Source organism: Melopsittacus undulatus, chromosome 5, assembly GCF_012275295.1.
Source record: "Melopsittacus undulatus isolate bMelUnd1 chromosome 5, bMelUnd1.mat.Z, whole genome shotgun sequence".
Classification (NCBI taxonomy): Eukaryota; Metazoa; Chordata; class Aves; order Psittaciformes; family Psittaculidae; genus Melopsittacus; species Melopsittacus undulatus.
Window position 1 is genome coordinate 45,318,797 of NC_047531.1, and position 250,015 is coordinate 45,568,811.

The following is a 250,015-nucleotide window of genomic DNA, read 5'->3' on the forward strand; positions in this document are numbered from 1 at the left end:
TCATCCAGATTTCTGAAGGCAGGAGAGGGAATTCACTGTCTCTATGTCCAAGCCTGTGTGCACCTCGACCAAGGTCTTGCGTATCCTCCCCTCTGCAGCAGGGAGCCCTGGCTGACATGAACCTATGGGATGCGCAGCAAATGTGTCCCCTTCACTCCACCCTGCGAGCATCTCCTGACCTGCCCACACACCCGAGCCCTGGAAGTCTACCTGTTCACAGCAAAAAGAGAAATAACAGTTGGTGTCAGAGGCCGCAGGTTGAAAAACAGATTAAAAATATTTATTATTATTATTTTTTTAATAATGAACATAGACCAGTGTTTCGCCTGTGCTTGCTGTGTCTGTGCTCCCTTCCCAAGTGCTGGCCCAGACAGAAAGGCTGCTTTTTAGAGAGGTCAGATAGGGCCTGACAGATGATCCCACTGGACAGGAGCTTAATGCAGGGAAGAGCCCACCTGCTCTCCAACCACTTTCTCCCTACCTTTGTCCTTCAGGTTGTTCTCTAGCTGGGAAGCAGAAGGTCGAGGAGGTGTGTATATGTACATATATATCATATATATGATATACATGTATCTTGTAGCCATTCTGGGCAAAGCCAGCTCTTCTTAGCTGATTCTATGATTTTATGATTCTGTGACTGCTGAATAGCTGATCTGTGTACACAAGGCAACTCTGACCTTCCCAGATCATGCATGCTGGAGAGGCGAAGTGTGTTGCAGATTTCTTCTGTAGGTATGCATGGGGTAATCTGTGAACAGGACTATCCCAGCCTCCGGCCTGAACAGAGAGCAGTGCATTGCTAAAACATCCAGCTAACCTGGCAGCTAACCTGGACTGAAGACCTTCTCTGAACTGGTGAAGGAAACAAAGCCAGCCGCTCCTCTGATTTTTGTGTTCTCTGCAATTACCACCTCTGACTGCCACAAACAATGTATGGGCCACAAAATGGGGAAATGAGGCAGACAGCGATTTCAGGTGGAGGAATGAAGAGTCAAAGAGTAAGATGGATATGAGACATGTTTCTGTGGCCATCACTAGTGGTGGGTGAACTGTCCCAGCCTACTTTCATTTCATGCCAGTCTGGCTGCAGGGAACAGTGCAACTACCCTGGCACAGACCTGTGTGGTCCCATGTCTCAGGTGCACTTGAGAAGCTCATGCTGAAGCCTTCTCCTTCCATCCTTTCACAAATGCATGCCTCAAGTACCTCTCCCAAAGCAAGCTCAGGTTTGTCTCCACAGCTCACTGTGGTCTGCAGCCCTGTGGGCTGAATTCAGCCTTGCCTGATGCTTGGCACTGCCTCCTCACCCTGTGCCCATCACCCTGGACACTGGCATGCCCTGAGCCTGGTTTGTAGGCACAGACCACATGCAGCCAGCATGATCCAGCTAAGACACCCTTCTCCCTTCCCACTTCCCAGAGGCAGCATGGACAGAGGATTTCCCTTCTCAGGACATTTGTGGGGAATGTTCAGGCATACTGGGAGTAGTTAGCAAAGGACAACCCTTCCTGCCTCCTAGTGTCTGTGATGAGACATGTGAGGGGACATGGGGGCCTTCCTGTGGGTGGGGGAGGGATGGGTTCCTGAAGTGGCTGGGAAGGTCCCTGAAGGCAGCATGCATCAAACCCCTCAACAGAGGATGTAGAACTGGTACTGAAAGCTGAGGGTGGACTGATGCAGCATAGATATTTGTCTCAGGCAAGGACCAGTGGTGACTCCTGAACTTGAAAGGGGTTTAAAAAACACAAGTCCCCATGCTGAGGGTCCCAAATATCTCTAGGTGTGTAAGGAGACCTGCACAAGCAGTCCCCATGTCAGATGAAAGTGGCTTGTGACTGACCTATTCCCTTGTGTTCTCCGTAGAGCCAACTGCATGAGGTGAGAAGAGAAAGGGATGAAAAGAGGAGAGGTGTGCAGGAAGGAACTGGGATAAAGTCAAGGAGGAGCTGAAATGATGACCTAAGAAGCTTCTCTCTGCCCAGAAGTACTGTTACACACCCACAACCCCCATTCTCTCCCACTGCGTCCTGCAATAGTGACATGGGCTTTGTCCCTCCCTTGGTATTCTTTTCCTGCAGATGTCCCTGCATACAGAAATCCCTTGATGTGGGGCACAAAGCCGGGGGGGGGCTCCCCACTCCATCTCTCAGGGGGGGTTTGCCCATATCATCTGCTGTGTCTCCCACACTGCTGCAGCAGTGGCAGGGATAGCTACTGCCAGAGTGGCAGGATGATACCCTCTTTGCAAACACGGGCACTGAGCTGCACTGAGAGAGAGCAAAGAAGCAAGGATTGAAGTGACATGGGCCCTGTTCCCCTTTGGAGGGACGTTTAAGCCTGCTGGAGAGGCAGAGGGGATCTGCGAGGATATCCAACAGCACAAGCTTTATGATTTAGGCAAACACTGCAAATGCTTAAGTACTTACACACTGATGTCTTCCCTAGCACTTTCACAAATAGACTCTCCTGCCCACCTGTGCAGAGCAACCTCAGCTTTGGTCTCACAGGAGGGACCTATGTAATTGCCTCCTTCTGCCTGGAAATCATGTGTGTGCAGTGTGGGCCTGTCCCTGTGCCCTGCCTCCTCATCAGAGGGATGCTCAGCTTGTCCTGCAGTGTGCTGGGGACATCTGCATGGTGCATGGCACTGTGGAGGGTGTTGTCAGGGGTTAGGAACAGGAGGCAGGGGAGCAGGTGATCTGTTTCAACATTTTGCTGAAGCTGAACAGGGATTCTCTGACCAGACAGAGTTGGAAGATGTCACAAGCCTGCAATCCCTGCTCCGGTGCTGGAGCCGATGCACGTGCATACTGGGGTAGGGATTCACCTACCCTTCATGGGCCCAGATTTACTCTCATATGTTCCCACAGCAACAGCAAGGCAATCGCATTCCTCCTTCTCTCCTGTGCACACCGATTGCTCATGCTCATTGCAAGTGCCTCAGCCTGAGCACCCAGCCCTTTAATTGCTGCAATAAAGGATACGAATGTAGGCGATTCTGAGGCCAGCAAAGCAGAAAATTAGCATTTAGCGTGAAAATGATAGCACTGCATCATCACCAGTGCAAAGCAAACAACACAACCAGCCAGGCTGCCTCTTTCCCTCACTACCTGCACACTTGCACCCTTTGGGTGCTGCAACAGCCCCAGAGCTTCCCACACCTGTGGGTCCTGTCCCTTTGTGACTGCCACTGGGAGACCCTGGGCAGGCAGGGGTCTGCAAGTTACATCTGCTTTCTGCCTCCGGACTTTTGATGAAGCAGATTTATACACCCGTTTCTGACATAATCCTCCCTCAAATGTCAAAAGTGCCACATTAGCTGCTGTATTGATTCCTGAAGTATTTACAGAGCAGAAAAATGCAGTGTGAGCAAGCATGAGGCTGGAGGGAAGAAACCCACACCCTTTGGGTGTCCCTCAGGGTGAATCATTTGCCTCTCAAGCCAGGATACAGATCTGCAGCTCCTCCAGACCCTTAACTAGCTTTCTCCATTCATTAGTGCAAATTCCCCTCAGGCCTTTTCAACTCTTTGTTACATAGGCAGTATTTTTGACTGGTTGGACACAAATAAACAGTGAAATGCTATGTCCATCCAACCACAAAAGGAAAGGTTATTTATCACTCAGGCTGGGATGGAGCCGGCACCTGCAAAAGCAGGGCTTAGCCTGTTCAGGCTTAGCCTGGATCCCAACAGATCAGGGCATCAGAATTAGCTGGGATGGATGCAATGCTTCTGCCTCTGCATTGGTCACTGAGCAGGAGTATGGATGAGACCCAGAGGGATCACTCTACAGAGTCCAGAGCCCTGGGTTTTATTCCTGCCACAGAACAGGCAGCCACATGGACACCCTTGCTGTGCTGTGAGATTTTGGGCTGTGTAGCCATTCCGCATCAGAGGTGCCTGGGATTGAAAGCAAAATCCCAAGTTATGGATCAGACTTAAAATAGGCTCCAAGATGTTGGGGTGGGGAGCAAGGGTTCCTGGTTCCTTCTGGCTCCAATCACTGTCTCCATTTCATGTGCAAAGCCATGTATGAGCAACATTTGGGTAAATGATAACTAACCTTCCAAATCTGTGAGCAGAGCAGGAGTGCCCATCATACTTGCCTGCCTCAGCCAGGGCTCTGCACACTGGTGGTTTCTACCACAGAGAGAGCTGCTGTTTCCCCAGTCTCCCTTGTGTTGGTGCCTGCACATCTATGCCCAAAAGGGAAGGTATTTCAAGATGTTTCAAATGAGCCTGTGAATTGTTTGGATTCGTAAGGGAATCATTGATGCTGACGTGCCACAGCTCAAGTCCTGAAGACAGACTAGCAATTTACACAGTGCAAGGAGGGTTCTGGTGTTCCCCCTCAGTACAAGCACAAATACACACACATACATGGTGATTCCAGCAGCCCTAGGTCCCTGCATGCCTGACTATGCAGTCTGCTGTGGCTCTTCACCAGCCCTAATGCCCCTGTTTCCCCAACCCACAGACACCAGTCCCCTGAGCAGCAGCCATGGGCATGCTGCGATGGCCAGCACGGGTTGTAGTCAGCTTTGCAGTTTGCCCCTTGCTCCATGCCCATGGTGCATGGCCAGAGGGGGGGCGAGCAGAGACCTCTGCAACGTGTGGTGGACAGCGATGGAAGTGCTGCCCAGGCATTGCCAGTGTCAGTGCTGTGGGGACTCCTGGTGAGCCATGTCCCGTGTGAGCAGTGTGGGCTGTTTATTCCTTTAATATACACTTGAAAAAACAAGATATAAACCACAGCCTCCTGAAACAGGTACATGCCAATGCCCACACACATACACACACACAAAGCAGCAGTGACTATGGAAGCACAAGAATAAGTACTGAGCAGACACCAAGAGATTTTCAGGATACTCTCTCTGCTAATTTTTCTTCCATTTGATGCCACGTTGTTTGCTGTTGGTTCCTTCTTTTTCCTTTCTGATTTATTTCCTATGTCTGGGCTTACTATAACAGCAGAAACTAACCAGTGGCCGATGGTGATTAACAGTCTCTCATGTATCATTAACTCTGCATTTAATGGAAGGTCATTTTCAAAGAGTGTGTTAAGAAATACAAGTGCATGGGGGGTGGTTGTATGTATGTAGGGGGAATATATACACATAACATGATCTTTCATCCACGCCACCCTATTTAGATTGCACTTGACTCAGAAATATCTATTATTACCTAGAATGTGTGTAGTATTTCTGCGTGTAGATCATATCTTGAAGCAAACCCTTCATAGGGCTCAGATGGGGAGGTGGGAAAAGAAGTGCATAAATGGGAACACAAAATAAATGTGTTTGCGGAGTTGTAATTGCAAAGAGAAATGGGGTCAATCCGCTTTCATTGTTATCATCCCAGCTATTACTAGATACAGCTAACATTGACAGTGGTAATTTTAGAGGAAAGACCACTTGATAGTTCATATCCAAAGCTGCGATAGCTTGAAAGGAAGGCTTATACCAGGGACTTGCAGGATAATAAAAATGCCTGTCTGAGCATGGACTACATATCTTCAGTTCTTGCATGATGCTTCTGCTCCATGTGTGTGGGTGAATAGCTCTCTCCTAAGAAGGCACTTTGCAATTAAAGAGCAAAAGCTTGGGTTAAAGATGTTTCACTGAAAAATATTTTCTCCTCAGATTGCCATCCACATGGCCCCTGGTATCGCTGATGGTTTGTTTTGAAGCAGCATCATAGCCCATATGGGTGTTTCTGACTGAAGGAGGGGTGGCTGCCCTGTTTGTGCTGCGTGGTTGCCAGCCCCCTTTCTGGAGATGCTCTGCCAGGCTCTGTGGAGGAAGAGTGCTATTCCCTTAGCAGCAGTCATAAGAAAGATAAGAAGAGGAAGCAAGTTGTGGCAGGAGGGCAAAGACAGGCAGCAAATCCCACTGCACCATGGTCAGCACAAACAGATAACTTACAGTGCAAAGATTTCATCCAGGATGAATGAGCTGGAGGAAAGGGAGGGGAAGAGTTGCAGGTGGAGCTGCTGCTGTTTTGCACTGTGCACTGTGTGCACTGACCCTGCCCCAGCAACAAGAAACAGAAAAACCCACAAGTGACAGCACCTTTTGTAGTTTTCAGAAGTAATGCAGGTAGTGAAGTAGTGTTAGCCAGAAGGGTTAAAGTGCTCTGGACTCCAGGAAAATGTTCTTGGAAAAAACATTGCCTCTCCCACTGCTTATTCTGCTCCATGAACCATGAGACAAAGACAGAGCTGTATCTGCTGGCTTTGGTGACTACAGACAAAACCGCTAAGGAAGAAGATGCGTGTTCTCTGTGCCCACAGTGCTGCACAGTGAAGGGGAAGAATGAGCTGGAGCCTGCTGTGGCTTACATGACAACAGGCCAGCTGCTCATGGGAGCAGCTTCGTGAGATGCCAAGTCCTCCTGCTCCTACTAATGTCACGAGCATGAATGATGTTCAACAGCTCTGCTGACATGCAAAATGAACCTGAGGAGGTACCAGGCCGTAAGATCCAACTGTACAATCCTATCTGGCATAAGGGAAAGGGCAGAGCATTTATTACTGTGACTGTTGCTGGAGCAAAAGCAGAGGCATGCTGCAAACCAGAGGCAGGGATGCCTGTTTTGGTGTGTGTGTGTGGGGAGGCGAAGAGCTCTTCACTTGTAAATTGAGCACATCTACTCTGTAAGTGGCCAGGAGGCATAAATATTGAATATCACATTGCCAGCTCCTGCTCAAAGTGTGACAGGATCTTAACAGAAATAAACAGGGGGCGAGGGCTTGGAAATATGTAGAAGAAGGGAAAAGTGCTAGAAAAGAAACATGCGTGTCTAAATGAGATGGAAAAAATGAATGGTAATTCAGATACTGACATATTGAGTTCCTACTGGAAGCCAGTCCCTAGCAAAGAACAAAAATAACATGGAAAAAACTGAGAAGTAAGGCAGATCTTAGTATTCATGAAGACCAGGGAAGGAAATATTTGGGAAGTCAGATCACATGCACGTAAACTGAGCTGGGTGTCACACATCCAATGGCCTGACTTTGCAAAGTAGCAAGTGCTTCATACAAGGTGCACCGTGTGTTTTGTATTGCAGCTAGTCTTTCCTGTGACATTCCTGTGGCGAGGACAAGCAAACCAGAGCTGCTTACTTCCCTCTTATCCATAATAAATTTTGAGGTTCGTTGGCTAAAATCCAATCTCTGCTCCTGAGCTCTTGTTGCACGGTGGGTGTGCAGGGCACATCTCTTGCAGCTCCTTCTAGGCACCTCATTGCCTGGGGTCCCATCTTCAGTGCCCCATGGGGTGCGCAAATGGCCCTGTGCTTCAAGTTACCAGGGCCACCCAGGACATACCACCTCAGTAATGTCCTGTGGGACCATTTGTCTGGAATCACTTTGTCCTCAGCAAAAAGAGAAAGTAGAAAATTCCTTTGAAAACACCTAAGTTTTCTACTTTGCATTTATTTTGATTGAAACATTATTTTCCTGTTCAATGACACTTCTAGTTCCCTGCCCCCTCCCAGGCCTGCTCACCTTGTAGTAACTTTGATTTCACAGAAAGCTGGCGGTGTTCAGTCCTTCACAGGACCTGGCCTCATAAAAGCCCCCCAAAATCAGAACACCCCCCAAAACACAAACCAAATGCACTACACTGCCAACTTCCCATGAAAGAAAACAGTGGTCATGTTGGCCACATTAGATATATGCGTGGACTGTATAGTTGGGTTCTTGCACAATGCTTCTCCTTCTTGTGTGTGGGCAAATAACTCCCTTCTAAGAAGACTTCCCTTCTGTATAGCTTCACTTATATCTAATTTCACAAGGAAACTTTTGGTAGTAGTAAGGAAGACAGATGGTGAAGCCATGACATGGTTTAGTGGGAGGTGTCCCTGCTCATGGCAGAGGAGTTAGAGCTAGATGATCTTAGGGTCTTGTCCAACCCTAACTATTCTATTCTATGATTCTATTATATGAGAATTACACCTAGTAGCACACTTCATTGATTTGGCAGTGCTGAGACAGGGTCTCTGGGCACAGAAGAAATACTAAATACGGGTATGTTTTCCATGGGTAGTTTGGAGCAGTTGAGAATTTCATGTGCAAGAGAAGGTGGGAAGCACTGGGGATGGGCTCTGCTCTGCAGCTGCAATAAACCACACTGACAGGCCCAGAGGCTGTGGTGAGAGGAGAAAAATGGCCAGGGAGGACTTAGGCAGAAAAGGCTCAGCAAAGTGTTGAAAAGAGGTGGAGGAACCAGCTGACAAGCCAAGATGAAAAGGATTAAATACACCTACCAGGACATGGTAGCAGAGTGCAAGCACATGGAGGATCTTAGCATCAAGCAGGGGATGGGACCCCTTTCAGTTGTAGACGCAGGGAAGAGCTGGGTGTGAGAGTAATGTGGTAGTGAGACAAATCAGAGTGATGTCAGTCTGATGATGGCAAAGAACATCCTGGCAGGATCTGCTTGTGATACAGTCCCCTGTAGGAAGTGGGGAGAATGGGAGGCTGAAAAGGTGCCTAGGCAAATCCTGGGCTGCCCTCAAGTGTTGTCTGGGAGGTGGGTGGGTGATGACAGTGGTTTTTCCTGGTGCAAACGGCCAGGCATAGCTGGGAAAGGCAGCTCTTCGCAGGAGAAACCACACAACCTGCTCTGCCACAGAAATCCCATAAGGCATTTGGTGGGTTTTAGTACTCTGCTTCTTCTTTGGGAAGGATGGATGTTTCCTCCTTCTTCTTCAAACACTTAGTAAATGATTAAAAGAGAGAGACAAAATATTCTCCAAAGATAACCTAGTCTTCTGTTTCCATGGCAACCCCTTTCCTAAGCCAGAAGCCTCTTGCTCGAGTCATATGGCAGGGGGTGAAAGCCCTTTGGCAGGAAGGAAGGAAGTAGTGTCATGACCCTGTTGAGATACAAAGGGGAAACATCATGCAGAGCAAAAGGACTGTCATGAACCCCAAACCATAACAGAAACAAAGAAGTTTTTCCTTGCAAGTTATTTCCAGGGACATCTGAAAATAAGCTGACAGAGCATCCATCCTTGAGGCTGTAAGTCACACGGTGAGGTCACCACTGCCATCTTTCCCACCATCTTTTGATCCTTCTTCCCTCCCAGCTGGCCAAGTGCAGGCCACAGTTCTGTCTGACATCATGACTGAATATCAGGGTAGCTTCTAGCTCTGCACTGATCTCTGACCTTTCTTTCATTCCTCAGCTGAAATGTTTCACTGCCAGTACAACTCAGGGTCCCATCTCTACATACCCTTGCAGCCACCTTCCAGGAAGTACTCTGTGTATTAACATGTCAGGTGTTTGGGTGGGTTTGAACAGTTTGGGGCTTTATTTGGTAAGCCCTACCTCTGGCTTCAAATCAGCTCTGAGTCTGAGTCTAAGCCTTGTGCAGGCCAAGTTCATTTCTCAGCCATTTGGAGGCTGACTGCCCTCCTCCTGAGGATGTGAGTGTTGCATCCCAACTAGAAGGAAGTACAGCAGGAGGGCCAGGAGACCCCCTTGGAGGGATAAGTTGCTGCAGAGGAAAATTCGAGGGGAAAAAAGAGACTTATAAAAGGTGGAAGCAAGGACAGGCTGCCTGGGAAGAATACAGGGATGTTTTCTGGGAAGCTAAGGACCAGGTTAGGAAAGCTAAGGCCCAGTTAGAATTAAACTTGGCTAGGGATGTTAAGGATAACAGGAATGGATTCTATAGGTATGCAGCAAATAAAAGACAGACTAGGGACAATGTGGGCCCCATCTGAAAGCTATCAGGAGAACTGGCTACCCTGGATTTGGAGAAGGCTGAGATTCTTAATGACTTCTTTGCCTCACTGGCAAATGCTCTGACCACACCACCCAAGTCTTGGAAGGCAGAGGCAAGGACTGTGAGAATGAACACCCTGGGCCCACTGTAGGAGAGGATCTGGTTTGAGACCATCTTAAGAGCCTGAACGTACAAAAGTCCACAGGACCTGATGAAATCGATCTGCGGGTCCTGAAGGAGCTGGCGAATGAAGTTGCAAAGCCACTGGCCATCATATTTGAAAAATCATGGCAGTCAGGTGAAGTTCCTGATGACTGGAAAAAGGGAAATATAACCCCCATTTTCAAGGGGAAAATGGATGACCTGGGGAACTACAGACCAGTGAGTCTCACCTCTGTGCCCAGCAAAGTCTTGGAGCAGATTCTCCTGGAAGGCATGCTAAGGCACATGAAAAACAACAAGGTGCTTGGTGACAGCCAGCATGGCTTTACTAGGGGAAAATCCTGCCTGACCAATTTGGTGGCCTTCTATGACGGGGCTACAAAAGTGATGGACAGGGGTGGAGCAGTTGACGTCATCTACCTGGACTTGTGCAAAGCGTTCGACACTGTCCCACGTGACATCCTTGTCTCTAAATTGGAGTGTCATCAATTTGACAGGTGGACCACTCGGTGGATAAAGAACTGGCTGGATGGTCGCATGCAAAGAGTTGTGGTCAATGGTTCAATGTCCGGCTGGAGATCAGTAACGAGTGGTGTCCCTCAGGGATCGTTGTTGGGACCGGTCTTGTTCAACATCTTTGTCAGTGACATGGACAGTGGGATTGAGTGCGCACTCAGCGAGTTTGCCAATGACACCAAGCTGTGTGGTTTGGTTGATACACTGGAGGGAAGGAATGCCATTCAGAGGGACCTTGACACACTTGTGAGGTGGGCTGATGCCAACCTCATGAAGTTTAACCATGACAAGTGCAAGGTTCTACACCTGGGTTGGAGCAATCCCAGGCACAGCTACAGGTTAGGCAGAGAAGAGATTCAGAGCAGCCCAGCGGAGAAGGACTTGGGGGTGTTGGTCAATAAGAAAATGAACATGAGCCAGCAGTGTGCACTCACAGCCCAGAAAGCCAACTGTATCCTGGGCTGCATCAAAAGGAGCATGACCAGCAGGTCGAAGGAGGTGATCCTGCCCCTCTACTCTGCTCTCGTGAGACCTCACTTGGAGTATTGTGTGCAGTTCTGGTGTCCTCAACATAAAAAGGACATGGAACTGTTGGAACAAGTCCAGAGGAGGCCACGAGGATGATCAGGGGACTGGAGCACCTCCCATATGAAGACAGGCTGAGAAAGTTGGGGCTGTTCAGCCTGGAGAAGTCTGCGTGGAGACCTCATAGCAGCCTTCCAGTATCTGAAGGGGGCCTACAGGGATGCTGGTAAGGGACTCTTCATTATGGACTGTAGTGACAGGACAAGGGGTAACAGGTTAACACTTAAACAGGGAAAGATCAGATTGGATAGAAGGAAGAAATTCTTTACTGTCAGGGTGCTGAGGCACTGGAATGGGTTGCCCAGGGAGGTTGTGAATGCTCCATCCCTGGCGGTGTTCATGGCCAGGTTGGACAGAGCCTTGTGTGGCATGCTTTAGTGTGAGGTGTCCCTGCCCATGGCAGGGGGTTGGAACTACATGATCTTGAGCTCCTAACTATTCTATGATTCTATGAAACCACGTGTCTTTTCTCTTCTCTCTGCTCATGGAAGATTAAACAGAGGCAACTCACCCAAAGAACCACCAGTGCAAAAGAAGCATTTAAAGACCCTTATTATTGCTTTAATAAATCTGGATCAGCATCCTTTCTGCAAGCACGAGGACACAGGCTCACCTGTCCTCTCCCCAGAGGCCTGACCTCACTGTAGTCAATGTGCACACTTGCAACACAGCAAACACTCCTTCAAGCACATAAATCAAGTCCACACAGTAATTATTGTTCTCCTGGCTGCTGGTCCCATTGGGCACGCTTGCTGTGTACAGCCCTGGTTTGGAAGATGCAGCGGCTGGTTAGAAATCAAAAAGGTCATAATAAAACTAGAACATGGTTTTGTGCTCCTCACTTCACAACACTTCATGTGCCAAGAGAGAATACTCAGGGAGGGCTGCAGGGGCCTTCTTGAGCTGATGGAAAGAATGGGACAGGAAGCCCCAGGGGAGCTCTGCTCTTTCTCTGAGCAGTGCACGAGTTTCTACACCTTCCTATCTCCCCTGGGCTGCTACCCTCTCTCACACCCCTGGTGTTGTAGATGGCAACCACAATTCTTCGTGCCCCTTGGGTGGCTGGTTTTCCTACTCACCCGCAAGCCTGGGAAGGGTATGAAACCTTAGAGCTGCTGCTGAAGTAGATCCAGGCTGGCCCTCGCCAGGAAGGAGACAAATGCTGTCACACTGCTGGAAAGGCATGGAGCGATGTAGCCTTGCTGCAACCACGCCAGCGGAGGACTGTGTCTGCTGGAGTCAATCCTGGATCCTGAGGCAGGTCATGGTTCAAGGAGCTGGTCTGCCCTTGCCCTCCACATCACAGCCCTCCCCACTCACACTGCCCTGCAAGGCAGAGGCAAGGAGAGCTGCAACTCTTCCCTCTCCCTGTCTTTCCAGCTGGTGAGCTAGTTAGCATGGACACAACACACATAACATCCTTACAGTTGCATGCACACACACATACACACAGAGACCAATATTCCTTGCTCTCCATGTTCATGGTTGGCACCAAGCAGGACTTTGGTCCCAGCTACACTGATACAAATCAAGAAAACACCAAAGGATGAAGGTGGTGCTGCAGAGGAAGGGGAGACACCACCGAGCTGATGATGTTCTTTTGGAGTCTTTCCACTGGGACTTGGAACAGGGTTAGCCCTCAGCCAGGGGACTGACTACATTTTGTGTTGTTGAAGCCCCCTTTGCTTTTATTTATATATTTTAAATTTTAGGTTTTGTCTTCTTTTAATATATATATATAGCTATAGATAGAAAAATAACAGATAAGTTTCTCTAGAGATTATTTTTGCACCTTTGGGCTTCTAAAATAAAATATCACAATTACTGCAAATGAAAGGGGAAAAAAAATCAGTTTCCTCTCCCCTTTTTACCTCTCCATCCCCTTCCTCCCTTCCTCCACCGCTCCAAATTTCCCTGCGTATCTTGCAATTTTTTTTCCCTTAGAAGTTTTCTTTCTTTGGAAAACGAAAAAGACAAAAACCAGCAAAGCAACAACACAAATATGCCATGTAGCCTCCATTCCGTCCTCCCACGAGCATACCCGCTGTGTTCACACATTCCCTTCAAAGCAAGGCTTTTCACCTCAAAACGTTTCCCGTGCTCCATGGCTGTTTGCTTTTCCCTGCTGCCGGGGCCAGATTTTCACCTGCTGTAAATCAGCATGAACCCACCTCAAGCCAGAGCTCTGCTGCTTTACACCAACAGGAGCGCACAATCACGTTTTGCCAATTTATGCCTGACCTGAAGATCTGGCCCATGGATTTTAATGTTTGAAATGGAAGCATGGACAGTGAGGAAGTTCCCAGAAACAGGCAAGGCAAACTCCAGATGCTCTTCCCTTGCTATTCCACACTGCTTTCTTTCCCTTCACCCCAACCCTCCCTGTTTGGCATAGCACCTCCTTCAGCCCCAATTTGCTTGTTCCTCCTTAGCACTTTCCAAAATTCATAATCTCTCAGTAAAAAAAATAAATAAATCGATCTCTCTCTATATGTATATGTATATAACTAAACAGCTGCCATGCAGCAGTCACCTGGCTGGAGGGTTCTGTCCCTTACCAGCCCCATGGCCTTTTCTTGTCACTATAGTCTCTGCAGTGATGGTCCAGGTCTTGCCCTCAGGCAGGACTGTTCCCGTATTGCTTGCACTCTCCCACGCCTCTGAGGTACGGTACCAGAGTATTTATTCTATATATATATATATTTATGTATATATATATATTTATATATTTTTGTTTGCCTGGTTCTTTTTCTTGCAAATCCTTTGGAATTGCTGTTGGGGAGAAGCCAGTGAAACATGCTTCCCCATGTCGGCTGCTGAACACTCCCTCCCTGCGCCCCAGGGACCCTCATCTGTTCCTCTTGCTGACTCCATCACCCAGCTCCAGCTCAGATGAGAGCGGAGAACCACGGTTCCCCGTGCCCAGTCTGCCAGGGCCATCCGGCTCCTCTCCTTCTCCAGGCAAAGGGGTGTCCTTGCAGAAGTCCGTCACCCAGGAGGGCATTGAGAGGAAGCCTCGAGGGTCAACAGTGTAGAAGGGCTTGGTGTGGTGGGCAGCGGGACGGCGGGGCGAGAGGCTGGCATGAAGGCTGCTGGTGCTGCTGCACTTCTTCACCAGCGTCAGCCCCGGTGGTGGGGGCGAGAACAGGGAGGTCAGCGAGAGGCTGCTGAGGGTCTCCGAGGGCTCGCTGTTGTTGCCACCCCCCCGCAGGCTGCTGCCCACCCCCTCCTCATCCGAGGGGTCCATGGAGTCGTGGTGGGTGCAGCCGGGGCTCGTGCTCCCGCCGCTGCTGTGGCTGCGCTGGTGGCGGCAGATGCTTCGCAGGCTGAAGAGCCCCCGGCCCCGCAGGCTCCGGTGGCGGGAGGCAGGGGAGAGGGGGGCTGCCAGGGGCCTTTGACTGGTGGCAGCTGGCACGGGGCACAGAGCCACCGGGAGGTCCAGGGTGCACTGGGGAGAGTCGCTGAGGTTGAGGCTGTCCTCCAGTGTGGTCTGCAGGCTGCCGGCGGAGCTGCTGCTGTGGCTGTCCAGGGAGGTGTCGCTCTCGGGGGCCTGGGGAGAATGAGTGCAAATCATAGTTCTCAGGAAAGATATGGGCAAAGAGACTTTGCCCTTTTTATTATTATTATTATTATTTTATTTATATTTTTAAATGAAAATAAACCACAGAAAAAGGGGAAAAAATCCAATTCCTCTCTCACTTTCCTCTGCTGGGGAGGGCACCTATAAACTACCTGACCAATGCTGTAAAGCACCAGCTCTGCAGCATGCCCAGAGAATTCCCTTCTGGAGCAGGAGAAAGGTTTCAATACTTTGAGCTGTGATTTCATCCTGCTCCGAGATGAATCTTCCCCTTCCATGTGAAATGCTCTACCAAAGGGAAGGAGTACTGCATCTGTAAGTTCTGCAGCCCCTGCTGCTAGGCTGCCTGGGACCACAGGGGGTCCAGAGGGCAGCAGAGCTAAGGTTTCCTGTGGGTCCTTGCTCCTGGCTTCCCTGTGGATCCTGCCACACAGGCTGTGGACACATCAAAGCTGGCAGAAAGACAGGGGATTTCTGTACACAGACCTCAGGCTTTGTAAATAGACTTCCTCTCATTAAAAAGCCAGCAATATTTCAGGAGAGAAAAGAGGCCTCATGGTTCTGACCAGCACTAATGTCAATGATGCTGTTAATGGCAGAAAAGTGGGGTCCAAGCATTCTTTATTTCCTTGTGTCAAAGGTCAGTTAAACTGTATTTCAGTTGCTCCTAGGAAACTGGTATGCACTGAGAGATCATCACTGGGACACAGCATTGGGAATGACGCACATAGGACTGGGAGCAGTCTCCTGAACCATAGCTATTCAATACAGTCTGTATCACATAAACAGAAGTGTAGCAATTTCTCCTTTACAACAGGTCAGTACTTTTGCCCTAGTGATACACCAGCTCCAGAGCCCTTTCTCTTCTCGTGTCAGAAATTTCAACACCACAACAGCTCAGGGGTCTCAGCTTGAAGCTTAAATTTATTGTTGGTGAATTTATACACATTTGTATTGTGCCAACAGTGTCTGTCGCATAGAACTGGATAACATCCTTTAAATGTATTGTTTAGTTTGTCTGGAATAGACTGTCCCTGTACTCCTCAAATGGGAATTGTTCCTGGAGTATTGTCTATTAACAGTATCAGGGATCTCTATTGGACTTTCATCTCTGCTCCTCTGCTCTTCAGAGACACTCAGTCTTCCCTAAACACTTTTATTCTTCTCTGTCGTTAGCAAGAAATAGCTGCCTTTTTAGAAAGAGATAGCAGTTTTCTGGGATGTAAGAGCTAAGAGGGCTGGGGAAAATAGCAAACACAAGGATGTGGTGTGTGGATGTGGCCTGAAGATCTGTGGAGGAGGCAGGTGGGGAGAAGCCTGCTCCAACCAAAGTGTGATCTGGAGTCACGGCACTAAGAGGCTGTCATCTCCCTCACTCACACTGCAGCTGCTGTGCATGCAGGTGTCTGCAGCACACATAGTGCAGGGGACCCAGGAGAGAGCTAAAAGGTGATGTGATTTTGTCTTCATGTGGGGCCGCAGCTGTCAAACTCCTTTTTGATGCAAAGCAGAAGAATATACAATTTCAGGTGGTGAGAGCTATACAACATCCCCTTGCTGTATAACCCTCTCTCTTCCCTAATCATCCTGCACTCTGCAGTCCACTGTGCTCCTCCAACAGATTAGATCCAGGTTGGCCAGCCCACGACTGCAGCTGCTTCTCTTCTTCCTCTCCTTCCTCTCTGTTCAGCCCCCTCTATTTGGGTGTGCTGTGATTATCAACCTTTTCTAGCAGAGGGAAGTGGAAGCCCTCACCTGATGAAGAAGTGAACAGTTCACACTCGGAGATCTCAGTGATGCCCAGGAGCCTTGCAGAGAGATCTTAGGAAGGCTGTGTGGACACGAGACTTTTTCAGGCCCTGTCTGGTTGGCAGAGATAGCTGGGTGGAAAAATTCTGGTGGTACTGGTAACATTGGGCAAGATGCACCTGCAGAGAAGGGGCTGGGAGGGACTGACAAAGCACCAAAATAAATGTGGGGGAGAACAGAAACAGAAAGAAAAAAATTAAGTTGAAGAGTCCTCCAATTTGATTTGGTGCCCACATTGCCACAAGTCCTACAAGTGCAGTGTCTGGAGGATTTCAGTAACACACATTCCTGGCTGAGAAGCTTCAGTCTAGTGTTCACTCCATGGGTCCCACTTTCTATGCAAGGACCAAAACCTACACCAGACCTGGAAGATTTAACACAGCTCACAGCCATAAGGCAACAGCTCAGCTTGCCTCTTCTGTTGCTGCTCTTACAGAGAAATATTGAGCTTTAAGGCCTTGATTCCACTATGTATCACTGCTAGAGGACTTACATCCCAGACCCTGCAAGGCAAGGGATGAATTGAGATGTATAAACTAGTAATCTGGGGAACCTGGAACCAACAGAGGCCAAAGAGTGTTCTAGGACAGAAGTGGAACACCTCCACTAAGAGGAACCTGGTCTCAGGGCACAGCAATGTTTTACCATGTCAAGTGAGCACAGTTCATCCACTTGACGTGTCAGAAGAGTCTGTCCCCACTCTTCTCTGACTGTGCATAGGTGCACTACTGTGAATGGGAATCAGCCATTTCATGACACTTCACATGGGAAAGTCTGAGGGAGGATATAAGATCTAGTAGAAAAAGAAGGAACTACTCCTCACCCCATTCCTGGAGACTGGCAAACCGAAAGCTAATTCCTGGTTAGTGTAACCCCATGTCACATTAGCTCAATTTCTGGCAGGGGAGAGGCAGGAGAAATGCAGATGAGCTGAACCAACCCACACTTTCAGCAGGGCTGGGGAACGATCAGAGCTGTGCTCACCTTTGGTACTTTCATTCTTTAGCCAAGACTGGACTGAGTTGAAAGGAGCTTTCTCAATTTCACACAGGCCTGGGTTTGTAGAACCATCTGCACTGGATAATGGCAGCAGGCATTCCCCCACGTTGCCTACCCCATTGGAATCAGGGCTGTCCTGGCCATCCTGCTGGAAAAAATGTGAGGACAAAGCATTGTGACACTTAATGGTGGACAACAAAGCAGACTTGTCAAAGGCTCAGGAAGGATTCTGAAAACCTAGCTCTAGGCTGATCCTTTGAGCTAGCTGAGGTGCTTAGCTTCCCAGAACAGATCCCCCATATTTAGGTTCATTCAGAGGACGTTACTGACAGTAGTGAAGACAACTCTTAAGAACATAAATAATTTTTTTCTCCTCAAATGTTTCTCCACAACATGTCTTTATGGAGAAGCTCTTGAAAAGTGACCAGAATTTATATTCCTCAGCAGGCACACTTCGATGAATACAGAGAACTTCAAATGAGCATGGTCAGAAATATAGCGCATAGTGCAATATCCCCGTGACTGCCTGAGGCTAACCTTGGTGTCCTTAGGGCTCAGCTGAGAAGTGCTGCGATTGTCTGACTCATCTCCTAGAAGGATGGAAGAGGACTTGTCCGAGTTGAGAGACAATGCTTCCATTTCAGCCAGCTGGACCTGCAGGAAGGGAAAGCAGCTGTCACAGGTTGTGTCTGGCATTAACATTTCAAGCAGTCACATTGTTTATGGTGGATAAGTGAGAGCCTGTAGACCTGAGATCAATTTTAGGTTATATTCCTAACACACATACATAAATACATCTTTGTATATTTTCTATATATACACACACATGTATACATGTATGTATATGTTATATACATCAGGTACTGCCTAACCCAAATCTGGGCTGGGCAGGAAAATCCACTTTTTAGGGAAAGTGGAACATATGATCTGCAAGCAGTCCACCACCAGTCCATGCTTCTCTAGTGCTAGAATTGGAAGGAGTCATCTTGTGTCTGTCCCAGCAATACGGCTGGCACGAGGCCCTGCAACTAAAGCCAGGCAGGAAGAGGGCTCCCTCAGGCAGGTGACAAGGCAGCCTGCTCTGCTGAGGGATGAGAAGTGGGACCCCTCTCTGAAGATGCCATGGATGGCCCTGCTTAAACATAAAGGTTCTTTTCATTCCAGGGATAGTCATGCCTCTTGCAGTCCATGCCAGTATCATGCTTTTCATATTCTCTTACCTTCATCACCCTCCAGCTCCCTGTGTCTTCCTCACCTCTAACCTACCCAAGAGCTCAGCTAACACCATCTCCCATCCTGATTTCTACCCTTAAACTCACCCCTCCTGCACAGTCATGCTGTCTTGCTTTCTGAAACCAAATCTGACCACTGCATCTTTCTCAGACTTGAGCCTCAGCTCTGCTCCAGTCTTATGCCTGACCTTGTTTGATCCTTTGGCCTCTTTAACACCACATGTGCTCCTCTCCCATCCTCTTTCTTGCAAGCTTTCACTTCCCCTCTACCTGACATCTTTTTCCCACAATGCCTGAAAAGCATATCTATTTTTCTAGTAGCGTAAGCAGCTGCTCTGTCCCTCCTGTGCTTGGCTTTCTGTCCCAGCAGTTCCCACCACCAGCACCTGACTCTCAAGAGCTATATTCGAGGTTGTCTCAGTCAGGACAGCCTGCTTCCTGGCTATTTATCTCATTCTTCCTTGTCTTTGTGTTTGCAAGAGGCGGGTACTGCTTTTGTGCTATAAGAGCAGGTGGAAAGTTTGGAGAGATGACTCGTTCGAGTTGGGAGTTTAGTGGCTTGTGCCAATGCCAGAGATGGAAGAGGGAAAAGATCTCCATTTGAGGAATAATGCATGTTGACTGAACGGATGGAGAAACAGATCTGGATCTAAATAAAGGGCACAAATGACATCCTTATTTGGGATATTATTCTGACACAGGAACATGGTGCTGTGAAGAGAGCCCAAAGGCAACAACTGCTTCTCAGAGAATGGGCACACTGGGGAGCCAAACAAAGTTATGTGAATTACATGAAACAGCCACCAGTTAACAACTGCTTGCATAGAGAAACGCAGTCTTCACCAAGTCCCACTTAGGGTGCATATTCATCCATTGCTCTCCTAAGTGCTTGTTACACCGGAACAGCCTTACAGCTGTGCTTGTAGAGACACCAGTGTGAAACGTGGTAACATCTGCAACTACCTTCTCCACCCATAAAAAAGGGTTTCAACAAAAGCCAGAATAGTCTGTTCTTCACTGAACCAGTTGTTTACAAATCCTGGCCACCCTGGGATCTACACAAAAAACCACAATCAACTAAGCCATGGACAAATAAACTACATGTATGGAAACACGGTTCACTCACTGACAAACTCCTAACACTGGCTAAACTCACTATCAGCCACCAATACACAGATGTCTGTCAAATAGCCCAAGAGTGAAAGAATAGTGATGACAAGAAAAGAGGTTAGTGGCATGAAAAAAAGATGTTTAGTTGTTATAGCTTCCCTGCTGAAGAATGTTTAATGTTGTGTCCATCCACTGTGCTCAGCATTCTTGATGGTTTAAAGTACAAGCGAAATGGGAGTGAACTTTTTTGGCCAATGTGTGTTTTTTGTCACCAGAGTGATTCAGCAGGCAGCAAGCACACTATTTAATTGGAACACACATGCACTGAATAGGACTGCATAAAAACTGATTTGCCTCTACAACTTGCTGTTGATTGCTTCTGAGATAGTAAAATTCTGTCTGTGTGTATAATGCACATTCAGATATGCTGACATACCAGAGAACACTCTAATTCAGTAACTATGTGCACTGCTGGTTTTAGTTCTGAGACTAGTTTAGCCTAGCTGTGACTCCATGTAGAGATTTCCTATTGGAATTTCCCTAATGTTTTTTATACTATGAAACATGAAGAAAAAGTTGTAATCAACCATGACTTAAAATCCAGAGCTGCAGTTTTTATTCATACAATCAGAAATGAAATACATGATCAGAAACATCTGTTTTACACTACAGTTATTCATGCAGATACAGATAATTTCTTCTCAATTCCACATCTTAGATGTGTTGAAGTATCAGTTTTGGAAAATAATTTATGGCTCTATAACAGCCAGTGGGAAATATGATCTAAGAATAATTCTTTGGTTGTAATTATTCTGTTAAAGTCTTCACTGTGGCTGTGGGGGCTGTCTAGTTTCCTTGCTGGGAAGGTAGGAAAATCTGTTGTTGTCTTAACTCCTAGGCAGGGTGCTGAAGACTATGTGAAAGGTTTTCAAAGGCAGCAAATTAGTTGCAAATGACTTAACTTGGGAGTCATTATTGTGGAGTGTCTTAGAAGACCTGATTTTCTGCGAAGGTGGAGCACCAATTGCTAAACCTAAGGAAAGTGGTGGCAATTGCAGTTAATTGAAACCTAGTTATTTGGCTTCTTAAATGCAGCATCCATTTGTGAAGTGTTGCAATACAGATAAACTGCAGCAATATTCTCCATTTGACGCTTTCAAAGGGACAAGCAGATAGCTGAAAGGCTGAAAAAAGATAGAGCATCAGAACTAGGCATCTGAAGCCAAAGAAAATATTGTTTTCTTCAAACATGGACAGAATAATCTGCCAATGAGAGCTCTTTTCCAAGTTTCCTGGCTTCTTCAAAAGCAATAGCAGCATATCAAGTTAGCTATGGGGAAGGAGGCAGATTGCCACTGATGTACTGATTTACTGTCAGATGAGCAAAAATCATGGACTTAAATACAATAAAATTATTGCAAAACCAAAATGAATTCTGCTACTCACCTAACTTCTCCCAGACTACTTTGCTCTAAAAATTTCAGAACCAGAAAACACCAATTGCTTAGGAAGTAGTTTTCCAAACACTTACTACCTTTAGGAACACAAGTCCAAGCCATTTGGTGTCCTGCTTTTAGCAACAACTCATTTGTCAGCTAACAGGTTCTACATCAGAAGAGACTCTCAAACTTCCTCAATGGGACCATTTTTATTTAGTTTTCACTCAAACTAATGAACTGGTTTTCACCACACACCAATTCTTGCGCACAGACGGTGACTCTTCAACAAGGCATTTAAGCATGTGCTTAATTCATTGACCTCAACAGGGAATAAGCTAGCACATGTTTAAAATGAAGACTTCCACTGAATTGCCTCCAAGTGCTGTCACTGGGGTGAGATCCTTTCACTCCTTCATTCAATAGGAGCTTGAACCTCTGCTTTTCTTGCTGAATAGAACACAACAAGAGCTGCCAGGATGCCTTCATAGTCGCTTCTCTACAGCTAACCAGTCCCTCCTGACTCCTGTGTCCTGTCACATCTCACCTCTCCACCACATCAAACATTCCCCTGTGGCTAAGGAGGGCAGGCCTGTGCTAGAGGCAGTATCAGCAGTTCATGACAGATGACAAACACAGGTCAACAAGCTCTCTGTCTACACAATCTACAGCCAGGACCACACATCAGATGACCTGCGGGCATGTAGGTGTGGGTATGCAGGTCTTGGGGGGACAGTCCCCTCACGCATCCTCGCACGCAGGTTACCTCTTGCTTGTCATGGTTACACTTCTCGCACATGGCCGGCGAGGAGTAATGATGGAAGACGGAGCCCGATAGGTTATCGATGATCATTAACTCCCCGTCGAAGGAGTCCTTAATAATTAAAGAGACACTGTCCAGCCATAAGTTCTCCTAGGGGACAAGAAAGGGGGGAGGATGGGAGAGATCATTTTAAGAATGCTGAGCTTTTTGCTTCAAAGTTTCATGTGAATTTGGGGCTGGGTTCTCCACCCTGACTCATCTGGAACAGCACCTTGTTCTGCAGGTACCTGCACAGGGTCACTGGGGAATCATTTGCTCCTTAAGGTGTGCAAAGGTGCCAGAGTTCAATGCAAAAAAAAGGAAGGAGGGACTGTCTTCACTCACTGTCAGTGCACCACAGCACTGCTCACGCCTCCTCTCCAGCTCTGCTGGAGAGCCTCACTCTTGATCTGACATTTCTCCTGCTCTCTTCTCCTGAGCTCCCCTCTCAAATTTGCTCCTAACACACCTTTAGCTGATCTGCTCCATTCCTCCTCTGCTGGCCCTCAGGTTCCTACACCATGTTGACAATAAACAGGACCCACTGCTGTCACAGCCTTGTCCCCACATGATGCTACCACTCAAAAGTCTACTACTGAAAGCAAACCTATCTATCTGCTTCTGCTAACCCTTCAGTCATCTAGGCTGCCTAGCTTCTCCCCACAGCTACTTCTACAGTCTAGTTGGTAAGCTCAAAGGTTTACTTACCTGTGCTGGGGAGTAACACCTCATGCACAGATGTCCTTCAGGATCTGTTTTCCCACCGCCTCCTCCTGTTCCTGCTCCTTTTCCCTGTCCTGAATTTGAGGAGCCTGACTTGCGGGAGCACAGCCCATGTGTAAATTCCAGCTCAATCTCAGCATCCATCTCTGCGTCCTCCTGGGCTTCCTTGTTGCTGTCATCAAGATGTTTCATGAGCACAGCTACCACCACATTGATGAGGACAAACTGGGCTGTGAGCACAAAGCTGACAAAGTACAGTGGGGAGATGAACTGCAGGTTGCTGAGGCAGCTCCGGTCGTCGTGGCTGCAGTCACGCAAAGTATCCTTGAGGGGAAGTTGGGTTTGAGAGGGAATGATGGAAGGAAGGAAGGACTAACGTAAGAATACAAACTTGGCTGCTCCTTCTGCCAAAAAAACACTGATGTCCATGGAAAGAACAAGGTGAGCTTTCCTATCATCCCACACCCTCTGAATCATAAGGTCTTCAAAGAAACTAGGATACTATCTGACCATGTGTTTTCTGCTTCAGAGTAAACACGTCCAAATGTGTACAGAGCAAACTACTTCCAGAGCATCACATCACGTTGCTGCTACTGTAACCCCACACATGTGAACAAGAACAAAAATGAGCCATCTGGTATTGCCTTCTCTCATCCAGACCCAAAAGCACCGAATTTGTCCAAAGAACTTTCCTCTCTGTATGTCCTTTGAAGGAAGTAAGTTCTTATTTTGGATTGCCCCAGTAGCTCTGCAGATGGGCCCCAGGTTCACTGCATCTACATTCAGCTTTGGTAATAGGCCTTATGAGAGTGGATGTTCCCTCTTAGCCTGGCCAGCCTTTTTATTCCTTCTAAGAAGAATTTGCACTATTCTCAGCCAAATGACTGGCTAGAGGACTAGGTGAGCCCAAGATCTGAGATACCATGGTGGGGAGGGAGATCCTGGTGCAAGCAGGACCTTATCTAGCAACCCAGCTTCTATGCTCTTTCCCTTTTCTAGCCCAAGCACTGCTGAACAGAGCACATGTCAAAATTTATCCTTCCCCACAGTAAGGACATCCACATCCCTGAGGCTCAGTTACCTTCATGATTCCATTCCAGTTGTCACCTGTGGACACTTGGAAGAGTGTGAGGAAGGCCATCCCGAAGTTCTCAAAGGTGGCATGACGGCTCATGCCCTCACAGGGGTTCTCATCATTGCATACTGAAAGGAAGGGGATAGCAGCTATCAGGGGAGGACACACTGCCAGCTCCAAGATCAATAGCAGGAACTGGGGAAGGGGAATTCAGGATTCTCACAGCCTGGGGACCTCAGATAATGTCATCAGCACCCTGCCCAACAGTTGGGTTTTGCACAGCAATACAAGAAAATCTCTGATGGTCCAGCCCCAGGATACCAGACAGTGTAACTCAGTTGCTCAGGGGTATTCTCCCGGTGTGTCATTGTACTGCCTTTTTTTTTCTTGATCTATGCTCCATGGCAAGAGATGTAAATAAACTTTCCCTGAGTTTTTCCTGTACTCTTGAAGGCAATATCAAGGCAGGCAGTGCAGAAAAAGCAAAAGTTTAAGAATGCAAGAGAAGCCAGACACTGCCTTTGTTTTGTTAGGCCAATAACTATTTAGAGGGAAATTTGTTTTACATCAATTACACACAAGGGAGAATAAAGGCCACCAGGTAGTTCAGTGCCTTTATTGAATGAGTACTGATTTTGAGAAACTTTAGCTTCCCAGCAGGCCTGTAGCTAACACTGGAACACAGTCTGCTTGAGACTTACCCAGTTTTCCAAAGAGCTCCACTCCTAGAGCAGCGTAGATGAAAAAGAGGAGCATGAAAAGGAGTCCCAGGTTTCCCACCTGAAAGCAAATGGCACAGTCAGCCTACCCCAAAGTCTGTTTCATCTGTACAGGCAAGTGTTTTTATCTTTCAAAGCTTGAAGAGAACAGCAGCAAACTGCCAGTGTACAAAATTCAGCCAAACAATTTCTCAGCACTTGGGAAATCACCAGTGATGGCATCAGTTGCAACTGGACTTGAAGGATGCTCTTTTCCCAGCTGCCTCCACTCCAGCACAAGCTGGCCAGGGCTGACTAAAGTGTGCAGTATCTGGGCCAGGTGAAGACAAGCACATTGGTGCAGGGGCACAGAAGGTGAAGCCAGTCTATCTGAGTGAAGGACAAGCTACAGATTACAGCATACATACATGGCCTGCAGTGCTACATGCTCCACCAAAACTGCCTAAGTCCCTTGAAGTTATGCTCATGTGAAAAGTGCAACAGAAGTGCTCCAAAGAGACAGTGACACAGATACACCAGCTCCTGCTATGAACTGGGCAGAGCATGGTGGGGCAAGGCACCAGGTATGTGTGGAGGTTACAGCAGGGCTTGTAAAAGGAGTAGGGAGGTGCAAAGGAAGAAGGGTAAAGAGGCACTCTTGAAATGTGTGGAGAAGAGAAGAGAGGAGACTGGAGGAATCACAAAGCAGAGCTTCTTTTGCATCTCATGAATAATAGGTCAAAGCCTGATTTCTGGGCTTCCAACAGCTGCTGTTTGTAAACCTCCCCCACAAAGCAAGGATTGCTGCTTTGTGGTACATAAAGGCAGCAGTATCACCAGCAATATGGCACTGTTCCCAGGTCCTCACTCTCCCAAATCACTGCTTGCCTCTGAATCTCCTGCCTCTCAGCATGTGGGGCAGCAGGAGGGGGTTTTGCAGGAGCTAGGCTGAACAGTAACAGGAAATGGCAGTAATGGTTAGTACACTGTTGGTGGAGCAATAGAAGGCAGAGAAAAATGGAGGACCTAAGAGGCATATGGGTGACTTTGAAAAACTGAACAGCGTCTTGTCATTGTCTGAATGCATGTAGTCATTGTGCCTGTGTTAGGATCATCCACTTCAGGAGTCTAATTTAGTCATTTCAGCTGCTGTGCCATCCAAATTCAGGAGAAAGATAAAGGACTCAGTCTAGAACCAGAGCAGGTCTCAGAGGCTTAATCTGAGGTCCCAGGTGTGCTTTTTGCCATCCTGAGCAAAACCCTTCACTGCCTGATGGCTCAGTTTCTCCATCTTCATGACAGGGATATGAACATTTTCTCCTTTTTTCTTCATTTGCTGTATTTTGGAGGTAGAAGTTGGGTCTCATCATTTAAGTGCAATATACTGCAAAATCCTCTTACCAATGGCAAGCCAGCTCTTATTATCTGTATGCGTTTATCTGGGTTGCAGAATAAACATGTCACAGACATGCAGATGCTGGATCTGGAGACCTGCTCCAGACTCCAGACCTGCTTGAGTTACACATCCTCGCCAGAAAAATCAGCTTTTGTGGCTCCTGGAACAGAAAAGAGCCAGGTGCAAAGGAGCTGCACTGACAGAACTAATAAACATTACTGGCCCAAAGCTGCCTGCTGTAAGAACACCCTTAATCTCCTGTTCCTTCATTGCCCAGTATATCTCAGTTTCCAGCTATCCTGAATGATGGTATTATTATATATCCCGCATATGAATTATGTAATTATTATTTTTAGACAAAACCACAAATTATTATTGTGTAATAAAAGACATGGGAGATGAGAGCTCAGATCCATAAAAGATTACAGTGGTTTCCCCTTGCCTTTGCACCACAAGATTTGTCTAACTCAGATTGACATTTATTGTCACCAACATCAGAAGTAAACTCCTTGGGTAACTCCTCATGCTGTTTTCAGATTGATTCTCAGCTCTGCATCACTCCTTGAGACTGGCACATTAGCTGATAAATCAACTGACAAATGCTCGTGCATTTTGGTATCATGTAATATAGCTGTTTGCTTGGAGTCTGCCAGGGGAATGGTCTGATGTATAATCAGTAGATCCACTTGGTACCATTACTCCTTGCTTAACAATTCTCTCTCAAGGATGCAGAAGGAAGGGGACCAGTTTCCCTGGCTGTTCATCCATCACAGAGGATCTCACAGTGGGCTTGAAGCCTGTGTAAAGCACCATGTCAGCATCTCATTCGGGAACAGCTGCCGCTCACAGCTCATGAAATCCTTCTGCCTAGCTGTCTTGCAGTAGACACTTAACTGCCGGCTGCGTGAGCCACAACAGAGAGCGTCACTTTTTCTCATACATGAGAGGCTCAGAAACACAAAGGGATCCAGGAGGATAAAGGAAGAAAGTAGAAAGGCAGAGGCATGGGCTAAGAAAAGGAGTGACAGGAGTGCGAATGAAAGAGAGGGAAGGAGCGGGAGCACATGCGGAAAAGGGAGAGAGAGGCAGGAACACAAAGACATCTTTTCCTCCTGAAATGGCTGCCAGTCACTCTTCCCTTTTTATGGAGAGGAGAAAGAGAGGCTGGGGACTAGCCACAAGCAGTTAGACACTAGCTACATATGATGGGAAAAACAAAATCTGCTCTTAACCAGGAAGCAAGCCTTATGTCATTCACCCACTGGAGAACAGATATGGGAGGTGATCTGTACCCCTGTGTTTGACATGATAACCTGGACAACACTATCTAAAGAGAGATGTATCTCTATGAACAGCATGAAAACTTTGACAAACAACCTTCAGGTAGTTGCCTGCATGACACAGTAGACACCATCTCTGAGCCTCCACAAGAATCAAGCCTTTTGAAGAAGGGTGCAGAAAACAGGAGTCTTCAGGAGAGCTGGTCTGTTTTACCTGTGGCAGGGCTTGAACAACTGTATCCAGCAGTGCTCGCATGCCTGTGGCCATCTTCAGTAGCTTCAGGACTGCCACAATAAGCACATGGCAAGTGTCACTCAAACTGAGCTCAGGAGATCCATCCTTTGTTTGACTTACTAATAGCACACTGTCTTCCCTTGCCCTAGAACAAGTTGATTGTACCCCTTAGCCCCTTTCTCCCTTCTTTTGACTCTACAGTCCTGGTGGTTCTTTCTCCTCCAGTCCACCTCTTTCTTACTCATTGATGTTTCTTCCACCCATGCCTATTGTGTTTCTTTTGCTTTACCCACAGTCTGGACAAGAGCCCTCTTTCTCCCAGAAATATGTATCACACAGTTCTCCCTCTGCTCTGATTTCATCACTTTCTCTTTACCAGCTATCAACTGTTAAGGCAGCTTAGCACACCTTTACCACCACCAGGAAGATTCTGTCCCCTCCCTGAACAAACTTCAACATGCCTAGTGACCCCTTCTCCAAACACCACTTCCATACTTGCCCCCTAAAAGAATAACAGGGAAAGTTCAGCTCTCACGTGATCTCCTCACCCTCCTGGTCATTCAAGTCCTGTTAAAACCACTGCCTCTAAGTGCCTGGCTAAGGGAAATCAGAAAGCCTTAGCCTCTAGGCAGTCCTTTGTCACATCCCCTGCCTGCCTCCCTCCAAAGGCTAGAGACAGGGCAAGCCCTGACTCTATAGCCACTGCTCCATGAGTCATGGCACCAAGTCCCACTCCACAGCCACCTACACCCCTGCCTGTGGCCAGTGTCTTTCTCACCCCGTGCGATACGCAGCACCCTCATGATCCGGATGATAGTGGGGTTAATTGGGAGAGCAGCATTGATTTCAATCTCTTCCAATGTGATGCCCATGACAGATAGCAGCACAATGGCCAGATCTAGCTGGTTCCACCTTAAGAAAGAAAAATTAAGAGAATAAAGGAAGATGGAGCTTTTCCATTTCTCTAAAAAAGAAAGTGAATTGTCTCCATTTCAGCCTAAATATTTCTTTACGCATGAGTTCAATGCCCCACTCTGAGTCAGCCTATACAGGCTTTTATAGACAAACAGAGATTCACTTTGCACACCCCATGAGCAGCCAGAGGCAAGCCAGCCTGATCTGAAAGCATGGAGCTGTGTTACTATGGTGCTATGCTTTGACTAACGGGCTCAGCTTTTTACAGCCTTACTACCCCGAATCAGCTCCTTATATACGTTCTGCTTCAGCATGCTCCCAGTTTGCTTCAAGCTCAGGAAAAAATGGCTCTAACTCCACCTCCTTTGCTTTCTAGCCTAAGAAGCAGGTGTCAACCAAAAGGCAACTTTTGGACAACACTTACTATCGTCTAGGCAATGCAGCTCATGTAGGCTTATGCTAGGTCCACGCTGTGCAGAACTGAGAGGCAGTCAGGGCACTGCTTCCAATTCACACTCCAGATAGGGCTCCATCCTCAAAGCCACCCCAAACCCAGTTGTCCCACAGCCACAGCTGACATAAGCCTCTGCTCACCTGTCTTTGAAGAATCGCCTCAGACCAAAGGCCACTAGCTTGAGGACTGCCTCGAAGACAAAAACAGTGGTGAACAGGTAGTTGCAGTACTTTAGGGCGGTCTCCAGGGACTGCCAACAGAAAGAAAGGGAAAAGAATAAGGCAAAAGCAACATGAAGCACATAACTTCTGGGGGGACTCTCTTGAGTGCCAGGAATTCATTAGGAGGTGGGGAAGCTGCCCCATGCCTCCCACCTATTTGAATGTGAAGTTTGCCAACTAAGAGCAACTGCCAGCTGTCTCCTCTGCCCCATGTTCTCAGGATCTGTTCTTGCTCCTTTCTCCTGTACAGCTCAGCATAACAGGGAGGAAGAAGCTATTGCCAGAGGAATCCACCAAGTACCATCAGCATCTTCTGCCATTAGTTCATGCCAACTGGATGACACCATGTTAACAGCACTGGCATAGCTATCAACCAGGAGTGAGGCACAAAGATTACTCCAGTTGTGGGTACATGTCATCTCTGATGGGAGGAAAACCCTCTGTGCCTCGATCTGGGGCAGGTATATGTCCTATCTCTTAGCTTCTGGTTCTTTTATGTGCTGCCCCTTCTCCACCACCAAGGACCAGTGTGAACAGTGGGCAACATTTGGTGGCACTTTGTACTAGAAGGGTTCAAAGTGCTTTGGGAAGATTCTTTAGCAGAGATTGACAGCAGGCTAGCATGGCTGGACCTGCATTCCACAGAAAAGAGCTGAGCAGTAATGGAGTGACTTATTCAGGAACAGAAGCCTGATGTGAGGATGACAACAGGTAACGGATAAGAGCTCCTGCACAGGAAAACTGAGCACCATCAAAGGCAAGATAAAAGCTGGGCAGTTGGGCAAGATGGGCAAGAAACTGAGGAGCCTGGCAGTGGATTTGAATGATTCAGTTCTTGATCAAAGCCTGAAGTACCTTGGACATCACCTGCTCACACACAAGAATTATCACCTAAACCAAGGGTCTCCTGAAGCAAAAGCCTAAATACCACTGGACAGATATCATGATGAATAGTTTGTCTACATACTGAGGCAGAAATCTCCTTTGACATGTACAGAATACATTCTTTTTCCATCAAAGGCATCTGTACCTTTGCCAGGAACACTGGGAGGTACATGGTCTTCCCCAGCCAAAAAGTACAAAATTTATTTGGCCTTCAAGGTTCTTTACTAGGAATCACACCCTGCAGCTGAAAGAAGCTCTGCTCAGCACTTCGGCCCTGCAGCTTCTCTTATGGAACAAAGGTGGCTTGGTGAAGACGTCTCATCTCATGACATGCAACCAGCCACCCTAGTACCCTCAGCTCAGGCCATATGGTAGGCAAATTGGACCAACATTTGGAAATCTGATGCAAAACCTGGAGCTCCCAGGACACTGCTGCTTCCATCACTCCTCCTGTTAGAATCCAGGGAACAGAAAAAGCAGACCAGGCAGCTAAATTTGGATGACCCACATATTCCACTGATAGAATATAAAGCACAGAGACTTAATTGCACCATGCTTTCTAGGGGCCTGACTCTTGCTTAGATGCCTTCTTACTGTTAATTTTAATGGGTAACAAGTGTCTGAATAAGGGCTATCTTTGTGGATACATATGAAACTCTTCACAGAACTTGACCTACTAGATTAAATCCTGCAACTCTGAACAGTATTTTTTAGAGGCACTCAAGTGACCTACCTATGCTGGTGGTTATCAGCAGTTGCAAAACAACATAATAACTAGAGGCAGGGCTTATCTCCATGATCTCACTCACCACAGGTTGGTTGTAGTGCTCCAAGGACATAGTGACCACGTTGAGGCAGATGATGAAAGTGATGAAGATGTCCAGATAGTGGCTGGTGCAGACCGAATGAATAAGGAGGCGTATGGGGCAGTAGGTAGCATAGTACGGCAAACGCTGCGCCTCTTCAGTGGAAAGAGGGAGATGGGTAGAGTTAGGAAGAAATTGGAAGAAAGAGAGAAACACTGAGGAGGGAGCAGGCATAAGAGTGGTAATAGGTGTTGAAAGCAAAGGGAATAAAGGTGGGATAGAGAAAGAACAGAAAAGGATAGGTAAAAGGGGACACAGGAAGGAGGGAAAAAGTGGAAAAAAAAGAAAAAAGTAGAAGTGGGGAAAAAGAAGTTGAAAAAAGACAAGGAAAGGAATGCTAGAAGGAAAATCTGTTAGTCTATGTTTGTGGGAATGGTGCTAAATCAGCATTTCATGTCTTGACAAATTAAGATCACAAATGACAAAAGGGAGCAGATGGTTCCAGGAAAGGCCCCAGGTTCTCACAAGGAGAGGGAAAAACTGAAGCAGAGGAAGGGAAAGTATGCCCACAGGCTGTGAATGGAAGAAAACTATCAGTTTTGGGGTAGTAAGGATGATTTCCAGGGGCAAGTATGTTTTTGCAGTTTTTGTCTGAAGGTAATACAGAAGAGCATGGAAACACTATGAAGAGGGCTTGCTTCACCACAGTGGGTCTGGGACCCAAGGAGTGACACTACAACACTGACAGAAAGAGCCAGGAACAAAACACCTCTTCTTTATATTTGAGGTTAAACACAAAGGATGGTCTGTCCAGATCTTCCCCCAAACACCATCTGGGTTGTGCAGAAGCCCAGGTGGGACTATCCAAAGCCCAGGAGGTGTACCACTGCATGTATGTCCTATTTTGACAGTGCATGTCAGCATGCACACAGGGGTATTTTTGGTACATGTTATCTCACAAGGGGCAGGATGTTAAAATGCCAGCAGCTTCCCCAGAGTCCCAGCACTGTCAGACACCCCTCTTCCCCAAACCGCCTGGGTGAGGTGCGTAGTGACACAGCAGTGGCAGGGGGAGGAAGGCTGAGAGCATGGCACAAGCGATGCAATTTGGAGACCAGTCCATTGTGAAAGAAAAAGAAGAGGAGAAGGTTTTTCTTAGAAAACCTTGGCCTACGAACCAACCAAACACTTAGGCTGTGCCTTACTCCTTCGCTTCTTCTCCAGGCGGCGCAGGCGCTTCTCTTCCCGACGGCGTGCTTCCTCAGCCTCTTGGTGCTGCCGGCACTTGTGGAAATTCTCCACCACCACCCCCACAAACATGTTGAGCACAAAGAAGCTGACAATGAGGAGGAAGGATATGAAGTAGAGGAGCATCCAGGGGTTGTTGTTGGTCACAGGCTGGAGGAGGAGGGAGAACAGAGGCGGTTAATTGGTTGGGTATGTGACTATGGAAATTATGGGAATGGGACCTGCCATGGTAATTAGCTGCTGGGGAGGAACTATGGAAATCAGGGCAGTGGGCTGGGAAGAGCTGGGGCAACAGGCAAGGCAGCTTGTGATTGGCTGACTGGATTTTGGCATCAGCTGACGACTGAACGAGAGGGAGTCCAGGTCCCATCTGTGCAGCCGTTTCTGCAGTCACCCGTAATTCAGACACAAGCTTAATTGTAGATTGAGTACATAAGTATGTGTGTAAAGGATACAACCTTTACCAGTATGTGGTAAAATGGGTGGCCCAGGCACTGGGAACACATTTGGCTCAAGGACAAATGTGAGGCAAATTCGGCTCGAGACCACATTCATGCACGACCAAAATGGCAATGAAACTGGAACAGAATGTCATGCAGTCTTGGAGATAAAGGAGGCCCTGACTTTGGGGAGAAAAGCCTACAAAGCCAACAGTGGTGCACCTTATGCAGAGGTTCAGAGGTAAATGGAGCATCATTCCTGAGGTTCAAGCCTGTGGTACTGCACCCCATGGCAGGTGCCTACACTGGACACTATAGAGGAACAGAGATGCAGTGGGCATCAGCCCAATAGTCCCTGCTTTACAGGGTATTAAATAACCATCTGTGGACCACAAGAGAGCCAACATGCCCGAAAAGGCACATGACATCCTTGCTCAGTCATTACAAATAGATAAGGGCTTGCTGTGAGATTAAAACTCAGTAGAAGGTGAGAATTACCACAAATACACACTTGCACAGCCACAGCTGCACTTCCCAGCATGAGCCAGGCATGACCCTGACCCCTTGCAAATCAGTGAGCAAAAGATTCAGAAGGGCCATGAAAGGGACTCCTGCTTTGAGGGAGGTGTCAGAAGCAGGACATTAAAGCATGCTTCTGTCTGAGGAAAGTGAAAGAAGGTCCTTTCACAAGGAAGCTTTCGTACCTGCTGGTCAACAGCCACAGCATCTAGTCCGTTATACATAATATTGACCCAGCCATCCTTGGAAGCCAGAACAAAGAGGGACATCAGAGCCTGCAACATACAAAGAAAAGCAGATGTGGAGCAGGTGCATCTGTCAGGCTGGAAAAAAAAAAAATCATGGGTTTACACTCTAACACACACTGTGTTGAAATATTCTTCCTGTCTGTGTCTCTGCACACATCAAAAACTGCTTCTTCCCCCATGGAGGAAAAGGAGGGGGGACAGGAAGCCATGTGCAGCCAGACCCGCCATAGGAGAAAGGTTGTGAAGAACATCTGCTTCACAGCAGGAAGAAAAAAGAAAATGAAGCTCTCTGCTGCCACCACTTTTCCACTCAACTTGTAAGCATCATCCTGATTCCAATCCACTAGTGACACAGCTTCTGCATGGATATCCATGCTTAATGACCACCACTCAGGGATCAGGTTTCCCAGGCACTGCATCTGCGCCCCAAGGATGTAGAAGGAAACAAATTCTATGCTGGGTTCCCATCAGAGATGGGGGTTGTGGGCACACTCACCTGTCCCAGGTTGTCAAAGTTATATTTGTGGTGAACCCACTTGTAGTTAGCGGCCACACAGTCGGACCGGTTGGTGATGTTCCTGATGTCGACTCCCAGGCAGTGGTAGAACTTCCCTTTGAAGAGCTGCAGCAGAGGAGAGACCCATTAAACCCTTTCCCCACAGGGTTCTCCATGCTACCTGGGATGTGCAGAGGCTCCCAAGATGTTGAGTTGGCTGCAGGGCTGCAAGCCACATGGAGCATGACAGGTAGGGGGGACCACCAGCGCAACACAAAGCAAAGCTCAAACATTGCTAAGGAGCCAGGGTCACCCTCATAAACCCACACCTGGCTTTTCAGCCTCCTCCACTGTCTCAGGCTAGCAGTGATTGTAAACCCTTACCATCTGGCAGCCTTTAGTGCAGCCTTTTGGGGTGCAATTAGAGCCACAAATATATTCAGTCCCCAAGAGTAATCTTCCTTCTCTGCTTCCCAGTTACTGAGAGATCTGATGGGAAAAGATCTCATCTGAGGGTAAAGAACCTGAAAAAAACATCCCCTGCTTCTCAGATACCTTTTTTTTCACAAAGCTGCGCTGCACTGCACTGCTGTGGCTCTTCTGCCCAGGGCTCCTTTCCCCATATGGAAGGTACTGGATTGTGCATTTGTACAGATGCATCAGAGCAGACTAAGTATAGCGCATTCCCTGAGATGGAAATAACACCCACACCCTTGCTCCTCTGCAATGCAACAGCCGAAAATAAAGAGGATTAAACAAAAAAAAAAAGATAAAAGGTTGTGGGTGGATTTAGGTCTCAGAGTGAGGGAGAGAAATGGAGCTGACTGATGGCAGGGCTCATGCAAGCAGGTACTGAGCTGCTCGATCTTGTGGTATGACATGGATGTGCCTCGTGAGCCCTGTGCTCTGCCAGTCCTGGACTCTCCCTGTAATACTGACCCAAACCCTGATCCAGCTCCAGCCAGGTGTAAGCTTCAAAGCCTGCACTCATTGAGTGCCTGGATGTCCTTGCCAAAGGCTGCAGGGACATTATGATGGGATACAGCTCATGGAGGAGGACAGATGCAGAACATGTCCTAGCTTGCCTGTATTCCTGCTCTGCTTGGCTCCCTGTGCCTGTTGTAGAATGTGGGGGTATCAGCACGCCATGGTAGGGGCACAGGGGCAGTTTAAAAGGCAGTAACAACCTACCTGCACACCCAGGATGCCAAAGATGATGAAGAAAGCACAGCAAATGAGGACAATGTTTCCTATGGGCTTGAGGGAAGAAATGAGCGTCTCCACCACCAGCTTCAGGCCAGGGGCTCGGCTAATGACTCTGGAAGGGAAGGACAGGAAGGGATAACAGAGGGACAGGGCAGGGATGTTTGGCCTAAGCTAAACATTTTGAGCAGCAGCAGTGGACCCCTTTCTCCCTGTCCAGTGACCCAGCAGGGGGACCACTCTCCTGTGACTAAAAAGCCTCTTCTGTGCCATGGGTTGGTTGTCTGATTAGGTACCTCCAAGGCTAGAGCAATAAGGGGAACCTCCCTGAGGTTTATGGCTTGTCAAAGACCACCCTTTGCTGGGCACAGCTGGAGCTGACTCTGAGACCCTTCTGGGGGAGGCCTGGTGGGAAGAAGGGGGCTGAGCAGGGCTTGGTGGGGCTCTGACCGGAGGGGACGCAAAGTGCGCAGCAGCCGAAGGACTCGCAGCACTCCCAGGATTTTGGCACCGCCAGCAGAGGCCACTGAGACCACAATGTCAATGAGAGACACGAAGACCAAGAAGCCATCCAAGATGTTCCAGCTGCTGCGGAGATAAGCCTGATCCCCAAAATATAGGCCTAGGGAGACTACCTGGAAGAGAAGGGAGAGGAGAGGGGGTTAAATGGCTCCTCTCCATGTTGCCCTGGTAGAGGGCCGCTGTAGAAAGAGGGGGAGGATGGAGAACAGTTATCAACTCCACATGACACTGAAGTGTCATCTCATCTTTCACCTGGAAGGCTATGAAAGAAAATGTCTTTGGGGAAAGTGGTGGCACATAACTCCAGAAATAACAGGGCCATGGTGTCTTCTCACCTTTCCTTTGCCCCTCTGAGGAACAGGACACTGCAGGGAACATGCAGAAAACCTTTCCCTGTTGTACCACAAACCTGGGACAAGTCTCCCAGATCAGAGATTACCTAGGAGGTAAAATCCAGCACCAAAACCCATACTTTGATTCTGAAGGGGGTAGTTTGATTCCTGGGAGTTCTCAACACCAGCAAGTGCTACAGAAATCTCTGGTTTTGGGGAAAGATGAATACTCTGAAAATTGTGGCCATAATTCATATATGAATTTTAGGGGTTTAATTTCAAGTGGCCAGTTTTGGGACTCTTTCCCAAACACAAAAGGGGAATAACAAGTTTTCTCCATTTTTGAAATGTATTTAGGCACCTACTGAATAATTGTCTCAACTAAGAGCATGTTATTAATATAATTATTATTTCCCCCATTCTTGCAGAAATGGACATTTGACAACATTACAAAATCCATGCCTGAAGACCAGCTATTCCTCCCATATACTAAGATCCCTTTGGATTTAAAGCCTAGGATAAACATCCCTTCCACACCTAACAAGAAAGAACTCAACTTCAAGTAGTATCTGCCTTTACCAAGGCAGAGGGAAGGACTGGTACACTTGAAAAAGTGGAGACATTTTTAAAGTGTGCTGACCAGAGACAAACCATGTTGTTCCTGACACTAGGAAAAGGCTCTGAGCTGTCTATCTCCAGTAACTTACCTTCAGTGTCATCTCAGCTACAAAAATTGCTGTGAAAATGTAGTTGGACACAGTGAGAAAGATTCTCTCCTAGAAAAAAAAAAAGAGAAAGGCCTTAAATGTGTCTTGAGTTCTTGTTACTTTGTCAGGTCCCTCCAATGAGCTTGATATATTTCGCTCTCCTGGGGAGGGTCTCAAAGTTGGAGAAATAAGAGATGTGCCCTTGGTAAAGGTCAGTGCCTTGGCAAAGGTCAGCTTTGAGCTCATACACCTTGGAACAGCCCTGTGCCACAGCTGGGACAGGATCCTATGCAACTCTGCAAGAGCACAGTGGATGGGATTTGCAATGCATCCTGAGCATCTGTTTTCAAGGCACTGCCTGCTAGCACTGCTCAGTCCTGACCTGCTGCAGTGTCCTGGAACTCCTTCCTGAAGAGTTGCTGGGCACTGAACACTGGATTGTGTGTAAGTGTAGTAGAGTCTGGGGGTCAGCCAATGAAGATGTGCAGAAAAAGCCACTCTGCTTGCCTGCTTGAGCTATCCATCTTGAGCCATAGCTCAAAAGCAGCATACATGAATGATGGCATGCCGTTCCTGCAGAATGGAAGTTACTTATGTCTTTTAGTTCCCAGTTCCTGTCCCTTTGGCCAGGCATCTCTTAACTGCAGGTGCCTGGAGGACTCACAGTCCAAGAGGGAGGGAACTAGGATTACTATATTATAAAGTGGGTTGCTTTATTATAAAACCCTGCAGGGGAAGCACACACTATATGATGATTAATACTTAGGCATTTGAATAGATGAATAGGAGCTGATCTTTATTGCTGAAGCTCTTCCAGAGGTCATAACAATGCCAGGAACACTTACAAACCTCTGTCAAATGTTGTGCTAAAAAGCTGGTTAGAGGAAACATTGCTCACCGTACTTCTGTGTTCTATCTGTGGTCTCTCCAGGGCAATGGTGATGCAGTTCAGGAAGATGAAGGCCAGCACAACATAGTCAAAGAGCTTGTGAGCAATGACCGTTTGGCAGAGGAGGCGAAACCTGCAAAAGAGTTCTAGTAGGCACCTGTGCCTTGGGCAGAGCAAAGTTAGGAGCTGTGAGGACAGAGAATTGAGAGGCTTGGCCAAAACTGGACTCTGACATAGCAACTTTCCTACCACTGATATTCATGTCCCTTGCCATGGCAATATCCCAAGGTGGCCCACAGTCACATAGGGAGCCTGAAGCAGAGCAAGGGCAGAGCAAGGAGCTGAGCCCTCATCTATTGTCCCAGTGGTTTCCTAACCACTATGGCTCTGTGCTCCTCTCTTGTCCTGTAGAGAAGAGGCTGAGTTTCATTTTTTCTCCCAAACAGGGGAAGAACCATGAGGCAAAGAGGCCACATGATGAAAGCTGAGGTAGGTTGGAAGTCATGACCTCATTTCTGTCCACTCTGAAAGACACCTTTGTCCATGGGCATAGGTGTCACACAGAGCAAGGAGTTCTCCATCATGACCTGTAATGAAACCTTCTTTATACATGAGTGAGAATATTGTTGGCTGGGGTAGGCAGACATTTTCTCCTGGTGGGGAAATTAGCAGGAAGAATTTATCCCAAATTCCTTTTTCCAGGCGAGAAGAATCCTAACTTTGCCCTAAAAGGTGTGATGCAACCATTGATAAGTTGGTACTGGGACTGAAAATGAAACTGAGAGACTGTTCTGGTACAAGGGGAGAAAATATCAGTATTATGTAATTGTTAATAATACTTTCCTTCTCCTTTTTGGGTTAATGTTAGTATTCCCTGGCTTGCTTTGCTATAAATATTTATGATTACACAAAAGAAAAAATGGGATGCTCCAAAGGGTGGGAAAATCACGGTAACTATTTAGGATTCTCATCCTTTCTTTCATCTACAGAATCAAGGAAGAAAGCTGTTGTTTGGCTGTGGAAGTGGGGATGGAGAAGTCAAAACACAGCCTGCCCAGCTGGCAAGTTTAAAGTTGCAACCTAACATGCAGATCTGGGGATGTGGCCAGCCTGGCAATAGAATCTGTCCCATTTTTCAACCCTCTAATGGCAAAAACTGTACAAACCTGTTTTGTGGAGAGAAAAGATATATGGACCAGTCTTCCCGTAACTCACACCAGTCTGGCTTATAGACTTCCATCATCTTCCGGATGCGAAAGCACAGGGTCTGGAGAGACACAGCAGAAACAAGTGCCCCTGGTTACCTTCCACATGGCAGGGAGACTGAACTTGAAGATGGATTTGTGGTTTCCAACAGCACTGTGGTGTAACCCCAGGTTCCTTCCACCCAAGTACTCACATAATCTATCTCTTCATCATCCTCTCCCCGTTCCTTGCGGTTGTTCATCTTTGGGAAGATTTCTTTGGCAATACTGGGCATTTTGCCATTGCAGTCTTGATGTTCACCGGCCCCAGATGCTGCTCCCAGCTTATGGGTCCCCCTGTGGCCAGATGGGACAGAGGCCAACTCCGGAAGGTCACAGGAGCCTTTGTTGTCCAGGGAGAGGGTCCGGCGGTGATGAAACACCCTTCCTGTCCTATCTGGGTCCCCATCTGCTGCCCTGTGCCTTTCCTCAGACAGGAGGGATTCATGCTCAGCAGAGGGAAGTTTCTGCTTCAGGCTGTGTCCCCTGGCCAGGCTGTTCCAGCTGGAGCGACGACTCCCCCAGGCTCCACTGCAGCCCCAGGCACCATACTGGGAACTGTGAGAGCTGGACTGTAAGACAGTAGGATGGGGATTCAGAGACTCTGGGCAAAAGGAGGGAGCATATGATCCTATTTCAGATCACAGGCTTCTCCCTAGCCTCCTAAGCCAGGAGGTTGCCACTTTTCAGCCTTTGAGGAAGTTGCATGGTGGGAATTTAGCAGCAATCATTGTAAATCTGACAATAAATCAATAATGAGTTAGCAATGTTGTTGACCATGATTACTTTATAGCACCATCTGTGTTCAAAGTGCTTTTGGGGAACGTAAATAACAAAGCCAAAAGCCAGGTGCCTGATGTTGTTACACCTGCACAGAGCAAGACTAAAGCTCTCCAAAAATCTCACTGGCAGCTTTTTCCACTGCCCTGGGGTAAACGATAACACAAGGTACAGGGTGATGGATAATCTGACACACCGCCTTTGAGTTCAGTCTTAGTAAAAGGAAGAAATGAGAGAAACGGGCTTGTTGGTTACAGTCCAGTCCAACCACATCAGCAACTTATCATGTAGTATGTGGCTGCCAGCAATCTCTGTTTAGAAATAACAGAGGTATGAATCCTCTGAGCACTGATACAACCCCCAAAGCTGTGTGTTTTAGTGGAAAGTCCAGAAGCTGATGTTACAAGGTGGGTAGGTCTGAGATGCATTGGCTAGACAGCCAGCAGTGCTTGGGGAAGTGTTAAGGGGCAGAAGAACCTGCTATGGGGAGCTTCAGTTCAAGATTTCTCTCTTCACTGTTACAAAAGCTTCTAGAAAACTCGTCTGTTATGGGACTTGACAGTTTTGCCATCACCCAGTTATTCCTATGCCTTTAACTCACCCAGGACACCATATTGTGTCCTGTGCTCTAGGAAAACAAGGAAAGAGCAAGGGGACAAAACATGTTTCACTCTAAGAAGAAGTCTCTGTCTTCTTGCTGCTTCCCTCTCCTGCCAGAGGAATATTAAAGAGCTGAATCCCACACTCAATGGAATATAGGTCAGCAACCTGGAAATTGACTTTAATAATCTGGAAATTTAGATAAATAATGTGAACCGACCTGGCTTCCTAAAAACAGGCAATGTGCTTGTGTTTGAAGTCTACAGCAGCAGTGTAATCCTCCACAGCAATCTCCAGCTAACGGACAGAAAGACAACAGAGTGCTTGGACTTCAGAAGAAGAAGGGTACAGCACATTTCTAGCCACTCACCAAGGATCGCTGGTCGTAGGGCATTCTCCCCAGGGACATCACACTGCTCTTCCGGGAGCTGACAGCAACATGGATCTGGTCGGGCTGCAGGGAATTGCGCGAAGAGTTGGTGACACCCCCAGCAGCCAATGGTGGGTTGGAAGAGGGCAAGGATGGGTCCAAGTGACCATTAGGTGTAACAGGAATTGTACAGAGCTTGGGATCTGGGTGGAAAGATGCAGAAAGAAGAAAGAAAAAAGAAGAAGGTGGGTTCCTCACTATCCAGTGACTGTTTTGGTGTCTAAGCTGTTTAGCATGTTAGCAGCACCTAGCAGAATATTATCTGTTTCACATCAATCAACATGGATTCCTTCTGATTTAGGGTACTGTAGCAAAAACCGTGAAGACTTTGAAGTAATCTCCTCAGCCCCCAAAAGTGACAGCAGCAATCCTTGGGGCCAGGCAAATAAGCAGAATGCTGGTCAGGCAGGCTCAGGCTTATGGCCACAGCAAGAAGTCAAACCCTGGCAGCAAGGGGAGGAGAGTGTGTTTCTGCATGCCAAGAACAGACACCTGCATTTTCAGGCCTGAGCAAATACTGTCAAATGGGCCATTTAAAGCAGTTAAGCTGAGACACTGAGGAAGAGACTAAGATGTGAGATCTGCAGCCATCCATGTATTGGGGTCATCTTTAAATCCCTGCAATCATACTCTTCAACCCAATTTTTCGTACTATACTGGACCTCTTCAAATGACTCATCATTGACCTTGAAGGTCCAAGATACCTCTGAGGGGTATGCTAGGCACTGTGGATGACCATCAGCATTTGTTGATGTGCATGGAGAGGATGGGGTCCTGGATTTTAATGCCTGAAAGGACTGGAACAATCATTTCTCTTTCGACAAAAGTCACATATACTCGCCTGCACACAGTGTCACAGCCATGAGTGTAGCAGCAGGTTCCATAACCACTTCCCTATCTGGTCTCCTACGGGTTTGGCTGCCTATATTAAAAGTAAGCACTGATATGGGGTAGCCATGTAACCCAGGATCGCACTGCTGTGAAAACAGCTAAGTTGCCATAAAGAGCTGTGACAAGCCAGCACTAGAGCCACTGCTCCTTGTTGTGGGAGCTGCATTTAAGCTCAGACCTGTGTTTGTGGTCCTTGTTTGGGTTATGCTGTGAGTATGCTTGTACTTGTTCTTGCACCTTGCTGATCCCAATCTTGTCTTGCCGACTGGACTTTCTGGCTTGGCCTCAGACCTGCCTCACCACTGTGGACTTGCCTAGCAATCACTGAACCATTGGCTGACCCTTGCTAGTGTCAGCAGATCTGCTCTGCTCACCTTGTGTATATACTGTGCCTTTGTCAGTGTGATCCCTGCCCTCCTGCCTGGCTGTCCCTACCACCTCAGCTCCTCACTCACCATCCATCACAGAGCAAGCTACTCTTGCTGTTCCCTGCCACACAGTCCTGCGTGAAGTACAGTACCTCTTGCACAAAGACTTGCAGTCTTCAAGGAAAGACTTTGAGGGGTGGAGACCTTACCTGTCAGTCTGTAGGCAGACTGTTCTGACAGTTAATTATCTTTTCTTAAAAATATGTGTATTTATTCAGTCTGAATTTGCCTAGTTTCAACTTCCAACCTTTACAATCTCATTATGCTTTTTCTTCTCAATTAAAGAGCCATCTACCATCAGAAATGTCTCCTTATGTTTAGCACTTACAGAGTGTGCGATCAAGTAATTTCTCTGGTTTCTCTAAGCTTCATTACCTCTTGCAATAAGACAAGATTTCCAGATTTGTCTGAGTCCTTTTTAATGTGTTGGTATCCCTTATCCAAATGCAGGTCCAAGATATTGACACAGTATTCCTCAAATGGTGCCCCTGAAGCTAAGCAGGGACAGTCTCACTCCTCAACTACTAGTTGCTGTTCTGTTGGTCATTTAAGATCTGCTCCCTTTAGCTACCACATTCTTCAGGATGCCATCACAACTCTGTTTTTCTGCAGATAATATGACAGACTAGCACAAAGTTCAAAATGAAAACTGTTCTTGGAGAGTAAATTTTCTGCACAATCTGCTTTCAGACTTCTCACTAAACAACAATGGGAGTTAAGCAAATATGACTGAGCTACTGTACCTGAGCCTTCCTGGGCCTCTTGGAACTGATCTAACTCATCCATGTTTGATGAACTCTGATCTTCATCAGAGTATGACCGGTTGGCATCACCCTGGAACACATAAATTTAGAAGTTGGAAAGTCATAAACAGAAAAGATCATTTGTTCTTGTCTTTTGTTGCTAGAACAACTCTAAAACCCTCCTTAGCAGCCAGGCACAAATGTGATCACTGGAAAAGGCCTCACATGACCTGCGATGGCTGACATACTGCATTCTTGCTTTTGGAGGGACGAAGGATTCACCCTGGTAGGATAGGGTCTGCTGCACAGGGTGGAGATTTTGAGTTCTCTTCCAAAGGGCTTGTCCCTTCCCTTGCAAGAATTAATACTGTTGGTTTGGGTTTTTTTTTTAATGAGGCCTATCCTGAACTTAAGAAGGGAAATTACTGAAGTGTGATACTTCAGAAGTCCTCCACCCCAGCACCCTCAAAGGTCCTTAGTACCTTAGTACCTCTGTTTCTCCTGATGAGGCCTCAGTGGCAACTCACCTCAGCCTGGAAACCTTCCACAAGAATAGCCACCAGCAGATTGAAGAGGACGTAATTGCCAAATGTCATGAGAGCCACAAAGTAGAGGGATGCCCATGGTGAGGTGGAGGCCATGCCATTATAGAGCACAACATTCCAGTCCTCCTGGGTTAGAATCTACAACCAGGAACAGAGGCCACATAAACATGCAGGAAGAACCCAAAGGGGATTCTCAGAAAAGGGCAGTGAAAGGATATGCATCAGGACCCCATAGGCCCCTTAATTTCCCCATAACTATACACACACTGTCCCCTGTCACTGTCCATCTGTGGTAGTGCCCAATAGTTTCAGCTGAGTAAAGAAAAAAAGGCAGCCATAAGGACAGTCATGTTCTGAGGTGATGGTGTTAAATACAGGAGTTGCCACACAGAAGTGATATTTGCAAACCGTCTCCTAGGGAAGTAGGACCGTCTGTGTCTGAGAGATACACCAGTTGTCTGGTTGAAGTATGCAGTTGTTCTTCCTCCAAACATCACATGCCAGCTCCTTTTGTGCAGCCTTTAGTGCTGTTAGGAGCAAGTGCAACACTCCTCAATGAGAAAAAGCACCTCCTGATCCTCTTCACTTTGCTCTGGCCCACCCATAGAGAGAAAAATGGGTTCACCTGGAAGACAGTGACAATGGCCCACAGCAGAGAGTCAAAATTCTTCCGGTCAGGAACTGTATCTCCTGTGTCTGTCCTGAGGCTGAACTTGCAACCAAAGATGTGCATTCCCAGGATGCTGTTAGGACAAGAAGTGGAGATGGTATCAAATATAAATGTCTCTTCCATCACAATGAGCTCATCAGAGTCATTCTTTTTTCCTCCCAACAATCTCATGTAACGTCAAAAAAGGGAGGGGTGGAACAACACAGCCAGACCTCTGGGACCTATCTGTGAAGAAGGAGCTATGTATTGCACCCCTATAACTCACGAAAACCCCTTGCTTTCCACCTGTACTGCTTCAGAGGCATTCCCACAAAATTGTCCTTCAGATCTGCTCCTTCATCATTCTTATTTGCTTTCATTTTTATTCATCTCCCTACCACTGCATCTGATGAACTTTCTTGGTTGCTTCCTGCCACCTTTCTGCCAGTCAGCCTCCAGTCTGAACTCTTCCTGCAGCCAGTGCTGATTACCAATAGACTTAACCTATCCTATGATGGGACACGATGCTCTACATGCGCATTTGGTGGCAGCATTTCTCCAACCCATCCAGGCCAAATCTTCAGCTGCTGAGCCCAAATTAGTGCAACAGTAACCTCAGCCCTTATGAACAAATAAGCATTTGTCACTGCTGCCTGAGCCTAGAGCAATGAGCAAGATGAGTCATGCAATCATGCTCTGAAGTTGCTGTCCACATGAGCCATGCAGTGCTCCTCCAAAACACTTTGAGGCAACTAACTGCCTCCTCACCTGAATATAAAGATGAAGAGCATGAGCAGCATGCAGAAGGTGGCTACGTTGTCCATAGTCTTCATCAGCACCACAAGCTGGCGGCGCAGTGCGGGCATGAAACGCACCAGCTTCAGCACCCGCAGGAGACGGAAAGTCCTCAGCACAGAGAGCCCCCCATCTGCCTGGCCAATGATCTCCCAGATGCTATGGCCCAGAGAGGCACAAGGGAGTACAAGGAACAAAGTAAAAGACAAGTGAATGAACAGAAAAGAGAGAGAAAAAACAATGCTAATCCTAGTTTTCACCTCTACATTGGCAGCAAATATAAAGGGATAAGAAGGAAAATCTGTTTAAGGAAGATAGAACTAGAAGCATATACTATACGCATGTACTTATACATAGAAAGCTGCATTTCTCCCTTCAGATGAGCATGGCACTGCATGTTGCAGGAGTGAGGAAGGGACTGCAGCGTTAAATTTCAGAAAGACAGGTTCTTCTACCACACATTAAACATTAAACATTTTAAAAATATTTCACAGTTAATATTTGTTATGGATTTACAAGGCAATCACAGTTGCCTCCATTCTACAGGGGAAAGAACTGAGGGGCAGAAATGCTATGTGGCTTGCCTAGGGTGATTCACCAAGTGTTGGGAAAAGACATCTTGTTCTCCCCATCCTTGGTCTTGTGCATCAGCTCAGCTCCTCCTAGTATAGGTGCTAAATCCTTTTGAAAAGGCACATGGAAATGTGCAAGCTCTTTAGAACTCTTTTCTATGAATGTTTCAGTTGATCCCCATGGCCCTTGTCACCTGATGATGACGATGATACTGTCAAAGATGTTGTAGGGGTTGCGGAGGTAATCAAAGAGACCAAAAGCAGCAAGTTTCAGGATCATCTCCAGGGCAAACATGCTTGTAAAGACAACATTGCTGATCTCCAGAATGTTGGTCAATTCTTCTGGCTGGACAGAAAGCAAATTCAGATAGTCAGAACTAAAAGCACCCTGAAATTATGGGAAATAAAGTGCCACCCTTCCCAGGGCTTTGTAGGGATCTGCGAGGCTTCCACAGGTGAGATTAGAGCTGGATAGAACCACCTGCACTCCAAATACTCTGCATATTTACTACCTTCATCATAGATTACGTCTCTAACAAATTCTTTTACTAGAGATGGTCAGGATCCCCACAGCCATTTACAGAGACAAGGCTGACCAAGTGTCTCCCACATCTCACTGCACACCCAAATAAAGGCTGCTTTATTTGTGCAAAGAATTTGAGTGTTTTTTTATGCAGGGCAAAAGTGCTGATCTGCCTTTCTTCAAGGTCTTTTTCCTCTGAGGTTTCCACATGTAGCTAGCACATTATTTTGCTATCATTCTGAAAACATTTGAATGATAGGAAAACAGTTCCCCACCTTCCTCTAAATCTCACTGCACTTCTCCACCCCTTTTCCCTCTGTTTTTATCTTTATAATTTTTCTTTCCCCCACTTCCCACTAAATCCTTTGTATACATTGCACATCTACGGGGCTATGATATAATAGGCATCACCGAAACATGGTGGGATGGCTCCTTTGACTGGAGTGTTGGAATGGAGGGTTTTAGAGTGTTGGAATGGAGCTTTTTAGAAAAGACAGGCCCAGTAGGAGGGGAGGGGGAGCTGCCCTTTATGTTAGGGATAGGCTGGAGAGTATGGAACTCTGTCTGGGGACAGGTGATCAGTTAACAGAAAGTCTGTGGGTCAGGGTTAAGGGGAAATTGGTGATGGGACACAATACTGTGGGGATATGTTACAGACCGCTTGATCAAGAGGAACCTGTGGATGAAGAACTCTACAGACAAATAGGAAAAGCCTCACACTCACAGGCCCTTGTTCTCATGGGGGACTTCAACCACCCTGACATCTGTTGGGGTGACGGTACAGCCTGGCACAAGCAATCCAGGAGGTTTCTCAATTGTGTGGAAGACAACTTCCTTCTGCAAGCAATAAAGGAGCCGATGAGGAGAGGTACCCTGCTTGACCTCGTGCTCACCAACAGGGAAGGGCTCATTGGAAATGTGACTCTCCAGGGAAGTCTTGGATGCAGTGATCATGAGATGGTCGAATTTGAGGTCCTCAAGACAGTGAGAAGAGCATGCAGTAAGCTCACTGCCCTGGACTTCAAGAGAGCAGACTTTGGGCTCTTCAGGAACCTGCTTAGCAAGGTTCCATGGGATATAGCCCTAGAGGGCAAGGGGGCCCAAGACTCTTGGTTAACGTTCAAGGATCACCTGCTACAAGCTCAGGAGTGTTGCATCCTGACTAGAAGGAAGTGCAGCAGGAGGGCCAGGAGACCTCCTTGGATGGATAAGGAACTGCTGAGAAAAATTCACAGGAAAAAAGAGGCTTATAAAAGGTGGAAACAAGGACAGGTGGCCTGGGATGAATACAGGGATGTTGTCAGGGTAGTTAGGGACCAAGTTAGGAAAGCTAAGGCCCAACTGGAGCTAAGCTTGGCAAGGGATGTTAAAGATAATAGGAAGGGATTTTATAGGTATGTAGCGGCTAGAAAACAGACTAAGGACAATGTAGGCCCCCTACGGAAACTTTCAGGAGAACTGGTTACACAGGACTTGGAGAAGGCTGAGGTTCTGAATGGCTTCTTTGACTCAGTCTTCACTGGCAAAGGCTCTGACCACACCACCCAAGTCTTGGAAGGCGGATGCAGGGACTGTGAAAACCTAAACCTTGGGCCCACTGTACATGAGGATCTGGTTCAAGACCATCTTAAGAACCTGAACGTACACAAGTCCATGGGACCTGATGAAATCGATCCGCGGGTCCTGAAGGAGCTGGCGAATGAAGTTGCAAAGCCACTGGCCATCATATTTGAAAAATCATGGCAGTCAGGTGAAGTTCCTGATGACTGGAAAAAGGGAAATATAACCCCCATTTTCAAGGGGAAAATGGATGACCTGGGGAATTACAGACCAGTGAGTCTCATCTCTGTGCCCAGCAAAGTCTTGGAGCAGATTCTCTTGGAAGGCATGCTAGGGCACATGAAAAACAACAAGGTGCTTGGTGACAGCCAGCATGGCTTTACTAGGGGAAAATCCTGCCTGACCAATTTGGTGGCCTTCTATGACGGGGCTACAAAAGTGATGGACAGGGGTGGAGCAGTTGACGTCATCTACCTGGACTTGTGCAAAGCGTTCGACACTGTCCCACGTGACATCCTTGTCTCTAAATTGGAGTGTCATCAATTTGATAGGTGGACCACTCGGTGGATAAAGAACTGGCTGGATGGTCGCATGCAAAGAGTTGTGGTCAATGGTTCAATGTCCGGCTGGAGATCAGTAACGAGTGGTGTCCCTCAGGGATCGTTGTTGGGACCGGTCTTGTTCAACATCTTTGTCAGTGACATGGACAGTGGGATTGAGTGCGCACTCAGCAAGTTTGCCGATGACACCAAACTGTGTGGTTTGGTTGATACACTGGAGGGAAGGAATGCCATTCAGAGGGACCTTGACACACTTGTGAGGTGGGCTGATGCCAACCTCATGAAGTTTAACCATGACAAGTGCAAGGTTCTACACCTGGGTCACAGCAATCCCAGGCACAGCTACAGGTTAGGCAGAGAAGAGATTCAGAGCAGCCCAGCGGAGAAGGACTTGGGGGTGTTGGTCAATGAGAAAATGAACATGAGCCAGCAGTGTGCGCTAACAGCCCAGAAGGCCACCCGTATCCTGGGCTGCATCAAAAGGAGCATGACCAGCAGGTCGAAGGAGGTGATCCTGCCCCTCTACTCTGCTCTTGTGAGACCTCTCTTGGAGTATTGTGTGCAGTTCTGGTGTCCTCAACATAAAAAGGACATGGTACTGTTAGAACAAGTCCAGAGGAGGCCATGAGGATGATCAGGGGACTGGAGCACCTCCCATATGAAGACAGGCTGAGAAAGTTGAGGCTGTTCAGCCTGGAGAAGAGAAGGCTGCGTGGAGACTTCATAGCAGCCTTCCAGTATCTGAAGGGGGCCTACAGGGATGCTGGGGAGGGACTATTCATTAGGGACTGTCATGATAGGACAAGGGGTAACGGGTTCAAACTTAAACAGCAGAGGTTTAGATTGGATATAAGGAAGAAATTCTTTACTGTTAGGGTGGTGAGGTACTGGAATGGGTTGCCCAAGGAGGCTGTGAATGCTCCATCCCTGGCAGTGTTCAAGGCCAGGTTGGATGAAGCCTTGGGTGATATGGTTTAGTGTGAGGTGTCCCTGCCCATGGCAGGGGGGTTGGAACTAGATGATCTTGAGGTCCTTTCCAATCCTAACTATTCTATGTTTCTATGATTAGTTCTCTGTTCTTGTTCCAACAGCCTTTTCTCATGCCTCTATCCTTAAAGCGATCCCAATAATTACCTGCCGATAAGGGAGAGAAAGAGCAGGAAAGAGGGAGAAAAGGAGAAAAATGAACTCCAGGGAAAAAAAAAATGGAAAAAAAGGAAAAAAAAAAGGCAATCTGACCCTTCTTTCAGCCCCAGTGAAACAGCCGACCAGCAGAGACCAATGTGTTTGTGCATATGAAAGAAAGTGTTTTAATGACTCCATCAGCAGAACAAGTCTGAGCAAATTAAATTACTCCTCCTTTTGTTTTCTGAATCAATGACTTTTTTTTCAGTGAGTGCAGCCTTGGAAACTTCCCTGACAAGGTCAGGAACGGGTCTAGACTGTTTCCTCAGAAATTAAATTTTGCTTCAGAGGGAAACAGAGGCTGTACTGATATCTTTGATGAGGGATGTCAGGATCTTGCCATCGCTGTGAAACAGAGGCAAACCGAATTTGGGATGGACTCACCTGCTCAAAGCACTTCTCACTCAGGGACTAGGACTGCACCAGGCCAAACAGCAAGGGCTGAGGTCTTGAACAAAGTGAGAGAAAAACTTCCTCGCAGTATAATGGGTGACATCTTGGAGCCAAGTTAGACAACCCACGGCCTTCAGACTGCATGAGACTGATAGGGCAATTAACCTGATGCTGGACATCACCTTTCCAAGCAGCAGCTGAGGGGGACCTGCTCCAGATGAAGGTGTGCCACCTTCTCAAGCAGAGGAACAAGGCATGGCAGCTCCAAGGCACTTCTTCAGGGCTCCTCTGGCCCAGATTTCCATGTTTACCTTGAAGTAGTTATGTCATACCTCAAACAAGTTTGCATATTTGATGTTTAATGTACTGTGCCACTAAGCCTCAGCTCCGAGCCTTCAAGGGGGGTCTAATCCAGGCTCCATGGTAGCAGGCAGTACTGTTCTCACTGTTTGGATACCCATGCTGAAAAGGTGGCTGAAGACTCCTTACTTCCTCCATGTTGGTCTGAGCTATGAGTGAACCACACTTTTAAGCATGCTCTTTTAAGCATGTGAACAAAACTGCAAAAGCCTGTTGTTTGAGGCAAGAGAGGACACACACTCCTGGCACTGCAGAAATGAAAAAACAGTCCCTGCAGGTCAGAACCAGCATTTTTACCATCAGCTCATTATTAATGCCCACTAGAACGGCAGTCATGGTCTCTCCCTGAGGACGGCAAAATTGCTGTTTTACTGAAGAACAGCCTTTGTGTTGGCTGTACCCATTACTTACTCATCTGTTAGAAGGTAAAGTATGGAATGCAGCTCTTGGGCCTGACCCTCCCCCTGAAGCAGGGGGCTGTTTTAACATCTGCTCTGGGACCCCCAGGGGCCCAGATCCTCCCAGGTGAGTAAATGGACTGGAAACTGCTCCTCACTTCTGTGGCTTTCCATACCCTTTGCTGACTTCTTGCACTCCTCATTGCAAATTTTTATTGAAATACTTAATTTCTTTAAAATAAAGGAGATGGCTCAATTTCCATCAATTATTGTATTTTGAATAAAAAAACATCCTGAAAAGAAGGGGGGAAAGAAGGGGGGAAAGAAGGGGAGATAAGACTGAAGAGAGAGAAACGACAAGCAAGTACACATAGGAAGGGAAAGATGAAGATCACTTCGTGGAGAGCCAGCCAGTAATGACACTTGCTGGGAACATGAGGTCCATATGCTAAACAGAGATGTCAATTTCAGCCTGAATCAAATGATTGTCAGTGAGAATGAGCAATGTATAAAAGCGACAGGCTATGATGGTGGATTATCCTCCCCTCAGCTGTCCACACATTCTCTCTCAAGGAATTGATGTTTGAAAAGCCATGCTTGCATCTTGCTTGTGGAAAAGGTCATCTGTTCCCCTGTCTCTCCTTCCCTCCCTGACATCTGTTTCTCTAGGCAAGCCTCCACCTGTTAGTCTTTTTCTAATGGGCCATCAATCAGCTCCAGCAGAGCATCCTTCCTAGAGAGAGGGGCATGAAAGACTGAGCAGGAAAAGGAAGGAGAGATGGGCAGAGAGAAAGGCAGTGAAGGAAGAATCAAAAAACAAAGCTAAAAAAAAAACCTTAAATAAACTCACTGGCACCCACAAGAAGTAGAGATTTTATTACTTTTTTCTTTTTAATGGAGTAGGGTTCTTCCTGGAGAAGGAAGAGAAACACGAAAGGAATGAACTCAGGAAAACAAAGAAGAGAAAAAGAGAGGACTAAGCTGGAGAGGTACACTCCCTGGATAAAGGAGGCATTACAGCTGTTTCTGGAGATACAAAAAATTCAGCACTGTGCAAAGAGCCAGAAGCTGGGGCCAGGGCTGCAAGGCTGGGGACATGAGGGGCAGTGTCCTGTGTGGGGATGCCCTCGCACATGAGGTACTGGGGCCATGAATGGCAGTGGACACGGCTGGTGCAGAGGACTCTCTCTGGCCAGGGAAGTGTAACTTAATGAGGCAGGCAAGCGAAAAGGAAAAAAGTGGTCTGATAGGCTGGTTTACCCATCACACTAAGAGAGAAACTTGAACAAAACTGGGGAAGCTGAGTATTAGGGTGAGAAGGGTGGCTTGAAGGGGAGAGAAATCACAGAGGACAAAGCATGCCCAGAGCCAGTGTCTGAACCAGGCCGGTTCACCTACTCTGCATACGGATCTCTTTCCAAACCTGAAACTACCCAATTCTTCATGGCACAAAATCCTTCATCCCTAACAATGCAGATCAAATACTGAGCATGAAATTTATGTATCAGATCTATTTCAAAGTTCCTGCCCAGTGATCAGAAATTAGAACTGGGGCAATAGAGGGCAGCAGCTCAGCTTTTTTCCCCTTTTCAGTTTCTTACTTACATTAGAGTTCTTATGTCAGATTAGACTGAAAAAGTAATTAGTCCATTAACTGACAGGAGCCAGAAACTGCTGTACTGTCAAAAAGGTTTTCACAAGGAAGTCTGCGGCTTCCTTGGGGGCAGGGTAAGGGACTTCACCAGAAAACTCCCTCATCATATTCAGCCCTGGAGCTACTATCCTTTATTAGTCTTCCAGGTGGGCAATGAAGAAATCAATTCAAGAAGCCTGAGGAGACTCAATAAGGACTCAGGGCCTTGGGGTTTAGTGTTCAGGAGCCAAAGTAGTGTTCTAGTCCCTCCTGCCAGTCACCATCAGTGACAGTGTTTACATCAGAAAAAATCTCAGTAATTAAAAGCTGGCTCCATGACTGGTGTCAGTGCCATAACCTGCATTTTTCTGATCATGGGCCAATCTACATGGCATCAGGCCTATGAGCAGTAGATGGGGTATGCTTGTGCCAAAGGGGGAAAAGGATTCTAGCCCAGGAGCTAACAGAGCTTATAGGCATCACTTTCTACTAGGCTAGAAGGGGAAAGGGGGAAACACCAGGCTCGCTAGATATGAGCCACAGGGTAGTGTGCCATTGTTGGAGTCCAGATCCACAGGGCAACGTAAATGCATTTATGCCAATACCTGCAGCATGGGCAACCAACAGGAGTTAAAAGCCATTGTGCAGCAGGGAAATCATGACATAACTGACATCACAGAAACATGGTGGAATGATTTGCGTCATTGGAGTGCTGCAATGGATGGCTGCAAGCTCTTCAGAAGGGATAGGCAAGGAAAAAGAGGTGGTGGGGTTGTGTTGTATGTCAGGGAGCACATCAACTGCCTTGAACTCAGTGATGTGAGTGAGAAGGCTGAATGTTTGTGGGTGAAGATCGGGGGGAAGGCCAACCAAGCAGATATCCTGGTAGGAGTCTGTTATAGACCACACAGCCAGGATGAAGCTACAGATGAAGTGTTCTTCAAACAACTGGGAGAAGTTTCACGATGGCTTGCCCTTGTTCTCATGGGGGACTTCAACCCCTGACTTATCTGCTGGAAGTACAACACAGCAGAGAAGAAACAATCCAGGAGGTTCCTGGGGGGTGAGAAAGGTAACTTCCTAACCCAGCTGGTTAATGAGCCAACTAGGGGAGATGCCTGGCTGGATTTGCTGTTTGCAAACAGAGAGGGACTAGCAGGTGATGTGATGTTTGGAAGCTGTCTTGAGCAAAGCAATCACAAATGGCTGAATTTTCAATCCTTAGAGAAGTCAGGAAGAAGGTCAGCAAAACCTCCACCTTATATTTCTAGAGGACTGACTTCAGTCTATTTTGCACACTGGTTGGCAGAACTCCTTAGGAAACATTACGGAAGGACAAATGGTTTCAGGAAAGCTGGACACTTCAAGAACGAAATCCTTAAGGTGCAGGAGCAGATGGTCCTCATGTGCTGAAGATCAAACTGGTGGGCAAGAGACCAGTCTGAATGAACAAGGAGATAGTACTGGAACTCAGGAAAAACATGAGAATTTATCACCTGTGGAGGAAGTGACTGTCACCCCATGAGAAGTACAAGGATGTTGTTAGGTTTTCTAGAGAGAAAGTCAGAAAGGCGAAGGCACAGATGGAACTAAGTCTGGCCACTGCCATAAAAGATAATAAAAGTACTTTTACAAATATATTAGCAATAAAGAAGGACCAAAGAGAACCTCCATCCTCTCTCTGCTGGATAGTAGGAAGAAGCTAGCGACTGAGGATGAGGAAAAAGCTCAGGTACTTAATGCTGCCTTTCCCTCACGTTTGTAATAGTCATGATCCATCCTCAGGGTACTCAGTTCCCTGAGCTCGATGGCAAAGATGGGGAGTTGACTGAAGTCCCCATAATTCAGGAAGAAATGATTAGCAACTTCCTGCTCCACTTAGGCATACACAAGTCTATGGGGCCGGATGGGTTCCACACAAGAGTGCTGAAGGAGCTGGCAGAGGAGCTTCCTAATCCACTCTCCAGCATCTATCAGCACTCTCTATCATCTATTACCCTCTACCTGGTCTAGAGGGCAGGTCCGTGAGGACTAGAGGTTGGCTGATGTGACACCTCTCTACAAAAAGGGCAGGAAGGAAGACGCTGGGAATTACAGGCATGTAGGCCTCACATCAGTGCTGGGGAAGGTGATGGAGCAGATGATCCTAAGTGAAATCATAACACATGTGATGGAAAACAGAGGGATCAGGCTGGTCAGCATGGGTTCAGGAAGGGCAGGTCCTACTTGATCAGCCTGGTCTCCTTCTACAATAGGGTGACCCACCTGGTTGATGAGGGAAGGGATGTGGACATTGTGTATGTGGATTTATGTAAAGCTTCTGACACTGTCTCCCACAGCATTCTCCTGAAGAAACTGGCTGCTCATGGCCTGGACAGGTGGATTCTTCACTGGGCTGGAAACTGGCTGGATGGCCAAGCCCAAAGAGTGCTGGTAAATGGTATCACTTCTAGTTGGCGACCAGTCATTAGGGGTGTCCCTTAGGGCTCAGTATTAGGGCCAGTGTTGTTTAGTATCTTCATGGATGATCTGGCTGAGGGGATTGAGTACACCCTCAGTAAATTTGCGGACAACACCAAGTTGGCTGGGAGTGTTGATCTACTGAAGGATAAGGGAAGCTCTGCAGAAGGATCTGGTATTGGAACAGGCTTCCCAAGAAATGGTGATATGAATTACTGGCAGTCCTGGGGTAATGGTTGGACTTGGTCTTAAAGGTCTTTTCTAACCTAGTTGATTCTATGATTCTGAATATGCTGACCACCATGAAGTCCCCGCAGGAGAAGTTTCTCTTAACCAGGAGTAAAATTACAGCTGTCTAGAAACTGAAGAGTAATTGATGTGATCTAAGCAGACCAGCCCTACAAAACCTGCACATCACTGCCTCTGAGAACATGAGAGAGAAATATTCCATAAAGAGGTCACTCTAGACTCTGTTTTTACTATTTCAAAGTCATTTGACAATAATCGAAAAAGGCACAGAAATCAGCCACTGAAAATACCAACAAGCTTTTACTTACTCTAATCACCACCCCACAACCAATGCAGGATTTCGTGATGTCTTGTTATATCCTAGTTTTACAAGACTGAAGTAATGTGGTTTCATCTACCACTGCAGGGAGACTGTTCCATCATTTACTAAATGTCAGCATGATGAGCTAGCTTGGACATTTGCTGAATGTTTTTGACAAGCAGCAAATAATAAAAAGAGAAGTAATAGCTCTAAAATATGAACTTCTGGATGCAATAACAGCTGGTTTAAAGGAAAATCTCATAGGCTATAGGATATGAAGGTACTGATCCACAGGGCTGCTACAGTTAGGAAACAAGGGATCGTCTCCTGATCCACACAAGACCTCATAAAGTGTTGATCTGAAGTACAAAGGAATACTGTGAGTAGATACTGGAGAAGATAAACCAAGTTATCTTGCAGTTGTCTCACTGGCTACTAATGGCAAAGAAGCTTGAGTTCAACAGGACTCAAGAAATACAAGAGAAAGGCAGCCTGGGACATTCAGCTGGGACCAGCCCTTCATCTGAAAGCTGAGTAAGGGAGAAAAGTGAGCAGCACCAACACATCCTCTGTGAATATTTTAAAAAGTGAGCCTCTTAAAAGGATCCTTCTGGACAGCCACAAGCATCTAATATTTTCTATACTGGATTTTAAAAATAGGCATTCCCAAGTATAAGCAGATCTGAAGAACTGCAAAAAATATTTCAAGGAGGACAGAGCTTGAAATGACTGATTTGGGTTTGTGCAATGTCCCAGCAATATCTGAAGACTTAATACTGAGAATATTAATCTGGTATAATGCACATTGATGGATCTGAATAAACTTATCTATTCACAAGTGATAACTTGTGATAATCTTAAGAATTAAAAATTACAACAGTGCAGTTTGTCCCAGAATGAGTTTATTTCCTTCACAAGAAATGCACAAGGAGATGGGAAACCTCCCTGGCCACACATGTAGGAAAGGACAAGAGGACTAGATGCATAAGCTAAACAAAGACAAATTCCACAATGATTTGGATTTGAGTAAAGTGGTTTGATTTGCTGAGGCTAAGTGGCAGAAAGATGCTGTGAATATTAAACCCCTGACTTGTAACGAACAGGTAATTTTAATTCATGACATTCTTTCTGTTGGCCAAGGCTCAGGAAGTGAAGGTGAGACTTGCACATTGGTTGTGGCCCCCAGGTTCCTGTGTTTCTGAAGCTGAACCTTGTGCTGGCACAGCCTGTCTCACCCATTAACCTGATGATTGGTGGGTGCTTTGGTCAGTGAACTTACTCACCAGTGTATAGCCTATGAACAAGTGGAGCAGCACTTTCACACGTCTTCTTGCCCAGTCAGGTATGTCCCCAGAATGTGGCTGGGGTTTGCACCAGAAAATAAAAAGGCTGCTGTATGCATCAACTCTGGGCCAAGAGACATTTGCATGATGAAGTAGCTGAAGCAACAGAAGCTACTTTGGTCATAGGATGGCATCACCCTGCAAAACACAGACCCCTGAGGACAGAGGTTTTTTGCTGGAAATCTTTCTGTGAAATTTGTGTTTCTGGGAGAAAAAACAACAAGAAAAAAGCAAAACAAAACAAAAGAATGAGAGAAAAGGATGTGAAGAAGTACCAGTCTGAGATGTACTGATAATGTGGCTTGAGGAATACTGAAAGAAAGCAAAGGGAAGTGTATATGTCTGTGTGCTTTCGAGTTTACTGCTTTCTGAAAAGGACCTAGAATTTGTATGGTCTGAATTATTTTTAACCTTGTGTCAGGATTCACTGTACATATTCTAAATAAACAGGCTACACCACATATTTCAGTTATGATCAATTCAGCTGACATAACTTTCTAGCAGAAACAGCATGCAGGGTCATAAGCTTTTCCTAGCTATTTAAGGATAAAAAGTGGTAACATAACTTTAAGGACGTCATTAACACCCTGCTACTAGAAGCCCCGAGGCTGCAGGCAGATCCTACTCTGCTGCAGGCTGTACAAACACAGCAGAGGTGGCCTAGAAGGGCTTAAATCTGCACGCAGGTTTGCCAAAACATTAGAGTGCATTCTCTACTTCCAGCTCAACTATTCTTCTGCTAAATGCTTAAGTCACGCTGTCTCCAATAAATCAAAATGAACAATGGCTTTTTCTGCTTGGTGCTCACATCTTTAAAATATCAGTGGGCAGTTTTCATATTTTCCTGGGCTTCAGCCCTTAGTCATCTCTCTGCTATGTGTTAGATGCATCGCTCTTTTTCATCTATTCTCATGAGTCAACCCGTCCAGTCTCTTTTTCATTCTTCTCTCCTCTGAGCTCCCACCAGTGTTTTTCTGCTACTGAAGCATCCAGTGCAGTTTTGTGTTCTGAGTTCAGATTAAGGTTTCCCACCCTTGTATCAGAAACTTAGCTGGGCTTTGGAGAATGGTCTAACACTTGGTATGTGGGTGGGATCTAGACATATAAGGCTTCAAATACTGGTTCACACACTATGTTGCCTCAAAAAGGGAATTTAATGTACTCTGGGTCTAAAGATATGTCCATCCTGATACAGCAAAGGGCAAATCAGAATGCCTTGCTTGAACCAGATTCACTGTCTGTCTCTTTGCTACCTGAGACTGCGTTCAGGACCAGACTTCACCTTGGTTCCAAAGCTTCAATGCAGTCAGCATCTCAGTAGTGGAGTGATCCCCTATTTTTGTGATCTGGGCAGACTCGTAGAGTGAATCATGGTCACATTCAGGCAGCGTAGATTTGAGACATGCATGTGCAGCATGGACTCCTTTAACACAAAGTGCAGCAGAGCTACCAGCAATACAGATGCAAGGTCATGGGGCATATTTAACATTCTCTGAAGCTGTCTCTGCACATCACAAAATGGACACAGCCTCTGTTTCCCAGCTATAAAATAAGAGCACACAATCCTTCTCCATATCGTAAGTCTGTCATTGGGATAAAGTGCGCTGCTGACTCAGAGCTGCCTAAAAACTATTGGCATGAAGTCAAATCTCTGCCCACACCTGCTATTGTCTGACCCATCCATCACTTCTTGCTGCCAGGGCAAAGGAAAGGCTCAACCCATCTGAACCCCCAGAATGACTGGACATGGGAAGTGGTGCCTTTCCTAGCTTTCTTGTATAGTTAGGCTGTGCTAAGGCATCTCTTAATTAAGCTGGAAAGGCTAGCAAGCTGATTGATAGATTTGGATTGACATGCTGGTGAAGTGCCTGTGACATCCCCAGAGGGCGCATTAAATAAACCAAATAGACTAAGGATTCAGTAAGCTAATGAAGAGGGAAATGAGAAAGAAATGAGGAAGATTGAAGACACGAGGGTGAAGGAGAAAGAAGAATATGGGAAGAGAAGACAGGGTAAAAAAGAAAAACAGAGAGATAAAAGTAAGCAGGAAGGAGGAAAAGAGAGGGGCTGAGAGGAGGTGAGAGGGAAATACATAAAGACAGTGAACAGGATTAAGTGCAGGAGTAAGGAAGAAAAGACCGTGCAAGATGCTGAGGATTTCTCCAAAGCCATGCTGGGACCATCTGTGCTGCAGCCTGGAGTCCAAATTGTTCAATCTCTGCCTCCACCAACTTGCATTAACTGCTTAGCAAGGTTGTAACCCCCAGCAGGACTCACGGGTCCACTCTGCCTACCCACACCCTAAGGTGCCTTACCTGCTCATGGTGCTCAATGCCCATGCTAATAGTGTTCACTAGGATTGCAATCATGATCCCACGGTTGAAGTACTTGCTGTCCACAATCACTCGAAGCTTGATCCTCACTTCTCGCCACATATCACTGCAGAGCTTCAGTCCTCCACCTTCTTCCACCTCCTCCTTCTCCAGCGTTGAGGCACCCTGTTCCTCTCTGCTGCACTCTCCCTCTTCTTTCCTGGCTCCTCCGTCCTCCTGCTCTGAGTCAGTGTTATCCAGGACAGAGAGCCTTCGGGATGGTTCATGCTCCACCCTATGGCATCGGGGGCAGTTGGTGGGATCAGAGGTTGCTGTCACAGCAATGGGCTGGACAAAGCCCTGAGAAGGGCAGGAAAGAGAGTTGTGCTGTTGGCAAAGCCCTAAGGAGAGAAATGAACATGCTTAAAGGAGGAGGCTTTGAAAAAGACACTGAAACTGGGCACACGTTTGACTTTGGGGTATTTAGACAGGGTAACTGGGCTTTTTAGTGGTAAAGATGATTAAGCACTGGCACATCATCTCAAGGCTAGCAATAAAAGCCATTGCCGTTACAGGCTTTACACTGGCTGTGTCACCAAAAGGCATGATACTGTTCAGCTGACAGTGATTAGGCTCAATGGGGGTTTGCATCCATCAGAGGAAGAACTGTTTTGGCTGATACAGGAGTCACAGCTTGAGGCTCAGTAGCTTGTATTACATGGGAACAGAGGGAAAAACAATCACAAGGGCTGATTTTTGGCCTGAACTGCTACAAGTGGGGTCCAAGAACCCACATGCTGAGCTGAACTCTCTAAATTAGAGAAGCTACATTGGCAAAGCATCTCAAGAAGCAAGAAAAGGTAGCACAAGAACAATTTCTCCTGACAGTCAATGTGCTCTGAGTCAGAACAGATCTCCTGAGTTTAGTGAGAAAACTAAGTTTGTGTTCCTCAGCCCTCCAAGTTGGGCCTGGAAGATCAAATAGACATGAATCAATTAATTCATTAACTCAGTGCATGAAGGCTGCAGAAACTTTTCTCCCAGCAAGTAAAGAAAATGAAAGACTGAATATGCAAGTCCAGCTGAAGGAAAATATACTTTTTGCTTGTTAGTGGGAGCATAACTTAGGAAAGGCATTGGAAGCAGTTAATACTAACTCTATAAAACCATTTTTACAGTTACTTTTCAGGCCAGGAATCCAATTTACATGGTATCTCATATCTAATTTTACACAACAGCATGTGCTCCCATCAAGAAAAATTGTCTCATTGCCCTTGCCTAAGTTCTGCAGTATTGCTTCCTTGGCTCAGGAGACACCCATTACAATTCTATTCCCTTTGCCTATCTCTTATAGCACAGCAACTCACGTTTGGCAGAGAACTGTGGGGGATCTGCTATGTCACCAAGTCAAATCCTTAGTCCCACTTTGTCATATCCCTGTAACACTTCTCTCTCCCAAACTGCTGTCATTACCCTTCTATATACCAGACCTGGAGCCCTTTACTAGACTCCGGATTTTAGATCTGGCTTTCCCATGTTCCTTGCTGGTCACCCCTGTTTCACTCCCATTCTCGCTGGTCATCCCGACCCTGCAAGTCTAGTGCACTGGCCATGGCCCCATGCTCACTGTGGCCAATGTTAATTCTAATTCTGTGCTTTGTAGGCACAGGTCATTTGGCAAGCTGGCACACAGAGATGCTCCCAGTTACACTCACGTTTCCACTACTGGCATTTCCAGCTTAACACATGCAATCCTTACTGTAGTGCCTCTGGCTTTTCCTGTTCATGCCTAGCTTGGCATTGCTTGGCTGCACGTGGCCCTGGCGCCGGCTCTGTATGCTGTTATACAGCCCAAGGGTGCGGCGTTTGGCTTTGCGCATGATGTGGCAGATGTATTGGAAGATCTCCTCATAGCAGTCTCCTGGCTCCATGTAGCTGGCAACAGTGCTGGAGGAGAGGTACCGGGCTCTCTGCTCCTGCATCAGCTGGTGCTCCCGCTGCTTGGTCTCTGAGAACTGTGTGGCAATGACCACCAGGCACAAATTGATCATGAAGAAGGAGCCCACCTAATAGTAAAGGATTAGAAGAAACAATCAATATCAGCAGGAGGAAGAACATGCAGGAGGGTGAATATAAGAGGAGAGAGGTGTGGAAAGTGACTGGAGGCAGACCAGTCTGTGTATGGAGATAGGATTCCAGAGAAAGCCAGGGCTAGCTGAGCTAGTTTGTTTTTTTTTTGAAAATTCAGTGGGATTTCCATGCAGAATTTAGAGTTCTGAATTGAAATTCAGGAAACACAAGCCTGGCATTTGGCTCTTTTGGCAGGTTTGGGACCTTTAGCAAGTCCCTTAGAAGCACTTTCATATCCCTCTTTTATATTTGTTGGTGCTGAAAGATCTAGATCTCAGTATTACATACTATGAAATTACAGATTAATCTCCACTAGAGATTATCTGCTACACGTAGGATAAAACCTGGGCTTCAATATGAAGAGAATTTCATACATAAAAGGGCTGTAACCACTTTCAAAATAATTTTCAAAGCTATGATGCCCTGACTGATGCCTGCTCCCCACAGAGTTTTAAGTGGTGATACAGCATTGATAAAATGCAGTCTGATCTCTGAACAAGGACCACATGTCTGCTCTGCTCTGAAATGGACTTTGCGGTGTGGCCCCTGGGAGCAGAGGAAGAACTAGCTCAAGATTTCTGCTTCAGATGCACCAGGAAACATTCCTGCTAAGGGATATCCTCACACTATATTCCTCCTGTACAAATTCACACAGGACCCAATCTCACCTCCCTGTCTCTCCTTTCCTAGCCAACAGCTCTGACACAAAGCTGGATCCATCCTGACCTTATCTGCATGTGTCCTTCCCCACATAGGCCTACCAGCAAAGGTGAGAGAACAAGCAAAGCTGGTGATAACCTGACCCCAACCCTTGTGCATGGAAAAAGCAGAGTTTTTTTTTCAGCAAGTACCGCAGCTTGTTTTACCTACCCAAGGAGACTTCCCCTCAGTGCACAGCTCTTGCTGCTGCCCATACCAGCTTGCCCCCTTGGCTGTCCCTTTCTCTTGCACACAGGTGCCTAGAAGCTGTATCCAGTAGCTTAATACAGTGGTTCTCAGTATTTTGAAGGGGAGGTGTCACTGCTGGCATTTGAATAAACCTTTGAAACATGAAGCTCTTCTCAGACAGATTCAACATAAGGACAATAAACCATCTCAAAATAAAGGGCTGGGTTGGTTTTTTTTCTCCTCCTCTTTGAACACTTCAAAGCTGTTCTAATTCTGCTTCCCTTCATCAATGAACTCCTCTCCTGCCTCTTCTCCTGCCCGTATTTCAGCCTATTTTCCCTTCAGCTTTTGTATGTGGCCTTGAAGATTAAAATAATGCCTCATTCAGTTTTCTTTGCTTTCCCCCAAGATTTTTGCTAGTCCATAATGTCTTGCATGCTTTCACTGAAAAGAGTATGACTGGGAATCCAAATTCTCCAATGTGCTCTCCTGCCCTCTTCCCCTTCAGCTTACCCATTCAGTTACATCCCTTAGCTTTCCCTGCATGAGGCAGGGTTGGGAGCTGAACACTAGCTACACATGCATTTCTGGAACTCTAGTTGTGACACTGCCTGGTACTTTGCAACTTCCAACAACTCCACAATCAACAAGTGACTGAGACTTGCAACACCTTTTCTCTAGGCTACCTGCAAAGGAACTGAGAGTAACAAGATGCCCTCAGCAGGGTCACACTGCCAGCCTGGGCTTGAATCTGAAGGGGTGTTCAGGTTTAACATCACCAAGCCCTGTCCTCACAGGCACCATTTGCTGTGATCTTCCACCAGATGAGCAAAAAAGGGAGGAGTGAGAGGACTGGATATGGCAACTAAACCCAATCCTTAAAACTCTTAGCTGAGAACATCAAACAAATGACTTGTTTAATCCTGAAGACGACAGACAAGTCCATAAACTCCCAGGCTCTGCCAAGCCTGACACTGCATCCTAGCTACCAGAAGAACAAGAAAGTTCCCAGATGGCTTGTAACTGAGCAATCCATCTTAGCTAGCTAAACAGGGAGATCAAAAGTGTCTGACATAAGTCACACAAAGCATATGACAAAGGCAGAAGGAGACTGTTGATTCAAAGCCCCAACACAGGAGTTCTGTCCAGCCCCGAGACTGAGCTCAACTGAACAGAGCCTTCAATCCCTGACTCTGCAATTTTGAATAAAACTTGACTGGTGCTGGAGATGCTGACTGATTTGCCATTATTTTTAACTTGCTTGTGCCTGGATATCCAGCTTGTCTTCTGAAACCCGCATGGGTCAGCACAGAGCACTCCAAGAAGGCCACTGAGTGCTGCAGCATACACGCCAGCCTGAGAGTTTTCTCTAGTCCAAGAGCCACACCAATGGCCAAGTAGCTGGAGAAGTGACAAAGAGACAGCTGGACCTCAGGCAGGAAGTTCCAAATGAAACCCTGAGAAGTGAAAGCAGTCCTTCTTTCATGATAGCTCCATGATCTCTTGCAGAGCAGGAACCTATCTGCAGTTTGCTGAATATGTAAAATACTTTTACCAAGTTGTTCTGCAAGGCCACTCTGAGTGCCAGGGTCAGCCAGCACTCCTGCCCTTGGTAGAACACGTCTATGCAGGAGTCCTTACTGTGCTAGGAATACATCCAGATGGTGGAGCCTTCTTCCTGCCAGATGAGTAGCAGCAGGTAGTGCCTTTATGTAGGTGTTTGAAGATACATCTGGGAGGACTGGGAAGTCATGGATGAAAGCTTAGCTCTAAAGAAGTTGCTGCAGAGATCCATTCCCAGAAGAGTAAGTTTGAGCCAAGGCTAGGATGTATGTGGAAAAGCAAGGACTCAGGTCTTGAAGTATGACTGTCAGAGCAATCCTGCTTAGAAACCCAGGCCTTTCAACCATGGAGAAGGGAAAGAAAAAGGCTGGAAGGACTGTTCTTCATCACATTTGAAGAGAGGTCATCATTTCTACAAGAAGACATGGAGGGAAAATAAAACTAAGGGATTTCTATTCTGCAACCAAGGGCAACTGTTGTGTTCTATGTGCTGTAAAAGATACAGTATGCATGCAAAGTAGGTAACAGAAAGGTTAAATATTTCCAGGGTGTAACTCCACCAAAGGCAAAGGAAATATCCCATCTAGCGTATGGCTCCTTTGTTCTGAGCAGTCTCCAGAGTAACTTGATGTTCATGTGCACCTGCATCTGATGGAAATAAACCTACATAGCTTCTGAGAATGAGGAGGGAGTGTCTAGAAATGCCAATGACACTCTGCAGTAAGATCTCAGGTGGTGTGTTTAATTGAGGGTTTTCAGCACCTGCAAATTCAGAGGCAAGGTTTGAACCACTGGGAATCCACATGAGGTGAGCCAGCAGCAGAAGGATGCTCCTGCTTAGGAGACAAAAATACACTGACAGCATTTATGTAATTTGGAGCAGGGGGTGAGGGGCAGTTTCTGGAAGTCCCGCAGGAGGCTGGGCCCACCCCAGTGGTTAAACACTGACTGCACACAGTCCTTCCTGGCCCTAGGAGAGTCTGTGTCTGAGACAAGGAGTAAATTCTGTGCTGAAGTATCTTGTACAAATCTGAATATTCTGCACATGCTGCTCAAAGTGAAAATGCAAGTACTAAATAACTATCGTATGGTGGGAATCTGAACAAACTTCACGAGAAATAATTGTGTTCTGAACTCATAAAAAGCAGTGGGTGTTTCGTGTGCCTTTGGGAAGAGAGTTGGTGTAAATTCCCCTCCATCCTGTGCAATCATACCTCTGCACTGTCTCTCCTTGGGACTCTCCAGCCTCAAAGTAAAAGCAACACTCCTACAGCTCTATTTCACCTCTGCTGTCCTGGCTCATGATTCAGCCCACAGGAGCAGGTTGTCTTCCTGTTTTTATCTCTTTATCTTTCCCTTGGCAGAAGGCCATAAGGCAGGGAAAAATGAAGCATACAATGAAGATTCAGCTTTTTTATAAGTTCTCTGTCCTGAATTGACCAGTAGATTATTTTTTGCATGCCACTCCCCATATGTACAGGAAGCAGAATTTCATCAAGAAACTGGATTAAAGTTTGTTTGCTGTCAAGTCACTGCATGTCAGCTTGAAGTTAAACTAGTTCCTGTGCCAGATGAGCCAGGGCAGTTACTGGGTGACTGGTTCTAGAGATCCTATCTCTAGGAGAGCGTGATCACATAGGACAAGTAGCAAGTGAAGAGCAGAATCTTAGCCAGGTCTGGTCAGCAGTTCATCCAAATACATGTAGGCCTTGAAAACACACACTAGGTCCTTACTGGCAAAGTGACCTTCAACTAAATTGTACCTATGGCATACAGATTTCATACTTCCCCTAATCCATCCAATGTCTTTCCTTTCCACTCTTGACTTTGGCCCTAAACTAAAACATCAGTGTGTTATCAATGTTAGACTAAAACCAAAACGCAGCACTAAAAACAGCTAGTAGCTGGAAGAAAGTTAACTCTATTCCAGCTGAAACCAGGAGAGTTCCCATATGGGAAAAGTGCAAGAGTCTTCATAAAAACAAAATTCTTCCTTGCTAGAAATGGGATATTCCCTTCAAGAAAATGCATTTACAAATGAGGGTCTTGAGACTGGAAGAGGGAATGGCACCATATCTCACCTCTCTTTCCAGGCACTGACAACAAACATCCTTACAGCAAAGCTATCTTCAAGCTCTCATCACAGACACACTTTTCTCTTTCTATCTCCACCAGCTACAAGTAATCTCACACAGCCAGTTTACGTTGGACTGCTGACACTTTCGGAGCAGCAGCTCCTTTCTGTTCATGGTGAGGAAGTAATTCAGCATGACAGACGCCAAATCTGACAAAATCTGAATCTGAGAACCTGGATCTCAGAAATCCATGTCCTGCCAAAAGCCATAAAACATGGCTCAAGAATAACTCAAGAGCTTAAAACATATAAAGAGACCAAGTAGGAGGGCAGATGCAGGAATGAATTTCTGTGCTTAGTCTCTGGGCCTACTAGTTTGGGAAACTGACATTGAGAGAAGATTCATGGATGAGAACATTACCCTACACTGGGTATGTATATCTCTAGGAATCCATCCTAAGCATATTTTTTTTAATGAAAGACAATAACCAGGCTGACAACCACGTGATCCTGCCACTGACTCTTGGTGAAAATCAAGTAGCTGGTTCTGGAAATTCCTAGAAGAAATCCAGGTGAAGTAGTTTGCTTCCATGATATTTGTGTTGACATAACACCTGGCTTTTGTAGGCATTTACCTTGCAATGCTGACAGTCATCGAGGCTTATACTTACGATTATCAGCAAGATAAAGTAGATAAAATTGTAGAAGGAATGGGCATCCATCACATAGTACATGATCTCCACCCACCCTTCCAGTGTGATAACCTGCAGAGACAAGCAACAAGGGAAACAGTAGGGAAGTGGGCTCCCAGAGTTCCCTCCTCAGTGCATACAGGCAGGGCTGTTGCAACCCAAGGAAGGTGAGAAACAACAATTCATTTCAAGGAGGCCAAATTTCCATTCCAGAGAATCAGCATGGTACTGCTTGGTGACACTGGCATAGTATCAAAGCCTGTGAGATCATGCTAGTCCACAGCAGGAATATTTCATTAAAATAGTTCATTTCCCTGGATCACAGCAGGGAAAAAACCCGCAGCAGGTTTCTGTGCCCCTTGGACTGGACACTGCGTACAGCCGGTGGAAAAGAGAAAATGTTTGAATTTTAGGTCCCATCTGCAATGGGAATCTGTGTGCGGGGAATTACAAAAAATCAAAATAAAATAGCCTCCCCTTTGCTATAGTGATCTGGACTGAAGGGAAGACTGGTACAAGTCAGCCTGAAGAGTTCAGCTCATTTCAGCAAGAGCCTTGAACATCTCTATGTCCCTCCTTTATGTTCCATCTTCAGGAACACCATTCATGTTGGGCACTCTGTTTTTCTCAGTAGAATAGTTGCAAGGCACTTTTCTCTCTGCTGCTGTATCTCACCTTGCAGAAACTGTCACAGGAGCACAGAAAGATTGAGTTGGAAAAAGAAAACTTGATTTGAGCTATGTTAGGAGGTGAACTTGATCTTACCTGAAATATCACAATCCAGGCATACCCAATATTGTCAAAGTTGATGGCACCCTTGTGTGGGTTGGCATTGCCTGTACGGCACACATTGTAGTATTGGTTCCAGTTGACACACATGCCACTGATGTTGAACTCTTGCCGGACTGAGTTGTAGTAATAATAATCATCCTTGTCCAAACAGCATTCATGGCCCCGCTCTTTCAGTGGGGGTATCTCATGACAGCCCATAATTCCATTGTCTCCTGACAGTGAGCAAATAAAGGGCATCTCATCATCTTCTTCAGGCTGGTAATAAGGGGGAAGGACAATGTCACCTTGTCTGCAAGGATAAAAAAACACAGTCATAAGGTTCCTGTAACAGACGGTTTCCCATCAGCGATGCTACTGGAGCTAGATTCTCCCTGGATAGGGACTGAACTGGGTAAGAGATTTCCAGGTTTACTGCCTCAAGACAGGGCTCCTGGAAAGCAGGAAATTTCCAGGGTGAGTCCCCAGTTTTCAGAGCTTTGCCTCCCATCAGATCACCCTAAGCCAAATTACACAATCTCCTTCTGATTACTCTCCCCATTAGCATCAAAGTTAAATTAGATCCAGTGATATTAAGGAAGTTCATCAGGCTTTATTGTGATGTACTCATGTATGTAACTGTTGATGGACATATTTTATAACACTTGGCAGAGAACCTTCTGCACCTCTACAAAATCAAAATCCAGCTCATGCATAATTAAGGTTGCACAGCTCAGCCTTAAAATCAGGAAATGCAAAGATAAAATTGACTTAACCTTAACTATGACTCCTTTTTGACAGCTGGCATTATGGGTGCAATGTTTCATGACAAGTTCACCATAATGCAAGCACCTTCCAAATACATGAATAATTAACATCATCTATGCTTGCTTAGCTGGAGATGAGCTAATGATCAGGAAAATGAAAGGTGAAGATTTAAAACTTTCTATTAAACTTTATCTGGTGCATTCCTTACAGTGCCACAATACACAACTTTCATGTTCCGTAAATGCAGACTTGTTCATTAAGTGTCATAGGAAAAGGACAGGTGTTGATGCTGAGGGGGGACTCTCCATTAGGGACCATAGTGGCAGGACAAGGGGCAATGGGTTAAAACTTAAATGGGGGAAGTTTAGATTGGATATAAGGAGGAAGTTCTTTACTGTGAGGGTGGTGAGGCACTAGAACAGGCTGCCCAAGGAAGTTGTGAATGCTCCATCCCTGGCTGTGTTCAAGGCCAGGCTGAACAAAGCCATGGGTGACGTGGTTTAGTGTGAGGTGTCCCTACCCATGGCAGGTCGGTTGGAACTAGATGATCTTAAGGTCCTTTCCAACCCTAACTATTCTATGATTCTATTATGAAAAAGTCTCTTAATTCTAAACTGAGTGGAACTAAACCACAAAGATGTGTTGTAGCACATTCACATCACTGCTGAATTGTGTGCCTACAGAATTCATTTCTCTAGTAATGGTCAGCTAAAGATTTTCTAGTATCTGTCACTTTGCCAGCTGCCCCAATTCAGTTCTTGGTTACACTAACTCCATATGGATGTAATTACACTCATTAAAGTAGTATTACCCCTGATTTACATAAAGGACAATCATCCTAAACATTCATTTTTCCCCAAGGAATATATAAACACAGTAAATGAATGCTTTAAGCATTCTACTTTAAGCTCCTACTCTTCAACACCACTGCTCTTCTGCAGATTATATTTTCACACTTAACTTTTTTTTTCCAATTTGAGATGATCTAAAGCTTCAGAATTGTTTAATCAGTCTAAACTGATCTACAGCTTTAGGGCTTTTTTTAAGTAGTCTAAACTGATAGCTTGCCTGGGATTAGTATATGGTTTTAAGAAGATATTTCAAAGCCTGAGATCTGCTAAAGCCAGAAAGTCAACAGGAGGAGCTGTGCCCTGGAACTGATGCTCTCCGCTCCAGCAGGGTAATCAGAGAATACGTAACAGGCAGAAGCATTTCCACCCCATTTCCACCTGCTTTGCAGGTTCTCCCCTGACCTCCTCATAATAAACCTCAGATACCTGTAAATCAACCCATGTGGTCCAGGCTCTTTTTGCCAGAACTGTGCCCACATTTCCCCATGTTTTCTTTTTGTCCCATTCAAGCAGCCATTCTTCACTTTCAGATACTCTCACTTCTACTAACACGGCTGTGGGACACCTCTGCCAACAGCAGAGAACCAGGCAGCAGAAGACAAGAGAGCAGGGAAGAGGAAAGAGAAATGTTCCTGGAAGAAAGTAAGGAGACATCATCTCTCAGGCACTCACATTGTGAAGTTCTCCTCCATGAAGCAGCGATTGCGGAGCAGCCCAGCCCACAGCTGCACCCCAATGATGCCGAAGATGAAGAAGACAAAGAAGCAGAGAAGAAGGACGTTCCCCAGCATGGGCAAGGTGTCCAGGAGCAAGTTCACAAGGATGCGCATGCCTGCAGGGGGAGAAGAGAACCAGAAGGAGCAAGTGTGGGGCAGAGACAGAGAGAAAGGGAGAAAAGGAGAAAAGGAAGGAAACGAAAAATTAGGAGACACACACAAAAAGCCACATGAAAATAAAGGCAGTGTCAGAAATTAATTACTGCCCAAACCAGGCTAGATTCATGATTGTCAGCCTTTCTTGTCCTAACCTCTACTGACAGGCAGCCAGCAGACCTGCTATGATACCATGATCCATTAACCCTAGGCCTTTGCAGCAGCAAGAAGAAAGAGGAAAGAGAAAAGCTGGTACCATCAGCTATCTGACCAATAGCCTTCTCTCCCACTTCCCTGCAGAAGGGCAAGAGAGTGACAACTGTCCCAAAGGTGCGCAGCAGCTCAACAGCAGCATCCTCAACTGTCTTGGACTGAAAATTATCCCAGTTAAACAGTACACTGCAACCTGTGAGAATTACATCAACAGACCAAGCCAGCCTGCATAACAGCATGAACCTATCCAGCCCACATAAACTGACATAAGTTGGTTTTCTCAGTGACAGTATCATTAGTGGACAAGCCATGGAGACCACACTCTCCTCTCTAGGCTAGTCCTCCCTCCACAACAGCGCTGAAGTGCACAAGTAGCAGACAAAGCCCAAAATGCTGTCAGCACAGTACCTCTGGCCAGTGCAAATGTTTCCAAACCCCTTTTACTTTTAATTACCTAATTAATTATTTCTATGGTTTTATTTCTCCCCTGGCATTCCAGCTCACACAGCTGCAAGTTGGGGTGAGGATAGGCTCCTTTCACTGTGGAGCTAATGACTTTTCCTCTGCTCTCCAGGGATGGCAAAAGTCTAGAAATCCTCCTGAGCATCATTGTACTGCCTTTACCACAGCACACACCTCGTGTGATTGTCTCTTGTGCCTCCATGGAGATCCCTCTCCCAGGGGTCCAGGGAATTCCTTCACTGAACATGTTCCATGTAGACCAGCAAATAATTAGCTAATTAGGTATGTATAACCAGTTCGTTACTTCAGATGGCAGTGGAAGGGGAAAAAGGAGAAGATAAGCTTAGGATTCTCTGACAGCCCTTTGAAGCACAAGTTAATCCCCCTTGTGTGCCCAGCATCAAGTAATTAGCCACATAATGCTGTGCATTACGCTCTATCTTTGTTTCCCAGGCTGCTCACACTGCAGAGAGTGGAAGGAAGTGGTACCTGCTGGAGGCATGCAGGCATGGGGTGCATGCACACTGAAAGGCTGCCCAGAACAGGCTGAAGGCAGCATTTGAACAGGCTGCCCAGAGAAGTGGTGGCTGCCCCATCCCTGGCAGTGTTCAAGGACAGCTTGGACTTGAGCAACCTGGTCTAATAGAAGGTGCCCTTGCCCATCACAGAGGCATTGGAACTGGAGGACCTTAAGGTCCTTTCCCTATGAAAGGAGACAGAGAAGAGTGCCTGGTGGGGATTGGTTTAGTTTAAGAGGGAATGTTCTGGAAGCAGATCAGGGTAGCAGAGACAGGAGTGGAGGTAGATGATACGTAGGAGAGATGCTTAATGTCAGTTACATGGATTCATGAAGGAAAATGAATGATGGTACTAGCTCTAAGGCCAGACTGTGGAGCAGCAGCTAAGTCCCACCTGCCTGGTTGCCCAGCTCTATCACCAATCACCAGTTAAGGCATTTTCTAGACAGCACGTCAAGAAATGAGCTATGCAGCGGCAGAGCTCCAGCCGCTCGCTGGGGATCACGGACACGCCATGAGTCACTGACAGCTTCCTGATCTGCTACCACACAAAGCCCAACAGCACAGCCACAGTGCCCTGCTGCCTGTTGCTGTGACCTGCCAGGCTCTGGAGCCATGCTCTGCACAACACTTCAGCTTTAAGGCCACACAACCTCACTGCAGTGCAGCATGTTCCCAGCATTAATGCTGCTTCACAGCAAGAGCTTGGTACTTCCCATAAACTGTCCTGGTCATTACGTTAGGGAGAGCCAAGCAACACAAGAAGTTGTGCCAGCAGTGCTGCAAGAGGGAATGATGTTTTTAAGATCAATTGATGCTAGCTTTATTTCAGAGCAGAGGTAATGGGAAGAATAAGACTGCCCTTATGCTGAAACGCAGAACACGGAGAACAGGCATCCCCACCAGAATTTTACAGACAACACATTTGTTGGATCAGAATTTGCAAAAATTGATTTTGTCCATGTTCCAAGTGAAGAAAAGTAACTTGCAAAACTTGCCTGCCTTCTCTTTGGAAACATCCTGCCTGCCCATATATATTCCATCCTGATTCCAAGTAGCTCCATTGATGGTGCAGGATCTCTATCCACAGCTTCAGGATCCCTGCAATTGCCTTCATGCTTGGCCTTCTTGGGGTACCTAGGCCCATAATCCAAAATCTGTCAGGTGGCCCCATGCCAGGTAGGTGACCACCAGGAAGGTGGCCCTAGCACTTGGCACCTGCTCCACATCACAAATAATTTCAACACTGGTGGGTTCCATTTCTAAATCCAAATGAAACCAAACTTTTATCTTTTAGAAACTCTCCCAGTTAAACAGTCACCCCTGTGTGTGCACAGATACTGACACTGCATATAACATTTTGAGACTGGTTCTACCAAAAGCAAGAATGCTGAAGCTCCACCCATCCAAACATTGATTACAATTCTCCTATGGGCCAACCTATAAACCAAATACATTATTTCATTTTGTGCAAAGCCTCTTTTGCTTTTTTGCTAAGCAATTGCTCTGGAAACCCATTTTCACCAGAGGCATCAGTTTTCCATCAAATGGACCTCCTAACTGAGTTTGCCCAGTTAGTAGAGTACTCTACTCACTCATCCAACTTCTATATAGATGAAAGGCAGTGCCAATACAACCTTTGTTCTCTCCATTGTTAGCCTTCCCAGCTGCCTGCAGTACTCATGCCAGAGTCCCTGAGCACCCTTTGCTATGTCATTTTGGCAGTATCCTTCCTGCACGTCTGGCAGCTCCAACAGACACTTCAGGGGGAAGCCCTCACAGCCTTCTAGTCCCCTCTTGGGCCAGTAGACCTGTGTGGATCTGCCCATTGCAGGGGCTTTGCAGTCCCACTGACCCAGGAAGGGATGGGCTGGTCCAGCAGCCACACCAGTGCATCTGCTGGGGGTATCCAAGGAAGGACCCTCACTGCCAGGTGTCTGAATGCTGCCATGGGCAGGAGGGGGTGGGCCCCACTCTGGCAGGACCCAAAGAACAGTGTGTTTTGTGGTCTGCACAGGGAGGAAGTTGCAAACAGTCTCTGATTCCTCAAGCACTCACAAGGTGTAGGGAAAAGGGGGAGCAAGGCTGAAAAGCACAAGGATGGAGGCTGATGATTTACTGCAGACTCTGGTGGCTGAGATCTCAAGGTCTGTAAAGCAGCTGTGGGGCAATGGCATTGGGCAAAAAGCATACTTTTCAGAGCAGCTTTGGGAACATCTTGCCCTGGAGAACTGGGACACCTCTTTTCCACGGGGCCTTCACCAGACAAGTCACCATCCACAGCAACAGTGGTGCATCTTGCATGACAGCTTCTGGAAGGTACTGTAACCTTTGCGGAAGGCTATTCTGTAAAGTGCTGCTGCAGCCTCCTTCCTGCCTTCTGCCCCTTTACTTTTCTCTTGCTGTGCCCACATCTTCTATCTGTCTCTGCACTGCTCTACAGCATACGTGTGCACATCTCCCAGCCTCCCCCCTCCACCACTGCTGCCTTTCCCCGCATCCCCATTTGTCCTCTATCACTGGCAGAGCAGAAGCCATGCTGGCTCACAGCAAGGAGGGAAAATGAAAAGGACAATGACCTTTTCTGAAGCAGCCTTTGAAAAAAAGAGACATTCCCTGAGAAGAAAAAGGAAGAGGGTCTTGGGCAGTCTGGAGGAAAATCAGGGAGGGAGAGCATTGATGAAGCAACATTCAGCAACCAAACAGGCTTCCAGGGCATCAAATATGAAAAGGTTTTGCTCTTCATGAGGAAGAAAAGCTAAAACCATGAAATATTCATGAGTGCCAGGTGTGGGCTCTGAAAGACCTTTTCTCTTCCCCACTTATGAGGAGACCTGGGCAAAGGAGGAAACCAAACGGCAACGGCTGGGGGCATCCAAGGCAGAATCCTGATGAAATGATGCTCATATTATGTTTCCCTGTTGCTCACCCATGTCCTTAGGCGAGGGGTGGGGAAGGGTGCTCAGCAAAACTCATGGTAGAACACCCTGCAGGAGTGAAGCCACTAGCACAGGAGACACATTCACTGCTCCAACAGGGCAGTGCACATTGAGGGGAAGGCACATCACAGGGATAAGAAGCAGCAGGAGGGTCAGAGGACTGTCAAGGAGCGAGCTACCAGAGGGAGGCACAGAGCTGAGCAAAGCCAAAAGCCTAAGGAAAGTCACTGAATGCTCTCCTGGGTTCAGGCAAAGCAGATCCTCTGTCTCACCCCAACGGCATCCAGAGGCCCTCTCTGACAAACTGTGAAGATGCTACGGTGACCACAGTTCCCTCCAGACACTTGCCATCAACCCTGATTACCTTGGCCATCACAGCTAAGCAGACTCGCCTGGCATGTGTGAGGGAAAGTGAGGTGAGCAGCCAGGGCAAGCCTGGGGAGGAGGTGAGCTCCAGGCAGCCAGACCCAGCTCGCTACTACCTCACCCTGCTCCTGCTCAGCATCATTCTGTTACTTCACCTTCTCTCCACCTGCTTCTTTCCAAGAGCTAGGACCAACAGCAAAGCTAATTTACTCTCTAGCATTAATCACCCTGAGATCTGAATGGAAGACTGGCTCAGGAGAGGGTGAGAAACCTCATTTTTTCTAGTTTCTTATATCTCACCCACCTTTGAGTCCTCTCCAGCTCTACAGTGAAAGATAAAGCTAATGTGCAGAGTCAAAAGGAGACTGCAGTTTGAGGTAATTGTTCCCTTGCTTAGAGTAAATCAGATGGAAAAAAACCCAGAAATTCTCAGCACCCGTCTTATCTGCACCATGGGCCAAGCCTCCAATTGTCATTTTAACTGGAGCAAATCTCTTCCCCATCAGCACTTGTGACTGTAGCTGGCAGGACATTTTGCAGAGTCCAGAGACTGAAGCATCATCTTGTTCCTCAGCCAGGCCACTTGTCCAAATGTGCCTTCTTTCCTTCCTCCCCTGCCCCAGGACACATGGCAGTCCACACAGCTAGCATGGGGTTGGCAAGATTTTCCTGTGCATGCTCCTCTATAGGAATTTTCAGAACTGAGGAGCCATTCCAGCAGATAGATTGTATTTGTGCAGAAAGCACACACAGAGAGATACACCTCCTTTTTGTGGCTGACCCCTGTAGACAGAACAACCTCAGTCTATATGCATGAAGCACTAAGCTGGTGCTTCAACTTATGACCCTATTCACTGACCTCTTGCTGATCTGAGGCTTAGCTGTCATTTCATTTACATCAGCTAAAGAGTGGAGCCAAACTACTGCAAAGAGAAACGGATCAATTGCGCATGCACTGCTAAGCTCACCCTTATTATAAGACACAGCTCCCCTCACCACTCAGATCTTTTTCCCTCTGCTGCATTCCTCCTACCTGAGGCCTCTCCTGCAAACACAAGTGTAAGTAAGAGGAGCTGGGCTGGAACAGCCGGTGCTCAGCTTCAGATGCCTTCTCCTCAAGCTGCAAAGCCAGTCTAACTCACACTGAAGGCCATCACCCCCTGCTTTGCAGCAGTGCAAGAGAGAGCATGACCAGATGGCTGGCCTTACCCAAATTAAACAAACCATACGGAAAAACAGATCCAGATGACAATGCAAGGTAGTGAGAGATCTTCAGCTGGCTTTACTGGTAAGTAAAAGCTGCCCCAGACATGAATGTGAAACACTGGCCTTGCTCAAATGCAAGCAGAGTCTTTCCACTGATACCTCTTCTCAGGCTTCTGGTATGCTCATAGGATAAATTTAGGGCTGGGGTTTTTGCACCTGCCGGTTGTCAGCATGATCCATAGTTTAGGAGCACCCCAAAGTTCCTCAGCAACACCCCATTCTTACCTTGCCTACAAGCAGTTTTCTGGCATCTCAGACTAGCTCAGACACCTCATTCTGTACAACCTGTTGGTAACCTCATCTCCAATTATCCAAATCTCTGTCACTCTTCAGCTTGACCGCAGAAAATATCAAAGCATGACATTTCCAGCACTTACAAAGCTTCAGTCAGTACAAAGAGCTGTTGTTCATTTTCTCAGTAGCATAAGCTACTCACCTTGGAGCAGTGACTTCCCTTAGGATACTGAATCAAGTTCAAGCATTAAGTGTCCTCAGTCCTTACCTTCAAAGTACTCCTCAGCTTAAGCCTGAGGTAGCCCAAAGAGAAACTAAAGCTCTAGGAAAATACTGTCGGTCACAGCTTCACCCTTCTGGGACAAGAAGAGCTCTCCAGAGTAGGTTTAAAGTGCACTGATGTAAGAGAAAAAGCTCTCTCAAGGCTGCACCAAAGCTGTAAAAACAATTCCCTTGGGAGCCAGAGACTAACACAGACCTCATGCTTTTCACTCAGAGAACAAGACGCTTACCTTAGATGGATCAGGTCAGGGCAACATGAGCATCAAAATGAAGAGGAGTTAAAAAAATATATCACTTACAAGACTTCCCAACATACGCTCAGCTAAAACCACTGCCAAAAAGGGAGTGCAAATGAAACCTGAGACATGCTGTTATCCTTGGGGGGAAGACGAGAAAAAACCCACACGGGTGCTGCATAGCCACAATGCTCAGCACACTGCTCAGCACACTCAGGTGCCGGAGCCAGAACAGGATTTCCAGTATTCTTAATCCCTGAGAGATTTCCTTCCTGCCTGCCCATCAAGTGCCATACGCACATCAAGGAAATAGGCCCTTCCTAGTGAGACTTAGTATACTAAAGTGCCAGCAACCTTGAAAATTGTAATTCTCTTTAGCATGGTATACAGCAATAAGTCCCATGGAGCCCTGGCCTAGCTCACACCATGAGTAGTTACTGGCACATTTTGCTGGAGACCTGCAGTAAATCCTACAGAGAAACAGCTTCCAGCATACGTTAGTAAGGATCTCTTCTTAAAGAACTTTTTCTAAAAAAGAATATCAAGATGTCAAAAGAAAATAAAAAAAAAAACCCTAAACCAACCAAACAAAAAAATTTCCCAAAATCCAAACCAAAAACCTTTGGAGAATGCCATGAGAAGTATACACCAAGGTCATGGGAAAGTATCTTCTCACCAGATCATAAATAACACCAAAAGTGAACTGTGGTTCATTCAAAGTCCATTCAAAAATGAACTGTGGCTTGCAGAGTACAGTTGCACCTTCCAAGCCTTTCACAGAAGACGGATGGTTTATACAGCCGTCCTGACCACTAATATTTCTCATCTTTGTTCAAGATGTCCAAGACTCAGTGCATAGAACAGCTCCTCCCCACTGAGCAGGAGCCTAACCAGCCCTACAGATGGAGCAGAAACCAGAGCAATGGCAAGTGGAGCTGCCAGGAGAAGAAGTAAGCCCAGAGATGAGACCTCCTAATTGCAGACCTGACCCCACGGTTACAGTGTCCTCCAGAATGAAGGCAAAATCCAGAGTATTGACCTTGACACTTACATGCTGACATCTCTGGAAAAACAGGTGCCTGGGTCCAAGCTTTGCTGTGATCCAAAAAGACAGCTCAGCTCTGCAGCAAGATGCACTGTACTCAGGGTGCTGTGAGCACAGCTAAGGTCCGTGGATAGTAACAGAGAGCTCATCCACCACAAACACATTCATTATGTGCCACCATAGCACAGATTATGTGTTAGTAGCTACATAATCTGTGACCTGAGCAGAAACGGATGCAGGCAAAGGTCTCAGTTAGGAGCCTCCTTCTTCAGTCTCTCACCCCATTAACCCCTTGCGAGCTTTGGGCAGTTAAGTAACCTTGTCTTGGAGAGTGATGCCAGGTGACAGATGATTTCTTAGAGAGGTGCCTCTGGGGGATTGTTACTGTTCTGTTCTTTTTTCTAATACTGAACATCTAATAAGCAACACCTACTACCACCTGCTACTGTTGTTCATTCACTGATCATCTAATTTTCTCACCGTTTATCACTGCCATGATGACTGCCTTCACTTCCAGTGAAAACCCTATTAAAAACATACAGTGTTTTCTTTCAGAATTGCAGGGGTCACCCAACACCAGGGACAAAAGGTAACTGTAGCACCATGGCTGCAAGGCTCCATTCTATAAATACCCTCAAATTCTTTACACATCTCTAGTGCTGGGTAAGTAGGACAGAATAATGCAAAATATTATGTAAAACAGTGTTCATGCAACTTCTGGTTAAGATTTGAGGGAGCTAATTTCCTCTTGCTGTCACTAGCATGAATCATGTTTCTTTCTACTGCAGGCAGTAACATGACATTAGGTAAAATGCATGTGAAGAGGAGAATTGGGCCCAAAATACGCAAAGATGAAGAAATTTAAGGTTATGGTTGTAAATTACCCTGCCCACACACACGAAGTATAATTTGCATTAGTGTAATATGACATTATCTTTCACCCCATAATACACTGTCATTATTGCTCACATTTCCATGGTATCCACTGCTTGATAGGCCCCATGGGATAGATTTTGCAAAACAGCTCAGCTCCTATTTAGGCAGCAAAATACGTGGCTGGGCTTTCGAGAGCACCGTGTACACTGGAGGCTGAGCTTGTTTGAACAGGCAGCAAAACTGTCACAATGGGAGCTGCAAGGCACTGAGGATTTTAATATTCTGGCTGTGCAGGTTCCCCAGGAGAGAAAAGGACAAATACAGATTCCAGCAAAGGTTTCTTTATGACTGGTTCGATATTTTCTGCTTGGTTTTTCTTTGGGTTTTTTCAGGCTTGCTTTACTTCCAATAACACAAACTCCAAAGTGCTGCTGTTAACTCTGGTGATTTTTGTCAGGAGTCTTGGGATGTGTGGCATAAACCTTTCAGGAATCAATCCTGCTATGATTTGACAATCTTGGATCACAGTAAAAGGAGAGAAGTTTCTATTCCTCACTACTATGGGGGAAAAAAAAGAGGACTGCAAGATCTGAGCCACTGGTCTAAAGATCTGAAAGCCACAGGAAAAATTAAAACAATATGCAATGTTGTTTTTTTTTTTTTTCCTTTTTCAAATCTCATGGTTTTAAACCTATCTGACAACCTACAAACACACAATTTGTGACTTTGGAATGCTTGTTTGTAGTAAGAGTGAAATCGAGCAGACTTGCTCAGAAACAGAAAAATTACTTTCTCCTATGACCTGTGACCACAAAAAAAATGGACTAAGCAATGCATGGCACAAAACAAAGCATTAACAGATCTGCATTTCCTGCATTTTAGTGTTGTCCAGCTCCTGCTATGATGCTACACTAACAACAGGGACATATTTTTCCCTTTGTGTTGTTTTTTCTTCTCCCAAATTTACATTGATTACCCATTTAACACATGGCAATACATTGCACACCATGGAATGCACATGGAAAATGGCACTGACATAAAACAAGAAGTAAATAAACTTGGAGCCTGTCTTCAGTGACTGAAGACTTCCTCCAGCATGACAAGATGTGGGTCTGTTAAAGACCACTCTGTTTGTAAAATAGCCCCAGAAAAGCACTGTTTTGCAAACCCATCCAGTGTATTTACCTGAGAATCAATAGACTTTCTTTATACCAGTCCTTGTCCTTGTTTCAGTTTCTGCCCCTTCTCTCCCTCCCTCCACCACCACTTTCTCTGTTTTATCCTATACACAGAGGTACTTCACACCTTTGCGTGCTATGCCCAGCTAACCCTGCTGCCTGCTCCCTGTGCACATCTCCTTCTAGCCTTGCTCCTTCCTGCTCTCCTAATCTGTTGATCCTCATACTGCTCTGCTCCTCCTCACACTCTTTATATGTATCCTGAACATGCCTGTCTGACTTAGGGCTCAACTGACTTTATAGTTTCACATACAGAAAAGTACAACTCTGAGTTACATTTCCAACCTGCTCCCTCTCTGAGGAAAGGCATCCTTTAGTGGGCTGCTCCAGGCATAAATCACATTGCTCTCTTCAGTGCTTTGCTCCACTTGGCTAGAGCATTACGTTGGGAAGGAAGTATACAGACTGAACTCTACCCTGTCAGTCAAGTCCTTTCCCTGTTGGCTTTCCTCTATCCTTTCACTGCCTGCCTGCCTGGGACAAAGCCTCCAGAATGCTGGCAGCTTCATCTTTGAGACATTTGAGACACACATGGCCTGACCAGGGAAAGAAAATCTTTTTTGACCTCTTAACTTTTGTGTATGGATGGTGCAAGATAACATCACTGTTGTCCCTGTACTAACTTGCTCAGGGCTGTGGCTGCATGCACATACATCTCTCTGTGTACACATTTGCAGACAGTTTATGAGTTACTGAGTTGTGACAATAAATATTTACAGAGCACATTATACTGTGGATGGGGTAATTTTAAATATTTGGAAAACACAATACCTGAGTTTAAGTTATCACTTCCCAAATAGAGACACCAGGAGAAAAAAAATGTACATCCAAAAGAGTCAAATGGAAGAGTGCATTTCTGAAAGGGAATCAGTGCTGGAAGAGAACAAGTGACAATCCTCTTTCGGAAAGGCCAAAGCATCTGAAGCAAAGACCCTGTAGGGGGGTCTTAGAAGAAGAATCTCATAATTCCTTTTCCTTTCCAGCTGCTACAGCAGGACTGGGCTTGTCAAATGCACTTGCTTTTTGTCTGATCTAGCTGTAAATGAGACTGCTTTACAGCCTAATATATCTCAGTCAAAAGCTAATTTCACACACGCTCATCAGTGAAATCAGTTCTTCAAAAACACATTTAGAGAAGTAAATGTCATCACTTTTCCCCTGTGCCAAGTGTAGGGTTCATAGACAGACCACTCTGTCTTAGGCACTGTTACAGCACCAAATACAGATAGCTCGGAGTGCAATACAGATTTAAGGAAGGCATATAAATACAAAACTTGTGCTTTTCCCATGCCAGGGTTCAGCTACTTCAAACTGGTTTTTATGTTGGTGCTTTGGTCTAAGGAACTGAATGTAGGGCTAAGAGTTAGGAGATGTCAGTTGAGTCTGCTGGTGACACTCACTGCACCTCACTCACCGTGTCTGAAATATGAGACATTAAACTAACAAGCCTTGGTTTATATCTCTGAGATCTATCAAAGATAAGTAGAAAACTCCAGTCTCTTTGGACCCATAGAGCTACTATAATAGCAATATTTAATAAAGAAAAATGGTGCTGGACCAAGATTTTCCTACACATCACTTTTACCAGAAAAAAATGCTGTTTTATTGAAACTGAAACACTTCAGTGTTTTGATGAAACAAACATCATTTAGCAAAAAAAAAAAAAACAAACAAAAAGGAGGACAAGAGGAGAGAAAAGCATCTTTATATTAGAATGGCATGGCTGAGGTTTTTTCAATTTTTATACTTCTCTGTCACAACAAAGTATACAAAAAGACCATCAAAAAGCCAAACAAACCACCTAAACTTAGGCAGAATAAATCAATATTAAAATGATGGGAAATGCTTATTCTTGTTCTGAGAATAAATAGGTTTAAAAAGAGCAGGACTTCCCACAAATCTGATATTCTGTTTCCTGCACAGCTAGTAATAAGAATATAACTCTATCTTTCAAATGCCTATACCTCCACATAAATATTACTGTACTTACACACCAGGTATTAGCACACGTTTACATTTTCTATTCAATAAAGTTGCCATGCAACACTCTGCAACAGACTCCTTCACTTCCGTACAGTGTGCTCAACTGAAGTAATCTGCTTCCAAATGATGAATCAGTTACTAAATTCTAAGTGGTAACTAGAAGGCATCAAACACAAGACCAATGCAACAAGAAAGAGTAAACTGAAGAAACATTTTCTGCTCCAACGCCAAAAAGGTGTAATAATAAAAGTGAAAGAAATTCAAATGATCAGAAATTACTACAGACTCCCTGCTCAAAAGTAGACAGAAATATAACAAAACCGGCCTCCCCCCTCCCAGCCTTATGCCTTGCCAGGAAAAGAAGGGATGAAAAAAGTAGCAGAAACAGCGTTTCACCTAGCAACCTGACACACAATCGCAAAAGGATAATAAAATGGATGTGGAACATCACCCCAAGCCCAAGACACAGACATGTCCAAAGCAGAAAGCAGCTACTGCTGGCAGAGACCTGGAGAGCATTTTTATTCCTCTTTACACTTGCTCAGTGACTCCTGGGGCTTCCCACATCAGCTCACAGCCATGGAATTGAATCACATGGTAGTAGGACCAGAACAATCACTAATTTTTTGTTTTATGTATTTTCAAACAAACCCCCAGAAGGCAGCATTCCTCAGGCTATAGTTAGGAATGCAAGAGATAAGTGGGAATACTAATGAAGGTGTGATACGTATTACAAAACTAGGGCGCCTCGTGTTTTCTCTAGTACACTTCAAAGGTGACATGTGAACGGAGGAACAATCATACAGGGCAGAGCCACAGACTTCATCCAGGAGTGAAATCTGGAATGGTCAATAGCGCATCCTGCTGAGAACTGCAACAAATGCAATTGACCACTGATAAACAGTAGCTAAAGTTCAGCTCTAACCCTAAAGCAAGGAAGTTTGAAATCTAGAAGTGTCTCTACAGGAGCTCTCATCCCTTGATGACAAATACTATTTGTCAGATCCTTGTGGGATATTGTTTCAAAGCCTCACAAGTTTCACTGTAAGGAAAGGCTTTCAGTAACGTGTTAAGAATGAACACAGGTAAGCAGAATTTAGACATAACCCAATTTAGGTATTTAAACTTCAGCCCTGCCAAGAATACAAACTTTAACTTGTTTAATAGGTGATGCTACCCTACCATGATGCTACTATATCCTACTATACTATACCCTACCATGATGCTACTATATCCTTAGAGTCATTCTCAATTTTCTCCCTCCTTAATTTTCTGGCATTGCTTCTTTTTTTTTTTTTTTTTGCTTCACATAGCATAAAACTTCCATCAGATTTCTCCAGAAATGTCTCTTTTCAGTATGTGGACTTTTCAAATGCTGGCTGGTTAATAGAGTGTTACTGTTCTTTGGACACTAAATAACCTACCTAGACAGGTAGCACTCTTCCACTCATGCAGTAATCATTCAGGTTCCTAATCACTTTGTCCATTCTCCTGGTAATAAACTGCCATTATTGAGTCCACATGGCCAGACTTCTCTGTGGAAATTGGTGCCTGCCTGAGTGCCCATGTGGAAGCCTTTGAAATGGTCACCAGTGAACTTTGGGCCACATTGTCCCATCACAGCCTTCTGAACACGACCTAATATCTGCCGCTGGGATTAATTTTTCTGTACCTCTCCAAATACCTCATGCTCCCACCAAGACTTCAGTTCCGCTCTACCTCCTGCTGTCTCATCTCCCACTTTCTGTGCTACCACCTGCAACACCTCCAGCTTGGTATCATCAGTATATCTCACTAATAGACTTTCCTCTTGCTTCACATTAGTAATGAAGAGCTTTAAAAAGACATTAAAAAAAGATTTGTGGCCATAGGTCTCATTAATTATGTTTGCTGTACCCCACTAGGCATCTTCCTCCAATGCAGCTCATTCTATTTATCACAACCCTTTGTTTACAGCCTCTTTCCTGATTTCATCTCTCAAGTCAGTGCTTCCTCTCTCCCAGGGAATCCAATTTCTTTTCTTTTCTTTTTTTTTCTTCCTTTATTTAATGGCAGGATGTCTTTCTTCCAAAACGTTTTCTGCATTATAACCACAGATTTATGTAGCGAGAAAGATATATAAAGGTTTAACCCCAGAGTGGAAATTAAAACAGCATCAATTTCATACAGGTGAAGTTTTACACTGATAAAAGGAGCAGACAAGCAGCGTCACGGCTGGGACAGCCAGAGGAAATTCAACTGCCTGTGCTCTGCAAAGGTCAGATGAGATGATTGAAAGCATCCCTGGTGCCTCTGCATGGACAGAACAGGTCCCTGGTGGGCCAGCTCCTGCTGGTGTGGGAATGACTCTGGCTGTTCTGAGAGATAAATAGAAATAAAACAAGACCTTGACTTTTTGTCAGTCAAGTTTTGCTCCTGGTTGCTGTTGTCCAGCAATTAACATGGCAGACATCTGCAGGAGTCAACTGGCTATCACTCTGATAAATGAGATCAATGTCTAAGTGGTCTTTAAGCACAGACTCACAGGAACTTATGAAGCAGGGAGGAAAGGGGGCTGCCATAGCATGAGAATGGTGCTGCCCTTACACAGCCAGCCATACACTCTCTGGAAGAGGCAAACCTGCCATGCACAATCCAGGCCACCCCCTCTCAGAAGAGGTGTCCCCCCCACTGCTGGGGTTCATGCCCACAGCATGGATTGTGGTTGGCTCACAGCTGTCTCCTCTCAGGATAAGGGTCAGAGAGACAGAGACAGGCTGAGCATGTTGTGCTGACAGGCAACAGATAAAAAGCTGCTCTTGGTTCCCATCTTTATCACCCCATGGTAGACCTGTCATGTGCCTGGGTGTGTGCTCGGTGCCCAGACCAGCTGCTCCTGTTCCTGCTACACTCCTGTCGCATTGGTCACATAGGATTGTGCCTCAGTTCCTCCAGCACAGCTTTCAGCTGCTGCTCAGAGATAAAAATACACCCAGGAAGAGGGATAAGACCTTTTCTAGAAGGGCTTTGCATGGAGCCAGAGACCCTGAAATCTACCTCCATAGCATGTTTAAGAAATAGGTAGCATCAGGAAGGTGACTTTGGCAGAAGGGAAAACATATGATGTAAATTGTGAGGTCAGCTGTGTAAACTTTCCTGATCTGGAAAAGAAAAGAGAACTCTGAGCTCAAGAGAAGGATTAGGAGGGCTCTAGCAAGGTGTTAACCACTGCAGACAGCCTGATTAGAGAGATTACAGGGAAGAGCAAAGAAGCTTCCTGCCATTCTGCAAGACAGAAAAAAAACTTGTGGATGAAATGCCTAAAGGGCTGCGTGTGACAGCTGCTGCCTTTGCACAGGGAATAGCCAAAAACATCAGAGTGACACAGTTCAGTGCTCTTGCAACCCCCTGATCCCAACTGCACGCAACCTGCCCATCAGTTCTCTTCCAGCCACCTGGATACAACCACAGCAAAGACTGAGCCACCTCCATTGATGTTTCCTCAGTTAAATAACAAGAGTAATGCCTGCTTACTCACTTCAGGGTTGCAGGAGAATGACACTAATTTAAAAACAAAAAAAACAAACCAGGAGAGGTAAAGGAAAGGAGAAGAAGAAGAAGGGAAGAAAGAGTTCAGCACCAATAAAAACTGCAACTCACAACAATGAGGCTGGTCTTGTCCCCATCCTCTGGGAAGGGAGGAAGCAAGAGTTATGAAGAGGCTAACTCCACTGTGGGAATAACACATGTGCATGGCACATGCCCCAGGGCTGTAGCACCTCTCTGGTTTGCACACAGACCTGAGCTGGGAACAGCATCGCAGATCTGAATGGCACCAGCAAGCAGCAGTTCTGCTACTGACACATTTAGGCTCACATGCAGTCCCAGCAGCCCTATCTATGCCCAGTGGTGCTCAGCGTGGCTCTCACACACACGCCAGCTGACAGGGGAATAGTCTGCATAAAAGAGAGATTACAAAGCACAGGGTGAGAATGAAAGGAAAACAGCTGGTGCTACACACCCCTAAACTGTAATGGCATGAAAATTTTTCATGTGAGAGGATCCAGAAGAACGTGTGAAAGCCCGAGTAAACCAATTCCCCCTGCTTACCCCTCTCCAGACCTCACACACATCCCACTTCAGACAGATGCTATCAAATCTGTGATGTCCTTCAGTAAGAACAAGAAAAAAACCCTTTCCTTTGCTGCACACTGCTCGTCCTGAGCTCCTGAGCCAGGAGCATGGCCTTGCACTAAAGGATTACCAGGGCAGATATGCTAGGAGACTGTAGTTTTCCTGCCCATCCAGTGACAACTCTTTGTGCCATGATGGGGGAAAGCCTGCACATAGAATGCTCAGCCTCCACTCAGTTTGTGCCGAAACTCCACCTGAAGAACACCACCACACACAGCCTTACTGATCACATACTGCCCACAACTCAAGTTGAGCAAGTGTGGAGGGAAGCATGACTTACTAGGCACACGGTTGATAGCTTTCAGGGGTCTCAGGACACGGACAGTACGAATTGCAGACAAGTTAATGTTCTGGAGATCCAGGGAGTACTCCACCATCCTGTAGAAGGGAAAAGTGAGAGAAGAAGAAGAAAGTTTAAAGGAAAAATTAAACATTTTGATTTGAGCCATAGAGTCATCATTTGTTCATTGAAGGGTTTCTGGAAGTCATGGGGGTAAAGCCTGAGTCTTTGGGAGCAAAGCCAAAGCCTCCAGGAACTCTCCAGGAGCAGGACCGGAGACCATGGCTGCCCTGGCAGAACATGCAGTGCGCAGTGAAAGGGCACCTCGTGGATGCAGGCCAGCAGCTGTGATAACATTTACTTGCTGTGACTTTCAGGTGGAAGGAGAGCTGCATGAAGCTGCGCCAACAAGGAGTGTGCACTCCTGGCGAGGGCATGCACGTGGGGTGGACTTTTCCCATGAGGCCAGGAAGAGGAGTGCTGTGTAGCTGGTTTTACTGAGCATTACCTGCAGCACAGCAGCATACTGCCATTGTTCCACTCATCTCACAGTGCAGGATGAGGTCCCTGGAGGCAGCTTCAGCTAACCTGTTTTACCTCACATAGAAGCAAGCTCTCTGCTTAAAGCGGTAACTGCTTTGCCTAGGCAGGAAGGCTTCTCCTAGAGCTGTGATTCACTCCTTTCTGACAGCAACCAAAAGGGGAAAAGCCTAATTTTAGGACATATGCTAGACCTTGTCTTTCCTAACCCAGCAGCATGCTCCCTAAATAACCTCAAAGTGCAAATAGCTATGACTAACGCATTGGCTTTGCTGCAAGAGCAACAGATGCAGGTGAAAAAAAGTGACCTGGCCTAGCATCCTGTGGCCCAGCACTCCCCTCCTTGCCCAGTATGGCAGATGTCCAGTAACGTGCCTGCCTCTTGGAAAGTACAGTGAGAAACTGGATTATACTCACCATTTACCCTGGCCAGCAATTGCATCTGAGGACCTCAAAGCATTTTGCATGTTTTAGTGAACATAGGTGCATGAGGCCTCCAGGAAGACATGGGCTGCTGCCATCAGCTTCCTCAGGGTGACCCTGATGTGCAGAGCAGGGTCAAGAGGGTGACAGCATCAACAGGTGAAATAGCAGCAGAGTCAGTAGAGAAACTGCTTCTTCTGAATCTCTTCTCAGATGTGATTAATGAAGCTACAAAATGCTCCCTTTTCCTTGGTCTATCAACATGCTCAGAAGGGGAAGAAGTCAGGGGACTCAGCCTTTTGTTACTCCACCCTTTCTCAAATCAAAACCATTAAAATTTATACAGAAAGACCCATAAGTCAGTAGTCCAGTAACCTAGTCCATCCAAATCCTTCTTCCCAGGAACCACTGAGGAGTGAATCAGAGAGCCTGAGAGGTTGAGAAGGCCAGTCCATAAGAAATACAAGGGAGAAGACTGAATCGAAACTTGAACGAAACAGACTGATCTATCGATTACCCTCTTCACTCAAAAGGACCTGGAAGAGCAAATGTCTAGTTATCTGTCTACACCTTTCACAAAGGGGACTTGTCAGAGTGATAGATTTTCAAACACAGTGGGGTAAACTTGTTGAAGTGTTGTGATTATTCTCTCTCATGCTCTCTTTCTTTCTCTCCCTCGTTCATTTCACTCTGTTCTCTCATGCACTTTTAGGGTAATTGCACGAAATAATTCTTCTTCTGAAATGCAGTGGCATTCATTTACATCCCTGGAGCTGTCAGTTCCATGTACACCGAGCGCAGAGGGAGAGAGGAGGGATTTCATGCAGATAATCAAAATATTCACACCCCCAAAAAAATGCAACTCAAAAAACGCCTACCCCAAACCAAGCAGCAGTACTTAGATAGACTACAAAAAGCATCAGTGATAGACAGAGGCTTAGGATCCAGTCAAATGAAACTGGGAAGTATGTATGAAAGGAAGAAGAATGCACACAGATATAATTGCACAGACATGACTACAGGCGTCATACTAATGACAAAACTGTGTGGTGTATATGAACACAGGGCAAAGGGTCTTGAGTAACCACTGATCAACCCTGCTCCAAAAGCATAAAGTAAAATTGCCTCACCAATGTGTTGTTGCTCCAGAATTAGACAGACCTGCTACAACTTTGGAACTACAGTTACGGGGAAAGCACTGTATGAACACAGCTGTATTGCTCCCCAGGACATGGGTTAATACCTCTTCACAGCACAGTTTCACAAAGCCAGCTTCATAACTGAAGAGGTCCTAAGACTCCAGTTTGTTATAGGGGTAGGTATATGGACAGAAACATAAAGGTTTCCAAGCTTGGTGAAGTCCCCCAGATCTTCTTTTCCTCTCCTAAAAAAACACATCCCCTAGAGCACTGGGTTAAGGCCAGACCTCTGAAGGCAAAGATACTATTTTCAAGCAGTAGCAAACAGTCTGAAACACACTCTGCCAGATGCCAAATAAGAAAATAGCCCCAAAGTACATCTCATTTCAGAAAGTGGTCTTTTCTGAACTGCAAGTGATTAAATGAGAAGTCTTGAAGAACACCGTGACCCTCACAGAAACTGAGCACAGCAGAGCAGCACAGTGCTAGAACTGAGATGAAATCAGCAGGCAGAGGTGAAAGTGCTTCTTAGACTTAGCCATGCAAAAGTCATTTAAAAATAGAACCTCTGTTTACAAAGCTTTCAAGTTCTGTCCTCTTGTGGCTACATGCATGTCCCTGGCACTACAACAGGAGTAACCATAATGTGATAGCACATCACTGCCCTCTTCTAGCTGTAATGAGCTTGCCACTTATATGGCACAGTCTGTGTGTCACTAGAAAATTAATAATCATCAAAGTAGTGAGCACGGGTCCTTTGAGAGCAAGATGAATACTACTCTAGCTGCAGCTGTGCAATTCATGCAGAAAGTGAGCCAGTCTCCTGCAGCTCTTGGTGGCTGCAGATCTGCTGTGATTACATCCCAGTTTAGCTAGAAAAACAATGCTGAGCAGTGAATCACTCTGCCAATGAGCACAGCAGTCTGTTCCCAAGCATGGGTCAGAGAAGAGCAACTGCTAAATTTTTCAGACAGCAACTTCTAGCAAAAATGAGCTCAGCCCTAGCAGGCTCCAGGGCTTCAGCTCACTTAGCAGATCCCTTTTGCTTACAGTTCCTCCTGTGGCCTCCTGGTCTTGGCTGTAATAACAGAGAAGCATCCAGGATGCTTAAATCCCTGTGGATGAGTTATATTTACTGTAGGCACATAGGTCATATCCAAAACAACTCCAACACAATTCCAGTGCAATTTTACAATAGGGCCACTTGTTCTCGCCTTTTTGTTCCTGGTGATGGCTTTAGCATCAGCTGATGTTTACACTTCTCTTTGCATAAGGGTAGCATGCCCATACCATAATGGGCTGCAGGTGACTGGGGTGAAATGAAACTCCATTAATTAACAAAAAAACCTCCAAACATTATCTGTGTGAGTAAAACCAACAAATCCAAACACTGCCTCCTTTCTCCAATGAAGTGGCATTTTTAAGTGACTTTGCTGTCACCTCTGGGCATCCTCATCCTTTCACAGATTGTCAACCCAGCTTGTTGTTGTTCTTAACTTTCTCCAGCCAGCCCTGCTCCCCACTGCTTGGAAACCCTGTACACGTCACGCTTTCTAAGGTCTGGGGCTGTACCTGATCTCCCACTGCCACATGCGGAGCTGGTGACAGACTGACAGAGTCAACGGGGCTTGTTGCATAAAGTAGATTTATGTCAGTAGGTTCACATTTTCCCCTGGCTGTATCTCAGGATCTTGCTATGGTGAATTAGGCACATGGTGCTTATTTGGACTCTCAGGCAGACACACAAACTTCAGTTCTTGCATCCTTATCACACCAGCAACCCAGGGATCCATGTGTTCATTGGGTGTTCATAAACCAAGAGCAGGGAAACATTAAAGCTAATACAAAACAGTTGACTCATTAAGCCCCAGGAGCTTTGCAGGCCTCTTGCTCTTGATTTGTGGCACCTAGGTGCCGCGAGTGAGAGTAGCCCCAGGACTTGATGGCCCTTCATCTATTTCTCCTCTCTTTCTTGGCTACCTCAAGCATGTCTTGTTTGTAAAAGCTTTAGTTTCTTTAAGGTCCAGGGGCAGTAAAAGCCTAGGATGTGGGGGGAAAAAAGACCTGTTCTGGTTGTGAGCTGACCTCTCCTCTTATGGTGGGGCAGGGGGAAATGCATCTCTCCCAAGGGAAAAGGCATCTCATTTCTGTAACTGCTGAAGTACTTTACAGCCTCTGGCATGGGTGGGCAAGTGCAGGGACAGGTTAGGAAGCTGGAACTATGCTAAATCAGAGAGAAACTCTGATCCACTTGAGCACTGAGCTGTCAAGATAATTGAATTTACACAGTAATTCTTCTTCCTTCAGCTAGAGATTTTCTTCAAACTTTCTGCATGAAAGTCTTGTAGAAGGAGAGAGAGGATGGATGCACACACACATCGTTCCCCATGGTGCTCAAGGCTGGCGCATGGTGAGAGTGTTGACAGGTGGGAAATGAGACAGGGGCACCGGCTGCATGCATGGGCTTGGTCCTGCAGAAGCAGGGGGGATACCCAGTAAGGAATACCACCCAGCAAGAGCTCCGGCTCCCTCCTCACTCTCAAGGTATCCCACCCAAACCCCTCTCCCTCTTTACTCCTCTCTGACTCATGCCTGCCTGCAACCATTTTCACCTCTCATTTTAGTCTTCCTCCATAATGTCTAGTTTTCCCATTCACTCCTTACCTTTACTTCATCTTTTTCCATTTTCCTTCATATCACAGAATCATAGAACAGTTAGGATTAGAAAGGACCTCAAGATCATCTATATATCCTTCTATTCTTTTCCCAATCCTTTCTTTCCTCTTTCATTTCCCTCTTTTTTCCTTTTATCCCTTTCCCTTCTTATCTTCCTGCTTAGTCCTCCAACTCAGTCTCTGCCTTGCTGATAAACATTAGCTTATACCAGGTAAGTCTGCTCAGCTGAACACACAAGTGACCTTGAGTTTCACAGAGATAAGACCGAGCTAATACAGGGAACAAGTAAGCAATTTGTTAGCACATTGACCCTGTCCAGAAATCACTCGGTCTTCTGTACCTCCATCCCATTCTAAGCCACTGGAGCAGAGAGCAAGCACATGAGAACAAGGGGGCACGCAAAACACCAGCATTGTAAACCTTTGCTGCTCGTGAGGTCTCAACCAAAGTGGAATAGCTTTATTGGCTATGGCTAGGCACTTGTTTTACTTCTCTGCACCTGCGAGCTCAAGAGCAGGCTTGGATCTGTCTTGACACTCTACCCTTCTCCAGAAGCAATGAAACTCAGAAGAGTGATGTTCATTGCCCAACAGCAGAAATGCATGACAAGTGGGGCTCTGTGCCAGGCATGGGAGAGCAGACTGACCAGCAGAATGAGGGAATAAAACCTAAGACTATTTAAAACAGATATAGAAAATTCAGGCTCTATCTTGCTGTACATGTAACCCCAGATAATGTACTTATACAGTGGCTGGTTAGCAGCTTCCTTGCAATTAAGTTCAATGAAATCCATGATTAAAACAGTTCAAACATTACCATTTACCTCTTCATATTTACATCTTCTTATACCTCTATTAAATACTTATTAACTCTCATAATCTTAGCTCCTGAACTTTTATTTGCTGAAAATTAGGAGCCAAGAAATAATATTTAAAATGTATTCATGAAAAATACCAAGCCAGTATTTTTCTTATGACATAAAGCCAATATGTTTTTGTCAAATTCAAAAGCTGTCTAATATCCCTTCTCTGATAGGGACTTGTAATTGAAATCTAATTAACTGCAGTCTAATCAATTCATATTTCTTTGTCAGATAAATTTGGGTTTGGCACTGAAGCCAGAAACTTTGTGACTGTGACTGCCTAGCTGCAATTTCAGGCTTGCTGTAAGTCTCTGCACACAGGGAAGTCTTTCCTGCCTGTGGACTTCTATTTGGTCCTTGCATCTATGAGCACTTGGGGTGACCAAGGCAGAAGATCAGTTGCTCTCTATTCTAAATTCTTTCTGCTTCTTCTAGTGGAAGTAGACGATCTTTAAGGACCCTTCCAACTCAAAACACTCTATAACTCTATGATTCTTAGCTATGTCAGAGATATAAACCTGATGTACCCCTATACCATGACTAGATGTGACCTAACCAGAGTCTTCTGCGTACAAGAATGTGTCATTCTGTCCTTAGCTCCTTGATTTGGCCATCAAATTCCACAAACTGGAATATCTACCACTTTGAAGGTCCAGGACATAGGAGTCACAGGGAAAACGTAAGACTAAGCCTGACAGTTTTCCCTGTCTGAATTTTTAATTCAGATATTGGTGCCAAAAGTTGAAGTTGACGTCTCTTCATTTAACCCGCCAATACATGAGCCACGTGTGAGCCATCCCACAGCTCGAATCTGCCACCTGCACTTTGTGGGGTGGTAATGGGAGACTGATTTACCCCTACATCCTCCCATCTCTGTAGTACATACCAGGATGAAAGGAAGGACTCGCTGCCTCTGCTCAGCCTTCAAAGATCGTGGCTACAATGCAAAGAAGGAAAAAAGGCAGTCCTCTAACTGGACAATGTACTCCAATTGTCCCATATGTCCCCTCTCATAATCATGAGCCATTCTAATCAAAGTTTGTGCTATTGCATGTGCGTCACTAAATCAGCTCAGTCCTGGCCATCTGTGGTCAGAGGTGTGGCAGTGGCCATGGGATGTAGGGGTTATTAGCTCAGTCTGTGGTGTGCAAAAAAGGGAGAGCAGGCAGCAGAATCCACTTACAGGTTCCCAAGACTGCCTGCATAGTAGGGACCACGAGTTCTGGAGACACAGGAATAGAAGCACACAGGTGAAGAGCCAGAGCATGGGGCACACGTAGCATTAAGGACACCTGCTTATCAGCCATTGCTAAGGCTGGAAGTCCCCTAGTTTGTACACAAGGAGAGCTGTAAGCAGGCAGGCACCAGCAAGGGTTGCATTCAGTTTCTCACAAGCCTACCTGGAGACATCAGAAGTGGATCCAGGAGACTATGACAAGGTCTGCCCAGATGCTGGGCAAAAGAGGAGGACTACTGCCTCCACCCTGAGTCTGCAGTTATGAGATGCACACGTACCAATGGAGAGAAAAAACAGACAGCACATGCAAACAAGCTCTTTGGACCACAGAGCTCTTGGAGAGACATGTTTAAGAATTCTGCACCATGCAGCTCCCCAGCTGGTGCCACATCCTTACCTGCACCCAAAGGCCCAGGGGGCTATAACAGAAATTAAAGACTTCTTCCCGGTGTCCTCTTTTTCCCTGCTTGGAGAGTTGTGTTGTGGCCTATACCCCCACTTCCTTCACTTGCTCACAGCTGTAAGAAGGCACAACCTTTACCAGTGCACTCAGAACAGGCAGGGGCTTAAGACAGCACAGGGCACCAGCCTGCACTGCGTGTGCTAAGCACATGCAGCCCAAAAGGTACCTCATAGAATCATAGAATAGTTAGGGTTGGAAAGGACCTTAAGATCATCTAGTTCCAACGCCCCTTCCATGGGTAGGGACACCTCACACTAAAGCATGTCACCCAAGGCTTCATCCAGCCTGGCCTTGAACACTGACAGGGATGGAGCATTCACAACCTCCCTGTGCAACCCATTCCAGTGCCTCATCACCCTCACAGTAAAGAATTTCTTCCTTATATCCAATCTAAACCTCTGCTGTTTAAGTTTCAACCCGTTACCCCTTGTCCTGTCACTACAGTCCCTAATGAACAGTCCCTCCCCAGCATCCATGTAGGCCCCCTTCAGATACTGGAAGGCTGCTATGAGGTCTCCACGCAGCCTTCTCTTCTCCAGGCTGAACAGCCCCAACTTTCTCAGCCTGTCTTCATATGGGAGGTGCTCCAGTCCCCTGATCATCCTTGTGGCTTCCTCTGGACTTGTTCCAACAGTTCCATGTCCTTTTTATGCTGAGGACACCAGAACTGCACACAATACTCCAAGAGAGGTCTCACAAGAGCAGAGTAGAGGGGCAGGATCACCTCATGGCTGCAGTCATCTATGGACATCCTTAAAAATGCTGTCTTCACAGATGCTATGACTCTCTCCTGATGAGTTATTGGGACCTGATCTTTTGCTATATGGATGGAGGTTGCTCTGTGGTAGAGGAGGCAGCAGTCAACATTGAACTTGCTGTCAGTTCACTTGATACATACTCAAAGAGCAAGCCATGCAAGCACTTGTACACATTTTGTACAGTTTGGTGCCTTCAGGGCCAGGGTTCAAACTGCACCCTACATAGATGAGTCAAGCTCCTTTCAACACCTGCTATAGAAAGGATGGAATAACATCACATGGGACGTGGCCAGACATTATACAGTCAGCCTCTAAATTGCTCTGCAAACCACAGTGTACTCAGCTAAGTAGTCCTGCTTATCTCCAAGTTAGAGCTCATCACACTGCAAAAAGACAACTCTGCTGACATAAAAGCTGGGGAAAAAATCCGTTGCTAGTGAAATGAAACTGCAAAAATCACATAATTTTTTTTCTCCCTTTATAAAAACATAATAATAATTAAAAAGGCTATAATTCTATTCACAAAAAGGCATTTCTTCAGGGAGTGATAGATCAATTTACTAATTACACAGTTCCAGAGTTACGATGCTTGAAAAAAATAACCTGAAACTGTCCCTCCCGCCACAGTACAAAACATTTAATATTTTTTACCTTTTTTTTCCTCCTTTTTTTAACTGCTTTGCAAGCAAAAGCTGCTGAAAACTTCCAGAGCCTGTAAGCCTGGTCCCTTGCTGCCTAGGATGTGATTGCTTCACACCCCTGAACACTCAGATTTCTCTCCAAACTGTGTACTAAGAGAAAACATCAGAGTTTCTTAATAGTTTTGGAGACAATGATATGAAAAGACATAAGCAGGTTTTCACACTGTGATAAGAAAGCCAGAGGGACTTGCCAAGCTCAGATGACTGAAGATGAGCGACGGGGCCTCACTTTTGAAAACCACAAGTCTGAACACAGCCTCTGAGCTCTGTATTTCACTGCTTAGGGCAGGGAGAAGGAAAAAAAGGGTGTCTGCATTTTGGTCCTGCAAGCATGATGATGTTGGATTTTGGGGGTTTGGGTTTTTCCTTGGGGGGGGGGGTGTTTATTTTTGATAAACCTAGGTTTATGTGGTAGGGAATTAGATTTTAGGGAGGCAAAAAAAATCAGAGGCAGTAACTGCAAACTACACGTAACACATGCAGGGTACCACTGCCTCCTTGTTGTGATTCTTCTCTGGTGTGATTCATTTCGTTTTGATGACTGCTTTCATTTCAATATGTTGCATATCTACGGATAGTTTTACTAGGAGAAAGCAAATGAAATAATTAGTATCATTAAGGAGGAAAAAGTGAGTGTGTGTTGGGGGGAGGGCTGTGCTTCTGATATTTCTGCCTTTAGTTAAGATGCTTTTAGTCTGCTGCTTGCTGGTTTCCATCTTTATCTGATCACTGCTTGAAACAACTAATTGCCATATTTATTACAGTTTTCTTTAACTTGCCATAATTTTATAGAAACTTTCATTTGGCATCGAAGATCAGCTAACTAAGATTTTCTGAGCATTCTGCTGTTTACACTGCTGCTAATAAGTATTTAATGATCTGAGATTTTAAAGTCATAACTATGCAAATTCTGGACAGGTCCCTGAAGGGCCACAGTTAATTAAAAGCAAAGAGAAAGCAGAAGATTGGCAACACGCTTCCCCATCTTGCAAGATCAAGGCCAACCAGTGTGTTTCAGCTAAGTGACATCTTCCCAGCATGGAAGGGCACAGCACGGTGCCAGTTTTGTTTCCTGGGAACACGAGGACATTTAAGACTGGTGGGCTGGTACCTCTCATCCTTCAGAAAGCTGCCAGCCCCTTTCCCTGAAATGCAGAGGGATGAATTTAGGGCTGTAAATCTAAATATGTGGCTTCCTGGTAAGGAAATGGTCAGCGTTCAGAAGCACACACATTGATGCTGTACAGGTTAGAAAAGAGCTTGGATGGGCAGATTCAGTAAGCAACATCACTGCAGCTTCTGGAAGAAAGGACACAGTTATCCAAGGAATTAAGGGGAAGTAGAAATGAAGGACAGTAGATAACTGTCAGAGAGAGTAGCTACAAATCATAATTATCATCTCAGTTAATAGAGATCAATACTGTCAAGGCTCCCAGTGTGGAAGTTGTATAAAGCACTCCTGAAGAGCAACTAGCCAAAAGGCACAGTGAGAGAGAAGAAATGTTCTGCTCAATCTAAGGTGCTTTCAGGCATGCCTGAGAAGGCATCTCCAGCTGTACAAAGATGCCTGAAAACCCTCTCCAAAGGCTGCATAACTACTCAGAAAGGAAAGGATGATTTTGAAAAGAAATCAAGACAATCAGGATACCTATTCTGCCATACTAGAAGTGAAATGACAATAAGAAAGCAAATTTAGGAAGGTTTTCAAACTTCCAAGGCACTATTTAAAATGCATGATAACGAGTTTTAAAATTAATTGTTTTTCTTATCATCACATACCACAGTTTATAGACAACTTCTGAAGAAGATGCACAAGAAATACTCAGTTGAGCTCCTCCATGGTGCATCCTGGCCAACAGGCAAAGTAGATGATGGAGGAATCTGGTAACAAACTGCTGGCTTGGCCAGCCACACAGGGCAGGAGCACGGGGCTCCCCCTTGGAGAAGCAGAAATCTTAACCAGCATTTCATTAGAATTAGGTTTTAGGTAACTGAAAGAGAGACCAGTCAGGAGACTGTCAGATGAAAAACCAAAGGGATTAGGAAAAAAGTTACTTCTTACAAAGCCTCCATGCCAAGAACAAAACTAATCAAGGCACTAGAAGATGTAAAGAGGAGAAAAATGGTATCATCTGTATTTCAGTGCCAGGGGCCTGAGTAATAAAGAGAATAGGAAATGTTCATTTTATGAGCATAAACAGCCTAAATGGCATTAAGAAAGCCTGGTGGGAAGATCTGCATGAAACAAATATTAGAATCAAAGATTTTAACCTAGCTAGGGAGGCTCAAGTGGACAGAAAGGGAGGGGGAATAGCACACTCTGTCAAAAATGGCATTTCCTAGTATGGAATCAGTAACAATTTAGAAATGAATACTTACAGAATATAAATTAGGAGATGGAAATTGTAGGAAATTTGTAAGAGAATTGAACAAGGACATGATATGGTATAAGTTAATCACTGGAACAAGAAAACTATTGTCACAAACAGTGTAAAAAGGTAGAAAACTTTAATTAAAGAAAAAGTTCTACAGGGAAGGTCAGATGATGTATACATACCATAGATCATAATGATGTAGTTTCATATCCAGCTGTGATAAAGTATTTGAGACAATATTTAAAGTATATTTATTCCTATCAAAACAGGCATATTCTAAGATAACCAGGCCTGGAAAATTTATGTACAAGAGTTTTAAAAGAGATGGCCAGAAAAGATCTGGACCAGTACTGACAATTTTTGATTAGTCTCAGAAAACTAGGAAAAAATCCAAGGGTCAAAGAAATTCTGATGTTGTGCCAGTACTTTAGAAACACAGTGATCTCAATTGGCTGACTGGGCTGATGCTGTGCAGCAATGAAATCGCCAATATGCAGTTTTGATAGATTATGGATTAAAGTTGGATAATAAAATTAACCATAATCAACACAGGTTTAAGGAAAAATAGACATCCTCAAACTAATGTACTATAATTTCTTATGAGATTACAACTCTGGTTCACACAAGTAATTATGTTGATATGGCTGGAATGATATGAAATCATCATGACATATATTAGCTGGAGAAAAACTGGCAATGTAATAAACCTCACATACAACAGTAAATGAGTAGTCATTCATGAGCAGATGTACTTCTGTAATGCACAATTCTTGCCACTGTTTTCTAATTATCAAAACATGGTAGAAAAGTAAAGAAAAACAAAAATCACAAATGGATTTTGCAGTTGAAGCATATATTTGAGAGAACAGAAAAGAAATGGACAAGTCAGCAATATAGAACAGCATTAACTCCTTTGGAAATGCAAATAATCTGTATGCCAATGTGAACAAATGAAACGGCATACATCTGGGAACAAAGTTTGCCGTTCCTACTAATAGGAAAGGATTTTCTCTCTTCTGATGAGGAGAAAGGGGAAAAAAATAAAACAACCAACCAAGGTTGGAGCCAATGGACAAAGCATCCTAATGGACTCATAGGATGATGCTGTGATTGATTAGATGGGCTACTGCAATGCTTGGCTGTAGGAACCGGAAAACCTCAGACTGGAACGCAGAGGAAGTGTTATCACTGAAGGCACTGAAACAGCTACACAAGAGTGCTTGGCCTGTTCTGATGTCCACTACTTTTAAAAAGCCATTAAAACACACTGAAAGTATATCACAAAATGTCAAAATATACAAATCATTCTATTCTTCTCATCAAAGTCAAGGTCAGACTGAGTTTTGACCACAGCTTATGAGATCTACATGACAAGCAACACTGGAATAATAGAGAGGCAAAGATGGGCCATTCGTGGATAGACAGACCAGCCTCTCCTCAGCCATGGGACTCCAAGCTGTAAGTAGTTAAGGAAAGATTTTGGACCTATTTTGGACACACACTTGTAATTACAATTATCCCCCCCAACCACAGAGTGAAACCCTTTCCCCCTTAGCTTACCTACCTATTTACACAAGTAAATTGCATACCAGAAAGTGTCATGGGGATGCCAAAAAAGAGGACAAAGACAGGCATATTTCCTACCATAAATCATTAATTACAGTGTATGGCTTAAGAGAAGCAGAACAACCACTTCATCAGTGGAATTGATGGCCCCAAGGCCAGGCAGATTGCATGAATTCACTCTCTGCACAGGGACCTTCAGGACAGAGTCATGTAAAGGGGCATCTTTCTTTCCAGATGGACAGTGTTATCATCTCCAACCACATATGAACACAACTGCCTCACAGAGAAGAGCAAGCAGGAGAAATTGCTCACACTTCGTTTGCTAGAGAACTGCCTGGCTTAAAAAGTTGATGAGTGCTAGCCCAGAAGTAAGTGACTTCTCCTGAATTCATGCACATATAGACACTGACTGACATTTCCAATATGATCAAGTGTTTGCATTATCTCAACTTTCAAAACATAGTACGCTCCCAACTTTAGGAAGCTGCCCTCTGAATCAAGCTCTCCAAATGCACCCATCACTTTGGGAAACATGATGACAGGCAAGACCTAACCACAAACAAAGGAACTCCCACCCAGACAGCTGGTAAAGAGCATAGTCTGCTTGAAGTGTCTGGGAACCTGCAATCTCCTATCGCCAGTGAGCAGTTGGGACCTGGAGCATCAGCAAGCTGAATCTGCAGCCCTGGTTGTCTGTGCACATAAGGGCATTGGTATTCTTCAACCGAAATTACTTCAGGTGGTTTTAGGAGCTCCGAGGGGAACAATGAAGGGGAGCATTGAGTTAGGACTGTTGTTTGGGGTTTTTTTTCTACTCATTTCTGAAAAAAACGTGTTGAAGGTGGTTGGGGGAGGGAGTGTGCGAGAGGGGAGAAAGTTCTGGTGATGTCAGCTCTTATTGCCATGGAAACTGAATATTTTTAGTGACAATGGAGTCTTCCTCCTTGAGCTGATGGGTTGCGTGGGGAGCAGGGGCAAGTAGGGCAGGGACACACGAGGGAATTCAGCTAACTAAAACTACAGCTTCTGGCTTTCCAAGAAAGTGAGGAGAATGAATGCCTGAATGCATGGTTTATGTAACTAAAACACTGTCTGGGGCAATAGCAACAAATAGTCATTATGCTCTTTGATAAAACATGCCATCATGCAGCAGATGGAGGTATCTCAGCTGCCCAGGAACACCCAACAGAACAGTCTTTTGCATTCACTTTGTTTTCCCATTCTACCACTTATTCTTCCAACCTTTGCTGCCTCGTTAGTGTTTATTTGGAAAGGGAGAAGGGAAGAGAAAGGTCCTTGTTCCTGAGACTGAGAGAAGCTGTACATCTTCTAGGCGGTGCATTACTTCTCAACATCATGAGTGTTTTCTTGAGAGCCAAATGTATGACCTGATTAGCCTCTGATCAGGATCTAGCTGACTGCCATGAAGAAAACATGCAAGACTTATTGCAGGATGTCTTCTCTTACTCAGAAGGCTAAGGCAGCATCTGGACCCAAAGAAAGCTGAAGCCATGATCCCGGTGTGGGAACAATCAGGATAAAACTTGGACCCTAAATCTGGGGTTAAATACAAGCCTATAGTCTGTATGTAAGGGCAAATTCAAGCCTTGGATTTGATTTAAACAGTGCAGACAATTCCAACGAATTTCAAAGAATAATGAATTAATAACCACAAGCTTTTTTAACTTGAGATACATTATATAGTCATTAGCTCTATATAGCTAAATGAAAAAATCTTCCTTTAGCAGAAGTCTTTTGAGATCAGATATTCTAATGAGATTACTATCATTTCAGCCTGACACCTCATGAAGACAACTGTATAGAAATTAGGAAACAAATTTCTTTCAGTCTTGGACCTGAAATGAAAAATCCTCTACACTGATTAGTTTATATCTAAGGAGTTGATTCTAATTCTCCTTGGCATTGAAAGGAGTTCAGATATGAGCTTTTTTCTTAGCACTGCTATCAGATGCACAAAAGACACTCTCTTCTCAAATTTCTGCTAGCAACAGCAAGAGAGGGAAACATGTAAATAGGGTTTACTCCCTCCTCATCTAGGTAGCATGGATTTTACTTGTTTCCTGCATGGAGTAAGCACTTGAGCCCACCCTGTTTAATTTAGCATTGCTCCACCGATTTCTTCAGCTCTCCAGACAAAATTGCTCACATACTAGGCTTGTAGGGACACTGGACAGAGTAAAAACCCAAGGTCCTAAGACTTTTATCCCATACACCAGCACTCCTGTGCCTACAGCACCTTCCCCCCAGCATACTGCAGCACATCCTCCATATAGTGGAACACTATGAGCTCCAAGAACCCCCTTTCAAACACACTTGTTCTTCCCTTTCCTCCTCAAAGGCTGCTTTGGTAGGGTCTTGTTTTCCCTGCATCATGTCACCAGCAAGTGTGCCACCAGGAGCTCAGGCTAGAGCATACAATGATCTGATCTTCCTCACTACCACGTGTCAAGTACCTTAACTCACAGTCCCCACACCAGACCATTTTGTATCAAATGCTAATCACAGCAGGCTTAGCCATGAAAAAGGTCCTCCCATCTCACACGTTGTGCTAATTCAGGAAAAGCAACAGCTTTCATCTTCCTGTCTTCCTTTCATACACAAGCTGGCTAAGAATCAGCCTTCAAAATTTACAACCGAGCTGAGTCTGAAAATCTCTGCACCTCCCAGAAGCACACAGTTATACACCCCTCCAAAGGGAATGGCTTTCAAGTCTTGCTATAGAAGAACTGTATCAAAAGCAAATATAAAGATAGTGCTGCTCCACACTGCAGGGAAAAACCCTGCAAAGTGAGCTTGAACTCGTTGCTGGCTCACTCAGTAATACATGCACTTCCATGACAGCAAATGTGGGTAACTCCTTGTTGAGAGGAGGAGTAAAGTGGGGGTTCTCACTGAAAAGACATTCACCTGTTTACCTGTTTGTTGTTAAAACAGCAACATTACATATTTATTTCTGGGGTTTTTTTTTTGTTTGGTTTTTTTTTTTACTACACCACAAAGCAATCTAATGGAAAATGGCCAAATTCAGAAAAAGTGCCCACCACTGTCAGTGATGGACATTCTGATGTGATTCAATAGGTAAACCCTGGTAGGCTTTCCACTTCCTACACGCAGAGGGGAAATCAGAGCTTCACCATAGCAACTTTGTTGTAAAAAACACTCAAATGTCAACTTGTCCCAATAGTATGGTGGGTAAGGCCAGTGTGAGACAAAAAGCCCAGAGTAACAAAAATTACATTCGTACTTATAGAACACTGCTGCTGGAAACAGAGAAGCAAGATTTGTTCTGGTAAAGGTTAAAGCTCTTCCACCCAAACACTTTAAAAGCACTTTAGTGCAAATTAACACCTTCTACAGAAGTTGTGTGAGATGGCTGCACATCAACTGGGGAGCTAAGCTACCTTGTCTACCGTTTCTTCCATAGAAGTTGTGTGAGATGGCTGCACATCAACTGGGGAGCTAAGCTACCTTGTCTACCGTTTCTTCCATAGACTGCTAAGCCCCACAAATGTACTGAAGCAGCACCAAAGTGGAGACTTCTCCCTCAGTAACATTTCTTTTCCATACAAGAATCCAGCAAACACAGAACAAATAAACCCATAAGCTATCAACCTACCCAGCCATGACAATGAAGAAATCCAGGCGGTTCCAGGTATCTCCAAGGTAACACTTCTTGCCAAAGATCCCCAGGGCCACCATCTTTAAGACCATTTCCATGGCAAAGAAAATAAAGATGAAGTCATCAAACACCTGCCAAACAGAAACCCAAGAGCACATTTGTTAAGCATTCTCAGCCTTAGACTTTAAAATGCAAAAGATGAGATAAATACAAATTTCAGTGCTTCTGAAAATAAGTTAGAGCAGGGCTGGAAATGCTTCTTATATGCAGTCCTGGTATCGCAGTTTACTGCTGCTCAAATAAGCAAGGGGTTGTCATAGGTCAGGGGGTTTTTCCCCATGGGTAAAGCAATTGATGCAGACCCAGAAACTCCTTACATGAACTTGAAAGGAGTCATTGGCTCAGAAACAGCAGAGGCAAACCTGGCCAGGGAAACACCATCCTTCCAAGGGCTCCTAGGAGGGATTCCTTATCACCCTGCTGCAAATGGCTCAGCTAGGACATAGTGCAGCTTCACACACAGCTTAGACAGCACATAACAATCACAAAGGCTTTAGATACCTGAACATCGCAGCCTCAGCAACACTATAGCTGACAGCCTTCACTGTCACCTTCTCTCTAGGACAGTAGCAACCACAGCTAGTGCATTCATAGTTTGGACGTACCCATGGCCCTTTTTAGTATACTTTTTGTTTCTTCTCCCTTTAGGCATTTTAAATGTCACGTTACCTGTAGGCTCAGCGATACCCTTGCTACTTAACAGAGTAGTGAATGCATTAGGAGCTGCTATTGTCTCTTGCCTGGATACCATAACCTTAATTATTTACCCTGGCTTACCTCTGAACTATGTATCTTAGAGCTGTCTACATCAGGAAACCTCTGCTTATGTGTAGGATCAGGAAGCTAGCAACTGTTCTGTATTGCATGGTCACAAGTAGACTTCATTCATCAGTATTCCCCTCCTCAAAGCAAGCTCTTACTGTTTTACAACAGGATAGCTTACTGCCAGGGACATTCTTGCCAGCCCATCTGGGAAAGTGTTGCTCACACAACAAAGGAAAACATGTGAAATTTTGTGACTTGGACTGAAGCACCACCACAAGAAAAAGAAATTCTACTTACCTGCAAGATTTTGCACCTGTCAGAAAGGCAGTCCATATCCTCACATGGCTGGTACATCCCCAGGGTAACGCAGTTTAACAAAATCACCATCATGCTGATGCATTCAAACCAGGTGGGAAAGAGTCAAGGAAAACTTCCATGAAAGCATCATGGCTGAGATAAGCTTGCGCTAGGCTTGGGGTGACAAAATAGGAAGATTAAGGTAAATAACTTCTGGTAGGCTGACTTTTTACTTTCTTATGTTTTCCCCTCTCAGTTCCTTATTACTCCACTCCTTGATTAAGCTAAAACTCTTTTCAAAAGTAGAAAGCAGAGGTAGCACAAAGGCCTAAGGTATTCATAAAAGTCAGGTTGCTATAATTAAACACCAGATCACTCCTCTCCTGTTGGCTTGCCAAATTCATTCTCTCGTTGGTTTACTGAATCTCCCAAATATATGGAAGAGACTTTCTATGATGGTCCATACTCAAATGTAGCAGAGATCTCTAGAATCTAGGGAACTAAACCAAAATTGACAGCCAGATCTCTGTGTGAGCCTAGCGATTAGTGCCCTTCTGGGACGCCTTTCCCAATAACACAAAGCTAGAAGTCTCCCTCTTCCCCCTTCTAAGAGGAACGTGGAGATAGAGTTGCCACATTGGAACAGGTTGATGGTCCATCTAAACTGTTATTCTGCTTCCAGCAGTGGCTTATACTGAATAAAACTCCACAATATGCCTAATTAAGTTATTTGGTAACCACAGGGGGAAATTGCATTTCTGACCCCAGCTGGTGATCTATTTATGCCCTAAAGCAGAGGGATTGATAACCCTTATAATTGTTTTCTCAGCTATACTAGTATCCCTGCAGATATTTTGCTTATTCATTTGAATCCTTTGTTGATAATCTTACTAAAATATCTGTTTCATAAATAGTTGGCAGCCCTGAGCTACACTGGCTAATTATACTTTACATTAAAATTTGTTTCCTCCTACTTATTTTTAATTTGTTGCCTTTTAATTTCATCAAGTGCCACGTCATTTATACGTTATAGAAAAGAATAAAAATGGTGTATTTTGTGTGATCTTCTCTGTGCTCGCCACACTCTCTACCTGCCTCCTCTTCACCATCCCTCTCCTCCTGAAAGTGTCAAGAACCGATACACACTTATCCAAGAACTAATTTACAATATCTGAGCTCTAAAAGTGGGCAAGTATCTGTGATATCTTTCCAGCATTTGCATTGCAAAGCAGTGACGTAGATCCAGTGCAGCCAAACTTGGGGAATTCAGGCAAAGGGAATGAAACCACAACAGGGACTCAAAGTCAGAAGTTTATTTCATACAGATCAACACTTTTGTGTGCGTGCTTAGGAAGAAGCAATATGTCATTGGTCAGGATGCTCCCAAAAGGACAAAGGACACCCCTTTGTTCTTCTTGCCTTGCAGCACACTTCCCCTCTGCCCAAGCCATACAGCTCATGGCAGGCTGCCTTTGGGCAGCTGGCAAGATCCTAAAGCACAAGACCTGGCCAGCCACAGCAAGTGTTCCCAAAAATGCTGCAGCTTAGTCCAGACATGCAAGGCCCTCATCTTCTTGCTCAAAAGGCTGTGGCTGGCTGCACTTGATTTCTCCTCCCTTTCCATTTGGATACCAGCTCTCTGAAAGTCTGCCAGCATTGTCCAGGCTTCCTGAGGATGCTACTGAATTGCTGGCTGTTCCTGGGCTATTAAAGTGACATTAGGAAAATCTGCCGCCTCGTGGTTTTCCTTTCAGAGCAGGTGGGGGCCCTGAAGAGGCACATCAAACCTGCAGCAGAGAGGAAGAAAGAGCAAGAAGAAAACTGGAGCATCTCCTGCCCTGAGTCAGGAGGGGTTGCTGCCTGCCTGGGTCAGTGGAAGGGGTAATTAAAAGTACCTGCTGCCTTCGACGTGTCACTGCTGTCAACCACGGCAACTGCCTCCTGTCACCACAGCAACAGCCTGCAGCCAGGTTTATCATCTTCCCTCTGGTGATACCTCCCCCTCCCCACATCCTTCACCCCCTCCTTTTCCCTGTGCCTGAGCCTGTAATTAATTGCAGCTGCTGACAAAGCCAGTCCTCACAATCTGCATCATTCAGTCACAAGTTTCATTATTAATTAACTTCTTTCAAAGTTTAAATCTCCTAATTACAAGCAAACCCATGCACATGCTCTCTCCCCCAACCCCAGCCCTCTCTCACTGCTGCTCTCCCTTCCCATGGCCCCACTATCAGTACCTTTCCCAGTGAGGTCTAGGGCCTCTAACAGGTTTTGGAAACCAAAAGGAAACCCAGACGTTTCTGCCTGTGGTCAGCTTGCCTCTCCTGGACAAGGAGATAGTTCAAGATGCAGCAATCCACTATGTAATAACTTGTCCATCCAGGTAGTGTTTTTTTCCCCTGGCAGTGACAGCTCACAGCTGATTCAAGCCATTACAGATAAAGTGGACATGGCACTTATTTGAAAAAAACAAAAGAAACAGCAAAGGAGAGAGGTTTCCTCACTCCTTTACCCATCAGCTATTCTCATTATCCACATCATTGTCTCCTTGTAAAAGTCCTGTTAAGCTCCCGGCTTCAGCACTGCATTGTGGCATCAAGATCTGTATCTACATTAATTATATTTTACCTAAAACTCATTTCCTTGTACTGGTGCTGCAACTAGTGCCTGCCTGTGGCAGCAACACTTTGCTGATGGGTGCCATCCTTGCCCCTCCACACCCCAAGCAGGGCCCAGCCAGTTGGTGGCTGAAGGCAGCCACCATGTACCCACTGACCCTCCATCGTGTTTTCCAATGGACAGGGCAAGTCTGGAATGGGGAGAGACTCAAGGGGAATGTGTCAGCACACACTAAGAAAGAATCATCATCCACCTCAAACCATCTGGGATAGTCAGTGCCAAAAGCCACAAATTACAAGGCAGGTAAGGAGGTGTACAGGTGTTTCTGGGAGCTGGAACATGTTGCAGGAGTGCTTAGAATGTGACTATACATAACGAGAGATTATGGGATACAGGCAAAGCTTTTGGGCTTGATTCCTGAATGACAAATAGCAGAAGCACCATTTAATGTTCTTGGGATCAGCCTCAATCTCTGCTTTTTCTCACTGACAACAGAGAAAGCAATATTTTGGGGTCCTCTCTCCTCTTCCTTCTTCATCATCTACTGAAAAGTAAGAGTACACCAGGCCCAAAATGCTCCCCAGTGGCTGGCACTCCTAGCTGCACAAAAACTAATAGAGCTTTTGACAATCACTCAGTCTTCCCTATTGCTACCTCCAAACCATTCCTGGGGTATACCTTGCACCACTTCAGATCTTGGATACCTCAGACCTGTTTAACTGGGAATAGAAATACCTTGTCTACAAAGCACTTACAGCATGGGGAAAAAGCCAGCCCTCTGGTTTGGCTGGTCACAGCAGCAAACGAGAGGAACCTGCCATGGTAGAGCCATTCAGTGACTGGGAAGATGGAGCCCTATGCAATGCATCTCAAACACCAGCCACTGATGCACACAAGTCTTTGTGAACTCCCATCTCTGGTCCAGTGCCAGACAGGCATATCTGAGGACACCCTGCAGCTGAGACATCACATACACATGATCACTCCCCTCTGCTTCACCTTTGCACCTCTCTCCACTCACCTCTCACCCCACCATGCTTCCCACCAGCCAAATGGCTGCACCCTGTGATTCTAGTTTGTGGTGATTGTATTGTCTTTCCCAAGGAGGGAAATAAGCTCAGGACACTGCTGTGTTCCTTCCTTCCTTCCCTCCTCTGCTTTGTGACCCTCCTGCAAGAAGCCAGGAGGATGCTGTAACCACAAGCAGGACAGTTAGTATTTTATTCTAATGGAAAGAGACATCTGTGTTGTGAAGGTCAGAGAAACAAGTAGCTCCAGGGAAAGAAGTGCTTAGTTTTTCTCTCTCATTGCTGTTGGCTTTTGCAGATGCCCTCACAGGTGAGTTTCATTACCCTCTGCCCCCTCTACACTTTTTTCTTCTCAACACCATTTTTCTTCTTCAGTGATACACAGGATTTTCATGGTCTTCTTCTACAAAACAAGCTGAGACAACCAACAGGGTTTCTTTCTCTTCAGCCTCAGTCTGCTAAGCTAACCCACTAGAAAAAGCTGAATGCAACACCCGACGTTCACTCAAACGAAAATACATCTCAAAATGTGTTTGTGTTCAAATAGATCAAAACAATCAAAACATTTCTCAGAACAAAAAGCTTTAAAAATCCTATTTTGGAAAGGCTGAAACATTTCTTCTCTGTCTTTTTAGTGCAAAGAAGTGTTTCAAACATTAGAGAAAAAAGATTGTGGGTTTTTTTTGAGTTGACTTAGAACTCTGTTGTTTTGACTGTTTTTTTTTTTTTTACTTCTGAATCAATTAGAAATTAAATGTCAATACCCAGCATTGCAGTACTGGGATTTCATGGCAGTCAAGCCACAGAGAATAATTTATAAAGCCTTTCTGAAAGCCCTCAAGGTCAACATACTCTAGGTGCTCCCATGCCATGTAACGTCTTGTACTTGTTTACTTTCATCACATCATCATTTATGCACTCTTCTCAGAGAAGAGGAGCTGAACTTCAGACAGGTGACATACGCATCACTAAAGTCTTCAAGTCTTGTACAATACTGATGCCAAGAGAAGGACTGCAGTACTGCCAAACACAGCAGGACGGTTACGTTGATCTGAGAGACAATGGGGAAGTCTTACATGACTCAAGATGGTGTTACTGGGAGGGAGGTCAGAAATCCACAGAGAAGAGGGAGGCAGTAGAGAGATTTTAAATGTTTAAGAATACTTCATGTTTATGCCCTTCAGAAGGGACTTTACACCAAGAACAGATTCATTAGAAAAGAAGAAGACTCAACTGTATTCATATTAAATCAGATGAACAGCAAGAAAACAAAGCACCATAGGTCAGTCTCTTTGATCATTCTAACTTCCCAGGACTGCTCAGCAAGCAGATCCTGTACCAGGCCACACAAGCTTTTAGCTACATAGTTTAAATTCAGATTTAGCTTAGAGACTAATAAAAACTAAGTCAGTTGTATCTCATACACCATGTCATATACCCCTGCAGAGTTAGGTGAGCATTGAAGATGGCTTTTGGAAAGTTGGTGGGGTTTTTTCATTAGAGGAACAAAATTAAGTAAATCATTTCTAAAACTCATTCCATAATTATTTATTCAGACCTTATAATTGCATCCATTAAGCTCTCAAGTCCAACAAAACCAAAGCTAATAGAAAGAAATCTAACCTCTGGCAGGAAAAATGTACAATGGAGATTGAGGCTAAGAAGAAATCTGAAAAACAAATAGATAGATGTATTAAAGCAATGTGACAAGTCTTCTGATATTCCAAAAATAGGAAGCCAAAGAGAGAGCTCTGAGCTACTGTAAAGCCACAACAAGCCACAGAGGGCCCCTAATCAGATGGGAGGCTGCAGAGAGAAGGCAAGGCTTCTTTACAATGCTCTTCACCACAGCAACCACAGGAGAGCCTATTGGTCCTCAAGCCATTGCAAGTGATGCCAAGAATTCTGGCTGGCTGCCACACCACCTGGATGGATATATACTGGTCTTCTAAAGCAACCCAGTGTTTTCCTCAGGAAAGGTGTGCAGATCTTTTGGCAAATTATTCACATATCTTACAAATACCATGCATCTTCATCAACACTGCTACACAGCCCTACTATTAATGATTACCTCCTGCCTGTAGCAGCTGGGCCCCAGAGCTTTTCTGCTAATAATGACCCACCTCCAAATTGCATCTAGCTTTCAGGGTACAACAGAGCATCTGTTTAACAGCGTGTATCATTCCTGCAAGGCTGTTTACTATAGAAAGCATGAGAAAAAATACAGTATCTAGGAAAAAAACACCCAAGAATCTTTTTTTAGGCCTCAAAAAAAAAGTAATTACCCAAATTTAAACTTGAAGAGGGTATTAGAGGTAATGACTGTTCCTGGAGAAAGAGCTTTTTAATATCCTCAGATGATTATGACTGTGGCTGCATGTCTTACTTGCCAGCAAAGCAATACCCCACCATGCTGTGGGATGAGTTCAGTACTGACTTGAGGAATCACCCCTCCTGCTAACTCCCAAATGGTGCCTCCTGCAGCATTCTGGCTCTGCCCTGGAGATCAACATCCAAACCTGACCTGGCTTCACATTAGGAGCTTCAACAAGGTCACAGCATGAGGTGATAGGACTGCAGCTTGGAACTTTATTATGCTATATGACAGTTAAAAGAATTCTGCTCCAAAATCTCCTAGTCAAAGTGGCGGGTTCAGCAGCCACTTCCTGCTGGAGTTGGAGCTGTAGGAATAACAGAAACCAGGGAAGAACCACCAGGGGAAATTCCCTGAACCACAAACTGCGATCCAAAGTGTAAAGCTCTTAATGCTTACTGATATTTGTGGTGGCAACTCCCTACTGACATCAGTGGCAAAGCAGAGTTACTCTGGTTTTGCACTTGATTGGATGTCTGCTCTAGGGAAGACCTGAAACTTGGCAGGCCAAGGCAGGAAAGTGTTTGCAATCCAGGAGTAATTTGAATTATCAATGGGCTCCAGAGTAACACCACCTGAATTTGAATGAGGCAGCTAAATGCTCTGAAGCAGGGTCTCCATGATGCATGTCCACAGCAAGTGGGAAGGCTGGTCAGAGAGGCTGGTGGAGTCACCATTCTCAAACCAGTGTCTGAGCCACAAATGGGTGTGTGTGTGGACTTGGGGTGAGAGGTTTGTTGACTTTTTACTTATTTAATCTGGATTTGGTCAAGCCTACTTAGTGAAAATTTCCTTCAAAATCATAAATAAATAAATAAATGCATTTAAGTGCTTTGCAAGGATAATCAAAATCTCTCCAAATCCTCCCCTTTACTTCTGTGTTTCATTTCCCTGAAACACCAGTCAAAGCTGTGCAGCTGCTACCCAGCACCTATCAAACTGATGTAACAGTCCCATCACATCTGGCAATACTGCAGTCCCTTTTTTGACCTTCCTGTCATGACGGGTTTCAATGGAGTCCTTACATTGGGTGGGTCCACTAAATATATCCACCAAATGACTATAGCACTATATTCACTAATGACATTTTTCCCCCTAATGTTCCTAAATGTTTTCTGGTTTGGTTTGTGTTTTCTTCTGCCTTGGTCTCCTTTTGCTTTCCAGGTTCTCCTTCCCCCAGTCTAGTGGGAAGAAATGCTTAAATGTTTGGAATGAAACAGCATGAAGAGGGGATTAAAAGTTTTTTTTCAGGAACCAGGGACAAAGGGCCAGGTTTTGGAAGACATGAGGACCCTTCCGAATGCAGAAGAACATTTTGTGGGACCTTTCACGGCATACAGATCCATGTCTCCCACTGATTTTGGTGAGACCACACTGTACCCTTCAAGACTACAGATGAAAGCTTATCTGGTAGCTCACAAACACAAACAGGTGAAAGGAGGACACATGTGAAGGGGGGAAAGTTAGCTGCGAAGTGCAAAGCAGTCTAAAGCATGGTCAACTCCTTCCATTTCCAGTAAAATGTTCACCTTCCCAATAAAGGGAGGTCTTATCATCTCACTCTCTGGTGCTTTACAGGTGTGGGTTTTGTCTCCTTATTTTAGGCGTCAGATTCAGTGAGCCTTAGGAATTCCTGTGGGGCACGAAGAGGATGTTCCAAGGAACCTTCTTAAATAGGGGCTTCTATGAACCTGCCTGTCACTGCCGAGGCTTGGAATGGGCAGATGTAGGTTTTAAGGGTTGGGGCTTTTTTTCCCCTTACTACTTTATAGCAAATAAAAAAGAATGGTGGAAATATTTGTCTTTGAATAAGAAGCCATTTCCCTGGAGAGGAAAACAGGTTGAGAAAACCTCACTAGCACTGAAGGTCTAAAGTCCACCAAACACTCGCTGTCTTCCTGTTCTGCTCTTTTATTCTTGCACTGGTCTCTGTTCATTACATGTCTTTCTAATCCATCCTAGTTTTCAGATGTTACAGATTGCTTTTTTCACTTACTGTAACTTCCCACCTATCTCTGGCAGAGGTCACATGAGTCCAAGCTGAACTCACAGGGATGCAGAACTCATTTATGCCTGAAGGGAGTGCAGGGCATCTTTGATAAAAGGCCATCTTACCTTGCATTAACATGAAGGTGACAATGAAAGCACAAAGGATGGATTATGGACTGTCTCAAAGGTGTATGTGTCATTATGCTCAGGGACTCCAGTTTCTGCAGGTACCAGGGCAGTACCCTGTACCTGAGCACATCACTTGGTGAAGGATGTGGAAGTGAGCACTTTGCTGCTCCAGACAGCCAGTTTTAGCTAACTAATCTTAAACAGGACTCTGCCTCCAGCAGCAGTCCTGAATTAGACAGAAATGCAGGATGAAGCCACTTTGCCTTTCTTCCTTCTCCCAGCTAGGTGATGCTTTCAGTGATACAGCATCACTAAATCATGTGGTGCTTAGCTTAGTAGGCTTTTCTGACGAGTGCTTCAGTACAGAAAAGAAAGTCATGCAGTGACAAAGCTTTGCAGCAAAGTAAATAAAGATTAATTCACAAGTGTAGGGAGTGCTTAGTAAGGTCACTCAGAAGAAATTGCATACAGTCTAAGCAAAATGCAGGGCAATAACAAAAGGAGCTGGGTATGAGCTCCTGTTGTTTGTTTCATTATTGGGCATAATTAGATAAAATTTCCAGTTTCAAGATGCCAAACTCCTCTTACTTTGAAAGCACATTTTTCCCTCACTGTTTTTGATATGTTTGAAGGTTTGTAGCTGGCGCCTTTTCTTCCCCAGAGGATGTGCTGGAAGAACTGGCACCAGTGGCCTGGAGGAAGAGCTGATTGCAAACTGAGCCAATCTCTCAGCAGATAACTGGAGGCAGAGAGCTCCAGGCAGCACGCATGCTCACAGCAGCTGCCGAGACCTCCTCAAGGACACAAATAGGGTATGGATGGCCTCCTGAAAAGAAAGCTCCTGATGTGTATGTGTGATAGAGGTATCTACGAGGGGTGGGAGATTTGCTCATTATTTAGGCTTCTCATCTGAGAAGGAGCACTGTGGTGGATGAGCAGATGTGCCAGTACTCTCTCTGTACATCTCTTTCTCTTCCTTCCCTCCTCTTACATCCTGCAACAAAAAGCACTCAGTGAAAATTAAATTATTTAAACTACCTAGCGTTTCCTTAAAAACATTACATAAACTTTTACTAATTTCCACAATCACTTTTTAAGATACACAGATACTTCCCCTTTGTTACTGATAAAGAAAACAAGCAGGAGAGGAGTGAGATTTTCCCAAAGTGGCCCCTGATATGGGTTCTCCAATGCATGAGCTTCTTAGAGCCTGGTTTTCAGGAGTGTGCAACCCTTGTCATGTCTAACAGCCAACAAGAATGGTGAAGCTCCAAGCAGCTGTCTGCCACCACCTAAAGTCAGATGGCCAAAGATGGGGGTGCCCTTTAGAAAACAAACCAACATGACCCAGAGATCACAACATAAATCACTGCTGGGGCTGCATTTGAATTCAGGTATTCCTAACATCCACTACGTACTCACTAAACCCCTCAATTTTCTGGCTAGCTGACAGATAGCTCCATGCCAGGGAAAGGAGCCAACATGACTCACACTCCATCACCACAATGCCAACAGTATTGAGTGCTGGTTTGGGGGGGGGGGGGGGGGGGGGGGGGGGGGGGGGGGGAGGTGTGAAACCCTATGAATGTGCTAAGCATTATCAATATTAAAATATTACTAGTATTATTCATGAGGTGTCTCCACATGTCCTAGATGACACTAGCCAAGATCAAATTCAAATTATGCAAAACATTACATAAACATGTGGTAAAAACATGCTGCCTGCTCCAAAGGGTTTTTCATCTAACCAAAAAGGACAGGCTAACGAGGCATTACGATCTCTGCTTTGCACACAAGAAGCCAGAGCACAGAGAAATGAGCAGATTTACCCAAGGGCTGATAGGAGACTTGGGGCACAGCTGGGAACTGAGCAAGAGTCTCCCAATTTATTCCCCAGTGTCTTTGACCTAAGGTCATTCTCTACCTTAAATACAACTGCATTTGAGGAGGACAATATTCACAGGGAGAATGATTCTTTCATAAATCTTTCCCAAAGACAATGGAAAAAGTGTTCAAGTTCCGCTTTATAGAGGTGAGTAATGTACTACATATAGATTACCCTAAGTGTAGGGCTCCCTGCACCCATTCAGAGAGGTCCCTGTCTGTTCAGCTGTGCAGTGCACAGACAGGCAGGAACCAGAGGAACTATGCTGTCTTGCTGTCTACCTCCATCTTCCACCAATACCTACATTGGGATCTGAAGATAAAATTCAGCCCATAGTTATGTGTTACACTAAGCCCAGTCTAATATGCATGCATCTTTTTTCCAATCTGCCAAAGAGTTTACTACCTTTCAAGAACACTCCAGATTCCTTTGATAAAAATGCACTATGTAAGCACAAATTATCAACACATTTCACTACAGAATGACCAGCTCCAAAAAAAGGCAGTTCCTACACAGCAAAATGCTAATAGCAAAGCTAGCTAAAGCCTCCATTGTCAGTAAGCATAGTTCTGCTACCTCTTTGATGTCTTTCTGACTGTTGTATTCATCATCTCTCTTCAGATGTAGGACTAGTCATACATTGCTGTTACTGTATCCATATTCCTGTGACCTATTTTCTTTCAATATAGATTCAGCTTCACACCATTTATTCTGTAGTTTTTGACAGCCTCTGGAAATATATTCTTCTTCCCATTATTTACAGCCTAACTTATTTTTCCCTGTACAGTTTCCAGTCAGAAACTATGGATTGTATTAATTTAATTTCATTTCATTTTGCACATACAAGTTACAACCCAGCGCATTGCCCCATCCTCTCCAGCCATGCCAAGTGTTTCCCTTTCTTCCTTTTGGGTCTTTCTTGTAAGCTTACTGTTTTAATTTTTAACAACCATTCCCAATTCTGTGTGACTCTGCAGGAGCTGCTCCTTTATTAGATTACTTTTCACAGTAATTACTTTTCAGATCACTTCTCACAGCCATCCATCTTTCACTATGTTAATTACCAAGCACCAAAAGATCACTCGCATTCCCATTGTCCCATTGGTTTCATTGGCTTCTCCACTAGCCAGCTACTCTCAGATTCCTCTCCCCTCTCCACAGTACATACACTGTTCAAATACTGCCCTCTTAGCTACCTTATTTCCAGCAGCCTGCTAGCCTTTTGCTTATAGCAATAAAGTGACTTTACCATAAAGATGGAATCATAGAATCATAGAATAGTTAGGATTGGAAAGGACCTCAAGATCATCTAGTTCCAACCCCCCTGCCATGGGCAGGGACACCTCACACTATAAAGATGATTGTTTAGCTGAATCATAACTAGTATAAGATGTTGGTGAGCAGAATGGAGGTACTACTAGACTCAGAATACCTGCAGCTGCAGACCCATCACCTTCTGTAAATTTATTCTCCTACCTCTTACACACCGTGTATCCCTTTCCAAAGAGGAGTAGCAGTGACTTAAAGCTCACATCTTTACACAACCTTTTCTTTTATCTGAGAATCATTTTTTTTTCTGTCCATATACAACCAGACATGGAGCCAGCAGCATACTAGAAAAGACTACCACAGAAACTTCAGCTTTAGGCTTTCTTGCTAATAATCCATCCTTATATTTCAAGATTCTTATATTGCTGACACATGATGTACAATGATGTACCACAGGCTCATCCACAGCTGCCTTTAATGTGAGTCATATACCTTGTGGGATTTGATGCCCTTGTATCCAGTAGGGAAATTACCTTACAGGTCTCACGGACATCATACATCCAGCTGTCTGCATGGCAGGCAGCAGAATTATCTCCTCTCCCCATAACCTGTTTGCACATCACATCCAATCAGCTTATGCAGCCAATGTGGCAACTATCAAACCCCAAATAGAAGCTGTCTGTGCTCCTGCACAGGCTGACATCTCTCAAACCTACTTTTCCCTGCCACCTGGCTGGGAAAGCAATGCATATGCAAACTGACAGTACCAAGTGCATCCCCATCATCACCATCAGCAAGGAGCTACTGAGTTATAGGAGCTCTGGAGGGGAAAGTCAGCAATTGGAGGGAAAGAGTACTTTCATTTCACTGCATGTCTGATACTCTGCTAACCACATGTGCTTCTCCAAGCAGAAGTAGATAAGGCTATCCAAGATAGCCCTGGGCCTATCCCACTTCAGCTTACCTGTGGCAACTCAGCGATGACAGGACTTGAGAGGGAATCTGACAAAAAAGTGTGAAAGAACCAGTTTTTCTGGAGTCAGAAGGCAGAGAGAGCCTGAGGGGTGAGAAGTCATTGATGTGACCTATGCCTCAAGCATCCATCCATTTTGGTGTCAGGATGTGTACTGCATCACATATCCATTCCCACAGGACGTTGTGCCATACAGGAAGAATGTCTATTTTGGTCTGAGTCAGGTAAGGGACCAAATCATTTTCCCTCAGGTCACTGCAGTCACCACTTACCAGGGAAGAAAAGAAGAGATGGTCTTCCTGTAGCACCTCTGCAGATGAGAATAAAGACCCGTCTGCAAAAACAGTTTTATGGAAAAGAAGTTGCCATTCCTACAGCAGAAGGCTGAAGCAGGAGGCATCTGCACCTCCACAGCATGCTTTGAGCACCTGCTTAGCATCACCACATTGAAAGGTCTTTGACATTATTTATGACAGTGAGCAAAGGAAAAGAAAAACCAGATCGCAGATCAGGACAATAGAGACAGACTTGGCATGCCTGGGAGAGTCAGCCACTGAGGACCTGCAGTAAATCTCAAAAAATGGGTGGAAAAGAGCTCCCATCACTTTCCCAGAAAGAACAGCCTGTCCCTAAAGTCAGCTCTGCTCCCAGCCCCTCCACCAGCTGGGAGGATGAGACATCACCAGCCAACAGCAAGGTGGCCAAGGTCCTATGGCCCCATGGGGTAACAGATCCTTGCCAGGCAGGGGCTGGGGCAGCCAGAATGTGCCAGATCTGGAATGAGCCACAAGCTCAAATCCCTGCATGTTGTGCTGGGCTGATAAGGCATTTCTCTTTTACCCTTGCTCTGCACCCTTACCACACACCTGCCACTAAGAGTGGGGAGTAAGGTACAGAGGAAAATCACACATTTGCACCAGTATTTTGTGTGCAATGATCCCTATTATAACTTCTTTTCAGTCTAGCTTAGTTTCTCCAGGTAATTAGTTCTAGCGACCCTTCAAATATACTTTTCAGCCTCACAGAACCATAAATTTCCAAGTGACAACCATCACTCCAGGCTGCACTATCATGTACAAAGCTCTTTACTAGTCCCATCTATCTCCCCCTGCTGTAAGACCATTTCTGTGAAGCCTCCCCACACTCACACGCCTGATCCTTTCCTCCCCCATTAGCAGTCACACTTCTCTCTCACACTCCTCCCTTCAGTTTTCTGGATGCTGCCTTTCAGGGTTTTGTTTGAAGGTGTATAGAAAAGAAATGATAGACTTCACATTGGCCCTGTTACAGGCTGCTGCATGACAGTTTTTCAAAGGAAGTATGTCTGTGCCTGTGTAACACATACAAGGGTATTGGTCACATACATAGGACAGTCATCACAATTTCATTGATAAGGTATTTTGACAGTTTAAATTTCCTTCACTTGACATACCCAGGCTTTTTGATTACATATTTGATGCTCACATTTCTTTCAAATGGTCAAAGTCTTCTACTTTAAGCCAGTTATACCTATTTGGAAACTTAATCTTTTTCTTGAGAAGGCTTTTTCTTCCCATGTTTAAGAATTCTCCTACTTTTTCTAACCCTCATTCAAAAGGAGCAGAGCAATAAGATACCATCCTTTCCTACCTCTATTGCACTGAAACCCTGTGCTCCGCAGAAAGAACTGCTGTGATCCTGTAGTACCTTCCCTCATAACTACCCCCCATCAAGGTCTAAAACAAAGCCACTGAAGCCAGCAAACCTCCACAAGCTGCACAGCCAAGGTGCTGAGTACACCAACCACCTCTCACCCCACAGCTCAGAGACAGCAAACTTGCTCCTCCAAACACAGAGACCACCTTGAAACTCTGAGGTGGGGACAGACAACCATTTCCAGCTCCCCTGTCCAGACTCCATCACATCTTGGCTACCACACCTCTAATTTCAATAGCACATAAATTTGTGGATCCATATTTTATCTATTGCATAATACATAGAATGAGCAATGTGGACATGCATGTGGATGCTTGTCTACCTGTTTGGTGGAGCAGTGAAAGATATAATTCTCTGTTCACCCAGTCACTGCAACTGCTCTAGGTCAGGTTCTGCTTGTCATTTCTCATCCTTGAGCACTGTCCCCACCGACAGTTCCATGAGCAGGCTGATGAGAAACAACATTAGACTGGGATAAAGCAATGAGGGTAGAGGAGAGCAGGAACCCATGAAACACATGGAACCCAGCCAGTTCTATACCTGAACCAAGGAGAGAAATCCCTGCAAATCCCAGAAAACCCAAGGAGATAATCACCCTTTCACAGGAAGGAGCCTCCTACTTTCTAGCAATGTTTCTGCTTCCCTTCTAGTTGTTAAATGGTTCAAAAAAAGGCAAAAAAAAACAGTACTGCATTGGAGAAGCTATCTTTTAGAAACAGAGGTGGTCCCAGCCCCAGTAGAATGAGGCTGATGGTATACTATGCTCCTGACCCTGACAGGACAGAAAAACAGCTACAGGAAAACAAATCTGAATTCCCCAAGCTCTTCAAAATGCAGCTGCTTTCTAATGTGCTTCAGAGCATGTGGTGGTGTGATGGAAAGGTTTTATTAACACAGAACCTGCTTAACCCAATTGTAAGTTTTAATCCATTCCAAACCATGCCAATAAAGCCAGTCTGCCTAATCCCTGTTCTACAGATAAAATAGCAGAGGATGATGGCTCAGCCTGAGGAAATATAAACTGGAATAACTCCAGTGCTTACCACCCAAGGGATTCCAAAAAGGGTCCTATATTTGTACCTGAGCAGGAATAGGTCATTACTCCATCAATCAGTGGAGGTCTCCACCAATTTACGTATCTCTATGCATAGACCTGCAAACTGCTGCAGCACAGGGGCAGACACTTATCCTGATCAGCCTTTCTTGCTGGAGGGAAGAGGGGGAACCTTCAGCGAGGGATACAGTGAAGAACAGAAGAGGGCAACTGCTTCATTCTTGCCAGTGTAACCCAATAATACACATAGGACAAGACTACAAAGCAGCAGTCAAAAGCAGAGCAAATTTGCTACAGTCAATCTATTAGACCAATTGAACATATATAATCACATTTTCTGCAAGGCAGAGATAGCATTGGACATCCTCAACTTGATTCAAGATATACACTGAGAACTGCACAAAAGAACTACCTCACAGCAGGTCTGGGAGATATCTCACACCCTCAGGAGCTGGCTCCTTAGGAATGTTTAAATGAAAGTAGAGAAACACCCAGCACACACTGTCTAGTAGGGAAGCCAGTCAGTAAGCCTGAAAGACCATTCTCAACTCTAACACAGGGGCCGTATCAGTTACCACAGAGAAAAGCTGGATGGATTTGCTTTTGACAGCATGGTGAAGACAGAAGCTAAAATCCAGGACAGGGCTTGCAAGACCAAATTCAATCACTCAGCTCTATCTGTTCTGATTTCAGTTTAAAACTTCCACTTCTTCCTATAGCAGCATGGTGAAATGCTTAGCTGTGGTTACAGGTTCAAGCCTAGGAGAAAACTCTGTACCGTCAGGCTCCTTTTTCTAGTGTCCCATGGACAGGATTTCTATTGAAGTATTTCTGCTCACTTCCTTTGCCATGAGGTTACTCTGTTTCTAGACCACACAATTACATTACAAAGGGTCATTTATGAAGGTTCTTGGCAGCAGTATCATTTATTTGAAGATGATCAAATCTAGATTAAAAAAAGCAAAACTGCATATCTCTATCATGTTGCTGGATGTGTAGGGAGGGAGGAGTTGTTTGTTCTTCACTGACCCTTTAAAACAAATGTTTTTCCATCTGGATTAGAAAACATGCCACATCTGAGTAAAATTCAGCTCAAATCTCCTTATTGTTTTCTGTTGCTCTTCAAACAAGGAATTTCAGAGACTGCTTCACTGATGAGAAAAAAAAAAAGGATTTGGTTTATTTCAGGAGCAGAGGTTGTGCCTTGTTTTTCTCTGATATATGAAACATCCCTTGATTGTGCAAATGCATCCTGATGGTGTCTTTGTGTTCCTGTCACTCCTGATTTATGGGGGCCTTTTTTCCACTCAGAGGAAGAATTTGCATTTCAATTTCCATTACTTGTACCTCTCCTTATATTGCTTGGGCTCTTCTTTCCCCCAGCTGCCCCACACTTCAGTGGCATCAGGAAGGACACAGGAGTAGGGTGCTACAGGCACTGTTCTAGGGAAACAAGGTCATGCTGCTGAGATGTCTGGTGAGATATATATTTGCTTATGCCCAAAAAGGACCCTTGCTATGTTTAGTCCTGTTTCTTATGGCTTCCTCCATGCTGTGGTGGAGGAGGAAGGCAGCTGCTCTGGATCCCCATACAATCCCTCACTTGCTTATCCATTCTCTGAGAAACAGCAGCTCACGGAAGAGCAAGAAGGACTTGGATATGCTCAGGATTGTTCCTGCAGGTGACTCACTCCCCTTCCTTTCCCATTCTGCAGGGGTGACAGGAGGACAAATGGGAAGCCCTCCTTGTGGGACTCATGTTGTTTCCTGTGGGGTTGTCCCCATTCTGACAACGGGAGCTTCAAGCAGACTCCTATATAAAATGAGCAGAGACCACAGAATATGTCTTCGACAAGTGGGTTAAACAGAGGTCCTAGAGCCACTCTCCCTCCTAGACTTCATCCTTACCTCTTCTGCAAACCCTAGCGGCCACAATAAGTTCCTGTGTCAGCCCAGACTCTGCACTCCTGATCACACACTGCCTTCCCTCTTGTTTGTGCAACCTGGATGGGCTGTCATCGGCAGCCTGAGCAGACTATAAACCCTCCGAACCTACACCAGGGGTGGGCTTGGAGCCAGCAACATGTAAGAAACCACACAGGCTGCATTGCAGATCCCACTGTCCACCTCACAGCTAAGCTTGCGCTTTGATGGATGTGGTTCATGTCTACCTACAAAATGTCAAAATCTTTGACAGAAAGAAAAAAAAAAAAAAAAAGGAGAAAAAATAAGCTTCAGAAAAGGAGGAGGAGTTGCCAGGACACATGAAGCTTTAAAGATGTGAGTAGCAGAAATGCATTAAAGCTCATTCTTCAGAGCTGTCAGACCCACAGCCATTATCAAAACTGAACTGTTAAAAAAGAGAGAAATAAACTGAACCTTATCAACTGTGTGTGTGGACACGAAGGCCATGGATTCCTAATAGGTTGTTGAAGGTCAAGTGTTGTGCCGTGTGCCATAAGCCCGTGCTGTCTTAATTTGCAATGGCCTGAAACAAGATATTCAAAACTACATTTTGATTTGACTTGTTTGAAGTACACTGTTCTGACCTAAGGGTTTTGACTATCGCCCATTACCATGTTGACTTTTACATTATCATACAAAGCCAAAAGGAAACACTCTGAGCTGATTAAAACATGCACATCATTTCCAGGGGGCAGAGGGGTAACAATAAATTTATGTTGATTTCACTGAATCAGCAATTTCCAACTGAAATCAGCTTCAGGGTAAAGTTCTCCAGAAGCATCAGTGGGAGCTCGTATGATGTCCCCAGTACCCACCTCAGACACTATACAAATATGGATATATTCAAACACCCAACTTTGTTCCTTTTCCCCCACAGAGCTCCTTTTACTGTGGCTTTCAGAGGTTTGTAGAGTGCTGAAAGCCATTACATTAGGCAGTATCTGTCCTACTTATCATCTCCCAGCTGGCTGCATAGGAGCTTTCGTCAGTGGGTCTGAATTTACAAATACTGACACAGAGATTATCTGCCCCATGAAGAATGGTTTAATCAGATTAATCTGTGGGAGATCTCATCAGCCTCTTCCCTGCAGAGCCCTACAGTGAAGGACTGGCATAATCTCACAGCCTATGGCATGGCCTCCCCAAGATGAAGTTATCCCATCCCCCAGGATGCCTAATCCTGTTTTCCTCCCTTGGCTTGGCCCCTTTGCAATGCCCATCACCCCTTTCAGGCAAGGGCCAGCCTGAAGGACACAAAGGGCTGCAGTGGGATGGGACAGGAGACTGCACCCTCATCAAGCTCAGAGCTGGCAGCCCTGCTCCCATCACAGCATACCATGCTAATAGGGACACAGAACAAAGCCCCATAACCCTTAGCCCCTTAAATCTAGGAGGTTTATACAGCAGGGTAGAGTAAGGGGAATTACTGAAGATCCTTCTCTCACCTGCTGGCTCCAACTTGCTTGCTTTCATTGCAACACATCAAAATGTAAACCAGTTAGATGGCAAATCTAAGCCTAGAAATCACATTCCCTCAGCAACTTAGAGTTTCAGAAGAGACAGGAGTAGGAAAGACCAATCAAGTCACATCCTACACAGACTCTTAAATAAAGGAGAAAGGTTTGGCATTAGCATTTCTACTATGCTGGCTTCTTTTACTCCCCCCCATCCTCTTCAATCCTAGCTTCAAACATCAAAATGGGCTGGGTTTAAGGTGAGCTAGAAATCCTGGCAATGAATGATAACTAATACACTATGAATGACAGAAACTGGGTAGAACACTAAAAAGCAAATGGGATATTGCAACACCTGGCTGCAAGTTATGTAGAAAAGCAGGTTCAAGCCAAGAGGTTGGAGAAATAATGCAGCTCTGAATTCCTCTGTGGAATTAACTCTGAAACCCTGATACTCTTAAGGGGGAAAACTCTATGTGCAGAAGATCATACCATCAACAATGCATGAATTCACAACCCCAGGAGCTGTAATACATTTTAATCCCATGCTGCACATTTATGATTAGGGCTCTAGATAAAGACAACCGGGTGTGCAGTTTTGAAAGAAAAATTCAAATTTTTCTTTCTGGTACAATTTAAAGAAAATTAAGATAGGGGAATTCACCTGTAAACTGGCACAAAGAACGCAACAGCTCCAATTTAAACAATTGCTCCTTGGAACATCTAATTCAAGCACCCACAAGCAAAAGCAGCTATTCCTGACTTCATTTTCAGTAACATGGAAGAACTAATTCAAGAAGCAACAATATCCAAGTCCTTAAGGAATAGGGTTCACTATGTAATTAAGTAGGATTTCCTAGGAGGCGGCAGTGAATAAAAAGATACACAAGTGACACTAGATTTTAGAAAAGTGTTTAAAGCACGCCAAGAGACATTCAGAGGACATTAGTTCAGAGTAAAGGAAGAGAGTGCTGTATAGATGGTTTGAATAATACATAAGTAATGTGGGAAGGGAGCTCTTGGTGGGGTCACAGAATCTGCAGAGGACACAGGTTATTTTAGGTACATCAAACAGCCCTCAAGACCAGAGAGGACTCTTGGGTACTGGAATTAGACTCAACCAAGCAAGGTAAATGGCCAACAATAAGAGACACTGTGTCAGAAAAACCAAAGTGATTATCTCAGAAAACCCACATTAAAGCTGTACCAAGTCATCTTGCATGATTTCAAGCAGCAGAAGCCTGTGCAAGGAGTGCTGGGGTCCCCACATCCAGATCAGTCCTCCTCAGCAAAGCACACCACCATCAAGCAAGGTGTTCAGTTGCAAAAGGGATGGAAGGAGGAAGGCTGCTGATACTATGCAGGACTGGTCATGTCAGGTTGTGATGGACTTTGCAGAACTCAAGAAGGTTCAGAGAAAGCCAACAGAAATGATGGACACATCACACAATCCTCTGCAGGGAGAGGGGAAATTTTGAGCTGGTTTCTGATCCCTTTTACCAAGGAAAATCTCCTTCCCACTACAGGCACCAATCACATGAGCTATACCCTTGATTCCTCCCAGGACTGTCACTGCAGGATATTACTGTGTGAGATTTTTGATCTACTGCTGCATAGGTCCTACATCTGCTGGAGAGCACACAGAAATGTTTCACAACCTCTGACGTGTGAGTACATTCTTGGCAGCTCATTCTGGATTTAACAGCATAGTGGTTCATGATCGCAGGGTGCTGGATAAGGTAACTCCAGCCATCCCTTTTGGTCCTGAGCTCCTCTGAAGCAGAAAAATGATCAGAATGTATGAAATAAAAATGGTAACTAGGGAAATTATGTGCTCCCAGCACAGGGCCAAGAGCATACACAACGGCATTAGAAGATGGCAAATCCAAAGCTGGCAGATAGCAAATACGTTCCTCCCTCCCTCATTTCAATATATGATTAAACAGCAGAACTGAACTCTGCTGCAGGAAGGTAGGAAGACCAGATCCCCACATCATTCAGTACAAGCAAACCGTAGGAAAATAAGCCCACACCCAGTGTTATCATAACTAGAGAGACTCACATCCCCAGCACTTACACCAATCTCTAGCCCATACACACGGGATTAATCCACACCTGCCCATAGTAACATCTGGACACCTTCCTGCAAGGCGTTCCCTGCTGTGGTTAATCCCCAACAGTTATGTACTGGACCAGCCCCAGCTCAGCCATTCCTCTTCCATCTGAGCTGGATGACACTCATAATCAAGGCAATCATATTTACGGCTTGAATTTTTTAAGTGCCTAAGCATACAAGGCTAAAGCAAACAAACAACAGGTCTGCAAACTGGAGGATGGAGCAAGTAAGGCATTACATGAGGGCAGTTGTGAGTAGCAGTAGGTGAAGTGGTTATCAACATTAGCTTTTCTGACATTTTTTGTATTTCCTTTCCCTTCCAGGATCAGTTTGTTCTCATCATTTTGAGTCAGACCTTCACAGAGCACCCTGCTTAGCACCCCTCTTCACATCAGCTTCTTCTATAAGATGAACTGGCAGAGAAACGATTGCTTAGCTCAGTGTCCAGGGAAAATACAGCTACAAGACTGTATTGCACTGGGATGCTGCAGTGGCGCAAGCCAGTTTCAGGATGATTAGATCGCTTTGCTAGCCAATTTTGTATCTATGCTTTATCTAGCTCAGTTAGCCTGAGTGCCAAATGCCCAAATCTTCCCTGAGCTCCAAGCTCCTTTTCAGTCACGGCACTTGACCGTTTTTTCTTTATGGATTGTCAGCCAGTCTGAACAGTGCTCCCAAATCCTAATTAATTTCCTGCTCATTCCCCTATCACTGAAAAGCATATGCATGCAAGACTGCAGCTTACACACATGTATTGTGAGCAGCTAGAACATGAGTCGCTTCCTTTCAGTGTAAGATTAGGCTAAACGTCAATGATGTCACTCCCTGCCTGCTACTGCTGCTTTTCATTGCTCCCATGATACTGTTTATTCTTCCTCACATCCTTCAGGGTATTCCTCATGTCTTGTTCCTTTGGCACCACTTCCCACTCCTTACACCCCCCCTTCCCAGCTATCCTGCCCCACTGTCACAATTCCAAATTTCTTCTCCATAACTCTCCTGCCACCTTGTTAGATGTCACTACTTATACCCTTGCACGTTCCCACCTTTGCCCTGACATTCTCACTTTGCAGCCCTCACTCTTCTCAGGAAAGCAAAGAGAGGGGAAAATTCCACTCCTCATTTTAATACACAGTATAAACCCAGCTTGTTTTTAGATCAGGCTCTGGCAGAGCCAGAGCACTGGAGCTGCCTGGATCGCTAATGATCTCATTTTCTGCAAACCATGAGCTTTTTTCTTGGTTTGTTCTCTTTGACCTTAGCACAACCTTAGATGTTGAGCTGCTGCATTCTCCTGCAACTCAGCACTGACATTGCTTGCTCCTGCCTGGCTTCTCTTTTGTAATACAGCTACCTTCCCTCCTTCCATAGGTAACTCCTTTTCTCTAGTGCTACCTCTGTATGTGAACTTGCCTACTGTAGCCTTCTAATCCCCTTTTTTAAAATGAAACCATAAGTGGTCCCTCCTGGGCTGCAGCAATACCTGGAAACTGCTGCTGTCATAGATGGGGGTACTCCCAGCCTTTATCACTCCTGAAGATGGTACCCAATAAAGCTTAGGACACTCTCATGATTTGTGGGGTTTGGCTACAGCCAAGGAAACAGCAGTAGGGCTTCCAGTTTGGCTGACTCATAATTGCCCTATTCCTCCTTAATTTTGTGCTTGAGCTGATGCTTCTCTCCCTAGAAATATGCAAGTCAGCAGCAACAGAGGCACATGCAGCAGCCAAGCCTTTTCTCTAGGCTCCAACTAGAAGGATCCTAGCAACACAGTTTCCAGTGCTTGAGATGGGTTGCAAGTGTCACAAGCCATGGAGCATCAGCTTAACACCTTCACAGGCACAAAGCTTTTCAAACTATTTCGTCCCTTTCCTCTTCCATAAGCCTCCAGCATTTCTACAGTCTTAAAGTAAAAGCTCTCCATCCCTGGGATGGAAATTTTTCCTATTGTCATAAATTCCTTTCAGGCTCCCCCTTGACTTCTTCCTAAGTCAAACAACCTGTAATTGTCACTTTTAGCCTTTTCTGCTAAAAAAAAAAAAAAAAAAAAAACAAACAAACAAAAAAAAAAACAAAAAAAACCACAAAACCCTCAATCCTTCCAGATTTTTGGTTATTTCCCTTGTTCTCTCTTTCACTGTTTTTTGAATATCACTCTTCCCAGAATCCCCCCGAAGCTCAGAGTGCTCAACACATAGTGACCCCAATCCCATAGAAAAAAAAGTACTACATGCCAGGCCTACAGCATGAAGTCTTGCTGCACACCTAAAAACAAACTTTCTAATGCAGGGACCACCTTATCTTCTTATGTTTATACAGGGTCTACCACAACTAGTTCCTGATTCTCCTACATAACAGTAAGAACAAGGTGCTCTGAACTGCAGACTGCATGAAGCTTTTATGATTTGTGACTTATCCCTCCAAAAGTTCAGAAGGAGGTTTCTGCCCCAGTGCTCCCTTTCCTAGAGAGGGTTGCAGGGAATGAGACACAAACTGCTGCTCACAAAATTACTCTCTTCAACCTCTCTGGGTTTGCTCATCTTCCTTACGCTTACAACACACCTCAGGTCAACTTCTCCCACAACTCTATGCACACCGCAATGTTTTACTTCTTCCCTACGTTACCAATATCTTCTCACCAGTTTACCACCTCCCTGGCTTAAGCCCATTCTTTTTGTTGCCACCAGTGCACCCTACTCAGGATAGCATGTCCTACCAGCATGGCAAGCGGCAGCAGCCACCATGGCTAGTCCTGCACTGGACAAGTGCTGGTTGACTATCTGGCATGGCCAGTTGACTGGCCAGGCAGTTGCTGCCTTTCAGTGACTGTTAGACCAAGCAGAATAGTTGAGGCCTCTGCTTTGACCATCCTTACTTTAATGAGGGCACCAATAGAATCGCTGTTCTCCATCTGCCCATCTCAGGTTATGAGTCTGAAATTCTTATAGGGGCCATTGATCACCTCTGCTTCATTTCTTTAGGAAAGAGATCTAAAAATAGTAACAGTAACAGCATTAACAGTGCAGCCCAAGACTGCACTGTACCTTTCTTCTGATAACATTCAGTTGCAACTTCATATCTAATTTACTTACCATTGTTACCTATACGACTCTATAAACACATACTGTACATCTGAAAGTTGTTCAGAAGAGAAATGTTACTGAGCAGAGAAGCCTTACTGATCATTATTAGAGTTTCCCCAAGTCTCCCTTCCACTGCAACCATCATCCTCCATTTCCTTTCCTCTTATCCTGACCCATTTCCCTATTTTGCCTCGAGTCCCATTTCACTCGCACGTGTCCCCAATATATCTCTCACCGTTCACGTCACATAAGGAAAAGCTATCATCTTTCTTGCACTCAAATAGCTTCATGAATCTTCAATTCATTTTAAAAGAAAAACTAGTTTAACAATTCTCCTTTAAAAAATTCTGCTCTGACCTCTTTTCCATCATTTCCTGCACTAAAAGTAAAACAACACTTCTGAAGAGTGAGGGGCCAGGAGGAGGAGTGGTTCAGGAGCAAGCCAACATGGTAAAAACCGAGAAGCTGCTACTCCTAATTACTACACCAATTATCTCCAAAGGACTAGCAATATAAGGCAGCTCCATTACTTTAAAATCCAGCAACATCAGCCAAATCAGGGAATTAATAAGCCACACATTGCATTTGGAAAGCACCATAGGAGCCAATCCAGACTTCTAGACAAGGCAGTTTTCATGCTAGTCACAGCAAATGTGATGAAATAATCTTTAAAAGCAGAGTAGCTAAACAACTGGAAGAACATGCTGTGACAAAATCCGTGTGTTTTGGGGTTTTTTAACACACTGAAGAAAATCCACATCTTAACACCCTCTGAATATTTTCAACATGACAAGGTAGTGAATAAATGAAATTGGTCTACGTTTATACCCTGGCAGGATTAAAATCCTTACTACAGCAGTGAATTAATTTTGTGATGATATTCATTTCTAGGCTGTGTCACATGTTACTTAAACACACTTAATCTGGAAATGGGAACACCCAGCGAGTGACAAAACTGCAGACAACACGAAGTAATTTGAAGTAGCCAAGAGCAGAAGGAACAGGCAAGAGCCCGAGTGAGATCTAAGCAAACAGACAATGAGATAATAAGTTTTATTCAACGCAGTAAATGTAAATAATACCTCTAAAGAGGGGAAAACTATACATTATTCACACATCTTTCAGATTTATGAAACAACTGTCTTATCAAAGAAAATAATTGAGATGGCAATAGGAACAGCTGAATGCTGAGCTCAGCTTACTGTGCAGCTGTGGCAAATACACCAACTGTGATGTCATGATGTCAGAACACAGGAGGAACAGGATGAAGCAGTAAAAAGACTGCTGAGCCCTCTGTAATTCAGGTGGGGAATCACACAGAGATTATTATATGCAGTGCTGGTCACCAGCTCAAAGGGGAAAAAAAAACAACCACCATCCAGCAATGGAGAGAGTGGGGAACATACAGCCATGACCATCACACTACACAATTCAGGAGGAGATACATTGACAGCTCTTTTAGATGGAGTACCATTCCAGGCTAAGATCATTCCCCATGTTTCTTCTCCACTACATTTCAGGCAAAGCAGCCACCTGGATTTCCCCCCATATTACCCACACCCCAACACATTTCAGTTGGTTCAGGACTGGTCTGCAAGAATCAATCTTGCATAAATTTAACTCATAACACTAACTCATAGCTAGAAACATCTCATTTTTTCAATGGCTGATTCCCCCTTCCCTCCGCTGTTGCTATTATTGAATTCCCTACCTCTGTTATGTAAAATAATTTGTGCTATTGTGTTCAGAGAATACAGCTAGCACGGCACATAGCACACAAAATAAGATGATATTGTATCAGCTATCTGAAAATCTGTGCTTACTGCAGAGGATATCGTTGGAGAGAAGTCACCTGCTGAAACACAGGCTCCTGTGGAGGTACCTGGACTAGAGCAACGAGGTAGGCACTACCTCATGGCACTGCATATGCTGCTCAACAGCAAGCAGCCCAGGGGAGATGGCATGTGTGTATGTGTATATGCAGATCCTCAGTCCCCACTATCCTAGGCAATGTTCACTGAGGAGCAGAGCAGACACATGCATGAAAAGGGGTCCTCCATAGAATCATATAACAGTTAGGATTGGAAAGGACCTTAAGATCATTCAGTTTCAACTCCCTGCCATGGGCAGGGACACCTCACACTAAACCATGTCACCCAAGGCTCTATCCAATCTGGCCTTGAACACTGACAGGGATGGAGCATTCACAACATCCCTGGGCAACCCATTCCAGTGCCTCACCACCCTCACAGTAAAGAATTTCTTCCTTATACCCAATCTAAACTTTCCCTGTTTAGGTTTCAACCCGTTACTCCTTGTCCTGTCACTACTGTCCCTAATGAAGAGTCCCTCACCAGCATCCCTATAGTCTTCCTATAGACCTCCTATGAGGTCTCCACGCAGCCTTCTCTTCTCCAGGCTGAACAGTCCCAACTTTCTCAGCCTGTCTTCATATGGGAGGTGCTCCAGTCCCCTGATCATGCTCATGGCCTCCTCTGGACTTGTTCTAACAGTTCCATGTCCTTTTCATGTTGAGGACACCAGAACTGCACACAATACTCCAAGTGAGGTCTCACGAGAGCAGAGTAGAGGGGCAGGATCACCTCCTTCGACCTGCTGGTCACGCTCCTTTTGATGCAGCCCAGGATACAGTTGGCAGCCGTATGCACACTGCAGCTGGCTTATCTTCAGTTCCTCCTTGACCAACACCCCCAAGTCCTTCTCCGCAGGGCTGCTCTGAATCTCTTCTCTGCCCAACCTGTAGCTGTGCCTGGGATTGCTCCAACCCAGGTGTAGGATCTTACACTTGGAATGGTTAAACTTCATGAGGTTGGCATCAGCTCACCTCACAAGCGTGTCATGGTCCCTTCTGAATGACATTCCTTCCCTCCAGCATATCAACCGAACCACACAGCTTGGTGTCATCGGCAAACTTGCTGAGGGCGCACTCAATCCCACTGTCCATGTCACCAACAAAGATGTTGAACAAGACCGGTCCCAACACCGATCCCTGAGGGACACCACTCATTACTGGTCTCCAGCCGGACACTGAGCCATTGACCACAACTCTTTGCATGCTTCCATCCAGCCAGTTCTTTATCCACCAAGTGGTCCACCTATCAAATTGATGTTCCTCCAATTTAGAGACAAGGATGTCGTGTGGGACAGTGTCGAACACTTTACACATGTCCAGGTAGATGACATTAACTTCTGTATCCCTGTCCATCAGTTCCGTAGCCTCATCATAGAAGGCTACCAAATTGGTTAGGCAAGATTTCCACTTAGTGAAGCCATGCTTTTCCTATGCCAGGGAAACAGCCTGCAGCAGCTCCTGGCAGAGCTTGGGATTGCTAGTTACTGAATCTTGCTTTGCATTTTTGAAAGAGATACTATGGCAGAAATGATAAAACTCTCTTCCATTTGGACGAAGGAAAGGGATTTTGTAGCACATGGGTTTACTTTGGCTAATTAAAAGCACAAGGCCATGCAAGGAAAGCAGTACTTTAATTGCTGAAAATAGCTAGAATTAAAACTAATCACGAGCATTTAGCATGCCACAGATAAAGACATTTGAAAGTTTCTGCCAGGGGACTGTGCACGGCCTTTACAGAGCTACAGGAAAAAACGTACAGAGTCCCTCACTGATAAAGCATCACGTAAACCTGCTTGCCTGTATGCTCTGCCACCCTCTTTAGCAGCTTAAGAGCCCTACCAGGAGGGGAGAGAGGACACCAAGGCTCCACTCATTGAGCAGCAAAGCCCAGCACCCTCCTTGACTCAAAATCACCTCACTCCTGGATCAAGGAGTCCCTCCAGACCATGTGTCAACGGGCCAAGGAGCAGGTGACCCACAAAGGCAGAGGGAGAACCACAACACCCATCTCCTTCACTCTGTCTCCTGCTGCAGCTCCTTACTCCCTGAGGTCACGACTCTGTCTCCAAGATCTTTCTCTCTTTATACTCAATGGCGGTGCACTGGAGCTCTCTGGTCTGGAAGATGCTACCAAAATGGCTCTGATAACAGCAATCCACCGATCTGGAAAGTCTCTACAAAGCAAACTCCATCACATCTATAGCTTTGCAGTATGGGGACAAACTCTATGCTCCTAAGCCAACCAACCATATCAGACGGTCACCACACAGCCAGGTTGTATCTCATGTTGTCAAGGGCGAGAGGCCAGTTCACATCAATCTACCCCTATCCCAGCCTGCAGCCCTAATCTACCCAGCAGCTCTCCTGTCAATCAAGCGCTGCCCTCAGACACAGACCCAAAATGAGAAATTTCCTTACATTCATGAACACTCATACAGTTCATGGTCCACCAGTTGGCCTTTCCTTTTAATTTGTTACAATAAATCCTTGGCTCCACTGGAGAGTTCCCCAAACGTGGACAGAGCACAGCTTCAACAAGTCCTATCGCTGAGCTTTAAAGCAAGGTTTTATTCATTTCAAGTTACATGAGGAGAGCACACCCTTTCCAGCTTCCTAGGAATTTCCCACTTCTTCTTTTTCTAGTGTCCTCTGACAGACCTTGTCATGACTGATTTATAACCAAATTTAAAAGAAAGGGGGGACTTGGCTTTAAACTCTGAATGGCTTCTCCCTACGCATTGTCTGCTATTCTTCTTGCTGACTTTTTACTGTATTTCTGAATATTCAAACGACTTTGGAAATACCCTGTAACTCACTGAGATCATACTTCAGCTACTTAGGCACAGCAAAGATATACCAGTGAATAATTCCAGCCTATAATCACACAGTCATATAAAACCAACACTGGAAGTAAAACAGCTTTTGAGCATTTATCACAGGTTATATTTTCATAACCCATAGCTCAGCAGTCATGCCAGCCCATGCAGGTGAGGACATCTGCTTGGCATAAAGACAAGCTTCCCTTGTGTGAACAGCAAAGGTCTGTCACGCTACACTGGGAGTCAGAATTTAAAGTCCACAGGAGAGGCCAAATAGATTGTTTCAGCAGCACTTTCACAGGCATGTTTTCTGCCATTGACCACACTCAGACTGCTGGAGGACCGAAATTATTTAGACTGACCTCCTGAATGACAGACAGATAACATGACAGTTACCTTGCAGACCTAACTGAGATTCCAGTGCTTTAGTGTTCAGCCATGAGTATCTGGTCATAGAAACTCAAAGTGGTTTGTTTCCAATGAGTCTGATTTAATGCCACTAAATGATAGATGCCAAGACTTCACTGTTTTCATGATTGTAAGAAGTTATTTTTGCTGGCTTTTCCCTAAGAAAGGCAAGTTTGTCCTTATCTAAGCAGCAGATGCCTTTACAATAGTTTCCACTCACTATCAAATCATCCTCTTTTGCTGATTACAAGGTCAGCAGCTCCACTTCACCTTTAGAGCCCTTTCTACCCCCACATGAGACTGCCTCCCCAACATGCCAAATTCACAACAGAGATACTGAGCCACAGCCCTTTCATTCAGGACCAAGATTGGGGAACAGTTGTGGTCTGTCAACCAGGGTGATCCCCCCTCAGATGCCACAACTGGCCAAATCAGACAGCATGCTTTAAATCAAAGAAAGGTTCAGGAGTAAATGCTCTGCCCCAGCAACATGGGCAGCTAAGAGCATATAACAGTGTATTCACAGGACTGTAACCAGTTGGTTAAGGAAAGAGATTATTTCTCTTCAATACAGGACTTCCTAAAACATACATGAATACTTGGCTGAGCTTTGGATCTGTCAGTACAAGAAAGATGTTGATAAACTGGTTCAGGTTAAGTGAAGGCCACCAAGATGTTCAGGAACCTGAAGCACTTGTCCTGCAAGGACAAGCTGAGGTCCTGGGACTTGTTCAGCCTGGAAAGAAGATTTGATGAACCTAATAGCCCTCCATCCAGTACATAAAGGGAGATGGAGCCAGGCTCTTTACTGCAGTACAGGGCAGAACAAGGAACAATAGTTTTTAAATGAAACAAGGGAGCAAGAGTTTTCCCCTAAAGAAAATAGTGAAGGTATAGCAGATATTGCCCAGAGGGGTGGCCTGAGTTCAGTGCTGACCTTGCTTTGAACAGGAGCTTGGAGTCCTGAGGGACCTGCTGAGATCCATTCCAGTCTGAAAGATTCAACTACAGCGCTCACTTCCTCAACTTCCAATCCCATCCAGGAATTCAAGTACAGCGGACATCTCAGTAACTGAATAAAATGGCATGGTTTTGAAAAACTAAGCCTGTTCCTTAATCGCAGACAAAATAAATCAATACAGCCCTCCCTTCATCCTTCAGGCAGGCAGTGTGCCTCTGCCTTCCACACAGAACGCCTTTTCCTGAGGACGGATGTTCCATTTGCTCTTTTACTCTCATCTGAGGTTACAAGCTTTACTGCTACCCTTACTCTAGGATTTGGCAGCCTTGTTCTCTTGCCAGAGAAGGAAGAAGTTTCTCTGCTGTGACATGAAGACATGTCACTTCTGTATTCCTGTTATTTTCCCCAGATGCACATCAGTCTCCCAGTCTCCAAGGGAATGTGCATATTCACACAAAGTTGGAAGCGAATATGCCTGGATCAGCCCCCAGACCAGGCATGCATACACAGCCTTGTGCTAACACACCCACCCACTCAAGGATTAACTAAATTTTGACCTGATTGCATCCAATTAACCTGAATTTCTCACTTTCTTGCAGTTTCTTCAAAAGCCCGCTGCCCTTTACCTTGTGGCTATACTGTATGTTGCCCCAGAAAAATGCAATGCAATGAGAGGAACATAAAGCAATACAGAGCATTAATGGGAGGAAAGACAGAAGAATTAGGGGGAGGTGTAAATAGAACAAGAGAGAAGAAAAAAAGGAAAGAAAGCTAAGTAAAACACTTCATCAAAAAAGAATGTACATAAGGCTGGTGAAAGGTGTGAGAGGTGAAGTGGACTGAAGAAAAGTTATATTGAAATATATTTGTATTAAGACAAAAAGGCTTCCACTCCAGGAGAGTAAAAAAATTCACCATAACAACAACAAAAAAAGCAGCACCCCACAGAGCTGATTAGGAGAGGTAAAGCTACAGTCAACACAAGCTGAGTTTCTGCAGCCCGCTACTCCCCAGTGCTCCCCAGGCAGAGCTTGGTTCCATCACTGCAGGTACAGCTCTGGCACAGCAGATCCAGCCTCAGCTGGGGACACCACTGCCCAGTATACTTCCAATGAGTAGTTATGGTGACACTGCAGAGAGAACAGGGGCAGATGGAGAGAAAACCAGAAATGGGATTACATGAGACCAAGCTCATTTGTCAAATCAAGCAGGAGAAAGAAATAGGGACTTATTTTTGGATAGTGCTTCTGAAGTGAGTAAGCCTGCCCCTTCCTGCTTGGTCCTTCAGTCCACCTCCCTCCCTTGGCTCACTGCTCTATTTTGGGTTTAATTATACGCCAATGCACAGGGACTGGAACACACCAAGATCTTCCCTGCTACAGAATTTAACTCTTGCTTTTGCCTTTTTCCCTTTTCATTTCACACATAGACTTATTAAAAGAAAAAGAGAGAAATAATTTGTATGTTTCTCGGGTGATCAGAAACACCATTTGTTCCCCCTTCCCCCTTTCAATCATGTTCACTGTGTGCCCCAGTGCCAAGGTAGTAAATAGAGAGCAAAGGTTTTACAGAGCCAGTTTTTAATCCTCTTTTCAAAAGGAGAGGGTAGTGAGAAAGGGTAAAAATACAGACAACTGCAAAGTAAAAGGGGGGGGGGGGGGTGTGAAGAGAGGAAGGGGTAGAGGCCATTTATTTTTTCTTTAAAAAAGCAAATTACCTCCCTTAGATACCTGCCCCTCTGGGCAGGTCCCCCTAAATACCTCTACCTGGTTAGAGATGCAGCAGGACGAGGTAGTCACATTTGTTGCAATGCCAAGGTGCACCAGGTCTGGTGTACACCCTTGGCCGCTACGGTGGGAGGTGACAGCAGGGAGGGACCTACAGCCGGTGACAACCAGCGATGAGGTCTGAGCAGAGGTAACATGAGGCTGGAGGAGCCTTGTTCCATTTGGCATCAAGCAACCAACACCCTCTGGCTGCTAGTCAGCTCTCAATGGAGCTCCTGCAACAAGGACAAGCCATGTTTGCAGACACCCTGACCCAAGGAAGGGAGAGCACCAGTTCTGGGCACAGGACACAACAAAGACTATGTGCAGACAGAAATAAACCAGCTCCTTCGTGGAGCAAATTCCAGGAGTCCACACCAGGTTAAAAGAAAACTGCCACCACCACAAAGAGATGGCTCCCAGCACAGACTCATTGCTTCTAGACACATCACAAAGCAAAGCCATCCTCTGTCCAGCCAGCCGGCTCTGAAGTCTTCCTCTGCTGCCTGAGAGCATGCAATCAGCACTACTAATTGTTTGCACAACTCCAGTGCTTACATGTCCTGGTCTGGTGAGGACCCCTATGCCAGGTGCTGCACAGACAAAGCAAAAACACAGCAGAACAATTCCTTCTCTCCACCACAAACCACCAAGGGAATCACAGCAGCAGCTTGAGGCAGCAATATAAAATTAGGGTGGAGGGGGTGGCTCCTCTTCTGCAGCCCCTAAGAGCAGGCAACACAATTTTTTCTCGTTGCAGCATAGCAGGCGCACAGGTCTTTTTGATGACAGAAAAAAAGGCACAGGGTGCAGATGGATTCTGAGGCAACAAGCTGCTTCTGTGAGGAGAGTTACTGGTGTGGGACCTTCCTCCTTTATTCTTCTTCAATGGAAAGATGAATCAGTAGATGCATGTGACAGACTCAAAGCTCAGACATGTCAGTGTGAGGAAATATAGGATTTTTTAAATGAAAAGATGAGGCTTGTACACAGAATACAAAAGGACCAAGCAAGTCACTGAGTCATGTGGGAAGCTGGTTTAACCTTAACCCAAGCCAGAGAGATTTTTCAAATCCTGTGAAATGCAAATGCATTTTACAATTAAATGCTAATTTAGGATTGAGACAGCAGAAGCAGCTACTCCAGGTGACATCGTTAAAAAAAAAAGGAAAGACAAGACAAAGAAACCCTCAGAGCTGAAAGATGCAGAAAACTAAAGCAACAATCACAGATCTTTAGAGCGCAAGTACAAAGGGCTGATTCCACACCCCGTCACAGCCAAGAAAGATCCCCTGGTGCCTCCAACACAGCTGTACCAAGCCTTACACAAACAGGAAAATAAGAGCTAGAAAACACTCAGCACTTAGTCAATTATGTCATCAGTGCTTACACCCAAGAAATGCTTTTTCAAAGTTATATCGCAGCTATAGCTAAAGCCTCTTACATGCTTGGGCAGCACCAGGGCAATGATCCATGTCTTTCAGTAACTGCAGTGACCACAGTACAAACTGCTCCAGGTTTGCAGCTACAGTTGAATAGAGACACAGCTCTATCTTTTTATGCCAGACACCAGTGCTCCAGGCAGCGGTAATCCTAGAAAATAAATAGCATAGCTAAGGAAAATGCACAGAAACCTAAGGCAAGGCACGCTGCCTATTCAGGACTTGAAGCACAAGGGCAAATACCTACTTCCTCTGCTCAAAAATAAAAAAAATAAATAACAAAAATCCCTGATAGTAGCACTTAGTGGCAACTTTCCACACAGTGCATGCAGGCTAATGTATCGTAACTGAAAGCTTGCCTCACTGCAATGCCAGACACAAGGAGATCAGCTCCAAGCATCTTCTGCTACAGCTCTCTCCAAGGCCCTGCAGAGAACCACAGGGCTCCTCTGTTGAATCGCCCTCCCATCGTGAGCTGCATTAAGATGGAGGGTAATCACTGCTGAGTCATTTGATGGGACAGGAAAATAACCTCCAAGCGGGAGGAAGAGGAAGCAGAAGCAACCTTCAGGCTGGATGTCATCCATCAGATGCATGTCAGAAGCAGAGCACTCAGGAAAAAGAGTTTTTAAAAATAAATTGGAACAAGCAAACAAAAAGAAAAGAACACCAAAAAAAACCCCACAAAAATCACCTCATCTACTGTGGTCAAATATTCATCTTCCAAGCTGCACAGGCTTCCAAGGCTGATGATTTTCCTCTGTTGGCAGGACTCAACATTAGGCAAGTGGCAGCATCCCAAGGCACAGGCAGGGGCTTTACAGGGAGCAGGGTCTCCCCTCTATACATGCGTCCCAAGACTGACCAGCCACATGGAGTCATGATATCCAAGATAAAGTGTGAGTGCACACAGTAGGATTTCTGCTGCAGGAGCCTTTGCACAGTCTGTAACATCTACATGGTCTCCTTACAACATCTTTGCTTCGAGACCTCTACCTCACTCTAAAAGGGACTGACGTGAGATCAAGGGGTTCAAGAGATGGACGGTGCAGACACCAATTCCCTTTTTAAAGAAAGGAATCTAAAAATGCAATTTTTCCTAAGATACAAAAAAAAAGAAACAAACCCAAACACTAGCACAAAACGTCTGAGGAGTTGTAGAAAAAGTAAAGAAAAGCCATAGTCTGTGCCTTTTTTCTGAAAGGCCATGTACGGCTATCCAGTGATCCATGGGATTTACATAAAGCCATAAAGTGTGAACGCTGGCTGAGAAAACACATTGCTAAAGAGAAAGCCAAGTTCCCAGAAGACACAGGAGATTTTGTATGTATGTACATACAGTCATCTTGGCAAAAAGCAAGGGTTAAGCTTAAATTAGTGACAGAGGTACGTGTTGTTCAGATGTCATGTAAGAGCTCTCTACCTGGCTTTAAATCTCCTCTTTGGAGATTTAAAAGTCTATGGTTAGCAAAGTCTAACCATTTAGATCACTACAAACTAGTGCATTTACGTTATTAAATAATGCATTCCTAATTAGAGTAATCCATTAAGGGAACAATCAGAGAACAGGGCCTAATTCTCTCTGTGTTATTCCTCTTTTGCAAGGTTCTGCCGTGAATAACGTGACATAACAAGTGGTGAAGAGCACCCTGCAGACAAGCTTTGTTGCAGATATACATGCATTAGCTAGTAAATGTATTAAAAGCATGATTATAACAGAGAAAAGCATTTGTGCTCCACAATTGAGACTCCCAAGATGAAGCAGCTTTCAGCAAGCCACCCAACAGCACAAATCAGAACTATAACCCAGGCTTCCCAAGACAAGTTTCCTGCTTATTCCTAAAATCACTCAACCCCACCTTTTGAGATAAGGGTCACAGACTTTAAAGCATTCTGCCACAGTAAGAAATCTCACTGGCTTTGGCTTATCATGCTTCACTTATCCATTTATCTTCAAACTACTGGGTAATGAAATTCTCTGGTCCTAAGAGGTGTTGAACCTTCATTTGCCAGGGCGAAGGGAGGATTTGGGGGAAAAACTGGATCAACATTCACGTGTCTCATGAAATGCAGAGAACCTTGTCATGCTTATATGTGAGCACTTGTGTACTGTAATATTCACATGCAGACATCTAGTTTTGTACTGCATTCAAGTCAAGTAACTCCCATATAAAATCCATATGCTAGGGGCATGCAGAAACAAAGTGAAAAATTGCATCTTCCACATGATGAATGTGTGTTCAGCATATGCATGTATACATGAAAACAATCATATTTCATAGTCATGTGCACAGAAAACTGATATGAATAGACATGTCTTTATATGCAAAACTTTACAACATGAATTTCACATCTGTCAGAGTAAAGATCCAGCAGTCCTTTGGTTCAGATAACATGGACATTTGTTAGTGTTGTTCCCTGGAAGGCAAACAGTTAATTTCTGAACAGAAATCACAATTCTTCTTCATCTTGGGAGCCCTCACACACACATAAGCTCCAGGAAGATACCACAGAGAAAGATTCCTCACTTGTGTCCACCTAGGAGCCAAGCAACAGCCGAGCTCTGGGTTATCCCGCTTCTATGGAGAATTTGACTTGCAGTGAATGAAGGTCACTTAAAAATGAACAAAATAAAAGCTATGAAGGAAATAGCCACAGCAGAACCCAAAGTCGATCTACAAGAATTTACAAATATGATAAAGCTTAAACAAAGAACAGTCTCCTATTCAGCAATAAAACCAGTCAGCAAAGTGCTGGAACACGACTTGCTTCCAGCAGCTGGTTTGAGGGGTGTAGAAAGATACTGGAGCAGTTAAACACACTGAACAACAGGCCATCTTTATACTGTAATTTTAAAAGTCAGCAATTTCTGCCCCCACCCCCCAAAAAACAGTATAGATGATGTTTTGCCCCCAGAGCAACAGCCAGTTGCATTTGGATTGCAATCTCTACATAGAACAGAAATCCTGTGCAGCTGTTATCTAGCTTTCAAACACATTATTATATAGGAGAGAGAAAGATTCAACTGGCTGAAAGCGTTTTGAAAGGTTGTATGCCCTTTAGCTTGGTTTATTTTATGCCTACCTTTTAATACAGAATAATAAATTCCCTGGTATAAAAATTACAATCTCATAAATATCAAACAGATGGCTGCAGGCTCCTCTTAAGAGCCTGCTTTGGAGCAGCACCTAGACTACAATATATGATGCCAAAGCTGAAAAGATAATGGAGCTTGCTTCACCTGCAGTTCAATAAATCCACTTTGCACTTCTAAAAATGACTGTGTGGGGTGCGAAGGGGGATAGCAAAAAATGCCCTTTATTTCAACTGGAATACAATCTGAGAAGAGAACCGAGCATACCCACAGCCATACCAGCATTGCTTCAGGTCATGGAGGATTAACATCTCCCACAGGTAGAGGAGAATGCAGAAGTTGCTCTGGGCAGCCTCTCCCCACTTTGAGAGATACTTGGACTTGCAGTTCATAGAATCATAGAATAGTTAGGGTTGGAAAGGACCTTAAGATCATCTAGTTCCACACACCCCCCCCTGCCATGGGCAGGGACAAAAACAGTTCTGCAAGTGTTGCAACTTAGATTTCACTAGAAAACTTGCTATCTGAAAGCAAGTTTCTCCTCCATTCAATTTCAGCAAAAAGTCTTGAAAACCAGCACCCTTGTAGCAAAGAATCAAGAATTGCACCTGCATTATCCCAAGCGTCAGGCAGTTTTTCAGGTGGTATCTCCTCTGTGGAGCAGTGTTAGTGCATTACACTTCTCTTGGAGTGGGCAGCGTGTTCTCACAACTCTGGGATGACCAAAACATGCCCTGGCCTTGTTCTCACTCAGCTCTGAGAAGTTTTACACGAAAGCAACATCCACAGTGTCTGACAGGCAGTGCACACACCAAACTTCTTGGAACCAGTGGGAAGCTGTGCCCAATTCAGCACAGTGCCAAGTCCAACATAACACACTGTGACCTCAACATGATTTAGTTGCATGGCTTTAATTTTGCTCATCCCAGGCCAGCAGGGAGTGCAGGCGTGCAGAATGTGTGCCTACCTCTAAACGATGGCACAGTCATTGCCTCAGCAAAGCAGCTGTCTCTCCACATCCAAATGTGCAGCATTTGAAGTTGAATGACAAAGAGACGCCTAATTATGCATAAGCTGCAATTAGCTGTTTCACAAAGATGGCTTGCAGCAGGAGCAAATTGGGATGGCATCGGCCAGTGAAAGAAGAAATCAGTGAGGGGAATGTTCTGTTAAATGGTGCAAGACAGATGGCTCTAGCAACACCTAGAAAGAAAAGACATTTTCCCAAATGCATAACAGCCACTCTTGCCTTAAGAAAAAGATGCAGGTAACAAAAATATTTAGTTCTGCACTGGGAAGAAAAGCTCAAACAGTACACTGGATCATTTGCTGCAAATAAAAACACAGGAGTCCAGTCCTCAGCTGGGAAACCTAACAATTTTACTAACACACACTAATTTCATCCTTTTACCTCTTCATCAAGATGCACAGAGAAACAGACATCCCATCGGACAGCAAATATGTATGTCTAAAAAGAAGCTAAAATTGACAATAAACAGCTACATCTTTTTTTCCCTAGATCCTAGAAACACACCAGTGGAAAGATTAGATTTTTCTATCACAGATGCCAACAAGTAGACAAACAAGGACTTTTTCCCCAGAAGACTTCAGTTATCCAAACCCAAGCAAACATCAGACTTGAAAATACAGCTGGAAGAGAAGCAAAATAAACCAAAATTTTACTATGACATACAAACCCATCATTTAGACCATCAACCAGTATTGGCTGAGATCAACCAGTGACAGCTGGAAGTCAAAAAGGAAAGCTGGTAGCCCTGCAACAGCGATGCATTACGTACTGCAGAGTGCAGCAGGTCAGAAAAATGTTTCCTTACCTCCCCAGAGGGGAAATCTGTACTTTTTGGCATTAAATCAAGATATTTACTACAGCAAAAGAGATGAACTGTTTGGATCCCAAAATGCTGCTTTGCAGGACTCTTAGCCACTCACTTAGCATTCAAACTTTTCTCTCTCTTCACTGGGATTTGTGTTCATGCCCCTTTTATAAAGCAGGGTAGCTATTCTGGCAACCAGAAGAGGGATATCTTGACACCCAGGCAGCAATAATACATCCTAAGAAAATGTGTCGAGCTGATGTCATACCCTGCAACTGACTTGCTCTATAATGAGCCAGAACATACTGCAGAATCCGGACACTCAGAGCTTAGAGCAAGCATTGCAGACCCTGCGGCATTATGCCTGTTGCCCCATATAATCCTTTTCTGTGAAAATGAGATGTTTTCCATGGCAAAGCTTCCATGAAATGGAAAAAAAAAAAAAAAACAAAACTAACCTCTATTGAAAGTTGGTTGTGATGAGAAGCTCGCTGGAGGAGATAAAAATAAAAAAAGTACAAAAGAGTACATAACTAATATTTACCTGAAATAACCAAGACAAAGCAAATCAAAGGTCAAACGGGAAGATACACCAAAATAGGGTTCCCTCAATAGAACCATATTTCCCATATGGGAATATTCTAATATTTCCCAAATATTCTCCATACAGGAAATGCAGGGCCTATATTTCCCTGCCTGCAAAACTGGCAAGGGTTTAACATAGGTGTTTGGCTCCAAAACAAATAACTGATGGATGCTCCCACCAGGTGCCAAGGCAAGATCCCACTGATCAGCTGTCCCTGAGGAGACAGCAGCTCCCAGCTCCATTGAAATTCAGCTAGATCTACACAGCCAAAGGTCTAACAGCACTGCAAGCTGACAGAACACCTGCCATAGCATCACTTGGAGAAAATTATCAGAATGATCCCCATGTGGCGTAAAACATCAGGACCTGCATCCCAACCCCCACACCACCCTCAGACCTTGTTCTCCTGGGGAATCGCTTTTACTACCATGAGAAGGGTGATCTTGGGAAGACCTTCTTCCAGCTTTGACTGTAGGGCAAGCTATCTACTCCAGAAGTCTAAACCAAAGGTGTTTGTATTTCCCTGATATACTTTAGAATTGTGGTGGAAAAATAAATCCAATTAGGAAGTTCCCCGTATGGTCACCCTCCTGTGCCAACACACACACGCTAGACCACCCAGCACATCCTATTATCCTTTGAGGGCATGGTGCAATTGCACAGTCTTATAACCTATTGCAGTGATGGCTCACAGCAACTTTCTTCCAAGGGCTGTTGCTGTCACCATGGGGTCAGAAAAGAGATGATCACAGAAAATCTCTTGTCCTGAGGCTCTGCTCTCTGGGCAAAATTAGTCACTTTAAACAGAATGTCACTAATTCTGTTAGTTTAATTATGCACTACAGACCATAAATCCCAAGTCCAGCTTAAGGCAGAAATGACAGCTCACTTCTAGAGCTGAAGGCTCCACACTCTGAGCATAGGAATTGCTATACTTCACAGGCTCTCAAAAATACTAGTCCCAGGTATCTCCAATTAGGATTTCAAAATTACTGGACGCTTCTGATTTCAATTTGTGTCCACTGCCATCCCCTCTATATAAGCAGGGAGTCAAGCAGCCCTTTCCTCCCATGGGTGTTGTAAAGATAAATGAATGTTTGTGAAGCACTTGGGTTCTATAATGACAAGCACTCAGATACTACAGTGATAATAAAAAAGAGCATGAGATAATCAATAACCCCATCTCTGAAGCAGGACTTAAACAGCAGCATGTTGTCAACAGGGCCTAGAGCCATGCACAAGAAAATAAAGGGTAACCTTGCTGCTCACTAAGTGAGCACCATCCTTCAAGCACCTGGCAGAGGTAGGAGACCAGTGGGAAAGAATACTATCTGTGAACACACAAGCAAAGGCACTGGTCAGGTTAATCTTGTACTTCTGAATGGTGGAACATTTCATTTTGCAAGAGTTCTTTATGTTTTCATCCTCCCTTTTGCCCCAACTTCTTCAATTACTTAAGAAGGCCTTAATTAGCCATCACAGCAGGTGGTGGAACGCAATTACCCTCATTTTCAGATGAGCAAGAAGTACAGAGGAGTCCAGGGACATTCCTAAAGTTAACCTCAGAGTGACATAAGGGTTAATCTGGAAGGAGCAATGGGTTCAAACTAAAACAGGGGAAGTTCAGGTCAGATACAAGGGAAAAGTTCTTTACTGTGAGGGTACAGGAACAGGCTGCCCAAAGAAGTGGTAAATGCTCCACCCCTGGCAGCTTTCAAGGCCAGGTTGGACAGAGCCTTGGGCAACATGGTGTAATGGAGGGTGTCCCTGCCCGTGGCAGGGGCTTGGAACTGGATGATCTTAAGGTCCTTCCCAACGCTAACTATTCTGTGATTATTTTAGTCTTAAACTTCTGCTGCAGGACAGCTCATTCAATAACCACATCCTCTACTGAAAGGCCACGCTCATGCATAGAAAAGCTGTAACTGTGATGCTTTCTGCATCCTGATTAAGGCAAAAAGGGAGAAACGTAGAAACATTAATACTGACATATTCTAGTAATATGCATAAGAGTATGAATAGCTGAGCACTGATAATTGTTTTCTTGCTGTGTAAAGCTATTCTCACAGCATTTTAAGTGGCTTTTTCAGGCAAAACTGAGTCCATAGGTCCAATGCCTGATTCCAGTGGCCCCAGAATTTAGCATTGCAACTCCTACTTGAGCTGAATGAGCAAACCTGGAAAGTCTTGTTCCCTAGAAAGAGGAGTCCAGGTGTTGCTGGGCTGCTGTTTCTTCAAAGTTATTTTTTACATAATGTATAAAATCAGGAGAGGATTAAAAGAAAAAAAAAAAAAAACAAAAAAAAAACAACAAAACAGGAAATGATGATTCCTTTGACCCTGGCCATAGGTAGCAAAAGCTATCAATAGGGCTAGAGTAGAGCAAGTCTGTGTATGCTACGAGACAGCTATTCACTAAGGAGAATAGCAAATTAGAAGGAAAGTGCCAAGAACAGCCACCATGCCTTGGATTAATGACAAGAAACAACATCTTTATGTAATAAGATCCAGTGCGTCTAGCACTGTAAACTGCAAGGAAAAATGGAAACACGTACAAAAAAGCTGAAACCTTTCCAATTTTGCTCACAATTTTTCAAGCCTTGAGCACACTGGGACACCTCTTCCTGCCAAGGCAAAGAATAGAGAAGATCTGGGGAGTGAAGGCAGAAAAAAGGCTGTGGCAGGAAGAGCTGAGGAGTCAGAGAGAGTTCCTCGCATCCCTGTGCCTGAGGAGCAGCCGCATGTTCACACACATGCATTGCTCTACTGACAGCCCTGTCACCTACTGGGAGCCAGCACCAGGGAACAAAGCACCCAACTGCCAGCACTCAAAATTCCAGTTTCATCCCTGAGGAGAGCACTATACAAGGACAGGGTGCTACTACTGATGTGCACAGAGAGCTGGTGCAATACGGCTGTTAGCAGGCCCTAAGAGCAGAGCTGCCTGCTGCAAGTCATGAAGAGGACAGCCAAATGACATGCATTCAGCACAGGTAGTGAGAGATACCTCCCATGTGCACATCCTGATTCAGATTCTCCTCATGTCACTTTAGCCAGCAGGCAGAGAATCCATAGGAAGGTAGGGATGCCGTCTAGGCTAGCAAAAATCAGGCTCCCTTTCTAGTCATTGGTGGAACACACAACTCCACAGGCCATCTAGCCCACCTGCCTTGGACATCAGCAACTAGACAGCTCAGTTATAAGAGACTTGTCTTTTATGCAGCTCACCTCCACATCTCATCCCCCCATGACAGGCCTGTCTGAATTTAAGAAATCATCTCTCAACCAAATAAACACACTCCCAGGAGAGCAGGCTCTCTCTGAAGCAACTTGGGTCTATCAGCACACTGCTCACTTCAGCCCAAGAGCCACTGTGATGCCAAGATGCTGAGAATTGCCATGCTATCAAGCCTTCATGTGCTCCACAATGAGGTAACAGCTGACCACAACCCTTTTACTATACAAGCAGGTCTTGTTAGCAGTTCTCCTGGTGGTGCCTATGCAGAGGGGGTCCCACAACTCTGTATAGGCTGTAGGCACCTCTGACTGCCCTCTCTGCCCCTTACATGAGGCTGGCTGCTCAGACAGGCTAACACTGCCAAAGATCAGTGGAAAACCATTCTGCAAAGCAGCACCATCAGCTTCACATTCTTCTAGATGGTTTCCTGTCATTTCACTGCAGAAATATGGATCTGTTCCAGGCCCCGGCTACCTCCACCCCTGCTTATTCCAGGCTGTCTTAATTTCTGCTCATTATCAAGCCCTCTCTCCATCTGACACACTGTGCAAGGAGAGTCAGTGCAGGAGTGAGAGGTTCCCCACTGCAACATCTCTGCGCATCATCAGCCACATTGTGGGCAGCTGCTGACCCCCATAAATACTATCCTTGCATAAATGCAGAGCAGAGGGTTTCATGACTGGTTTGTCTATGCCACCAAAGGTCAGAGCTGATTCAAGTTACACAGGGAGCTTGAACAGGTCAGCTCCCAGCTCACAGCATACCAGATCTCCAGCTCCCCAGGGCACTGCAGTGCACTCTGTATCCATTGCACTGCTTTCCCATATCCTACACACAGTGTTTCCTCACTGTCATGGGTTCAGCAGTAGCAGTCATTTTTTCTCCTTCTTGGTAGCTGGTGCAGTGCTGTGTTTTGACTTTCGGGCTGGGAGCGGTTACTGGTGGCGCGTATGTTTTGAGTTACTGATTAAATGTTTGGTTTTGTCCAAGGCCTTTTCTAAGCTCATGCTCTGCCAGGGAAGAGGAGAGGCCGGGAGGACGGAAAGATAGGGCACCTGGCCTGGGCTAGTCGGGGAGGTATTCCATACCACAGCACGTCATACTCGGGGAGGTAACTGGAAGTTGGCCAGAAGGGGGGGGGGGGGATTAGCTCTTCCGGGTTGGGCTCATTTCGGCAGGTGGTATCGTATTCTCTCTCCTTGTTTTATTTCCTCTAACATTGATTTATTAGTGGTAGCAGTAGTGATTTGTGTTATACCTTAAATTGCTGGATTGGTTTTATCTCAATCTGTGGGAGTTGTATTCCTCCGGTTCTCCTCCCCATCCCTCTGGGAGTGAGGAGGTGGGGGGGGGGGGGGGGAAGGGGTGTGTGGTACTGCGGGAGACTGAGGTGGGGCTTTAAACCACGACACTCACCAATGCTCCAAGGGAAACATCAACTAAGGTTGCAATGTGCTAGGGAGGGGTGGACAAAAAACCAAGCAACAGACAGGTAAAGGAGTCACTGAGAACAGTAACAGACAAAGGAGAGAGCACCCTGGGGAAGTGCTGTGAAGAAATTAGAGAGATAGGAGCAGACACACTTAATAAGGTGAGAGTTATCAAGGTAATAAAACATTAGATAAGGACCAAGGTACTACAACATAAAACAGATGGAGAGAGTGATTTGGAAAGAGGGCAAATATCTTTATATACTACTACAAGAGTGAGACTTCAAGATAACGTTGCACATACAATTAAACCATACGTCCCCTACAAGCCACCCTCTGAGGGACATGCTATTTATCCTTCCCTCTTCTTCTAATCAGGGCACTCTCATACTGCCTCATCTTGCTTTCTGCCCAGACAGGGGTAACCCATCAGGGACAGTTCATACAGGGGTATCCCTACACTACTACCCATCAGGCTGTACCACCCACTGGCAAGTGAACCATCCCTCAAACCCTCTCTGGGTCCATACCAGCCTCTGCCCTACTGAATAGTCATTTTCACCCTCTGAAATTTAGCCCAACACTAGAAAGGATAATTTTTCCAAGTTGTCTTTTTTCCTTAACCAACCTTTTAGTCAAATTAGACACTTTACACAATTTGAATAAATCTCTCCCTTCAACATCTGTCCTGCCCCCATCCTAAATTCCCTCCAAAACTGCTGACAGCAGCTGTATCCATAGATTTTTTCATTTTTCCCTTTACCTATTTAGGTGCACAGGCTGCTTCTGTTAGAAAGGTGGAATGGGTTCATTGATGAGCCACTCCCTCCAAAGCCTTGATCATGTTTGTCTATATTAGCATTAGGCAGCGTTACTGTCATTATAGCATCTGTGAACAAGCACTACCTCCCAAGGGTTGAAAGCAGACTTTACCCAGGCAAACAGCAAGCAGCATTTTCTCATCCCTTAAGAATTTAAGTAACTAGTTCTGCATGACCCTTCATCCTTTATGAGGTTGTTTCTTGGCTGCCCATCAAAGCCTGTTTTCATTGACCCCTACACCCCTTCCTTCCAGGTTACCATCTCTCAGACTACTTCATTCTTGAAGTATCTCATTAGGTGTAGTGCTAGAAATTATGCACCACTCCAGAAAATTGATTAGTACATCTTAAAACCACATACTGTGTTGAGTCTAAAGAAAAGGGCATGGGAACATCATCCAAAGCTAATCCCATTATAAAAGAGAAATGCTGGATTGGGAGGGTAGGAGAAGCAGTTTGTAGAAAATAACAACTAACTTTGAGTACAATTTGACAAGAAAAGCTAGAAACCAGCGTTTCTCTCACACAGACTCCCAGCAAAGAGATGAAACAAAACCAGTTCCCTTTGAATCACCTGCATCTCTTACTGCCAAATACTGGTGTTATGACTAAATCGGAATTTCTCAGCCTATAAGAGCGTGAGCTGTTGTAACAGTACAGAAAACACTGCAGATCTGGTGTAAAGCCACAAACAGGACATGCAAGAGTAGTGTAACAGGTCTAGACCTTCATGCAAGGAAAGAAAGACATCTGCCCAGCCCATGCTTTCCTGCAGGAGCCTCGGGCTGCTGAACTGTCTGTGCACTTGATTGCTGTGCTATAAGTTTGTCCTCAAACGAACTTAAAGAAATGGCTGAACTAGTCAGGAAGTTGGTCAAGATCTTTCTTTGTAACCAGGGACTGCATCACACTTAGAAGGAAAAGGTCACTGTAATTAAATTTTTAGACAAAAGGTTCATATAAACTCAAGGAGGAGAGAGGGAAGATGAGCATAAAGCAAACCATGAAGCAGAATCTAGTGTGCCCAGATTAACCAGAGCTGAGCTGACCTGTCCAGACAAGGGTGAGGTAATTTCCCTCTTGGGATGTCCCACCCTCTTACAGCAAGCAGTCCATATCCACATTGCTACTATCTACCCAGCAAAGACAGAGCCCATATTTACCTCTCTTCTCTGGAGAAGCTCTTACTCCTGACCTGTTTTCAGCAGGGAGTATGGAAGATGGGAGTCCACAGATCCTGGCCGGGGACATTTGCCCAGCCTGCTCCTTCAGTGCTCTAGTCAGCAGGTACACATGGGATGGGCACTACGAGGTGCTGAAATGGTAGTTTCCAATCCCACCCCTTCAGCTACTGATCATGAGCAAGAAATTCCCAGCAAGAAGTGTCAAGTACTCCTTTTCCATCCAGATCTGGAGGTCCAGTGTCCACCTGAACAAAAACCCATCAAAAGGGCAAATAACCTGAATGTAAAGGTAGGGCAAATGATAATGAGAACTGAGCAGAAAGAATGTTAATGAAGCAAGTAACCTTAAGTGTTTACAGCCTCTCAGAAAGCCCATAGAAGTCAGAGAGCAGTCAGAGGAATATAACAAAACAAATAAATGAGCATCTCAGGTTGGATCAAACATCTGTCCAGACTAGGCTGTAACACAGCTGCCCAGGGAAGTGTGTAAAAATGGGATGAACAGACAATACTTCCCTTAGGCACTCTTCCAGCTGCCAACTGTTCTCAGCCCACAAGCTTCCTGAGTCAAATCAAGTTTCTAGATTTTCCACTTCCCCTTCATGGATTCCTCCTAACGAGGAAGGAATGGGAACAGCCAAAGAGAATAACAACACTTGAGGAAAGCTAAGGTAATACTTAACATCAATCTTGGTACAGTGTAATAGAGAGACAACATCAACATGTAGGCTTCCCATACATAAACTACTCAGATGTGAACTGCCATACTGCTCTTGCAAATGCAGATGCATGTCTCGTATCTTTGGGAAAAAATGGGCGATATGGTGCTGTCTTACACTGCAGATGTTTTAGCAATAGCCTTAATCACACATTTCAGTACCTGGGATCCAATTACAAACATGATGGGAAGAAAAATCCCAATGATTTTCTGAACATTTTCTGTCTGTGGTTACTGAAAAGTGGAAAAAAACAGCTCAGGCTTATTGGAAGCCAGTAATCCTAGGGAAGGATGCTAGTTCATTATGAAAGGCTGTTATTTTGTCATCTGAGATAACATTTACTTTTTGTTCACTCCTTCACTTTTATTAACTCGTGCTGTTATAGTCCTCCAGCATATTTTGCCTTAAATACAGTAGTATTTGTCTACTGAACTTGTCTTGTGATGTTTTCTGATTCCACATAGACAAAGATCAAGAAAAGCTGGAGACCAATAACCCAGGCACACTTGCTTTCTGAATCATGTCAAACATACTTCATATCCTTCCTTACTTCCCACCCCACCTCCAAAATAAAACCCCACCATGAACTTGCTGACCTGTTACCTGCAGACTTCAGTCGAATCAGTGGGAAGAGCAGGCAATTCCACTTTATTAGAAAAGATCAACATGGTTTGAAGGGAAGGGGTGGCAGGAAATAGTGGGCAGGACACACCATGCACAGGAAGACCACAAAAGCAAGATGCCCTAACTGTCACCTCTAAATGAGGTCTCTAGAGCAAAAAGATTCAGAATTAAGTCTGGATTGTTTTCAACATTTGAAAACAGTGTCTGCTGAGATTTTTTTGTTGTTGTTAACCTGATCAAGCCCTGATCTAAATTACTAAGTGAATGCAACACTGGATTTGGGGGAGACTGTAGTGATTTATTGTATTTGTTAACTTACTGGGCATGATTTTCCCCCCTTCCAGACTTAGCTCTCAAACTAGGTCATGGTGATTACACACATCCAGTCTGAAGGCAAAGCTTCTCGGCTGCTCACATGGAGGGAAAAGGGAAAAGCAAAGGTTGATGACTGCAGTGTGCACTTGCAGCCCAGAAAAATCAACCGGGCCCTGGGCTGCAACACCGGAAACATGGCCAGCAGGTCAAGGGAGGTGATTTTCCCACTCTACTGCACTCTCATGAAACCCCACCTGGAGTTCTGCATCCAGCCCTGGGGGCCCCAGCACAAGAGGAACATGGACCTGCTTCAGAGTCCAGCAGAGGGCCACAAAGGCAATCAGGGCTTTGGAGCACCACTCCCTTGAGGACAGGCTGAGAGCTGGGCTTGTTCTACCTGAAGAGAAGGCTCAGGGAGACCTTACAGCAGCCTCCCAGTACCTAAAGGGGCCTAAAAGAAACCTTGAGAGGGACATTTTACAAGGACATGTAGTGATAGGACAAGGGGGAATGGGTTTAAACTGAAAGAGAGTAAATTTAGATCAGATGTTAGAAAAAAATTCTTTCCTGTGAGGGTGGTGGCCTGGAGAAGCTGTGGCTGCCCCACCCCTGGCAGTGCTCAAGGCCAGGTTGGACAGGGCTTGGAGCAACCTGGTCTGGTGGAAGGTGTCCCTGCCTGTGGCAGGGGGTTGGAATTGGATGAGCTTTAAGGTCCCTTCCAACCCAAACCACTCTGGGATTCTATTCTACAAATTCTAAGGTATTGCATGAATGTAGTATTTATATCTAGGCAGAATGGTCCAAAATGTCATGAGCAGAGAAAAAGCTGTGCTTTCTGGATTTTTCTGGGTGATATCCAAGTGCCCAAATGACATCAAGAGCTTTGCCTGTGCCAGCCAAGGTGGGATAAAGTCAGAAAAACCCTTGTGGATACTTTTACAACCAGATTCTGCTCCTACATCACCTCAGCTGAGTTTGTGCCTTCACTGTACTGGGCACAGTCCAAGTCATCCCACCCCCAAGAGCAGATAGTCAAAGGGACCAGGCACCAGTTGAGGATGCCCCCAGCTGCAGAAAAGGGGAGATGAAGGAGATGGCACATTTGTGCCAAAAGGGGCAAGAGCTATATCCCACCCTATCGGTAGGAAGAAGGGAGCAAGACCCTGCTGATTACTGTCTGATGGATGCTTTCAGTTTGGGGAACAGGGAAAATAGGAAGAAAGTGAGGAAGAGTAAAGCAAAACCAAACTAAAGCCTCAGAAGATGAAGAGACCTGTCCTTGTGTCCAGCATAGTTAGACAGCATGTCACCTCCACAGAAAATAACACAAGATGTAGAGAGCTGCATTTTGTCAGACTATATTTAAGCTCATTATCAGACAAATTTTTCTTCTCACCTCCCAGCATCTTGCCACCACTGAGAAGCTAGTTTGATAGAATATCCTAAATATTTCATGCAGCCTTCAGACTAGCAATCTTTCTCTCCCCATCTGCTTTAGACTGGCCCTGCCAAAATCTCAGCAGGCCCCTGGCCCTTAGCAGGCTGCCTAGGCAAGGGCTCCTTTGACCCTCCTTCCTCTCAACCCACCTTTCTACCTTATCCTCTCCTGCCCTATTAAACCTCCCATTTTGACTTCTCTCCACTCTGTCTCCAGAGAAAACAAGTCCCAAACTGAATTTCTTCCTCCCTGTTTCCACACTTCTTCCTCGTGACTCTCTTCAGCCTCATTTCCTCTTCTATTCATTTTCTGGTTTATTTTCGTTCTTAATGGAACATTGCCTAAGGTCAGGATTAATAACCCACACTTCAGACACCCATTAATCCATCAGTAATCAAGTACAGGCATGAGGAGCCTGGCAGCCCCTTGCGCAGGAGGGAGTCGCATTGGCAAAGCTGCACAGGGGCCTGGAGACCCTTGCATAGCTGGAGGTGGGGATGATGACCAAAGTGGAGGGCAGCCTAGGCCAGAAGGGAGGCAGGGCTCTCCAAAGGGGGCTCCACTGGAACAATTCATGAGCCCTCATTTTCCCAAGTGACGGGTGTGTTTGCACTGAACCCTGCAAGCACAAAAGTGAAAGGCTTCTTTCCACTGAAAGTGTCTCTGGCTAAAACAGTATTTCTGGCTGTCATGGAAAGGAGACCTGGCACAGGACAGGGAACCTCTCTATGGAGAAGCAACAGCTTATGAAAGCAAGGAGACTCAGCATGCTGCACTCTGAGAAACAGGGTTGTTCTTCAAACTTTTGGAGCAGGGGTTAGGCTCACTCAGGAGCCCCTTACGGCAGCTCCATTCCACTGAAGGGACACCTCCTCACCTGAATTGCTTGTGAACCACAGGATGGTCATCACCCTCATGCAGAGGAGCTGCAGCAGCTTCTTCTCCCTCTATCCCCACTGCCTCCTTCACTCCTTCGAGATTATTCCACCCCATTAGATGCTGAGGTAACAGTGGTTCAGCTGTCTCCCCATCAAACATGGTGAGTGGAGAAAGAAAATGATTTTGCACATGGAGATGAAGGATGACTGTAAGCATAAAGAAGACCATCCTGGCTGCACAGGGACTCCTGTACCACAGCAGCTGTTAGAGACAAAGACCATGGCAGGTAGTAAGGAAGAGACATAGGGCCGCAATCAGACAACTGGGGTGAGCAAGGTGTTGAGGGGCAAGAGATGAGGATCTGTTGGGGGACATCTGATGGGGCTTGTCCCCAGCACACTGCTACAGGAGATACTACAGCTTACTCAGATGAGGGGCTGAGTTAGAGCCAGCAAAGGTACCAGCAGGCAGGAGGTCCACAGAGGGATGGATCACAAGGCAATGCGAGGTCGATGCTGGTGAAAAGAGTTTATAGAAGAGCCATACAATTAAGCGAGATGAGTAAGGCTGAAGTCTCATCTTGTGTCCTTTCATTGCTACTTATCTCTCTAGGTCACGTTACCTAGAATATTATCTAGTCAAGGGTCTTTTGACATTTCTATTACAGGAACATTAGCTTCCTTGCTGTTACTATGTTAAGTAACACCAGACCTCCACCAACCCAGTTCTGCTCCTGTTTACCTTAGTGAGAGTACTGCCATTAGTTCTACTGCCTCCAGTCCTGCACCCACACTCCTGGCTTCCCAGAAAGATCCCTTTCTCTCCTCCCTGTTTCGTTGTTCGCACAGAAGCTGTGGCAGGTGCTCTCCCATGCTCCTACAACATGGAAAAGCAATCTGTTTGTGTGTGGCAGGTACCAGGGAAGTTGTTTTACCCAACATATGTGAGGGAGCAAGGTGTAGACGTGCTCAGGCAGTGGAAGGTGTGGGAGCCAAGGAGACCACACTTCAGCAGGCAACGGAGTGCTTTCACTCTACATTGGTTTTAATCCCCTCACCATTATTCTTTGCCTGAATGGGATTAGCAAAGCAACAAGTGAGCTGCACTTGCCAGGCACACTCCATGGCAACACATCAGCTTTAGACATACCATCTCCAAGGAGCACTGATACTCTGCCTCATTCTGCAGATCCTCTTTCCCAAACCTTCTCCACGTTCCATCCTGCCTGGACATGCCAGGAGGTCCTACTATAGCAATTCTCCCTCAGATGGACAGGTACACAGAGGTACAATGAATTACCCAAACTGGCAACCCTCACAACACCTGGGCTTGCTATGACCTCTTCTCCTGGATATTCTCCCTCTTTCCCTCCAGCAACAGCTGCTGCTGAACATCCCCAGAGCAATGACCCACCAGTTCACAGGCAGCATCTAGGCACAAGCTCCTCTGGGAGCTCAGCTCCCTGCCTGCAGTCAGGAGATGTTCTGCTTTGTCTCCTCTTCCCACTGGGTTTTTGTAAAAGCAGAGAAATGACAACTCAACAGCTGCTTCTCCGTCTGAGAGACAGGGTGGGAGGTACAAGCATTTGGGGGAAAGGAGAATTAATCTGAACACAGAACAAATCAAGTGAAGCTGAAACTCAACTTGCCAGCTCAGATTTAATTTTGTTTCATTAGGTGCCTGCTTCAAACAGAAGCATGAAAACAGCACAGACACAAAGGCTGCCCTTTATGGTATATTCAGCCTGACCAAAACAAGAAAGGTGGCCAAAGTCTTGCAATAGGGAGCTTCTTCCCTCTTCAAAGTTTTATACACCAGTTCAAGAAAACCAAAATGCCCTGAACTGGGGTTAAGAAGCAGAGCCCTCTAGAAGTCAATTGAGCAATGTCAATCTATTACCCACAGCAATGTGGCCCAAACACTTGACTATTACCTGCCCAGTATCTTTGGAAGCTTAGCGCACCATACTTGCAACCAATCTGGCAGGAGCTGCCCCCATGCCCACCTCTGTGAAAACACAGCCTTTCCATTACCAGCCCACAGACACTTCCTGAATGTGAACTCCAGTCCCTGTAGCACATCTTGCTTTTCAACCAAATCACAACTCACATCCCTCAGTGGCTGCCTGGATATGTCAGCCCACAGGGTAGTGCCCAGGAAGGGCTAGGATGGCTCCACTTCCACTATCAACACACAGTTCCTTGCAGTGGTGGCTTACACTGGGATCCCAACACACCTGAGCCACATTTGGGAGCCTACTGATTCTAGCTGTCTGATGCATTTCAAGCACTACACTCCTCCATCAGTGGCCTCCAGCTGGCCCAAAACACAGCAGCCCACTCCATTTCCTCCACCATAATCTATTCTCTTCCCCCTGCACCTTGAACAGTAACACCTACCTTAAATCCCCACCTTCCAGTCAAAAGCCTTTAGGTCCCCTCAGGATTTTAAACATGGGTGCAAGGACCCCTTCTTTTCCCTATATCCCTCTGCTATCACCCAGCCAGGTGTACAGGAGAAACCACAGCAAGTCCCTCCCAGGGATAATTGCAGAAAAACTTGCCAGAAGGTCAAATATTTGCCTAAGGTTCATCAATGCAAATGTCTTCTAATCCTCCTGTATATTTCAGGGATGGCAAGAGAATGGCGAGTACACCTCTGATTTACACACATGCATACAAATTAGAGTAATAAAGAAACAATTTAGGTGGTTTATTATATAGTATTAGTATCACTATTAGTCAAACATATTTATGTGTATGTATCATTCATATAGAGGGTTAATAACACAAAAGTAATATATGCATTGCAGTATCTTATACTTCCTTCTGTCAAATTCTCAGTGTGTTTTCATGGATGCAGGTCTGACTGCTGTTTGCTTTCTGTTGAAAGCCACACTCCAGCCTGCATCTCAGTGCAGTCATGTTGAGGAGGGGACGAGGAGGAAGATTGAGACATAACAATCTCATGGCAGAGCATTTGAGGCCTCCGTGCAATTTCCAAACACAAGCATGTAGTTAAGTGCCCTAAGGGCAGCAAGCATAAGCAGCACGGTTAGTTGGGAAGGGGTGCAGATGTAAGCCTATAAATACAAAGCTTCACTGCTATTTGGGGGAAGAAGAAGGGTTTCAGAAGAGGTCATTCAGTGGGATGAAATAATCCCAGATGTAACTAAGTCCAGGAAGCAAGAAATTTGTATCAGATTTTTCTATTGGGAATTTCTCTTGTGTTCCTGAAAACACAAAGACACAGGAGAACATTAAGCATAAGAATAATCTTCCATCCAAAGGAGAGAGGTGTCTCACAGCAATGGATGAGGAAATCCTTCATGCGTGCAGACAACCATGGGAAATGCCATAGGTACAAGGCAAAGACTCAAGTACATGACACTAATCTTCTTAATCGCGCTCAAGAAGTGCCCAGAGAAGTCAAGTGGCTGGGGAAGGAAATAATCACTTTTGTTCTCTCCCTCTAGAGCTGTCCAACCTTACACATTTGCTTCCGCTGATGGGACCACAGACATCCCATGTCCTGTGGGGAACATCCCAGGTCATTCAGCCACCCATCCCCTCAACTCCACATAGCAGCTCATATCTCTGAAGTGATAACCAGCACCTTTGTGCTTTCCCTGCTCGATGCCCTCTATAACAGCTTCCCCCAGGTCTCTGCTCTTCTTTCCCTTGGAAACGCTGCCTAGAAATGCCTCGACAGCAGCATGCCTATGCTCACACCTACCAGCCTTGAGGACACGCTGGCTGCCATAGCAGCCAAATAAGCCTTGAGCATTTTTAATGCCCAGAAACTTAGGAACATATCTCCCAGGTTGAACGCAAGAAGAGAGGTTGGCCAAGTGCCACAGGCAATCTTTTGAAGTGTAAAGCTGGAAGAAAGACTCAGCTATCCCAACATGACAAAACAGGGAATGTCGGTGCACTTAACTACTCTTCCAGAGACACCTGGTATTTATCTCCACTATGTTTGTCTCAGCAAAGGGGAGATGTTGGCACAGGCACTAACTAGCTTTAGGGGCTCCCAACAACAGTGCCTCTGCTCCACCTCCTTCCACTGCCTCTCTCTCTTGCTGTTGCAGGGGAAAATGACAGAGGGGCTCACCCCATGCACAGCACTCGGTCTGCCTCCATGTCTATGGGAACGGGAAAGAGAAAATGCAGGGACACAATTCACCATGTCACAAGGACAAGGGGACACAAGGACACATTCAAACAGGGTAGTCAAAACAGAAACAGATCAGGCTCCTAAAAACATAGGTATCATTGGCCAGCACAGCAGTGACAAATTCCCTTCTGTCCCTAAACCACAGCCATGCAACTGTGGCCTCACACATCTAAAAGGAATGCAGCCCTGGCATTTATGACTCCTCCGAGGACCCAAATTCAGTAACACCCAACCCTGAAGTCCTACCTTAGTTCTCACCTCAGGAACCTGGGTCACAAGAGTCAGGAGTTCCCTGAAGGTCTAAATAACCTCAAAGCTGTCACCTTCCCTCTCCTCAGAGAGGATGGTCCAAGTACACAATTAATGCTACTTCTGTAGCTCCAGAACATGCTGAGAAGTCCCATGGAAGTTCCCCTTCACCCAGGGAAGTGAGCATATTTTGCCTTCTGCAGTCTACCTGTGATCTGGATTCATGTCTCACACCCAGCCAGAGAATCCCTGGTGTGACAGCTCAGGGAAATCAAATGAAGTGCCAATCCTATTTCATTTTTCAGTAAAATAACCCCCATATGGGAGAAAACACAGTTTTCCCAGACATCTGCCACACATTCCAGAAAAATGCATTACAGACATGCCACTAAGTGTGAAATAGATTTTTAAAAGTTAAAAAGCTATTGGATATTTAAAGGATGTGTGACATATCACAATATGCTGGAAATGCATTTTAAAGAAATAACAGCACCTCAAAGATACTGTGGAGAGATGCAATTAATTCTGTTCTGTGAAAAAAAAAAAATCCTGGGTTATGGCTCTCTGGAGGAAGAATGGGTTTTAAAGTACTTACTTTAGTAGTTAATTATTGTATTGTGGAGGGAACTTGAGGCTTCAGTGAGAGTTGAACTACATGGTAGAAGACTGCATGCAGCTATACTGATAACACTAATTTTAATTAATTCTACCCCAAACCATTCTCCCTTCCAACACCCAATGTCATTTTCTTACGGCTCCATCTGATTGGCAGCTTGAGCTGAAGCTTCCATGGCAGGTATGATTGTTCTTTTTTATGGAAAACTAAGTTGAATTTCAACAGTTCTAAAAGATACTATTTTGTCTGTACAGAAGCATTCAAGTGAGGGTTTTTTTTACTAGCTTTGACACTGCTTTTGCACTGGGCAGCAGGGTGGACCAAGACCTCTTTTTGCTCATCCTGTAACAACCAACCCATCTGAATGGAGCTAAATCAGCTGCTGTGAGGGAGGAGGGGGAAGCCGTGCTTTGAATATGCTTAGGAGAAACTGCTTTGATATGACTCAATCCAAGAAATTAAGACAGAATTAAGGGTGAATGCAAAAACTCAGTTTCTCCCTCTTCACACTGCCTTTACAACATTCTTTCATTACATGTCCATGTGTTTTTTTCCACAGGATCCTTGCATCCACAGGAAGGGATGGTATTCAGTGAAGACAGCAATGTGACGCCTATTTAGGCAATGAGCCTTACAGAAGTATACTGACAGCAGGGCAACAGAAATAAGCAGGAGTACAAAGCATGCAGACTCTGTGGCAGAGACATTACTTCTCCCCAGCAACCCCACATGGGATGCCCCCATCCCACCCCTTCTTCACTGCAACCTGAGCCCTTCAGCCTTACCAGCCTGCCTTCACTTGGGCTCACAGCCCTGGCTTTTGCCTTCTTAGCCAGCTTCTTTCCATCCATATCCTCACCTCTTCCCCCTTGGATACCTGCTTCCTCCACTCTCCTTGCCCAGCCCACCCAATCCCCTCTCCAGGCTGTTTGCTCGTGCCGTTGCTCCCCAGTTCCCCCCTTCCACTGGGCAGGTACATGGTGGATAGGTTTTCTACCTGTACTCCATGCTGGTTTTGTGGAATTACATTCCTCCTGGGCTTCTCAGTCCTCCATTACAGTATTCTTCCCAGGCTTTTTGCCCAGTCCCTGTATCCCAAACCTCAAATTAAAATTTCATTAAGGTATAAAAAGAGTGGGAAAGTTGGGCACCACGTTACCACCTCATGTAACCATGAAAATGTAAGTCTCCCATTTCTTGGGTTCCGTTTGTGTGCATGGTCCTTGTATGAACTGTGTGACTTCAAAGATCCCAGTGGCCAGGAGAGGAAGGAAAAACCATTACTCAGTACCCAGCAAGGAAGAACACCTGGGTATTACTAAGTCATACATGTAGGGAAAGGCAACAGCATCAACCAATAAAAATTAGAAACCAGGAGGCTGTAGCACAGGACAAAAAAAAAATGCAGTAAGGAACCAGCGAGAAGACTGCTGCCTCCAAAGGCTGTTCCTGTATAAAGCAACTGTGCTACCTCCTCAGGTCCCCTCCAGTCACTGAAATCCTATTTCCAAAGAGGGTTCCAGATAAGAAGACAAAAGCAGTTGCCAACACGCAAGCTGCTAAACAATGAGTCAACAAGGAAGGAGAAGAGGAGCAAACTCCAAAGCACGGAAGGATCCTACACCACCAAGGAAATTAATCAAAAAGGAGCCACAGAAAAAGAAAGAAGCAAGCAAAAAAATTGCCTTGAGGAAAAAAAATACCATCCTTCATTAAGAAATATCACAGTTGGCCAGTGGCACTGAGCATCAGGCGGTACCAAAGGCAATATATTATTACTGTTGCACTTCCGTGAGCATGTCTCTTTTAATAGAACTCACTTATGACACAAACACTTTCAAGGCCTGGACTGAATCTCACAGATGAGCAAAGCAAAGCCTGCCAGATTCACCCATAAAACCAGGAGACTTAAAACAAAAATTGCATCACGAGTCAGTAAACATGCAAACAGAAACAGTGACTAAAATTGTAACACATCACAAAGCATACTTTTCCCAAATATGTTTTAGCTTGATTATTGTTACAGTGCTTGTTAACAATGCCTGCTAGCTGGCTGGTAAATGATCTGGAGTACATTCTGTAGAAAATAAGGACATTGTATTCATAGGGGAGCTTATTGCTGCACTAGAGCGCTGAGTTCTTGGCTGAGAAGCAAGATGCAGGATAAAGGTAAACGTAGGAAGCATCCTTTTGGGATGGGGCAAGGCAGATCTGCCAAGTCCACCTTCATGGCATTTTAGTGTGCTCCCAAGTAACAAGCAGGGCTTGGAAAGCAAGCAGAGATTTTTGGATCCAACTTGAGAGACTACCGAGCTCTGCATGGAAGAAAATATTTCTCTAACCTCAAATATTAAGCCCCTGCCTCTTCCATGCCATGAAACAGAACAGCTGCTGTTTGTTACAAGCTGCCTGTTTCAATAGGGAGGTTAATATTTTCCCATGTGTTTCCTTTCCATTCCTTCCCTCTTTCTCACATGTTGAGGCAAATCTCATAGCCAGCATTACAAGCACTGGATTCAGCAGCTTTCTATTGGATTAATTTGTACTGATGTTAGCCATTTTCAGCCATGACTCTAAGAATTGAAATCCCCAAAGAGGTACATTTGGTGCACTCTGCCTCTCGAGACATCCAGTTTCTTCAAGCTACAAGCAATCCGAAAGCCCTGGTGGTATTTTAGGTTTCATGCCACTCTGGGAAGGCAGCAATAAACAGAAGTGAGTTATTAAAGATGAAATAGCTCTCACAAAGTTTTGGGGGTCAGAAACAAGGCTGAGACAGGCAAACCCTTGAGAACATTACCCAGCTTCCAAGGTGGGGCATAAGGCCCAGAAGACCACAGGCATGCAGCTCCCAGCCAGAATGCTGAGCTCACATCTGTGTGCATCTGCCCACAAGAGCCAGCCCTGGTGAGCAGGGATTAGCAAAAAGCCAGCTACCTCCCAGACAGGACCAGGGCCAGATGCTCCTGCAGCTTCTCATCGAGGCTGGCCCAGGGGACATTCTCTTCCTAGCACTCTGCCCCTGTTTCCAGTGTGGATGTACCCCTTGGAGCCTGCCATCCTACTAGAGCACAGCCCTCCTGCACATTGACAGCTCAGGATGGGGATGTCAGGGATGCCACTTGCAAGTTGGAAGGTACAGGAGGATAGCTGCCAGAAGGACCTGGGCTGGGAATAAAATACTCTAGATGGGGACAGAAGCAGCCTGTGAGGATAAGGAAGCAAAAATCCAACCTCACTGTACAATCCCTTCCACAGACAGGGGAAATCTGCTGTTTCCACAGGTAAGCTCTTGAATCTCTGCAACCTTTTCCCCTCCTTCTAACTAAGCCAATGAGTTATGCCCCCAAGTTTAAATCCTACCTTCCAATTCTCCCTTTAGCTCCTGACCATTCCCCCCCAGGAAGCCTGCTGTCTGCGATACTGGCTATGAAAGGAATTTTACAGAAAGAGCCAATTCAAGGGCCACAGCAATCAACACAAGACAGGCTGCTAGCAGTGAAACCCAGGGATGGCAGCAAGGGAAGGAAGGAAAAAAAATAAGGGAGAGGGAAAAATGACAGACTGACACAGATGGAGAAAGGAGAGGGGAGAGACAGGGTGGCTAGTCACAGGAGGGGCTGCTAGAAGAGCTGCGGGGACGGAGCAGCTCCAAATCACATGCAAGGAGGGGGAGCAATGGCAGCTTTTATAGACTCAAGCACAGTAGGCGATGATGAGGGGAAACCGGGGGAGAGAAAACTGAAGGGAAAAAGGATAAGCAAAGAGCATGGTTTTGTATCATTAGCGAGGACAGATTTTCCTACTGGATGAGTGGCAGCACATAAGTGTAAATGGCACCACTGTCTCCAAGGACAGATGGTCACTCACATCCCAGCTCTGTGCATTCCCCATCCCACCTGAGGGGGTCGTTCCCTTCCTCAATCTGCACTGTTGCAATGGTGAGGGAGAAGGCTGGAAAAAGAAACCAGCTATGGACATCCTTCAGGCAGGAAGGCCAAGCTAAGCTCTCTTTCCCCACCAGCCAGCCTTGCAGGTAGGGTTTGGCAGGTGAAAGCTCTTCCAACAACAGCACTGCACTCAAATTCCAGCTCCCAGATCAGCCAACCCATCCAATCCATGCCTATTCAGGTCTTCTAGCAGGAGAGTTGTACTGCCATCACACCACCTCCTTACCCACTTCATTGCTCCTTGATGGCAGTCAGTAAAGATCAAGCACTCATGCTGATTCTCTTAGTTCTACCAGCTGCCTTTGATGCCATTGATTACAAGGATTTGTTGAGATACCTGCCAAGCTCAGCAGGGATTTGCAGCATGGTGCTAGAGTAGCTGTTCCTGAACTAGATAAACTCCACTTATCACTCGCCATCAGTTTGTGTTACATCTTCGTAACACTTCATCTTTCCTTGCAGAAGTCCAGCTGCATGTTATCTACATTCCTTGCTCATCTCAGCCTCCTTCCCTAGCTGCTGGATACAACTCTGCTCTTTTTATTCCACCCAAAATAAAAAACATCTCCCTTGACTAGCCTGTTCCCTCCTGCAAAGCTTTTCCTGGGATGATCTCTGCTCATTTCTGCAGCGGAGTCCAGAGCAAGTCCAGGGCAGCAAAGCCAGCATCATTCCCCCCATGATGGAGGGGTATGCCTGATGTGAAGCAGCACAACACAAAGCCACAGCCCAAGGATCAGCAGCAACCAAGAGCATGGCAAGACCAAGCCATCAACCAGATCTGTCCCTTTGAACAGCCAGCCCAGCCTGCTAGCACTTCCCAGTGCTGCTCAGCCCTCCTTCTGCCACCCCCAGCATCAAGAGGCTGCAAATCCTGTTTCAGAACAGCACACTTCAAACAAAACCTCCAACACCCCTGTCCCATGACAGGCAGTGAAGCACAGGAGAGGTGGCAGCATGGAGATGCGCAAGGGACATGGGGAAGGACACAGGCCAAAGTGTGTTGTGATGACCAGAACCAGTGATTTTGCCTAACCAAGGCAAAGTGAGCACAGGACAGGAGTGGGTGCAAGCTTGAGTGTGGTCCTTCTTACACCAGGCTGCAGCCTTCCAACACCTCCACCTTCCAAAGACAGTGTCTCTCTAAGACTGTGAAGATCTTCCCAGCTTAGAAGCTGACAGCTTGGCTGAGTCTTTGCTTCTGTTCTCTCCATACGTCCAAAAAGGGCCAAATTTTCCATATAGCCTTTTCTCTTAACCAACCTGGGACCAGCTGCAGGCCATTTACTGCAGAAAAGCTGCAACTGTTAACCATTTCTCACCTGAAGCAGCTCCTGCCAAGTTCTACACTCACAACACAGCAAATTCAGCTGCCTGCAGGCCCTTCCCTAGGGGCTGGGGTGGGAAGAGTGTCAAGTCACAAACAGGCAACTGATAATTTTTTTAGCTGTTAATTGCATTATTTAACTCACATTAAGAAAGAACATGCAGCTGGAGGTCCGGTAAGATATTTTATAGTCTTAAACTCAAAATGAGTATTTTTTTGTTGCCCTTTATTTCTCCAAGAACCCCCTTTGGCTCCCTCTCACACCCTGCTCCAGTGTTCACAAAGGCTGAATAAGGCAAACTGACCATTTTTCAGCGAGGTAATGTTTCTTATCTCCAAGGCAAAATATATTCCAGTGAATAAACACAATATGCTCCAGAAGGGTTTTTCAGCATTTGTTTCAGTTCAGCAATGCCCTTTGTGGAGGGATGGGAAGGTCCCCTGAATTAGGCACAGCTACCACATTCAGCTGAGCACATCACCCCTCTCCCTCTGGCCTGCCACTACCAGGTGCACCCCAGGTTGACATGAACCACAGTCTGCACTGTGGTATGACAAGGTAAGACCAATCTTCCCAACGTAGCCTGAAGAGCAATAGCTGGTGCAAGTAGGTCTGCTTTCACGGATTTACACAAGGCAAAGCTGTGACTTTCATCTACTCTCTCCTACCTACTCTCCCCACACCTTCAACATTCATTGACTAGAAATTCAGGGACCATACTGAGATACCTCATCAAAAGCTGTTGCAGTAAGAGTTTTCCTGAAGCATCAGGGCATGGAATATTAGCGGGTCCTTTACTGCTTTTCATAGAATCATTTTATAGAATAGAATTTCAAAACACAGAATGGTTTGAGTGGGAAGGGATTTTAAAGATCACCTAGTTCCAACACCACTGCAATGAGCAGGGACACCTTCCACTAGACCAGGTAAGTCTTGCAGTACAACATACACGCAGCAAAGAAAACATCCCTCTCCAACATACTGAAAGGAGAGTGGTTTGGCAGTTGGCCCTTCCTCCAGCAGTAACAATCTATCCTTCAGTAACAGGGAAAATGCTGATCTTCGCATGAAGACAGGAGGGATGCACTAAGAATTTTTTCAGCCTTATTTCTGATTTTGTTACACCCTACAGACATTAAAGCTTCAGACAGTCAGAGCTCTGGCTCTGTTTGTGCTGTTGTCCTGTTTCACTTCCAAACCCTGGCCTTTGACTTCTCACCATAAAAAAAAGCAAGCTCCAGAAAGCAAGCTAAGGGAATGGGAGGCAGTCAGATATCCTGTCTCAGCATCTGTGCTTAAATACACAGGGCCAGCTTGCAAGCCAGCCAGATTTAGACCTCATCCCTTTGTATCTGCCCCCTTGCCTGGAATTACATATACACATGCAATCCATTCACAAGCATGCAAATCACCTTCAAACTTATCCATTCCCTGTGTGCTACTAATGATAATGCAGGAATTTAAATTCCATTTACACCATGGCTGGCCATGCAAATGATCCCTCTAAACTTCCCATTGTAAACTTGCACATCAAACGACCCACGCTAATAACACTCCCTTGTCACTAGTTTTGCAGAGGCAGCTTCCTTCCCAACTCCTTATGCATGTCCTGAGTACTACCATGCTCCCCCTAACTGGGAAACAGGGCTTCTACCCCAGGAAAACAAAAAAGCTGGTCCTTACAAAACTACATGTTCCCAACCCAGAGTCCAGGTAAATGGTGTGCCTTCCCCTCCTCCCACAAAACTAAGATTGCCTGATATTTCATTATGGAAACTCTAAAAAGTTCAGACTGCACCATTTCCAAAACTAAATGTGCTCCCTGCCTTTCTCTTTCCCACCCTCCAGGGCACCTAGGGAACCAAACAGCATAGCAATCCTAAAGGCAACCCAGGATGCTAGCCAGCAATCCCTATAGCCTGCTATCTGGAAACTCCCTCTCTAGTACAGAAGGGAAAATAGGTACCCTCACTTATTGAGTTTGCCCTCTGAAGACCAGGGTTAAATTAAGCATGCTGAATTTCCTGCTACAGATGGCAGTGTGTCATTCACCTCCAGAGACAGCCTGGATGCCTGGTTTTCAGACTGGTAGAGTTAGATGGGGTGAAGCCCAGCCAGCTTCCCAAGAGGAGAATTAAGAAATTAAGGGCCAGTTCACAAGCACAGGAAATATCTGCATTAAAACACACTGTTAACAGAAAAGGGGAGAAGGTGTAGTTGAGGATGGACTGGTCCTGGGGACATGGCAGTGTTGGCCCAATACATTAATTGTCTTCAAATATTATCAAGTTTATGGACAACTGTCTTATTAAAAGTCACCCTTATGTGCTTATAGCAAATTTTGTTCCACTAGTAAGCAGCTTGACCAAGTGGCAGAAAAGACATCAGGATCTAAAACAGGCTTGCCCATTTTAAAGCTTGAAAACCACAAGGCACATGCCCAGAGCTACAGCAACACCACCAACACCACATGTCCCCTGGAGAGCTCTGGATCAGTTCAGTTTCCTGTACAACAGGAGCAACTGCAAAGTTGATTTAGCACATTAGGGACTGCAGAGAGATTATATTACTTCTTACAGGAAAAAAAATTCTTGCACATGATGGATCATGGGTATACAGAAGTATCTGTTGCCTCAAAAGAGGTCTAGAGATGCATAATCTATAGAAATCAACCCATTCCTAGGGGCACAGTCACAACATTTCCCTAGTTACCTAGAGCAATACAAAGCTGTCAAGTCCTCAAATGTCATATTCTTCACCTGTCTTCTGAGCTGGATTTGCAAAGACAGGCATGAGAGATTTGTCTTTACAATAGCAAAGCAGGAATAACATGCCTTTTAGTTCTTTCCAGGTATGCACATAAAAGCTAATATTGCTGACCCCAAGAGTGAAAAGCCATGATTCGTAGGCCCTCAAGAATAATGAATGCTGCTTAAAATTCGTAAGCAACCCAAGTTTTGATGTATTATTCTACCTTCTGGCCACACTTACAAGCTTTTCTCTAATTACTAGAAAGGCAGGAACCTTTTCTTTCTTTTTTTTATATACACACATAAATAAATGTACACATATAAGAAGTAAACCTCAGAGGATTATGGGTGTTCAGGCCTTAAAACAAACATCAACTAGTAAAAGACTTGCAATAATCTTGCAGCTGATGTTTGCTTATTAATTAACTACATTCAGTTGTTATGAAAACTGCATCCAGGATTTAAGAGTACACAAGACAACAACTTAAGGCAGAAACAACTACAACATACTGTAGAATCTGCATATGAAGTTTCATTCACACAAATCCAAATTACCCAAACTGCTATTTTACCACCAGGATGTAATACATAACATACCTATTCAACCAAAGCTTATTAATGAGCAATATCAGCCCCTTGGCCGTGTGTGTCACCTGAAAATGAGTGGGTTTGGCAGCACAGGGTCCCCATGCACCATGGCGTCGCTCAGTGTCACCAAGTATCAATTACCAGTCCACACACACATGATTTTCTTTGCTTGTTCAGCATTTGATTCTCCACTCTGCCCTCATAGGCAATGCCAGCACAAAACACCACTATTCCCATTGCCAGCCATTCTATACTCAGTTACCTTGCACATAAATTGTATCTGCAGCACCCAACAGAGAGGATGTAGGGAATAAACCTGTGGGCTTTCTCAGTTTCCCATCAATATGCCCAAGGCCAGCCCTGTTTCCCTGTGCACCAAGCACATAGACCAATCTGATAGGCTGCAAGTACAAGTTACAGGAAAGTTACACCAAAAACAAGACTTTTAGGGTCAAGTACAATGACAAAGCCCTATTTGGAGGATCTTTAAAGCATATGAGCTACAAGGCAGCTCCTCAGTACATACAAGCAGTCAAACTGGCTTCAAGATTTCTGAAGCAACCTTGCTCTATACCCTATAAAACACAACTCCTGGTAGTAAAAATTAAGTGCATATATAAGCTTTTGTACAACTGGGACCTGACCCAATGCTCCTGTATTACTGAAATCAACTAGAAACACAACACTTTGCTGCCTGAGAGCAAAACAAGCCCAAATGGCCAACACATTTCACAAATGTGGGAAGGGGCTGGTATATAAGAAAAAGCAAGAAAACAACAGAGTGGTGAACTGCAGAGCCTACCTCATTACTGCTACAGTTTTAGCATCGATTTTTTTTAATAGCACACTTCACTTTTGCCTTCACTGTCATGTCAATATTATAGATATGACAGCAAAAGGAGATCTGGGTCTCCTGGAATGGCAAGAATTTCTGTTAAGGAAAATCCCAAAAGACAAGCCAAATCTACTGCATTTGACCCTAGGGATGGATGAAATGTAAAGTCTTTATGGAACTCCAAGGAATCAAACAGCAATGCAGACATCCAAGCATCTCTCTCATAATCTCCTTGTAAGTTGCCAAGTGCATCAGGATCCATTTGCAGTGGTGCCATGTGGCATGCCCATTATTGAGTCCAAAGCACTTTATAAATTCATAAGATGAATGCTACACAGTTGTTCTAGAAACATGTTTTCACACTTTTCACCCCATTTCTCCTCCAACCTAAACTTGAAATCCTAGCTGATATGGAGGTTAATTTTTATTAGAGGAAAAAGCCCACAACGATCTTACAGCCTCTCTCATAACCATACCTCAAATACTGAGTCCGTTAACACTGTAGCTGTAACAGCCCCATGGTCTACAACTCAGAGTGGTCAACCTTCTGCCTGTTAATCAAAACAGAGATCACCCTCAACAAACTGCTTGGCAGGTTGCTTACATGTTGCATCATGCCAGACACATGATAAGCACTCTTAGCAGGAGCCAAGCCAGGCTCCAGGTGTGCATTGTCCTACAATCACAGCAGTTACCTGGATCTAAATTAAAAAAATCTGCTCCCCAATAACTTAGGACAATCCAAGCATTCATTTGCACTGTATGTAAAGCCACCCCAGAAACATGTAATCACCTAACTTCAAAGCATCAGGCTGCTTCTCACAACACAGCACTACGGTAAAAAACACCGTACTCTCTTTGAAGACAAACACCACAAGGTTCACATGGAACATCGTTCCTGTCTTAAAAGGGAGTCAGAGTCTACAATTTTTGCAGTAACAGCATTACACATTTATACGCTCATATACATCCAGAAGTGATTTTAAAACAGAGACATAAGTGGTTCTTTCTCCTCGTACTGCACTGCAGCAAAAGAATATGGCAGTTATTTAATAGCACAAAACAAAATTGCAGGACTGCTCATGAAAGGAAAAATAATCTTCAGGGGAGGGGGATTTAAGTAGGTAGAATGCACTTACCTAAATTGAAATACAGTAGTTAATGACCTTGTGCTTACAAAAATTGCTAACATAGTCCTTAATGACCAGAGCTTCCATTTTAAATCTCATTGACAATACTTCCATAACAATGATTATGAAGCTCTGTCCTAGTAGAAAGTCAATGAGAAGGATTAACAGGCTTTTAATTAATGCCCCATCTTTTTTGCTGAATCTTCAGGAAAGGACAGGCATTGCCCTGTGACAGTGAGTCAGCCCCTACTTTAGAAAGTGCATTAAGAAACCAAATAGCTCAATATAGCAAAGATTAACAACTTGAGACAGGAGCAAGAAAAAAACAGCCAACTGTATAAATTCTTAGACGACTTTCATAGAAGCATCACTTACAAAGGGGGCTCATTCACAGCCAGGAATGAGATCACAGTAAGTGATCTGACACCAGTCGATGAAGAAAGTTATAGGAGCTACTTACTCCACTATCCACTCAAAATCAGAGAGCCATAGAATCAATTGGGTTGGAAAAACCCTTTCAGATCATAAAGTCCAACCCTACCCAGCACTGCCAAGGCCACCACTGAACCATGTCACTAAGGGCCTCATCTACAGCTTTTTAACACTTGCAAGGATGGTGATGCCACCACTGCCCTGGGCAACTTGTCCCAATGTCTGAGCACCCTTTCAGTGAAGGATTTTTTTCCTGAACCTCCCCTGGGGCAGCTTGAGGCTGTTTCCTCTCATCCTATCACTTGTTATTTGGGAAAAGAAACCAGGCACCTCCTTACTCCATCCTCCTTTTAGGTAATTGTAGAGAGTGATAGGGTTCCTCCTGAGCCTTCTCATGGAGAGTTGCTTGGCAAGCTCTTTTGCCAGCTTCTTCAGCACTCTTGGGTGGAACCCAACCTTGAGCACCTTCTCGATGACCACTGGCTGAGCTTACCACTTAAGTTTGCCAGGCTTCTGGGCCCTTCCTGCACAAACTACTACTATGTTCCAGTCACTGCACTCCCGGAGCAGTGTTTTGCCCATTCAGAGGTGGTGGTCATCGCTCCTGACTCCTGGGCTAGCCCTGACAAGGGCCTGGGGCTCCCTTCATGCCTCTTGCCATTCAGGAGAGAGACTCCTGGACACTGCTTTCCCAACACTGGTGCAGAAGGCATCCACTCCGAAGCTACTCACCTGGGCAAAAAGAGGCTCACAAGAGTGGGCAAGATCAAAGGAGGAATTGAAACCACCCCAGTCAGTCTCTGCTTTTCAAATAATCTCCTAACTTAACACAGCTGAGCTAAAGTCACAGGTCTGAAAAAACCCTTTCAAAAGGTTTCCAGCATCCCCACCATTGCTCTTCACCCCCACAGTGTCACATGTAGCCAGATGTAATATCATCAACAGGTGATTGATTGAGGTTTTTTCTTTCCTTCTATAGCTTCTGCTATGAAAAGGTCATTTTCAGAGTCAAACAGCACACATTTTTGAGGATTAAAACAAAAATAACATTTAAACACAAAAATGCTCATATAGTGCTCAACTCTGAATAACACAGCTCCAACACCTTAAAGCAAACTCCCTGCTACATACCAAATTGGAGAGAATGTTTTCACTTTTTAGCCAGGAAAACAGGCAAGCTTTTCTCTTCTTACCCTATTCAAGAGCAAGTCATCATTCCAAACTCAGGCTATCACTCTTGTCCCATTTTCTGAATCCAGTCTTTTCACTAAGACACAAATCTCTCATGCTTTATTCTGAGCCCACCACATGCTGGGACAAGATTTCTGGGCCATGATAACTAGTGAAGACCCACAGCAGTTGAAAAGCAATGAGTAATTCAATGAGAAGTTTTTAAACTTTAGGGAGCAGCTAGTAGAAAGGAAAGCAAAAACCCTAAACCTCCAATAAGTTCTCAGAAATAAACTGTACTCAAGACAACAACACCTGTATAAGGGCTTCTGAACTTGAAGACAAGAGCTCAGATCTGAAACCCAAACCTTTTCCTACATTTGAAATTGAAACAAGTGTTCAAACATCTAAGGTCACTTACTGTTGCTGACAGCACCTCAAGACTTCATCCAGGTTTGGGCTCTTGAAGCCGAAAAGGCTCTTGGAAACATTTTGAAAGTGTTTGCTATGTGCCCAGACACTCAGATTTATTCTAGAAGCCCATGCATCAAATCTGTAACAAGCAACCTTATAGATAATGCCAACTTAACTAGGAATTAAGAAACTTCCAGGTAAAAGGTGCCATCACTCACTATTTCTGGCCAGAAAAAAAGGTCCAAGTAAAACTCCAGACCAACCTTTCCGATAATTCTTCATCTTCTCTATTTCTTCCTCAGCATGCAGAGTCCCCCAGTCCAAAGAACAATAAGTGCCCTCCACCTGTTTTTTATATTGCCTCAGGCTCAACAGGCACAGATGCCTTTGCTTCCTGACAGCCTCAGTGCTAATGAGTTGTGCAGCTGATCATCATTTGCACTGGTGGGATGCAGAGGCCACATGTGAATGGTGACAAGTGTGTGATTGCTGACCTCTTTTGCAAAGGAAGAACAAGCTCATGTTCCAGGGATCTCTTCCAAGGCATATGGAGCTCGGAATCAAACTTAGAACAGATTCTGCCTTTTGCTCCTGGCCTGACATCATGGCAAGATGTGGGTAGAACAGTGACTTGTGCTAGATAGAAAGGCAAGGGGTCACCCAGTTATCTTTGCAATTGAGGTCCAGGAGTGGTGCTTCCCTCACCAAGGCCAAGATGAGCTTTTACTAAAGCCTCTACACTCAGAGGGAGGCGACACTTCTGCCACTGGTGGTAGCCCACTTGTCAGGCACCAACTCCTGGATATGGCAGCCCACAATCTGACCGAGGGCAGAGGCGAGAATAGAGCCAGGAATGGGAAGAACCCAGCCCTCTGTGACTGGGGCTGTCAGCAGCTCTCTCTGAAGTCCCTTCTTTCATAATCAGCTTCTTTTGATCACATACTAAAACAGCTGAGGTTATGTTCAAACACAAGCAAGGAACAAAGCAGGTCATTAAACACGTAGGAAATTTCTTACCTGCCAGGTGTTCCAGGAGGGCAGAGAGAGAGGGATGGGGCAGAAGGGAGCAAAAGATGCAGCTCTGAAAGGATATGGGTTGCACACCATTTTGATGCACCAGTTCCGTGGGCTGGTGGTCTGCTTCAAGCAGAAGAAGACAACTGGGGCTAAGTCAGGGTAGGGAACATCAGGGTCCGGTGGGGAGGTGACTTCCTCATCATCACCCAGCTCTGGGGAGGATGGTGGCTGTGCTGGTGGTGTTTGCTGCTCCAAGACCCCCAGATCCATGGGCTCCAGTGGGCAGACGGCAGAGGTGTGAGGGGGCTGTGGGCCTGCAGACCACGTGGAGGGAGGCTGCGGGATGTACTCTGCCATGCCAGCCACAAGTGAGAACCCCTGGAGAGGATGTGAGACAGAGAAATGAAACCCACATGAGGAATCTGCAGCAAGAGCACAGCACAGTGAGTTTGGAGCAGGGCAGAGCTGCAGGACTGATGGCTCTGACAAACAACAAAATGCCATTTAAATCATCCATGTAGCCCCTGAGACACCCTGGCATGGTGCTGCACCACCTCAGGTGATAGTGCCAACCTTTCTGGAGATAGCTTGAGCACCTTAACGGAGCTCTGCGCTTTGGAGTGGCATGGGTCCATCCTGACACACTTGGTTGGCCTTGTGGCATGACAGTCGTTGCACAGGCTCCTTTAGTCTGACACTGGCAAATACGTGTCAAACGCATACAGAACAATCACTCATTCAAACATGAAGTTGTAACGCAAGCTAGAAGCCAGATTAAATATTAAGCACCCTTTACTGGATGATGTGGAGCTACCACATGCCAGGGCAGAGGAAGCACCATGAAGACAAGTTGCAAAAGTTATTCCACTAGGCAGAATGGTCAAGAGAGTGCAGGTGGGTGCTCAAGTACTGCAGAGCACCATGCTTTTGCTGAAGAACATCAATTTAGAATCATAGAATCACAGACTTGTTAGAGTTGGAAAGGACCTTAAGATCATCCAGTTCCAACCCCTGCCATGGGCAGGGACACCTCACACTAAAACATGTCACCCAAGGCTTCATCCAACCTGGCCTTGAACACTGACAGGGACGGAGCATTCACAGTGCCAGGCAACCCATTCCAGTGCCGCAACACCCTCACAGTAAAGAACTTCTTCCTTATATCCAATCTAAACTTCCCCTGTTCAAGGTTTAACCTGTTACCCCTTGTCCTGTCACTACAGTCCCTAATGAAGAGTCCCTTACCAGCATCCTTATAGCCCCCCTTCAGATACTGGAAGGCTGCTATGAGGTCTCCATGCAGCCTTCTCTTCTCCAGGCTCAACAGTCCCAACTTTCTCAGCCTGTCTTCATATGGGAGGTGCTCCAGTCCCCTGATCATCCTCATGGCCTCCTCTGGACTTGTTCCAACAGTTCCATGTCCTTTCTATGTTGAGGACACCAGAACTGCACACAGTACTCCAAGTGAGGTCTCACAAGAGCAGAGTAGAGGGGCAGGATCACTTCCTTCGACCTGCTGGTCACGTTTCTTTTGATGCAGCCCAGGATACAGTTGGCTTTCTGGGCTGTAAGCACACACTGAAGCTGACTCATGTTCATTTTCTCATTGACCAACACCCCCAAGTCCTTCTCCACAGGGCTGCTCTGACTCTCTTCTCTGCCCAGCCTGTAGCTGTGCCTGGGATTGCTCTGACCCAGGTGTAAGACCTTGCACTTGGCATGGTTAAACTTCATAAGGTTGGCAAGGCTGGTTTTGCTGGCTAGGTGCACTTAATGGTGGCCTTGTCCTGGGAAATGGCAAAGCCAAGTTGTCCATTACATAGCACAGCGGAAGTGTTATTTAATGCTTGTCAAAGTGAGGGGAATGAAATAAACTCTAAGGCCTGGCTTTGGAAGGTGCTACAGTGACATTCTTAGGAAAGAGAACTTGCCCAAGGACTGCCCAACAGCCATACAATGGGCACTTTCTTCCCTTCACCATGTTAGCATGCTCAAGTGTCTGGAATGCCTATACTACAAGTACAGGTTTAAAAGGAACAAAGAGCCCTCAGACACATCACAGTACAGAAAAGGACAATCAGCAGCAGGAAAGGATGTGTCATGGCACAGACCTTGCCTTCTTGTGTCCTGGATGTAGTTTTCCCTCCCAGATACTTGTTCCCTTCACTTTAGGATCATGCAGCCCACACACATCTCTGCTGACACTATTCTGCCTTGGCATGCTCCATGCTTGATCATAGAACCATATAATCAGGCCTTTAAGGGACCTTAAAGCTCATCCAGTCCCAACCCCCTGCCACAGACAGGAACACCTTCCACTAAACCAGGTTGTTCCAAGCCCCATCCAGCCTGGCCTTGAACACTGCAAGGGATGGGGCAGCCACAGCTCCTCTGGGTACCCTGTGCCAGGGCCTCAGCACCCTCATAGTGAAAACAGTTTCAGCCCAAGACCCCCCCCACAGTGCCAAATCCATGATTTCCAGTGCTCTTCACAACAGCTATCTGCCAGATCCAGGCAACGTTTCTGCCTTGCACTGCAGTGCCACATCATCCCCGATTAAGACCTGGTGTGCTCTGCCGACTCACCCTGCCGTGTCAGCCCCCTGCTTCCAACATGCACTTTGATCCAAAGCTCTGCTTGTTCTTCTAGGCTTGGTATTTGTCAGAACAAAGAGCAGCAAGCCCAGAGGTTTAGAAAGCAGACATAGTGTCCCTCAGAGGATAGCAGAGAGACTCTGAATTCATTACCCCAAAGGCCTGCAGCTATTGGAAAGAAACAGGTATTCTGTGTCCTAACTGGCTTTGGGATGCTGTTCATAATTTTTTAGCCCCTGTGACAAAAGCAGCGGAGGATCCTTCCCACCATCCAGCACCTCTGTTCTCATTTTCACCAGGTTTTCAACTCTGAGCACCCACACAAATCCTTGTTCCACTTTTTCCATTTGTTAATCCCACCTGTTTCTTTGAGCTAGCTTGCAGGCTATTATCATGCAGTGGCTGAGCCCAGATTCTTTCCCATTAACAACACATAGGAGAAAGGTTAGCAGGGACAGTCAGGAGGAATGACTTATTACTGTATTCAGAGCACCCACACTGATGAGGGCATGACAATTCCAAACCACCACGTACAAAGATTCATAATTAACAATACAGCTGAGCAAAGGAATGAGAGAAGCAACCTCATCAGCATTTCCCTGCTTTCCCTTCAAGCCAACATTCAGGGCCTCTTTGCCATTTCACCACTGCCAGATGCAAGCTGGGACTTTGGGATGCAGCTCTGCCCATGTCAAACATACATGCACAAATCAGGCAGTGGCTGCATCATGAGCAGTTTATTGCTCCAATTTGTGGGTGACGCATTAGAGGTCACATGGACACAGAGCCAAGTGAATCCCTTTGGAAGTCCTGGAGCTAAATACAGTCCTTGAATGACAGCTGCCCCACTAGAGATGGAGTAATACCCCTTCCCTTCCTGAGATTAAGTCCTTCTCTGGCAGCCAAACCAGCCCCAAGGCTGTGATCTGGGTGTATTTCCTACATTGAGCAGTATTAATATACTGTGTCAAAAGAGGGAGAGGCGAAACCCAAGCAGTGGGGCACTTCTGAGTTCTTCACACAGAGTCAACTTCAAGGAGAAGAGAGTGGTTTTCCTTCCAGAGGCAGATCCAGCATCCTCACTGCTGCTAGTTCAGATGTGGAAGTTGACATCAGGTATTTTTGCTATTTTGGCCAGACTACAACTCATGCAATGCTGACATTTTCTTTGGGATTACAATCACTCGCCTTCCTATGCTGTAGGGTGGCTGAGTAACTTGGTTAGAGTGAGATGGCTACATTATTTCAACTCAGGAGGGGCCCTGCTTAAATCAAATGACCAAGAGGAATGAGTTTGGACAACGCACAAACCTCTATATACAGAAAAACATGCATTGATGGAGGGGTTTCCAATGCAGATAAAAGTAATAGTGAGACCAGACAGGATTATAAGGCTCCAGAACTCACCTTTGTGATGCTTCTAACCTCCCTTTAGCACAGCGCTGCCTACCGCGGCAAAGGCAATAGAATTAGGCAATGAGAGATTATGGGGTGGCCAGATACACATTCTTCCCACTCAGCCTTTTGTTTAGCAAGCCTGACAGTGGCAGGCCAAACCACCAGCAAAAATCAAATTCTCTCTACCCCTGACTTCTCTTTTTCTGGCCAAACACCCCCCATATACACAAAAACATTCACCTGCAAAGGTTTCGTACTGCTGGAGGAGTGATGCTACGCTCGCTGTACATCCTCCCAGGGGAAGGGAAGGTATCTGTAGGCTGGCAGCTCCTCGTTTCTCTCCCTGCACCAAAGCCTTCCCTGGAGCCAGGCCTCAAGTCTGCACTCCCCCTCCCACCACCTGTCCCCAAAGGCCATTTAAAACCACTACCATGCTTAGCTGAGCCCCCGCTGGTCCTGCATCCCTGACACGTGTGCTGGCAGGCAGCTTATTGACTTGGCAGACATGGAAGAAGCTGCCAGCCTTTGGCTCAACCCTTCCCTGCTTTGGAGACAGCACCTGGTCCTGATGGACTCTGCTGGCAAAGAAGGGAGAAGGATGTTCTGAAACAGCAAGGGAAGCAATGGACTTAATGAGCAGGGAGACTGGTTGGGAGAATAAAGAGATGTCACAAGTCAGGAGGAGTGCTTCATATTGGGGGTGTCTGTCCCCAAAGGCTGATATCACCTCCTGGTGGGCATTGCTCAGAGAGGTCTCTGCTCAGACACACTCCTATCTGGGGCTGCAATGGGTATCGCAGGGCTGCCACAGTTGACCAAAATGCAATGGGCAAGCTGGCCCAAGGTGTCCTTCAGTCATCTCACCCCAGATAAAGCACTCTTCTGGCTCCTTGACTCCTCTCCTCAGCAGGGGTTTAGACAGAAAGAGGCTACAAGGGACTGTGGGTGAGGGAGGGCTGATGGGACCTTTGCAAGGCTCATGCAGGTCTTTCCTGAAAACCTCTAGGGTGCAGACAGGATAGGGGAAACTATTGCATCTTGCCAGTGCAGACCCTTTTGTGGCCAGGCAGGTAAGGGAAATACCAGAGAGACATCCCCAGAGCACCATCCCAGTACTGGAGGCTTTCTACCCACAGCCCAGCAGGATGTCCACTCCTCCCATGTGGGCGCATCTGCAGAGTTCACCTTCCCACCACCACCCTTAACCATATCCCTTGCCAGCCCACCCTCCTCCCCTCACACTGCTGGTATGGACACCAGGGCCTGCAGTCGAAATGAAAATAGAGAGTACACTTCTTTTAAGAGCAGTCTTATGAGTACACAACACCTCCCATCCTGAGGAGACACAAGTCCTATACAGACCATCCATCATGATCATCCATTTGTTACTCAGAAGCAACAGGCACTCTGTCCTGCTAACAGTCTGCAACACCCTTGCAGAAGAGGGACAGAAATTACATCCTCCAGCTGGCATCACAGGAGGGGGCAAGACAGCCACGTCAATCAGAGAAGCACCTGCAGCACATTATTTATCATTTCCAAACAGAAAGTTGGGGCTGTTCAGCCTGGAGAAGAGAAGCTCTATGGAGACTTCATAGCAGCCTTTCAGTATCTGAAGGGGGCCTACAGGGGTGCTGGAGAGGGATTCTTCATCAGGGGATGTAGCAACAGGACAAGGGATAACATGTTCAAACTTAAACAGAGGAAGTTCAGATTATATATAAGGAAGAAGTTCTTTACTATGAGGGTGGTGAGGCACTGGAACAGGCTGCCCAAAGAAGTGATAAATGCTCCATCCCTGGCAGTGTTCAAGGCCAGGTTGGACCAGAGCCTTGGGCAACATGATCTAGTGTGAGGCATTCCTGCCCATGGCACTAAATGATCTTAAGGTCCTTTCCAACTCAAACCAGTCTATGATGCTATGATTCTGTGATTCTGTGACCCACTCAAAAGTTGATGAGCATCTTGGGGCACAGTTCTTGTGGCCAGCTTCACACAAACCTGGGCTTATTTAGGGATGTCTCTGCATGGCATATTGATGAAGGGGTGTGGGTGACCCTACTCAATAGCTGTGTGTGCACATGTGCTTCCCAGGGTGGTCCACTGTACACAGTTGTGAGCCCATGTTTGTTTGTTGATACAATTGGCAAGCACCAGTTGTGTGTTCTCTCTGATGCGTGCATCTGGCTGTGGGGATGTGTTAGTCATACAGGTTTCACATTCTGAGCATTTGCAGTGGTACAACATAATTAGTGCTACACGGCTCTCTCTGTGTTTATGTTCATCTGGCATCAGCCTGTTTCTCTGCTTGTTTGTATGAGGCACTGCCTGTTCTTATCTGCTTGTATGTGCATGGAGGTGTATGAGTATCAGTAGGGAACAGGGTCACTTTTCTTGGCAGCTGATTTGAAAAAGGAATTTTCACATCTCCATTATCTCAGCACCTCCTAATCCAAAGGAACGTAGCAGAACCCAGCAGAAAGCATGTCAAATGGCACCCAAACCCATTGCTCATAGGTACCAGCATGCCCGTATGCCCCTGGAACACACCATCTGTGACCTGCACCAGAGCCACGGTCTCCTGGCTGCCCTGCCTGCTCAAATGCCCACAACCTGTTGCCTTTCAGCTGTACACCGGGTGATTGCTGTGCCTTATCTCCACACACGTTATTAACCTCTGCCAGATTTGCTCAAGAGCTTAACAGACTCCCCCTTTCCAGCCTGGTGATTTTTGGATCCCTCCTCCTGCTCAGAACAGTGAGCAGAAGAAATTCCCCTAGTCCCACTAAAGAGAGGAAGGAGTAGTGTGGTCAGCACAGAATGAAATAAAGATAAGCAAACTGTCTATTCTGGAGCCTTGGCAATACCCTGCATTCAACCCATACCACAGGCGACACCCTGCACCTGTAGGAAGAGCAAGCCCAGATCTCCTGGAGTCTTTCACCTTATCAACACCCCTGATGTCCACATCCCTTCCCCTTTGTGTTGCTGGGATAGTCTCATCCTGGCCATATCTGAGTTCCCCATCCCTGGCACAGCAAAGAAGGGATCTGCTTATGCCATTAAGCAGCCTTTGGCCAAACCTAATGGAGATGTTGTGGAGACCAGTAAAGATGTTGCAGGAGGGATGGGGAAAGGGCTAAATGGTGAGAGACGACAAGGCGCAGGAGGAACATGGTCACTTTGGATTGAGCAGTTGCAAAGACAAAGGAAATTTCCTGGTGGAAAATCATTACCTGGCCTTAACTATGTGGGGAATGTGTGACCTAGACATTAACGATGCTGAAGACCTCAGCCTCATCCCATTGCTCCCAAGAGAATACATATGCTTGCTTTCAACAAAACATGTTCTTTTTTGATGTCTCAAATAAACAGGCACACAAAAATCTCCTTTTGGAGAAGACTCCCCACCCTAACAGACCCATCTATAGGCAGATTCTGCCCCAGAGCCAATGTTTTCCCTTTCCAACGTGCTCCACTCTCTCCCTGCATCCCTCTTTGGTCTGCCCTGCTCACACCAATTCCTCCTCAGGCACGCAGGCACCTTTCATGAGTGGATTCTGTCATGTCCTGTCACTTAAACCACCGCTTAGCAAAGCTACACATCTTTAGCGCTTAATCCTTTCTCATAAATTAATCTCCCTAGCCCCATTCCGTGCATATCCTCGCTGAAAGCCACCTCTCGCCTACCAATGCTCTGCTGATAATGATGTGCCAAGTGCCGTCTTCCGGCAGGGCTGGCGCCTGGGCCGGCGGCAGAGCCGGGCTGCCATCCTGATGTCTCTGTTGCTGGCCCTGCCACACTGCAAGCTCAAGTCTGATAACACCATCTCCCATCACACCTCGGTCCCATGGTGTGCGCTGTCGTGTCCGTCCGTCCGTCCCCGTCCCCCCCCCCCCCTCTCTCCAGGTCCTCAGACCGCGTGTTTCAGATGACACTGCCCCCAGATGCATTAGCTTGCATTTTTCCTGAGATGAATCTCATTATGTTATTTTCTGCCCATCTTTCTGACCTCGCTAGCTCCCTTTGTGTTGTTTTTCTGCATCCACACTGGCGAGCAAAAACCTGTTTTATCATCATCTGGCAAAGTCATTAACATGCTGCTTACTCCCTCCTCCAGACCAGCAATAAAGACGTCAACTAAAACGGATCTGATGGGGATGATGAAGACGATAGTGGTCTCACAGGCTCCCAGCAACAATAGTTTCAGTGCTGCCCTCACACCCTCAGCCCTTAAGCCAGAATATTAAGTGCTTTCAGGAGAGGCAAAGCATGTAAATACCTTGATTGTGTCTCTTGGAGAAGCCCATACTGAGGAAATGGAGCTGTAGCTCCTGTGCACCATGAGGGTAGACAACTTTCAGTGTTGTGCTTGCACTGGGAGCAGATGGGAAAGGGCAGCCCGGAGCTATGGCCAGGCTGGTCGCTCACACCCAGGTTAAGTCAGCACCGAGAAGTTCTGCCCTTTCACACCATCCTTCTTGGATCAACCTCTTCGTGCATTTTCTCCTGATCCAAACACCCAGCCTGTCTCAGTGCCCCTTTAGGACCTGTTGCAGTGAGCAGGTGTAGGAAAACAGCAGCATACAAGAAGTGGTGAGACCTTCTGTTTCCCATCACAGCACAGCATTTAATGCAACCTGCCACCCCTGCACAAGCATCCTCACCGCACCTCCAGACTTTTTCCTAACCCACATCACTACCCGCATCTGGAAAGATTTCCTGGGTGGAGAGGAAGGTGGGGAGAAGCAAGAGAGGAGGAGCACATCTAAAGGGAACACATTGCTAAGTGGTATAAGGAGCATCATGAGTTGTATCTTACACCTCACTGCTTCTTATAAATTACTGCACATGCCTCCCCAATCCCCTTCCTCCTAAGGGGATAATCTGCATAAACCCAGACACGTATTTGGAGCAAACTAACTTTGGCAGAAACAAAAACAGGAAAGGCGCTGAAGCTATGTGGAGTGTGATGATGCCCCAGGCTTTGCCTCTAGAAAGGAGAGGGAATATGAGAGAAAAATGAAGCTATGAAGGTGGGAATCATCTAGAAGCAGAGTGGAAACAACGCTGGTAGCTGTTCTGCAAAGGCCTATGGGCTGTTCAATCTCAGGTCAGTAGTTAGACAAGGACCTTGTGACGGCTCCCTGCATCTCACATAATTTGACTACGTGACACTGCTACTTATTTATATATGCCTGAAAAGTCCCCTTCTCTCCCCACTGCCACCAGGGAAAACAACCCCAAATGGAAGCTTGGATGGCTGCTTGAATAGAAATCACCAGAAAGCAGCAAAGACACCAATGTAAGTGAATCTGACCACAGACCTGAAAACGGACCCCTATCATCCAAGTTCAATCCCTCCCCATAGCCAACAACCTTGCAAAGAAACTCAATCCAAAAGAGTTCTTAAACAGTTAACCCACCCCCACCTCCCACCACTTTCACTGGCAAACTTAGAGTAGCTTTAAAGGCAAAATAAGAATAAAATGCTCAAGGAAAAGAAGCAATTGAGGGCATCACCACTGCTGAATATCCCCGCTCTGGAAGGAGATGCAAGAGGATGCTGGGCACACTGCACACACACACACACACACAAACACTGCAGCAGCAGGAACAGGATCCCATCTGTCCTTGCCAGTCTGACCTGTAAGAAAATCCTAACCTCTGTCCTGGAAAGCCACTTAATTGAGCCTATCAGCAAGACACACTAACCCAACACCTGGGAAGTGTTTAATACCACAAATTTAACCTGTGCTCTGTACAGTCCTGTTTTTCCAGTCACAGTGAAACTATGACATTTCAGAGAAAGGAAGTAAAATATTTCCCTCCCCACTCCCCCCCCAAGATCACACCACACAAATACTTTTAACATCCACACCACAGCAGCAAAATCCTGGGCACTCACCACTTTGCCAGCTACCAACAGCACAGGTCAGCAGCTCCCCTCCATCCCGTTCAACCACGCAGACATAACCCCAAGCTCTGCTGGTTTCACATGGGAATGTCCCTTGCTAGCGCTCCCCAGGATGCCCAATCAAGCTTTACGTCGAGGCTTGATGGAGCAAGATGTGGTACCTGCACTGCAGACGACAGTTATGTCAGAAGCAGAGACCAGCTGCCTTTTTTATTTGTAATACAGATACACACTTGATAAGAGGGGAACCTTTCCTTTCAGATGCACCCCTCCGATCCTGCCTTGGTGACACAGAGACTGGGTTGCTGTACTGCACACTGCGGGTGCTGGGAAACATAAGCCACTGCAGAAAACACCAACAAGCAGCATTTCACACCAAGAGCCCACAGCACATCCACTCACCCACAGGCTGCAAGGACCAGTGTCAACCTGCAAAGCCCCTGAGGACTGAGCCTGGCTTAGCCAAGAGCATCCCTCCCTCCTGCACCACCACAGCAGCACACACCTCTGGTCCAAGGCAAGTGTCAAGGCATTTTCTGATATCTCCTCATTACAATTAGTCCCTGATCACTGGGCTGATTGCTCCTCAGGGTACACCGCAGTGCTTCAAACACGGTGGCCTGACAAGTACGAGAAGTTTATTACCAAGCTAGTGGGGTGATTTATGAGGTCTGAGTTATGATTAGAGGGCTTAAATAAATTTTGTATCAGTATAAGACATTTTTCAAACCACGATGTGTTTGGTAAGAGCTCCAAGGTATGCACTTTAAACACAGACAAGTGAACAAAATAAGCTGAGTATATTAGGTCATTATAAACAACTATGCATAGCTGCATAACCAGGAAGAGACCTTTACTTACCAGTAACTGGCTGGGGGTTTGTAGCTCTTGAATAAGCCCTATGTTATCCCATCTTACAGATTGACAAAAATACAGCTAAGAAATTATACTACCTGATCTCGCAACTCCACCTGTGCCACTTGATTCTGGAGCTCACCCATGGACCCAGCAGTTTTAGCAAGGCTCTGTGCAAGTGCAGCTGTTCACCTTCTTGCTTGAATTTGCAGGATTAGGACTTTGCTTTAATAAAAGATCTGATTTATTTTAAATCAGTGGTCAGCTCTTTTAAAGACTCTTAATACTCTGCATGCACTTCATGAGTTTCCAGCTGTAGATACTTGTTCTCTTTGAGAAAAACAAATAAAAATTGGTTTCAACATTTTTTTTCCCAGGAAAAAAGCTGACTAGTCATATGTGTTCTTTGCAGCAGAGCCTGGAATTGCAGGCTTTTCCCAAAACCAAAGGTGACTAGGGCTCAGCCTAAGCCACCCTGCTCTGTGGTATCTCCCTGGTGTACCTTGCTGTGGATGGGACAGGGCAGAGCTGTAACATTAATTTAGAATGTAGGTTAGGACCACGTCCCACTGAGCATGGGCACATGGGTTCTCCAAAACCAGATCAAGCAGCAGTAACACAGCCAGGTGTGAAGTTCATTGGTGGGAGGAAGAAGGAAGAAAAGAAGCAAAGTAAGGAAGCAAGCAAGCTGGCCCAGAGCTGCAGAAGGAGCATGAGCTGCAGCCTGGGGCAGAGGTACATAGTGGCACCTTCAAGGATGCCCAGGGCTGGACCAGTGAGGAAGATGATTCTTTTGGCTGTGCACAGGGAAGCTCACCCAGCAGTGCAGGTGCACTCTGATAGACCCAAGCAGCCCAACTGGTCTTCTCGTATCCCAAACAAGGCAACCGTGCCTACCCAGAAACACACAGGCAAACAGCTAGCTCCTCATAAATCAGCATCCTCCTCCCATGATTTTGCTCCCTTGATGGCTGTATCTGTGGTGGCCCTGCTCCAGCCAGGTCCACAGCCTGACAATGCTCCTGAGGCAGCAACAAGGGGAGATTGTGTAAGAGAAAACATGAGGTAGGTTGGTACAACCTCCCCTCTCTGATAGGCACTGTCAGATTGATCCAGACTTCATGAGGCAAACCCCTTAGACATGACAAATCAAAGCTCACTCCTTATCCTCCTGACTCTCCTATAAGATACTCACCACCAGATCTCCTGGCAAGAACATGTGCATCTGCTGGTGCATTGAGTTGGCCAGTACTGAGATGCATGCTTTCCAGTTAGATCTTCAGGAAAACTGCTTTTCCCCACCTTCCTACTACAGCCAGGGCCAAGGCTTTCTCAGACAGGTACTGCACCCTCATGCCAGCAGTGGGCAGGGAATCCAGCACGATGCCCAGCTTCCATCCCTGCCTGCCTCCAGTCTCCCCCAGGGAGACGATTGTGGCACTGATCAGGCATGCAATGCTGCCCTTCTGAGGAAGCTCACATTCAATGCCAATGCCATGAAACTATTATGTTTTTTAACGGAGAGACAAATAAACCTTCTTAGTCCATCCTCATAACCTGAGGCTGTGCTCCTGACTAAACCTGAGTAATGGGGGGGGCGGGGGGGGGGGGCGGAGATTGATGCTCAGAAGGTGTATTTAAAATATAAAGGTGAAAAGGGGCAGGAAGTACATAAGACAGGAATTCGAGGCAGGAACCTCGAATTCCCTTTCCAGTGCTCTGAATTAAAAGTTTCTTTGCAGGTAAGCTGTTGAGAAGATAATGAGCTTGGGGATTTCCTTCCATCAATAGAGAAGTTTATATGTTGGGAGTGAAAATATTAAGGGATGGGGAGGGTGAATGGTCAGCAGACCCCTTCTTGCTTCTGAGATAATAAGTCCTCAACCACCATCCCAAATTTATGACCAAGAGCTCTGCAATAGCACACAGAAACAACTCACAATTAACATAGCAGTTTTCTAAGCGACAGATACAGAACCACTAGCACCCCCCAAGATCAATGAGAAAAACGCTTCGTATTAGCAGAGAGAAAATGTAGAGCAAGTTCTGCTTTTTGGTGTTTACCATTTTCCCTTTGTAATAATTTTCAGGGAAATGATGCATGTTGGTTTTTAATTTCTGATGTGTTTGGGGGTTTTTTAAGCCCCCAATACTTTTCACACAGATGCTGTTACCAAGAATCAAAAGGTATCTATCACAAATGTTACGAAAACTAGTCCTGGCAGCAAATATGCCAGATAATTGCCAGCCAACAATGTCTAAAATTATTTCTGGTTCTCTTCTTTTTTAATTCTTCTCTTTCTCTCCCACTGACTCCAGCCAATAGCTGCCAGTGATGTACAGAAGATGAGGCATTTGCTATATTAAAGTACATCATATTCCCTGTCCCTTTTCAGGCACTTTGGATGTTGCACAAGCAGTGGAAATGCAATAATAATCATAAACAAAACAATTTATGCAACCTACATTCAAGACCTAACTCTTGTTTTGCAAAGAACAAAATACCGCAGACCCGAGAAGCCCTTAAACAGTCAGATGGTTTTAAGAAAAGTTATATATATATATAGACAAGTCTCAGACAGTTACCTCTCCAGGGAGGAGATTTTGTAACCCTTCCTCTTTCTTACCATCCCTCCCCATCATAACAGTACAAACTAAGCAGGGCTAAATTTGAAAATCCTGGGATTATTCACACTCTTTGTATCATTTATAGTCATGTATAAAGAGCTGCTGAATATGTGTGAGAAACACATTCCCTGCTGCAATTGCTCATGGACATGAACTGCCTGCTGGACACACGGTCATTCCCTTTCCACCACCACCATCACTGCCCAAAGCACACACCAGAATCAATTATTGCTACTTGTTGGGCAAAAGAGGCAGTCTCACATACATGGGCACCACACAGGGACATACATGTAGAGCTGGACATGCAGAGAAATAACTTTGCTTTGCAGAAAGACAGAATTATTAACATCACAGACATGTCTACCCTCAGCCTTTACTTCTGCCAGAGAGGAAACAGGTACGAAACAAAATAGGAATGATGCAGGTGCACGGATGGGCACAAGTTTTCTATGGAAAGGACAGCAAAACCAAGCGAAACGAGACAGACATAAGGGTAGCCAGGTGTGCATGCGTCGTCTCACCTACCTTTGCATGGAAAAGAAATCTCCAAGGGAGAAGTGTCCAAGTCAGAGAAGCAAAACAAAATAATAATGAAGACGCTTTGAAAAAATTCCCCCACCAAGAGAGAGAAAAAAGCCCCTTCCCTCCCCCCCTACAGACTCACTCACAGACACACACCTCAGCACCCGGGGGGGAAAACCGGGAGAAAAAAGGATCAGGATCAGCTGAGTGACAGGGAGCAAAGAACCTGCAGGCGAGAAGCGGGGAGTTGTGTTAGATTCGTGGCTGCAAGGACTGAGCGTGTGCAGGAAGGAGATGGTTTAAAAGGGGAATACATGGTAAGAAATTGTGGCTGCTCAGGCTGAAGTCTGAAGGTTTGGAGTCACAGCAAAGGAAAAAAAGGGGAAAAAAAGGACTTCTTCCTTTGCAGGAGGGTTTGGGGGGCTTTGTGTGTGTGTGTGTGTGTGTTTTCCAGGCAGGTGGTGTTTGGAAGTGACAGAAGCTTCCTTCCAAAAACACCATAGGGTCAAAAAATTGTGGGGTGCTGGGGGGTAATGGAGGTGTGGGTGGGGGCAAGTTTAGCTATTCCATGGTGGGAAAGTGAGGAGGAAGAGCTGGTGTGTGGTTTCTGTCTGTCTGTCTCTCTCTATCTGTGTCTTGTGGTATGTTCACCAACCGTTTACAGAGCAAACTGCACAGTGAGAGAGAGAATAACTGTACAGGCAGAAAGGGAGAGTGAAATGCCGTCCTTACAGTGACACCAAATGTCTTTAGGGGAAACCTACAATTAGAAGTGCATAAGACAGGAATTCTAGCAACACCAAAGGAAAGGAAGAAATCTCCTTGCACACTGTCGCACACCCAGATCCATGGTGGGGTCTCAGGATAGCTACTTTCCTCTGCCTTCAGCCCACTCATCCTTCCTTTACTGACGGACACAGGCTTCAGTGTGCTTGCCCTGCCCTGAAGTTGTGAGCACGTGGTCACATAGCTCACAGACCAAGCAGGTTAAAGAATTACCCAATAAGAAGAATTTAAAAACAACCTAACAACCCCCCCAAAAAAAGCCCCTCCCTAAAACCAGTCCCTCCTCTCCCCCCATCTTACTCCATGATCTGTTGTGGGAAGTCAGGGTGTGGGAAAACTCACTGCATATTACTATCCTACTTTTGTGAAGCCAGGGGAAACAAGAGGGATGGATAACACATGGGGATCCCACCCTCCAGGGGCTAGAACAGAGTATGGCTGCCCTGGATCCCCTCCAATGGAGGCCAGCCCAGCTCCCCCTACACCACTGGTCCATCCTGTGGCCAAGCAGCCTGGCCCCACACCAGCAAAGGCCCCTCATCCTTGGGGAATCAGCTTTCAATTTTACTGCTGAGAATCCACCCATAGGCTCTGGGAAAGAGACACTACCTAAAGCCATCACAGTCCTAAAGGCTCTTCATGGGTTTTGCCTGTTCAGGTCAATAAAACTCCAGATGTTATAAGAGACAGAGATATTCTTGATTGTGCAATGGGCATAGACTGTAAATGAGCTCTAAAACCCACCGAGCTCCCAGCTGGGTTGTGGTACACGTGCTGGAGCCCAGAAGCTCTTCTGCTTCCTTGCAGGGTTACACAAAGCCTTCTCCAGCCCTTCCCCACCAAAAAACATGTCTGTGCCAGCTGTATCATACTCTATGTGCATGGGCCACAGTGACTAACACATCTGACCTTAACAAGACTGGAAAACAAAGCACTTTAGTTGTACCACAGAGCAAGCCCTCAAAAAATTAACTCTCAATGGAAAGCCAACACAGCAAGCCCACTTTCCAGTAAAACCAAAGCATCTCTGGTTTCACCTCAAGGTAGCTCATATGTACTCACCATCTAGGGTGAAAACACCCAGTACATATCCTTTCCTCTGCTGTCCATCTCTGCATGACTTTGCTGTGCTGTGCCAGGGGCATCAGGCAGAAGCCAGGAAGCCATCACCAGAGTCTCTTGTGAGGCCCTTAAAAGTCTTTGGAGCAAAGGTGACAGCTGCTGTCCACTTTTAGCATAACACTTTAGTGTTTTATAAAGTGTTTAATCTTGTTTCCTCTCCTAAAAAGCAAAACTCAACCTTCAGGGGATCCTCAGAGTGCACCAGGAGTGCTAAATAAAAGGGAGCAGTGTAATAAATGACAGTAGTATTGTGAGAATCAAAAGTTACCTGATTCTAACCCTTGTGAAAAGTCCTTCCTCAAGCAAGTCCAACCTTTCTTCTTTCATAGCTTCTGACCAGGACTGCAGTTGCATGGTGAACCCATGCATCTTCCACAAGACAGAAAGATATTTTATTTCAGGATAATAAATATTTGCAGTGGGCAGAACTTTCCCCATCAGTGGTCAGAGCCTGTTGATACTGAAGCTGAGCAGGACACTACCTCTGCCCACCTTCTCTACCAAAGATGGTTGCAGTTACATGGAGCCCACTGTCTTGCATGATCTAGATTGCTCCCCTGTAGGAGCAGGGAGACAAGAAGTGCTGAACCACATCAGAAAGCCCCTCAAAGTGTACAATGAACATGATTTTGTGACACACCAACAATCTCAGCTTCTTAGTGCAATGGGGATGTGCTGCTGGGACATCCCCAGACCCATGGCAGCATTTGGAGTAACACCAGAGCTGTGTAATTGTCCTGAAAGACATCTGAGGCAAACACCCAAACAGATGCTTAGACAATCACTGAATCCTCAGGTGCCAGGCTGCTGGCAACCCGCTGAGACAGCTTCTGCCTCAACCAATGCCTGACAGCCCCCCAAGAGATGTTACTCTTCTTCCCTAAGCACACCACAAGCACCACACATAGCAAATATGAAAGCAACCATAGGCACTTGCACTCCAGTATACACACACCTACGTATGACTTCCCCATTCCCACATACACTGGAGGGGCTGGCTGATCTTCTAGTCCCTTCATGCTAGCAAGTTCACCCTGGGCTGCTGAGGTTAATCCTCTTGGTTTCTTCCTCACCAGCCACAAGACATGCACCACTCCCTCTCCTCATAAAAAGCTTCTGTTATTCCTTCCTGAGAAGGGCTTCATTTCTGTCCCCGAAATGATGAAGCTGCGCATTATATGATTTCAGATGCCTGCAATTCACCAACAAGCCCCTTCAGGGGGAACAGGGAAAAAATGCAATTGAATTTATTCATGCATGAATATCAAATGAGAAAAGGAGAATGATGAGGAGGGCAGGAGAGAGGGTGAAACAGGAGAGAGAAACAGGGCAGCAATGGAAAGTGAAAGAAACAAAATGGTAAAGGAAGGTGAAGGGTACACATAGAGGGGCACAGGAGGACAGAGGCACATAAATACACACCCAGGATAGCCCATGGGTCATGACTGATGTCCACATCCTAGGATCATGTCTGTTTGCCTTCCAGCATGCCCACAGCTTGGGCATAAATAGATGTTTGAACTCTCATTCGGATAAATCCTCCAAATTGATAAAAACATGCAACAGGCTTGGAAGGAGAGGAGAGGGAAAGGGGCTGAGTGGGTAAATGGAGCCATACCATTCATCCCTTCACAGATTTGGAGCTGGTGAAAAGAGCAAGCCCAGGGCAGCTCATGCTCCAGAGCAGAGCCCTCTCTTCCCCACACTCCTCCCCAGACTCCACACACCTGGGAGGATTTCCATGGGCTTACTGGCACACACACCACAGGCTTCCTTCACAGGGGTATCCCCTGTGTTATCACTTCCTCTGGGAAGCCACTGCCCTTCCTAAGCAGACCCTCTTTTCCACCATTCCTAAGGGAAGGGTCCGAAGATGAATGGCTTCTTGTCTTGTAGCTCACAGTAATCACAAGGCTCCATCTTCAACCCCCAAGGTGCTTTCAGAGAGTTTTGTCACCTCCCCTGAGTGATACGTGTGGGCTCCGTTTGGAGTGACCTGCAGACCTCCTGGACACAGCAGAGTTGAGCAAGGCACAAGCTGTCCTGCAGATGCATCTAGAGCATTTTCAAGGTCCCCCCCGTCCCCTCTGTGATTTTTGAGAGGAACAGGGAAGTCTGCAATGCCCCTGAAACCACCTGAGCCAGGAGCACTGGCTTGAGGGGTTAGTGGGGAAAGTATGAGATTCACTGCAACTGCTTCCAAGAGGGGACTGGGTGAGAGGGAACAAGCAGGAAAGGTGAAGCCATCAAAGCAGGGACTTGTGGGGATAACTCTGGGAGATGCAGCCCTCTTGTCTGCAGGTTTGCAGGTGGCTGTGGGCTGAGCCCATTAGACAGCAGCCCATGCAGGATTTAAAGACATCCTCTAGCCAGGTCTCACAGGCATCATCCTGCTTCCTGTCAGGCTGATCCAGCTCTGGTCCCTCTTGCCAGCCCTGATGGCAGATCCTGCTCTCCTGCACAGCACACAGGAGGCAAACACTGCCCATTACTGCAAATCCTGTTGCCATGAACGGCTGTGCAGCCCAGACCACCCTCCATCTTATCACACAAACCCCTCGGAGCTGGGTCCACTGTGTGCCCAGATTAGCCATGTCCACATGTCGGCTGACCTCATCCCCAGGCACACAGCAAACAGGAGAAGCAGCCAGACACAAAACAGGCTCCCAGGTAGGGCATCAGGTCCAGCATCTGTTGCCGTTGTGGGTTTACGTTTGCTGCTTCCAGGAGACAGTGCTCAGCTTTTCCCACACCCTTCAAAATAGAAAGAGAAAAATGAGAGAGAGAGAGTAAGCTCTGACGTGAACCTAACTTTAGATCCAAGGGCTGATGACTCACTCCACTGGGGGAGAAGTGGCTGAGCTGGCTGTAGGTTTCTGTTTATATACCTTGCTGAGCTAAATATATAGACTGAGAAGTTATTCTGTTCTAGCCCAACAATTTCAATCTGCATTTTATCCCTCTCGATCTTAATGTTCCCTTCCCTTCTAAATCTCTCTTTCCCCCCAGTGTTGCCTTCCTAATCCCTTTTATGCCTGCTTTGTTGTAGGAAATTGGAGAAACACGTCTCCCCACCTTCCACTTTCCACAGTGTTTATGGTTAGACTGACAGGGGATTGCTGGGAAATGAATCAGTGTTGTGGCTCTTAACCACAGCTCCTCACACAGATCTGCCGATGCATTTCAGACCCGGTCCAGTGTTCTCAACCACACTGTCAGCAATGAGATGCTGTGCTGCCTCCTGATCCCACTGGTCTCACAGTTATCAGGATGGAAGCTAGGTCCCTCACAAGAGTCCCCTGTCCTGTTGCTCTAGTGTGGAGCTCCACTACAGCACCTACCCATGTATCCCAGGACTGGCAGTGTGCATCCCTTCTCCTCCATCCCAGCACCCCAGGACACGATGCCACTGCCAATACAGTTTAGGCCCCAGCTGAGGCACCTGAGCATCAGGGGCTCCCTGAGGAAGGGCTGACAGCCACTACCAGCTACTCTTCACTTCTGTGACCAGAAGAAATACTTTGTCACAGGCAAAAGAAATCTGAATGAGACCTCAATGATTCTTTTGACCTGTGCTCTGCCAGAACAGAGGACTCACATGGCTGGCACCCCACAGCACCCTCCCTCACACCTGCACCCATACCTTGCACATTTATGACATGATGGTGCCATGGTCAGACACCCTTTTGACAACTATCACATTCCAGATGTGGGCTGCAACCTGTCCATCAGCTGCACCCACAGAGGGGATCCCAGACATCGCCTCCTCCTCTCTGCTGGGTGATGCCATCCCTCCCCACCACCTGATAAATACAGTATCATCTTACACATTGGAAAAGGAGGCCCTCAAGAGCTCTCTCAGACCAGACAAGGTCAGAGACAGGGGATGTCTGAGAATCAGGGAGTTTCCTGCTGCAGGGAAGCAACATTCACATGCACAAATGTGCCTCAGCTTCTCTTTTGTAGGGAGAGTGGTGTAGCAGAGCTGAAATAGATGGTTGACCACACAAGGACTGCTTCTGATTGTATCGAATGCCACTGTGGATCTGTAACATCTGCAAGCTGTGATACCCCCTCAACACACCCCTTCTCATCCAGAACAGGTTGAGGTAAGTGGAGAAGGGGATGGTGAAAGAGAGTATCTCAGAAAGAGGAGAGGGGAAAAATATAAATTAATCTCTTCAGCAGAGGAGACAAAGAGAAAAAGGAATCTCTGGCCCCAGAAGGCAGCTCCAAGCTATGGTAGCAGACAGGTTTCTAGATGGGAGACAAAGACCATTTACAAAAAGGTGGCTTGTTACAAAAAAATAACAGTGGATAAAGAAAGTGTAATGAGGAGGTGTGCATTCGAGGGAGAGGTCTCCGAGGGATAGAATCCAATTTAACACAACAGCTCAGTCTAGGAAAGGAAGATCATCATTGCAATTTGCTAAGCAGCTCTTGGGAAGAGGAGCATTGTCTTTGAAAGCCCCAGATTAGTCTTCTCTAGATGTAGGTCTGTGGGATCCAACAGTGAAACCTGGATCTGAGCTTCCCCAAGGCATCCCTTGGGTTTGGACCCAGACTGAGATACGCCTGTCTCTAAGGGACTGTCTCATACAGTACTTGTTTGTCATCTTGCTCAAGACATTCTTGTTCCTGTGCAAAGTATCAGAGAGCTATTTTCCCAGCTGCTGAGCAAGCACCAAAAGCTAAACCATGTGACCTGCTTCACCCCACTCATCATCCAAAGGACAGCACGGAGAGCCTGTGTACAGCAGCCTCATCATCCTCCATGCAAGAAGGACCAGTGCTTCATTTGGAAACAGCATAAGCAAGTTAACCTCGAGTGTGTTTGCAAAATGCAAAAAAAAGCCTCTGTCTAGGCTGAGGTCAACGGCCTCCAGAGATCCATTACCCTCTCAGCACAGCTGTGCTCCCTGGTTCTGGCAGACAGCCCCTGCCTGCTCTCACACAGCCAGAGGGAGGCCAGAGCAAAGGCAGAGCAGGCAAGATTCATCCTCTGATCAGCAGCTACTCAGAAAGCAGAGAAGGCAACAAGGGAGCACTCCAGGCTGGACTACGATCTCCTCCCAGGCACATTCACGAATCCTTTCGAAAGAGAAGAGAGCAAACCTACATCTGAAAAAGCAGATAGTCTTTGTCATCACCCGTCCATCACTCTGGCCTTAACTCTTTGAGGCTCTATGCCATGTTCTGCACAGCTGCTTTATCCCAGCTGGCCCTGACCCATGGTCTTTCCTGGCTTTGGAGCCAGGGGATCCTCCAAAGAAAACCAGACAAGTGTCTGCAGTAGCTGAGTGGCAGACAGCAGCAATGGGCCAAAAAGCAAGAGAATGGCTTGGGCTAGTAAGAAAAATGGAGATTTACAAAAACAAAAAAAGGCGATCTTGTGGTGCCACCTCGTGATGGGTTTGCACAATGGAGCATGGGCCAAGAAGTCCTGGGTCCAAGGGTAGCTGCTTTCCAGGGAGAGAGGGCAGAGGTAGAAAAGAACTGAGATAGGAGTCCATATACAGTAAGATCTACATAAAGGTGAGACCATTCACATTTGCTACAGCTCAGGAAAGACACAACTTTGACTCTGACACTGCTTTTCCTGAGAGCAGGACAAGGGCAGGGAAGGCAATAGATAGCTCCCAGTACAAATGTTAGAAGAAGCATAAGATGCTGATGGATCCAACACTTTTCCATCACACTGTTCCCTCTGGCAGAGAAGCTCATGAACTAAAACAATATAGGAATGAAAAAGAGAGTGTTTATTGTGGGAGTCACCACTGCAATAGATGGGTGGCTGAGATGATGGCTTTTCTTGAATGAAAAGCATAAATTGGCACAACATGAAAGGTTTGAGATTCAACTGCTTTCTAACATAACTGAAAATTTATTTCATCCTATGATCCTTACACTGGGCTCCAGGGCAAGATGAAATAAAACCAAATCCCCAGGATATAAGCTGAGAGGACCTCTTCTTTTGGGGTGATTATCTCCCTAACATTATCTCTTTCCAGCAATCTCTGAAGCACGATGCATACTGATTTCCACCCCATCGGGGGAATATGCCCTTCCATGTACTTGATCCTACCAGTGAGGAATTGCCTACGTCTAGAGGCAGCTGATGTATTTTCTTTTCTGTTGTTGAGGTACAAAACAAGGCATCTCCTCCAGCACTTTTCAGCTGTAGAGATGTTACATAAGCACTTAATGAAGGGAACAGCTCTAATTAGCGCTCATCTTAGAGATGAGAAAACTGAGGCCCAGAGAAAGAAGATGATCCACCCAAGATCACCCTGCAAAGCAGGTGCAAAGCCTGTTCTGCCCAGCCCGAGCTCTGCATCCACCCCATAGGTCGTCATGTACCAGCATTCAGCTGAGAGAGCCCCTGGATATCAAATCTCATCATATAGAAACCAAACCTGACACATCAAGGTGTGCACTAACAAGTGGAGAGTGAGGAATGTGTTTCCCACCAAATTTCACATTGCATAGCTTTACTTTTAACCAGAATGGGCAGTTAAATTTTCCATGGAGGCAGAGTATAGGCAGAGAAGATGATCTTGGATTAGATAAACTGATCCAATGTGGCATCCCCTATACTTCTAACTCTTCCCAAGTCCCACAGTCCTCTTGGGTATATTTTCCAAATAAGAAAGAAAATAGAAGAGACAGAGAGATATAAATAATGGAGAACAAATTTGAGCTATAGCAGCACCCGAGGGAGAATTCAAGAAAAAAAGAAACACAAAGAAAAAAAAAAGAATCAAGAGAACAGTTTATCAGATGCAAGGTTAGGAAGAGACAAGGGTTATGGTTATTAATAAGCCAGTTTGCTGTTCTGCTCCCAGGCTACAGGCCAGTCCCCTGGCCTTTCCTGCTGTCCTCCCCCAGCTCCTCCATTGTTCCCATCCTGCCTACCTGTCGCTCATTCTTTCTGCTTCCTCACTTCACATCAGGTTGGGAATTTGATGCAAGGTGCCTGCCTCTTCCCACGGCTTCCCACCACTGACCCTCCCCTGCAGCCCCCCGCTGGGTGCTTGCAGCACAACCACCCTGCAGGGCAAGAATTCTCCATTTGCAGATAATGGAGCACGGAAAATGGTCTGTCTGAGCACCCAGGGCCACATGTACAGCCAGAGCTGAAGGGGAAGCATGGAGCCACCATGCTTGGAGAAGCCAGTTTGTCCTGCTGGTACCCAGGTAGTATCCACATAGTGTGGCAGCATGCCTTATGCATCTCTACGGGCTGCTCAAGAGGCCTGGACATGGAAAGCTCCATTTGCAGCACAAGCAGGCTCTGTGTCACCCCATGCCACCCCTCTGTTGTGCAAGCTTTGACAGAAAAAGCCTTCTGCTTTTCCTAGTGTTCATACAGCCCACTAGGACGTGTAGGGCCAGACTCAGCAATGTGTGGAACAGGCAGGTGGCAGTGGGTTAAACAGGGAGGAAAGGACTCTGGTATTTATAACTGGGAAATGAAAGATGAAGATGAGGAAAAGCCCCATGTGAAACAGCTCCCCACAACAATCCACCAAGAAGAGAACCACAAAATACGCTGCCTGTGTGAAGGCAGGAAAGTCACATGGTTTCTCATTACCATCAGTTCTCCAGAGCCACCATTTCAAAGAGGAGTTGTCCTCGTGTCACCTGGGATGCAGGGTCAGAAACCTGCTCCATATCGGCCACAAGCAGTTCAGAAGTATTCACTCGTGTCTGCAAATTGGGCCAGCATTATGCCATCCTCCCTGGCCAAAAAGCTGCTGCACAAAATTCCTGGGAAAAGGCTGCTTGTCTAAGACATGTGGCTACTTAAGCAGCCTGGCTGGCAAGCAAACCAGGGCACTGCAAGCCCAATGCAGAGCTCTCAGGAGCCAGCAGTGAGCTGGGATATAGCCACGGTTAGCTGGTGAGCTACTGCAGCATAGCAGCCACAGCATCCCTGCTGGCACCAGCCCCTGGCGATCCCCTGCATCCCCCTCTCCTGGCTGCCACGGGAGTGTGAAAAGTAGCCAGGCAGAAAGCCAGGCTGAAAGTCTGGCTGCTGTGAATGCCACCGGGGTCTGTCTGTGCCTACGAATGCCCTGCAGTGCTCACACATCTGCCTGTACGCGTGCACAAGTGCGAACACCCAAACCAAGGACAGTCTGTGCCACACATCCGCATCTTCACATGCGCATACACCATTGGCAGTGGGATGTGTCAGGCAAACACATCCAGAGACAGACACGACTGGTTACTCAAGGAGAAGTATTGGGCAGGGATGAAGGCAGCCTCTGTTTTCCTTCCAGCTCACACACAGGCAGCTCTTTGTCACCTTCCTCTCTGCACAGAGAAAGTAGCATCTCCCATCTTTTTGCTGAAGTGTGTTGGAGCCCAAGGTTGAAGAGCAGCTTCTGGGAGACAAGTGCTTATTATATGTCTTAAGCACACACTTAGTGCTTCTGTATGCATCGTTGCATACGAGCTGAACTTCTGTCAGAGGGAAACGAGGGAGGGAATGCATGGAAAGGAGGGAGGACAGATACCATTTCAGCTGTGCTCAACAGGAGCAGGAGAGGTGAAGAGGTGCAGGCAGGCAGCTCCCAAAACATGGGTGCCAGCGAGAGCTCTCAGACGTGGCAGTGAGATCACAAGGAAGCAAAGCAGCAGAAGGAAAAGCAAAGCAGGGAAGGAAGCAGTTTTAAAGGAAAGAGGGTAAGTGGGATCTACAGCAGCCATGAGGAGAGGAGACCAAGGCTGTGGAGAAGACTTCAGCCAGCTTGGAGCTGAGACAGGGATACACCAAGGCAACTTTGCAGCTGTTGCAGAAAGCAGATAGGCAGAACCAGCAGCCGTAAGTACTGCAGTGCTGTGTTCAGCTCTGGGGCCCCCAGCATAAGGAAGATAAGGACCTGCTTTAGCATGACCAGAGGAGGGTCACAAAGATGATCAGGGGACTGGAGTACCTTAACTGTGGGGACATGCTGAGAGTTGGGCTTGTTTGGCCTGCAGAAGAGAAGGCTCCAGGGAGACCTTATAGCAGCCTTCCAGTATTTAAACGAAGCCTACAGAAAAGATAGAGAAGTATTTTTTTATCAGGGAGTGTAGTGATAGGATGAGGAGGAATGGTTTTAAACTGATTGATAGAGTGTAGATCTATATTAGATAGTAAGAAGAAATTCTTCTTTGTTAGGGTGATGAGGCACTGACACAGGTTGCCCAGAGAAGAGATCCCTGGCAGTGTTCAGGGCCAGGTTGGATGGTGCTTGGAGAAACCTGGTCTAGTGGAAGGTGTCCCTGCCCATGGCAGAGGGCTGGAACTGAATCAGCTTTAAGGTCACTTCCAAACCAAACCAGTCTGTAATTCTGTAAGTGGGCAGAAAGAGTATCTGCAGGTAAAGGTGAAGACCAGGTCACAGGTGCTAGAACCAAATGAGAAATGAGAGAAGAATGAGATTCCACTGGCCCATATGACAGACAGACTTTAGGATCTCCTAGATGCAGGAGATAAAAACCAGGGAAGGGTGAGATTGACTGAATCTTAGTAAACTATTTTTATGTGCTGTTTTTCACCCTGGGATGTAGGAAACAAAATCATAGCCCCCCAGCTGTGTTGGCTGAGGGGACCTGAAGGTTGGTTTTAAAGGCAGACCCCCATGGAAGGCTCATTTGCCTGCTGACTGCAAAATCCCCAAGCTGTAGAGCTGGTTTCCACTGCTGAGATGGTTTTCCAGGCAGTATGGATGCTACGTGGAAAAAATGAAAGGTTCTCCGCCTCTTAGATCAACACTAGAAAGACTTTCTAAAGGAGACACATGCATACACACACAAAATCAGTTTTCTTTTAGACACCTTTTTGGCTCACATCTAAGGCAAGATTCAGTTAGAATTAACTGCCTTAGTGAACAGTAATGCAATCCAATCCAAGTCTTGTGAGGAAAATCTGATGAATGACTTCAGTTGTCTAGAAAAATGACATGCAGTCGAAGTTATATTTGGGAAGTGAAGGATAGCGTGCGTCTCAGAAAAGACTTATGGATCCAGGCTGATGGAGAGGTTTTCTTCTATCAGTCTGAGAGGGATGGGGGCAGAAAGCACAGCACTCCTCCAGATAGGAGAATCATGACACCATGATCAGAGATGCAGAAAGCATGACCTGCCAGGAAGGTACTGAGCAAAACAAAGCTGTTTAAACTACAGAAGATTGATACGGGGCACAATAACAGTCTTCCAATACATACAAATTTGCTACAAAAGGAGAAAAATTCTTAGTTGTTAGCATCCACAGTGGACAGAAGAAGCAACAACAGACTTACACTGCAGTACAGGATGTTGGGGGTTGAGCATGGGCGCTTTAACAGGCCTACAGCAAGCTGTGAGAAAGTGAGCCTCTGACCCCAGGCTGGAAGAGGAAGCGTCAAGGTCAGCAAAACAGGAACGCAATAACAAGATGCCAGAAGCATGATGTAACGCTAAGCTGAAGCGAAGGTGTGAAACCAATCAGGAGAGGCAAAGTGGAGCGTGTACCTCTCGCGGGCAAAGTGAAGCAGCCAATCAAGTAATGCGTGATTGCGTGTAAGACAGTATATTAAGAGCAGCCTTGTAATCAATAAACGGAGCATTTCGTGAACCTACATCGTATCGGTGTTTTCTCCCCTCCACCTGGCCGCGGCAACAGGACATTCAGAGATAAGGAGAGTGAGGCAGAGAATACTTGAAGATGCAGGGGAAAGTCCCGTACTTCAGGCCTTCAAAACTAGGCCAGCCCAAACCTCTTGAGAATTATGATCATCCTGATTCAATCGTTGATCATTCTGACGTGGATATGAAGTCAGTGACATCCTGAGGACCCTGCTAGGCCTGTCTTCTGTGGGTGTCTAATCCCAAATGCCTGTGGTCACCACCGCTATCAAGTGTTGCTATTGTGCTGCTGTTTCTCCTCTGGCCACTCCTTCCCCAGCAATGCCCATTTATTTTGTCTACCTGAGAGTCCCACAGAGCACAGCATGTGCTTGCAACACTTTGTGAATAATAACACTCATATGTCTCCAGCAACATAAAAAACTGGGTCAGCTACAGCTGTGTACATCAGGAGCAGCCAATGCATCTGCCAATGAACCCTCCAGTGGTGCAAAATCCGACCCACCAGGTACACAGGGGTTAATAAGGCAGTCTCCCTCCATGGGGGGAAGAGGGGAGAGTTCAGATCTGACAGGGAAAACACGGCCTTTTTGGTGACATTTCCTAAGTAAAACCATGAATAAAACAGGACCTGAGAGAGGGTTCTAACAGACTGCTCACACTAATATCCTGGCCACTGGGAGAGGGGGGGGGGGTGAATGCACAATCACCCGCAGCTCCAGAAGCTGCTTCCAGTGCCTCCAACCTACATGCATACATATCAGAAAGGGCTGGATGCAAATAAAGCCAGAGACACGTATTTACCTGTTGTAGTCTGCGGGAGGGTGGCTGAGGAAGGACACTGAGAAAGAACAAGTGAGTCAGGAGCTCTGGGGAAGAGCAGAGGCAAAGTGAAAGCACAGCATGTTACAAAAGAGAGACTTAACCAGGAGAATTTAGAAAGAAAGGAGAGCCATGGCTCACAACTTGGAACAGCTTCCACAGTGGATAGGAGGGTCTCATGCCCCTGAACTCACAGGTTCTCAACTGACTGCAGCCTGTGTATATGGATGCCAAAGCAACCATCCTGCATTTAAGAAAAGCTGAGCTTAGGCTGATTGCCACGAGACCAACATGAGACATATTTAATCATCCCAGTGAGCAAGACCTTCAGCCACCACATGTGTGCTTGCATGCACATTCACATTCATCCTCACTGAGCCAAAATCCAGCCTGAAATCAGACCGTCTGTCAGAGACAAAGCTGTTTGAAGCAGCAAGGCAGCCAAAAGGGAGAGAGAAAACAGCCTCAGCAGCCGGAGCACAGGTAGGAGCTGCCCAGCTGCCTCATCTGGCCATTTCTTCTATTGCTGTATTTTACAAAGGCCAGGTGAGCAGCAGCAGGTTCCCTGGAAATGCTGCCCTGTGTTGTCTCAGCAGAGCCACATCCTACACATTAAGGTACAGCTCCCAGAAGACAGAGGGCTGTCCCAGGCACAGCTACAGGCTGGGCACAGAAGAGATTCAGAGCAGCCCTGTGGAGAAGGACTTGGGGGTGTTGGTCAATGAGAAAATGAACATGAGCCAGCAGTGTGCGCTTACAGCCCAGAAAGCCAACTGTATCCTGGGCTGCATCAAAATGAGCACGACCAGCAGGTCAAAGGAGGTGATCCTGCCCCTCTGCTCTTGTGAGACCTCACCTGGAGTATTGTGTGCAGTTCTGGTGTCCTCAACATAAAAAGGACATGGAACTGTTAGAACAAGTCCAGAGGAGGCCATGAGGATGATCACGGGAATCAGAGTACCTCCCATATGAAGACAGGCTGAGAAAGTTGGGGCTGTTCAGCCTGAAGAGAAGGCTGCGTGGAGACCTCATAGCAGCCTTCCAGTATCTGAAGGGAGCCTACAGGGATGCTGGGGAGAGACTTCATCAGGGACTGTAGTTATAGGACAAGGGGTAACGGGTTCAAACTTCAACAGAGGAAGTTCAGGTTAGATATAAGGAAGAAGCTCTTTACTGTGAGGGTGGTGAGGCACTGAAACAGGCTGCACAAAGAAGTGGTAAATGCTCCATTCCTGGCAGTGTTCAAGGCCCAGCTGGACAGAGCCTTGGGCGACATGGTCTAGTGTGAGGCATCCCTGCCCATGGCGGGGGGTTGGAGCTAGATAATCTTAAGGTCCTTTCCAACCCAAACCATTCTATGACTGTACGATTCTATGTCACCTCCTTCCCCCTCCAAGGGGAGACAGGAGAGAGTAACTGCCAATTTTAATGTATCCAGTGATAATCAGGCTGGCAAGGATGCATAGAGCACAAAATCAGGCAGCAGGAGCACACAGGCAGGGAGCCGGAAATAATTACCGTGATACTGTAACCAGAAAACACAAGGCCAAGCCATTTACCACACTAATTGCTATTTATCCCTGTTTATGGCTCCACATGGCAGTGGGACTGGAGGTATAAATAGAATCACAGAATCATAGAATCAACTAGGTTGGAAAAGACCTGTAAGATCATCAAGTCCAACCATTCCCAAGCACTGCCAAGGCCATCACTAACCCATGTCACTAAAAGCCTCATCTACATGGGTTGTGAACACTTCCAGGGACAATGACTCTACCACTGCCCTGAGCAGCCTGTTCCAATGCCAAAAAAACAATTGTTTTTGTAAGAAACATCCAAAAGAGATCAAACAATGGTTTGGATTGGAAGGGACCTTAAAGCTTATCCAGTTCCAACCCCCTGCTACGGGCAGAGACATCTTTCACTAGACCAGGTTGCTCCAAGCCCTGTCCAACCTGGCCTTGAACACTGCCAGGGATGGGGCAGCCACAGCTTCTCTGGGCAACCTGTGCCAGGGCCTCACCACCCTCACAGGGAAGAATTTCTTCCTAATACAAAGTTGCATTAAATCCTCTTTCCCTGTGTTACCTCTGTGTGTCTTGAAAAAGTTTCTGGAGCTTGTAAAAATAGTTCTTTTTTTTTTAACAAGCAAACAACAGTCTCATAATTCAGTTCATGGTCTGTGCAGGGAACAGTACAGCACAGCATAGCAGATCACGGCACAGCACAGCAGATCACAGCACAGTATAGCATAGCAAAGCACAGTACAGCACAGCAGTGCACCGAACAGCATAGCACCATAAAAAAAAGTCCTAATTTCCAGGGCTGGGCTGAAGCTTCCCGCAAAAAAACAATACATCATCACATTACAGCATGTGTATATATATATATAAGTATATACGTACATACACACACATAGATATATGTTCATAGATAATATATTTGTAGATAACCGTATATATATACATATATATACACATACATATACCTACCCTGCAGGCAGAGATGACACCATCCCTGATGCCCCTGACTGGACTGCATTCCTTCATGAGTCCCTGGAACTCTCCAAGTACGTTGTGGATGGTGGCAGTGTGGTCGCGGTGGGGCTAGGGTACAGTGAGAACACTTCCCCTGATGTCTTGGTTTCCCCAACAGCCTCACCATCACCAGCTTCCTCATTGAGTTCTGCAACTTCTTGGAGCACGTGGCAAATGGCAACTGCCCACTGGACCATGCAGTGCTGGCACAGCTACCAGACATTGAGAACACCATGGAGGACACCACAGTGACCACCAGTGTTACCAACTGTTCTGCCAAGGGCCTCCATGAGCTCCCTGAAGTCTACAAGTACATGGCAGAGGGGAGCTACCCCAAAGAGCCATTGGCGGTGGCACGGCTGTGAGCTGGGAAGGACACAGTCCCCAGTGTCCTCAAAGTCCCCATACTAACCAGCTCCCTCAACAAGTTCCCCCACCTCTTGTAGTACAGGGCAGAAGACAGCTGAACTATGAAGCTGGAGGACAGCAATGACACCTTCCATGATGGCCCGGACAGGCTTATCAGCATTGCCTCCTTCAGTCAAACCCCTGACTTGCTGCAGCACTGGGCACAGAGCAGGAGAAGCACGGGCCTCCAGGTGGCAGGGATGCTGACTCCTTCTGGGGGGTGGCAGCCTTCCACTTGCAGGACCCACAGGGGGAGAAGGTCAGGGTGTCCGCAGACCTCCCACTGTGGCCCCACTGAACACCTCTGAGACTTACAAGGAGAGCTCTCTGGAGAGCTCTGTGTATAGCTCAAAGGAGAATTCCGAGGCTCCAGGGGACAGTGCCGTGGAGAGTCCCTGGAAGCACACCCTGCCAACTCCTCTGGAGAATCCACATCCACTGCTGAGTCCCCAGTGGCAACCCAGGGCAGTTCTGACCTGCTCACCACTGCGGAGTCCCCAGGCCAGTGCCCTGGCTGCCCTCCGGCACCATCCACCCTGCACAGCCACGCTGGTGCAGGAGGCACTGCACAGGCAGCCCAGAGCAGTTCTGACCCACTTGCAACTGCTGCTGGGCCTTGTCTCCTGCCAGGGGGAGCCCAGATTGGGAGAGGTGGGCTGCAAGCAGGCCAAGCGCCCTGTGCCAGCCAGCACTCCCAAGGAGCAAGAGTCCTCCCAGCAGGACAACATCCCACCAAAGAAAAGGAAGAAGATGGTGATGCGCAGATAGACTTCACAACTAGTTAAAGTTGTAAAGTAGGTATGCTATTATTCAGCGCTGAGGTGCATGGGGATCGCTCCTCCAAAGCATGCACACCTCAGGGTTGTTCTCCCTTTACATTTGTTCTCTTAAGGTATACATAGACATGAGGTTGCTCAATCTGCCTATACATATTTATTATCTATCCCTGCTTTGTATTATAATGAGCTAAAAGGTCCTTTGCACCTGCGCAGTGCCCCTTCTGGTCATGGGCAGGGGTCTCAGAATAAAGTAAATGAGTCTTCCTCTTCTTAAACTTTACACCTTTTAATCTTCAGACATGGCCTTAGGGTTTGGCCGGCGCCCAGTCTGCTTCTCCCCATCTTCTCAGTAGGACCAAACACCTGTGCTTTTGTCATGGTCTTAGGGTTTGGTCGGCTCCCAGACTGCTTCTCCCCAGCTTATCAGTAGTCAATGCCCCAGTATGTCAGGTACTTCACAAGAGACAACACCCCCGTCTAAGCAAAGGAATCCTTTTAACCCCCTTGTACATTTTTCTTTGCATTACCCCCCTGTACATTGGTTACCCCTGTATCAATGGTGCTACATTGGCCAACCTAGCACTAGGAAATACTGTGTGAGGGCAGACGTTCAGAGACAGCACAGTGGTGGACAGCAGCGGACAGCAGGCAGGAAGCAGCAAGAGGACAGGTGAGGATGCCTGCACCATCTGCACTGTGTGCTCCCTGAGCTTGGTTCAGAGTTTCCACCTGCTGGGGCAAGGAGTGAAGGTGCTGGGGCCACTGTGACCACCGCGCTGAAACAGTAACAGAACTGGAAATTACCATGAAAAACCTGGGAGGGAGCACCATGTCATCCAAGTCTCTACACAATCAAAGGTTACAGCACAAGATGTTAAAACAGACTCTCTGCTCACAGAAATCATAGAATCAGCTAGGTTGAAAAAGACCTTTAAGCTCATCAAGTCCAACCATTCCCAGCACTGCCAAGACCACCATTAGCCCATGGCACTGAGGGCCTCATCTGCACAGGCTGCAAACTTTCCCGGGGCAGTGACTCCACGGCTGCCCCGGACAGCCTGTTCTAATGCCTGGCCACCCTCTCTATGAAGAAATTGTTCCTAATCCCCAGCCTAACCCCCCCTGGTGCAGCTTGAGGCCGTTTCCTCTTGTCCTGTCACTTGCTACCTGGGAGAAGAGACTGACCCCACATCACTACCCCTCACCTTTCCAAACCAGCTCTAAGGGGCAGCCCAGGCCTGGCGCAGGCTCCACAGTGGAACAGGTCCATGACACCGTGCAGCGGGACCCCAGCCCCGCCTCTGCTGACCCCCGGCGGCTCCCGCCCCTTGCCGAAGGGCTGGCTGGGTTCTGTGTGCCACTGCCTGCACGGGGAAGGCCATGGCTGCCGCCAGCCCCTTCGCTCCCAGCCCGACAGAGTGGGTGGCACTGCCCAGCCACCATCTCACCACCTGCTGTGCTCCCAGGCAAAGATGATTCCACCTCCTGACTGAGCAGGCAAAATCCCAAGCCCCAAAACAAGGCGCTGAAACAATTTCAGTGGTTACCCTTTGCCACCCGGGACTGGTACTGCTCAGCTGCTGCAGCACACTCTTGGAAAGCTCCAAGTTGATGGCTAGTCTGGGCAAAACTGAACTTGTGGCACACAAACCACCATCATCTATGCTTCTGTAAGCAACAGTGCAACTACAACTGTAGCACTGCTCCCCCTTCCATGCTGCAGCAACCAACATCATTCACTTCTCTGTCCCACTGCGCCCTGGTCATTCGTACCCGTATTTTGGAGTTACCTCTGCAGCTGAAATAATGCTCCACATTGTTCCTCACTGTCCTGAGGAAATGCAGAGCTGACATAAATAAACCCCTACTCCACCAGTGAGCCGGTGGATAGTACTGCTGCACAGCCTAAGCTATTCCCACATCTGGGGATCTTCAGGATGCTCTTTGAGGAGAATGCTGAACTGAAGCATGTGCTCTCTCACACAGAGATGTTCTTCCAGCACCTTAGCACCAATCTACAACATCGTGCAACCCAGCTGGTGGCTATTTAAGGAAGCATTTGAGAATTCCAAATAATTTCAATATCCTTTGAATACCCTTGAAGCCAACCTGGTCCTTTTGCTGAGAACCAGCATGTTGCTGCATATGGTTCAGGCCTTGCTTAAGGTTAAACAACTAAGAATGCCACCAAGATCTTCCCCAGGGCTGGACACTCGTGAGTGGCAGGATGTGTGGGTCAGTATGGGCAAGTACCCAGGCCAGTGGCACCTCCAGTGCTTTGGAATTTCACCCCTGAGCAAGTGTAAACCTGGGAAAAACTAGTAAAACACAGACAACGTGTGCTGTTGTCCTGGCACCACCAGCAAGGGACAAACCACTGCAACCTGCTGAGGCCTGGCCCATGCCTACTGAGCCCTGCTCAACACTATCCAGTGTTTCCCCCTCAAGGGGAAAAAGTTGCCTCTGGATCTGATGACAAAGCAACAGACACAACGGCTGCTCCAACCCCAGAGACAGACACAACTAGTGTCTGTTGCTGGGGTTTGACCAGCCACAGTCACTGCAATTACTTCAACCACAGCAACAGGCACTCCAGCTACTCCAACCCCAGCAACAGATGCTGCAGCTACTCCAATCCCAGCTGCAGTCACTACAACTAGTGTCTGTCACCAGGCTGGATAGCCGCAGTCACTGCGGATACTTCAACTCCAGCAACAGGCACTGCAGCTATTCCAACCACAGCAACAGACACTGCAGCTACTCCAATCCCAGCAACAGGCACTGCAGTTACTCCAGTCCCAGCAACAGGCACTACAATGACTCCAGTCCCAGAAAAAAGCACTGTGGCTACTCCAACCGCAGCGACAGATACTGCATCCGCTCCAACCCTGACAACAGGGGTTGGACTATTACTCCAGTGCTGGCAGCAGGCACTGCAGCTGAAGCAAAGAACCAGTCTGTGCTGCTGTTAGTCACCCCTGTACAGAAGAAATGGACACTGAAGTCACCTTGTGTAGTGAAAGACGATGACACAGGGACAGCACAGCAAACAGAGGAAGAGGCAAAACCAGAGGTAACCTCTCAATCCCTGTCCCCAAGTGAGCTGCAGGATATATGAAAAGATTTCAGCCATCAGCCCACATACTGGCTGCTCCGATACTGGGACAATGGAGCTAGTAGCCTGAATATGTCATCCAGTGCACAAGTCATGTGGCAGAAATTGGTATGAAGTACACCATTGTCATATGCCAACTCACTGGCAATAATGAACTGGAGAGACATAAAGACACTGGTGGTGAATGAACTCACTTGCAAACTCCAGCAATACAGAGAAAAACTCTTCCTCCCAATGGTCTTGCATCTCAGATGTGGAAAAGCTCTCTGACTGATGTGAGAAACTGTTCCAGGAGTTCCAACAGCAAACAGAGGAGAGATCCTCCTCCCCACCTACACAGACCAGCATCTCTGCTATTGAAAGTAAGCATCCTTCCTCTCAAGAAGGAGGGTATAGAAGGCACACTCCATGGGGTACCCCGTGGTTTTACCTGCAGGGCCATGGAGAGGACATGAGGAAGTATGGTGAAAAAATCTACCTTAGTCCTAGAGGCACAGGTATGTGAATTGCAAGGAAAAACAACCACAAATGGGGGTTCTTCCAGAAGAGTCATTGCTCCAGTCTCCAGTGGACAGCTTCCCAGAGAGAGTGGGAGAGCTGGCCTTACACCTCATCCTATAGTGATAAATTCTAATCCATTTTTACAAGAAGTAAGTGGAGCACCCTATGACCGGGCATAGAGAGACGCTGCCTCCAGCCAGGTGGAGGAGAGCAACAACCAGGTTAAGTGGACTGTATGGATTAGGTAGCCTGGCATGTCAAAGCCACAAAAGTATAAAGCCCTAGTAGACAACCGGTTCACAGTGTACCCTAATACCATCAAGGGTCAGAACACATTCATATTTCTGGAGTGATAGGGACCCCAGCAGCTGACTGTACTGGAGGCTGAAATCAGCCTGACTGAGAAGGAGTGGGAAAAGCATCCTATTGTGACTGGCCCAGAGGCTCCATGCATCCACAGCATAGACTTTCTCAAGAGAAGTTACTGATTGGGGGTACTGATGGGCTTTTGGAACAGCTGCTTCAGGGAAAGAGGCAATGAATCAGTTGTCTACCTTTCCTGGCCTCTCTTAGGTGTTGTGGGGTTCTAGAGAATGCACATTCCAAATTACAGTCTGATTGTATGTCCACTCTATCATGTGACACAGAAAAAGAATGATTTTAAATGAGCAACAACAAGCTTTTGAACAAATTAAATGAGAGACAGTTCATGCAGTAGCCCTTGGACCAGTTCAGACAGGGCAAGATGTGCAAACTGTGCTCTAAACCACAGCCAGGGAGAACAGTCCTACCTGGAGCTTCTGGAGAGAGCTCCAGGAGAGACTGGAGGTCGACCCCTCAGCTTTTGGAGTCAGATACAGAGGATCCAAGGCTGGCTATCCTCCAACTGAAAAAGAGATACTAGCAGCTTATGGAGGGATTCGAGCTGCTTCAGAAGTGACTGGCACTGAAGAAGCACAGCTCCTCCTGGCTCTGGAACACCGTGCTGGGTGTTCAAAAGCAGGATCTTCTCTACACATCATGCAACTGATGCTACATGTTGTAGCATACAATGAACTTGCACAGGAAATCCCAGTCATCCAGGAATCCTAGAAGTCATCATGGACTGGCCTGAAGGCAAAGATTTTGGAATGTCACCAGAAGAGGAGGTGACACGTGCTGAGGAGGCCCTACTGTACAACAAACTACCAAAGAATCTATTTGCTGGGGAAAACAGCCTGGCTTATTCCTGCCTCGGACAAAGGCAAACCCACTTGTGGGACTTCTTTCATTCAAGGTTCTGACTGCACTTGGTAGGTAATGTGGGAGGATGAGAAGTCTGGTGTGTACCTCAAGGGGATTTAATCTTGGGTGAGAATAGCCACTGAACTGTATGATGCTGGTTACACTGGATATTATTGCTTCCACAGCAGCCATACACCCATTGCTGTGCTGGACACCATGTGACACCCATCTCCACTGCTCCATAGTGGAGGATCTGAAGCTTCACATTAATGAAGATTGAACTTTGATAAAACTGGACAATTGCAGGGTGATGGAATCAGAATAAGCTTCAGCATGCAACAGTCCACCATCGCACACCATCTATCTTTCCTGCTCAGAGTTACTCATGACAGATGGAGCCCCAACTCATGGACTGAATGAACTGAACAAATGTTTGTAGGGACAGTCTATAGGCTACAGGAATTATATCTCTGTGTGTGCATATATATATGTATGTATATTATATACATATATATCTATATGTATCTCAAAAGACAGGAAAGGTAATGGTGGAAAGAGTGAGACCTGGCACGACATGAATGCCATGGAGTAAAGGGTGGATACTGTTCTAGTTTTGGCTGGGATAGAGTTAATTTTATTCCTAGTAGCTGGTGCAGTGCTGTGTTTTGACTTCACTCTGAGAACAGTGCTGATAACACACTGATGTTTTAGTTGTTGCTCAGTAACACCTACCCTGATCAAAGACTTTCCAGTCTTATGCTCTGACAGTGATGAGGGGCACAAGAAGCTGGGAGGAAGCAGAGACAGGACACCTGACCCGAACTAAACAAAGGGGTATGCCATACCACAGCAGGTCATGCCCAGTATATAAACTGAGGGGAGTCACCTGGAAGGGACCAATTGCTGCTCGTGTCAGGCTGGGCATTCATCAGCAGGTGGTGAGGAGCTCTATTGTGAGCTACTTGTGTTTATTAGATATTTCCTCTTCCCTTTCTCCTTTTAGTTTTATATTCTATATATTCAATGTAAATATATTATATTGTACTTTAGTTATTAAACTGTTCTATGTCATGGGGTAATAGGTTTCTGGAGACACTGTCCATGCTAAAGAAGAGTCTGAGCATCCAGTCACTGGGCACTGCTGATCTCTCCAAAGCCTGGGTCCATCATCCCCTCCCACAGGACTGTTTCACTCTTCCCTTGCACTGCTCACTGCTCATGGAGTCTCCCCACTAGAAGCCCTGCAGCTTGTGGGTCTTGTCTCTGCCCATTGCACTTTATTCTTCAGCCTGGGGATTAAAATAGCATCTACCTCTCACAAAGCTCTCTCCCAAGACACAATCAGAAAGCTGTGTTGACCCTAATCTGTCCCTGTACCTTCCATCCATATCACATTACCAGATGCTCTTGTGAAGCTGGGCATGTCCTATTTGCTTCCGTCAAGAATGTGATATCCTAAAACCCTGGGGAGACAGTAGCTCTCCAGTCTGGAGGATTTGCCCCTCCCATTGCATCAAATGTGTCAGAACAGTATTTCATTTACCTTTTCCAGTGATTTTTATCTGACTGCTTATTAATGACAAAGTTTAACCCACTCCTTGGCAAATACCTGAAAGTCAAGTCATGGTGAGGGGGAACCAGTCGGTAAAGTTAGACACACTCCAAGCAAGCATTGACCCCTTTTGGTGCATGAAGACTGATCTTCCCTTGGCTGATCCTAGAATCATAGAATAACAATAGGGACCTTCAAAGCCCATCTAGTCCAATCCCACTGCAATAAGCAGGGACATCTTCAACTAGATCAGGTTGCTGCCCCTTGCAAAGGTCTGTGGGTGCTCTGCCTGCAACCAGCATGAGTTGCTAAGCACTAGCCACATCCCTCTCCCCAGCTCTTCAGTGTCAAGCACCCTGCACCACTGTGCTGAGAAGTCAACCCAGCCGTGGTCACCTCAACATGGTTTCTAAACACAGCCATGACCAAGTTATGGTACCTATCTGGGAAGGACATTTACTTTCCTTCAGATAAAAATTAACTTGTAAAATCTATTTGAGTCTGTTCCTCTGATAACCTCTTCTGAGTCCTTCTCCTCTGGGATGATGCCATGTTTGCACAGTGTCGTGGTTTAAAACCAAGTTCACACAGCTCACTCACTCACTCCCCCCCTTGCTCCCCCGACTCCTGGGGAGTTAGGAAGGAGAATCCAAAGAATGTATCTCCCACGGGTTGAGATAAGCACAGTTTAATAGCTAAGGTATAACATAAATCATTACTGCTACTACTACTACAAATAATAATGATAAAGCCAATAACAAGTGAAGAGAATACAACACCTCACCAGCCACCGACCCATAACTCACCCCAACCTGCCTGACCGAGCACCGACTGATACCTTCTCCATCCCCCCAGAGCTCCAGCCCTTCGGGGTCTCTCCCGGTTACATCCTGGGTATGATGTGCTATGGTATGGAATACTTCTTTGGCTAGCCTGGGTCAGGTGTCCTGTCTCTCCTTCCTCCCGGCCTCCCTCCTTCCTGGCAGAGCATGAGCTCAGAAAAGGCCTTGGACATATCAAACATTTGAGCAGTAACTCAAAACATACTTGCTATCAGCAACTGTTCTCAGCCCGAAAGTCAAAACACAGCACTGCACCAGCTACCAAGAAGGAAAAAAATGACTGCTACTGCTCAAACCAGGACACACAGTGCCAAGACTTTCACCATTCTCGCATATTGCACCCACCAACACCACTGCACGGAAGGATGCCACCATAGACCTTTTACAGTCTAGCCACCTGAGAAAATGCCATCATGAAAGTAAAATAATCTTCTCAAGGGGAAAAAACCTACACCAGGACTTCACTCTCATCCTTTTCTCCCTTCAAAGGGAGCTGCTCTAAGCCATATGAATTGTAGTGTTTCTGAACCCCCCTCCTCTGTGCCCTCATCACTGTGACACACACAGCCATACACATAGCACTTCCTCTACACCACTGGTTCCAGCCCTTCCAGCCATGGCTCCCATAATTCTAGAAGATGATACCACAGCTGCACCTCTGTTTACATTTTGGCCACATGTGTGAGCACCCAACACTGCTCGTACAGTGTTTATGCTGGGGTTGGACTTCCCCTGGCTTTTGTACAACTGCACGTGGGAGACAGGCATCTTCTCCATTCCCACCATCTGTAGGTAACTTAAACTGACAGAGTGGCTGTTGGCCTTGTGGACCATACAAGAAACTCATGTACCCATGTGTTGACAGCTTAAGCAGTACAAACTCACACCCTGGCTCGCAAGATGCAAGGGACAGCTCATGAAACAGTTAAGGGTTGCCACACCTCTTGTATATGTGTTGTTCCCATACATTCTTTCTGGCACAGTGATGCTGCTCACTGATATTTGTGCTGCCCTACTGCCGCAACAGAGCCAAGTGCATGAACAATGTCATTTGTTCCTAATGCCTGTGCACATCTCGCAGACTCAGCATAACTGGCTTAATAGCCAATCTCTGCTGGGAGGCAGCTTAAAGAAGAGAGGGAGAGAAAAAGAAAGGAGGAAAGAAGAAAGCAGCAAAAGGAAAAACAAGGAACGTGAATAGAAGCCCATAGAATAGACAATAACACTGCCAGGCACAGCAGCAGCTCAATTGGCTGTGACAGGCAGACCCTCTCTGCACCTGGGATTCAAACACAAGCCTATTTTCCTGGTTTCTTCAAGAGACAATGAGTCCTGACTACCTGTCAGTGTGCACCCAGGAGATGTCACCAGCAGAGAAGGGCCCCAGGTGCTCCCAGCCCGCAATGCTGACACAGCTACGATGGCTGAGGTCACACATGGCATTTCCTGGAGATGAGCGGCAAAGAGCAGAGAGGGGGAGGAAGAAAACCTGAGCAACAATGGAAACCAGAGACCCGAGGCAATGCTCTTGCCAGGACTCCTGGTGTTCCCAGAGGATGCAGGACAGTTGTGCTGCCTGCACAGCTCCTGTTCTGCTCATCTGAGGGGCAAGACAGCTCCCAAATGCTGTGTGCCTTCAGACAGACACACTTCTTCACCCTAAGTCCTGACAGATACACAAGTGAAGACATTCACTGTCTTCCCTTGGCTTGCCAGCATGATGAGGGTCCACAAAGGATATACTCCTGGAGACCTTCATACTCTATGGTCAGGCTGTTCCAGGTCTGCTAGCAAGCAAGCAAGCTACACCCTCAGCAGCCCATGAGAACAAGGGTATCTAGATGGCCATGTTCAACCTCAAGGGACCCATAGCAGATCACCTGAAGAAGACCACTTTCACCCTTTAGCATTGCTCCCCTTCCCCAGAAGTGACAGCTAGTGAGCAACCCCAAAGGTGAGACCACCAGGTGGTACTTTTAGCCTCCCTTCTTGTAAAGAAGGTGGACAGGTCACCTCACGTATCACAGTGAGGCACCCAGACAGGAACCCACTCCTGTGCCCTCCTGCATAGCCACACAAAAGTGCTACCCATGACTCGCCACCTTCCCTGCCTCCTCCTCACCAAACCACCCTCACATCCTTCCCCACTGCATCAGGCCAAGTAGCTGCTGCCAATTAAAAGCTGTTTTCACTACATTTTTAATAAGAAAAAAGTAATTGAAATTTAATTTAGTCAACGACCAAGCAACAGGGGAGGGTGTGTGAAAATGAGCCAGTGCTGGCTCAGGTTCCAGCAGGAAAGAGCTTGAAACAAGAGCTGTACAGGAAGACTTGGGGGATGCCTGGGGGCAGCTGAGGGAGATCTGTACAGGAGGTTTCAAACCAGGGACTCTCAAATCCTGATTTCAACCAGATTTCTCACAGATTTCTCAACCAGATTTCTCCCATAGCCCATTCCCAGCATTATGTGTACAGCCTCCACGCACCTTCCCCCAGTTATCCACATACTCCAGTGAAAACCCATCGTGTCCTCACAGCCTGCAAGGAGCAAGGCACTCTCTCCTGCACTCTGGTGCTGCTGTGACCGGCGCCCTGACTGTGCTGGCAGCTGCAGGCCCATCAGCACAAGCTGCTGGCAGAGAGAAAGGTAGAAGAAGAAGAAGGAGAAGCAGAAGGAGTCATGGGGGCTCCAAGAACAAGACAGGGCTCGTGAGTCATCCCCTCTGCAAGTACGTATCCACAGCCCCCGCTGGCTACTGCCACGCTCCAGGAAGATGCTGAATATTGGATGAAGGGTTTTTTTTTTTTAGATCTGCTGAAAATGGCAAGGGAAACTCCACTGTCAATTAAACCAAAAAAAAAAAAAAAAAGGGAAAGAGAAAGATCACGATCTCATCACCGCAGCCAGTCTTACACCTTCCCCGGGGATATGTTAGAACACCTAAGGGTGTGAGGATGCCCATGAGGATGTGCTGCTGGCAGGCTGGGGGAAGAGAAGATGAGGGAAAGGCTGGGAGGGTGGGTGTGTTGCCATCCCCACCAGTGGGAATGGGGGTGGGTGCACAGGCAGCCTGGGTTTGTAGGTGGAGGGATGGAGTGCCTGTCATACTGGGGGAAAGCATCACCTTGCTCTCACACCTTTGCTATGTCTCTGCTATGGCTGCCACTAGAGGACCTCGTTTGGGAAAGGTCAGCTCCAACATCAGATTTTGCAGTGCCAACCTACTGGGCAAGGACAAGGACAAGGACACGGCTCACTGGCTGTTTTCACACAGCATCACATAACTCATTACAGAAACATGGGGTGACAAGGGACTCATGGGTCAGCTATGTCCCTAAAATCAATGGGGTCTGCTTTTCCCCAAAGTCAGTGAGACAGAAGCCACCTTTCACTGATGTTAGCAAAACAGATCTTTACTCTATAGCTTGGAAAGCCCCTTCAAAGCAGACACAGGGTTAAATCTTCCCAATTAGTAAAACCTCAGCCTAGTAAGAGAGGAAACCCCTGTTGCACTCTATACAGAAGGAGATGTGGCACAAGCCCTCTGTCCCAAAGACAAAAGACATGGCTGTGGGAACAGAAAGGAGAGTGGGAGCTGGAAATTGCAGGCAGAGATGTGGGGCAGGGGTTCTGGGTTGAACCCCCTCAGCTCATCCCAGAGGAAACAGAATGCCATCAGAATGGTGCAGGGGGAATCTGAGTCTCATTGTGCAGCTGAGGGAAGGGAGGGGGAGCAGGATGGAGAGACATTTTCTTTTCTCCCACTCTCTTCCACCCTGTCATTTTCTCTTCTCCACTTTCTCTTCTGGTCTCCATCTCACCTTCTGTCTCTCCCTCTGTAAGCACTTACTGGCAGGTTTTCTCCAGAACACAGCTATTTTGAATGTGTGTTCCTCAACTTCCCTTACAGTATTTGCTCTCTCATTCTCGGTATCTTCCTTGTTGGTAAAGCTGATCAGCTTAATGATGATAATATTGAACATGGTGAAATGGCTTCTTTCCCACCTAAATCAGTTCTTCATTGCTCTGCTTTCAGAGCCACTTCAGGCTCTTCAGAGTACCTTCAGGACACTTCCATGCCTTTGAGATACAGAAACTCAAATATTGTTGTTTTTTCTCCCCACTATCTCCACTCAGAAGGGAAGAGCATTATCATATATTGCATATCTACTCCTTGAGAAATCCTGACACATAAAATGACCTGGTTTATTCCTATCCCTCATTCCCGATCAGATGCCTCTCATGGGGAGCCCAATCTCCTCAAGTTAATGGCTTGCCTAGGTTAGAAGTAGCAAGTGATATCTTCCTTGTCTTCACGGGATCTAGAGCTCTGCCCAGCCCTTGTTGCCATCACTTTTGTGCTCACAGCACAGATGTAACTCTCCCAAAGCAGAAGCTGAAAGTCCACAGTAAGGTCCTGCATTTTCTAACAAAAGAAGCCCACAGACGTCTTGTGCTGTGATTCATCCTAATGGAGAGAAGAGTGGCTCCTCATCATACCATGAGTCACAGAACCTGCCCCCAGCAGGAGCCCACAGAATAGTGGGTTGTGAAAGGTATCTCTGGAGGCCTCTGGTCCATCTCTCTGTTCAAAGCAGGGCTAACTTCAAAGCCAGAGCAGGTTGCTCAATGCCTCATCTGCTCGAGTTTTGAGTATCTCACAGGATGCAGACTCAAAAATTCTCTGGGCCACCATCTCACGTGCTGTGAGATTATGGCTCTCTGATTATGTTTCTTCTTTATATGGAGATGGAATTTCCCTTGCTGCAACTGTCTCTGCTGCCTATTGTTCTTGGTGCACACCTCTGGGAAGAGTCCAGCTCCATCTTCTCTACACACACATTTCACCACCATACCAATTAGACCTCCCCTTAAATTGCTCTCCTCCAGGCTGAACAAAGGCAGTGCCCTCAGCATTTCCTCACATTACATGCTCCAACTCCCCAGTCATCTTCATGGCTCCCCACTAAACACTCCAGTTTGCCATTATCTTCTATCGAGGCAGAGGGCAATGCCTGATTTTACCTTTTCTTATCTGGGACCTTCCTAGGCTGAACTACAGCCTGCCCTGAACGTTTCCTCTTTCCTTTATTTCACTGTTAAGTGAATGATAAACAGCCTCCAAGCTATCCAAGTCAGTTATATTCAACAGAAACTGCAGTTTGGATCACCAGGTTCATAAGACTGTATCTAGGTTTTACTACCAGCAAATCATATCCCAGTCCAGAGGAAAAACTATCCCTTGCCAATGCCAAGATGAGGAGTCAGCTGATTTTGTGAACCTCTTTATAGGGGTGGGGAGACAGAAAACAGACTTAGTCCCATCTTCCCTACCCAGCTGTCAATGTAGTTTGGGAATTAACTCATCACATTTTATTTATCACCAAATTTTTCAGTCAATAGCCAAAACAGAAGTGCACATTTTCCCCCTGTGAAATGTACTTAGTCATATCCCAGTCTTTCTCAGCATTCACTTGCACTCAGCATCTTGAAACCCCTTCATTTGATTCTTAAACAGGAGGGAGACAAGCTCCAGGAGTCACAGCTGTAAATGAGGAAGACATAGTCACACCATCTTGATACACAAAATAAACAAGGGAAAGGAGAACAGCCCCAGTAAGGTTGCATGGGAAGATTCTACTCACTCTGTGCCACAGATGATTGACCAGGGTAACTCACTGCTGCAGGATATCACCAATGCAGACAGTCTGACTGGGTGTTTAACTGGAGGTGAGTGGTTTTAAAAGCATAGATGGCACATAGGTCTTCCTGTAAGTGTGGCAGTATCTAAGGACTTCCAGGTGGAAGTTAGCGAAGTCATAAGAGATCTCTTCCTCCTTCCTAGCCAGATGCCTCAAAAGAAACATGTCATGGGTGGTGAAATGGGAAGGATTCACTTCCTTCTGAATTACCTGTGCACTAGTTCTTCCATTTTGCTGGGAGTTACCCAGTGACCTGGCTCACCCTGTTAGAACAGCTCCAAGGAAAACTTCAGTGATGCCCTAAATTCAGTATTGGGAAAGTGCCACAATTCCTGGAAGGCCAGTGTGATTTCAGTTACCTGGAGGTATCTGAGAGGGATTCAGAGAGAGATGCATGGTCCCACCTATTCCAATTCCCCACCCTCAAGCTCCAGTTGCCATGGCAATGGTACTGACAATTTCAATGCATAAACCCAAATTTGCATTTTAATGGAACATAATTAGAATGTAGAGAGAAACGATTCTTCCTTGCTAAAAGGTAACATAAACGCCACATCTCACTACCAGCAAGTACTGCATATACACACATAGAGCCTATACATTATTGGCCTGTTCAAAAGTTCTTTTATGCCTAACAGGGAACTTTGATTCTGCACCACAAACCCCACAATTTCCAGATTAAAACAATCTATTTACCAGATGTCTGCTGCAAGCTGACTGTATCACCTCCTGGCTGCTATCCTGTCATGCCATGCTTCCCCTCCCAGCTTCAAGCAGGGCCTGGCCATAGTTGCTGTCCCAACACTGAACCTGAAGACAATGTATGCTGGTAGTTCTCAGGAGCTCAGCAGCAGCAATGATTTCAAACAACCTGTCCCTTTCCAACTGTCCTAATATTTATTTTCCTTTTTCTTTAATTATTTTTTGGAGCTAAATTTGTAGTGAGATGTGCTGTCACTTGGTTATCTGCAATATGCCCAAGAGTTTGTTCTCCAGCTCTTGGATCAGGAAAGGAGTACTGCATTAGCATCTGTCCCGCACTGTCGAGAGGCCAAGCAGTTACAAGAGGGCAGAAGTAGATTTAAAAAAGGAAATATTTCCAAGACATCTCTCTTTACTCCAGCAACAGGCAGGGAAGTGGAATAGAGGGGGAAGAATTCATTCTGCACTAAATGGGAAGCAGAATTCTCCTGCCCTTGATACAAACTAAATTCAAAGCAGGCAGCTGGCAGGAGTGAATAGAGACAGAAAAGAGAAAGAGAAAAAATAAATTAAAAAATAAAAAAGGAAAGAATAAGTGAAAAGCAAACAAGTGAGTCATAAAAGCTGCAAACCACCTGGAAATTTCATTTGGCTTTTCAATTGGGAAGTGACATGATACCTATCTGGGAAAGGGCAACCACATCTGGGGGCGGCTTAAAGTAGCCACAGCCCAGATCAGCTTCCTGTGGCCCTGCTGAACCCCACTAGGCCTCCCAGTCCTTGAGGAGACTGCAGGCAGTTCTGCCAAAAAGGGGAAGGCACAGGATCCACCTAATTCCACTTGCCTATGCTTTGGAAGCAAAGCCACATGTCCTGCTGCGCAACACTGAGGGCATCACTGACACTGATCTACTATCTGCCAATGCATCAAGTAAATGGCACAGAAGTTGCTCCCGAGGGCCTCTGTGGCCTGGATCTCCATTTACATTTCTGCAGAGAGCTTTCCAAGGGGTCCCTTTCAAGTGCTGCGGCTTCCTATGAGCACTAACTGGCCATGCCTACTCCATCAGATCTGCAGTTAGGCCCCAGAGGACTCAGGCAATCTTCTGCTCCACCTCCACAATCACCCCCAGCTGTCAGCCCAAAGGTGGGCAGAAACCCAGTTATGGAAAGCTCCATACCCCACCCATAGAGCCACCTGGTCACAGGACAGCTTTGTGTCCCACAGGCACCAGGGCAAACAATTCAGAGCCACTGTTTGTGAAGCGGAGATCCTGATGGGTCTTCCAGGAAAGTCTTCTAGTCCTACCCCTCTGGGCACAAAAAAGAGCATGCCTCCCCCTTTGCTACCCCAGCTGGCAACCCCATTTAATCTCTCTGTCCTCCTTCATTTGCCAGAATCAAATATTAATTGGGCTGTGCTGTGATGGAGTGAATGCTAATGCACCCTGGCACGTGATCAGCCTCCAGTACAGCTCGCAGCTGGAAGAACAAAGCAAGGCGAGCCCAGCACTCTCTAGGGCTCCCCACTACTTTGGCCAGCCACAAAGGCTGCACATCCTTGGGGTTCACATTCAATCTATTTCACAATCTCTTCAGCACTAATGTACATGTATGTGTAAATGCACTTACCTAGGTTGCACACAAATACACAGAGCCATCCTAATCCCATGCAGTAACTCAGGTGTACCAAACCAGTACAGATGCATGCTGAGGAGCTCACACACTGTACAGCCCATGGTACCATTTCCATCCATGCTAAGTACACCCAGAGAGAAACTCATATGGATGCTAAGCACACCTATATAGGGTGTGCTCTTACATCAATGTAAATCAGGGTGTACCCAATAAGACGGGAGGCTGTTATACCTATGCACGACCAAACCAAAACACTTTCCCAGAACTGATAGATTTCCACAAAATCCTTATTCCCTTGTTTCTGGCTTGCAGTTGATTATCTTAAAAATAAAACCACATAATTCTCCTAAAGATCATCTATACCGCAGATATTGGTGATTCATGGGGCATTTATTAGTTAGTTTCTCTCCCTTAGAATACAGCTTGCAGGTTCTGCACAGTATGGACCCCTCAGAGTATGGAGACAGGATCACAAGGTCTAGTTCACAACATGAAGCTGCAGGAACAAACAGTGGAGTAAGGGAGGAAGGGAAGAAAGAAGAGCTGGTCTTACAATTTAGAGGGATTCAAGTATTAGGAATCAAGACCAAGAGATAAAATGTTAGGTTGAACTGTCATCCTTCCAAAAAAAATGCTGACCCTAGTTGGAGAAGTGAGGGCTAGAACGAGAAAGAGAAGACAAGGAGAAAGAGAAGACAAGGAGGGAAACAGGCAACACAAGTCAAAAGACAGCTATCAAAACAGAGGGGTGAAGAAATGAAAGAAAAAGTGAAAGAAGGAAAGCCCCCCAAAAATTAAGGAAGTTAAATTATAAAAGCATCTGCCACTATGTTCAGCAATGTATTTGCCAACTGTGGGACAGGAGGTCTTGCACACTATATACGGAGGTCTCATGCAAGCCAGACTCCCCACAGGTGCTTGAGTCTGCCAGCTCCCATTCTGCCTTACATCTTCAGTACCAGGGACCACATGGCCAGCTTGTCACTTGGCTTCTTCGGTGAGAGGAAAGGCCAGCCTCTGCCAGGCCTCCCTACACCACCCACCACAGCTCCCACCTCGACTTTGGGGGCTACCATGGTGCCTCCCTCTACCAAGAGTCCTCTCTACCACAGCCCTGCCAGCAAGGCAGTAACATGGCCACTCACTGGACGGAGGTGTACTGCAGCCAGGGCTACAGATGGGTGATGGCAGATGGGGACAGTGAACAGTGAGCCAGGACTGAGCTGTAGCAAGGGACTTGCTGCCAAACCGGAATCATGATCAGCAGGAGGTAAGCACTACTTAGACAAAAGACATGGTGACTGATTCATACTAAGGGCTTGATGACTACTAGATACTGGCTTGGGGGTTCAAAGGTTGTGGTATGAAACTGCACCCCAAAACCCTCCTGCATCTTGCTGGTTCTGTGCCCAAAACTTGCCCAGGCTGGGTAAAACCTACAGCAACTCAACAGATGTCCTGCTAACCTCTTCCACACCCTCCTTCCTGCTCCTGCTCAGCACTCATCTCAGCACTCATCCCCCCTGGCTGCTCTGCTTGTGGGAGGCAAAACCCAGCCTCACAGTGACATCTAGTGAGGAGAGCCCTTGTGACACCACACAGTCGCGCTAGAAATGGCAGCCTGGGCTGCTCTCACGGTGACATTTCTTCCCTGGACTTCAGAAGATAGAGGCATAGCAGGACATGTAGCCCTGGAGGACAAAGCAGCCTGGCCCCGGGGAACTGGTGGTAAGTGTATGGGTGACTGGTATCTAGCATCTCCAGGGCTGCCCCTGCACCGAAGAGCCTGGGGGTCCCCCAAGCACATGCCAGTGGATTTTCAGTGTTTTCTAGAAGAGTGTTTTCTGGACTGTTCTGAGAAGAGCTGGATGGGAAGGGAAAGAAAGAAAGAGAGAGCCAGATGTATAATTTAGATGGACTCAGCTGCTGCAAATCAAAAATAAACGGTAAAATGTCAGGTTGAACTGTCACCCTCCCACAGCCTCAGAAATTGAAGATCCTGGTTGGAGAAGCAAGGGCTACAAAGAGAGGCAGGAGTCAAGGAAGCAGGGAATAAGACAAGGAAAGACAAAATACAGCTATTAGAGAGAGCAAAAGAAGGAAAAAGAAAACAAGCAAGCAGAAAAAATTACAAAAGCAGAGTGCAGGGAGAGAGGTCTGGCACCACACTGGCAAATGCAGCATGCCAGCCACAGGACAGAACATATCCTTGATGTGGGAAGCCTCACAGACTATTTTGTGTGGTTCTCAGCAATTCTGAAAAGAAAGAAAATCCCCAAATTAGGAAACCACAAAGCGTGCATTGTGGCAATAGCCGTCCAGCCCCCTGCTGCTTGCAGCTAAATCCACAGTGCTGCCTTGCTCTCGAGTCCCACATCAGAAACAAGCTGATCTGACCCACTCTTTTCCAGCGCGTGCCGGTGGCCCATTCATTCCTTGCCCTGCAACATCTTCATGATCCTATGCCTCCTCTGCCTCCCCCCGTTTTCCCTACTGTTTCCAAATGGCTGCCTCCCAAGCCTGAAGGGACTGGGGAACAGCAGGAGCCGTGAGACACCTTTAGCCAGGGGAATATGAGAGCAGTGCCCACACAGGAAGAAGCAGGCAGGAGCTGCAGCAGCAAGCAATGCTGCCCCCAGCTCCACCAGCTCTGCTCTGCACCAAGCAGCAGGGTCATCCCCTAACAAGGCCTGCCTAAGGCAGCAAAATCCTGTGACAGCCCCAGCCAATTTCCTGCCTGTTTCCAAACCATTAATGGTTGGTGACAAGCATAACTAGCTAAACTTTGTTGCATTCTGAGCCAGCTTTGGGGCTTGTAAACATTTTCAGACCGTGGAGCAGATAAGCTGGGAACAAAACACAGCGCCTCCACCTCTTTGTCACTGCTTGAAAGCGGCCATGTTCAACAACCACAGACATTCCCCAATTTCACATCTGCAGAGCATGAGGATACTTAAGCTCTCAGCTCTAACATAGACTCTTCTCTGTGTATTTCCAAGCTCTTTACATGAGAATCGTTATTTCCATTTAAACAGGTTGAAGAACGTCCTCCCTGGAAAAAATGAGACTTTATTTCATCAAAGACCACAATATTTCCAGAACTGAGAATGACCACTGCTTTTTTACAAGTCCCTCTAGTTAAAGAATGTTATACTCTGTACCTTGTCTCAAAATCCCAATTTCTGTCCATTTTCTGTGCAGTCAGCAGGGGAATATTTTTAGGGGTGAATTTCTCAGATTCTGCCATAGAATATCTATAGTTCTGACTAAAACACTAAAGAAAGCTGCAAAGAGCAAATCAAACAACACAACGGATGAATAAAGAGTAAGTTGAAAGCCAGTGGCAAAATAAAAGAAAAAAGTCAAATTGATAAGCCAGGTAGGCCAATCTTCAGCTGAAAAGGAGGAAAGACCAATTCTAGAAGCACAAAAGGAGAAAGACAGGTTGAAACCTGTCTTGAAACAAGCGGCAGGGGGAAGTAACATCAACAGGTAACAGTCCAGCTGCTTGAAGCTGATTTGAAAGGGAAACAAAGCTCATGGTAAGCTTGGACACTCAGATCCTAATAACTGAGGTCTTAAGGCTTATCAAGTCCATCACTAACTCAGCTTCCAAAGTAATAAGGAAAGATGCCCTGTAAGATTCTTCAAAGGCTTCCATTAAACTGCTCGTAACTCCTGGAAGCTGTGCTGATCCAGCAGTGACAGTGAAGTAAACCCACAAAAATTAACAAGGCAGATCCCCCAAAAGCAAGATATGGTCCCAAAGCACTTAAGTTTTTCAGTAACTCCAGTGTGTACATATGGCAGTAGGTGTTGTCCATGCTTTACTCACCTTCCTACAATGCATTTCATTCAGCCTGACAATCTATAAAGCACACTTGCACTCACTCCAATCCCTGCATCAGTCTTGACTTGCCTCCTTCCTGTGTCCGCCAACTCTTAACCCCTGTTCTCCAACACTTAGTGGTTCCTGGTCCACAGCTACCCTATGTTTTGTTCACTCAGGCCATCCCTGCTCCACCTAAGGATCTTTTTCCTCTTTTTTTCAGGTTTTAGGGAAAATAAAAAAACAACTGTAACAGGATAGGCTTTGGCCTTCTAGACAGGAGGAAACAATGGCAGTAAGGTCTGCCTCCTTCTCTCAGAGCCAATACTGCAGGAATGAAGTAGGTGGGGAGGGGCAGGGGAAGACCTAGGAACTATGTCCATAGCCCACAGAAGGGACAGGGGGAAAATAGTCACTCTGAGTCCTGGAATCATACTACTTCCTCCCTGTCCTAACATTTAGGATAGTCGTGGGAAATAAAGAAGTTGTTCCCCAGCAGCTGCAGACCTGTTTGCCTGCTCTGCTTTAGGAGGCATGCAAGAGCAGCAGATGCCCTTCTGAAGAGATTATTTTCCCTTCAAGCAAAGATGGAAAGTATGAAGGCACTGGAAGTTCAGACATTTTTGTGAGTCTGGAAGCAAACTCTCATTACTTATGACCACAAAAACATTGCGACATCAACTCTGTACTATATGCAAAGTATTACTAGCAAAGTGCTTTCTTCTGGTATTCTATGCCCTGAAGAAGGACTTGTTTGGGTTTTTTCCACATATAATATTTATGCTCTTAAAAATATTACCTTGCTCTACAAAGCAGGCTCTTCAGCAAAGCTTGCTCACTTCCCATTTGGAGCCACCTTTGTTCTCCAGCAGGTGGAGAACAAAGATGTGTTTTGACCTAAGCCTCTATATTGTCATTCAGATCTAGTCTCAGCATTCACCCTGTCTCAGCTACCCTCCAAGTTGCTTAATCTTTGTACCTCCTTATCTGTATAGGAAGATGATAACTTGTCTGGTTCAGGAGCAGAGTTCATTTCTTACTATAGCATCTACTATAGTGGGAAGCTGATTTAATCTTCACCTGTGCCAACATTATCTGCAGAAGCTGTGCAAGGCAGAGCCAGCTCTTCGGTGACCTCGTACAGGTAAGATATCTGCAGTGGACTAAAAAAAAAAGTCAGAATAAAAGACTTTCTGTCAGTACAAAGTAACTAGACACTCACCCCTGCAAGTGTATGAATCAAAGCATTGTCCAGCCTTTGTTCAAATTCAGTAGGCCAGAAAGTCAAATCGTTTTCAAAGGCATGTCACACAGTTAAAGGACAAAGGTTCCTATGAACTTGTGGTACAGGACAGACAGTGATCCATGGCTCTTTGTTGGAACACTGACCACAGCACAACTTGCTTCAAGTTGGCAAACATAGCTAAATATTAATGACAGCAACTTAAAATACAGCTGCTCAACAGAAAACACTGAATATGGGATGTGGTGAAACTAGACAAACTAGCTTTCTAAAGCAAAGCAGGTTCCATAATCCACATGTGAAGGAACATGCAGAGGTGAAAATTTGTTATAAAACAGTCTGGTTCATTTTGGAAGACAAAATACAGATATACATGTCAGTGCAGACAACACCAAGTGTTCAAAAGTCAGGACTGCATTTCCCAAAATCATTACTTGATTTTTTAAAAAGCCCTAAGCTAAATAAATGTTTATGATTGTTGTATTTTACTTCTAACTCTGCCCTCAGCTTCTGTTTTCTAACATTCTTCACAATGACTTCACAGACTCCTACGTAACCCCCTGAATCCAGAAGCCAGAACATAAATTAAGAGCAAACAAACAGCTATTATGAACTGCCACAGACAGCAAATGAATATCAATAACGTCTTTGTTAACATGTAGTACAGAATTATGCAGTGGAACAAGCCAAATGTCCAATAACCTCAGAAATCTTCCAAAGCCTAGAATAACAATGAGAAGAATAGTCACTTCAAGATGAACCAGATATCAACATATTCAAACAGTGGAAAATTCCATTTTTCAATGCTGTAAGAAAGCAAGCAGAAAGTCGATTGGTAATATTCATACATGGAAGTTACTTAGAACTTAAAACTGATCTGTATGCTGTGTTATTTGTAATTGAAAAGCCAGCTAGCTCAGGGGTACCCACTGAGGCATGAGATTTAGAGAAAGCTATAAAACATGAACATTAGCAGCAAAATGCTTTCAAAGATAGCTTCACTCTCCAAAGACATTCTCAGTCTGAAATGCAGCACCTGTGGGTTTTGCCATCCAAAGTTAGATTATTCAGGCTCTAAGACAGCAATTTATTTAGATGTTATACACTTAAATGAACACTATTTGACATCCCTTCCGTCCCCAAAGTGCTTCAAAGAGTTAACTGCACTGATTTTTGAGAGATTACACAGTGATGAAGTTTTCTTGGATGAAAATTTAATTTGAACAGAGGCCTTAAAAACAGTACAATGAAATACTGATTTATTTATTTTTTACTGACATAGATACGGAGTCTCCCAACATTAAATTTTTTATAGTACATACTAGTCTGGAAAAGCTATTTGTAGGGTCTGCTCAATCGCTTTCAACTGTAATTTAGGTAAAAGAAACTGACAATTAAATGTATATATCATGATGAAGTAAGAAGCATACCATCACTGTGAGAATAATAAAGCCATGGAAGCTCCTGGAAAGAGAAATACAGTATTTTATATACTCTGCTCAGCATAAAGCAGATTTATCAAAGATATCAAAGACAGGCAGTTGAGATCAGGAGAGAATATTTTACAGTTTACGATGTGCAGAAGATATAATGTAATCCAAATGCCTAAACTCTACATACAATTATATTGTAACACTATTACATTGTAAAAATATTGTACATAACATGCAATTTGTACATATAGATTTAAGGTAACATACAATACACAGGTAAAATCCAGCATATATTAAGAGATGATGGTACAATCCTAATGCAAGTCAATAAACTGATCGTGTTTAGCACTGCAGGAAGAAGATGCAAGCACAATTCTCTATTAAAGCCAAAAAGCGATGAAAGACTCTGCAGCTGTGTCTGCAGGAGTGTGACAGGTATTAGTTGTACCAAAGTCACCCATACAGAGACATGACAGATGCTACCATTACCGTGTCTGGCAAGACCAAACACAGCTGAAGCCAGAACACAGCCAGGAGAAGCATTAATGATCATGCCCTGAGAAATACTGCCAGATCCTGTTAAAAGGAGCTGAAGAAATACGATGTGTTAACAATAGAAAACAAAGTGTTAAAAAATCTATGGCCCATGTTGGACTGTGATCTTTGACAACAGATCCAAACCTGGAAATGTGCCTCAACATGAAATGCCCATCCATTTAACTTTTTGGTGCACTAAGTAACTCCAAGAACTTGACCAGAATCTGAGGCAGGAGACTCCGATTGCAGTTAAAGCAAGTGCCTTGCCTTCCCTGCTCAGCAAAGTGACCCCTGTGTGCTCATTAAATTTTATTCTGCAGGTAACTGCTAGCTAAAATAATAGCAAGTCTGCACTCAACCTTGCTGTGTAAAGGAGGCATTGACTGGATTACAGTTTCTTGCTACTGAAGGTATTTAATAAAAAGGGAGTCAGAGTTTCTGAGACACTTGCATAATTGAGGGCTTTATTAACTGGTGCAACAGAAACAGAATTAGGATAGCAGTGGTAATAGTTTGCTTTTGAGGTAGAAAAGGACATGTATTTTCCATCTACGGGATAATAAATAAGTGCAGCTGGCAACACACTTATTTGTTAAACATGTTTTGCAGTGTTAGTAACGAAGATGGTTTTGCACCAAGTGCCTTCATAATGTATTTATGAGGTTACACCATTCTAATACTAGGCATGTGTAACAATGTATTAGGTGATCCTAATTATGCAAATTAGCCATCAGAATAAGCTATCTTGAATATACTATGTAATATGTAACCATGAACAGCTTACAAAGAGCCTGTAAAAAGTATTTTAGGGGCTAAAAGTGAGTGCTTGACTGATGAGATGTTTCTGGAAATGCTTTCCCCATGGTAAATTCACTGGCAGCTATCATTTATCTAACTCTGACCAAGATAAAGATGATTTGAGTATACAAGTCATAACAAATCTTCTGCTGACTGGAATGCTCTCCAGTGCTCTTTCCAATTTCACCAATAGGCTATTAACTCACTGCATGTTCAGATTCTCCTTTGCAAAGCTACAGTAACCTCCTCATGACTTTGTGACCTTTCACACAACTGGAGCGACAAACCTGGCAGGGAACTATTCGCTGACAAAGCTCTATCCCCCAGTAGCTACTAAGAGAAAACAAGAAAATGGAGAAGTGCCCTGTGCTACACATCCAGGGACTGTCCCCTCAGATTAAAAAAAAAAAAAATGTTCTGATTACTGTAAAAAAAAATTAAAGAATGACATGATGAACAAGCAGTAAAGGGTTAGTGTTCCCCCACCCTGAAGCTGGGGATAAGCAACCAGGAGAGCCTGCCCAAAAGGATATATTAGCACCATCACACCAGGAGCTACTGACACTGGATGCTGGGACTCATTCAGGGAGGGATTCAGAAGAGAATGAACAATAAAAGGACACACACTGAGGTGACATCTGTGGAGGCTGGAGAACAATTTCCAGAGAATGAATGCCTTTTAATGAACTGAGGTTTAACTGTTATTATATATTATAACTCACCTGTTAGGAGATTATTACTATGAGAAACAATGAGAGCCAATTGTACCACCTTCTCCTGCAAGACATGCTTGAGGGAGAATGAACCTCTCTCCTTCTTCTCCAATGTTAGCTTATTATTGCCAGCACTGGCTGTAAATGAGTAAGCTTTATTCAGATGTAGCTAAATTCAGCAGATACTAGCATCAAGTCTCTAGGGCAAAAATGAGGGAAGAGAGCTTTAAATAAACAAAATAATACTGAATAATAGATGAAATTTATGGCAGAGGGAACCTCTATGCCTGAGAGGAGCCTAGCTCGGAATTAAATCTTGATTTTGCAGCCTCACCAAGACAAAACAGGTCACCACTGCTTTCCTCCTGGCCTGTTGTTACTATCCTTACCCCTGTGATGGCAACGACCCCTTGGAGGCACGGCACTGTTGCAGTGGCCCCATGAGAGTGTAACATAGAGGACCTGCGGGACAGAGTGCAAAGGAGCGGTAACAAAGGACCACCAGCAAGAACCTGTCGCAGCCCCTATACGCAACGCGACCTGAGGACGGGCCTCAGGTGATGTCCCCACACCATGCCACCATACACCTCCCCTCCAAACGCCTGCCGCAGCTCCCTCCGCGCATGCGCGCCAGGCCGGGCACAGCGCCGGAAGCGTGCGGCCGGGGAGGCGGAAGTGGCAGAGGGGGCGAGCCGGAAGCTGGCCGGTGGTCATGTCTGCCTCCCTGTTGCGGCGGGGACTGGAGCTGCTGGAGGTGCCGGGTGAGCTGGCGGGGAGTGAGGGGTGTGGGGAGGGTGTGCGGCCGGGGTAACTCCATCCCTCTGCCCGCTTCAGGCCTGGGCAAGGCGCCGCCGGGGCTCCAGCGCGGGAGGAATGGCCTCAGGGCGGCGGGTGCTGCCAGGCGGAGGAAGAAGGCGCCGGAGCCCGGCAGGAACGGGGCTACAGTCAAGGGCAGAGTCGTGAAGTCGGCAATAGGTGAGTCCCGGCTCGGCTCTGGGGGGAGCGAGAAGCGGCTTTGCCGCTCTCCACACCTCTCCCACCGCGACCTCTTATGGTGTCCCTTAGCCGGCTTCTCAGCCCTTTGTTTCCATCCCTTTACATTCTGATGTCCCTCACTTCAGCACAGCCAGATCTATGGATGCACACTTGTCCCTGAGCTGTAGCGCTGCTTCTTTCTCACGGGGCCTTGCTGGTCCTCCTGTGTCTGTCCTTGCATGCTGATGTGTTGTGTCCCACTCTGCTTTGACCTAGAGGAGTATCATAAGAAGAAGGCTGTGAATCACTTGAGAGAAAACCTGCAGTACATGTTGAAAGGACGACTTGTGGCAAACAGAGCAGTCACGGAAAAAGTAAGATGGTCACTTCTGTTTGGGGTCTGCTTCTGCTGAGGAACACAGGTGAATGGGGATCATTCCCAGATCTTCCAGCTTAGACCCCATGCAAAGAAGACAAGTTTCTGTCAGCAAGCAGCCTTCAGGAATTTCCCTGTGTGCTGACAAAGTAACATACTAAAACAAAGTGACATGCTTATCATCTTGTTGATGCATTGTCCCCTATGATGTTCTCTTATACTAGTTAAAATGTACTTACAGCTGTTGGCTTTTTTTAATTACCAAGGATATTTCATAGTTTCAGCTGACAAGGAAGCCCTGGTTCAGACCTTCTTGCTGTTGATAAAACTGTAGCTGGAGGCTGTTGTCCAAGGAGCTAGATGTACTGCTGGCTCATGTAATGGTAATTTCGTAGCATCTTGAATGATGTTTCTCATAACCTGAGAATTTAACCTGTGTTCTTCCGCAAAAGGAAGTCACATGACAGGATTTGAAGAGAACAGCTGACACTACTATAATCTTGGGCTATTTTTATGAGATGCAGGCTGTTAACTTATATAAACCAAGTGGTTTAAGCCACTGTTTCTCAGGCTGGAGATTGTGAAAGGAGGTGACAGTGTATTAGAAAATGCTGAGGGAATTCCATCAACTGGGGTTTATCCTGGAGAGACAAGATAAAAGAAAGTCATTGTTTCAGAAAGGTCTGAATTTAAATAAGTGTTTCTATCTCTGTGATGATTACCAAAGAGCAGTTTTTATATTCGACTCTAATTACTAAATTGGTATTTGCTGTTGTCCCAGTGACCTGCTTTAGTTGACATTGGTTATTGCCTCTCACTTTTCTTTGGAGGCATTCTGGGATAAGCAGGGGATTAGTAGAACAGCCAGGGTGCAGCAGTGAGCTTGAAAATCACCATTTTTGTGGTTTGGTCTGGATAACAATGGCTGGGATTTATTTTTATTATTTTTTTTATCATCTGAAGGTTCTTGCTCAGAACAGAGGCAGGAAGGCCAAAGATCAGCCTCCAAAGAAGGCAGCAAAGAAGAAGCCTGAGGGCACTGTCTTTACTGAGGAAGACTTCCGTAAATTTGAGAGGGAATACTTTGGGATACCATAAAGAACATGACAGGGATTCTCACAGCTCCAGTCTTTCTGTAGCTGAGTGCTTGGCATGCTGGACTGCCCATTTCCTGTGTGTGTTTGAGACATCAGAGATGTGCTTCTGTCACTGAGTGCTTTAATGTTAGGCTTGCAGAGAGCTCTGCATCTGTGCAGAACTTGATACTGGCCAGGTAGAGCCGTGGAGGTTCTCTTGGCTCTGAGATACGTTGTCTTTATAATTATCTCCCTCCAGCCACCATGCCTTGCATTCTTAATGTAGAAGGGTAGACCAGGCCAAATGTAAATCTTGTTGCCTTCTTTAGGATGTAAGGCTTCTGCTACTTCTGTTATTAGCAGGGACCATTTAAAGTATTGTATCTGAATAGAGAAGCATTTTGGACCCACAGTAGGGACCCACAAAGGGAAGGATACTTTGAAAGGTTATTAAATCCGAGTAGCCTTGCAGCTTCTGTTCTTATTACAGCCTCTGTCAGGTTTTTCAGTCATTGTAAAAAGTTTTTATATGTTGTTTGATTAAATAAGTGTTGCAGACACCACTTCTCTTTGCCTTTGTAATAATGATTATTATGACAGGCCACATTTGATGAAGATGGATTGTGTCACTGTTCTGATCCAGGCACCACCTCTCTTTAGGATGATTCAGTTGTGTAAATGGCCTGTCTGATTCATGTTGACACATGTATTTAATCTTCTTTCTGACACACTCAGGCCTTCAAAAAGTGTAGGTTGGAATGGAGATGACTCCCCTGTTTTGCTACTCACAGTCTCAAAGGAAGAGCTCTCACATGGAGAAAGTTGTCCTTTGCATGCTTATCTTTGAGCCTCCCACTGAGGTTCAGCCACGCTAGGAGGGCAACACTTCTGGCCGCTGCCAGCCCTTATATCCAGAAGGGGTTGTAACCCAATGTTAGTCTCGGCACCAAGTTAAAATCTGAGCCAGAGTTGTGGTGCTGAGTAGAAGGAAAGGTCTTTTCTTACCAGAATACTGCTAAATTCCCGGCTGCAACAAATAGAAGGCCCGGCAGGTGGGGATGTTGTTCCAAACACTCCCACACTAAACCACTAAATGTACTGCTTGGGGGCCACTGCCCTTTGCTGCCCCTTACTGAAAAGATGGGAAGTCTGTAAAAAAGATAAGGAGAAGGACTAATGCCAAGTTCTAGTTAGACTCTGTGATTACAAGAGGCTTGGTTGACCTGAGCAGCAGGTACATGGATGTTAGCACTGTTGGAAATTCAGTATCCCTTCCCTACATTCTGATTATAATTCCTGATACTGTCTGAAGTCTGTCACCTGTGTTGTGTTCTTCCTCTCTTGTCTGCATGGGAGGGAAGGTCACACAGATGTATGAGGCCCAGACAGGGAGAGTAGTGAACATCCTGAAGTGCATGTACTGGAAATTGTGTAATAGTGAATGGGAGGAGATTTCTTGTAATGGGATCAAGTTCAACTATCTGTAGCCAAAAATGGTAAAAATAGAACAGTTCAAAGACCAAGTCCCTTCTTTTTCAGTTTGCTGTTTCTTCCAAATTTAAAAAAAAAAAATAAAAATAAAAGAGAATGACCTTTTGCTTCATGAAAGAATTGAAACTGTTTGAAAAAGTAGTTGAGCAAAGTGTATATGCAGCAGTCTCTTTAAAAGTGTCTGTTTAAAACCTCTGTGCAGGCTGCAGTGTATGTGAGCTGGTCTAACGCATGCAGCTCTATGTGGAGCTGTCACAGAGACAACAAAGTGAAAAAGCTGGATGTGCCACAATTACAGGTTTGAAAGATAGATTTCTGGGGTGTTGTTTTGTTTCAAGTCCTCACCTTCAGCATTTGGCAGCTCCTTTAACCTTACAGACATCCTCCATGTTAGCCCCCTTCCTCTACCAGTTCCTCCTACACAGGCTTGTTTCTGTGGTTGTTCAGCTCCTGGGCCCTTCTGCAGGCTAAGGAAGGCAAAATCGTCAGAAAGAAGCACTAAGGTAATGTAGTTCACTCTCTTTGTGCAAAACGCAAACAGAAAAGTTGTTCTTTTGGTTAATGAGGAACTTTAAAGCATGGCCTGGGCCAGTTTTCCCCAAGGATAATAACACCCAGATCTATGGAGTTTTAAAATTGGCTGGCAGCTCGCATTACTGGCTGAAGAGACTATTAGAGCCAGCACAAATAATCACCATACTTCTTGTGGCTGTATGCCATGAGGTGTTATATTGTTGAAGAGGGCAAAGCTACCTGACAGACTTGATTTTGCCATCTGAAATCAAACCTTGGTTGTACAGCCAACAGTATCCTTAAATAAATTAGATTTTATTTTGCAGGAGGCAGGAAAAGCAAGCAGAAGTGAACGGGTGGCTCTAGATAAACCATCTTCCACAAGGGCAAAGACCTAGCATGTTCTAGCCTTCATTTTCTCCCTCCCTTGGAGAGTAGGAGGTCCTATGAAAGAACAGCAGTGCCACCTGCACACTGTGGCAGGAGTTGGCCCCTGAGGAGAATGTCTTCTAAGCTAGAGGGAGAATAAGTACTGGTGAGTGGCATGTGCCTTGTGGTAAGCTGAAGCTAAGCATCTAATACTCCCAGCTGTCTGTGTTACGGTCTAGTCATGCCTAGATCATGCCAGCTCCTCAGCTGTGCTGGGACCTGAGGAGGTGGCTCTCTTGGAGCAACCTGTGCCATCTCTCTGTTCCTGGCAAAGACTTTTCCAGCCCTTGTAAAAGAGAAGACGGGGTTAAGGAAGGAGCCGCTGCCATAGCTGCTTTTCCTAGCCGGACTCCAATCTCCAGTTCCCACACTGGAAGCTGATACACTGCAGCCCTCAACCCTTGGACCTGCCATTTCCCTCCCATGCGGTTGTGAGCAGTAGCGCAGGGAGACATCCCACTGCTGCGGTGTGAGGGCTGCATGCTGATTGAGCTCATCAGGCTGCTGGCTCTCTTCCCAGCTCTGCGACACCAGCTGAGCACCCTGCAGCAGAAAATAGAGGTGGCTGAGCTGGGGAAGAAGGAGGAGGGTGCCATCTTAAAGTGCATCCTCACCCACACACAGCAGGGAGTCGTAATGGGAGGCAGCAGCAGCAGATTTAATATAAATGCAAATAAAAGCTCTGGAGTGTTATTAATGTGGTAGAACCTTCCCAGGAAGATGGTTTAGAGGAGGCAAAATGGTTCCCAGATGCTCTGTGTTGAGCTAGCTTACTGTGAATAAGATTCATCAAGCCCATTAATGGCTTCTTTCTCCTTCATTATGTGAGCAGAAAGCAAAGAGGAAAATTTATTTGGATGGGTACAAGCTAATGTAAGCTGATACAGCCTCCGCTCTATCAGCAAGTCTTTACTTCTTTAGCATAGAAAACAACAACAGCTAACATCAATGTTACGTGTACAAGGAGAGGGGAGAACTGCAAATGTAAACCAAGAAAATATGTTTACTCAGGGACGAACCAGCATCTTGCCTTTGAAATGACACAGCAGTAACAAACCTGGTTGACAGTGAACAAAAAGAGACTAGAAAGCACACTCAGGCAAACATTCAGGCTTAAAAAACACTGAAAAAGCTGAGGGAAAATTGGGAGGAAAAGGGGTAGCAGGGAGATAGAGCCTTTGGGAATCTTAGCCTCTGGTTTCTTTTTCGTTCATGACTCCCCTTTCAGTCTTGCTGATGATCAACACAGCATCAGCACCTACAACACTGATGGGCTCTGGAATGCCTTGGGTAAGAGACTGGTTATTGTAGAAAGGGTAAACAGAAGCAGTGCCCTGAATAATTCACAAAAGGAAAGTTACAGCACAAGGAAGTTTCTCATTTGGAGACCCATCAATCCAGCTAAAAATGAGGAGTGAAAAAGAAGACAAGCAGCTGAACTCCAGCCAAGGCAGGCTGAAGGGTTAGTAGGTTTGAAATGGATTAAAGGTTTGTGTGTCTATCCATAGGATTAACAGTGCCAGCCACTAACTGGTGGGGGCAGGGGAAATAAAAAGCATGAAGGTTGCTCTGCAGCTGTCTACAGGGTGACATGCACCTTTATCTGGATGAATTAGCTGTTGGCAGGACGAACCAGCGATCTCGCCAAGCTGGTCTGTCCTGAGCTGCACCATTTGTGTGCCAGCAGGATCATTTATCTCCTGTAATAGGAGGTAAAGAGTAGGTCTCTTTCTCAGGCTGCCCATGCACAACAATGGAAGTGGAGAGGAGGCACAGAATGAGGAGATTCTCTGCTCTATATAAATTAAGGTGACATGTCTGCTGCACTTGGAACTCACTCCCTGCCATCTTTTAAAAGGGTGTGTACGTGTAAAAGAGAGGAAAAGAGCAGCTGAAGGAGAAATGAGAAGCAGCTAGCACCTATGGAATAGGGAAATTGGAGTTTGTGGGTAGACATAGCTTCGTTCAGTGGCTTGTGACACTGCATGACTGCACTGAAAATAATGCAAAGGCAGCATACCTGGGATACCTGAGCAGCCAAAATGGTATTGCCTAGGTCAGGGGACTGAATGCCTCTTTTAATTCACAAGGTCAAACTTGTGGGCCTGAAGCATTTCAATGGGAAAGACAGCAAAGATGAGTTGGGGTTGTTCAGCTTTTGGAAAGAATGCTCTGGGGAGACCTTAGAGAAACTTCCAGTACCTAACGAGGCCTACAAGGAAGCTGCAGAGGGACTTTTTACAAGGGCATGTAGTGATAGGACAAGGGGGAATGGCTTTGAACTGAAAGAAGAGAGGTTTAGATTAGATATAAGGAAGAAATTCTTCCCTGTGAGGGTTCTGAGGCCCTGGCACAGGCTGCTCAGAGAAGCTGTGGCTGCCCCATCCCTGGCAGTGTTCAAGGCCAGGTTGGATGGGGCTTGGAGCAACCTGGTCTGGTGGAAGGTGTCCCTGCCCATGGCAGGGGGTTGGAACTGGGTGAGCCTTAAGGTCCCTTCCAACACAAACCAGTCTGGGATTCTATGATGATTTTTTTGGCCCAGGAATGGGTGTTTATTGTAAGACCCCAAAACTGTCTTTGGACTGGAAATGAAGCATAACAGGAGTGTATGTGCCAGACTGCGCAGCAAGGCTGTAAATATAGGAGGAGGACAGAGGAAGTTAGGTTGTCTCCATATGGTACCTGAACGCTGTTAAGAAAAAATGAGTATGCACAGCATGAAATTATGCATATAGGAAGGACAATATAGATCCTGTTGTTTTTGAAGGTTTAAGTATATGAAAAGATGAAAAAAAAACCTGAATTATTCTGGCCAAATATATATATAGATTTCCCACCCTGGAAAAATGGCTTTCTGAATCATGAAATGGGTTTAGTAAGTGGAGAAGGGTAGCTATACAACAGTGAGGGTTATGAAAGCAAGGGACATCTTGAAACAGAGAAAGCATATGGATATGCCATGAACAGAAGCTAAACCGTACCTAAAGAAAAGGTGAGGCAATACTTAACAGGACTGTGGGAATCACAAGCAAGACAAGGAATATATTTGTCCAAGAGGAATATGACTCCTCTTACAGAGGCTTTGGGACTGGGGGAGAGAGGGCTATGGCCAGACTACCCCATATGAAATTGTTCCAATCAGAATAACCCACATTTCCTTTCTACCAGTGCAGCTCAGGAGTGCTTGGGGGAGCATTCATCTCCCAAAGGACAGCCTGTCCTTGCAGCTATTCCTGTGCTTCCTTCCAGGGCAAAAGCTATTTGGAAGACTTTATCATCATTCTTTCTTCCTTCTCCAAAGCTGCAACTGGGGATTTATTTTCATATGCTTGCTGCAAAGGTGCATCTGGTTCTCCACACAGGCATGCAAAGGAGTTGTCAGCAATGGTGGTTTCCTCTTTCTGTTTGCAAGAAGAAGTGCAAGCCACTGGGTCTCTCCAAAGGCAGGGCAAAGAGGGAAGTGGTTATCAATACCGTGATAAGAGCAGAAACAAGCTCGTGAGAAGAGGCTGTATGTTGTCAGAGCAGCTCTGCCAGCAGTGAACCGCTGGGTGTTGTTTGGTTATGTATAGGAATGTTGGACTCCCGTTTACCATGAAGGACAAAATTGGGTAAGGGATCAGGAGCCTGAGGGTCATGCATGCTGTGCATGTTAAGTCCACTTCACTACCCTAAAGGGCAGTGAATAAATTCAGAATAAATTCCTCTGAATAAATTCAGAGGGAAAATAAGAAAACAGAAATCCTATCTACCAACTTCAGATTCAAATAGCTTTTATATAAAGTAGATTGGGGAATTCTCCTGCTTCCAAGTATGTAGAACTGGGCTCCTCCAGGGGTAGGTAAGCCTGCATTTCATGCACTACATTTCTGGATATGGTATCACACTGTATGCAAGCTGCAAGGATTCAACTGAAGCACATTTGTTCGGGGAAAAAGAAGATAGCTCCTGAATTGTGCAAAGTATAAGATCAGTCACCAGGCAGGAGGCTATCATAGAATCATAGAATAGTTAGGATTGGAAAGGACCTCAAGATCATCTAGTTCCAACCCCCCTGCCATGGGCAGGGACACCTCACACTAAACCATATCACCCAAGGCTTCATCTAATCCGGCCTTGAACACTGCCAGGGATGGAGCATTCACAACTTCCCTGAGCAACCCATTCCAGTACCTCACCACCCTCACAGTAAAGAATTTCTTCCTTATATCCAATCTAAACCTCTGCTGTTTAAGTTTCAACCCGTTACCCCTTGTCCTATCACTACAGTCCCTAATGAATAGTCTCTCCCCAGCATCCCTCTAGGTCCCCTTCAGATACTGGAAGGCTGCTATGAGGTCTCCATGCAGCCTTCTCCATGCTGAACAGCTCCAACTTTCTCAGCCTGTCTTCATATGGGAGGTGCTCCAGTCCCCTAATCATCCTCGTGGCCTCCTCTGGACTTGTTCTAACAGTTCCATGTCCTTTCTATGTTGAGGACACCAGAACTGCACACAGTACTCCAAGTGAGGTCAGACCTCTTCTCCCACAGGCTGGAGTTTGTTACGTGATGGTGTCCTCAGTATTCCTTGCCTCTTGCAGCAGGCTGGACATGCTGCTGAGCTGCAGCGCCAAGTGGCGTGATGCTAGCTGTGCCTAACACAAGCCTGGAGGAGAAGCCTAAGCAACAAATACAGATGAAGAGTCAGCCCTAATCTCTAGGCAGTGTAAGAATCTTAACGAAGTTACTAAGTATGGAAACATGGCGTCATTTCAGCAGGCGTTGCATAAGGTTGCCATACCAGCTGCCTCTGCAGAGCTGCAGTCTCAGAGCCTCAGCATAATAACGCCAACAGATTTTTAAGGACAGGTTTTTGGTTCTCCTGTAAGGAGTCCTGTAAAACACACACACAGATACACGGCAGAGAGCAAAGCAGCACATGTGCATCATGCATTCCTTTGTCTCCCATTCCAGCTCTGATCTGCCTTCCCTGAAGTGCAATTAGTAAACTGGAGCTACGTACTCTCTGGAGAGCTGTAGAAACCATAATCATGTATCTACTGGCCACCACAGACACTGCCTCATCTGCCTGCAGAGCATAGACTCAAAGAGAAGTAGATTTTAGTGAGGGGTGGCTCACAGACAGTCCTGCTATGCTGGCAATCTTTCCAGGCTTCGGCTGAGCTGAGTGTGGGCTGCTGCCAGGTTTAAGCAGAATTTGCAGTGGCTGAGGGAACTGGAGATGGTTGCACTGTGGCTGCAAAGGGGGATCAGTTTGGGGAGGAGAGGGGGTGTTTTGCCCTGCACAGAGAAGCCACATGCTCATACTCTCACACCAGTTATAGTTTTCTGTGGCTGAGCTGAGACCAACCAGTTGTCATCTCAGGTACAGATTTGACCCATCAAGGGAAAGACTGTCCTGCTCACTGGGCTTTCCTGCCTCTAATTATCCTCATCCCCAGTCTGGCAGGTCCAGCTGATCTGAAGAAATCTACTACATTGTGCTACTCCCCAAATCAGAGCAGTTCCTTGCATGCAGTCACCAGTAAGCTCTGGAGAACAAAGCAGCACTTCAAGCGGGACCTTCATATTGTGCCTGGCAGGCGGGAGTGCTTCTTATTTATACAGCACATCGGAGTCAGAGTGCTTGCTCAGGAGGCGAGATGCAGATGCTCTCATGAAGGTGAGGAGTCTGGGCTACCCCTGTGTCATGAAACCCAAGATGAAGGTCTTAATTATCCACACTACTTCCAATGTGGCATGAGCCCTAACTCCCAACAGGGAATAGCATCCACATCACCCAGGCACCAGCTATAAGCACAGACAGGTCTTGGTGGCCAGTCACAACCAAGGCTGGCCTGCTCAGCCCTCCCTGCAAACCAGGCTGGGACCTGCAGTGCCTGAGCTGGGCGGCTTCCTGAGTCATGTCAGCCCAAGTGAAATATCTTAACTCCTTAGGGAAGGATGTGCACATCCACATGCCAATGCTGGCTCCAACAGACCAAGCAGGGATCAGGTGCTGTTAAATCTGGGTATCAGTGGCCAAGAAAAGGAAAAAAAAAAACCCACACAAAGTATCAAAAATGGCACATCCCAAATCCTGAAGCTTCTATCACCAGAGCACAGCCACGCTGGATGTGGAACTTCACCTATGTTCAGAACCTCACAAGAAACGAGCACAAAAAATTCCTTGCATTGAGTGCCTGGACTATAAATTTACCCACTAATTGAAGGGCAACAATTAACATTCACAAGCAGAAACCACCCTGCTACACAGGCTCCTGCCTGTCCAAGTTCTCTGCAGTGTTTGATACCATCACAGCAAGGCTGGCGTTTTTCTGCTGCAACACTCCAGCACCAGGGAATTAACTCATCTTCCATGGCTCTGCCCAGAAACACAAACCCCAGGAGCCAGGCTGCTGGGTGCTATTAGCAACCCTGACCCATATCTCCAGCATACACACCCTGCTCCAGAGCACCAGGGGCACCTTCCCACTAGCTGCACAGCTAACTTGGGAGTAGGGCTTTATTAACAAACTCATCTGCTCCTTGGCAGAAAGAAGCCAAATTTACATTCACACCCTAAATTTGACTCTTTGGAGGCAGCCTTGAAGTGCCTCCAAGTCCTTCACATTTCCATCATGGACATCACAGAGTAACCACACCCATCTGGTCCAGTTCATCTACCACAGCACAAGGGCAGCTCCTACTCCAACCCCACCACCCTGAGCCAAGAATCACACCCCCTTACGTTTTGGCCATCTGCTGACCAACAGGAGGATAAGAAACCCTAAGTGCCAGTTCAGCAGTGCCACTACTTGCTCCACAACCTCCCAGCAAGCTGCTTATGCCTTAAACTCATGTTCACAACTACTGGGTTTTCCCATCATGGTTTACATCCCCACTCACCTCCTTCAGAATGCTCAGTTCTGGCAAGTCTGAACCCTCCACCAGTCTTCAATGAACTCCTGAAGATTATGGAAAAACTTAGGGGACCTCAGTATAACACATCACATGGTGGTGCATGCATCCATTAAAATGCATGTAAAGTGTAGTGACAACCCGCATCAGTCATCCTTCAAACTTAAAAGCACATTCAGCATCCACACTGCCTCCAACACCCAGAAGCACTTCAGTGTTACACAGCAGTCTCCTATGAGACACGAGTAGTCCAACAGATTTGTTTGCATTGACACCTAGGTGTGGTGTGCTCACTTTCATAGGCAGTTACACTGTAATTTAAAGTTTACTATAAAATAATTTATTAGACAGCAATACACAGCCTTAGCAGCAAGCTTATATACATGCACATAAAAACTGCTGACTACCCTACTCAGCGACTCTAGCTCTTTTGCCCTTGGCCTTGCGGACCTCTTCAATCAGATCTTTTAAGTACTGGATTTCCTTACTAAGGGAATCTGCCTTCTCCTTCAGGGCCTGATTTTTCTGCTCCAACTCTCTGCACTCCCCCGAGAGTGCCTCCTGCTCTGCCCTCTTCTTCTGCCGGTACCGTGTGGCAGCTGTCTTATTCTGCTCCATCTTTTTCAGTTTCTTATCTATTTTCTTTTCTCCCTTTATCTTTGCTGACACTGCCCTCTCTGCAGGATGATCATAGGGTTTGGCCTGCACAGAGCCACAGCTGGTTTCTGCAGGGAACCGGTTGTCATTTGGCGATCCAACTGAATTGGTAGGGCTATGCTGGGGTGTTCCCAGGTAAGAATCTGGGCTCATGCATATTCCACTATCATCGGAATGGTTCTCCTCCTCTTTCTCAGACTTGGTGATCACTACCACAAAGGCAGGGCCCTCCTGTTTTCTTTCACCTTCCAGAACATCCACTTCACTACCCAGTTCTAAGCTAAATGAGTGGTCTGGAGTGGAAGTCAGAGACCCTGGGGAGAGGGGAAAAGACCAAAGGGAAGCCAATGGGGCCACTGGATCTACTCCAATGGGTGATTCAGGGAGATGGGTGATTAGGTCTGTTATCAGTGGAGGTTCTTTGTTGTGGAATTCTGGGATGGCAGGGTTAAATAGGAGATCACACGTGTCTTCCAACGTGGCCATCAGCTCGTCTGGTGAGACGGTGGCTTCCAGATGTTCCACACCTAACAGGGCATCAAAATCAAATTCCTTCAGATCCATCTTCTCCACCATCCACTCCATGCCAGAGAAGGCATCCTCTGCACAAAAAAAAAAGCCGAAACTGCCATTTCAGTAAACCAGTTCAGGTATCTGACCATGATCTAGCAGCTCATACTTAACACCCAGCCTCTCCCTCATTTAAAAAACAAATCTGCTATTTAACTGCAGAACACTGCAGGGTACAATGGAGCCTGCCAGCATTCCATTCCCCTTACTCCAAGGCCAGAAGAATTCAGGGCTATTTGAAACACACCGCCATGCTTGGTTCTTGTGACCCAAGCTGGGAAACAGCACTGTAACAGTCAGTGTGTTATTAGCAGGGCAACAGAAGTGTCACTTTACCATACACCAGCCCCATAACTAGCATTTCTGAATTGTGTAAGCAGTGTAGTACACATACTTTCAAACAGAGGTATGCACATGAGATTGCCTTCACATTTACCAATAAATAGCTATTCCCCCCCCCCATAGAACATTTACACGCTATTTTAACTTATGCATTAAGTAACACCTTACCCTGGCTGCTATCTATGGTGTTGCCTAAACTGTCCACAGCAAGCCAATTGGAGGAGACTGCCTTAGCCTTGTCGCTGGAGAACCCATGCGAACCGAGGGGCTCGGCCACCTCCAGGTAGTCATCGAGGAGTCCCAGACTTTCCTCAGCCACCGAACACGGCTGGCTGAAGGGGGATAATAAATCCCCCAACAGCATCTCGTTGTTCAAGAGGCTCATCTTCGTCAGTTTTTAATGCTTTGATGTCAAAGGATGCAGAGAAGTAGAGGGCTTTGTTGTCGACTACAGCAATGATGCTGTGCGATGCCTTGAAAAACCTGCGAATTAAACTTAGATCCATCAGTACTTGTTTGACCGATATTGTGTGTCTTTACAAGCAATGCCACCCGCTTTGGGGACTGCGGTTTGCATGTAACACAGCACCTTTACCCCTTCCATGTCTCTCCTTAGGGTCCCGCGGCCGCTTCTCCCACCGAGGGCCTCGCGGCTTCCTCATGCCCAAATATGGGCACGGCTGCCGCCGGCCCCGCCCACGCGCCGCCATGACTCACACTCCCATGGCAGCAGCCGCGGCCATTTCGCGATCTTGCCGCGTCCCCCCTCCCCACCCCAGCAGCGGCCGCCATTTTCTGTGCTGCCACGTTTCCAATCGCGCCTCGGGCTGCACAGGGCTGAGCCGAGCGCCGAGGTAGGAAAAGACTACGGAGCCCTCTGGAATGAGCCAGCTTAGAACAGGTCGTTTGGGCGACAAAGCAAGTGTGACACACGCCGCCTTCTACTGGAGTCTCCATATTAAAAACCTCTCAGGATAATCCGGGGAGATTTAGCGCTACAATATTAAGTGTTACAGCACTGCTGCCATCTTATTAACAGCCCCCGTTTATTCTCTCGGCATGACATACCAAATGGTACCTCCTCTGCCAAGAGTACCCATATCCCCCCAGCTACAGCAGCATTCCCCTCGCGGGCTAAAAAACCCTCCCTACGGATAAGCTGCTTTTATGCCCAGGAAAATCCAATTAAATGTGTAAATTTCAAGCTTTAACAATGGAGCTTTCTCGAAGGATGAATAAGACACAGGAATTTCCCATCATTTCTTCTGAAGTGACATTTCCTCCCATTTCTGACACCCTCCGCCCCGGGCCCATTGTGCCCTAGAAGGACACCCCTTACCCCGATGCTTTCTTTCCCGCGTGGTACCATCCATGATCGTGTAAGTGGTAAAACATCCCACCCCAAGCCCCCTTAAGGTGAGAAGCGGGCGACTATAAACACCCGTAAGAGGAATTCCCCGTCCCTCACACATAATACTCACGCCATGGTTGCAGATGCCGGGGGTGTGCTGAGGCCGCCGCCGCTGCTGCTGCGCCTGCTGCACTGGCCAATGCCGCCGCTGGCCCTGCCGCCCTTAAAGAGCCATGGCGGCCAGGGGAGGGGAGGCTGCTCTGTTCCGCGCCGCGCGTGAGGCTGCTGCGCGCACACACACTCGAACAACCTCTCTTCTCATCGACGTTCAGGCGGACAATGAGGTGACACCGCCCGCGCGCCGCGCTTATATCGTAACAGCCTGAAGCAAAATAAGATCCGGCTGTGAGGTGTCCTTCCGCTCAGCGTCACTTGCCTCTCTCCAGCGCCCGCCGGTCTGTACCCTGTCTCTGTGGGCTTCCCTCGTTCTGTTCTGTTCCGAGTCAAACGCAGGAGCGGCAGAGAAAAGCTATCGCTCCAAAACGGAGCGGTGGCGGAGGGACTCTACGGTGTACATCCGCGCCTCCGCCCGCCTGAGACCGCCGAAGTCACGTGACCAGAGCAGCTGAGGACGCTCCTGGGAGGCTGGGGAGGATGAGGGGGGCTGACAGGAGGTCGCACGCAGACCGCCACGTGGGAAAGGGTCCTCTCATTGGCTAGAGGCGAGTGGTTCACGTGTACCCACATCTGTTACTGGCCCCCAGAGTAGGCCAGATGTGCAGGGGGAGAAAGGAGTTGCACAGGGGCGGGGAAATGGCGCCGGCAGGGAGTGGGGAGGAAATATGGCTGGGAGCTGTCAGTGCGTCCATCACCGCTGACCTGTCCCGTGCGAAGCACTATGCGTGTATGTGTGCCACTTTGGTTTCCAACAGCCCCTTTTATTCTCTCCATAGAGTCCTGCTGAGGTGAGGCTGGGGCTGACAGCTGCTGCTCAGGCCAAGGCGCTGGTGTGGCTCCCCTGATGTGCTGAGGCAGTGGGCTCCATGGCCTGCTCCACCAGATAACGTGTCAGCCCAGGGCAGCGTCGCCTTTCCTCTCTGCCTGCCTCACACGTGCAGCACTTCGATTATGGCTGTTTCAGGGCACAGGCTGTGTGTCTGCCTGTGTGAGAGTGCCTCTCAGCCCCCGTGGTGTAATTCCAATCCGGAGCTGCCATGCAGATCTGTGCTCCTGAGCAGCCGAGAACATGAGTCTAATTAATGCCTTTAACGCATGCAAATGCTGAAAAATGAAGTTGGCTGTTCCCCAGAATTTCTGAACTTCCTCTCCTGCCACGAAGTTTCACACTGACACAGTTGCTTCTCTGTTCAGACATTACTCAGACCGATGTGAGCATTAATGGATAACCTACATAGCTTCACAGCTCTAAAAAGCAGTGTCACTTTGGAAAGTTTTTAAAGTGCGGTTTCACATTATGTTTTATCTGATCTAAATCAGCTTGATGCTAGGAAAGAAGGCAACCTTCTCCATTCCTGTTCCAGTCTGCTCTGTGAGATCTGCCTCAGTGAGCCAGCTCAGCCAGCTAACCCAGAGGGAAACTCACTGGAGTCAACAGTTTTCTGCTAGTTTCAGTCCCCTCATCATTTCACTGGGGTCAGTCAAGCATCATTTAGCTTCAGTGACTGGTACCTGTGTGTTTCCTTACTATGTCAGAGTTATCCAGCTTCGAACAGCTGCTTTTCCATGTTCCCAACCAGCACACCGTCACCTTTGAGCACTGTGGTCACCGTTGCTTGTTCAAACATTACCGTCCTGCAGGTCACCTTGCTCTCATCTACTTCTACGAAAGGCTCCTCTTTTTTCCAGTTAGGCCCTCGGTAGTATTTGTATAAAGCCATGGCCTTCACTGAGTTTGCTCAGGTGTAACTGCCTGGAACTCATTAAACAACTTGGCTGATAATTTGTGAGGACAGGCGTGACCCAGTTTTTACTTTTAGCAGGCTGATGTTACCATGAGCACTACAAAGCAGAGTCTCACTCACATCAGTAAGCTGAACACTACTGCTGAATGAAAGGCAGGTTTTCCTCCATGTTGTTTAGTAGTTTGGGTTTTTTCGTTTTTTATTTTGTTTTTTCTTGGTTTGTTTTTTGTCTAGATGCAGGCACAGATTTTGGAATGACTCATTAAAATGGAGGAGGCAGGGAAAATGTCCTCCAATGCCAGAAAATACCACAGTAGCAACTGAGCGATCTAAGATGACTGTTCTGATTAAATACACCACAGAGCAGATAGATCTTGCTTCAAAGCAAAGTTTAGAGGATGGAGCAGCTTTTAAAGAAACCAAGTGGGTGATTGGATGGGTGGACAGCATCTCCCTGTCCTCACAGGCTGAGGAAGAGGTTTCACATCCCCTTGTCGCACCTGCTTGCCCGAGCTTTAAGTGAAAAGGGTGATTGTACAGCTGTAATCATAGCTAAATAAACAGAAATGCTATACACACCCAAGCCTTCATCTTGTAAAGGTAATTATAGATTTCTCTGAAAGGACTCTGGGTATGTGTGAGCAAGAATCACGCAAGCAAAAAAATGGAATATGCAATGAGGATCTTAGCCCAGATCTGCCGGTTTCCTTGCTGTGTGGTTTCCATTTTCTCTGTAGGCTTTCGTGGAAATTAGTCTGCATTTCTAACAACCTCCAATCCAAAAAACAAAATCAAGTAACCAGAAGCCAGCCATTTAGTGAACAGCATATTTCTGTGTTTTCTGAAGGACTGCAGAATTACTGTTGCTACATCATTTCATGAGCATGAATTTTCATTTCAACTGCAATTCCTTTATAAATCATCTCTCTGCATTTGCACATATTAAGTCAGAGGTTTCTCCTTTATGGTTAGGGTTTTTGACTGAGGTAGAAGATACTTCCTTAAGCCCGAGTAACAATTACTTGGGAATTTTTGTTGAAATACTTGTAGTTTTTTTTCTTGTAAAAGAAAAAATCTATAAGTATTTTCTAAGCAGAGGGCCCACTACTAACTCAAGTGTCTAAAAAGTATTCCTTTTCAGCATTACAGAATATATTTGTAGCTTGAAGGTCAAGAAGCCTGGCAGCTCTGCAGAAAATTGAATTTACAGCGAGAAAAGGTAGCTTCTGAATAAAGATTAATTCATGTGCATGGTCAATGAACTCCTGCTGACACGTTAACAGCTTTAGCACTGTGGATGTTATTTTCATGCCATGGCTACTGTACGTTGGCAAGGAGAGCTGGTGTGATAAGACTGATCCAGTCCGACCCCGAAGCGAGGGGCCAGCAGCAGGAGACAGGAGTGGCTAGTAGAGAGCTCACTGCAGGAGAGAGGCCAAAGTGACCTTGCTGGGGAGCGATGAACCACCCTGATAAGTGCAGCACTGCAGAAAGCCACCTCCAGCCAAATAGCAGCACCAGGAGGTGGAACAATTCTCCTACATTCACCCTCCTCCTTCATTAGGATGAAGGTCAATATATGGGTTGGTTTGTTGGGGTTTTGTTTTTTTAAAGTTAACGTGGCAAAGGAGAAGAGGTTTTCTTCTTCCACCAGCAACTATACAGGAGATAAACATGCTGAACGCTATGTTATTTGTTGCCTTCGAGAGGCGTGATGACCTGGTTCAGGAACAGCGCGACGGTCCCCCCTTGGGCCGCTCAGTCCAAATGCTCACAGACACCAATGTGGTGGATGGCAAATGGCGTTTATTGAGAGAGAACACGGCGCTATATAGCCTAGGTTTACAATGTAATTTCTGTCTGCTTCCATCGTAAAACTGGTATCATCACCTAAATGCTATTGGCTACCTGGAGAAGGGTCTTATCTTCCGTACAGCACGTTATCGTCCGGCCGCCAGGCCCTATCTGCCTACATTTCCCCCCTCCCTATGCTTAATTAAATTGGCTAAAATGTAACAATCTTAAAGAATATATATATATATATATATCGTAAAAATATACTAAATGCATTCTACTACTATTCTCTGCTCTACAACAGACTTAGGATATATATCAGAAACTTGGATAGAAAACATAAGGCACACTAAGCAAGAGGTAACAGGAGGATAACTGGGAATAACAGGGTATAACTGGGGATAAGTAAAGGAAATTTTTAACAAGAACATTCTTAAAGCAGTTGTTGGCTGTGTTTTTAAAGCAGTTGCCGGCGTTCTACTAACATGATATTAACTCTCTCTAGCCGGCTCTTTACAAACGACATGAGCTTATTCAGTATACAAAGGCACTGCGTTGGCTGTCGTTTGCATCTAATCGGTGCAGAACTCTCAGGTACGGGCTGGATGCTTGTTGGCTTATTATCCTCTCTTGTCACCGGGGTATACGGGTTACAGGGACGTCCGATAATCCAGTCCTGTGGATAGAAACTCATGGCAGAGTTAAGCCCTTTATCTGCAATTGCCTTAACAATCACTTGTATGTCCTTGGGGCTTACTGGCGAATAGTGCCTCTGTCCCCCAGGTGCCACCCGGACCGGGAATGCTAATGTAGCTGGTGAGGGCCGGTCGGCGCACGCAATTTGCATTTTCTTCCAATCTGTCAGAGGGATTTCTTCCCCTCGTGGTCCCTTTGTAGTTTGGGTGGGAATACTTTGGCTCCTGACTTTGTTTATCTCTATTTCCTCCTCCTCTAAACTTGAATCGGTTGCGGACTGCTCGTCCCACCCCGCGGCTGGTTCAGCGTCGGAACTCGACTGACTAACTACTTCTGGTTTTCGACGCCTTTTTGTTGGGCTCCGGCCCCGCCTGCTTTTGTGGGTTGGCCGTTCCCTCTCTCTGGGTTCGCCCCACCCTCTGCTCGGGTTCCAACCCCGCCCGCTTCTCCGGTGGGCGGGCTGTTCCTCCCCTTTTGGCTCTCCCCTCTCTCTGCTCGGGGGGGGCGGGGGTGTTTGGCCAGTATGGGCACTGTTCCTGACGACCTGGTTCAGGAACAGCACGACGGCCCCCCCTTGGGCCGCTCAGTTCAAATGCTCACAGACACCAATGTGGTGGATGGCAAATGGCGTTTATTGAGAGAGAACACGGCGCTATATAGCCTAGGTTTACAATGTAATTTCTGTCTGCTTGCATCGTAAAACTGGTATCATCACCTAAACACTATTGGCTACCTGGAGAGGGGACTTATCTTTCTGTACAGCACGGTATCTTCCGGCCGCCAGGCCCTATCTGCCTACAGTTATTAAGTGCACAAAAGACAAGGAAGACGTCAATGTTTCCATAGTAACATCTCCTCGCTCAGTCTAAGACTGCCTGGGTAGGATGCTCGCAGGGGTTGTCAAGGGGGGGAAGTAGTCATGGGCCTCTGTAGCGGAGGATTGAGGTGGGGGCAGTACATATTGCTGAGACCAGGAGGGTAACCAGAGAAATAGCAGAGAGGGAGATCTCTTTTCTTTCCTGGAGTGCTGGGAGAGCTGCAGCCAGGGACTAGGGCTAGCAGACACTGCATCAGGAGGGCACATCACCCCATGGTGGCACTGGGCAGGCAGCTTTGGGCCTCCGCTGAGGCTTGGTGTGCTGGAGAAGGGTCAGATGGGCTTTTGGCCAGCTCTGGGCCCTGCTGGGATGGCTGGGGAGAAGGGAGCATTGCCTGCTTTGCAGAAGCATGAGTGTGAGGATGAGTCCTGAGGGGATTCTTGTGATAATTTCTATTCTTTGAACCTTCCATCAGAAAGGACAGGAAGCCTGACCCATACTTCAGTGAAAAAGGCGTTTCCAGAGACCAGCAGGAATTTTTCCTGGAGACAGAGAGCTGAGGAAACACAAGGGAGGAATAAGGCAAAGCAGCTAGACACTTTGAACAATTTTCAGGGAGAATTACCTACAGCCTCTACAGCACAGGCTAATCGCAGTGCTCAGTTGCTTCTCTCCCCATGCAGCACAAACAGATATTTGAAGGATCTTTTCTGCCAAATTCTCATACCAACTCTTTAGGGATTGCTTTATAGACATTCCATTATAAAACCCAATTGAAAAGCAAATATATGTGATTAATGATCAGGCTGGGAGGTATTAGCGTCCATCTTTGATTACACGCAAACAGAAAATAAGTTAACCATATGCTCTACCTCGTTTGTTTTGGACTAGTACCCTAAATGGAATCTCTAATAAGTCATTCGTTGCTTACCCACCCCCTCACTGTCTTCTCCTTCTGTCCTGTTATGTAAATATCAGTGACATTTGAAATGAGACTCATAAAAAAAAGGATTAAATCTGTAATTTACTTTTGCAACTTACAGTTCAATTATTTTAGTCAGCTATGGAAACAATCCTCGTTGTCCACCTACATTTTTCTTACTGAACAAATGTGGGCATGCCAAGCACATGCTGCTAGCTCGCAAAATACGCTCTCCAGAGGCTTTGTTACTCAGAATTGGCCAGGCTGTGGCCAGCTGCCAGAAGTAAAAACATTGTGCAAACCTGGTAAGAGGGAGGTGAGTTTTAACTTGTAACTTGCCTAAGCATGAATTTCCTGAACAAAGCTACAACTGGTTGAAAATTCTGTTTAACAAAAAATATGTGCAAGGGGAGGGAGGAGAGGGCTGGCTTTTGTTCTGATCATGAGGGGATTTTTTTTATTTAATTGTCCAACCTTGTTTTATTATGATGAAAGGACTTGGGGGTCAAGAATAACCCCACATGTGTATGAGTACATGTGGGATACAAACAAAAGCCTTCCAGCCTATCCAAGCAATAAAAGAATGGAAACATTCCTCATAGCAACTGTTGTTCTTCACAGGGCTGTTGTTTATATGATTCCCACTGCAGGCTATGTGTTCAGTGTATATCAAAATGTCTGTATCTGTATGTTTTCAGCATCTGCTGGAGTTGCACATGCCAGGTACCTTAAAATCATACAATCACAGAATGGTTTGGGTTGGAAAGGACCTTAAGATCATCCAGTTCCAACCCCCTGCCATGGGCAGGGACACCTCACACTAAACCATGCTGCCCAAGGCTCTGTCCAGCCTGGCCTTGAACACTGCCAGGGATGGAGCATTCACAACTTCCCTGAGCAACCCATTCCAGTGCCTCACCATCCTAACAGTAAAGAACTTCCTCCTTATATCCGATCTAAACTTCCCCTGTTTAAGGTTTAACCTGTTACCCCTTGTCCTATCACTACAGTCCCTAATGAAGAGTCCCTCACCAGCACCGCTATGGGCCCCCTTCAGATACTGGAAGGCTGCTATGAGGTCTCCACGCAGACTTCTCCAGGCTGAACAGCCCCAACTTTCTCAGCCTGTCTTCATATGGGAGGTGCTCCAGTCCCCTGATCATCCTCGTGGCCTCCTCTGGACTTGTTCCAACAGTTCCATGTCCTTTTTATGTTGAGGACACCAGAACTGCACACAATACTCCAGGTGAGGTCTCACAAGAGCAGAGGGGCAGGATCACCTCCTTTGACCTGCTGGTCGTGCTCATTTTGATGCAGCCCAGGATACAGTTGGCTTTCTGGGCTGTAAGCGCACACTGCTGGCTCATGTTCATTTTCTCATTGACCAACACCCCCAAGTCCTTCTCTGCAGGGCTGCTCTGAATCTCTTCTGTGCCCAACATGTAGCTGTGCCTGGTTTTGCCCCGACCATAGAATCAGCTAGGTTGGAAAAGATCATCAAATCCAACCAACCTTTGTGTCTTTCTGTGGAAAAGGATGAAGAGGAGAGTGGTGATGCACATTTCCACCTTCCTGACAGGTTGAAGCTAGCAAGAGCTGAGGCCTCACAAGCAGGTATGGATTATGAGACTGCAGCATCTCAGACAGCCACAGACACCAGTGAGAGAGTTAACAGCCCATGGTTACTGCAGTGGATTTGTCTTTGACTGTCTCAGTGCCCCTTACACTTGTCAGCACAAGGACTCCTTCCTTCATCATTCCAGTAGCAATCACGTTGCACACCTGAACCTGGCATCTAAACTAGCAGCTTCATCTGAAGCAGGTGGAAAGGTTATTTGAACTTGAGTTATTGTTCAGTGAGGGGGGATGCACAGTGAAAGGCTGGTGAAGTACCAGATCATGCTCTGTGTGCTCCAACTGGGGATTTGTTTTGTACTTCACATAACTTCAGAGGGTCTTGATAAGGCTGGAAGGAAAGACTGTGAACAGGTATACCCTATTAATGAAACAAACCAGAATCCTGGGGATATCTTGTGTGAGAGAGAGATCTCTTTATCTCTGATACTGGCAGGGAGCTTCAGCAGGAACACTGACAAAACAGCTAGTTCAGATGAAGCTCTGAAACTCATCTGGGGATATATCACTGTTGAGGCTGTAGCTCCCCAGGTCCTTGGGGATGAACACTGCAGACATTATTCAGTAATATATCTCCACTCTTCAGAGGCAGCAGCTGCTCAGTGGCTGGAATTTACCAGCAGGCTTCAATCTGTTTTAATATATACTTGTTTACAGAGGAGGAGAGAGAAAGTCTTGGCAGATGTTGATGCAGTTGTGATATCATTTCGTTTATAGCTTTTCCCTGAATGATTGTCATTTTGCCTCCTAAGGTCTCTTATTAGGAGAGTTGCCAAACGATGTCAGAAAGAAAATTCTTCCAGAAGACTTGAAGAATGCTCTGCTTGCTGAACTTGCACAGGAGCTTGTGGGTGGCCTCAGCAGAGATCCCTCAGATGTGTTACAGGGGGACTGGCCATGGGCAAATTAGGTAATAGTCCCAAAAGAAGATTTTGTGGCTAAAGTATTGATTGGATAGGTGCTGTGGCTTCTCAATCCACTGCGCTTCTTACTGATATCACTGAGGCACTTGGTGAGAGAGGTTTGCAGTTCTTTTGACAGGAGATTTCTGTGCTTGACTGCTGAGGGAGCTGTTTGGAAGCCAGATCTGCCTGAGAAACCAGCCACAACAACCCACTTCTGCTGGGGACAGAGGTACCACTGGCTTGCTCTTTTGGCACTCAGAGGGAGAGACTTTGTTGAGGCCCTGTACTGGATCATGATGACAGTAGACATCTCTGGGTCTGGGGCAACATAGGTGCTGTTCAGGAAGGCAACATTTGAGCTATTCACCTGAGTCATGCAGTCTCAGTGAGACTGATTTAGATGATGAGCACTTATCAGAAATATAGGTCTCCTCTAGGAAGGGCAGGCTCTGTCTGACCACAGAAGGGTAAAGTCTGTCCCAGGCCACAAGGCTTGGAAGTCCGTTCTGCTGGTGACACCAGGCATCTTCTTTTGTTATGCAAAGTGACAAACTGAAGATGAATCATTCTTTTTATGAATTTTCTCTTCTTACATAAGAAATAAATTACAAAACAAAAACAAAAAGGAAGGAGAAGTATTCCTAATCCAAATCATTAGCTCATTGTACAAGATGATTTCTACTGTCTCTCTCACAGCCACAGGCACTGATTTGGATAAGAGAAAGCTTGTGCCTTGATCACGCGCTTGCTTCAGCAAAACCTAACCTCCACATGAATGCCAGGAAGCTGGGCCCTTGCCAACATGCTCTCTTAACAAGCAGTGTGGGAGCTGCAGCTCTGTGGCCTATGGGATTCCTGTCTTGTACTACCTTTGCTTCAGCGCATTGCAGGCTCTCTGACAGTGTATCGCTGCTGCTGTGAACAGCCAGGAGTCGAACATAATTCAGACTGTATTATCTGTATAATTGGCAGTAATTATCAAGTCCAAGGCTGTAACTATCCTCTGTGCTGAATAAATTTAAGAACTTGAAGGGAAAAATGTCTCGTTGCCACACTGCTTCCAGGAGTGATTGCTTCTTGCCTTTTGGAGAGGGTAAGGAGCCTGCCAGGGCATTGTGAGCTTTGAAGCAGTGTCTATCACAGGACATGTGAAGAGCCAACATCATTTTCCATCTATGCCCATGTGTCCGTTGCCTGTTAGGTCTCTGTTCTTTAGAATGCTGAGCAGAACGAGACAAGAGAGACTTACAGGACTGGGACCATTGTAGTGGGATGACTGATGGCACAGTGCATCATTCCTATGCTTCTGTGGAACAGTGACAATTCTACCATAGTGAGGGGCAGGGGAAGGGCTTGGCTTGTGCCGAACTAATTGCTGCCCAAAAACGAAGATCCAAAACAAACCTGAAAACTCAGACAAACAATTTTTGCCCATTATTTGTGAGACAGCTTTTCATGAAGAATGTGGTTAGAATTGATGTGTATATCCATTTCCCCTGAGAAGCTTAGCATTGAGTGTTAATAGACAGATCAAAGAGCTACTTAGCCACTGGAGCCAGGGAAATTGAACCAGGGCAGCAAAATAAAAATCAATCTCACTTTTAGTGTGTTTAAAGTGATTTTGTTCAGAACTGATTTCTGTGTGAGTACTTAGGAAAGCTTAAGACCATGAA

The 250,015-nt window shown here is 46.0% G+C and overlaps 3 protein-coding genes across 3 annotated transcripts; 1 reads left to right on the plus strand and 2 right to left on the minus strand.

The window, feature by feature from the left end:
- Nucleotides 1-13,847: 13,847 nt before the first annotated feature.
- Nucleotides 13,848-170,509, minus strand: CACNA1I (calcium voltage-gated channel subunit alpha1 I). The gene is made up of 36 exons (XM_031049972.2): nucleotides 170,229-170,509; nucleotides 102,433-102,544; nucleotides 101,308-101,441; nucleotides 84,931-85,028; nucleotides 68,620-68,779; nucleotides 66,326-66,641; nucleotides 65,540-65,632; nucleotides 59,973-60,279; nucleotides 58,217-58,614; nucleotides 45,131-45,282; nucleotides 44,338-44,523; nucleotides 43,546-43,663; nucleotides 42,903-43,058; nucleotides 42,376-42,466; nucleotides 40,254-40,456; nucleotides 38,659-39,075; nucleotides 38,426-38,526; nucleotides 37,269-37,392; nucleotides 36,371-36,439; nucleotides 35,260-35,444; nucleotides 34,798-34,924; nucleotides 33,607-33,732; nucleotides 33,048-33,137; nucleotides 31,861-32,053; nucleotides 30,659-30,810; nucleotides 28,884-28,993; nucleotides 28,153-28,286; nucleotides 27,354-27,424; nucleotides 24,467-24,545; nucleotides 23,772-23,893; nucleotides 22,676-23,014; nucleotides 21,932-22,078; nucleotides 17,925-18,041; nucleotides 17,373-17,535; nucleotides 16,335-16,531; nucleotides 13,848-14,549 (listed from the first exon to the last, which is right to left on the minus strand). Exons 1-36 carry the CDS (start codon nucleotides 170,507-170,509, stop codon nucleotides 13,848-13,850), a joined length of 6,570 nt encoding a protein of 2,189 aa, XP_030905832.2.
- A 55,110-nt stretch (nucleotides 170,510-225,619) lies between these two features.
- Nucleotides 225,620-227,959, plus strand: RPS19BP1 (ribosomal protein S19 binding protein 1). The gene is made up of 4 exons (XM_005150336.2): nucleotides 225,620-225,730; nucleotides 225,804-225,944; nucleotides 226,221-226,318; nucleotides 227,284-227,959. Exons 1-4 carry the CDS (start codon nucleotides 225,682-225,684, stop codon nucleotides 227,416-227,418), a joined length of 423 nt encoding a protein of 140 aa, XP_005150393.1. The 5' UTR covers nucleotides 225,620-225,681; the 3' UTR covers nucleotides 227,419-227,959.
- A 9,088-nt stretch (nucleotides 227,960-237,047) lies between these two features.
- On the minus strand, nucleotides 237,048-240,123 carry ATF4 (activating transcription factor 4). The gene is made up of 3 exons (XM_005150337.3): nucleotides 239,781-240,123; nucleotides 238,468-238,782; nucleotides 237,048-237,989 (listed from the first exon to the last, which is right to left on the minus strand). Exons 2-3 carry the CDS (start codon nucleotides 238,682-238,684, stop codon nucleotides 237,139-237,141), a joined length of 1,068 nt encoding a protein of 355 aa, XP_005150394.1. The 5' UTR covers nucleotides 238,685-238,782; nucleotides 239,781-240,123; the 3' UTR covers nucleotides 237,048-237,138.
- Nucleotides 240,124-250,015: the final 9,892 nt, after the last annotated feature.

What these genes read in the sequence shown, in the direction of transcription:
- CACNA1I (XM_031049972.2), bottom strand. Translation starts at nt 170,509, where the DNA reads ATGGCAGAGTACATCCCGCAGCCTCCCTCCACGTGGTCTGCAGGCCCA. An exon ending in CTGTGGCTGTTGACCAGCAG is followed by an intron (nt 32,054 to 33,047) that starts GTACGAAAGCTT and finishes CTCCTCCTCCAG; the next exon opens with CCTGTGACCAACAACAACCC. An exon ending in AGCACTACAACCAACCTGTG is followed by an intron (nt 28,994 to 30,658) that starts GTGAGTGAGATC and finishes TTCTGTTGGCAG; the next exon opens with TCCCTGGAGACCGCCCTAAA.
- RPS19BP1 (XM_005150336.2), top strand. Translation starts at nt 225,682, where the DNA reads ATGTCTGCCTCCCTGTTGCGGCGGGGACTGGAGCTGCTGGAGGTGCCG. An exon ending in GGAGCTGCTGGAGGTGCCGG is followed by an intron (nt 225,731 to 225,803) that starts GTGAGCTGGCGG and finishes TGCCCGCTTCAG; the next exon opens with GCCTGGGCAAGGCGCCGCCG. An exon ending in AGTCGTGAAGTCGGCAATAG is followed by an intron (nt 225,945 to 226,220) that starts GTGAGTCCCGGC and finishes GCTTTGACCTAG; the next exon opens with AGGAGTATCATAAGAAGAAG.
- ATF4 (XM_005150337.3), bottom strand. Translation starts at nt 238,684, where the DNA reads ATGAGCCTCTTGAACAACGAGATGCTGTTGGGGGATTTATTATCCCCC. An exon ending in CACCATAGATAGCAGCCAGG is followed by an intron (nt 237,990 to 238,467) that starts GTAAGGTGTTAC and finishes TTTTTTGTGCAG; the next exon opens with AGGATGCCTTCTCTGGCATG.